The sequence below is a fragment of the Calliphora vicina genome, chromosome 2 (assembly GCF_958450345.1).
Source record: "Calliphora vicina chromosome 2, idCalVici1.1, whole genome shotgun sequence".
Taxonomy (NCBI): domain Eukaryota; kingdom Metazoa; phylum Arthropoda; class Insecta; order Diptera; family Calliphoridae; genus Calliphora; species Calliphora vicina.
Window position 1 is genome coordinate 123,232,850 of NC_088781.1, and position 288,358 is coordinate 123,521,207.

Genomic DNA, 288,358 nt, shown 5'->3' on the forward strand with positions numbered 1-288,358 from the left:
GTGTGTTTATTTGTATACTTAATCATATTTGCAAAGGTCTAAACTTATTTATTGTACAAAATGTATGAAATTTTAACTTTGATGAAATAACGAAAACAAACAAACCATTTCAAACTCAACCCTCACTAGATGAACAACAGTAACAGCAGCCAAATTTTGTATATTTAACCAAAAATATAAAAGCAGAATGAACAAAAATTTATATTAATTTTATTTATATTTGGGATTTATATTTGGCGTTTTTAGGGTAAAACTAAATGGCAGGTTATTTAAATATTGGGGTTTACCACACAGTGGGGAAGAAATTAAAAATTTTAGTTAAAATATGACTGTATAAAAACGTACGATTCCTGCTAAAATTTGACTATCTAAAGACCCACGATTCCAGCTAAAATCTGACTATCTAAAGACCCACGATTCCAGCTAAAATCTGACTATTTAAAGACCCATGATTCCTGCTAAAATTTGACTATTTACAGACCCACGATTCCTGCTAAAATTTGACTATCTAAAGACCCACGATTCCAGCTAAAATCTGACTATTTAAAGACCCATGATTCCTGCTAAAATTTGACTATTTACAGACCCACGATTCCTGCTAAAATTTGACTATTTAAATACCCACGATTCCAGCTAAAATCTGACTATTTAAGGACCCATGATTCCTGCTAAAATTTGACTATTTACAGACCCACGATTCCTGCTAAAATTTGACTATTTAAAGACCCACGATTCCTGATAAAACTTGACTGTTTAAAGACCCACGATTCCTGCTAAAATTTGACTATTTAAAGACCCACGATTCCAGCTAAAATTTGACTATTTAAAGACCCAGGATTCCAGCTAAAATTTGACTATTTAAAGACCCACGATTCCAGCTAAAATTTGACTATTTAAAGACCCACGATTCCAGCTAAAATTTGACTATTTAAAGACCCACGATTCCAGCTAAAATTTGACTATTTAAAGACCCACGATTCCAGCTAAAATTTTACTATTTAAAGACCCACGTTTCCAGCTAAAATTTGACTATTTAAAGACCCACGATTCCAGCTAAAATTTGACTTTTTAAAGACCCACGTTTGTAACTAAAATTTGAATATTAATGAATCACACCTGTAACTAAAATTTCGTTTATACAAAAGTTTTGCTATATAAAGACCCTCCTCGTTTGTATCTAAAATTTGATTATATAAAGACCCGCGTTTGTAGCTAAGATTTGACTATAAACCTGAAAACATGATTTTAAATTTTAAATTGAAAAACTCTTGTCCTTTAGTACCACTGTTGCCTTCCTCTTTGTCTGACTTTTGTTAACATAAGTAGTTTATGAACATATGATGTGATACATAGGAAAATTTCTACAACCTTTCTTTGAGTGTAAACTACTAGTGTAATATCTGGTATTTTTAGTTGTTGCTGCTGCTGTTTTTGAGTTCCATTATTTTATTTTTTTTTTTCATTCTTGTTATTATTTTAATAAATATACCCCAAGTTATGGGTACTTAAAACGACCTTTTGTTCACGACTATTTCAGAGCTGGTTACTCCTTGTAATTTTTCTTTTGAAGAAATAATAACAACAACTACAATAAAGCTGAGAAAACAACACAAATGGAGAAAACTAAAGCTTTTTGCATTTTCCGAAATACTCGTAGTCGTAATATTAAATAAAAGTGTATTTAAAAACATCTGTGTCTGTATTGCTCTCGTATGGTAGGGTATATAAAGTTGGTTTTCATTTGTTAAACACTTTCATTATACTTGAAAAATGTACAAAGATACTAGGGCCGAGTTAGAAGAGTTTTGATAAGAGATGGATTTTGATTTAAAATATCTCTGAATCAGTTTAATTTTCCCCTAAAAGTGAAAGTTTGCAGTCAAACATTACTTCAAAGCATTCATGTTTTAAGTAAGATATTCAATATTTTGTAAATACGGCTGTTCTCAGCAGTATACCGATTTTGGAGGAACTTGCTTTAAGATTTCATAAATTCTAATCAATCTACCCTCGTTAGTTTAGTTGTATGTGCATAATATTGCGTGCATCTTGTATATTGTGATACCAACACACACTCACCAATACGTGTGTACACTTGCAAGTATGTACTTGTAGTAGTGGGGAAATGTAAGTGTATTTGTCTTTTTTCCGGTTGAAGTCATGCCCGTAAGCTTTAATAATGTTATATATTCTGTTGGTTCTGCTGCCTGTTGTTTTTGTTGATTTTCTTGTTTTTGTTTTATTTTTTGTTGTTTTTGCTCTTGTTATTTTTATACTCTTTTACATTTTATAACCATCTTTTTTTTTTGCTGCGTTTTGTTTCAGGCTTTTAGTTCACCCAAAAAAATAGTATTAACAACAATAAAAACAAAAATAATGTTGTTTACACATATGTTTGTGTCTCTCTATCATGTTGCTATACCCTACAGTGGATGGTGGTACTATCCAGCTTCTCCGGAGCCACATTTCTGATTTTGGAAAAATTGTTAAAAGTTTTGGTTAGAATTAGAACTAACACGAGCCTCTTCAAAATTCAATTATATATTACAACAAAATACATGATAAGTCAGAATGTTTGTCATTGACCATCCCAAGGAAATAAATTGTTAATCGTTATCCTCTTCCAAAAAACGTCACAGTGCGCTCATTTTTTGACATTTATGATCAGTATACTCTTGCAAATGATCATGAATATATTGAGGCACAGTGGAAAAGAAAAAAAATAGGGAAATAAATCTGCAACTTATAAACCCTTAGTCCGACTTGAATGAAATTTGACGTGTGCAAAGAAGTAGTGTTGCTGAGTTCAAGTTTTGAATTTTAAACGCATTTGAAAATTCAATTTTCAACATTTTTATCGACCCTACTCCATTACGGTGCACAGAGGGATGGCTTCATATTTTTTATTCCAAAAATTATAAGGAGTGGTCGTAGAGCGCTGAAATTTGGCACCGAGAATTATATGGACGAAACTAAGAAACAAACAAGTAAGAAAGTATGGTCGGTCAAGCCCGACCATATAATACCCTACACTAAGTAAAAGAGCAAAAACATTTTTCTTTTAAAATTTTGAATAATATATATTTTTGAGTGATTTTCGGAAGTTAGGTCGTGTGATCTATATCTATATTAAAGGTAACTATGTTGAATTTTGTATGTATACCAACATTTTTAAGCGATTTATGCACGTTAAAGTGATTTTCGGAAACGGGTCTATATGGGAGCTATGACTAATTATGGACCGATCGTAACAGAATTTGGTGACATGTATTTTGTATATATAAAACTTATTTGGAGCGGAATTTGTGGAGATACATATATAAATTAAACATTTATGACCGATAAAGTCCAATTTCGGAAGGACTTTGTATGGGGGCTAGGTGAAATAATGGACCGATTTCAGCCAGTTTCAATAGGCTTGGTCCTTGGGCTGAAAAAATAATATGTACCAAATTTGATCAAAATATCTTCAAAATTGCGACCTGTACTCTGCGCACAAGGTTTACATGGACAGCCAGCCAGCCAGCCAACCAGACGGACGGACGGACGGACGGACATCGTTTAATCGACTCAGAAAGTGATTCTAAGTCGATCGGTATACTTTAAGGTGGGTGTTAGACCAATATTTTTGGGCGTTACAAACATCTGCACAAACGCATAATACCCTCCCCACTATGGTGGTGTAGGGTATAATAAATTTTGTTCACCTAAAAATATTTTAAAATTTTATTTTGAAGTATAATTTGGTGAAGGGTATGTATGATTCGGCACAGCCGAATATAGATCTCTTACTTGTTTTTTTTTTGAAATGATATACAAATTGAAGAAACGTTGGACAAAGTGCATAAAGCTGTGTTTCATTCAAAAAGTTGAGGACTTATTGACCCGCCTCTTTCATGTAAATCAGTGTATATTTGGAATCCACTGTTTTGTATTTGAAGATCCATATTTGTTAATTGATTTTCTTGAATTTCAGACTACATTTCGTCTGTAGTAATTTCTCTTCTTTTAGTTTTAAAGTCGTTTGTTCTTTCTATACATTTGAGAGTCCCACGGAATGACTTTTTGGAAATCTGCAGTGGGAATACAACTAGGGTTCCTAATTTCCCGGACTCTTTCCCGGGAATACTCGGGAAATTTTTCCCACGTAGGAACCCTAAATACAACTCAAACAATGCGTATGAGAACAAGTAAGAGTGCTATATTCGGCTGTGCCGAATCTTATATACCCTTCACCAAATTATACTTCAAAATTTTAAATATTTTTAGATAAACAAAATTTTATTTTTTCCAGTTGATTTTATTTTCATTTTTTGGAAAAAAATTTTTTCGATTGTTATTTAATTTTTTTTTTTTAAATTTAAAAAATTTTTTTTGTGAAAAAAAAATTCGGTCCAACTTACTCTGGTCTATAGTATATACGTCGTTGCAAATGTCTTTGAAATATCTATCATTAGATATCCATATTGTCTATATTAATGTCTTAGTAATCCAGATATAGGTCAAAAATAGGTCAAAAATCGAGGTTGTCTTGGTTTTTTCCTCATATCTCAGCCATTTGTGGACCGATGTTGCTGATTTTAAATAGCAAAATTCTCGAAAGCATGTCTGACAGAATTATTGAAGATTTGGATCCCGAAGATATCTGGGGTCTTCAGAAAATTGATTTCAACAGACAGACGCACATGGCTTAATCGACTCCGCTATCTATAAGGATCCAGAATATATATACTTTATAGGGTCGGAAATGAAAAATGTAGAAATTCAAACGGAATGACGTCTCTCACCGCCATCTGGGTTCGAATGCAAGCGAATGTTATCGAAAGTTAAATAAAAATTGGAAATTGTGCATTAAGAAGATAATCAGAATATTAGTTGTATGCAACATTACAATGCATTTACTAATGTGTTATGTTCTCATTGTGCCGATCACTGTTTTAAACTAATCCAGATGTTTTGAGGAGTTTCACAATAACTAATATGACGATCTTGCCATATATGTTCCCCTACTTCATCAAAGTTTTGCGGCACAATATCCAATTTTGAACGACCTTTACAAAATTTTCCATGGACCTGAATTTGACATATGTATTTCCCATCTTCTTTCTCTGCCATTTTCTTTCAACTAACTGTAGTAGGGTTTAAATGTTTCCCTTCAACTTTATCAACATTTTTCCAACATTGTTTGTGTTTGCCTTCACATATGTACGCCATTCTTATTTGTACATAAGAATTCTCTCGTGTGAGTGTATGTGAGTGCGTGTGTGTTTGTTTGTGTCGAAACATAAGTATTTCTGTGTGTGAGTATGTCTGCATTGTTCCGTTTCCTTTAACGTTAACAACAAAATACACATACTCAAGTATGTAAACGTGTGCGTTTTGCTTGTTATCGTGTAGTTAATTAATTTATTTAGTGTGGTTATTTCTTTTTTCGCTTTTGGGAATTTATCCTTTATTTTTTACACTATACACAGCCACGGATGTACGAGAAAGTGTGTGTGTTTTCTATGTGTGCATGCAATATATTTCATATAAATGGCCATTATTTTTATTTCTGTTGGTAGTTTTTTTATTTCAACAATGGTATTCATATGATTTTCTGCAGAGAAAAAAAATACATTTTTTCAAGGATAATATTTGATTAAAAAAGTAAAAAAAAATAAAGTTAATTTTAGTTGAGTAATTTATGGTTAAAGTGCGTTTTAAACTTGAAAATTATTAAGTGTTTTTGTGTTAAAAGAAGTTTAAGGGAAAGAGAAGAATACTTTGTTAAATTTTAAAATTTAAAATAAATTTTGTTCTTAATATTTCATATATAATTTGTACTTATCATTTTAGGGTAAATTCAATTCCAAATCGGATGTCTGGTCTTTTGCGGTAACATTATGGGAGATATTAACCTTTGCTCGTGAACAGCCCTATGATCATTTCAATGATGCTAAAGTTATAGAAAATATTGGACATATCTATCAAGATGATAATCAATATGTAAGTTTATTTTTTAATACATAATATTATAAAGATAATTAATAACATTTTAAAAAATGTTTTTAAATTTTTCTAGCAACTTTTGCCCATACCTGTGAATTGTCCCCGGGAAATTTATGATTTAATGTGTGAATGTTGGCAGCGCAATGAATCAAATCGTCCTAATTTTAGAGAAATACATTTGTTTTTGCAAAGAAAAAATTTAGGATTTAAACCTACCTTAATGACTTATTAAAACAAAAAGAAAAATAACACGAATTTAAGAATTAAACACACTTACACTGAGAAATATCACTAAATGAAAACGAAAATATCAATTAAAAATTGAATTTTGTTTGTAATAAAGTTAAATTAAACTAATAACACTAAAATATTTAAGCTAAATTAAGTTAATAAATAGTTTTTAAACACTTTTTTAAACTTAAGCTTTTTAGTAAGTTAATATACGAGTTTATAGTAATTTAGGCATAATTTAAAACGAAAAACTGAAGCATACTTTTAGGATTTTACAAATTTGTTTAAAATCCTAAATGAAAACCCCAAAAAATTCTAAAATATTAAAAAGCTCCTTAAATGTAAATTTTTAAACAAAGTCCTCTGTGTTTAAAGGGATCATTAAAAAAACTCCCTTTTAAAGGACTATCAAACCTAGTTTGTCTTAAGCAATCACCATTAATAGTTGTATTAATTATAAGATTAAAAGAAAAACACACACCCAATGCTTAAACCAACCAAAATTTTAAGTTTGTATATAAATTTAGAACTTTATTTAATTTATACATCTTTAACAAAATCCATTAGAATATATATAGATGTGTTTTCTTTCTAGATGTGTCATAAATTAAGTACCTCTAAAAAACTATATCCTACTACTGACCTGTCATTTCACTCACTTAAATATACACACAAACAAACAAACAAAAATCTAACAAAATAAAACATACTTATATCCTAAAACATAAACCTCATATTGAAATCCTTCAACAAAATAAATAGTAAATAAACTTAACCAGAATATAAAAAAAACTCATTTATTTTTTAGGTTTTATCAAAATACAAGAGAAATCATACATGTAGTCATAAAATTCTAAAATTATATCTCTTAAATCTCATAACTTCTAAACATCTAAAACCTGCATATTCACGTTTTTGACAATAACTGTTTTTTAGATGAAAAGTATCGAAAAAGTATGATTTCTAAAATGCATATTGTTTTGCATTCTTAAAGCTTCTTAGTCATTGATATTGAATAATTTAAATTTGAAATTTGTTTAAAAAAAAAGATTTATTTCTAACATTTGTGTAGAACAATAGTAGATGCTGTAAAAAAGGATTTATTTTTATAAATACCATCAAAAATGATGTAACACATCAAAATATTTGTAGCAGATCTACAATAATATATAAGATTATAACACATTGTAGATATCTCCATCCGTCTGTCTGTCTGTTGAAAACAATATAGATCCCAAACGAAAGAAGCTAGGCGGCTGACATTTTTCACAAATATTTGATATTGAATATCGGACCATGAGTTCACCTACCTCCAATACGAATACTGTTTAAGCATTCATAAATATGTTTATTATGCGTTAATCTTGATGAAATGGTGCATAAATTAGTTCTAAATATGTACTCTGAAATTATATTTGTCCCTAGTCCCCATACAAGTTCCCCCTCAAAAAATTATTTCAACATAATTGTATATCGTGATGATATTGGACATAAACAAGTTTTATATGAACCTAAATCTTTCTACCAACTTTCGTGAGGATCGGTCCATAATTGACCCTACCCCCCATATAACCCCTATATCAAAAAAATATGTATGTATACCCACATATAATCCACTAAAATATGCTAAATAAATTGTTTTTCAAAATTTTTTAATTTTTTTTTTTCGAAATTGTTTTTTTAATTTTTTTAAAAAAAGTTTTTTCCAATTTTTTCTAAATTTTTTCTAAATTTTTTTTAATTTTTTTAAATTTTTTTTGGAAACAAAATTTATGACAAAAAAATTTTTTGATGAAAAAAAATTTTAGTTAAAAAGTATTTTCCCGATTTTGACCCATTGCCAAAAAACTGAGTTTGTCCCGGTTTTTTCTTTATATCTCTGCCCTCCATGGGCCGATTTTGTCGATTTTAAATAGCAACCAAGCCGATATTGATGTATCAATAATGATTTTAAGTTATTTGGGGGCTACGGAAAGTTGATTTCAAAATACAGACGGACAAACGGATAAACGGACATGGCTATATCTATAACGATCCAGAATATATATACTTTGTGCGGTCGTAAATGAAAAAAATAGAAATTACAAACGGAATGGCAAACTTATATATACCCTTGCCAGTCATGATGAAGGGTATATTGCCAGTCATGGTGAAGGGTATTTGAAAACCAGAATTAGACGAATTACTCCATGAAGATTGTTGTCAAACTCAACAAGATTGGGAGCTACTCAACCAGCAATTTCAAAACGTTTGCGAGCACCAGGATTCATCCAAAAACAGGGAAATTGTGTACCATACGAATTGATTGAGACATTGAAACATGATTTTGCATATCTGAATTGATGCTTTTTCCCCATCCGGCCTATAGTTCAGACATTGCCCCGTCCGAATACTATTTGTTTCGATCGATGCAGAACGCTATCTCTGGGATACGCTTCACTTTGTAACCGAGTATCCGATATTGGCTTGATTCGTTCTTCGCAGAAAGATACACGCAGAGAAAAAATATAATTGGGCATGGTTACTGTAACCATTTAAATAGTGTTACAAGATTATTAACAATTTATAGTCACAGTAACCATTTACATGATTGTGGTAACCATAATATGGTTAATTTACGATTCACATGATTGTATCAACCATATATATGGTTACAGTAAACAAATATATGTTTGTGGCAACCATATTTATGATGAATAATTTTATCATAATATGTTGTTCTCAGATTATGATAACCCTTAAATCGAGAGCAACATAATATGATAAGTCCTTCATCATATGAATGGTTGTCACAAACATATATTTGTTTACTGTAACCATATATATGGTTGATACAATCATGTGAATCGTAAATTAATCATATTATGGTTACCACAATAATGTAAATGGTTACTGTGACTATAATATGGTTAAAAAACTTGTAACAATATTGAAATGGTTACAGTAACCATGCCCAACTATATGTTTTTCTCTGCGTGTAGGAAAAGATCATAACTAACAATGGCCAATTCTTTGAATAAATTTATATTGTACAATTGTTTTAAAAAAAAAAACTAAAAATTCATACGACTAATATTTAAATTGTTCATCAAATCATTAGCTTTTTGATTTGAGTTCCTTTCCGGTCTTGAAATATGTAAAGTTCCACTACGACATCTATATACATAAAAATTAAATGGTCCATGTATGTAATGGCATCACGTGAGAACGGCTGGAGCGATTTGTCTGATTTTTTTTTTAGCAGTTTTTCCAAAAATGAAATTTGACATGTGCGAAGAAGAAGTGTTTTCGAGTTTAAGTTTTGAATTTTGACCGCATGGATCCACCAGGGGCGCGGCCAGGCGTCCTCAAATTAGGATACCTCGGGTATGTTCAATTTTTAAAATTATCCTATTTCCTAGTCTGTGTTCCGATTTAAAAAAATTATACTTTAGAATCTCCTCGTCGAGTACTATCAATTAGGAGATACTCGTATTATAAAATTTAATTTTCAACAATTTTACCAGTTTTTTGATAACAAATATTTCCCGATTTTCTCCATTTTCCTTTTATTGGACAAAAAACAAATGTATATGTCAAACAAGAAAGAATTGTTTAAAAATCGTGACTCACTCCAAAGTTATATGCTTGTACTTTTATTCCTTTTCAGTTATCTAAAAAAATTTCTAAAAACATGTACTAAGAATTTATACTTTTTGAAAAGCTAAGTTTACATTAAATACTGTAAATGAAAACAAATTTGAAAATTGTTGATATCGAGAGGTCCAGGTCCATCCAAAAAACGCCTATTTATTATGTAAAATTCAATTTTAGGTCAAAAATTCTCAAATCGTACAGTCGATATAAAAATATGGTAACCCATTTTAGATGGCCAAATAAGTTCCTAATTATCTTGTAAAGGATTCCGATAATTCCACCCCTGATATGGATATAATAGCCAAGAAACAAGTGTTTGGGATTTTTAACACTTTTTTAGGAATTGCGGGATTCCTGATTACAAATTTCAAATTTTGTTTTTATTTTTTCCATTTTCAATAGAAAAATCTATATAACTGTCAGAGCTGTAAATGAATCATTAATTTTTGAATTAATTCGCGAATCAAAAAAATAAAATTTTTCACCCACATTTTTTTTAACCAAAATAATTTTTATATCCCAATGTTTTTTCACCAAACTTTTTTTTAACAAAAATTTTTTTCTTCAAAAGTTGGTTTTAATATTTTTCTTAAAGTATTTAAGAAAATAATTCGCGAATCATTCACAAAAAAAAAAAATTTTTCACCCAAATTTTTTTAACCAAAATAATTTTTATCATTTTAAATGCCTTTTCACCAAACTTTTTTTTAACAAACATTTTTTTTCTTCAAAAGATGGTATTTTTCTTAAAGTATATTTTGGTGATGGATATATAAAATTCGACATAGCCGAATATTGGACTATTATTAAATATAATTCCAAATCTTAGGAGTTTTTTTTTTAAATTTAAGAAGTTTAACTAACAATTTAACTTTCCTTACAATTCCCTTTTATCAGCATCTACTGTTTAATTCAACTTGATTTTCCTTCAATTCATATTTAAAAAATTAAATACAAACACAATTTTGAGCTAAACTTATTCCCTGGTGCCTTTTTGCTAAAAAAAAATTAACTTAAACTTAACAGTTCAGTTTAAAATTTTCAAAAATTTTTTCCAAAAAATAATTTCAATAACTAATTTTTTGTATATTAAAGCTTTATTATCAAAGGTTTCGCTAACAAAAAAAAATTAAAAAAAATAAATAAATTTTACATACACATAAACCACAACATTATTCAAAACTATAATTTTGCTAAAAATTATATGAAATTAAAAGAAATGAAAACATTAATAAAATACTAAAAACTCTTTAAGGCAAAAGAAATATGAGACAACTAATTACAAACTGCTTAACATTTTTTTACATATAAACTAAATAACAAAAAAGAAAACTGAATATTTTACAAAAAAAAAAAAAAAAAAAAAACATAGAAATTAATATTAAACAAATATTTTTAAATGTAATAATGAAAATTTAAAAAAAAAAAAATAAACAAAAATTTTTTTGTATAATATTTCATATTGATATTGTTTTGCAAAGAACAGGTATTAAATAACTAATCTAAAAAAATGATTACATTTTAAATATTAAACAAATAAAAAAATAATAAAATATTAATTGAAATTTATATAAATTGTAATAATAATAAAATGAGAAGCTACAAAAAAAAGCAAGATATAAAACAAAAACCAATTTGACATACAATTTAGGTCAGTTTTCAACGTACACACAACAATTTCAAATGTCAACTCTATAAATTATAATAAAAAAAAAAATAAAATACAAATAATAAAACAAATGTTTACTAACATTTACTTTCATTTATATTTATGAAAATGTATTTTTAAACAATGACGATGATGATTATATGTATAGTTTCACTTACAACGAATATTAATTAATTAATTTATTTAAATATTGTTAATATGTATTTCTCGTTTTTTTTTGCATTTTTTGTTCAGTTGTTAATTTAACATGTACTATAATGGGTAATTTATTGTAATAATTGGCTAAAAATATGTTGGTTTTTTTCGTTGTATTATAAAATAAACCAAAATACATGACATTATTAATTAAAATTAATCTTTGAAAAAAGGAAATTTGTAATGAAATGATAATTTAAAAGGACAGTGGGATTGAAAGTATTTGAATTTCAGAATTTTGAATCTTTCATACTCAATATTACGTATTCCCATAATGATGTAATAATTTATTCAAATTTTAACATTCATCAGTTCTTATTTATAGTATTTTTTCCATCACAAAGCAAACAGCTTATCGCTTTTCTAATTATTTATTTATCAACCAATTGGTTTTAAGAACATTCTCTCTTCACTCTTTACCTTATTCCTCATCATCCCACTGTTTCATTTAATAATTACAAAATATTTTACAATGAATTATTTCACATATAAATTGTAATTCAAAACATTATTATTATATTTAATGGCGTCATATGCATTTAAATACTCATACTATAAACTCTACTTATTTGCACAAAGGAGTGCATAAAAATCCTTTTTTTTATGCAGTTAATTTATTTAATTCAAGTGTCATTTTTCAAGTCAATATTTATACATTATTATTGTTTGATTTTAATATAAATTATTAAATCTCTTTAATATTTTATACACATATGTATATGTATTTATATATATGTCTACAACAAAAAAAAGACATTTGTGTATTTAACACACTCAGCAATTCAGATGAAAATATTTTGAAAACAAAAAAAAATATTGAAAACACTCACATAAAAACACGAGTAAATACAAACAAAATGGTGTATTAATTGTTAAGCACAATCAGAAAATAAAATAAAAAAAACATTGAAATAAAACATTAAAAGTACTTAAAATTGAAATTAATAAAAACAAATCATTAAATGATAAAGTGAAAAAAATAATAAAAAAAAAATTCAATGGAGTTTTATTTATGAATGACAAATAAAGGAAAAATTTCAAATCTAGCTTATTAAAGATCCAGTTTAAATTTAGTTTAGCTTTGATTCTAGTTCAAATTCTAGTTTAGATTCTAGTTCAGATTCCAGTTCAGGTTCTAGTTCAGATTCTAGTTCAGATTCTAGTTCAGATTCTAGTTCAGATTCTAGTTCAGATTCTAGTTCAGATTCTAGTTCAGATTCTAGTTCAGATTCTAGTTCAGATTCTAGTTCAGATTCTAGTTCAGATTCTAGTTCAGATTCTAGTTCAGATTCTAGTTCAGATTCTAGTTCAGATTCTAGTTCAGATTCTAGTTCAGATTCTAGTTCAGATTCTAGTTCAGATTCTAGTTCAGATTCTAGTTCAGATTCTAGTTCAGATTCTAGTTCAGATTCTAGTTCAGATTCTAGTTCAGATTCTAGTTCAGATTCTAGTTCAGATTCTAGTTCAGATTCTAGTTCAGATTCTAGTTCAGATTCTAGTTCAGATTCTAGTTCAGATTCTAGTTCAGATTCTAGTTCAGATTCTAGTTCAGATTCTACTTCAATTTCTAGTTCAGATTCCAGTTCAGATTCTACTTCAATTTCTAGTTCAGATTCTAGTTCAGATTCTAGTTCAGATTCTAGTTCAGTTTCTAGTTCAGATTCTAGTTCAGATTCTACTTCAATTTCTAGTTCAGATTCTAGTTCAGATTCTAGTTCAGATTCTAGTTCAGATTCTAGTTCAGATTCTAGTTCAGATTCTAGTTCAGATTCTAGTTCAGATTCTAGTTCAGATTCGAGTTCAGATTCCAGTTCAGATTCTAGTTCAGATTCTAGTTCAGATTTTAGTTCAGATTCTAGTTCAGATTTTAGTTCAGATTTTAGTTCAGATTCTAGTTCAGTTCTAGTTCAGTTCTAGTTCAGTTCTAGTTCAGTTCTAGTTCAGTTCTAGTTCAGTTCTAGTTCAGTTCTAGTTCAGTTCTAGTTCAGTTCTAGTTCAGTTCTAGTTCAGTTCTAGTTCAGTTCTAGTTCAGTTCTAGTTCAGTTCTAGTTCAGTTCTAGTTCAGTTCTAGTTCAGTTCTAGTTCAGTTCTAGTTCAGTTCTAGTTCAGTTCTAGTTCAGTTCTAGTTCAGTTCTAGTTCAGTTCTAGTTCAGTTCTAGTTCAGTTCTAGTTCAGTTCTAGTTCAGTTCTAGTTCAGTTCTAGTTCAGTTCTAGTTCAGTTCTAGTTCAGTTCTAGTTCAGTTCTAGTTCAGTTCTAGTTCAGTTCTAGTTCAGTTCTAGTTCAGTTCTAGTTCAGATTCTAGTTCAGATTCTAGTTCAGATTCTAGTTCAGATTCTAGTTCAGATTCTAGTTCAGATTCTAGTTCAGATTCTAGTTCAGATTCTAGTTCAGATTCTAGTTCAGATTCTAGTTCAGATTCTAGTTCAGATTCTAGTTCAGATTCTAGTTCAGATTCTAGTTCAGATTCTAGTTCAGATTCTAGTTCAGATTCTAGTTCAGATTCTAGTTCAGATTCTAGTTCAGATTCTAGTTCAGATTCTAGTTCAGATTCTAGTTCAGATTCTAGTTCAGATTCTAGTTCAGATTCTAGTTCAGATTCTAGTTCAGATTCTAGTTCAGATTCTAGTTCAGATTCTAGTTCAGATTCTAGTTCAGATTCTAGTTCAGATTCTACTTCAATTTCTAGTTCAGATTCCAGTTCAGATTCTACTTCAATTTCTAGTTCAGATTCTAGTTCAGATTCTAGTTCAGATTCTAGTTCAGTTTCTAGTTCAGATTCTAGTTCAGATTCTACTTCAATTTCTAGTTCAGATTCTAGTTCAGATTCTAGTTCAGATTCTAGTTCAGATTCTAGTTCAGATTCTAGTTCAGATTCTAGTTCAGATTCTAGTTCAGATTCTAGTTCAGATTCGAGTTCAGATTCCAGTTCAGATTCTAGTTCAGATTCTAGTTCAGATTTTAGTTCAGATTCTAGTTCAGATTTTAGTTCAGATTCGAGTTCAGATTCCAGTTCAGATTCTAGTTCAGATTCTAGTTCAGATTTTAGTTCAGATTCTAGTTCAGATTTTAGTTCAGATTCTAGTTCAGTTCTAGTTCAGATTCTAGTTCAGATTCTAGTTCAGATTCTAGTTCAGATTCTAGTTCAGATTCTAGTTCAGATTCTAGTTCAGTTCTAGTTCAGTTCTAGTTCAGATTCTAGTTCAGATTCTAGTTCAGTTCTAGTTCAGTTCTAGTTCAGTTCTAGTTCAGTTCTAGTTCAGTTCTAGTTCAGTTCTAGTTCAGTTCTAGTTCAGTTCTAGTTCAGTTCTAGTTCAGTTCTAGTTCAGTTCTAGTTCAGTTCTAGTTCAGTTCTAGTTCAGTTCTAGTTCAGTTCTAGTTCAGTTCTAGTTCAGTTCTAGTTCAGTTCTAGTTCAGTTCTAGTTCAGTTCTAGTTCAGTTCTAGTTCAGTTCTAGTTCAGTTCTAGTTCAGTTCTAGTTCAGTTCTAGTTCAGTTCTAGTTCAGTTCTAGTTCAGTTCTAGTTCAGTTCTAGTTCAGTTCTAGTTCAGTTCTAGTTCAGTTCTAGTTCAGTTCTAGTTCAGTTCTAGTTCAGTTCTAGTTCAGTTCTAGTTCAGTTCTAGTTCAGTTCTAGTTCAGTTCTAGTTCAGTTCTAGTTCAGTTCTGTTCTAGTTCAGTTCTAGTTCAGTTCTAGTTCAGTTCTAGTTCAGTTCTAGTTCAGTTCTAGTTCAGTTCTAGTTCAGTTCTAGTTCAGTTCTAGTTCAGTTCTAGTTCAGTTCTAGTTCAGTTCTAGTTCAGTTCTAGTTCAGTTCTAGTTCAGTTCTAGTTCAGTTCTAGTTCAGTTCTAGTTCAGTTCTAGTTCAGTTCTAGTTCAGTTCTAGTTCAGTTCTAGTTCAGTTCTAGTTCAGTTCTAGTTCAGTTCTAGTTCAGTTCTAGTTCAGTTCTAGTTCAGTTCTAGTTCAGTTCTAGTTCAGTTCTAGTTCAGTTCTAGTTCAGTTCTAGTTCAGTTCAGTTCTAGTTCAGTTCTAGTTCAGTTCTAGTTCAGTTCTAGTTCAGTTCTAGTTCAGTTCTAGTTCAGTTCTAGTTCAGTTCTAGTTCAGTTCTAGTTCAGTTCTAGTTCAGTTCTAGTTCAGTTCTAGTTCAGTTCTAGTTCAGTTCTAGTTCAGTTCTAGTTCAGTTCTAGTTCAGTTCTAGTTCAGTTCTAGTTCAGTTCTAGTTCAGTTCTAGTTCAGTTCTAGTTCAGTTCTAGTTCAGTTCTAGTTCAGTTCTAGTTCAGTTCTAGTTCAGTTCTAGTTCAGTTCTAGTTCAGTTCTAGTTCAGTTCTAGTTCAGTTCTAGTTCAGTTCTAGTTCAGTTCTAGTTCAGTTCTAGTTCAGTTCTAGTTCAGTTCTAGTTCAGTTCTAGTTCAGTTCTAGTTCAGTTCTAGTTCTAGTTCAGTTCTAGTTCAGTTCTAGTTCAGTTCTAGTTCAGTTCTAGTTCAGTTCTAGTTCAGTTCTAGTTCAGTTCTAGTTCAGTTCTAGTTCAGTTCTAGTTCAGTTCTAGTTCAGTTCTAGTTCAGTTCTAGTTCAGTTCTAGTTCAGTTCTAGTTCAGTTCTAGTTCAGTTCTAGTTCAGTTCTAGTTCAGTTCTAGTTCAGTTCTAGTTCAGTTCTAGTTCAGTTCTAGTTCAGTTCTAGTTCAGTTCTAGTTCAGTTCTAGTTCAGTTCTAGTTCAGTTCTAGTTCAGTTCTAGTTCAGTTCTAGTTCAGTTCTAGTTCAGTTCTAGTTCAGTTCTAGTTCAGTTCTAGTTCAGTTCTAGTTCAGTTCTAGTTCAGTTCTAGTTCAGTTCTAGTTCAGTTCTAGTTCAGTTCTAGTTCAGTTCTAGTTCAGTTCTAGTTCAGTTCTAGTTCAGTTCTAGTTCAGTTCTAGTTCAGTTCTAGTTCAGTTCTAGTTCAGTTCTAGTTCAGTTCTAGTTCAGTTCTAGTTCAGTTCTAGTTCAGTTCTAGTTCAGTTCTAGTTCTAGTTCAGTTCTAGTTCAGTTCTAGTTCATTTCTAGTTCTAGTTCAGATTCTAGTTCAGATTCTAGTTCAGATTCTAGTTCAGATTCTAGTTCAGATTCTAGTTCATATTCTAGTTCAGATTCTAGTTCAGATTCTAGTTCAGATTCTAGTTCAGATTCTAGTTCAGATTCTAGTTCAGATTCTAGTTCAGATTCTAGTTCAGATTCTAGTTCAGATTCTAGTTCAGATTCTAGTTCAGATTCTAGTTCAGATTCTAGTTCAGATTCTAGTTCAGATTCTAGTTCAGATTCTAGTTCAGATTCTAGTTCAGATTCTAGTTCAGATTCTAGTTCAGTTCTAGTTCAGTTCTAGTTCAGTTCTAGTTCAGTTCTAGTTCAGTTCTAGTTCAGTTCTAGTTCAGTTCTAGTTCAGTTCTAGTTCAGTTCTAGTTCAGTTCTAGTTCAGTTCTAGTTCAGTTCTAGTTCAGTTCTAGTTCAGTTCTAGTTCAGTTCTAGTTCAGTTCTAGTTCAGTTCTAGTTCAGTTCTAGTTCAGTTCTAGTTCAGTTCTAGTTCAGTTCTAGTTCAGTTCTAGTTCAGTTCTAGTTCAGTTCTAGTTCAGTTCTAGTTCAGTTCTAGTTCAGTTCTAGTTCAGTTCTAGTTCAGTTCTAGTTCAGTTCTAGTTCAGTTCTAGTTCAGTTCTAGTTCAGTTCTAGTTCAGTTCTAGTTCAGTTCTAGTTCAGTTCTAGTTCAGTTCTAGTTCAGTTCTAGTTCAGTTCTAGTTCAGTTCTAGTTCAGTTCTAGTTCAGTTCTAGTTCAGTTCTAGTTCAGTTCTAGTTCAGTTCTAGTTCAGTTCTAGTTCAGTTCTAGTTCAGTTCTAGTTCAGTTCTAGTTCAGTTCTAGTTCAGTTCTAGTTCAGTTCTAGTTCAGTTCTAGTTCAGTTCTAGTTCAGTTCTAGTTCAGTTCTAGTTCAGTTCTAGTTCAGTTCTAGTTCAGTTCTGTTCTAGTTCAGTTCTAGTTCAGTTCTAGTTCAGTTCTAGTTCAGTTCTAGTTCAGTTCTAGTTCAGTTCTAGTTCAGTTCTAGTTCAGTTCTAGTTCAGTTCTAGTTCAGTTCTAGTTCAGTTCTAGTTCAGTTCTAGTTCAGTTCTAGTTCAGTTCTAGTTCAGTTCTAGTTCAGTTCTAGTTCAGTTCTAGTTCAGTTCTAGTTCAGTTCTAGTTCAGTTCTAGTTCAGTTCTAGTTCAGTTCTAGTTCTAGTTCAGTTCTAGTTCAGTTCTAGTTCAGTTCTAGTTCAGTTCTAGTTCAGTTCTAGTTCAGTTCTAGTTCAGTTCTAGTTCAGTTCTAGTTCTAGTTCAGTTCTAGTTCAGTTCTAGTTCAGTTCTAGTTCAGTTCTAGTTCAGTTCTAGTTCAGTTCTAGTTCAGTTCTAGTTCAGTTCTAGTTCAGTTCTAGTTCAGTTCTAGTTCAGTTCTAGTTCAGTTCTAGTTCAGTTCTAGTTCAGTTCTAGTTCAGTTCTAGTTCAGTTCTAGTTCAGTTCTAGTTCAGTTCTAGTTCAGTTCTAGTTCAGTTCTAGTTCAGTTCTAGTTCAGTTCTAGTTCAGTTCTAGTTCAGTTCTAGTTCAGTTCTAGTTCAGTTCTAGTTCAGTTCTAGTTCAGTTCTAGTTCAGTTCTAGTTCAGTTCTAGTTCAGTTCTAGTTCATTTCTAGTTCTAGTTCAGATTCTAGTTCAGATTCTAGTTCAGATTCTAGTTCAGATTCTAGTTCAGATTCTAGTTCAGATTCTAGTTCAGATTCTAGTTCAGATTCTAGTTCAGATTCTAGTTCAGATTCTAGTTCAGATTCTAGTTCAGATTCTAGTTCAGATTCCAGTTCAGATTCTAGTTCAGATTCTAGTTCAGATTCTAGTTCAGATTCTAGTTCAGATTCTAGTTCAGATTCTAGTTCAGATTCTAGTTCAGATTCTAGTTCAGTTCAAGTTCAGTTCTAGTTTAGTTCTATTTCAATTCGTTTTCATTTTCAGAATTAATATTTTGTTTATGTACTATTTTGTCATAATATCTCAAAATTACAAGAGATTTGGAATATTATTCGAAATGTTTCACTAAGGCCATTTTCCTAATAGAAATGCATATTTTATTAGTAATTCTAAATTAAAACCCATTATGTCCATTTCCCTCACTAAATTTAAAATCATTTCACCTTTCTCTCCAACTAAATCCCTCATTATTTAGTATTATTTAACATTTAATATGAAACAGCAAAACAAAGAAAACTTCATTATAAAAACCACTTCATTTAAATTAACAAAAAAAATAAAAATCCTTTAATTCAATAAAAAATGAGCAATACATATTCTTTGTGTGGCAAAAAGTGAAGAAAGTCAGTACTGGGAAATACGTTGAAAAAAGCAATATAAAACCACAAAAATTTTAACCAAATTTAGTTTTACAACAGACTGGAATGATGGTTTGAAAGCTGCTGTGGGTTTGCTGTCTTTGTGTATATCAAATCCCCAATGACTGCTGGCAATGAGCAGTCAGGCAGCCAGCCAGCCAGTCAGCTACCAATTTGTATGTTAGTTGTAGGACAAGTGTTATGACAAGGAAGGAGGTGCAGGGAATAAAGCAAGACCACCACACGTAGTAGTCATATAATGTTCAAATAATATTTATTTACAAGCTAAGAGACAATGATGCGTCACAGCTGTGCTTGATTAATTTTTCTAATGCCATCGCGGCGAGGTACAAGGTAAACACCTTTTTAATACACACCAACTAATAGAAAAGACAAGCACGCAAGAGCTAAGGACACCAACCAACAAAAAGGAACAATTTTTAAATAGATGTACGCATAATGGCACTATAGAGCAGTCATTTCTGCCACAAACAGAGCAACAAGAACATCCAGGAATAATGAAATAAATAAAAGAAAAAAAGAACAGACACATTTGAGGTTCCTAAATAACAAGACACGCAATTGTTAAAATAACAAACAAACAGACAATAATAGATCCATATAATCTCTTTAAAAATAAGAAAAGTACGACGGGAATGAATTTCCTTTTGGGGGGAGTGCCATTATATATTTTGGGGGGCAAAATGACATGAAACAAATGAGCTCAATAAAAACCTTAAATGAACGTTTACGAATACAATATAAATGTAAAAGTAATTTTGAAATAATAATGAGACTTTAGTTAAACAATGAAGTTTAAATATACACGCATACAATTATTTATATGATTTTATATTCAAAGTTTTAACTCCTTGTATAGGGGGTCTGAAAGCAAACAAACATTTAAATATATACTGTTCCTTCGCTTTTAGATAACGATATTGCGACCAAATTCCAGGAAGTATCAGACCTTATTCTTCATCTAGAAATTTTAGATAAAAGGCTACGAAATGTATTTCAATTCAGTCCCCACGCTATTTTATTATTTTTTTATTTCCATGTTAAGTCAATCTCCTTTCCAGCCATGTAGCATTTATATCCTGTCGTATACAACAAACTACTCCATTTAAAGTTCCTTTACCTCTAAATAATTATTTAAAAATACAACTTTTTTAAAACCTGTAATGTACCTCTGTATTTTCTACTCAAAGTCACAGGAAATAAATATTAAAAAAGTAAACAATAACAAAAAAACAAATACTTACAATTCTATTACCATTACATAGAAATGTACATACATACATATAAAAATAATTGTAAGTATACGTTTGTACATGTACACAGAAGAGAAACACATAAAACGTGTACTTGTGCCTGTCTATATGGTGAACCTCATCTGTTTTGTCAAACATTGAGGATATAAAAAGGATCAAATACTCATTTTGGTTGTATACCACCTACAAGTACAAAAACAATAACAAGAACAACAACAATAATAACTACACCACCAACAACAACATAAAAGAATACACAACACCAGCAGCAATAGCAATAGCAACAATGCCATCAACATGGTTTTGTCATTTTGATCCTAAGCCAAGTTACTAACACATACCCCGATACACACATACATACATACACGCACAGTTAGTTTCTACACAAACAAATGAGTATAGAAAATAAGGCAGCCAGCAAGCATTTCCGGCGGAAGTTAAATTACAATACATAAGCTCTTTTTGTTGATGGCACACAACACATACTACAACCACTACTCCAACTACTATTACGCGTATGTACGAGTATTAAATAATACCAAAGATGTGAAGAAACTAGAAATGGTACCAATAAAACAAAATGTACTTTTTCATTTGCCATAATCAAGTCCATGAACTAGTATGAACATAGTCTAGTCTATATTCTACTCAAAAGACTAGTCCATATTCTTATCAATAGTCTAGTCCATACTATGGTCCATAGTTTAGTTCATAGTCTAGACCATTGTCTATAGTCTAGTCTATATTCTAGTCTAGTCCATAGTCATGCCCACAGTCTAGTTAAAAGTCTATTCCATAGACTAGTCAATAGCCTAGTTCATAGTCTAGTCCATAGTCTAATGCATAGTCTAGTCCGTAGTCGATTCCACAGTCTAGTAAATAGTCTAGTCCATAGTCTAGTCCATAGTCAAGACCATAGTCTAGTCTTTTCAATAGTCTAGACCATAGTCTAGTCCACAGTCTAGTCAATAGTCTAGTCCATACTCTAGTCCATTGTCTAATCCATAGTCTAGTTCATAGGCTATGTCCAGCCCGTAGTCTAATCCATAGTCTAACCCATAGTCTAGCTCATAGTCTAGTCCATAGTCTAGTACATAGTCTAGTCCATAGTGTAGTCCACAGTCTAGTCCAGTCTAGTACATAGTCTAGTCCTTAGTCCAGTACATGGTTTAGTTCATAGTATGGTCCACAGTCTAGTCCATAGTTTAGTCCATAATCTAGTCCATAGCCTAACGAATACTCTAGTCGTATTCTAGTCCAATAACTGGTCCATAGTCTAGTCCATAGTCTTGTCCATAGTTTAGTTCATAATCTTGTGCATAGCCTAGTCCATAGCGTAGTCCATAGTCTAGTTCATAGTCTAGTCCAGAGTCAAGTCCAGAGTCTAGTCCATAGTCTAGTCCATAGTTTAATCAATATCCTAGCTCATAGTTTAGTCAATATCCTAGTTCATAGTCTTGTTCATAATCTAGTCCATAGTCTAGTCCATAATCTAATCCATAGTCTAGGCCTTAGTCTAGTCCATGGTGTAGTTCATAGTATGGTCCACATCTAGTCCATAATCTAATCCATAGTATAAACAATAATGTAGTCATAGTCTAGTCCATAGTCTTGTCCATAGTCTTGTCCATAGTTTAGTTCATAATCTTGTCCATAGTCTAATCCATACTGTAGTCCATAGTCTAGTTCATAGTCTAGTCCAGAGTCTAGTCCATAGTCTAGTCCATACTTTAGACAATAGCCTAATCAATAATGTTGTCATAGTCTAGTCCATAGTCTGGTCCATAGTCTAATCCATAGTCTGGTTCATAATCTAGTCCATAGTCTATTCCATAGTCTAGTCCATAGTCTAGTCTATAGTCTAGGTCATAGTTTAGTCCATAGTCTAGTCCATAGTCTAGTCCATAGTCTAGTCCATAGTCTAGTCCATAGTCTAGTCCATAGTCTAGTCCATAGTCTAGTCCATAGTCTAGTCCATAGTCTAGTCCATAGTCTTGTTCATAGCATAGTCCATAGTCTAGTTCATAACCTAATCCATAGTCTAGTCCATAGTCTAGCTAGTCCATAGTCTAGCTAGTCCATAGTCTAGTCCATAGGCTAGTTCATATTGTAGTCCATAGTATAGTCCATAGTCTAGTCCATAGTCTAGTTCATAGTCTATTCCATAGTCTAGTCCATAGTCTTGTCTATAGTCTAGGTCATAGTTTAGTCCATAGTCTAGTCCATAGTCTAGTCCATAGTCTTGTCTATAGTCTAGGTCATAGTTTAGTCCATAGTCTAGTCCATAGTCTAGTCCATAGTCTAGTCCATAGTCTAGTCCATAGTGTAGTCCATAGTCTAGTCCATAGTCTAGTCCATAGACTAGTTCATATTGTAGTCCATAGTCTAGTTCATAGTCTATTCCATAGTCTAGTCCATAGTCTTGTCTATAGTCTAGGTCATAGTTTAGTCCATAGTCTAGTCCATAGTCTAGTCCATAGTCTAGTCCATAGTCTAGTCCATAGTCTAGTCCATAGTCTAGTCCATAGTCTAGTCCATAGTCTAGTCCATAGTCTAGTCCATAGTCTAGTCCATAGTCTAGTCCATAGTCTAGTTCATAGCATAGTCCATAGTCTAGTCCATAGTCTAGCTAGTCCATAGTCTAGCTAGTCCATAGTCTAGCTAGTCCATAGTCTAGCTAGTCCATAGTCTAGCTAGTCCATAGTCTAGCTAGTCCATAGTCTAGCTAGCCCATAGTCTAGTCCATAGACTAGTTCATAGTGTAGTCCATAGTATAGTCCATATTCTAGTCCATAGTCTAGTTCATAGTCTAGTCCATAGTCTAGTCCATAGTTCAGTCCATAGTCTAGTCCATAGTCTAGTCCGTAGTCTAGTCGATAGTCTAGCCATAGTCTAGTCCATAGTTTAGTCTAGCTAGTCCATAGTCTAGTCCATAGACTAGTTCATAGTGTAGTCCATAGGCCTTAGACTAGTCCATGGTGTAGTTCATAGTATGGTCCACATCTAGTCCATAATCTAATCCATAGCCTAAACAATAATGTAGTCATAGTCTAGTCCATAGTCTGGTCCATAGTCTAATCCATAGATTGGTTCATAATCTAATCCATAGTCTATTCCATAGTCTAGTCCATAGTCTAGGTCATAGTCTAGTCCAAAGTCTTGTCCATAGTCTAGTCCATAGTCTAGTCCATAGTTTAGTCAACAGCCTACCTCATAGTCTGGTCCATAATCTAGTCCATAGTATATTCCATAGTCTAGTCCCTTGTCTAGTCCCTTGTCTAGTCCATAGTCTAGTCCATAGTCTAGTACGTATCTAGTACATATTAAGTCTGCATATAAGGTAGCTCCAAATTTTTTCCAACATCTTTTTGCTCTTTGCTCCTCCTTTCCTCAGTTTGCAGCAACGCATTTATTTCACTTATAAAGATTGCAATTGAAAGCCAATTTCCTTCTGAACATAACATGACATGATGTTTTCTGGAGTAATTGTGTGTCCTATCTCTGCCTCAACTAAACGTCTGCTATTCTCGAATCTAGTGCATTTAAAACCAACATGCTCTGCGTTTTTTTGTATTACTGGGACAATCCTGTACCATCGACCTTTTTGGGTGTTCTCCTATTTCCTTTGTCATGTGTTCGAGGCCTTTTTACGCCCCATAGTCTTTCTTTCGCGTCTGTTCTCATCTAATTTTGTTTTATTGGCAGCATACACTCTATAAAGCTCGTTGGCTGCTAGATTCAATGGGATGTTTTTTTACACTTTTCGAGATATGCTTCCATGTAGTAATATAGAAAACGTTACTATAGATAAAAGGATCTTGTCTCGGACCCCCAACATTCGGCATAATCCTGCCTAATCGCTTACTGCTGCTGCCCTTTTGCAGGCGTACTTCATATGTTTCTTTAAGTTGAGTCTTTCATGAATCAGGTATTTTATTATCGCTGTCGATTTAATATCAGAGAGTTCTGTTTGATAAGTAGTCACCAATTACTAGTCCATAGTCTAGTACTTGTGGTACTTTTTGTGTTTCAATTGTACGCTCAAAAAGTACCAAAGCAAACGGATCATTTTTACTTCCTGCTCTATCTACGTGTTGGTGTCTGTTTTTTGTTTCTATTAGTGTCATTGTTATTGTTATAGATGTTTCTTTAAATGCTGGGATGGTTGCTTATTTAAGTAAAAGTTGGAAGATGAGTGGATATGGGGTTCATTTAATGACTATGTGGGGAGCAACAGCAAATTCTTTTTATTTATTTTTGGGGAAAAACTGTTGCATATATTTCTTTTTTTTTCCGGCGTTTATAAACTTTGTTATATTTTAGGCTTATTTGTATTAATGTTGTTGCTGGTTTTGTGGATTTTGTTAGATTTTAATTTACTTCTTCAATTTTTGAGGTTGAATTTTTATCATGCACCTGCTGTGTTTTTGGTTGTTTGTTTGCTCCTCTATTGTGTGTTATTTAAAAATATATAAAAATAAACTCCAACTAAGATTTTGATTATAAAATGAGAGGATTGTTTTTTGTATGTGGTTGTCGTTTTATTTTTTTTTCTGTAGGATTTTGTGGGTAGTTTGCATACAATTTTGTGGTCTCATTTAAGCTTTTTTTTGGAGGCTGTATGAAAGAAACCCTAATCATTTGTTTTAATGTAATTTATATTTTATAAATTGTTATTTGTATAAAGCTCAGCTGGTGATCTGTGTTTTTGGAGTTTAAAGGGGTTTTTTTATAGGACTTTTGGTAACAAAATGTTTGTCATTTAAGATTTAAAATGGTTTGTTGTAAAACAAATTGTAGAGTAATAAAAAAGAAAATAAATTTAAAAAATAGAGGCTTAAATATTTGGTGCAATGTTAATTTATTCTGAGATTAAACTTGTTTAATAAATTTACCAATCATCGTCATCCGTCAAATTAAGTACTCTTGAAATACTCAAATATCTACCTTGAAATGTTTCTGATAATGTTCAAACTATCATTCTTTTAAAGCCAATTTGGTTGTTTTCATCTTTCAAACACTTGCCTTTAAATGTCCTTCCTTTGTTAATGTCAATATTTAAAACAAAATATCTGTCTCTACCTTTTATTTACTACTTAAAAAATCTTTTTAATCATTTATACTTGTACTCGTTTATTTCAACATTTTATTTATTTTAAATCATTGACATTTTTCTATTTACAAAGTACACCACTGCTGCAGTACCTTTTTTACATTTAAACCCACCTATATTTCACATTATTTTACAGCACTGTCAAAAACCAATAATGTAACCAATAAATAATAAAATACTCAAAATAAAACATCCAAAATGTATACAAAATTTGTATTTATTGAAAATAGTAGCTCCCAGGAGATTTTATATCTATAAAATAAGTATTACCGAATGACAAAGGTATCCGACCATCCCCCCACTCAAACATACAGTCACTAGAACTGAACTCAATACGAAATGTATTTTAATTTTAATAAAAACAAACGGTAACCAATGTGACCAAGAGGATAAATGCAAACAGAAAAAAGTTAAGAAAAGGATCTGCTATACGAAATACGTAGAAATAAGAAGACAGCATTGGATTAAATGAATGAATTTTAGTGTTATTGATGACATGTTAAAAGAAAATCCTACCCCAACTCCTGCTGCCGTTTATATATTCATTTATTTATTTTGGTAGTGACAACGAAAATGGCAAAATACGGCTTAAGAATAAGAAAATATTCTGCATATTCTGAATAACCACCACTACTTTTACTTACTTCAAACTACTAACAATGTATGTATGTACAATACCTATCAACAGAAATATAAACATACATATGTTCTTATTATCCTTGTGAGCAGAGGCGTGTAAAAGGTATTCCATAGTGTAGTCGATAGTCTAATACATTGTCTACTCCATAGTCTATTTCATAGTATAATGCATAGTATAATGCATAGTCTAATCTATTGTCTAGTCCATAGTCTAATCAATAGTCTAGTCCATAGTCTAGTACATAATCTAGTGCATAGTCTAGTCCATAGTCTAGTCCATAGTATAGTCCATAGTCTAGTCCATAGTCTAGTCCATAGTTTAATCAATATCCTAGCTCATAGTCTAGTACATAGTCTAGTGCATAGTCTAGTCCATAGTATAGTCCATAGTATAGTACATAGTCTAGTCCATAGTCTAGTCCTATTCCATACCATGGTCTTGTCTAAAGTCTAGTTTATAGTCTAGTCCATAACTTGTCGGTAGTCTAGTTTATAGTCTAGTCCATATACTAGTACATAGACTAGTCCATTGTATAGTCCATAGTGTAGTCCATAGTCTAGTCCATAGTCTAGTCCATAGTCTATTCCATAGTCTAGTCCATAGTGTAGTCCATAGTCTAGTCCATAGTCTAGTCCATAGTCTAGTCCATAGTATAGTCCATAGTCTAGTCCATAGTGTAGACCATAGTCTAGTCCATAGTGTTGTCCATAGTCTAGTCCATAGTCTAGTCCATAGTCTAGTCCATAGTCTAGTCCATAGTATAGTCCATAGTCTAGTCCATAGTGTAGACCATAGTCTAGTCCATAGTGTTGTCCATAGTCTAGTCCATAGTCTAGTCCATAGTCTAGTCCATAGTCTAGTCCATAGTCTAGTCCATAGTCTAGTCCATAGTCTAGTCCATAGTCTAGTCCATAGTCTAGTCCATAGTCTAGTCCATAGTCTAGTACATAGTCTAGTCCATAGTCTAGTCCATAGTCTAGTCCATAGTCTAGTCCATAGTCTAGTCCATACTCCAGTACATAGTCTAGTCCATAGTCTAGTCCATAGTCTAGTCCATAGTCTATTCCATAGTCTAGTCCATAGTGTAGTCCATAGTCTAGTCCATAGTCTAGTCCATAGTCTAGTCCATAGTATAGTCCATAGTCTAGTCCATAGTGTAGACCATAGTCTAGTCCATAGTGTTGTCCATAGTCTAGTCCATAGTCTAGTCCATAGTCTAGTCCATAGTCTAGTCCATAGTCTAGTCCATAGTCTAGTCCATAGTCTAGTCCATAGTCTAGTCCATAGTCTAGTCCATAGTCTAGTCCATAGTCTAGTCCATAGTCTAGTCCATAGTCTAGTCCATAGTCTAGTCCATAGTCTAGTCCATAGTCTAGTCCATAGTCTAGTACATAGTCCAGTCCATAGTCTAGTCCATAGTCTAGTCCATAGTCTAGTCCATAGTCTAGTCCATAGTCTAGTCCATAGTCTAGTCCATAGTCTAGTCCATAGTCTAGTCCATAGTCTAGTCCATAGTCTAGTCCATAATCTAGTCCATAGTCTAGTTCATAGTCTAGTCCATAGTCTAGTTCATAGTCTAGTCCATAGTCTAGTTCATAGTCTAGTCCATAGTCTAGTCCATAGTCTAGTCCATAGTCTAGTCCATAGTCTAGTCCATAGTCTAGTCCATAGTCTAGTCCATAGTCTAGTCCATAGTCTAGTCCATAGTCTAGTCCATAGACTAGTCCATAGTCTAGAACATATCCTGCTCCATGTCTAGTCCATATACTAGTACATAGTCTAGTTAATGGTCCAGTCAATAGTCTAGTCAATAGTCTAGTCAATAGTCTAGTCAATAGTCTAGTCCATAGTCTATTCCATAGTCTATTCCATACCCATAGTCTAGTCCATAGTCTAGTCCATAGTCTAGGCCATAGTCTAGTCCATAGTCTAGATCATATCGTGGTCCATAGTCTAATCCATGGTCTAGTCCGTATTCTAGTCCATAGTCTAGTCAATGTTCCAGTCAATATTCCAGTCAATAGTCTAGTCAATAGTCTAGTCCATAGTCTAGTCCATAGTATAGTCCATAGTCTAGTCCTATTCCATACCATGGTCTTGTCTAAAGTCTAGTTTATAGTCTAGTCCATAGTCTTGTCGGTAGTCTAGTTTATAGTCTTGTCAATAGTATAGAACATACCTAGAAACAAATTAAATAAGTTGTTTCAATTACTGAGAAATTATTTTCAATATTTATTTGATTCTTCGGAGTAGAATTTCAATTCATTCTTCGGAGTAGAATTTCAAGAATCAACTTTTGGTTCGAATGGCACTTAGACAGAATAGAAGATAAACTTAGAACTCAAATCCGCTTTTATCGAAAAGAAATACGAAGATCTTAAAAATTAAATTGTTCTTCGTCTCACAACTTGATCCTTGATATTGTGCCTTAAGTATGCCGGCCTTTAAGATCTTCAATTGGACTGAAGTTTTCATATGTTCAATAAGCACATTTTCCAGTTTTCGAATGCTCATACTTCGATTGTTCTATTTTCAAAGCTTTAGCCATGATTGATGGTAGAGTGACTCTTAACCTGCTTGTATCTAAAGTAGTGGATTTGCTATGAACAAATCTCTTCAGAATCATAAGACCTTTTGAGGTAACTGGTTTCAAAGACTGTGCCAAGAAGTGTTTATCGACCATCTGTTATCTAAAAGATATTTTAAAGTTTTGAGGATTTAAACTTGCACTGTAACTGTTGGGACTCCGAGCATGCCAAAATATTCTTGGATTGTTATATTTTCAAAACATTTTACAAGATGGAGGCTACTTTGACTATGTTATATAGTGACTCTGAACCTCGCTGAAACATCTGAAGTAATGCCTTTTTCAAGATTAAATCCCCTTAAAATCATAGGAGCTTTTGTGCTAAGACTGTTTGTTGATTGACTGAAATCTTAGTCGACATTTTAGAGTTGTGGGCTTTAGTTGCATTTAGACGTGCAGGAGACTCGTTTGTAAAGTGAAGCTCCTTGTCGGCATTTGAAGCAGTGGTTTGATATGAATAAATCCTTTCAGTAGAATTCGAAGAATGAGCCAAAATATTTGGTCGACCGCCTAACAGCTATGTCGAAATCAATAAAGGAACATTTGGAATAACTTGATTCGAAGACTCCACCTATTTTGTTTGTCTATCGCCTGAAATCTGAGTTGAAATTTTAGAGTTGTGGTGTCAAGTTTCTTTTTAGCTAGCAGGAGACTAGTTTGGCAAGTTTATAGAGTGAAATTTGTCAAACTATCTGAAGTAATGCTTTTGACATAAATAAATTTCCTTAGATTCAAAGGAGCTTTTGATATAAATGGTTTAGAAGACTGAATCAAAATTGTTTATCAACCATCTGACATCTAAATTGTGTTTTTAGATTTTTGGGAAAAGTAGTTTAAAGGATTGCAAGGACTATAATGACTAATTTTTGGATTAACTCAGAACATCCTTGTTAGATTTTAAAGCAGTAGTTTTGTATGAATTAATTCTCTCAAAATCAGAGGGGTTTTTAAGGTAACTGATTTCCAAGACTGGGCAAAGATTTTTTGTTGACCGTCTGAAAACTGAGTCGAAATTTCAGAGGTTTGGGCATACTCGTAAGTAGCTTTTCGACATACGAAAGCTTACAGGAGAAAAAGTAGGAACTAGGATAAACTGACTCTAAAAAGTAGATAAATGCCTTCTCTTTGATCACTTTAGATTCCTTTGATATTGGTGGCAACGAGAGTGTGTCAACAAGAACTTGTGGCTAAATCCGGAGAATAGGGTGGAAGAGGGAGCATTTCGTAGCATAATTCAAACGCGGCTCCCTTCATGCAGAAAGCCTTCTGATACCCAAGTGATCATTTAAAAATGAAACCACTGCGACATGTGAAATCTCTAATCGGCCAACTCCATATCGCGATTTTTTTCTCAATATTTTCGGGGGTAACGACCTCATAGTATTTATCAAGCTTAGCGCTGGTTTGTTTCCGCAAAAAAAATGCTTAATGAGCAGACGGAATTTACTTTTTTCCAATTTCTCCTCAAGTCACGAGGTAGTCTGATATCAAGGCAGTCAAACACAAACTAAATCACTCTTGTTCAAATTTTGATTGGACTCAATTGACAGATTCCTGTTGACAGGAGCAGTGTTGTCTGGAAATTAAAAAAAGTCGAGGACTTATTGAAATAAAAGACATTTAAACACATCCCTAGTATGATAAAATCTTCTGAGAATGTGAATAGTTCTGTATAAAAGTAGTTCTGTATTGATATGCCCATATTTCATCGACATGGGTGGATCCTTGCTTTTATTATTCAGGATTATTTTTATAAGAATCACTTAAAAGTCCATATAAAGAACGTTTTATCGCTTTTGGGTTTTCCAAAATCTATTGTTCTGCGTTATACCGACGTTTCTCCTTTTTCTCTTTGCCACCATCACTCTCCATACGCCCCTGTTTATAACATTTACTCTTAATGCATTAAAATACACAAAAGTGAGGGGATATATAAAACGGAAGGATATTGGTTAAGTCTGCAACAACAAACAGAAAAAGTAAAACAACAAGAACAGCAGCAGTAGCAGCAAATAAATTCTTACCAAGGGGTGGTTAAAGAAACATAACCTCAAAAAACAACACAAATTACTGTTGCAAAAGGCAAAAACAACAGAAAAACACATCAAATGACAGTTATTTTTTGTCTCTTAAGCTTCGGTTTTTTTATACACTCGTAAAAAAGTTGATGTTGGTGTATTCCACCACACTAAGAAGAGGAGGGAGAGGGGGAGGGAGAAAGTTTATTCCCAAAGGTGTGTAAAATTATGCGATTTATGTCTGTTGCATTTGACTCGTTATGCTGAGAATGTTCTAGGTTTTTGTTTTCGTTTGTTCGTGTGTCCTCCTTAAGACTTTTCAGGGGTTAGTAGCCTTAGGATAGGCTTGTTATATTATTTTTCCATTTTACTTATACTCGCTACTACGCTATAGTATGATTTTCATGTTTATATCCGTTTGTTTATGTATGTTAAACACCGAACATCTTTTTCTCTCATTTTATGACTTCTGTTCATTATCCTGGCTGTTTATTTAACATGTACTTATGATTCTCACACAAGTACGAACAAAAATTCTAGCATATGGGTGAAAAAAACAGCATCCTAGAAGCTGGCAAACAACCTGATGTTTTTCTTTATTTTCTTAGTTTGGTTGGGGAGAAGAGGGTGGTAAAAGTCAAATTTATTTTTATCCTGCAAGAATATATAAAATGAAAAATTGAATTAAATTCCATTTGTTGTTGTTGTTGGTGGTAATTTAAGGATTTTTTTGGCTTGTTTTAATATTGTCAGTTTCTATAATTGAAAAAAATATGATGTACATTAAAAATATTTAGATGAAATTGTTGTATTGTAAATTTTATAGTTGTCCTGGTAATATTTATATTTTGATGAATTACTTTTTTTCGTTAAACTTGATACTTTTTTACGAGTTGATAATAGCAGAATTATGTTGGGGGAGAATTTTTTTCTTATTATTTAATTAAGAAAATAATCAGTAGTGAATGCTAGAATTAAATTTTAAATTGTTGTGGAATATTACCTGGAAATAATAAGTTAAAATAATATCTTACTGAAATGCAGTGAGGACAATGCAATGGAAACTTTATTTAAAAACTATATCGCAAGCTTAGTGTGGGATTTACAATAGATGGCGTATCTTTTGAACTCGGTTTTTGTTTTTAATAACTTATATGTCTTTTTGATGGGTACATATCTGTCACTTATTCTCAATTAGAAATTGAACATTATAGTGTAAACCACAAAGTTAGTTTTGCCTCGAAAATGTCGAATTTTGTACCAACAAGGCTTCATATGCGAGAAGTTTTGCTTTGCTCGTGGAAGCTTATGGTGAATGTTTTTCATGGGTTTCAACGTGCGAGAGATGATTTGTGCATTTCAGAGGTGGAGTTTTTGACACGAAAGGCAAAGATCGCACATGCCAGCCAAAAAAGTTTGTACACAAAGAAGTTTGTCAACAAGAGCTTGCTAAATCATTGGGAGCTACTCAAGCAGTAATTTCAAAACGTTTGCGAGCTGCAGGATTCATCCAAAATCAAGGAAATTGGGAACCATACGAATTGAAACCGAGAGAACTTGAAAGACGATTTTAAATGTCCGATAAAATTACTTGCGATGTAAAATGGATCCATTACGAAAACCAGAATTGTAAGATATCGTATGTGAAAACCGGCCAAGCTGCCGAAGCGACACTTAAGACAAATATCCATGGCGATAAGGTAAAGCTCCATATATGGTGGGAGCAAAATAGTCCTATCTATTATAAGCTGCTGAAATCTGGCCAAACCATCAAATGGAATATGTATCGAATGCAACTAATTCGTTTGAAGCGAGTATTTACCGAAACACGCGCAGAATATGCGACCAGACATGAGACCGTATTATTCCATCATGAAACGCGCGGCCATATGTTGCAATACCTGTTAAAATGTATTTAGAATGAAGAGTTTGGGAAGTTTTTTTTTAATCATGAAAATCGGTCGACAAATGGCTGAGATATAAGGAAGAAACCAGGACAACCTCGATTTTTTTACCTCTTTTTGACCTATATCTGGATTACTAAGTCATTAATATAGACAATATGGATATCTAATGATAGATATTTCAAAGACATTTGCAGCGACATATATAAGTTGGACCTACAATGGGTCAAAATCAGAAAAATATTTTTTAACCCGAATTTTTTTTTTTTCACCAAAAGTTTTTGTTTCGTTAAATATTAAAAAGAAAATTTAAAAAAAAAAAAAATTTAAGCTCTCTTGTTTTATAATGATTTTTTCACGAACATTCTTGAACTTATCCGTATGTATGTTTTCATTTCATATGTACCATTCTACACCAGTTATGGTCCAAGCAATTATCGGTTGGGCCCTCTATATATGTTCAATACTGAAATTACTGGCCGTTCCTTACAATTGGATTTCATAATTGGTTTTAAAACACTGATGACTTTATAGTAAAGACTTTATAGTCATGTGAAGTCTATTGGCTTCTATATGAAGACGCCAAGTTAGTCGTCTATCCAAGTTAATACCATGTAACAGTTTCGGTCTGTGGAATGTTTATGTAATTTATTTTGATAGAGTAAATGTGTTGTGTTTACCGTTGAGTTCATTTATTCTTATTCGGTGCGAGACCCCACGGTGTTCTCAACACCGGATAGAGACAATACGTCTAGCACCGCCATTGTGTGACTTGCAAAGTACACATAATTGACAACTTTTCGCACATTGACTGCATTGATCAGTGCACAAGCACCTTACTCCAGAGCTCGGGCTATCTAATATAACTTCCATGCCGCTATTCTTACGGTATGTTCCTATGCCGCACACATTAAAAACGACCGAGTGCCAAGCCCTAGCCACTGTACCACGCACGCCAACCTATCCAACAAATTTCTCTAACCAAGCCAACCAACCTCACCATTAGACGGCATTGTTGAGTCAGAAACAGCACTTAGAGAGATACAATTGGTTGCCCGAAACTTGCCACTAGCTCAAACTCCAGTCATTTAACTAACGATTTTCTACCTGTTTTGGATTTTAAACACAGCCACAGCGTACTTACCGAAGTGACCACATCAACGATCCAGACATGACAAAGTCCTGGAGTTAACTGCCTAAAGCTGGCCACACACGTAATGATTTGTTCGCCTGATTTGTGATTGAAAATTTTCAATTAAGGAGTGAGATCGAAAAATTCTTAACACACGTTTTTCATTACATTTTTTAACCCAAGTATTATTTGAATTTTTTTTTGATCAAGTTACCTTTGAAAAACATGTCAGTTATTATGTGTAATGTCAATTATATTAATTTTTTTGTTAATCTGATTAAAATGAGTGACCAGAAAAAAGTGCGTACTGAAATTATTAAATATTTTCAACAAAACCCAACTTGGTCTTACAAAAAGTTGGCCAAGCATACAAAGGTCTGCCGTCAAACTGTTTCCAATGTTATTAAACAGTACCGGGAGAACTTGTCAGTTGATAGAAAACCTGGTTCATGTAGAAGGAATGGTCCACATGATGTTTCTAAAGCCAAAAAAATAGAACGCATTTTCAAAAGAGCTCCCAACACATCCGGTAGGAAAGCAGCCCGGTTAGCTCAGTGCTCGGACTATTTGGTACGAAAAGTTAAAGCTAATGCAGGTTTAAAAACATACAAGGCTCAAAAAGTTCCTGACAGGAACGCTACTAAAAATTTAGAGGCCAAAAACAGAGCACGGAAATTGAAGTCAAGTTTTATAAAAAAATATTCTTGCTGCATAATGGATGACGAAACGTATGTTCTGGCAGATTTTTCGCAACTTCCAGGTCAAAAATTTTATGTTGCTGATGCTCGAGGGAATGTTGAAGAAAAGTTTAGGACCCAAAAGCAGACAAAATTTCCCAGAAAGTTCTTGGTATGGCAAGCAATATGCAGTTGCGGCAAAAGAAGCCACTCATTTGTTACAACGGGCTCTATAAATACCGAAATTTACATCAAGGAATGTTTACAAAAAAGGCTGCTTCCATTCATAAGACTTCATAATGTGTCCACTTATTTTTGGCCTGACTTGGCATCCTGTCACTATGGCAAACAAGCCCTTGAGTGGTACAAGAACAATAATGTGGTATTTGTACCAAGAGAGGCAAATCCTCCAAACTGCCCGGAGCTAAGGCCAGTGGAGAGATATTGGGCTCTTGTTAAAAGAGAATTGAAGAGTACAAAAAAGGTGTCCAAAAGTGTGGTAGATTTTAAACGGAGATGGACTACATGTTCGAGCAAAGTGACAGAAAGCACTATAAAAACGTTAATGGAAGGGTTTCCGAAAAAGGTTCAAAATTTCATCACTAGTGATTAAAACTATAAAAATAATTTTTTTTGTAAATTGTAATAATAATTTCAATCAAATAAAAAAAAAATTAAAGCTGTAAGTTTAGTGGTTTCTTTTTTATAAACATATATGTATGTTAAGAATTTTTCGATCTCACTCCTTACTTGTGATTTTGTTCGCGCACAGCCCCATTAACAAGTAACAAGACGTCGAACACGAACGAATCGGACTCACAAATCATCCGTACGTGGTCAGCTTAAGTAAGACTCTAGTCAGGAATGAGTTTCGTGCACATCGTTCTATATTTACCTTGGAAACATAACATCAAGGTGTGTAACTTCACCAAGATGTTCACCATGCCCCAATGTTAGTTTGAAGATCCAATGTTAGTTTGGTGATCCAATTAGGTATGTGCTTTGGAGTGATCTACCCAATCGCCAGATCTCAATCCCATAGGAAACCAGATATGGTTATAGGACACTGTTAAAATACTTCAGAGGAGACGATTGATTCTTAAATGGTTTCAATACATCGTCACTGTGAAACAGTAATAAAATAATTAAGAGAGCTATATTCGGCTGTGCCGAATTTTATATACCCTTCACCAAATTATACTTCTAAATAAAAATTTTAAATATTTTTAGGTAAACAAAACTTTTTTTTCCGAAGTTTTTTTTTTAATTTTTTGAAAAAAAAAATTCCAATTGTTTTTTAAAATTTTTTAAATTTAAAACATTTTTTACCCTTATATTTGTGGGCCGATTTTCTCGATTTTAAGTAGCAACCGAGCCGGAAGAATTCCAGATATATATGGATGTATCAAGTATGTTTGTAAGTTGTTTGGGGGCTACGGAAAGTTGATTTCAACAGACAGACTGACAGATCGAACTCTTTTTCAAAAGGGGCCCTTTTTTAAATTTTTTTTTTTTTGCTCAAAAGAAAGCTTAGGTCTGTTCCTTTAAGAGCTTTTTGCTCTCGTAATGGGATGCGAGTGAGATAGTATCAAAATAAATATTCTAACACAAAAATTGTATGTCTTGACTTACAAAATATTTATTTTGATAGATATTCCACTCGCATCCCACTGCGAGACCAAAAACCTCTTAAAGGAATAGACCTAAGCTTTCTTTTGAGCAAAAAAAATTTAAAAAAGGGCCCCTTTTGAAAAAAAGTTCGATTTTGACAAAAAAAAAATCAAAAATTGTATATCTTGAGTTACAAAACATTTATTTTGCTATATATCCAACTCGCATCCCACTAAGCGACCAAATAGATCTTAAAGGACTAGACCCAAGCTTTCTTTTGAGCAAAAAAAAAAAAATTTAAAACGGCCCATTTGGAAAAAAAAAATCGATTTTGAAAAAAAAGTTAAAAATAGCATGTTTTGAGTTACAAAACATTTATTTTGAAAGATATCCCACTCGCATCCCACTAAGCGACCAAATAGGTCTGAAAGGAAAATATCCAATCTTTCTTTTGAGCAAAAAAAAATTGAAAAGAAAAGTCAACAAAGTTTTTGATTTTGCAAAAAAAGTCAAAAATTGCATTTTTTGAGTTACAAAACATTTTTTTTGATTGATATCAAACTCGCATCCCACTAAGCGACCAAATAGATCTTCAAGGAAAATATCTAAGCTTTATTTTAAGAAAAAAAAAATTGAAAATAAGTTAAAAAAGTTTTCGATTTCGGAAAAAAATATTAAACATTTTTTATTTTTTTTTTAAATATTTTTTTTCGAAAGATTGAAGAAATAGCTATCTAAACTAGTTGGAACACATTTTGCTAAGAACAATAGGTAATAAGTTACATGGATGAGAAAAATCACATGTTTGTTCAAAATGTCAAATTTTGACCCCCTCTAACTCAGAGAGTTCTGGACCGATCTTGTTGAAAAATTGTGTCTGAATTATAATTATTCAATAGGTCTAACATTGGTGTAAATTTCATCCCGATCGGAAGACATCGATTTTAAAAGTTGGTTCACTTGACGTGAAATCTTTGTGGGGTCGCAAATGAAAAATGTACAAATTACAAACGGAATGACAAACTTATATACATATATCCTTGCCACTCATAGTGAAGGGCATAAAAAGTTATATGGCAATGCTGTTAAATTGATTATTAGATATACGAACCATTATATCAAAGCCATAAACCAAATGAATTTTTTGATTTGCCAACCTAAACAAAAATAAAATTTGATCGTAGCATAGTTCCGAACAGAAATAGTAAAATCCGTTAACAGAAATGTAGTGGTAAGTCCGAACAAAGTTTTTCATATATTTTAATTCAAAACTTATATAAGTTTTCTATGTCTACTTGTTTAGGCTTTATGGTATTTAGAGGGTAATTTTGTTCTAAAAATTATTTGGTTGGCACATTTTCAATAACAAACATTTCTGATCAACAGAGAATATTTGTGGAAAATTTCATTCCCCTAGGTCCTTCCCTAAAGAACCTATCGTGCCTTCAGAGGAACGGAAATATGTAGGTAGATCGCCTTTGAATTGTATAAGGAACCAGAAAGTATATAATTTTGTGAGTCTGCGACCAATAATTCGATGTGTTACAAACTGAATGACAAAATCAATAAGCTCCGCATACTTTTGGTGACAAGTTTGTATAATTTTTTGTAAAATGGTGTGCAGTTAAAGTTCAGTTAAACTTTGTATCATCTATTGTAAAAAGATTAAGATTAAATGACTCTAAAGCATAGGTCGGCATAGAGAGAACATGAAATATAATTTATAATAAACTTTTTATGAAATAATGTATGAGCATTTATCAAAATTTAACTCAAATCTTATTTAATTTTGACAAATTCCATGTCATTTTGTTGAGACTTTAACATTATTCTTAATATTTAATTTTTTCCTTTTATTTCTTTTTACACTTAAGGGAATTTGTTTGTTAATGCAAGTTATAAGAAGATTTCTTCTAAGCACTGTTTGTTTATTTTTTCTGATTATGTTATTTTTTGCCAAGATTTGAGGATATTTTTCTTTAAAAGGAAATCCATATCCTAGAATTAACCCGTGTGTGTTATTGTTTTATTTCTATTCTATTTTTTTTTCTTACAATTCTACTTATTTGTTTCTATTTATTGCAATTCCTCTGGGGTATTACGTTACTAGGCCAGTCGTACGTTTTGGTTACTATTTTTCGTATATATTTTCATTTATCACCCTTATGATGATGCCGGTATTAGAGGAATCTTTCTTTTCTATTTTTCTTATAAATACAATATTTGTATTTCTTATTCCATGGCTGTTTTTAAAGAAAACAAATCAAAGATTGTTTAGAGATTAGAGCGGCAGACAACAACAGTCCTGGTTTGTTTCGAGTGTTTTCATTTTCCTAAGCCTGCAGCTGGTTGGTTGATTGGGGTTGTGTATAAAGCTGATGCTGAGAAGGAGGAAGGAAGATGGGTATTTATCAAAAACCAATATCATTGATTTTGATTGCCCATAACGATTTAGTTGTATGATGCAGTATGTTGAGTTTAGCAAAAAAAGGGTATATTTTTTCTTTACTTTATAAGCCTAATGGATTTTGACTTTAAGAAATTGATAAGAAAATGCTGGGTAGTTTTCATAAAGCAAAGAACATAGGTTTATTTTTTTTAAAGAAAAATTGTCAAAGGCCTACTTAAAATAAAAATCAATTTCGTTTTTTAAGTGTTTGTGGTTTAAACAAATAAAAAAGGTGAAGCAAACATGATTTTATTATTTTATAATAAACCACAAACGGATTAATTATTGAATTGTTTTTGATATTTTGTAAAAGAACTCCCCTTTTTTAATAAAAATAACTAAAACATGAGGATTTCTTTTCATACCTTTCTTTGTTAAGATCAATTGTTTGTTTCGCATGCTAATGTTTACATTTTCAATAAGCGACACGTGCCAAAGGTGCTGCTTCTACTATTTAAGAGAAATTGGCCTATAAAATGTATAAACATTTTAAATAATTCATTATTGGATATTCGCGATTCAAAGTCATAGTGAAGTACTCACTTAATGCGAACCTAATTAAAGATAAAAGATAAGATTCATTTGATTTTAAAGTCTAAGCATTATCCCGGAGGAAACTCTACGATCTCTTATCTTCTCCTTTACAATGTTGAGATTAATGAGGATGACATTGAAAGGTTTACAAATTTCTTTGGTCAATGCTGTAGATATTATACAAACATAAATAATTAAATTCCGAAAATAGAAATCTAATAAAAACGTATTCATTATTATGGTATTGAAAAAACAATGGAAAAACCCAAGATAATTTTGTCAAAAAAATGTTCTATCCTCTATAGTGGCCACTATTTTTTGGATGGTCCTTTTATATTACTGTTTCACAGCAATTATGCATTAAACCAATTAAAGAGTCAATTGTCTCCTTTGAAAAAATTTGCCATTTTATTATAACCGCATCTGATAAAGCTTTCTTCTTGGTATAATTTTGAGTCCATATTTTGCGATCTAAAATTTACCATAGGTTCTCTATGGGATTGAGATCTGGCGACTGGGCAGGCCATTTCAAAACACACACTCCAATTAATTGGAACCATACCTTGACCTAAAAACAGCCCTTTGGATAGAAAATAATTTTATTTTTTCATCACAGAGACTATGTTTCCAAAAATATTTTATCCCTTCCAAAAAATAAGATTTATCGAGGTCATCAAAATACATATGTATGTATTTTTTGTGAGACATTTATTCAGGTTTGGAAACAATAAATAGTCACTCGGAGAATAGGGCGAAAGAGGGAGCATTTCATAGCCTAATTCGTGAATTTTTGCCATGGAAACTGCACATGTGTGTACCCTTTTGTGGAACTGATTGCGAGCCAACGTGGCAGCCATCTTGCGTAAAGCTTTCTCATACCCAAGTGAACATTCAAAATTTAAACCACTGAGAGGCTTCCACAATCTCTCGCACTTTCAATCTCCGATCGGCCAACACCATAGAGTGATTTTTTTCCATTTTTTCGGGTGTAGAGACCTCAACTGGGCGTCCATTGAAATTGTTGTGCAGAGTTCCCATAGTATTTATCAAGTTTAGCCTTTATTTGAGTGATGTGTTTTTTCCGGAAAAAATAATACTTAATGCGCAGACGAAATTCACTTTTTCCAATTTCTCCACAAGCCACGAGGTAGTCTGCTATTAATGGCTGTCAAACACAAACTAAAATTTTGACAGGAGTCAACTGACAGATGCCTGTTGACAGGAGCATTGTTGCCCTTTAAGTTAAGAGCCGGAAAATTCAAAAAAGTAGCGAACTTATTGAGCGTAATTTCCAATTTTACATGACATGCGTTAAGAGGAAGTGTTGTCGAGTTTAAGTTTTGAGTTTGGAACAACAGGGGGATCATCCAGGGGCCCCCAAAGTAAGACACATCAAGTATGTTACATTTATAAACGATTCTATTTCTTCGTTTGGGTTCCGATTTAAAAAAAATACATACATATGTATAAAGAATCTCCTTGTCGAGCAAAATCGAGATAATCGGCCCATAAATGGCTGAGATATAAGGAAAGAACTGGGACAACCACGATTTTTCTATATCTGGACAATATGAATATCTAATGATAGATATTTCAAGGGCCATATAAGGCTATATTAATTTGGGTCTAAATCGGGAAAACTATTTTTTAACCCGAATTTCTTTTTTTACCAAAAAATATTTTTGTAATAAATTTTTTTTCAGTAAGTAATAAAATTTAATAATTTGGAAAAAATTAAAAAAAAAATTTTTAAATTTTTTTTACCTAAAAATATTTAAAATTTGATGAAGGGTATATAAGATTCGGCACCGCCGAATATAGTTCTCTTACTTGTTTATCTATATCAGTGTGTGACGGTCTATCCATCTGTATGTTGAAATCAGCTTTCCGTAGCCCCCAAATAACATGCATACATGATTCATACATCAATTTATCCGCTATAGACCCGGCTCGGTTGATATTTAAAATCTAGAAAATCGGCCCACAAATATATGAGATATTAGGAGAAAACCAGAACAACCTCGATTTTTGTCTTTTTTATCTATATCTGGGTTACTAAGTCATTAATATGGATATCTAATGATAGATATTTCAAAGTCCTTTGCAACGCCATAGTAAGTTGGACTTATAATGGGATAAAATCGGAAAAAATTTTAACCAGAATTTTTTTTCACTAAAAACTTTTAAAAAATTAAAAAAAAATAAAATAACTATTTGAAAAAAAATAAATCATTAAAAAGTTATTAATATTATATATTTTTTTAATTTAGTTAACAAACATAGTTAAAATTTTTATTTTAAAGATTAATTTGGTGAATGTTATAAGATGTATAGGATTCGGCTCTTTGTGGCTGGCATTAGGATTCTATAAGTTTTTGGTGAAAAACTCGAAAGAGGACATCGATTATGTTACTCCAAAAAAGTCGAATAGTCGATAAAATGGTTTAAAATATTTGTTTATATACTATTTATATATTATTATCCTTTACAACAAAGATGTCCTATTACAGTTAGATAAATAGACAGCTGTTAGTTTCACGCCTTAGAAATGTAAACAAGCAACACATGTCAATAAATTGTAAACAATGTAAAACTAATTACCTCTGTCCAATGATGATCCAAAATTAGTTTTTTATTGTTTATAGGTACAAGAGAAAAAACAAAATATATTATTCAGAAATTTGTAAACAAGAATTAAAAAGAAACACTTTTATGGAACTACATAAAAACAGGTGAATTTAAAAAAAAAAAAACATGTATAAAGTTTTGCATCCTGACTAAAATAATAATAAAATAAATTCCTTACGCAGCTGTAACTAGTAAATAAATAAGTCTACATAATTTTTATATGTTACAAATTCGTAATGTCCTTGTATATTGTTACACTTCTGTCTGGTGTCAATTTTGTTACTTTATTTATTATTTTTTCTTATATACCTCTGGATAATTAGTATTTAGTTGTTGGCATAGTAAATATGTGTTTCCTTTTATTTCGTGGACACCCCATTGTGTTGTCACGTGCTGCCTGGCCTGAGTTTTAGTAAAATCTATTATTAGACTAAACAAACTTACTTTTAAAGGACAATCATATAAATAAATAGAGACTTTTCATTTAAAATTATTGAATGATATTCAATATGAAGTGTCAAAATTTCATTAAAAAATAATATTTAATATAGTGGATTAATAATTATTGTTATTTACAAATAATGCTTAGTATGGATAAAATAATCTATATATGGGGCATTTCATGTCGAGTGAACCAACTTTTGAAATCGATGTCTTCCGAGTTAGAGGGGGTCAAAATTTGAGATTTTGGCTATGCAGGTGTTTTTTCTTATCCATGTATCATATTACCTATTGTTCTTAGCTAAATGTGTCCCAAATAGCTTAGATAGCTCAATCTTTCGAAAAAAAAAAATATTTAAAAAAAAATAAATTTTTTTTAATAATTTTTTTTCCGAAATCAAAAACTTTTTTGGACTTTTTTTAAAATTGGCTTTTTTTTCTTAAAATAAAGCTTAGATATTTTCATTGAAGACCTATTTGGTCGCTTAGTGGGATGCGAGTGGGATATCTATCAAAATAAATCTTTAAACACAAAAATTGTATGTCTTGAAATTTCATCCTGATCGGAAGACATCGATTTCAGAAGTTGCTTCACTTGACATGCCCCATATATAAAAGAGTAACGTTACTGACTCACTGACTGACTGACAGATTCATCATAGCACAGCCCAAACGACTGAAGCTAGAATCATGAAATTTTAACTGTAGGTTCCTCCCTCCCCAAAACGATCCGATAAGAAGGGATTTTTGGAAATTCGAACGTTTAGGAGGTAAAAAAGGGTAAAAACGGGTAAATTCGGTAACCTTATATCTTCAAAACTAATAAAGATACAAAAAACTTAAGATTGCATGTTACTCCATTTAAAAAATAAGCTGACAGGTGTTTCGTACTTTTTCGAAATTCGAAACATTTAGGGGAGAAAACGGGTAAAAACTGCATTTTGGTACTTTTTTTGCACCCTATGTATCTTTTAAACCAATAAACATAGAAACAAATTTTAAATCGTATTCTTTACTTATAAAAAATATAAGTTTGGTACTTTTTGGAAATTCGAACCCTTAAGGGATAAAAATTGTGCTTATTTTTGGTACTTTTTCATAAAATATGTTTTTCTATAATTTGACATAGACATACGAATATTTTATTATGAACTCCCACCACGATGCAGATTTTTATTTGAATAAAATTTTACCACCGCAATGGGGATAAAAAGGTAACAAAAAGGGGGATAAAATTGGGAAAATACATTTTATTTGAATTAAGGCAATTTTGATTATTTTTTTAACATTGGCTCCTGGATTCATACAAAAATTAACTAACATGGTGTATTTGGAACTCGAGTGAATAGGTGTATATTGGGCCAAATCCGTTTTGGCCCAATACTTTGGTACTTTTTTTAAAACATATTTTTTTCTTGAGCACATTAACACAGATTTTAATCGTTTGCGAAATGTCTGTAGCATTAACAATTTTGGCAAAATGGAATATTTCAAACTTGAGGGGTGTTCAAGGAGGAAAAGGGAAATTGGTACTTTTCTCCTAATGATACTTTTTTAATATTTTAAATTATTTAACTTATCGACATTAAAGTTAGCTGATATGCATCTGAGTGAAGTTAGCGTTAGATATAGGGGATAATATTTAGGTTCCAAAATGTGAGAACTGAACTATAGGTACTTTTTTGTTCTTCTAATGGTACTTTTTGAAATTTCTATAACAATGGACTTAGAAACATGAAATTAGGCATTTATGGTCCTAAGTGAGTGAGAATTCTAGGGGGAGTTTTTTGGTACTTTTTCTTTATTCGTATTCAAACATTGGATGATCGCAGATCTTGTTGTGTAATACAATAAATAAAATGAATGGTACTTTTTGTAATTTCTTCACCAATGAACCTAGAAGCGTGAAATAAAAGTTATATGAGAGTGAGTGGGAAACTACAAGTGGTTGCTTTTTGGTACTTTTTCTATATTCTAATGGTACTTTTTGAATTTTCTATAACAATGGACCTAGAAATATGAAATTAAGCGTATATGGTCCTAAGTGAGTGAGAATTCTAGGGAGAGACTTTTTGGTACTTTTAATTTATTCGAAGGGTACTTTTTGTAATTTCTTCACCAATGAACCTAGAAACATGAAATTAAGGTTATATGGACCCGAGTGAGTGGGAAACTACAAGTGGTGCTTTTTGGTACTTTTTCTATATTGTAATGGTGCTTTTTGAATTTTCTATAATAATGGACCCAGAAATATGAAATTAAGCGTACATGGTCCTAAGTGAATGAAAATTTAAAGGGGGACTTCATGGTACTTTTTCTATTTTCTTCACCAATGAACTTAGAAACATTATGCTAAGTTTATATGGAGCCGAATCTAGAAGTAGTGACAATATGGAACTTTTTGTTTATTCTAACGGTACTTTGTTAATTTTCTTAAAATTTATGGTACTTTTTCGTTATTCTAATGGTAGTTTTTATATTTTCTTCACAAACGAACCCAGAAATATGAAATAAGGCGTCCTATGTGAGTAAAAATTCAAGCGGATACTTCATGGTACTTTTTATACCCATCACCTTCGTGAGAAGGGTATATATAAGTTTGTCATTCCGTTTGTAATTTCTACATTTTTAATTTCCGACCCTATAAAGTATATATATTCTGGATCCTTATAGATAGCGGAGTTGATTAAGCCATGTCTGTCTGTCTGTCCGTCCGTCTGTCTGTTGAAATCAATTTTCTGAAGACCCCAGATCTTCGGGATCCAAATCTTCAATAATTCTGTCAGACATGCTTTCGAGAAGTTTGCTATTTAAAATCAGCAAAATCGGTCCATAAATAACGGAGATATGAGCAAAAAACCGGGACAACCTCGATTTTTGATTTATTTTTTATCTATATCTGGATTACTAAGTCATTAATATAGACAATATGGATATCTAATGATAAGTATTTCAAAGTCCATTGCAACGATGTAGATAAGGCTATAGTAAGTTGGACCTACAATGGGTCAAAATCGGGAAAAATATTTTGTAACCCGAATTTTTTTTTCATGAAAAAATTTTTTTTGTCATAAATTTTTTTTCAAAAAAAAAAAAATTAAAAAAAATTTCGAAAAAACTTTTTTTAAAAAAAATTAAAAAAAAAATTTTGAAAAACAATTAAAAAAAAAATAAATTTTGTTTACCTAAAAATATTTAAACAAATTTATTTTAAAGTATAATTTGGTGAAGGGTATATAAGATTCGGCACAGCCGAATATAGCTCTCTTACTTGTTATTTATTCTAATGATAATTTCTGAATTTTATATATTGACCTAGAAACATGAAATGAAGCTTTATGGTTATAAGTGAGTGAGAATTAATGTCTGAAACTTTTGCTACATTTCATTTATTCGAATGGTACTTTTTGTATACTCTTCATCAATGAAGCTTATACATATGTACCTGACCAAGTGGGAATCCACAAGTGGGGGTTTATGATACTTTTTCTTTTTTTTAATGGTACTTTTTGAATATTCTATAACAAAGGACCTGGAAAAATTAAATAGAAATCAGATGGAATAGGACTATTAAATATTTTGAAAATTATGTACAAACGTCATTTGCTAATCAAATAATTTGGTATGTTAAGATGTTTCATGCTACATAAATAACACATTTTTTAACTGTACATTGGTATACTTTCATTTTAATATCAAAATATATGCTGACGAAGTAGCGGGTAATATGCTAGTATTTTATACAAAAAAAATAAGGAAATATTGAGGAAATCACATTTTATTTTGCATACTCTTCAGCAATGAACATTAAATAAAGCTCATCAGCCCAATTATAAATAAAAAATTCCGCGGGAGTTTGTTCCCCGGGAATTTTTTCCCATTGAATTTGAATAGGAAAAATGGAAAAAGGGAAAAAAACTCCCGCGGAATTTTTATTCATAATTGGGCTGTATATGTTCCTGACCGAGTGGGAATCTACAAGTGGGGGTTTATGGTACTTTTTGAATTTTCTATAACAAAGTACCTGGAAAAATTAAATAGAAATCAGATGGAATAGGACTATTAAATATTTTGAAAATTATGTACAAACGTTATTTGCTAATCAAATAATTTGGTATGTTAAGATGTTTCATGCTACATAAATAACACATTTTTTAATTGTACATTGGTATACTTTCATTTTAATATCAAAATATATGCTGACGAAGTAGCGGGTAATATGCTAGTATTTTATACAAAAAAAATAAGGAAATATTGAGGAAATCACATTTATTTATTTACTTATTCAAGATATTTGTAACAAGAAGAATATATTAAAAACCGAAACATCATTTCTCCCATTACTATGTATAATCAAATTCAAATACCTTAAATTTTTAACGGTTTTTCACAAAACCGACACACTGTCTAAATATCGTTCCACTTTCTTTTATTCTTACCCTTAACACCCTGTTATTATTAACAATACGGCATCACTGTAAACTTTCATAAAATACAACCCTGTTGTGGGACAGCAAAAGAGAAAATCAAAGAATAAATTAATAAAAGAAAACGTCGACGCGTCGATAAAGAAAAACAAATTTGTGTTCCTTTATTTTTTAAATGATTTTATGAAGAAAACCTGAAATCGTAAATCGCACTTTGCCATTTTTACAATCAAAAATCGACAAAATGCCGTTAAATCTGGCAAATAGTCTGGCAACAGTGTGTCGTTGCAGTTTTCTGTCATTGTGCTTTGCTCCCCTGTCCGTTAAATCTGGCAAATAGTCTGGCAACAGTGTGTCGTTGTAGTTTTCCGTCTTGTGCTTTGCTCCCCTGTTCATACAGAGTTGTATTTTGTATATGTTTTCGCCACTTTCCACGACTGGAAACGATTGGAATGGCAGAGCAGAGAAATCATGTTTGTCAGTCAGACCTTTCAAACATCCCCATCTAATTTACATGGCGTGTTTGACAGTCATGGTGAAGCAGGGAAAAGTCAAACTGTCAGTCAGGTAAGGTTTACATGTGTTTGTGTGAGGTGACTGTTTGAAGAGGTTTTCTGTCGCAGAATTTGTTTTTTGTGGAAATCAAACACAGCAGAATTAATTTTATTTTGGTTTCGCCATTTTTTTGGAATGTTTCAAATGAATTATTATTTTCGATAAAATTTGTTGTTAAAAAAGAGGGAAGAAGTGAGAATTTTAAAGTGCGTTGTTAATGTTGTGGGATTAATGTTTTATGAATACAAAAATAACAAAGAAGAAGAATACAATAATATGTATTCTTTATAATAAAATATATCAATAAAAAAGAAAACGTCGACACGTCGATAAAGAAAAAAAATTGTGTTGCTTTATTTTCTACCAATATTTAAGCTTTCAAGTGCATTTTATTTATTAAAAATACCTAAAACAAATGCAGTAAAGTGCAATATCAACAAGGTCTATGAAATATTCATTAAATAAATGAATTTAATAAAGAAATTAATAATTTTCCAAATGCCACCATATTAAAACGAGACGCATTTTTTGGGTTGCATGAATTTTTTTCTCTTTCTGAATACACTGTGTAAATGTGTGTGTCGTTTAACGGTGTGGTAGTGTAGATGAATTAAAAACCCGTATTGTGTGTGAGTGTAACAATAATAGATGTGTATAGTTTATTATTATTGTTGTAAAACACTAGAGTTTCAAGTGGTGCAAATGGATATGAAGAAGTAAATAGTGGAAAAAAGTGAACGCAGCGATTAAAATAAATACATACAAATATATAAATAATAAAGAAAAAAAACTACGAAAATATGTAACAAATACAAGAAACGAAGAAAAAAATGTAGAGAAATTCCTTTGATTACAACAAAAAATATAAAAAATGGAAAATATCAAAGAAAATAATAAACAAAAATAAAAGATTACTCTTTTAATCGTTACAATATATAGAAAAAATGTGAATTATTGAAATTAAAATATAAAAACAAGTGAGTAATTTTAATTTATTTGTATTAACATTGGTCTTTTATTAAATAAAAACTAAGCCCCCGCATAACGCCCTAGTTTCTTCGATTGACTTTTTTTTATTATAAAGTCTAGTAGTAAGCAAAAAACGCCCACCTTTAATTTAGCTTTACAGTGTTTTTTACTGCTATTTGTTAGTGTTTTTAACAACAAATTCCCACAATTGTTGTTAAAATATGGTTGCATTTAGTAAATTGTATTGTTAACATTTAATGGTACTAAAAAGCAACAAAAAAACTTCTTAGTGATGTGTTTTTTACCTTTTATGTATTTTTGTTTTTAGTGATGTTACCTGATGTTTTTGTAAAGGTATGATTGTTATCGATAACTCTACGCTGCGGGGTATTTTCTTTTTTTTACCGCATATTTGTAAAAACGGGAAAAAATCAAACAAGTGTTAACATTTACAAGGGCTCTCTTTCTATCTCTAGTGCTCTCACTCAATAGTGACATTAAGTATCTCTCTCTCTTGATGTAATGGAAAAGAAGAATGAAAAAAACAAAGGAAATAGACAAACATGCATGAAAAACTATCATCAAGTCTGTAGTTTTTTTGTTGTATTCGTGATAAATTGCATAAATTAAAATAAATTAATTTTGGTTAAAGATTTCAATATGTTTGAAGTAGATTGTAGTTAGAATGAATAAATAGAATGTAATTGAAATGTGTGCGTTGAAACAATTAGAAGAAGCAGGCTTGCCAGTATTGGGGATTTTGGGGGCAGACAATTTCGTTGGGGACCGGGGACATATTCAAATATTTCGGGGATTTTATGGGGATAAATTATTTTGGATAGGTTTGTTTTTACTATGGGTAATAGACTTGCCACATTTTGAAATACATATATAAATTAAACATTTATGATCGATAAAGTCCAATATCGGGAGGACATTTGTACGGGGGCTAGGTAAAATAATGGACTGATTTGAGCAAGTTTCAATAGGCTTCGTTCTTGGGCTGAAACAAATGTATGTTCCAAAGTTTTACATGGACAGCAACCAGTCTGACGGACGAATATTGTTTAATCGACTCAAAAAGTGATTCGGAGTTGATCGGTATATTTTATTATTAATGTTGGACTAATATTTTTGGGCGTTACAAACATCAGCACAAGTACATTATGGTACCGTGAAATAACTCCCAAATGAAATAACACCTCACGAAAAAATGAAATAACACCCAACAAATTTTTCATACAACTTAGGACTTATTTCATTATGAAACAACTCCTAACGCATAGGGAGTTATTTTATAATTTTTTGTTGGATTTATTTCATAATGCAATAACTCCCAATGAAATTTTTGTTGCGTTTTATTTAATTTTATTTTGGGAATTAGGAGTTATTTCACTGTATTGGGAGTTATTTAATTTTTGTTGGGTTATACTTTGCAAAAGCAGAACCCATAAATATCAAAAAATGGCATCACTCAGAAAAGTTTTTTGCCTTTGGCCGGGCGCTAAGGTTTTCTCCTCTGGGTTGTATCAAAAACTGGTTTCGCTCAGAAAACTTTTTTGCATTGCCGGCCTTAGGCCGGGCGCAAAGGTTTTCTCCTCTGTGGTGTATCAAAAACCGGCTTCGCTCAGAAAAGATTCTTTTTACATCGTCGGCCTTTGTCAGGTTGCAACGATTTGTTAATCTGATGCGAAATGAAAATCGGCTTTCTGAAATATTATAAAACCTTTCTGCAATGAAAGAAATCTTTTTTGAGCGAAGCCAGATTTTGATACACCCCGGAGGAGAAAACCTTAGCGCACGGCCGAAGGCCGGCAATGCAAAACAAATTTTCAGAGCAAAACCAGTTTTTGATACACCCCAGAGAAGAAAACCGGCAATGCAAAACAAATTTTCTGAGTTAAGCCAGTTTTTGACACATGAATATGCCACAATAGGCCCGCAATGCAAAAAATGTTTGGTAAGCGAAGAATAATTTCACATTTGTAGTTCCTTTTTTTAGATTATATAAATAAATTTCTTCGGATTGGGAATTATTTCATTTCTATTGGGATTTATTTCATTGGGAGTTATTTCGCTTTTTTGGGACTAATATTTTTAAAATTATGAAACCGCCGATTATTGGGAGTAATTTCATTTTACCCTTTGGTAGTTATTTCATTTTTCAAGTTTGGGAATTATTTCATTTTTGATGGGAATTATTTCACTGGGAGTTATTTCATTGGGAGTTATTTCATTTGGGAGCTATTTCACGGTACCGTGCATTATACCCTCCCTACTGGTGGTGGTGGTGTAGGGTATAAATTAGCAATATTTTCAATTTAATAATCTTTATTTTCAAGATAATTCTATTATCGCTTGTTCTCTATATGAATATTTCGGAATTGCCAACATATACAGTAGCCCAAGAAAGTCTACATACAGGAAAAATTATTATGTTACTTTAATTTAAAGCAGTTTTTTTAGTTTTTTTTTTATGAGATAGGTATATAATAATAAATGTCTTATGTCGATTTTAGCAAAAAAAAATTCAAATAACGCCCAAAAGTTCACAGTTATTAGAGTTATTGATTCTGAGTAAAATAACGAAAAATTTATTCTCGGTCACGCCTACTTTTTGGTGGGCGGGACTATTAAGTTTCATAATATTTTGAACATTAAAGCCAAAAAAACCAAAAAAAAATGTTCGTTATTTGACTCAGAATCAAAAAATTTAATGACGGTGAAATTTTGGAAGTGATAGGAAATGTTGATAAACCCGACTTAAGTGATTTTGTTTTAATTTTTTTAGTGTGAATTTTATTATTGCGTTGGTCCAATTTATTGGATTAAAGAAAATATGGATAAGAACTTGGTTGTAAATATTTTGGAGAATGTTATAAAGCCACATGCAGAATTGAATATGCCCTTAAAATGGATCTTCCAGCAAGAAAATGACCCAAACCACACATCAGATCTTGCCAAAAAATGGTTTTTATATAAGAAAATTCATGTTATGGAATGGCCGTCTCAATAACCAGACTTAAATCCTATGGAAAATAGTAAAAGACAAACTCGGACCTGAAAAATTGAAAAACAAGGAAGAACTTTGGCAGAAAATTCAGGAAATATGGTATGCAATTTCCCGATCTACATCCGAAAGTTTGTTAAATTCAATCCCCAAAAGATTTGATGCTGTTATTAGAAATAATTGATATGCAACAAAATATTAAGAAAACAACGAATTCTTATGATGATTTTTTATTTTTAATCATTTTAAGACTGATTGATTCTATTTGAATGTCGCATATTTTATTTAGTCTTTTAGATTTGACATCGTTTTTAACATAAGAATGTGTTATTTTTTTATTTTGTTTTTTTCTATTTATTGTTTACGTTATGAGCAGTAATATATAATGAACAAATTTTAAATTTTGAAATCAAATTTTGTAGTTTTACCGCTTTAATCGAATTCATATGTAGTGATTCAATTGTATTGTCTGTCACTGTATATTTCACTACTCTTAACTTACAAATACAGCTTTCAACGAAAGAAATTTAATTTGAATTCCTGTATGTAGATTTTATTTGACTGCTGTACCTACTTGGACTTTTAAAATTAAAAACATTAAATTTAAATATTTAAATATACAGTATTGGCCATAAGTAAAGCACCCCCTCAATGGATTTTTTCAAACCATAATTTTTTTTTTTTGATAAAAACATATTTTTTGGGATGTATTTTATATATATTTTATTAACTAATATTGTTAATGTTCATTTAGTAAAAGATAATTTTATTAAAAATTAATTTAAAATGAAAAATCATATAAAAACTCAAAACGCAACGGACAAAACAAAAGCACCCTCTTATAAGATGTTTGAAAATTTGACTCGGTACTGCATATTTGCAATGTGAGTTATCGGGAATCACAATGAATGGACTTAAAAATTCCAAAAGATAAAAATAAAGGAAGACGTAGTGTGCAAAATTTAAGTTTTATACAGTTTATTGTCAAAAAAACAATGACAAGGAACAAGTACTCCAGTAAATTTAAAATTAAAGTTATTGAAGACTGGAAGACGGGCTTATCACTACATGAATTTAGTAAAAAATATTCAATTAACAGATCATTTATTTCCAGGCTCGTTTCAAAATTTTTTAAGACTGTTCGAAAATTTCCGGTGCATTCTGGAGGTCGTTCGCGAAAAAAACACGATATTATGATTCCTTGATCAAAAGAGCAATACAAAAAGATTCTACAGCATCAGCTATTCAAGTACGAACAAGTTTAAGATTATGCGTTAGCGAAAGAACAATCCGTAGAAGAGTAGTAAGTAGAAGCCCGATTATTCAGCTGACGACCAGCAAAAAAAAACATTTCTATCAGCTAAGAACAAGAAAGCTAGACTGAAATATAAGATTCAAGTTCTTCATTGGCCTGGTCAATCTCCCGATCTCAATCCTATTGAGAACTTGTAGCACATTGTTAATATGAAAATAAATCGTGAAAATTGTTGAAATAAGGATTGGAAATTTTCACGATTTATTTCATGCCGTTAAAATAGCCTGGGAAGGAATATCGAAAAACTCCATAAAAACATATTATCTTCTATGTCAAGAGATGTTCTTGTGCCATCCAAAACAAAGGATTTGCAACAAAAAATTAAGGGGTGCTTTAGTTTTGTCCGTTTCATTTTCTAACTTAAAATATTTTTTGATTTTAAGTTACCTCTTATAGAAAGGTTAACTTTGAAAGTATTTGTTTATCAATACTAAACATATTAACAAATGAAAATAATACATAATAGATATTTAAAACTTTGATTTTATACAAAAAAATAACAAAAAATCCATTGAGGGGTGCTTTAGTTATGGCCAATACTGTATAAATTAAATAAACATTGTTATTAATGTTATATAAAACACTAAAGATATTTTGATAGTATCAAATGAGTCTCGGATGTATCAAGGAACTATTGAACATAGCAGCAACATTATACCGGTATTGATTTTCAATTGATACCGGTATGATAAAGGTGTTGATACCGTTATGACAACGGTATTAGGGGAAACGGTATTTGAATATTTGCCAACCTTGGTTTTTACTATCGGTAACAGCAATAATTTACCAATAGTTAGGTGAACTTTATTTCATGTTCTTTGAATAGAAAATTGAGATGTTTAAAATGTACGTATCATAACATATAATATGATGATACAATCTTTAAATCCAAATCAATATCTCCAAAAAGATTTCTAGTTGTCGAATTTTGTGTGCAGATCAAAACAAATTTAAATTGTAAAGTTGAATTGAATTTACAATTGGTTATTCTCAACACGGTTTATGCTAAATTTTTGGTATATGGGAGATATGACTGATCGTCATAAATAAGGTCATGACATGAATTCTGTATATATGAAACTGATTTGTGTTGAATTTTATTTGGCCACCGACATTTTTATTCGATTTATGATCTTTAAAGCGATTTTCGGAAGTTGTCCTTTTATTGGCTCTATGACCAAATAAGAAACGATCGTCACAAAATGAAGTGGCACGATTTGTGTATATATGAAACTTATTTATGTTGAATTTTATTAAGATACTAACATATTTCAGAGATTTATGCTTATGTAAATTATGGATAGATTGGTACTAAATTTGTCATTGTGAGTTGAAACTTATTTGTGCTGAATTTAGTGTCTATAACTATATTCAGATAGGGCAGTTGTATGTGGGCTATGAGAAATAATGGACCGATTATAATCAAATTCAATGGGCTTCGTCTTTGCAATAAAAGAGTTTGTGTCAAAACATTGTAGAATTATTTTTTAATCAACTCAGTAAGTGATCCTGATTTTTGATCGTTGGAAACTAATCCAATATACCCTCCAAAAAACGTTTTTGAATGGTTTTTTGGATAATCAATTATTTTATTTTTCAACATTGTCTCTTTTGAGCTCTATGCACTTTATCCAACGTTTTACCAATTTTTGTATCCTTTGTCGAGACCATAGCAATTTAAATTTTTTTGTGAGATGATTTCATTGTTGGACTCTAATTCGTGAATTATTACCATGGCAACTGCACTGTACCTTTTTGAGCACCCGATTGTGAGCAATAGCGGCAGCCATCTTGCGGAAAGCTTTCTCATACCCAAGTGATCATTAAAAATTGAATGCACTTAGCGATGTGAGATGCCTGTGGCTTCCACAATCTCTCACACTTTCAATCTACGATCGGCCAACACCATATCGTGATTTTTTCACTTTCGGGTGTTTCCGTTCTTGTACAGCCACAACGAAATTCAGTAAACACTTTTTACCATTTAAATTGATGGTGCAGACTTTCCATAGTATTTATCAATCTTGGCCTTGGTTTAAGTGATGGTTTTCTAAATAAAAAAGCCTTTAATACGTCCATTTTGAAGTAAACCTATTATTCTTAAGTTTTCTAACAGTTCCAATTACGACACGCTGAAAGATTAGTTTAAATCAGTGGTCGGTGTGGTCTTTATGTTTTTGATGCAAAACCTCAAATTTATTACACTCTTGATAGTTTTAAGATGTATACAGTCAGGCGGCACTTAAGGCTTTGATATGTCATTTAATTCATTCTAGCTTAGTGGAAAATAGCAGAAGAGCTCTTGAAGATTTTTTGGTATACTACAAAATCAGATTGTTTTGGGTACCAGGGCACTGTAACATACAGGGAAATGAGGTAACAGATGAAATGGCCAGACATGGCTCAGATCTAGACCATTGTACTAGGGAACGGGGAGTAAGACTACTATAGGCTATATGGATGCTAAGGCTACCAAAACACTAATTGGGTTGGATAGGTGTAGTCTCAGAATTATTGTAGCAGTGATAACCAGCCACTGCTGAATTTGGCGCCTCCATAGGCAATTGGGATAATAGCACACTTTATTTTTGTAGAGTGTGTATGACTACAGAGTCATAGATTTAAATGGCTAGTTAACAGATTTCTAGATGAACTTGGGAGTGTTGCTGGCTGTAGATTGAGTAACTTACTATGGTTTATCAGGGAAATAGGCTGGCTATTTTATTGATACTAGGATCGCCCCGTTGCCGAGATTCGTCCACTTTTAAAACGCTTTTTACCACTTTTATGAATTTTGAAACAATTTTTATATTGTGCATATCTAGAGAAAATAACCTTTTAAACTACATATGTTTCATCAATATTGGTGGACAATAACATACTTGAAAGTGTACCACAAAAAAGTGTAGCCTATTTATATATAAGATGCTACAGTGAATTCAAATCCGTAACCACTTTTTCCTCTTTTTGCAAATTTGAATTTTTCTTTTTGTTTCTTCTTTTGATATACAGTGGTGGTCAAAACATTTGCAACTAGCAACAGTATTTTACAAAAGTTGTTTAAACTACTTTTAAAGGTAAACAAAAATATTCATTTGCTGATAATATTTTTTTATTAATGCTTTAAAAATGAGAATATGAAATTTAATTCAGAATTTTTTGCATTGAAAAGAAAAAAAATTAAAAAAACTACGTATGGGTTGATATTTCAATGGCCAAAACATATGCAACTAATTGCTTCTAAAACATTTATGTCTATAAAACTTAATATTTGGTGGCAAATCCCATATTTTCAATGACGGCCTTACATCGGCAAGGCAGTGAAGATATCATATTGGGAATACAATTTGCAGGAATAGCGTTCCAAGCATCTACCAATTCTTCAAACATAATATCTGAATTTGTGCAATTTTCGGGGTCGATTCTTTGATTAACAATTTCCCAAAAGTTCTCAATGGGATTTAAATCCGGGAATTGTGATGGCCATTCCATTACTGAAACTCTTTCTTGGGCTAACCTCGATTTAACAACATGTGAAGAGTGCTTGGGGTCGTTATCGTACTGAATAACTCATGGAAGAGGCATATTATCCTCAGAATTTGGAAGCATTACCCTTTCCAAGATGTGTCTATAGATAAATCCATCCATTATTTCATTAATTCCGAGCGATGGGCCAACTCCAGCAGCTGAAAAACAACTCCCATACCATTACGTTGCATCCTGCATGTTTCACTGTCACTGCAATTTCGTTTTTATTGTGACTACTTTTTTTGTAAAAACAAATATTCATTTGAAATGTTAATTTTGTTTATTAAAATACTCTCCCTGAAGATCAATACAATTTTCCAATTCCGATTAACTGTTGTTTATACATAGTTCGGAAATCATCTGTCAAACAGTATTTGCTATTACGTGCTGTGTTGACCTTTCCATCAAATAATCAGTTTTCTTAATAAACATGTGATCATTTGTCAGTTTTATCACGTCTTGCTAAAACCCTACAGTCCATCACAAATTGTTGCTGGTCTCTAATTTCATATTTACTTTATTTTTTAGCATTTTGTGAATATAATTTTGTTTGTTTATATTTGTAATTATACATTTTCCAATAACACTTAAACATGTGCAAAATGTTTTTTCATTTCTGATACATTATTTGCAATGTTTTAGCTCAATCGAGATAATTATATTTACATGCTCTATTGCAAGAAATATTTGCATATTTTAAAGATTTTTTTGTTGTTTAAATACTGCTTTATAACTTGAGATAAGTAATTAAAAACAATTATAGTAATTTAAACAAAAGAGACCCATATAAAAATACAAGTTTATTAGTTGCAATTTTAAACAAACAAGTTATTTAATTTAGCAAAATATCAAATTAATGTGTTTTAATGTTCGAATACAAAACAAATTTAATTTTCTAACCAGTTTTATTTTTGGCAACTTTAATTTAGAAGATAAAGTTGTTATTTCCTTAAATCTTTAAATAAATAAACATAATGAAATAAAACCACTTCTAATATTTTAAACAAATATGTCTTGTTAATTCCTGACAGCTGTTATTTGTTATTATTACTCTCTGTTGCACTTAGTATGGACTGCTAAGTTAAATTATCTTTTAAGTAAAGTCATATTTGCCATATTGTCTATAACTATGTAGGTACATATGAATGAATGAATGAAAATGAGTCCTACTAGGTTGTATCCTCTATGTGACATTTGTTAAGATTTTGTGATTAATTTCATTTCCAAGTACCTTTTAAGCACATTGTTAAGTCTGTTGATAAGTGTTAATGTTAACGACCCAGCTATTAACAAGGGATAGTTGTTATTAGGGATACAATTTTCAATATAATATTCTTTGTGTCTGCTTAAATTTTTGTGTGTTTTTTTTGAATACATGTATGAGCGAGTAAGTGCATGTGTTTTTACGTAGTTTCCCGCAGGTAGGGTAGTTTTTATATGAATGACATTCATTGTAGACAGACTAATTGTGAGAATTTTAGTTTTGCAATTTTGCTTATTTTTGGTGAATTTAGTATTATCTGTGTTTGCTCTAAGAGATAACCGAAAATTTTGTGTATTATATAGAGTGGTCAATGTTATTTTTATTTATTTAAATTTATTTTTTAAATGTAAATATGTGGTATTTTTTTCTTTGAAATCTGAGTTTCATAAGTGTTTTAGTTTGAATTGTCTTTATATGGTAATTTTTTATTAGTTTAAAAAATGCAATTTGTGCAAATTACAAAAATGTTATTAAGCAAATTATTATATTTCTTTTTTAAAGCTTGAAAAAAATAACTTATTTAAATAAGTGTGTAGTTTCAAAAATAAAATCTTTACTCTCACTCACTACAAAGCATTGATATTGATTCATATATCTTTTACTTTAAAACTGATTCATAAAATTGTTTTAGATCTAAAACTTAAAGTTATCAAATTAATACAATCAAAATAATTGGTGGTGAGAGATTTAAAATTAAAATAAAAATAATACAAACATATAATATATATATATACGATCCCTTAAATATAAATTTGGAGACGAACATCAAATGACACACAAGTGAAATGTAAACAGAGAAATTGTCAGGACCCTTCGTCTGCAAAATTCCTCAAAATGCAAGAAAATTAATATAATTTTTAGACTCAGAAAATTATAAAATTGTTGTTTAAACATTTGTTGTTACAAGCATTACAATACATTTTGACAAATTGGGTGTATAAAATTTTGAAACATTTGTACAATATAAATTTATTCAAAGTATTGGCCATTGTTTTATATGACCTTTTCCCCTCATTCTGGTAACATATGGATTCCAAGCCAAAAGAACTACTCATCTTTTGTGGCCAACAACGAATCAAGCCAATATTGGATACTCTGTTTCAAAGTGAAGCGTATCCCAGAGAGGGGGTACGGCATCGATCGAAACTAATAGTAGTCGGACGGGGCAAAGTCTGGCGAAATCCTCACCCGCCTTATAATTCCAACCACTTCATTCTAAATACATTTTAACCGGTATTGCAACATGTTGCCGCATATTCTGGGCTTTTTGTCGATCAATCTGGGCAGATTTTAGCAGCTCATTATATATAGGACCATTTTGCTAGCAAAAAATACAGAACATTACCTTAGCGTTTGTTGTCTGGGCTTCATTTACTCTTCGGATCAATTTTTCATCGCAAGTAATGATTCGGTGCATAAATGATTTTTTTTTTATAGCGTTCAAATTGCATTTCAGACATAAAAAATCGTATTTCAAGGTCTCTCGGCTTCAATTCGTATGGTACCAATTTCCCTGATTTTGGTTGAATCCTGAAATAGCTGATTGAGTAGCTTCCAACATGAAGCTCATGTTGAGTTTGACAACAATCTTCATGGAGTAATGCCTCCTATTCAAGGTCTTCAAATTTTTTTGGCTGGCTAGGGTTCCGTAGTTATTTTAAGGCTGTCTGAGACAATTTCTAAGCATGCATTTAGAAAGCTTTAATATTACTCCATTATGTATTACTCAACTGTAACTCGTTCCCAAAACACTCGGCACTGTCGAAATTTGAATGCGATGAACAAGGATTAGTTCTCTTAATTAAGCTGCCCAATATGGACCACATTCCTCAGTCACAATAAATGATGAGGTTTACAAACGTCTCAGAACAATGCACTCCGTATTGCAACCGGATTTGTCAAGATGATGAATACATATGGATCAGCTGTGCCTAGTCGACCAAACCATCAGACTCTGATGCAAGATTTCCTTCCCCGACGTATCCGGATGAACGACGTTTTCGAAGGTAGATTAAATTTTCGTCCTGATAGTGAAGATTGTTATGTACTGAAGATTTCATAAATGATGATTGCAAATTGCACTCCAACTCAATTCCTGATAAAAGCTTACATAGCGTTTGTAAGAGAAGTTCTTCATTGAATTTTATTTTTAACTAGTTGATCGCCCCGGCTTCGCCCGGTAGCATTTACTAATGTTAGTTCTTCAAGTTTCTCCAACCCACGCACACCACCCTGTTCTTATTTATTTGCAAATAAAATATCTAAATTTGTACTGCATACTTTAGGGAGCTTTTTTTAATTACAGTTAACTGGACTCACAAAAAAGAGAATTTCCGAGTTTTACCCGGAATTTTTTTTCTTTACAAACCATCTCCTGAAAATTTCGAATCGAATAAAAAAAAATCAGCCAAATCGCCCCAGCGGTTCTCACGTGATGACATTACATACATGGACCATTTAATTTTTATATATATACACATCTGCTCAAAATAATAGATACACCAAAATTTATTTTTTAAAAACGAAAAAAAATAATGGTATATTGTAAAATTATAAAAAAAATTCAGTCGATTTTTATTTATAGTTAAAAGGAGAGTAAAAAACAAAAACAAAATATTTCATAATTAATAATAAATATTATAAAGTAAATTAAATTTCTTAAATTTCGAAAAATTTGGTGCTCATAATAATAGATACATTTTTAAAAATTCTTATTAAACAACAAAAGCTAATAAATTTTATCTTAAAAAAATTAGTTTATTATTAAAGTAAAGCTAGTATCCAGTATATCCACCTTTATTTTGTAAAACTTTCTCCACTCTTCTGGGCATACTGGATATCAAGTTCTGACACTTCTCCAATGGAATCTCGTACCATATTTTTTACGTTTTCTCCCATAAATCGTCTTTATTTTTGAAAACTTCCTTCGAAAGCCTTATCTTTAATTCACTCCACAAGTTTTCTATTGGGTTTAAATCAGGGGATTGGCTGGGCCAGCTTAAAACAGGTACGTTATTCTAAAAGAACCAGTTTTTAACTAATCTTGAACTATGTTTTGGGTCGTTGTCCTGCTGGAATGTCCATATTAATGGCATATTTTCCGATGCATATGGAAGCATTACGTTTTCCAATATGTCTCTATACCCACTAGCATTCATGGTATCTTCTATTCGGAATATCGGACTAACACCATTCCATGAAAAGCAACCCCAAACCATTATGTTTCCCCCGCCATGTTTTACCGTCTTTTTTGTAAATTTAACGTGGAATTCTTTTCCTTTTGGTCGGCGTACATTTCTTTGGCAGTCGTTTCCAAACAAATTTATTTTTGTTTCGTCGCTCCATAAAATATTTCTCCATTTTTTTTCGCCTTCACACCCGGACCATTGTAAGTGCTCTTTAGCAAATTCTAATCTTGTCTTGATATTTTTTTGGCGCATTAGTGGCACTTTTCTGGCAATTCTTCCCGGCAATTTAGCTTGTAAAAGACGACGACGAACTGTTTGTGGACTGATTTCGTTACATAGCTCCGCAGAAATAGCTTTCGATGATATGAAAGGGTCTTTTTTAACCATAAGGACGATCCGCCTATCTGTTTCTGGACTGGTTTTCTTTGGTCTACCGCGAGTTTCTCTTTTTTGTTTTTTAGATAAAGCATTTTGGACAAAATGTAAAGATCTTCCTATGCTCTTTGCTATTTCCCGTAATGATTTTCCTTGATTTCTCATCGTTTGAACAATTTTTTTCTCATCTTCGGTACAATGATGATTTCGTCCCATTTTCTTCAAAAGAGTCCTATTTTTTATAAAATTGTTGCTAAAATTTAAATTATACTTACTGTTTCACGTAAATAGCAACAAAAAATTGCACAAAAAAAAAAATTGTATATAAACAAATTACAAATTACTGATGTGTATCTATTTTTATGAGCAAATAATTTTTTGTAATTCAAATAAATTCGTTTTTAAAAATCAACATGAAAGCAAATAGTTGCCAGATTTTTGACTGACATGACATTGCCAGATAGAAATTTTAATAATATGATGTATTCTTAACTCTTGAGAGGAAATTTTCAATGTTACCGCCTTTTAAATTTTTTCCAATTAGGTGTATCTATTATTTTGAGCAGATGTGTAGATTAAGAAATTTAAAAAAATATTTGAATGAGAAAAATTGCAATTAAAACCAGATATAATTTTAATGAAAATATCAGAGACATCAGAGCCATGAATATGATTGTTATTTACCTGTAAACAACATGTTAACGAAATTTATATTAATTATCTAATAAGAAACTATAATCACAATAAATAAAAAATAAAACTGAGAATAAAGTGAATAATAATGTTATTATAATCCATGTTCTCATTATGCCGACCACTGTTCTAAACCAAAACAAAATATTGGCGCTAATAGACATTATCGATTACAGTTAAGCAACACAAATGCTGTACATTCCAAGTATTTTCATAGCTTTAGCTATGAAATTGTTAGCTTATATGTTTAACTTATTTAAATTTTAAATTAACTGATTTGTTTAAAACATTTATTAACAAACCCCTTTGTTTTTCTACTTTCAGATAACGATTTCAGTACTACATCATCTTCCAAACAAAACAAGAATTCTACAACACAGTCGCTTTATCTAAAAAAGGACTCTAAAAGAATGCATAAAAGCTAAACGTACAAATCAAACATAAATCTTAATAATAAAGAAATAAAAACAAACAAATCACTAATTTTACATAACATATCACAAAATAACTTTTAAAAAAAGAATCTATCTACATAAATCAAACTACAATTTAATGTATTTTAAATACAATTAAAATAAAATAAAAATATATCTTTTACTTTTTAAACAATTTTACAAATAATACAAAAACATAAAATCAAACCAACAACATATTTAAAAAGTTTTGGCCTCTATACAACTAATGGATCCATATCATCATATACGACAACATGTAAGTTGTAAAGTAATTGTCATTTCAACACACCACAAAATGCAAAAAAAAAAAAAGAAAAGAAAATTGGATGTGCGAGAGAGATTGCTTTGTATTTTGTAACAATAAACAGTTACAGGGAAAAAAACATAATATTTATTAATTGACTTTTTTCTATTTTTCTTTTTTGTTGGTTTTTTTTACAGTATCAACCACCCTCTAGACCAGAATTGCATCAAAAATGCAATCGTGGTTCTCATTCAAGTGATACAAGTTCAGCATACAGTGGTAGTGATACAATGGCATCCGTTTATGGTTCATCACTGGATGGTGAAGAGATTGATTTCTCTGGTTTGGTAGAGTCTACCGTTGATTCAGATGAAGAAGATTTGGCAGAGTCTATGGACGTAAGTTTTTTTTTTTTCTTATTTATACTAATCTTCTTGTTTTTAAAAGTAAAATTTTAATTAAAAATAAAAATGGATTAGGTTTGCATGTTTTTATTCGATTTTGCCAATAATCGTAAATTCTCTATATGAACAGAAATTCGTCAGGAAAAATCCTATAAATATAAATAACTAGTTGACCGCCCCGGCTTCGCCCGGTAGCATTTACTAATGTTAGTTCGTCAAGTTTCTCCAACCATGCCTGTTCTTATTTATTTGCAAATAAAATATCTAAATTTGTACTGCATACTTTAGGGTCTTTTTTATTACAGTTGACTGGACTCAAAAAAGCCGGTTTTAGCCGTAAATTTTTTATTTTTTTTTACAAACCATCTCCTGAAAATTTCGAATCGAATAAAAAAAAATCACCCAAATCGCTCCAGCCGTTCTCACGTGTTGACATTACATACATGGACCATTTCATTTTTATATACACATCTGCTCAAAATAATAGATACACCAAAATTTATTTTTTAAAAACGAAAAAAAATAATGGTATATTGTAAAATTATAAAAAAAATTCAGTCGATTTTTATTTATAGTTAAAAGGAGAGTAAAAAACAAAAACAAAATATTTCATAATTAATAATAAATATTATAAAATAAATTAAATTTCGAAAAATTTGGTGCTCATAATAATAGATACATTTTTAAAAATTCTTATTAAACAAAAGCTAATAAATTTTATCTTAAAAAAATTAGTTTATTATTAAAGTAAAGCTAGTATCCAGTATATCCACCTTTGTTTTGTAAAACTTTCTCCACTCTTCTGGGCATACTGGATATCAAGTTCTGACACTTCTCCAATGGAATCTCGTACCATATTTTTTGCGTTTTCTCCCATAAATCGTCTTTATTTTTGAAAACTTCCTTCGAAAGCCTTATCTTTAATTCACTCCACAAGTTTTCTATTGGGTTTAAATCAGGGGATTGGCTGGGCCAGCTTAAAACAGGTACGTTATTCTCCAAGAACCAGTTTTTAACTAATCTTGAACTATGTTTTGGGTCGTTGTCCTGCTGGAATGTCCATATTAATGGCATATTTTCCGATGCATATGGAAGCATTACGTTTTCCAATATGTCTCTATACCCACTAGCATTCATGGTATCTTCTATTCGGAATATCGGACCAACACCATTCCATGAAAAGCAACCCCAAACCATTATGTTTCCCCCGCCATGTTTTACCGTCTTTTTTGTAAATTTAACGTGGAATTCTTTTCCTTTTGGTCGGCATACATTTCTTTGGCAGTCGTTTCCAAACAAATTTATTTTTGTTTCGTCGCTCCATAAAATATTTCTCCATTTTTTTTCGCCTTCACACCCGGACCATTGTAAGTGCTCTTTAGCAAATTCTAATCTTGTCTTGATATTTTTTTGGCGCATTAGTGGCACTTTTCTGCCAATTCCTCCCGGCAATTTAGCTTGTAAAAGACGACGACGAACTGTTTGTGGACTGATTTCGTTACATAGCTCCGCAGAAATAGCTTTCGATGATATGAAAGGGTCTTTTTTAACCATAAGGACGATCCGCCTATCTGTTTCTGGACTGGTTTTCTTTGGTCTACCGCGAGTTTCTCTTTTTTGTTTTTTAGATAAAGCATTTTGGACAAAATGTAAAGATCTTCCTATGCTCTTTGCTATTTCCCGTAATGATTTTCCTTGATTTCTCATCGTTTGAACAATTTTTTTCTCATCTTCGGTACAATGATGATTTCGTCCCATTTTCTTCAAAAGAGTCCTATTTTTTATAAAATTGTTGCTAAAATTTAAATTATACTTACTGTTTCACGTAAATAGGAACAAAAAATTGCACAAAAAAAAATTGTATATAAACAAATTACAAATTACTGATGTGTATCTATTTTTATGAGCAAATAATTTTTTGTAATTCAAATAAATTCGTTTTTAAAAATCAACATGAAAGCAAATAGTTGCCAGATTTTTGACTGACATGACATTGCCAGATAGAAATTTTAATAATATGATGTATTCTTAACGCTTGCGAGGAAATTTTCAATGTTACCGCCATTTAAATTTTTTCCAATTAGGTGTATCTATTATTTTGAGCAGATGTGTATATAGATTTCAAATTCTGCTTAATTAAAATGGATTGGGTTTGCATGTTTTTATTCGATTAATTTCTTCATCGTCTAAAATTCTCTATATGAAAAAAAAAATTGTAAGGAAAAATCTTAGAAATAAAAATAATTTCAAATTCTACTTAATTAAAATGGATTGAGTTTGCATGTATTTTTTTCGATTAATTCCTTAATCGATTTGGCCAATAATCGTTCAAAATTGTTTATATGAATAAAACTTCGTCAAGAAAATAATAGAAATATAAATAAAGTCAAATTCTGCTTAATTTTTTTGAAAATTTTATCACTATATAGATTTAATCGATTATTCGGTTTCATATTAAAACAATATTTTTGTTAGCTAGTCTAGTATTAAATATGTATGATATTTTTTATACAAAATTAATCGTCCAAAATTCTTAGAAATAAAAATTATTAAAAATCTTCTTAATTTTTTGTATTCATTTAATCAATTATTCGGTTTGTCGGTTATTTGTATGAATTTCGAAGCAATATTTTTGCTAGTATAATTAAATATACTATAATGTAGGACAAAATTTTATACGATTAATCGAATAATTTTTAAATCGGTTTTGCGAATAATCGTTCAAAATTGTGTTTAGAATACAAAATTCATCATATTCTAAAAATATAAACAATTTCGAATTCTGCCAATTTTTTTGTGAAATTTTTTACTTTATATACATTTATTAATTTAATCGATTATTCGGTTTGTCGATTATTCGTTAAAATTTCATATTAAGTCAATATTTTTATTAGTATTTTCCAATTTAACATATGTGAGACAAATTTTTATACGCTTAATCGAATAATTTTTTGCGAATAATCGTCTAATATTCTGTATATGATACAAAATATGACAGGAAAAATCATAAAAATATAAAGAATTGTAAATTTTCTCGATTTATATAGATTTATTAATTTAATCGATTATTCGGTTTGTCGATTATTTGTTAAAATTTCATATTAAATTAATATTTTTATTAGTATTTTCAAATATTACATATGTGGAAGAAATTTTTATACGATTAATCGAATAATTTTTTAATCGGTTTCCCGAATAATCGTCCAAAATTTTTTTTTTTTTTGAATTTGTGCACTTTTTATACTTTTATTAATTTTATCGAGTTTTTGATATTCCGATTTTTTAGTATAGTCTAGTATAGTTTTTAGTATAGTATATCCTATAAGATTAATCGAATAATTTTTAAATTGGTTTTCCGAATAACCGTCTAAAATTCTGTAGATAGGAAAAATTATAGAAATGTATAAAATCTCAAATTCTCAATTATTTTCTCAATTTATATAGATTTAGTAATTTAATCGATTATTCGGTTTTACGATTGTTCGTTTAAATTTCGTATTAAATTAATATTTTTGTTAGTATTGTCAAATATTACATAGTATGTGAGACAAATTTTTATACGATTAATCGAATAATTTTTTAATCGGGTAAAATTTTACAGAAAAAGTTCTAAAAATATAAATAATTTCAAATTTAATTACGATTTTCTAAATTTTCTCAGTTTTTATAGATTTATTCATTTAATCGAATAATTTTTTAATTGGTTTTGCGAATAATCTTCTAAAATGCTGTATAGATACAGAAAAAATCATAGAAATATGAAGAATATCAAATTCTACTTAATTATTTGTAAATTTTCTCAATTACATACATAGATTTAGTAATTTATTCGATTATACGTTTGACAATTATTCATTTAAATTTCATATTTTATCAAAATTTTTGTTAATATAGTTAAATATAAATATGTAGTACAAATTTGTATACGATTAAATATTACTGAAAAAATCATAGAAATATAAAGAATTTAAAATTCTGCTTAAGTTTTTGTAAATTTTCTCAATTTATTCGATTATTCGGTTTGACAATTATTCATTTAAATTTCATATTTTATCAATATTTTTGTTGGTATAGTTAAATATAAATATGTAGTACAAATTTGTATACGATTAATCGAATAATTTTTGAATCGCTTTGTTGAATAACCGTCCAAAAATTTTTTTATAATACAAAATTCGACAGAAAAAATCCTTGACATATGAATAATTACAAATTCTTTTATTTTTTTACAAAATTTTCTTACTTTATAAAATTTTTTAATAAAATTAAATACTGAATTACAGTTTCATTCAAGTTAACATAAAATAGAAAAAAATCTGTTAGACATATTTTCTTATTTTCTGTCCGAAATCTTTAACTAATGCTATTTGAAATCAAATTTACAAATCCTTCTGAATACGATTACTCGAACAATAGTCTCTTTTTTCAAACTTCTCCAAAATTTCGAATAATAATATATTTTTTCTAAAAAATTTAACCCATTTTATAGTTGAAATACATATATTCATCATTATTTGCGCAATAAAATATTCCTCATCTGTTTATAATTTGCGCATTGTTTATTTATGTTTTGTGGCCTGGCCTGCATAACAAAACTACATTAAAATTTCATATATAAATGAAAATTGATTTAAATAATCACGTGTAGCTTTTTAAAATTAGATAAATATACATTGTGTTTATCCACAAAACAAAAGCATTTTATTTATTTTACATACGAAATTTATTGTGGTGGCTTTTTGCATAGTTTTTGTTTTTAGAGATTTTTATATAATCATCGCCATAATCATTATTGTACATACACTTGTATATGTATCTCTCCATATGTTTAGTAAAACCCTAAATTATGTAGTAAATTGTATAAATTGCACCTAATATGAATGATAATAATAATGTTAATGATGTCGGTTTGAAATATACAACTATGTTGCCTATTATTATTACTATTATACATATTTTGTAGTATCTAGTAGTAGTTTGCTTGCTATTGTTTAATGTACGTGTTGATGTTACAGACTTCTCATACAACAAAAACATAAAAATAAAATAAAAAAATAAACGAATAATAGCAAAAGACAATAACAATAATAGCAACTTAAACAACAGCAACAACTACAGTAATGACGACCAATGACAAAAAAGTAGCAGCAATAATAAAAAAAAAAAATAATAAATGGTGTAAAATTTTTAAAAAAAAAAACAAACATACAAGATTAACCTAAAGTGGGACAATGAACGAAATATGTATAAAAAAAAACAACAATAATATACAGCAAAAATATACAAAAAGAGAAAAAATCATAAAATATAGTAACAGTATTAAATGTAGGTATTAAAGAAACCGATCAAATACTCTTACACAAACATGCAAAGAAAACCATTTTTTATTATATCTCGTAGACCTTTAGATAGATTTATGTTTTACACTAAAAAAAACTATGAGAAAATGAAAAATGTTTTGTTAATTTAGTTAAATTAGTTAACAAAAAGTAAAATAACAAAATATGAGAAAAATAAACTGTGAAAAGACTTGATTATTGGCGACGACAACTACAATGACTACTTAGTATTGAAGTGAGTTTAACAAACAAAAAAAAAGAAATGGAATTAAATGCATTTAAATGAAAAGAAAGTTACAATGTTGGTTGGTGACAAAAGCAGTTTCCATGTCAATATGGTTTTGAAATTATTGTCTCACGATGCAGCAAAATGTTATATGCAAACTCAACTTTGCTCAATAATTTTCAAACTATTTATCTCTTATTTATATGATTAACAAACAAAATTTCTTTAAAACTGAAATAGACATTTGGGTCGTTTGTCGATTTTTTTTCATATAATTAATGTTTTGAAACTAGGATTGTTCGAATCATCGAGAAAAATTTTTATTCGAATGACAAAAGCAGTTTCAATGTCAATATGGTTTTGAAATTATTGTCTCACTATGCAACAAAATGTTATATTATATTCAAGCTCAACTTTGCTGAATAATTAACTATCCAAATTTCTATAAAATTGAAATGGACATTTGGGTCGTTTCTAATAGAACAGCTTCACCAATTTGTTCATAAAATGTATGTTCTGAAACTATCGAAAAAAAATTATTTTTATTCGAATAAAAAAAAATTGTCTAATACTCGAATCAATTTATTTCCAAACCAAAATTTTATAAAATTTTTGATCATAGTTGGTAAACACATAGTCATTTGAAAATTTAGATTTTTTCTTAATTTCCACCAACATTAACTGAGGTACCTTGAAATCTAAATTAAATAAAAATTTAAATTTATTAATTTTTTACTCTTTACTTTTCACTTTTTTTTGCAGAGTCTCAATGTCCGTGATGCAGTACGTGATTGTTTGGAGAAAGACCCCTCAGAGCGTACCGAAGAAGATGTCGAAATTCTATTGGAATTCACACAAGGTCTTAAGGCCTTCACAAATATCACACTGGCCGTACGGCGAGCTCTTTGCTCGGTTATGGTATTTGCCGTAGTCGATAAAGCCGGCACTGTCGTTATGTCCGATGGTGAGGAGCTTGATTCTTGGTCTGTGTTAATCAATGGTGTCGTGGAAATCGAACATGCCAACGGCGAACGTGAAGAACTACAAGTGGGCGATTCGTTTGGTATTTTACCCACAATGGATAAACTGTATCACAAGGGAGTTATGCGTACCAAATGTGATGATTGTCAATTTGTATGCATTACGCAGACGGATTATTATCGAATACAACATCAGGGTGAAGAGAATATACGACGTCACGAAAATGAAGAGGGTCGGGTGGTTATGGTTACAGAACTGCGACAAATAGGTACAAATGATGCTCCCGGAACGGCGGCTAATAATTCAGCTACTGCAGGTACTAATGCCAAACGGGGACATGTTGTTATTAGAGGTTCGCCGGATCGATTGTTGCAGCAATTGGTGGAGGAGAACTCCATGACTGATCCCTTTTATGTGGAAGATTTTCTTTTGACACATAGAATTTTCATAAAAAATTCCCAAGAAGTAACGGATAAACTGTTGTCATGGTTTGAGGCCGATGCAAATGGTGCCGAAACGGTGCCCAGATTTGTCAGTCATGCTACGGCTCAGGAAATAAGAGATCGTGTTACCCGTGTGGTATTGTTGTGGGTGAATAATCATTTTACCGATTTTGAGGCTGATCATGAAATGATGGAATTTTTGGAAATATTTGAGGCTGGTCTAGAAAGAAAGAAACTGTTAAGTCAACTGCGACTGCTGCATATAGCCTGTGCGGCAAAAGCACGCATGAGATCTTGCATTTTGGCACGAAGCTCAAGAGATGAGTCATTGAATTTCAAAATTATAGGAGGCTATGAAATGAGAGGGGCCTGTGTGGCTACTGGAGGTTGTGGCATTTATATTTCACATGTGGAACGAGCTTCCAAAGCTCTAGAAGCAGGCTTAAAAAGAGGAGACCAAATACACGAAGTTAACGGCCAAAGTTTTGAGCATGTTACCAGCAAACGAGCTTTGGAAATTCTTATGGGTAGTACCCATTTGAGTATCACTGTAAAAAGTAATCTTTTGGGTTTCAAGGAGATGATGCAGGCCGTTGAATTAACAGCCAATGGTGGCATAAATTCGGCTAATGGCAATGTAGCGGGATTGGGTTCCAAGTCATTAAGAAGTCCTAGACGTATTTGTGCTAATGATGTGGCCAAACTTCATGGTCGTGCTGATTCTACTAACGATGAATTATCGGCGGCAGCCGCTAATCGTGCTCATATTGTAAGATTAAGTTCTGTGGACATGCTGTTACACTCATCCCCCGGAGAAGATCAAACCGATAGAGGTGTACAAAGCCCTGGCACTCCCATACAAACACCCTCTTCGGGCAATATGGCTTCCAATTTCATGAATAATCTTTTACAAAGTGTTAATGCTTCCGGCAAAAAGGATTCGAATGGTATGCAAGACTCCAAGGGAGGTGGCTTTATGACTTTGGCCCCTAAGAGACGGCTGAAAATAGCCTTGGCTAAAATGAATTTGTTGCATAAAAATGTTACTGGTTTGCAGGCTTCCAATCTCAATGATTCCAGCGATGCTTTGCTTAATGTGGGTTGTAATGAAAAACATAAATCTGGTTCATTAAGCAGTGCCAGTTCTTCTTCCCATGGCACCGGTAGACTCTATCAATCACAGTCAAATCCTGATTTGACCTCGCTGCAGTATGAAGAATCTTCAGTACCAAATAATAATGTTCTAAATATCTGTAATCCTGGCAATTATCTATCGGCTTCTGTGCACAGACCTTCAGCTGTATCAACAACAGGCAGTTTGGTGCCCGATTATCCGGAACATGTTTTGAAGGTGTTCAAAGCCGATCAAACTTGTAAATACTTGCTTATTAACAAAGAAACCACAGCTCATGAGGTGGTTATGTTGGCTCTACAAGAATTTGGCATACACGATCCTAGTTCGAATTTCTCTTTGTGCGAGGTTAGCGTGGGCGAAGGAGGCATGGTCAAGCAGCGTAGATTACCCGATCAATTGCAGAATTTAGCTGAACGCATAGGTTTTGCCTCTAGATATTATTTAAAAACGAATGGCATTTCCGAAACCCTGGTACCCGATGAATTAGCCTTGGAATTGGTTAGAGAATCAAATGTCCATTTCCTACAACTCAATGCCTATGAATTGGCCATTCAACTAACACTACAAGACTTCAGCATATTCCGACAGATTGAATCTACCGAATATGTCGATGATCTCTTTAATTTAAAAACCAAATATGGCGTACCGATGTTAAGTAAATTTTCCGAACTGGTGAATCGTGAAATGTTCTGGGTGGTCACTGAAATTTGTGGAGAACACAATATTGTCCGTCGCATGAAAATTGTCAAACAATTTATCAAAATAGCCCGCCACTGTAAAGAATGTCGTAATTTTAATTCAATGTTTGCCATTATATCCGGTCTAGGACATGCCGCTGTTTCCCGCCTAAGGCAGACATGGGAGAAATTACCCTCAAAATATCAAAGATTATTCTCAGATCTACAAGATCTTATGGATCCCTCACGTAATATGTCCAAGTACAGACAATTGGTTTCATCGGAATTGCTCAACCAACATCCCATACTACCGTTTTATCCCATAGTACGCAAAGATTTAACCTTTATACATTTGGGTAATGACACGTTGGTAGAGGAATTAATAAACTTTGAAAAACTACGTATGATAGCCAAAGAGGTGAGGCTGCTTTCGCACATGTGTTCCTCTCCCTATGATTTATTAGCCATATTGGAACTTAAGGGGCAATCACCTTCCAATGCTATGTTTTCTCTTAACCAAATGTCAACTTCACAAGGTGGTTCCAACCAGGGTCCCACCATAATAGCGGCTAATGCCGGCAATGCCACCATTAAACGGCGGAAAAAGTCTACGGCGGCACCCAACCCTAAGAAAATGTTTGAAGAGGCTCAAATGGTTAGACGGGTAAAGGCTTATCTCAACAATTTGAAAATTATTAACGATGAAGATATATTGCATAAGTTTTCCTTGGAATGTGAGCCCGCACATACTTCCTCGAACTCCACCTCCTCTCAGCATGGTGGCAATTCTTCGCGCACGGGAGGAGATCAATTAAGCATTTATTCTCATACTTCCAATTCGTCGTCGGCACCGAATTCTTCGCTATCACTAAGAAGAAGACATCCCTCTTCGCCCACCCTCTCGACCACCTCTTCTACCTCGTCGACTAGTGACAATCGTCGCAATAATATGAATCCAAATTGTCCGAAATTTGGCACAGCCTCTCCACAAGCGGTACGTAAGATTTTATCGCTATCGGAATCTACTAAAATTCGCCCTCATCAACCCTTCCCCAGGCCGGCAGCTATTTTGCCTGGAAACATACCGTTACTGGCGCAGCCTCATCATTTACACAGTCATGGATTTAATCCAGCTGCCTCAGCAGCTCTGGCTGCTGCCTCTACACCCACACCAAGTCCTTGCTCGCATAGACGTTTAGCTTCCGGTAGTAATTCCATGCCAGGTATATTATATAATCTTGTTAATCAAATAACAACATAATTAACACTTTAACATTAAAATTTAGCTTCTATGATCCCTCCTCCACGCTCGATACACGAACGTTCTCATTCTGATACTCCGGCACCACCTCCCCCTTTGCCTTCGGTGGATTTAAATTTAGAAAGTAGTAGTGTTACCACATTTCGTGATTTACCTTTAAGGAAATCTGTTACCTCTGGTAAGTTGTATTAAAAATATTTGTTTGTCATTATTTTAATGTAGTTTATATTTATTGTAATATCATTGCTCGTTATATGAAAAGTAGTGTAGTTTCATTTTAGGCTTACTAACTAATTTTTAATTACATATTTAATTAATTTACTATTTAGCTAATAAAACATTTCTAGTAGTTTTGTCTCATTTGTACTCGTAGGCAAAGGGAACGGTTTATGAACTTTATTTGTTATTTTTAATCAAAAGTATGTAGTTTTATTTATCATCATACGCTATAATTAAACAGTCTAAAGTTGAGTGCTTTAGTTGACATTCAAAAGTCAATAGCATTAGAAACACTTATTTCTATAATTACTTCCAAAGCGCAACTACTTAAAGCAGTGTGTAAAACGTTAACTTGTGTGTGCTGTTTAAAGGTCTAAACAGTGTCAGTTGTTATTGTTTTTTAAGCATTTACCTTTAAGTTTAGACAATTTTATTTAGAAATTGAAATACAATTTTATTCCAAAGAATTTAATCAGCCTTATTGTGGATAGTTTCGTACTAGATTAAAGAAACAGGTTGCATCTTACCTTTAATCTAGTATGAAACTGAGGTAAAGACAAAGAATTTATGCTACTTCAACGGGGTTGGTCAATAAATCTATTTTGGACTAAGTGAAATAGGATTGACTGGGCAGTTGAATATTATCATGGGGACCCTGACCACAGGCGATATCCTGTAACGCAGCCATATAAGAATTGCGATCCAATGGTTCCTGCACATACCTTTGTATGTGACTATAACATCGTTCGGAGAGATAGAGAACGAGTCCATGTCGGTGGACACGCTTATTCATCGTCCGAGATATTTAATTAGAAATTTTCAACAAATACATCCCGCCCGTTAAAAGCATTGAGGCTAGTTATCATTCGGGCATATCCCATATCTTGCAGCATGATAACAAATATTCGTAGACATACTTGGCGATTTCATTACTTATCATGAGAATTAATACCCACAGTTAGCAATTAGATGACTCCGACTCTACAAGTCAGTATGATCAAACTTGCCCATAAAACCTAGCGAGTGCACTTAACCTCATTCCCTTTTATGTCACTGCAATGAAGCCTAGTGACTTTGTAAAGCCCGATAAGTTCACGTTCGTGAATTACAACAAAACCGAATTGCATTGCTTCACGTACTATATTTACGACTCCTTTCGTCACTTTCTGCACTCCACATTTTTCATTAAGGGTGATCAATTTTTTAGGAATAATACATCCCATCCTGTAGGCTTGGCTCATCAACGCAATCTCCTACATGATGTAATTGATCTGCTAACGTTAGAGATTTGTAATATCCACAATTAATATCGACGAAGGAAATGGTTGGATCGCCTCAACCATTGGACAATTAACTGCAAAACGCACTCTTCTACTATGTTTTGCATCAATCCAAGTTTTCCAAAATTGGTATAAAAATAAAACAAACAAATTTCAAGTTTAAATTAGAGACGAAGATCTCTTTTTAGTAGTGTGCTTATGTCGAAGACAATTTGACAAGTGTTTTTTAATGCTAAAATAACAAGCTTAATTTGGTGGCAAACAATATTTAAGGACCCGTTAACGGTTTACTCGCTAGAATCTAGTAAAATACTTCCAGCAAAGTTGCATAAAAAAAGGAAGCAACAATAAATTCTAACGTTGTTAAAAATAGTATAATACGTTTAAAGTAGTTATTACCAAAAGGATGCAACCTAAACATTGCCGGCCACCTTGCAACACTAATGTATGTTGTAATGTTAATAGCATAGGTATGGTTTTTAGACAGATCCATAAACTGAATGGTTTTTAGACAGATCCATCAACTGAATGGTTTTTAGACAGATCCATCAACTGACCCTTGCGGGCAATGGTTTTTAGACAGATCCATCAACTGACCCTTGCGGGCAATGGTTTTTAGACAGATCCATCAACTGAATGGTTTTTAGACAGATCCATCAACTGACTATTAAAGGCATTGTTTTTATAAATAATATAGTAAAATAATACATACTAAGGTAAATCGTAAATATATTTCAATGAGCTTTTTTAATGATAATTAATGTAAATATACAATTCGAATGTTAGTTAAAATGTTGAATTCATTTGTGTTTAATTCATAGATGTAGATCCATAGTAATAAAAAGAGGAATAATCAAATGACAGCATTAGGTCTTTTAGGAAATCCCGAGTTAGTGAAATACCATTAACTGATAATTATATAGAATTAACTGGACCTGTCAGTATCCAGCCATAAATTGTTCTCTGAGCCAATAATGACCCTAATACGTCTCGTCGAATTTCCGGTAACATAATTTGCGGATATAAATCAGCCCCAATAAGAATATCAACAGGCCGGCTATGGAAAGGATTGGAATCTGCCAAATGAAGATTTGGCAATAATCCTTTAATGTCGGCGTTTACAGAAATCGAAGGCAAATTCTCCGATATATCTGCCAAAACAAAGGCCGTTGTATTCAGTACTACAGAAGAATCCAAATCAGAGCCGATCTTCAGAGAACAAGCCTTTCTCGAAACTACAGAAACCGCATTATTTACGCCAGAAACTTTAGCATTTGCAGAATGCGTGGGAAGTTTAAACCTTTTTCGTAATCGATTACTAACAAATGAACATTCCGAAGCTGAATCAATAAGAGCTCTGACCTGATACCTATTGCCATTATGTATGATATTTACTGATGCAGTTCCTAAGATAACAGATTGATTTTGACGTGTATGAAATACTTGTCGAGTTTGCGTAACATTAGTAGAAGTAGAAGGTCGTTGATAAGTCGGTGACGAGTTAGTGGGTCGAAGAACCTCAGCAGAACTCTGACCGGAAGAAGTCGTAGTCCATTCCACGTTTGAATTTTCTATTGGCTCATGATGAAGCATAGTATGGTGTCGATTATCGCAAATTAAACAATTATTATTGCTTTTACAATTGCTGACATGGTGTGTCCTTGAGAGACAATTAGAACAACAGTTATTTTCGTTCACAGCTAAAATTCGGTCAGTTATTGGAAGACTCTTAAATCGTCGACAAGTGCGTAAAAAGTGAGATTGGTTAGTACATAAAATACAAGAAATATTCGAAGAAGTAACATCGTCAGAAGGTACAGAATATTTCACGTGGTTTGACTTTGTTTCCAAAACGTTACCCTTAAGATTGTTAAGACAGTCCAATGTCAGAATTCTTTCCGTCAGAAAGTTATCCAAATCTTGCCAAAGGGAGAGAGCCGTCTTGTTCTTTACACTGTGTTCCCAAAGAGAAACTGTCGATGAAGGAAGTCTTTGAATGCATATAAAGACGATAATTGGGTCCCAATTATCCGTAGGCACTTTATAAATAGAAAGGGATGTAAGACAACTATTAATACCGCGTTTTAAGGTCTTAAGTCCGGCACTAGTTTCCTTGTCAAAGGAAGGCAGACTAAACAGAAGTTTCAGTTGGTTGTTTACTAACATACTAGGATTCTCATATGCAATCTTAAGATCCCGCCAGGCTACTTCAAAGCCCTCATTACTCAACGGACTTTTCAAAACAATATCTTTAGCTTCACCTTCGGTCTTACGTATTAAATGACAAAGGCGTTCTACATTACTAAGGCGCGAGCTCTTTATATAAATCGCCGTAAATAAATCTCTAAAGGCCGGCCAAGAATCATAATCCCCTCCAAATGCGTCGACATCGCAAGGGGGTAGAGTCAAAGTATGCCCAGAATCAGAATTCACTACTGGCGAATCACTTGCGTTCGGTACCGATTTAAATTTGCTCACCTTCTCATTAATCGAACCTAAACATTTCATATAGGCTACGTATGTGACCTGATATTTAGACGCAGCTACATCTACATCACTAGGCTCTGTATCAGAATTCTCCAAAAAATCCAAACAGGCCTCATATGTTGTTTTAACTTTCTCCCATAACAATTTTATTTCAGCGCTCTGAACCTCCAAGGTATAAACATTATGAATGTCCTCAGGAAAATCATTAAAATTTGCCTCAAAATCAATAAGAGCATCAGATGCTCTAATGAATCTATTAAGTGAAGTTATGGGCATTTTCCTTATTCAATTATCGACAATATATAAAAATTAATTACAAAAATATAAAAAATTTAACAAAAATATATCCCGAAACTATGTTGTAGTCAAACTGACCGACCGTAGGGTGACCAATACAATGTAAGAAGAAGAATATATTATTGTTATTGTAATTTACAGATGGAAATCTGTAAACAAATAATCGCACAAAAGAAAATGTAGGAAATACTAATTTTTATTTATTGTCCGTATAAATTAAGTTTTAAACAAATGAAATAGTGTCACTATTTTTTTAAAATCGAAGAATTTAATGAAATAAAACACAAATGAAAAGTGTATGTGCGTTCGCGTTAAAATCAAACGAATTTTAATCACTTCACTTTAGCTCACAATTGAAATATAATTACGTACCTTATTTTATGAAAAATAAATATGTATATTGCCGGTGGACTGTATTATTGCCAGGGGATGATGGAGTCAATGATGCCCAAAGATCCAGTACTCGTTTAAAAATCCGGTTCGCTAGGACCAAATGTTTTGCATCAATCCAAGTTTTCCAAAATTGGTATAAAAATAAAACAAACAAATTTCAAGTTTAAATTAGAGACGAAGATCTCTTTTTATTGTTAATAAATATTACCTCGTAGAAGGAATATATTGCTTTTTTAGTAAAATGCACGTAGTGCTTATGTCGAAGACAATTTGACAAGTGTTTTTTAATGCTAAAATAACAAGCTTAATTTGGTGGCAAACAATATTTAAGGACCCGTTAACGGTTTACTCGCTAGAATCTAGTAAAATACTTCCAGCAAAGTTGCATAAAAAAAGGAAGCAACAATAAATTCTAACGTTGTTAAAAATAGTATAATACGTTTAAAGTAGTTATTACCAAAAGGATGCAACCTAAACATACTATAAGAATATAGAATATCTCGACACGCAGAACAGGACAAAAAAAAGGTCTTGGTTCTGACGGTATCTCTATGTTAATGCTGAAATAACTTTGTAAAGTAGGTTTGGAACTCGAGATTCCCGATTTCTGGAAAGTTTTTAATATAAATCCGAATCTAAAACCAGATATACCCGCTACTCTTGGGTTACCATTCCCCCATATTCCCCTACTATCATCTGCAGTAATCGTCTTGGAATAGCTACTGTTACCATCGCTAAAATATCATTTCCGGCTCCTCACACACCAGCATGGGTTCAGGGAGGCGCTTATCATAACAACAGCTTTTCATCTGATAACTTCACAGATCACAAACGGTGTCAATCAGCCCTGTCAATGTTAACGCACAATTATTACGACTTTGGACTTGCCGAATGACTTTGGCACTGTCATAACTCCATGCTGATACATGACATCACGAACTCAACTCTTCCCAAAAGTTTCAAACGCTGAGTCAGCGTTAGTTGAGTTCAGAGTTCAAAAATCAATATATCCAAAGACAATAATGGGTATGCCACCACATGGTCTAGTACTACAACCTTTGCTCTTCAATATATATATATATATATTGCAAGGCTTTCTTCATTCCCACAGCCTCCTATACTATTCCTAGCACGTCACCTACATTAACAAAAAGTGAGAGTAAAATCCTCGCTGGTCGCTCTCTTCTTAATTATGTTGCCCCTACTATTCATAAGGGTATATAAAAGTTTGTCGGCATTCCCTTTATAATTTCCACATTTTTCCTTTGCTAACTCATAAAGTAAAGTATATTCCAGATCGTTATAGATAGGGAAGTCGATTTAGTCGAAGCCCTAAATAACTTACAAGCATGATTAATACATCAATATTTCGGTTGCTATTTAAATTCGAGAATTCAAAATTTTCCACTCTTCGTTCCCACGACAACTGGATCTTCGCCGAAAGTTTTTGTTCCCAGTAAAAAACTCTCGGAAAGAGTGAAACTGTTACAACAACATTACACTCTTACTTTTTTAAATATTCTTTGTTTTACATCTGTTAAGGCTTCTGCATAGAATCTTCATCCTATTAAGCTTTCTTCTGATATGAAAGATATACTAAACGTTTTGTACCAAAATACACACTCCCTATTTTCTGTACTTTGAGCTTGTTAGTTGAAATGTTCAGAATGCTTTCAAAATTATATAGAGGAATGTTTGTTGGTTAAATATGGAATGTGATAAATATTATGTGAAAGGAATGACGATGACAGCTTTGTTCAAACCGTTGCTACCAGAAGTTTAGATTCGCTCTTTATTTGAGTACTTTTTAAAAACTTCATAGGGACCTATATTGAAATACTTTTGAATTTCGTTTGTGCTCAATAGTTCAATAAGAAGTAACAAGTGCTAAATCTTGGTAGTTTATTCGTAAATGATATACCAATCACTACTCTTAATACCGCAGCTAGTCTGTAATTGAGTGAGCTCGATACATATTTCGGTTGCTATTAAAAGGAAAATAAATTTTAAAACGTTTAATGTTTTTTTTTGATCTAATTAAACATTCAAAATAAAACATCTTGCGAAGAAGGAAATAGTTTACTATTTCCTAAACTATCATATCATTTAGTAGTTTTATAATTAATACATACCTATTTTTAAGTAGTAATTTGCTTATTATGATAATATTTTAGAAAAACTCCAAATTTCTTAAAATTAGTTCTGATATAAATTATATAAACAAATCTAGAAAACTCAATCTGAAATCCTAACTTACAAAATTATGCATATTGGAATGGCTTTTGGTTGGTAGTAGCAAAAAATTAAAATTTACTGCCTTAAAATACTGCTATGTAAAGCTATCAAAAATAAATTTGTTTGTTTTTACTCTAATGGTGTGGTGCTAACATTATCTTCAAAACTAAATATTTTTCAACACTTTCTTCTTCTATTATCTCTTTACTCTACTCTCATACACCTACTATCTACTTAAACACAAATATTGCACCTGGCAATTTGCAACTGCAACGTATTTGTACAACTCACTTTCTTTTTTTTAAAAAAAAAAAACTACAAAAATAAACTAAAACACTAAAAAAAACTGTTTTGTTTTTGGATAAACTAAACAAACAAAACAAAGTAGATGATGATTATCAATTGTTACAATTTGATTGTAGAAGTTTACGTATTTTCGAATTTCTTCCTAAATGTGTACGTGTAGGATCGATATCGTCCAATGATAGTGGGCTTTGTTCATATGCCCAACATGATAACAGCTCTTCATCATCTGTCTATACAGCAGCTGATTGTCGTTTGTTGCAACAGATTTCCAATACGGCAGCTACACGCAATATAAATACTCAGTGTAGCACTAGAGCTTTATCACCACATACCTTACACCCAGCAACAACAACAACACAAAATGCAACAACTATGAATGCACCACCACCACAACTACTGCCACAAACACAATCACAACAACAACAACAATTACCACCACCAACTTTGACACCAACACCACCTCCATACCTAATGCGTGGTCAAAATTTACAAATGTTCATAACGAACGGTGGCAATAACGGCGGTAATGGTGGATCACATGCACCGCCACAACTTCTACACAATAGACCGTTGTCGCCACCATTACAACAGCCAAATATGCCACCACCCTATGCCACAGCGGCCGCTATGCTACATCATAATCATAGACATTCCAATATGCATGGTAAGTTTTGAGGTTGGACATTTTGGGGTAACAGGACAATGAATGATATGATATTGGTGAAATTTTGAGCAAAGAGATGAGAATAAAAGGTATTTTAAAGGATTTTTTATTTGGTATATTGTGTTTTAGTTAAGAAGAAAACGTATGTATCTGTAAAATATTTTTAATATTTGTAAAAAGTTGTATTTAAATCTGATAAGTATTTGGTTCAAAGGAAAATTCATTACTTTATAGTGTTTTTTGAGATTTGCTTTTTTATAAACCAGCCCCGCATCTTAAATAATGACATCATTTTACTATTTTTATACCATTCTATAGTCATGTCCGCCTGTCTGTTGAAATCAACTTTTCCAATCCCGCTAATAACTTACATATGTATATCCGTTACAGTCCTGGTTCGGTTGCTATTTAAATTTGGAAAATCGACCACAAATGACTACCCCGATTTGTTGATATATTTTGGATATATTGGCAATATGAATGGCTAATGATAAATATTTCAAAGACCTTTCCAACAACTTATATAACGCCACAGAAATTCGGACCCTGAATGTGTCAAAATCGGGAAAAAACCTGACATTATTTTTTTCCAAAAAAAAAAATTTCACCAAAAATTTGCCCCAAAATTAAATTCACAAAAATATGTTTATAACCTTCTCCTTGACTATCCGCTATAGTCCACAAATGGCTGATATATGAGCAAAAAACCGTGATTATTTCGATTTTTTTTCATCAACATTTTTTAACCATTTTTTTTACAAAAAATTTATTTCACCCAAAAATTTTTATTAATATTTTTCTTAAAATATATTTTGTGAATCCTACATAAAATTAGGCAATGCCGAATATAAATTTTAAATAAACGATTTTAATGCAGTAAAAAAATCAATAAATCAGTATTTTCAAAAACTATAAAACATTTTGGTGAGTCAGATAAAAACAGTAAAAACTCAACATTTTGGAGAAAGTCCTCATAAAACTACTTCAACAAGATAATTTATTTAATACCAAGAGAGTTTAACAAATTTTCAAAAATTAATTCCGAGAAGATTATCAATAATATAAAATTAGTTCTCGAACTATTTGTCGCCGCAAGGTATATGAGGCTGGTCTGCTCGTGTATATAATTAGCAAAAGAACATTTAATAAAATGCATGGGACAGAAATGGAATACTGCTCTCTTTTTTCGGATGAATCCAAATACAATTTAAGAGGCAGTGATGGGAAATTAAAGACGGCCGAAGAGAAAATTACGACCCAAGTATACAAATAATTCATTCAGTCAAGTTTGTCGGTGACATTATAATGGTTTGGACTGGTTTTTTATGATATGACTGAAATCAGATCCATTTTAAACAATGTTATGTATTTATATGCTTAGGAAAATATGCCTCTAGCATGGAGATCCAATGAGGCACGTGTTTTGAAGTGGTCTGCCCAATCGCTAGATCCCAATCCCATAGAAAACTTATGGGAAATTAAAGATCGCAAAATACAGTCATAGAATTATACTATGAATATAGCTTTATCAAATGGGAATGGCAAAAATATTTAAAAGATGACTATTGATTCTTTAATAGGTTCGTCGTCGCTGTGAGGCATAAATAAAAAACAAATTCTATCCAAATACTGATTTGCTAAAAAATTAAAACTAACAGGCCTGTCACACATTTTGTTCGGAATGGTTTTAATTCCGATCGATTTCGTTTTAGGTTTTTCAGATTCCGTGTAATTTTTTTATTCAAAAATATTTAATAATTCAGCATATCCTATTTCAATTTGACAGCCTTTTTTATATGAAAAAAAGTGATGTTTTTGGTATAGAAATGATTAAACATTTTAGTGGTTTCATTCCGAAATAAATTTTCATTTTACTTTTTCTGAAGAAGCGAAATTCTGGAATTCAGTGATAAATTTTCCATTGATTTGTCAATACCATAACAATGAATAATTTTTAATTTGTTTTTTTTTACCAAATTTTTTTTTTCTTCAAAAATTTTATTTCACCAAAAAATGTTTGTTTTGTTGCATCAAAAATTTTTTGTCACAAATTTTTTTTTTTTTATCAATTTTATTTTTCACCAACAAGTTTGTTCACTAAAAAAAATATTTTTTTTTTAATTTTCGTTATTTTAGAGGCATAAAACTTTTTTTTTAAAATAAAACAAAAAATTCAATGGAATGTCCAAATTTTTTTATTAGCTCACAAATTTCATGGCATTTAATATTTAAACATAATTTTCGGCATATGCCTCTTATGAACGTCATCCTGTCGGTCCAATTTTGCACGACTTTGACTTGACGAAGTGCTCTATAAGTTTGGCGTTGTTCATATGTAAGTCTTTGTATGGTGATTTGCTAAAGTATATTAAAAAAAAGTTAAACACACTTCATAAATATGACAGCTGAATTTACAGTTATCCCTATTGGAAGTTCTATACATACTAGGGTTCCTACGCGGGAAAAATTTCCCGTGAATATTTTTTTGTTAATTTTCGGGAATACCTTCATAAGTTTTCTTCTAAAAGTTACTATATTCAGATACGTTTCGATGGCCAAATTTATTGCTAATTGAATTATTCTATTATATCCATAGATTTTTTCGGTTCTAACAACATATAGTCAGTTGACAAAGAAGTATTACTATTGAAATAACCGAATTCTTTTCCTTATAAAGGCTGGACCAACAACCAAATACATTTATCTTATACTTCTTTTAAAACCCTGGTAAAATTATAAGTAAATTTATTCGAAAAAATTTTTCAGGTTTTTGGTTTAATTTAGTATTAAAAAATTCCCGGTAATTCCCGGGAATTAAACTATTTTTTAATTTCCTCACGGGAAAGAAAAAAGTCCGGGAAATTAGGAACCCTAATACATACATCAAAAAAACTCTTAATAAGTAGCAGAGCTGTAAATGAATCATTCATTTACAAAAATGAATTGAATGAAATTTGAATTAATTCAAATGAATTTGGTAAAAATGAATTGCAATTCATTTCCAATTCATTTGAATTGAATTGATTTTGAATTAATTCAAATGAATTAGAAAAAAGAATTAGCAATTCATTTACAATTCATTTGAATTGAATTTGAATTAATTCAAATGAATTTGTAAAAATGATTTGCAATTCATTTCCAATTCATTTGAATTGAATTTGAATTAATTCAAATGAATTAGAAAAAAGAATTAGCAATTCAAATGAATGATTCAAAAATGAGTTGCAATCAATCAAATTCAAGAGCAGATCCATGTTTCATTGATCAGGCGAGAATACAGGACAAGGATTTTCAATTTTTGTATTGGATATTTTTATTTTGGTAGGAGAAATTTTTCATTCCCCCTAGAGATCTGCTCTTGAATTTGATTGATTGCAATTCATTTTTGAATCATTCATTTGAATTGCTAATTCATTTTTCTAATTCATTTGAATTAATTCAAAATCAATTCAATTCAAATGAATTGCAACTCATTTTTACAAATTCATTTGAATTAATTCAAAATCAATTCAATTCAAATGAATTGGAAATGAATTGAAATTCATTTCTGACTAATTCGTTTGAATTGATTCAAATTTCATTCAATTAATTTTTTCAATTCAATGAATTAATTCAAAATTTAGCTAATTCATAATGATTCATTTACAGCTCTGATAAGTAGTAACAAAATAACAATTTTTTTAGATTTTGAACTATTTATTGAATATTTGGATAAGTTTCCATTGTATTGTCAAGCGCTTTATAGTACATAAATTAATGGAAATAACTTTTATATAATAATCTGTCGCCGAATTAACGTATTCGTGATCGAATGAGCTATCGGTATCGAAATTATAATAAAATGTACTAAATTTATTGTTCGTTATCGAATGCCATAATCTCGAATAAGAAAATTATGATCAGTTTTACTCGATATCGAATGCTGTAATTTGGCCCCTGATTTAAAAACAAGTTCGAATGATATTTTTAAGAACTTCATTATAGACAAAATTTATTTGAATTTAGGAAGACATTTAGAATAATTGTTAAAATACGATTACTTTAGAAAACAGCTTCGAAGTTTTTTCAGGGATATAAGATTATTTTATGAATTTTTTTATAATGAGGGTATTCATTTCAAAAAAATGTAAAATTACACTCTGATTTTTTTACACTTTTTCAAAACAAAAACAAGAAAAAAAAATCAAAAAAAAATTTCATTTTTTTGTGGAATTTATTTTCATGTTTTTGTTGTGTAAAAGTGTAAAAAAAATCAGCGTGTAATTTTACATTATTTTGAAATGAATAACCTTAAATATTTAATAAATTTTAAGTTTTTTTTAATTTCCTAATTAATTAATTTTTCTTTATTTATTAGAACTTTTCTTCTGAATTTCTTTTCTTTCCCTAAAGGTGCTCCTGGTTGTCCCATGTGTCCTATGCCACCGATGAACCAATAAATTTTTATATATAAAAATATAAAATGGTAAGTTTTGAAAACTAAAGTAGTTTTCATTGTAACTGATAATAATACCAAAATATTTTACCTCTTTTCCAACTCTAGTTAATGCAAAAAAAAGAAAGAAAATATATGCCAAATTGATGTTTTTTATTTCAAAGAAAAAATATATATTATATTAATAAAAAAAAAATAAAAAATAAAATAAGGTTGTGGAGTAAAATGTTTAAAAACGCATAAATGTATGATCATGATGTTGTTGATAATGATGTATGAAGGATTTTTTTTTTGTATTTGTCGCTTAAAACCAATCAAATAATCTGCAGGCGGACCATTGTCCTCAGACAATTTTCTATTTACTTTAAATGATCTTATACTTCTTATACTCTATACTATTTACTCTTTTTTCTTATAGTTATATATATACCATACATATTAATATAATAATTTAATTTTTTTCTTTTTGGGATATTATTATGTAAAATATATATTTTCTTTTACTAGCCATAAGTTTTACCACAAAAAATCAAAAACAAAAAAATATTCAGCCAAATTTACAAAAAAGAAGAAACAAAAAGAAAATCAAACTAACAAAAATACTACTACTTAAAATTTACCAAGAAAACTTTAAAAAGACTTACAAAAATGTACAATTTTTTTTTATTAATTATAATGAATTCTATAACATTTCTTTCTATTTTTGAAAACAAACACAAACATTAATATAAATTTGAATTTTTTTTGATATATTATTGTTTTTACCACAAACAAACAAACAAAAAACCTTTTGATGTTATATTATAAAAGAAAAAAACCAACTCGAATCAGGCTATATTATTATTAATGATGTAAAATAAAGACAAGTATTAATTTAAGTTCCCCCATGAAAATGAAAGCAATTTTCCAAATATTCTCACAATATACAAACATATGCATATACATACATATATTTAAAAAAGAAAACAAAAAGTATTTATAATACAAATCATTTGTTCGTTAGAAAATTCTATGGATTTCGTTTAATTCATTACATTTTATCACGTTGTATATTATATTATTACTAAACTTTTCTTTATGTTCTCAAAGTCACATACATACATATTTAATTATTGAACAAAATCTGTATTTTTATTTAGCCCTCACACATTTCATTTACTTTCATCTTTACCACTTATAAATAATCGTACATATACATACATATTTGAAATATTTTTCTATTATTTTGTATTTATATTTCACCCTTACAAATTCTTAGTTAAGTGGACCATACAATACAATTTATCATAATTTTAAGATTTTCTGCTCTTATTTTATTTCGCTGTATAAATTAAATAAATTCAAATGAATAAAATCAACACTTTTAAAACAAAAATTCAAATATACAAAAGTTATAAGGAGCGATAATGAAATAAACTTTAAAATTTTAATCAAAAACACACAAGAAAAAGGCAGCTTATAGAAGATTTATTTGATTATTGGTAAGATTTGTGTTGCGAACTAAATTTATTATTCTCGCTAATAAGGTTATTCACATCACCGCTTTTTTAGCCCTGCAAACTTTGGCACAATTACAACAACATATAATACATTGTTATATAGTTGTTGTGATTGTATTTAACATTTTGCTTTATTTTTTAAAATTTATTGCAGCTGCATTTTTTGCATTTTTAATGAAATTCTAAAATTTTTATACCTACAGATCGTAAGTTCACTTAAACATTTTCATTATCGTTCTTTATACTAGTATTGTTTGAAATATTAAAGCAGAATTGTTTATTTCTATTAACCTAGCTTTCATATTATCAACATAAAGACGTATTTCTTACTGATATTTTTATACTTAATCAGAAAGGTGTGTTAACTAATTGGAAATTCAAGTCTTAAATGATAAATGTTATGTTATTGTTTATTATGAAGACGTTTTTGTATCATTAATACTGCTATTTTTCCAAAATCCTGAAAACTATATCTCCCTACAAAGAAAAGGACTATAAAGACGAAATTATTACAGATATTTATTACAAGGTTTACTTATAAAAATAACTATTTTTCACAGCTAATTGGTAGGCAGTAAAATAAAATCAAGTTCAGTTCTAGTTCTAGTTCAGTTCTAGTTCAGTTCTAGTTCAGTTCTATTTCAGTTCTATTTCAGTTCTAGTTCAGTTCTAGTTCAGTTCTAGTTCAGTTCTAGTTCAGTTCTAGTTCAGTTCTAGTTCAGTTCTAGTTCAGTTCTAGTTCAGTTCTAGTTCAGTTCTAGTTCAGTTCTAGTTCAGTTCTAGTTCAGTTCTAGTTCAGTTCTAGTTCAGTTCTAGTTCAGTTCTAGTTCAGTTCAGTTCTAGTTCAGTTCTAGTTCAGTTCTAGTTCAGTTCTAGTTCAGTTCTAGTTCAGTTCTAGTTCAGTTCTAGTTCAGTTCTAGTTTAGTTCTAGTTCAGTTCTAGTTCAGTTCTAGTTCTAGTTCAGTTCTAGTTCAGTTCTAGTTCAGTTCTAGTTCAGTTCTAGTTCAGTTCTAGTTCAGTTCTAGTTCTAGTTCAGTTCTAGTTCAGTTCTAGTTCAGTTCTAGTTCAGTTCTAGTTCAATTCTAGTTCAATTCTAGTTCAATTCTAGTTCAGTTCTAGTTCAGTTCTAGTTCAGTTCTAGTTCTAGTTCAGTTCTAGTTCTAGTTCAGTTCTAGTTCAGTTCTAGTTCAGTTCTAGTTCAGCTTCTAGTTCAGTTCTAGTTCAGCTCTAATTCAGTTCTAGTTCAGTTCTAGTTCAGTTCTAGTTCAGCTTCTAGTTCAGCTTCTAGTTCAGTTCTATTTCAGTTCTATTTCAGTTCTAGTACAGTTAGTTCAGTTACAGTTCAGTTATAGTTCAGTTTTAGTTTAGCTTTAGTTTATGTTTAGTTCTTTGCCAGTTATATTTCGGTTCTAGTTCAATTACTGTTTAATTCTAGTTCGGTTTGTAGTGCAGTAGGGAGGACTTTTATTCAATAAGGTCTATCTGCAGTATAGATAAGCTGCTTATAGATCTTTTTGAATATAAGCCCTTGTTATATATTGCCAAAATATGCACCAAGAAATCGATAGCAAATTTGTTAAATAGTAAATTTAATCGAAACCAATGTACAAAATATATAATTATCAGTTTGATAATTTCTTTTTCTGATTTTCGTTTCTGATAAAGTAAATTAAAAAAATTGGCTTTAAAAAGTGTTTTCTATTTTTTCGATATATTTCTTTTCAAAAACTTTATTTTTTTACGGAAAACTACTAAATATATTATATTTGAAATGAAAGTTTCGAAATACTTTTTAAATCTAAATTTTTTTTTGATACATAGCAAATATTTTACCTTATTATGAGTGTAATAGTCAAACATTAGGTGTATTAGGTATATTTTATATTGCCATTGTCGGGAAACCACAAAGACTACGACACTTATAATAAGTATAAATTGTAATTGTTTTACCACGGTACCTGGGGGTTATTGAGTCGTAGTTCGATTCGAAAGAAAAGTTTTTCGTTATACAATATATAAAGCATATTCGAAAGACTTTCTTTTCGATTCATATTTAAAAAAAATCGCCTTGGTGAATATACGAAATGTGGCGGTTGTTTGTACACCATTCTGCCCTACTAACATTTTTTATATTTCTAATAATTACGACTACTTTAATATTCCAGTATCAGTTTTTATTGCAATAAAACTTATCCCCGTATTCTAAACTTTATGATAAAATTATAACAAAACAAAAAATTTTAATTTTTTTTTTAAATTGTCATAAACTTTACAATACAGTGGTCAATTTCAAGTTTTTTTAGGACATTTAATTAAAGTTACAAAAATCTTAAATATCTCTAATAATTACGTCTTTTTTGATTCTTTAGTTTAAGCACAACAATAAACACCAACTTCAATTTTAAATTTTGTTGTTAGGCGTTTGTGTGCTTTAAGCTGGAGGTCCACACCACGCGTTTTACGCTTTCTCGCATTCTACGCGGCTGTCAAAAAAGTACAATCAATATATTTGTACGCTGCAAGTTACAAGTACAAAAGCGTAGAATGCCATGACGCGTAGAATGCTTAAAGTAGATCTACTTTCTACTTTTATAAGCGTCACAAGCGGCGCACGAACATGTCAGCTGATTTTGACAATTTATATTCTTTTTTTAATGTGTATTTTTCAATTTTAATAAATTAAAACAAGTTTAATGGTGAAAAAATAAATAAAAGCTGCAGAAAACGCGAAGTTTTTTTTAATAATAAAACAAAAAATTGACGCTTAAAAAGCATCGCATGTAACTTGAAGCGTAGAATGCGAAGAAGGTATGAAATGCACGCAACGCTTTGACGCGAAAACGCGTGGTGTGGACCTCCAGCTTAAATGGCAGGACATTTGGTCGCCCTCACTTTTTTTCCGAATTATGAACTTAATAGTTGTGTAATAGACCCTAATGAATGTAGCGTGACCCTTCTATCCAAATTAATTATATTGACTTTTTTTAAATTTCTATTATTTTAATAAAATTTAAATTTCAAGGTTTTTAGAACATTTAGCAAGTCGGCAAATTCGGCTACAATTACGTCTTCTTTTTCAAATTTTACTTAAGCACTTTGAACAATAAAATCCAACTTAAAATTCCCTGCTCAACAATAAACCAATCGACAAATAGCAACAAAAAAATGTTAGGTTTACTTATCTATCTGAGGAACTGTATGTAGTAACAAACTAAAGGGAAATGAATTGTTAAAAAAATATGGTTTTCATATCACAAAATAAAAAGTGTTAATCAAATCAAATTTAAATTCAAACTTTTAACGAAAAATGTTTAATTCTGTTAAATAAATAAATCAAAGTAATAAGAAAACAAAATGTACATTACAAAACTATAAATATATTTACTAAATACATACATATTTATTAAAAACAAAACACAAAATGAACAATTTTTTAAATTTAAAAGTAAATGCATATAAAAATATATGAACAACAATATGGTTTTCAAAAATTGTTTTCATAATTATATAAAACATATTAATTATTATTACATTAATAAATTAAATAAATTATTTTATTAATAAAGTATAACAAAAATGGTTTTTATCAATAAAGGAATTGAATTCTTTATTTAAATAAAAAATATCATTAATTTATAAAAAAAAAAATACAAAAATAAAATATTAAAAATATTATCTAGCAACAAAAACATATTTTTTTCAAATATCATTTTAATTCATACATTGATACTTTATTCCATTTTATCATAATTTACTCAGCCAGGCATCGTTTAGATCCTTTAAAAAAACCCTTTTCAAAAATTATATAAAGAAAGTGAAATTATTTCGTAAATTTCTTTCTATTGTATATTTACTTTTACTACATTTTACATAATTATTAAATTATTTACCACATATGTCATCATACTACTATATTATATTATTTTATACTTTATAATGTAAAAATTATACATATTCTATAAAATAAGTTTGCCTCTCTATACATTAAAACAGCTTTTTAAAAACTTTATATACATATAATCTTTAAAATTATACATATGATTTGTCCCATATCCCCCCCTAGAGTATAAAAAGCTGCCAAAATCTTCACATTAAAAATCATAAATTAATCTTAAACAAAGAAAAACAAATAAATTTATAAATGTTATTTATGCATGTTAATGGTAAAACAAACAAAATAATAATTAAACTCCATTACAAAGAAAAATTGATTAATCCCTGTTTAAATATAATAATAATTGTATTTAATTATTTAAAAATAATCTTATATTTTTAATAAAAATTGTATTTAAAAATAAAAACAAACAAGAGATATTGATGGTCAAATAAAAAACAAACAAAACAAGTTGTAGTAAAAATTATAAAATATTTATAAAAAAAAATCACCAAGAGTTTTATTTCAAATAAAAAACAAGTTAGAGAGCTATATAATCTTATATATCCTTCACCAAATTATATGTATGTACTTCAAAATAAAATTTTTAAATATTTTTAGGTAAACAATATTTATTTTTTTAATTTTTTGGAAAATTTTTTTTAAATTCTAAAATTTAAATTTTTTTTTTTATATTTGGCGAAAAAAAACTTTTGGTGAAAAAAAAAATTCGGGTTAAAAAATATTTTTCCGATTATACGTCGTTGCAAAGGTCTTTGAAATATCTATCATTATATATCCATATTGTCTATATTAATGATTTAGTAATTCAGATATAGATAAAAAATCGAGGTTTTCCTGGTTTTTTCCTTATATCTCAGCAATTTGTGGACCGATTTTCTCGATTTTAAATAGCAATCGAGCCGGAAGAATTCCGGAGATATTGATGTATGAATCGAGTATGTAAGTTATTTGAGAGCTACGGAAAGTTGATTTCCACACACAGACGGACATGGGATTCAGAATATATATCGTCACCTAAAATGCAAAATAACGTAACATCACTTTTCATAAGTTCATAGGAGAAGCAAAAAACGATATAAAATGAAAACTACTTGAGATATTGAAACAAAATTTTCAAATTTGAATTACAACGTATCATCAATATAAATTTTTATGGAAAAATTAAAACGCAAATAAAAATATTTTTTTTATTTTAAATAAAAGCAGTTTATATATACTTTTTTAATTTTATTATGTTTTTTTTTATTTTAATTACTAACGACTACTTTTTCAAACGAAAAAAGTTCATTCATTAAATTTTCATTAAGACTGCAAAAAATATTCAATTGCAACAAATTTATTAAAAAAAAATTAGGATACTACCTAAAATAAGGTAAAAACGATTTATTAATTAATTACTCAAAGTTTAAAAAAATCATATTCTTGATGATACTTTAGTTTCAATTTTGGTTATTTTTGATAGTAAAAGTTTAAATCATATGTAATATGATGTAGTGAATCGTAATCAATAATAAAATCAATTTCGAATTTTTTGATGATACGTTGTTATGCATTAACGGAATGACAAACTTATATATACCATTCTCACGAAGGGTGGATATTTTAAATCAACGAAGATGTACGAATTTGTATTTAAATATAATATGAGCGTAAATTTGTGTAGAAAATCGTATATAAAAATACTGATACATAATATACTCAGAAATTTCTATAGAAAATACTGTTATAATAAAGAAAAATCAGTTTACTGGGGGGTTACTCCCTAATTCGAAAGGAAATCTTTTCGAATTACAATGTATTTAGTACACAATTTGGAACATTCCGTTTTCTGATTGAGTTACGCAGTAACCCCCCAGACAAATTTCTAAAGAAATTGTGTTACACTCAAATACTATAAAATATTTTTTTCAATTTCGGATAATATTAAATTTGTTCTGCAGATAATTTCGGCTTTATTCTTTGCTAATATTTTGAATCCAATCTCTTTTATAACTAACTCTGAAATAAAAAGAAAATTTGGCTCTACAAATCAGTTTTTAATACAAATTGTTAAGATCTGGCAGCACTTACTATAATATACGTGAAACTATAACTGTACTACAGTCATGTTATCTTAGGTTTTGTTAACTTAACATTTATAAAACTGTTGCATACCTTAAGGCATTGTTAATTTTAAATAAAACATACAAACTAAGAATTGTTTTGCTTGATGTGAGCAGAATAACTGAAAAACTAAATTAGGTGATCTTTTCAATCTGTCGAAATAAATAAAGATTAACACGAATTTAATAAACGGACGTGCTAATTAATATCGAACGGAGAAAATCATTCTGAATATGTAGAAATGTATAAATTTGTATTTTTAAGTAAAATACTGAAAATCTATCAAAAAAAGTACAATCCATCGTATATATTTTTCATTGCTGATCAGAGTAATAATAATACAGTATATACGTCTATTAGATGAATACATACTCGTTTAACTTTCGCGTAAACAAACCCGTTTCAATAAAATCGTGCTATTTGCATAATATCAATTCATATCAGCTATTCGTTTTTGAAATTAAAGCTAGTTTTTTCAGTCAATCAATTATCGAATCATATTTTATTCTTACTTAATTAATTTATTCAAAATTCTACTCGGAAAAAAGTTCTTAAAAATAGAATAGAACATCAATAGAATATCAAAGTTATCGATAGTTTTTCTAGAAAAAATCGATAAATTTCCAAAGAAAATCAAAGGTATTTTCTTGAGAAAATCAAAGTTATCGAATATTTTCTATAGAAAATCAAAGTTATCGATTATTTTTCTAGATAAAATCAAAATGATCAATAAATTTTCTATAGAAAATTAAAATAAAAGTTATCGACAAATTTACATATACTTTAAATTGTTATAGCAAAGTTTTCTGGATAACTTTGATATTCTATAGAAGATCAGAGTTATCGATAACTTTTCTATAGAAGATCAAAGTTATCGATAACTTTTCTATAGAAAATTAAAGTTATCGATATATTTTCTTGAGAAAATCAATGTTATCGATAACTTTTCTATAGAAAATAAAAGTTATCGATAACTTTTCTATAGAAAATCAAAATTATCGATAACCTCAATCAAAGTTATCGACAACTTTTCTATACAAAGTCCAAAGAAAATAATCAAAGTTACCAATATATTTTCTTGAGAAAATCAAATTTACCGATAACATTTTTACAGAAAATTAAGGTTATCGATAAATTTTCTGTGGAAAATCAGAGTTATCGATAACTTTTCTACAGAAAATCAAAGCTATCGATAACTTGTCTATAGAAAATTAAAGTTATCGATATTTTTTCTATAGAAAATTTAGATCGATAACTTTTCTATAGAAATTAATGTTATAGATAAATTGTCTATAGAAAATGAAAGTTATCGATAAATTTGTATAGAAAGGAAGTAAATGTTATCGATTATTTTCTTTCGGATAAGGACACATTTTTTGTCAGTACATATTCGTTTGAAAATTTATGCATTCGCTGCATTTTATGTAGAAAATTAAAATTAATGACTGAAAAATTTCTCCATGTAACTAAAAATCGTGATAAATTATGGTAGTTCATTTAAATTTCTGTTCTTTATCTAACCCAACCCGTATTAATTCGTACAACATTTATTTTTAATTTTATCAATATGTTGATTTTCTTTATTTTATATAATTTTTTTTATTGTAAACTTTAAGTTTGTTTTCTTCTTTTTTTTGCTTTAAATACAAGGCACAATTGATTATTTTTTGTCTTACAACTTAAATACTAACAACAAGAAAACTTGATGGATAATGAAATAAAATTTTCAACAGTTAATGATATGGAAGTAGTTGGTATTAAAATTTTGCAAACAATATGATTTTCTTTTTTTTTTAAGAATAAATATTATATAAAAAATAGTATCGTTTGATTTTCGCATAATGATTTCTATATACAAGAAGAGTTATGTATGTATGAAAAATTAGATTAAATAGTTAGAGAATATATAAAATATATAGATAAAATACTCCAAGAAATTAAACAAGCTAAACTACAAAATAGATTAAATAAAAATTTTTATGATAATGTCTGATTTTTCGACCTTTTTTATTATTAATTTTGTTTATTTTTATTTAAGCTTGAGGTCACTTTTTTTTTATAAATAATTATATTTATTTATTTTCAATATTTCGCTACTCTTTGTGTAGCATCATCAGGAAAATAGTTTAATAAATTAATTATAATTAATTTATTAAACTATTTTCCTGATGATGCTACACAAAGAGTAGCGAAATATTGAAAATAAATAAATATAATTATTTATAAAAAAAAAAAGTGACCTCAAGCTTAAATAAAAATAAACAAAATTAAATAAAAATTTTAAAAATTAAAGAAAAATAAAGCACCCTGTATATAAAAAAATTATGTAGAAAATACAATTGTTCGTTAATTTTTTTTAAGAATAAATTAAACTAAATTAAAGCAATTTGATTGCCAAATAATAGCAACAAGAGGGGAAGAGTATGAAATTAGACATAAAATACTTTTGTTTTATAAAAAAATGAGGGTTAAAAAGTAAAATTACGTCTACAATGGTCAAATGGACGTAGTTTTTTATGTTTGTTTCAGGTTGATGTAAAAAAAATTATAAAAACAAATAATGGAACGATGAAATGTTGTAAAAAAGATTTAAATTAATCTCGTTCTCTTCAGATATGTTATTAAAAGGCTATAAATAAATTTATATTGAGCCAAAGAAGGTATAATGCTGTCTCTTTGATGACGTAAATTTCCAATAACTCTAGGTATGTCCAAATCCTAAAATAAATGTAAGATATTAGAAATTAATTAAATTAAAAAGTTTTAAAACAAACCTCATTATGATCTAATGTATATAAAAGTAAATCAGCTGTTAGAGTTACACCCGATCTACCGCCACCTTCTAGACAATGCAACAGTACTGGAGGATTTGTATTATGACCGGGTGGTACTTCATTTATCGAAGCCATGCGCACTGAATTGAGCTCTTCCAAAAAGTCTAAAAAGTGATTTACTTCACGTGGACAATTTTGTTCACCCCAATCGGTGTAGTTTAGATGCCAGACAGAACGATAACGTCTTGATTGTATGTGATAAAGACGCAGTTTGCTGGTAATGCAACGATCGGTAGTTTGTGAAAATTCCTGATATACCTGGAACTGTTGGGAAAAAAGTATTTAAAGTAATGAAATATATAAAATATATGTATCGATAAATTTTCTATAGAAATCATAATTATCGATAACTTTTCTAAAGGAAAGTAAAGTTATCGATAACTTTTCTAAAGAAAAGTAAAGTTATCGATAACTTTTCTAAAGGAAAGTAAAGTTATCAATAACTTTTCTAAAGAAAAGAAAAGTTATCGATAACTTTTCTAAAGAAAAATAAAGTTATCTATAACTTTTCTAAACAAAAGTAAAGTTATCGAATTTTCTAAAGAAAAGTTCTCGTTTCTCTATAGAAAATTAAAGTTATCGTTTACTTTTCTATAGAAAATTAAATTTATCGATAACTTTTCTATAGAAAATTAAAGTTATCTATAGAAAATAAAAGTTATCGATAAATTTTCTATAGAAAATAAGTTATCGATAAATTTTCTAAGAAAATAAAAGTTATAGATCAATTTTGTACAGAAAATTAAAGTTATCGATAATTTTTTTATAGAAAATCGAAGTTATCGTTAACTTTTCCATACTTTTTAATCAAAGTTTTTTCAAAGTAAAATCAATACAATTTTTTAAAAACATCTCACCTGACCAAACTCCATGCGTTGATTTGTATTGGGCGGTATGTAATTCAAATCCTCCGATAGCTGTACAATTAAATAAACATCAGCCTCCCAAACGCATTGCCAAAAGATTCGTGTGGTCAATTCCTCATGAGGCGATTGAGCAACAATATAAAAACGCTGTTTATTACCCACAGTGGCCTAAAGAAAACAATTATTTAATAAACTATATAAAATAATATCAAAATTACATTTCTACTAACCGATATATGAGAGGCATTTACATAACCGTGACGATTATCCATAGTGGGTGTCAGACGCACACGATTATCATCGTAGGGTAGAAAATTAGGATCTGAATTTTTCATGGCATTTTCTTCTTTCAACGCACAATCGTAACGTGCCATTTCTCGTCTCTTAGGTATAGCCTCAAATTCCATAAACAACTGCGTGTCGGTTAATTTATCTGTGAGTATTTGACACTGTTGGATGAAATTAGAATAAATAAATTTAGTTAGTTTATTGCTTAAATTATTTACATTTTAAATATAAATTTATTACCAATTTATCTTTGGAGAATTGTCCGGATATTGGTTGTAATTTCGGCACTCCCGTCGACCATCTATGATGAAGATTTAGATCATCTTGTGCTAATTTTATTTTCTGCAGTTTTGTGGTATTGGCCGCCTTTTCGCGGCCCAATGTTGCTGACTTTTGTTTGTCTGGAGTTTTACTTCTTCCCAAGAAATTCCAGCGTTTTTTACGTTTTTCTTTTGAAGATGTATTGCCAGCTGTGCTGGAACTTTGCGTTGTCGTATCTAATGTGCTATTATACATGGAAGATGATGTTGTAGACAAATTCATGGCTGAAAAATGATGACTTAACGAATCGTCGTGAGATGTGGAAGATGTAATACGTGTAGAATTCATGGTCGCATTGGTAGAGGACGCTGAGGGTGACATAGAGGAGGAGGTGGAGGGTTGTATAACATCAACAGCCGATACGGAAGAAGCGCTTTTCATATTTTTATGTTGTCTAGGGGGCGGCGTCATTTTTACAGGTGTTTGTTCTGCAGCTGTTGAAGTTTGACCTATTGCAGGCGCCGCTGAGACTGCCCTTACCGCTCTCTGTGGTGGCGTCGGATCTATCAATTGCACATCTGTACTAGCTGCTCTATCGGGTTGTGTTTGATGAATGAATTTTTTGATATTCATGGAAATTTCATCAGGTTCATCTTGAGCCTGTAGATATTGATTTATCTGTTGTTGTGCCAATTGTTGTATGGGTAGCGCAGCCGGTTCCCTATGCTGTATATGATGATGTCGGGCCGCTGGTACTGGTGGTTGATTAGGCATACCGCCTGGCGCAGATTGTATGGATGATGTACGATTTCTTATTTCCGAATTATGTGCCGAAGATCCTGATGATCTTTGTTCTGTATTTCGTTGTGGAGTCACTGATGTCGAAGATGTGTATTGAGGCAGTGGCACATTTTCATAGATAGGTTCTATGGAACCATTCATGGCATTTCGTTGCAGCACTGGCTGTGCAGAACTGCGATATCCAGAAGGCGGTAAAGTAGGAGAATTTTGCTCATAACTTTGAGTGTTATTAACAGCGTGAGTGGCTGAGGCTTGACTTAAGGCTGATTGCCTTAATTGAGACATTATCGAGGGTTGTTCTTCAATCATATTAAGGTTTTCAAAAGTACCATGAGGCGGTAGATAAGATTGCGAATGTCCCATATGGCCCATATAGGGATACTGATGTAACATAGTAGCTCCCGAGGAAGTGGTTATTTGCCCCGGATTTCCTAAGCCTCCTGGTGGCCCATTATAGGGATATTGAGAATTCAAAAGATTTCTATTTGAAACCAAGTCAGGTGAGGAGCCAGAAACGTAAGCCCTATAACCCAACAAGGGACGATGCGATGCTACGGCCAAATCGGGTGTGGAAGATGAACTCAATCTGTTGACGGGATAGGGAGGAGGCGGTTTAGTTCTAATCATTTGTAAACGTTGCGGCAAATCAACATAAACATTATTTTGAGGCGTCGAAGCTACTGCTGAGGCCGCTGATAGATTATATTGGGCATGCATTGCTTGCGCCGGTTGCGCAACATCAGGATAGCGATGAGTGGCCATATGGCCCAGTAATAAACCATCACCCGCCTGATGTACATCGGGCTGAGAGCCGGCATAGTAAGCAGCTGCGGAATTATGAGCTGCCAGGGCAGCTGCTTGATATTGCAATTGATTTAAGTTGTATAATTCATTTGAGGGAGTTCTGTACTTCATTTGCACTGCAGTCTCATAATCAGGCGCAGGCCTATATGTAGGCAGCATGGCTTTAAGACGTTCCCTTTCATGAGCATCAGCTGCCAAAATATGATTGTTATTGCTGTGACCCAAAAAACTAGAACTACTGTGTAAATTATTATTGCTTAAATCCTGGCAGGAGCTGCTTTGTAAACGAGTATCTAAAATACTATTGGAGAGATGTTGAGAAGAGGACACATAATCATGAGAGTATTCCTGAAAATGTAAAGTAAAATATATGTTTTAAAAAGATATGAAAATTTCTCATTTTTCAAAACCCACCTTGCTCAACCAACTCTGACCCATTTGTCCTCCCCCACTATGGTGGGCCATGTGCAGAGCACTGCCATTCATACCATTACCATCGGCTCGTCCACTACCCGACTGATGACTAGCTGCCAAAGATATATTGGAAGACATTAAGGCTGAAGAAGAGTTGGCTGTCGATATAAGGCCATGGGGCGGTAATTGAGATGAAGACTGATGGTGCAATGATTGAGCCGATGATAAGTATTCTTGTGACTGTTGATTGTTTGGCTGATAATGATTACCGCCAATTGTTACCGAATTACCTCCCGCACCCGGCACATAAGTGGCATGATGTTCCAATAGCAAATCCTCTCTTGAATCACTTAAATCATAACCACTAAAGGCCGACGCATTCATAGCTTCCGTTCCCCCCGCTATGGAAATACCATTGGCACTTTCCACATCACCCATACTTGAGGAGGAATCTTCATCTATGTAACGCTTAAAGAATTTATGCTGTGTTATACATAATTTCCAAAAATATCTTGCTGTATCTGTTTCGGAGAATATGAACGAGCCCAAAAACTGTGAACCATCGGCTTTATTTTGTACTATACGTATGGCTCGTTTTTCTATAGTCACGGTGTGGAAATCTTTCCATGGAAAATATTGGCGACCATTTTCCGCCGTCACCACCATGCCATTTATGGCCAAGCCTAGATTTATGTCATTGCCTAAATTATCTTTAGCTTGGAATCGCTCTTCGCCATAACCCTCCAGTTGTTGGCAACATTGTATGTACATTTCCTCAGCCTGTGAAGTGGTTAGATGTTGTATGCCCGAATGTTGTTGTAATACCTCGAGTATTAGGCTGTCCAAAAGATTATCATCGTTAACCAGGCCTAAAGGAAGTAGAAATAAAAATTATTAATTTAGTCTTAAATTTTATAAGTAAAGAATTCTTGGTTTCGAAATTTCAAACTTATTTGATAGTATAAATATTTTGTAGTTAAAAAAAATAAATCAAATCGTCTGATTATTTAAAACTACAATGGGATTTTCGAAATTTCGATCTTAATTTGTAAATTAAGCATTTCTTCTTATTTTTCTTTTATTTTACATCAGTTTAATGAAATTTAGTTAAAGATAAAATAATATTTTAAGTATACTTTTACAAATTAATGATAAATAAGATCCAAATTCTGTTTTGGCATATTTTTTGTAACTTCGAATTTTTCGGACATAATTTCGAATTTTTCGAACATAATTTTTTTTGACCATAATCGAGTTTAATTTGAAAATTAAGCATTTCATCTTTTTTTGCATTTATTCTATATCAGTTTAATAAAAATTATTGGTGAAACAAATTTTGGATGAAAAAAATTGTTTGAGGAAAAATTTTGTTGCTGGTTCCAAAAAAAAAAAAAATTTGGAAAAAAAGGTGTTGAAAAAATTAGGGTTAAAAAGTAATTTTCTCGATTTTGATCTTATGTCAGTCCCAATTTCAATTGCGTTATATACGTCGTTGGTAAGATCTCTAAAATATATAGATAATTTCACTAGATATCCATATTGTCTATGTTAATGACTTAGTAATCCATACATAGATCAAAAATCGAGGTGGACGTGGATTTGTGCTTATAATTTAGCCATTTTGCGCCGATTTTCTCGAATTTAAATAGCATCCTAAGCGGAACTGTAGTATATATGTAGAGTGATGTATCACTCCTGTATGTAAGTTAATTAAGGGTTTCAGAAAGTTGATTTCAACATAAATACGGTCAGACGGACATGGGGTCGCAAATGAAATATGGAGAATTTACAAACGGAATGAGAAACTTATATAAACCTATACCACTAAAATGGTAAAGGGTATAACATTTTGGTAACAAAAAAAATAAAGGTGAAAAAATAAATTTTGGAAAAAGAAATTAAAAAAAAATATTTGAAAGATAAAAAAATCGTAGTAGTCTTTTTTGGCTTTAAATAAATACTTTGAATGAGAATAACACGAAAACACTACATGGGTCTTAATCAAGAACTTTATATAGAAAACATTCTTGAAAAGTTTGACAATAAAAATTTAGTTACAACGCCAATGAATTCTAGTGAGAAAATATTCAAAGATAACTGAATAACAAAAACTAAAGACATTCAAAAAAATGCGTAACATTCCGTACCAAGAATCAGCATAATGTCTTATGTAGCTTTCTCAAAGCATACGGCCAGATATCTGCTTCGAGATAAACAAATTATATCGTTATAATGCCAACCCATTACCACGACATTAGTCTATTGCCAAAACCTTTTTCCAATACTTAAGATGTTAACATTAGCATACTTATTGGTTTCACTGATGCAGATTGGGCATTATATTTTGAGCATCACAAATCAACAAAAGGCTATCTCTTTACTGCCAAAGGAGGTGCTATATCGTGGATTTCATCCTAAGACCAAGCACATTGATATAGGCCTTCACTTTATTCGCATATAAACAGACTCTGAACTAATCAATGTTAGTCTAGAAGATGTTCAGAAAATCATAAAAGACAATCTTAAACTAAAAAAATCTCCAAGTTATGATTTAATTACACCTTCCGTGATTGGAAACCTACCAGATATGGCAATTGCTGTGCTCACAGTATTATTCAATGCGATCTTGTCTCTGGGACTTTTTCCGAATGATTGGAAAATCCCCCAAATTATAATGAAACTTAAGCCAAGAAAGGATTTGACATCATCCTACAGGCCGATTAGCTTAACTATTTGAGAAAATGTCTAAAGTATTTGAGAAAATAATCCAAAAAAAAACTTTAACATTCTTAAATAGTCAAAACATTATTCCAGATCATCAATTCGGATTCCGTGATCATCACGGAACAATTGAGCAAGTTAACCGAATAACTGTTCTAGGACTTACCCTGTACATATTATACACGTCTGATTTTCCCTAGTCCGAAGAATCTTTTACCTCTGCACTTCTTAGTTCTCATGTGGACTCAAATGTAGCATCTATATGTATATTTTTCAACTTTATTTAAAAAAAGTTATCTTATTAAAATAATTTCCTTAGAATTATTTCTATTTTAAAGCAGTTCCAGATTTTTCACTTCAAAAGTGATAAAAATATATTTAATTTAACCTTAACTATATTTAGCGGCCTTAGCACAATTTATAATTTATACTATCAAACCATTTGAAATTTCCCACAATATTGAATATTTTATTAAACATAAATTTAACATTTCAAAACAAAGCCTCAACATTTCAGACTAGACAAATTGACTCATATATTAAATTAATTTGACGTCAGTTAAGAGAATAATGATTCACTAACGAATGTTAACAAACTAATCGTAAAACAAAATATGTATTTATTAACCTCTTATCAGTAGAACACAAAAAAAAAGTTATTTATTATGCAGTACAAAAAATTTTGAATTTAAAAATGGACACAACTCAAAATATTAAGAGAGTTTTGGCTGAAAAAGTAATTAATTTCCTTTTAAAACTTACCCTGTAAATTTTTTGGCAATACCAAAGATTTCTTCAAATAATCTTTTGTTTGTTTATCACTTTGATAACTGTCATATTCCGCCTGTCTGCAGTATAATGCCAATAGTATGGCCGTACGTATATCGCAGGCAATTTTACCCTCATTTATATCACTTTTTAATTGTAGAAAATAATAGTAGCGTGTCACCTCATCGCTGAGATGTCTTACACCAGTTGTCACATAGTGTCGCACGCGTAAGAAAATCTTTGTGCCGGCTGCATATTTTTCTAATTGACGACTTAGCGAACGTTCTAAGTCTACCCATTTCATTTCATCTTCTTTTCCCTTGACCATATAGCGTAGGCCAAAGAATTCGGGCTGTTGGATGAGTAGACGTTGGCAGACATTGTCCAGACATTCTTGGCCTTTGCTTTCGGAGCTGATGGTACAGTCGACAGTGGTGGTGGTGTCTGGAAATGAAGAAAATAAGTTAAAATTTAGTAAATATAAAACAGTATTCTTAGGATAATATTAAGGCAAGTATTTTTAGTTTATTAGCCACCAAAAAACTTGTATAACATGAATATATCCGGTATAGTCCAACATAGACTGCTATTTAAAATCGAGAAAATCTGTCGACAAAAAAAATCTGTCGGCAAAAAAATTTTTATCTACCAATTTTTTTTATCAAACTTTTTTTCACCAACATTTTTTTTATTCGAGTATTCGATTATCAATTCGAAATTACGTTCGTTTATTATAAAACAATGCAAATTAAGGTAAAAACAATATCGTTACAAAAAACAATATTCGAAAATTAAAAATTTTCGAGTATTCGATTATCTGACAATTCAAAATTATTACCTTTATTTATAATAAGACAATGCAAATCAAAGCCAAAAACCATATCATCGTTACAAAGAAATAGTGTTCGAAAAATCGAAATTTTCGAAGCTGATAAACATTTGTAAAATACATATAAACATTTGTAAGCACCCTATTTCAAATAATTGTAATAAGATCATATTTAAGCTATAAAAAATTCTGGTTTCGAAATATATTTTCCTTTTTAAACTATTTTTGCAAACAAATTTAAAAACATTCGATCAAAATTTATTTAGTTCGACCACTCAAATTCGAAATTTTCGAAGATGATAAACATTTATCGATTACCTAATGAAAAGCATAAAATTGATAAAAATTTGTAATAAGATTAGATTTAAGCCATAAAAAATACTGGTTTCGAAATATATTTTCCTTTTTAAACTATTTTTGCAAACAAATTTGAAAACATTCGATCAAAATTTATTTAGTTCGAAACCACTTATTTGCAAATACTTTTTTTTTTTATTTTCCCAACAAAAAAATATTCTGACTTTGAAAATATTTAATTAAGACATTTATTTATCTTAAAAATTAGTATCAATCTTAAATCACTTTCAATCACAAGCTGTTTTTTTATTATCTATATACTATTTGTTTTGTTAGAAAAAAAGTTATAATTTTTACATACTCCTGGTATATAAACCCATTTATTTATTTTGTCATAATATGTTGAGCTGTCTTTTTTATTTATTTTTACTTTTTGTTAAGTTTTTTGTTCATTATTTTCTTTTTTAATCAATTTAAGATAAAATTAAGTTAAGTTAGCTTTTTGAGGGCTTGTGTGTGTGCGTTTTCGTTTTATGTATTTTTTTTTTATCTGCCGTCTTTTACGATTCAAGTTTCTTTTATGCAGTGTTGTTGATATATTATTTTTTTATTTAGTATAAATTGTTTGCATTTTATTTATTCAAGCGTTTAACAAATTAACGATAAGCATTTTTAGTAGAAATAAATAAACATAAAAAACTTAAACATGAGATCAAGTTGTTCACAAAAAGTAAATATTAAAAAAAGAATATTAAAAATGAAGCGCCAAAAACAAATTTGTATATTAAAATAAATATTGTGTTAAATGTAAATGTTTTCTATTTTTAAATAAACATAAAAAAGTTATTTTTAGATTTATATGGTTTTAAATTTGCAATTTAAATAAATCTACATGATAAAAAATAGTCTTAGGCCGAATATTTATTAGGTTTAGTTGGGTTTTGGTTTTACAAACCGGTTTGAAATTGTGTTTCGAAACATGTTGCAGCTTTTGTTTTTATCAAAAATATTTTTTTTTTTTTACAAAATATGTATACAATATTCGAAAAATTCGAAATTATGTTCGAAAAATTCGAAATTATGTTCGAAAAATTTCGAAGTTGCAAAAATTATGCAAAATTATAATTAAGTTAGTAGAAAATATAAAATTGTTCATTTTGTTTGAGAAAAACTGGTTTAAATTGAAGTTTTCTTTTCAATTAGGTTTCATTCTTCGAAATGATCAGAATCAGAAATGTGTTTGCGGCTTTAGTTTTCAATTTTTCGAAATTATGTTCGAAAAATTTCGAAGTTGCAAAAATCATGCAAAATTATAATTATGTTACTAGAAAATATAAAATTGTTCATTTTGTTTGAGAAAAATTGGTATAAATAAAATTTGTAAGTTTATTGCTTAGTTTCGGATTATGTAGAATATTTTGTATACATTTCAATTAGGTTTTTCCCTTAGAAATGATCAGAATTCAATTAAAAATGTATATGCGGTTTTAGTTTTCAAAAAAAAATAATTTCAATGTTATAAAAATTATGCAAAATTATAATTAAGTTAAGAAAAATATCACCCAGGCCTGTTAAAAATTGGAGGCATTATTCCATGAAGATTTTTACTCCATGAAGATTTTTGTCAAACTCAACAAAATCATTGGAGGCTACTCAAACCACAAATTCAAAGCGTTTGCGAGCAGCAGGATTCATCCAAAAAACAGGGAAATTGTGTAACATACGAATTGAAGCTGAGAGAACTAGAAAGACTTTTTTGCGTGTCAGAAATGAATGCTGCTTGAACCATATAAAAGAAAATTTGGTCCGAATTATTACTTGCGATGAAAAATGGATCCATTACAATAACCCGAAACGTAAGAGATCGTACGTGAAGCCAAGTATCCATGGTACTAAGGTAATGCTCCGTATTTGGTGGGATCATATCTATTATGAGCTGATACTTAAATACAAATTTTTATTTTATGTAACAATTTATTACATACTAGTTGATCGCCCCGGCTTCGCCCGGTAGCATTTACTAATGTTAGTTCTTCAAGTCTCTCCAAACCACTCACACCAGAATGTTCTTATTTTTTTGCAAATAAAATATCTAAATTTGTACTGCATACTTTAGGGAGCTTTTTTAATTACAGTTGACGGACTCACAAAAAAAGAATTTCCGAGTTTTACCCGGAATTTTTTTTCTTTACAAACCATCTCCTGAAAATCAGCCAAATCGCTCCAGCCGTTCTCACGTGATGACATTACATACATGGACCATTTAATTTTTATATATATAGATAGATTTAAACATTTTATAGGCCTTTCTCTGTTCCCATTAATATTTTCTAATTTTCCTTTGAACGTTTTTACAAATGTTTGCCACAACAATTTGCTAAATAAAATTAACCAAAATATAATTTGTTTAAACTAAATATACATTGTATAAGGTAAATATTAAATATGCCAAATAATTTCTTGACCACCTAGTTTTCTTTTTTCATTCTTATACAAATCTAATCTTTTGTTGAATGGTTTAAACAAAACCACAACAACAATACAACACCAGCCAACAATAATTGTAATCTTAACATTTGTTGTTGACTGTTTGTGACTCAATGCAAAGAAAAAATGTCTTGAAATCAAAAATGGTAAAAGAAAAATATATTTATTTTTAAAGAACAAAAAAAAAAGAATGTTAAATTCTTGATTTTTTTATTATATTCAATATAAATTTATCTATATATGAATATTTTTGTGTACGAGTGTTTAATTTTTGTTAAAATGTTTAGAATTCTCCATATTCAACTCATTTGTATGCAAAATGGGTGGCAGCTGGCGTTTTTTTCTGTTAGTGTCTTTTTTATTTGTGCTGTTAACGTCTTTTTATTGGTTTTATAATTTGTGTGTATTTGTTGTTTGTTTTTTTAATAATTTAAATTGTTTTTTTCTTTATTTTTCAATTGTCTAGTAGGTTGCTAGCTGTGCTTTTTTTTTTGTTGGTCTATCTATTGTGGTGTTATTTAGTAGTAATATATTTTTTTGTATTATAAAATATTGTCTTCTATTTATGTCTATAGTTGGCTTTTTTAGTTTATATATGATTCTTGTTGTTGTATTTATTTAATTATAAATTCTTGTTAAAATCATTAGCAATTGAAATCCATATATGTATGTTTATACAAAATTTATTTTTATATACAAATGAAAGATATTAAAAGAAATTTACAACCGGATGACGTCGACTGGGATATACTTTATACATTATAATAAAGTTTATAATTACGATTTAAGTCTAGGAAGTAGGATATTGATTTAATTAAAATTAATACTTTTTTTTACTGATACTTTTTTTAAAATAACTATATTTTTACTGTGAACTGAACTAGAACTGAACTAGAACTGAACTAGAACTGAACTAGAACTGAACTAGAACTGAACTAGAACTGAACTAGAACTGAACTAGAACTGAACTAGAACTGAACTAGAAATGAACTAGAACTGAACTAGAACTGAACTAGAACTGAACTAGAACTGAACTAGAACTGAACTAGAACTGAACTAGAACTGAACTAGAACTGAACTAGAACTGAACTAGAACTGAACTAGAACTGAACTAGAACTGAACTAGAACTGAACTAGAACTGAACTAGAACTGAACTAGAACTGAACTAGAACTGAACTAGAACTGAACTAGAACTGAACTAGAACTGAACTAGAACTGAACTAGAACTGAACTAGAACTGAACTAGAACTGAACTAGAACTGAACTAGAACTGAACTAGAACTGAACTAGAACTGAACTAGAACTGAACTAGAACTGAACTAGAACTGAACTAGAACTGAACTAGAACTGAACTAGAACTGAACTAGAACTGAACTAGAACTGAACTAGAACTGAACTAGAACTGAACTAGAACTGAACTAGAACTGAACTAGAACTGAACTAGAATCGCACCAAAACTCGCATTGCTTCATAAACCTCAATCAACATCTAGCACCAACCTCAGGTTATCAAATAACTTAGTGTAGTAGGTCACGTTTTAAAATAAATAACTTCATATATCGTATTTACCGAAAGCTATGTTAACCTAAAACTAACGCATATTAATGTAGCGCACGCTCAGTTATTTATTGTTTTAACGTCATTTAATACAAATATTTATACGAATATTATTCAGGTTTTTTTTATTTTGTGAGTATTAACGTTTAAATTAAAAATTGTACTGTATATGGCTTAGTAGAGATTATATAGACAATTTAATTACTGAATAAACAATTAAGTTAAACTGCTTTAAACTATTAATGTGCTGGGGAAACACTATTAATAATAATATTTGTTATTTTTAATAACTTTTTCTCTATTAAGGTAATAATTAAATAAGAAATAAAACTTATAAAACAAACAAAATATTTTAACTTTAATAAAATATTTAAGTTCAATTTTAATATGAATTGTTTAGAGTAATTTAGTATACAAAACAATATACATAAATTCGCATATACACATCTGCTCAAAATAATAGATACACCAAAATTTATTTTTTAAAAACGAAAAAAAATAATGGTATATTGTAAAATTATAAAAAAAATTCAGTCGATTTTTATTTATAGTTAAAAGGAGAGTAAAAAACAAAAACAAAATATTTCATAATTAATAATAAATATTATAAAGTAAATTAAATTTCTTAAATTTCGAAAAATTTGGTGCTCATAATAATAGATACATTTTTAAAAATTCTTATTAAACAAAAGCTAATAAATTTTATCTTAAAAAAATTAGTTTATTATTAAAGTAAAGCTAGTATCCAGTATATCCACCTTTGTTTTGTAAAACTTTCTCCACTCTTCTGGGCATACTGGATATCAAGTTCTGACACTTCTCCAATGGAATCTCGTACCATATTTTTGCGTTTTCTCCCATAAATCGTCTTTATTTTTGAAAACTTCCTTCGAAAGCCTTATCTTTAATTCACTCCACAAGTTTTCTATTGGGTTTAAATCAGGGGATTGGCTGAGCCAGCTTAAAACAGGTACGTTATTCTCCAAGAACCAGTTTTTAACTAATCTTGAACTATGTTTTGGGTCGTTGTCCTGCTGGAATGTCCATATTAATGGCATATTTTCCGATGCATATGGAAGCATTACGTTTTCCAATATGTCTCTATACCCACTAGCATTCATGGTATCTTCTATTCGGAATATCTGACCAACACCATTCCATGAAAAGCAACCCCAAACCATTATGTTTCCCCCGTCATGTTTTACCGTCTTTTTTGTAAATTTAACGTGGAATTCTTTTCCTTTTGGTCGGCGTACATTTCTTTGGCAGTCGTTTCCAAACAAATTTATTTTTGTTTCGTCGCTCCATAAAATATTTCTCCATTTTTTTTCGCCTTCACACCCGGACCATTGTAAGTGCTCTTTAGCAAATTCTAATCTTGTCTTGATATTTTTTTGGCGCATTAGTGGCCTTTTCTGGCAATTCTTCCCGGCAATTTAGCTTGTAAAAGACGACGACGAACTGTTTGTGGACTGATTTCGTTACATAGCTCCGCAGAAATAGCTTTCGATGATATGAAAGCGTCTTTTTTAACCATAAGGACGATCCGCCTATCTGTTTCTGGACTGGTTTTCTTTGGTCTACCGCGAGTTTCTCTTTTTTGTTTTTTAGATAAAGCATTTTGGACAAAATGTAAAGATCTTCCTATGCTCTTTGCTATTTCCCGTAATGATTTTCCTTGATTTCTCATCGTTTGAACAATTTTTTTCTCATCTTCGGTACAATGATGATTTCGTCCCATTTTCTTCAAGAGTCCTATTTTTTATAAAATTGTTGCTAAAATTTAAATTGCACAAAAAAAAATTGTATATAAACAAATTACAAATTACTGATGTGTATCTATTTTTATGAGCAAATAATTTTTTGTAATTCAAATAAATTCGTTTTTAAAAATCAACATGAAAGCAAATAGTTGCCAGATTTTTGACTGACATGACATTGCCAGATAGAAATTTTAATAATATGATGTATTCTTAACGCTTGCGAGGAAATTTTCAATGTTACCGCCATTTAAATTTTTGATTTTTTTTTGATTTTATTTTGATTTTAAAATAATTAAAATTTAGTATAAAGATTTTTAAATTTTCCCGTGTAACCCTCGTATTACTTATAAAAATTTTCTTAGACATTTTGGGTACAATCAAACACCCTCCGTTCCTTTCCTAATCACTAATCTAATCTCAAGTTGTGTTGGTAAAATCTAAGGAATTTATTATTTTCGTTTAACGTTTCTTATCGTCGTCTTCTAGTTTTAAATTTGTTGTCAAATAAGCACAATGAGCAATTAAAAAAAAATTGATATTTGAACTTAACATATGTTTGAAATTATTTAATAGCAAATGTTTAATAAATATATACAGCAAAATAATACTTTATTATATGATTAAAAAATCTATATTATTGAACATTCTTACTGGCCAATTAAAAAATGGCAAAATCGATGCATAAATTAAATGGCTGCCATATTCGGATATACTTTTTTAACAAAAAATAATTTTTAAAAAATCACAGGTAATCAATGGATCTTTATATACAAATGTTCTGTGAACAAACGCATTTTATATAGGGTGTATGACTTAAAAATGCGTTTTTTTTAATTTTTAGCTTTTATATACATAATTTGCAAGTAAATTTTTAATAAGGCTTAAGTTCATTTTATTATAATTTATTTGTAATAATTCAGAGAATATATCACTGAATTATTACAAATAAATTATAATAAAATATGAACTTAAGATTAATTAAAAATTTACTTTCAAATTATATAAAATAAAAAGTTCGAATAATTACCAAAAATCTATAAATTTTAGCTTTTATTTTGAACCATTGCACGGTGGTAAATTCCGGCCAAAAAGGTTTTTTCTTGTCATTTTAATATTAGAATTTGCAAATTAGCACATGCTTTTATAAAACAGTTAGTAGTTAACCATTCTACGTATTTATAAAGGAGTTTTTGAATGTTATTTTTATATAAAAGTGAAATGATTTGGAACTAGTTAAAAATCTATAGAAACTAAATTGAAAAAAAGTTTGAAAGGCCAGAACAAATTAAAAGGAGCTATTAGAGGTTAAGTGTAAATTACATCTAATACTGTAAAGTATCAAAAGTAAGTACTATAAATTTCAGCTGTTATTATCTGCCATTCTAATAACCAGAACGATTTCAGTGCCTACATATTTTACACATTTTTTTTTGTATTTTTTTGGTCAATTTCAAAAATTATATAAGATTGAGAGTTATTTACGTCTATGCTGATTTGGCCAAACCATGTACTATATGTATGTCGAAATTTTTTTAATGGATCATTTATGTTATTTTTAATTATAAACCTAATTGAAGCCATTTACAAAAATTACATACATTTTTCGATACTTTTATAACGTCAATGTTTATTTGGCCAACTCCTATATGCAATTTATAATCACCCTTATCGTGGTTGGCGTAAACGTCTTACGCCTACGACTGTTTCGTACTAGATTAAAGATAAAATGCAAACTGTTTCTTTAATCTAGTACGAAACTGTCGTAGATGTATGACGTTTACGCCAACCACGATAAGGGTGAATATTTTTTGCGATGGATCAAGTGCGTTTTTCTTAAATATATACCAAATTTCAAATTATACATGAATAACCTAACTTTTTCGATAATTTCAAAACGTTCACGTTTGTTTGGCCCTACCCTGTATATGTATTCCGAAATTTGTACGACCATATTTTTTCAATCACTTATGCTATTCTTCATTTTTGTACTAAATTTCAGGCATTTACATGAATAACCTAATTTTTTCGATGCTTTTAAATCGTCCATGATTGTTTGACCAAATCCAAAATTTGAATGACCAATTTTTTTTTTCCATCACATATTTTATTCTTTATTTTTGGACTAAATTTCAGCTACTTACATGCAATTTTTTTGTTACTTTTAGAATGTCCATGCTTTTTTGGCCAAACCCTGTATTTGAACATCGAAATATTTATCGATTGATCGGTTGGTTATATTATTCTTAATACAAATACCAAACATTTTTATGGAGAAATAAAGAAGTTATGGATTTTTGGCCGGTATTGACCACCATCAAAGTATTGGATTATTGCTATGACCATTTCCTATCTTACTGGCAACATATGGATTCCAAGAAGTTATGGATTTTTGGCCGGTATTGACCAACATTGGTACAATATAAATTTATTCAAAGTATTGGATTATTGCTATGACCATTTCCTATCTTACTGGCAACATATGGATTCCACGCCAAAAGAACTACTCATCTTTTTAGGCCAAGAACGAATCAAGCCCATTTAGGATACTCTATTCTCAAGTGGAGAGTATCCCACAGAGAGAGCGTTCTGCATCGATCGAGACATATAGTAGTCAGACGGGAAAATAGCTGAACTATATAAGACGGGTGGGGCAAAAAAAAGTTTTTAATAGGTATTGCAATATGTAGCCGAGCGTTGTCATGATGATATATTACGGTTTCAAGTCTGGCCGCATACTCTGGACATTTTTCGGCCAATGCTCATTACAAACAAATCAGTTGCGTTCGGTACATGTGCCCTGTGATAGTCTGGCCAGATTTCCGCGTCTCATAAGAGATTTGGTACCACCAAATACAGAGACATTACCTTAGCGCCATGGATATTTGACTTTGGTGTCGATTCGGTTGTTTTGGCGGGCTTCTCATACGATCTCTACGCTTCTTATCATTCTTATAGAAATGATTTTCTGCAAAAATTACTTTCTTTTTTTTATAGCGTTCAAGCAGCAATGCGTTATGTAAAATCGTCTTTCAAAGTCTCTCGGCTTCAATTCGTATGCCTGCAAACTTCAATATAGGTATATGCCTGCAAACGTTTTAAGTTTTTGCTGCTTGAGTAGCTCCCAATAATTTTGCAAGCTCTTATTGAGTTTGACAATAATCTTCATGTAGTAAATAACGCCTCCAATTCTTGATCTTTAAACTTTTTTGGTCTGGGCGATATTCGTCTTCCGTGTCAAAATCACCACTTCTGAATTGCACAAACCATATCTCGCACGTTCAAACCGATGGAGCACATGAGCAATCTGTGTGATTCAGCGACACTTTTTTTAATTTAAAGAAGTAAAATTAAACTTCCCGCATATATGAATGAAGCTTTGTTGCCACAAAATTCAAAAGGTGCAGATCTATTTATTCGCACTTAATACTGAAATCCCATATTTTTTGATTCCATTTTCACGCATGTATAAATATTTTTTAAATCGATTTTTTTATGAAAATTATATTTATCTTGCGTGTTTATTTCAAATGTAAATTTTTGCACCTGTAATATGTATCGTAAACAACATTATCAATATCAAGTTACTACTATACGAAAAAATGGATTTATTATTGAAGTAGTTTGTTTGCACTCTGTGACTGTTCATTGGCGTGATTAATATTCGATCATTTGGTGCAGTGTACAAAGAAAAAAACAGTAAAAAAGGCAGTGAGTGAGTGAATCTCTACAAACAAAAAATCTCTCGATTACTAAAATAACGTTATATCTACTACCTACTAGTAAAATAAATAAAAAAACGCGATAAAATAAGAAATAAACAGCAAAAAATAAAACGATAAAGTATAAAAAACATTAAATTACAACAATAACAAAAACTGCATTCGAATTACCACGAAGGGGCGTTTGCGCATTCATATGATAGGAATGTTTTTGTGTCGAACGATCACTTCATTTCATACACACACGCGCACTCATACACTCTCGCACTGATAGATAATACAACAACAAAATGCACTTTAATGGGAATAGAGCAAAACAAACAAAAAATAGCTATTTTGCTAGCAAGCAAAAAATATACAACAAACAGCAACAACAAAACAATGAATGTGAGAAGGAAAAAACGTCAACGCACTTGCACTTTTTTCACACATATTTATTTATTTAATAAAAAAAACACTCACCACTCAATTTACTAAAGTAAAAAAAGAAAATCAAGTGGAATTTCAAAGAAAGAAGTAAGTAAAGCAGAAAAGAAAAACCTAGTAGACAACATTCCTTAACATATTATTTATTATTTTAGCTTTTTTCTTCATACATGATGAATGAAACTTTATTCCACTAAAAAAGAAGCCCTCCATAAAAAAATAAACAATCATGCTTGATGAATTCATCGTCACACAATCACACCCCCGCACTTGTGCAGAACAACAACTAACTACAAACTGCAGTGGAGAAAAGCCCATCCATACCTACAAAAATAATCTGCAGTTTTAGTGCCAATGATATGATGGCTTTTCCTATCTATTACAAACAAACTAAATAAAGTAGTAATGAACAATTTGCTAACTTACCCAATAGATGATGCACTGATATTACGAATAGACTTTTTGATGTCACATTATATTGTCGACATTTCTTTAGAAACTTTAATGGCATTTTTTGTTACTTTATTTTCTTCCAGTTTTCCCGTTGTTGCTGTTAGTAGGTTGGGTTGGTTGGTTGGTTTGGTGTCTTGTTTTTATAATTTTCTTTCTAATTTGATCACGAAAAAACACTTTATTAATATATAAGCGCGCACACAAACACTAAAACTACACCATGGAATTTGCTTCCTTTACAGTGAGTGTTTTTTGTTATTGTAATTAGATAAGATGCCGTGTTGTTTGTTGTGTCGTCTAACTTGAATTCTTTTAAATTCAATAGAATTCCATTTGTATTTATTTTTCCCAACTTATTTCGAGTTTTTTTAGTATTAATATTATTTAGTTAGTTTTTTAACACATTAATTTAATTTTTCTTTGCACAATTTCTTTTTCTTTAATAATGATTTTATTTTCTCAATAAAATAGTCGCACATTAAACTTATTTTGGTTAGCATATATTCACTTGTTTTTATTAATTAATTTCGTATTTTTTGATTAATTTTCGTTTTTCAAAGAATAATAGATAGTAAGTAAAAAGAAACAAACTATAACAAAAATTAAAAAACTTAAAACAAAAAAAATAAATTTTTGCTGCGTATGTTAAAAAATAATTTCGTTGCGTCGACGACGACGTTTTCAGGAATGACAAAATGACAGTTTTTTCTTATTGACATACTCAGTGTTGTATTTTATTAGAGTGGCTGTGTTTTTCGAATTAAATTTAGACAGGGTTGTATTTAAAAAGCTACGATAAAATAGTTTAAATTTTACACTACTGATAACACAGTTTCGTCGGTAATAGATATATTCACCACTGATAACACAGTTCGTTATATTCACCACTGATAATACAGTTTTATTGGTAAAACGGTTCGTTTCGTCTGCAGCATTTTCGTGTCGATCGATAATGCAGTTTTTAACGAATAACGGTTTTTGTGGTGAGTTTCCGTTTTTCACCACACTAAGTGTGGTGAGTTTATTATTCACCACGACAGGTGTGGTGAGTTTCCGCTTTCACCACGACAGGTGTGGTGAGTTTCCGTTTTTCAACACACTAAAGAAAGAGTCTATTTTTTCACCACGACAAAAAAAAAAGGGAGAGGAGAGAGGAGGAGAGAGGAGGGAGAGAGAGAGAGAGAGGAGGGAGAGAGAGGAGAGTAAAAAAAGGGGGCTTTTTTCTTCTCTCTCTCCCACTCTCTCTCTTTCTCTGGTTGTGGGCGGAGGGAGGGAGGAGGCCGGCGGTCAAAAATTTTTTTTGGAAAATTTTTTTTTTTAAAAAAAAAAAATTTTTTTTTAAAATAAAAAAAAAAAAATTTTTTTTTTTTTTTTTTAAAAATTCCAAAAAACACAAAAAAAAAACAAACACGAACGAACGTGTTGTTTTTTTTGGTATAAATTTGGGATCCGTTTTTTTTTATTTTGTAGAATTTTTTTTATAAACCGTTTGAGAATTTTTGTAAAAAAAGGATTTTTTTTTTTTTGTCGTCGGTGGGTGGTGTTGTTCGTTCGTCGTCGTCCTTCAATAAACAGTGTGGACACAAACCAAAAACCCAATTCAAAAACCTAAACAACAAAGGTGCTGCCAGATTGTTTTTCATTACCAAATACAACAACCACAAGCGCACCAGCTCAGTAGTGCGGATACAAACCCAACATACATACACGTTACTAAATTTTGAAAACCTTATTAAAAAAGTCGCAAAGTCGACTTTTTTATTTCATATTAATTAGACCCTATCTAATCTATATGGCAACTCTACTATGATGTGTGCGTACACATCAGACAGTGATGTCAATTTTTTAATTTCGAAAAGCACTAAATAAAATCAAGAAAAAAAGCTTCTTATCTTCGTTTGTAAAACATCTGCAATAAAATAAACAAAATATTATTGAATTATTTATTATTTATGTTTAAAATAAAGATATTAATGGACAAATCTGCGTGACGAACGTTTCACATTTATACTCGTTTTGAAGATAGCGTATAAAAAAGTAAGTAAAAAACGTAATTTCCAAATGCAAATAAATATAAGACATTTTTATTTATACCTTTTTTTTAATTGCAATATTATTTTGTTGCGAAATAATTGATCGCAAAGTTTTGCGACGCACTTAGGATATTTTTAATTTCCCGACCTTTTTTTATTCCCGGGAATCGGTAAAATTTTTCTCTACATTCCCGGGTATCCGGCTGGCTATTCCTGAAATATATAATAATACTGTAAACTATTCAAAATTTCATATAAAAACTTAGTGTTATATCTCTATATACAGTGTTGACAAAACAATGGAAACTTTTCCAAATATTCCATATGTATCCATCCCCAAAATTTTAAATATTATTTTAAAATAAATTTTTTTTTTTATTTATTTACACTTGTATAGTTTTATTTACAGTGGTGGCCAGGAATTTAAGACAAAAATTGTTTGCTAAATTATGTAATTAATTGTCAATTATTTTTTCAAATATTTCCACAAATATGTATGCATGAGGACTGTTTTAACACACAAGTAAGTAAGTGTGTTTTATTCGACCGTGTCAATCAATTCATACATATTCACCATGAACTCATAAAATTTTTCTACAACTTTTAAATAAACAACATATTTTCTTTCTCACATTTATATCATTATAATTTTATTATAAAATATTCGGACCAAATTTCGTATTTTTAGTTCCATTAGTTTCGGTCATATCATGTTATTAACAGCGGATGTTCGCTGAGGTGGGTGGGTGGATCAACGTATTTCCACATATCTTTTTTACCATATATGTTTTACCAATTATTCCAAACATTTTTCAGAAACTAAAAACATTAATAATAAATTACATACCCAGAGGTCCTTTATTTTGTCTCTATCGCACTTAAAATTCAGTTGATGAAAAAAATTCAAGTATTTGTCTTAAATTGGTGCCACCACTGTATATAAATTAACTGAAAAACAAACAACATAATAATTAATTATATTCTGAAAAAAGGGAACAAAACTAAAAATATTCACTATTTCGCTACTGACAAAACAATGGAAACTTTTAAACTTCTGCAAAAAAGAAGTGTAAAACGAAAATAATATTAAAAGAACGATGCAAATCAATCCTGTTTACAGTTATTTTTTATTTTTAAATTCTGGTAATTTTTCACAATTTCTTTTTCTAGTTTTTCTTTCGCCGCATAATTGCTTTTTTCAAAGTTAACAACAACCAGCTAAAGTTAAGATTTGTAAAAAAAAGACTTATAAAATAACAAGTAAGAGTGCTATATTCGGCTGTGCCGAATCTTATATACCCTTCACCAAATTATACTTCAAAATTTTAAATATTTTTAGGTAAACAAAATTTAATTTTTTTTCCAGTTGTTTTTTGAATTTTTTGAAAAAAAAAATTTTTCGATTGTTATTTTAAATTTATTTTTTTTTTTTTTTTTTAAATTTTAAATTTTTTTTTTTTAAATTTAAAAAATTTTTTTTTTTTAAATTTTAAAATTTTTTTTTTTTTTTTTAAATTTTTTTTTTTTTAAAAAAAAAAATTCGGGTTCAAAATTTTTTTCCCGATTTTGACCCATTGTAGGTCCAACTTACTATGGTCTTATATACGTCGTTGCAAATGTCTTTGAAATATCTATCATTAGATATCCATATTGTCTATATTAATGTCTTAGTAATCCAGATATATGTAAAAAATAGGTCAAAAATAGAGGTTGTGTTGGTTTTTTCCTCATATCTCAGCCATTTGTGGACCGATTTTGCTGATTTTAAATAGCAAAATTCTCGAAAGCATGTCTGACCGAATTATTGAAGATTTGGATCCCGAAGATATCTGGGGTCTTAAGAAAACTGATTTCAACAGACAGACAGACAGACGGACAGACAGACAGACAGACAGACAGACAGACAGACAGACAGACAGACAGACAGACAGACAGACAGACAGACAGACATACAGACAGACGGACATGGCTTAATCGACTCCGCTATCTATAAGGATCCAGAATATATATACTTTATAGGGTCGGAAATGAAAAATGTAGAAATTACAAACGGAATGACAAACTTATATATACCCTTCTCACGAAGCTGAAGGGTATAAAAATAAACGATTTTAATTAAAGTTGGTTTAAAACAAAAAAGTATCTGTGACGAATGAATGAATCTATAAAAATATATAAATGTCTTTGTAAGTTTGTTTGTTTATTTTGTTGGTTTGTTTGAGCATCACGCCTAAACGGCTGAACCGATTTTATTGAAATTTGGAACATAGATAGATCCTTACTTGGAAGCGTCAATAGGCTATATCTTTTTTTATACTTGGATCAGAAAGAGATTTAAAGGTGGAAAACCGGTAAAATTGGTACCTTTAGTTCTTAAGCAATCAAGAATAAACGGCTGCACCGATTTGATTGAAATTTGGAATATAGATATTTCTTTACTTGGAAGCAATAATAGACTATATAGTTTTACTTAACTTGGACCACAAAGGGACAAAAGAGGGCAAAATTTGTACCACCCATACAAAGTAAACAGTTATTTTCGAATATCTGCAGAACTAAAATTGTGACTATATATATTCAAACTTTATACGAATCAATTTCGTATCACTGTTTGAAGTTTAACTAAAAATGGGACGGATCGGAACAGGGGGTGTGACACCTCCCATACAAAGTAAATAGTTATTTTCAAATATATGGTGAACTATAATTGTGGAAGTCTTGAAATTTAGTCCGAATAGCACCCTTATCATTTAACATGGTTGGCTGAAAATGGGCGGTATTAAATTAGTGGGCGTGGCACCTACCATACAAAGTAAATAGTTATTTTTGAATATCTGGAGAACTGTAAATGTGAAAGGCTTCAAACTTCATGAGTTAATTTCTTATTAGTGCAAGAAGTTAATAAAAAAAATGGGAAGGATCGGAACTCGGGGTGAGTCACCTCCCATACAAAGTAATTAGTTATTTCTAAATATCTTGAGATCTATAATTACTAGATTCTTCCAACTTTGTCCGAATAGCTCTCTTATCATTTTACATAGAATAGCTGAAAATGGGCGGGAGTGGATAAGTGGTCGTGGATATTTTTTATACCTTCAACTGCATAGTATGCAATTAATCCCAAACAAGAAATTCCGGTATTAATTATATTCATTTATTTGCTTATAAAATCTTTTCACATTTTTTTTATTTTACTTCGACAGGGGTAGCGAAGCGTACCGGGTCAAGCTAGTATTCAATAAATAAATCAGGAGTTTCAAAAATTATAAAGAAATTTCGTGAGACCGGTTCTGTAAAAACTCAACATTTAGGTGGAAGGACCTCGTAAGACTACTCCTAGACAAGATAATTTAATAGCGAGAGATTTCAAGAAATTCCCAAAAATAACTCCTCGAGAGATTGTTAATAGCCTAAAATTAGAAATAAGTACCCGAACAGTTAGTCGCAGGGCAAATGAGGCTGGTCTTGGTTGCTATCGTCCTGTGAAAAAACCAATCATTTCTTAAAAGAACCGTTCTGCTCGTCTACAATATTTGCCAGGGATCTTTAAACTGGTCGTCGATGCAGAAATGGAATACTGTCATCCAAATACAATTTAAGAGGCAGTGATGGGAGAACATTTGTAAGGCGACCAAAGGGAAAAAGATTAGATCCAAAGTACACAAATAAAATAAAAAAATATAAATCGAAAATAAAAGTTATGAGCAACGAAAAAAAATATTTATTATCAATAACTCTTATTTCAGTCTCAAAAAATTTAATAACAGTTATTTTTGGTCTCTGCTATAAAGACTATCAAGAAAAACTTGATCGTGTGTGTAGCTAGCTGCAGTAATAAATAAACCAAGTAAAAAAAGCGTTTTTGCAGCTAGAGGCATATGTAAAAATGTTCGAAATTTAAATTGTTTTTAATGAATGCTTCACGAACTTTATCAATATGATCAGATATTTTCTAAATATATGAGAAATTTATTAAATTCCCATAACTCCTACTAAATAAACTAAGATAGATCCAAAAAAATTATTAAAAACAGCTGTTATTATACGTCTATTCATATTTTATTTAAAATGTATACAGGTTTTGTTGAGCCCCAAAATATTATTACGGACAGTATAGTTACATGTAAATAAAATCATATAATCTTTCGCATATTTAATGATAGATAGATAATAAATCTTCTTAAAATTTTTCTTGTTTTAAAAAAAATCTCAAAACGATGAATGCTGAACTATTTATTAGTTTTAATGAATGCGTTTTTTTCAGTGTACATATTATACTTTTTTATAAACTTTTCAGCGGGTTTTAATGAAAAATGTTATCATCACTGCTTAAAATACAACAAAAATGAAGAAAACAAGACAAAAACAGAAAACTCATAAAGTATAGATAAGAAGGAGAATACGCAATAGAAACGTAATAAATGATTGGGAGAGGTATAATAATGAAAAACAATAGCGAAAAAAATCATCAATTGAAAAAATATGCTGAATGAAAATAATAAAAGCAAAACAAAATTACTAGCTAGCACAACAAGAAATACAAAAAATATATATTTGTTGTATATTTATTAGTAACAGAAGTGCAGCAGAAAAGTGAAGTTAATTATTTTGTTATACACAAAGTTTCAAGTGAAAAAACGAGAAAAAACAATTTTGTATAATTAATTAACTATTATATTACAAAGAAAAAATCATCATAGAAAGAAATATTAATCTATATAAACACATATATTTATTTGATCGAATATTTATAGAAAAAATCGAAGAATTTTAAAATACATACACAACAAACAAATTAAATAAAGAAAAGGAAAAATTATTTTTAGAGAAATCGACGAGTGTTTATTTTTGAATTTATTTTTACAAGTGTATATAAAAAAAATAAAAATCAATTTTATTTTTGTGAAAAAAATTCCATAAAAAAAATCAGATTAATTTTGGAAATTTAAAAAAAGTTTAAAAATCAGAATGTCATCTATCATGGCCGAAGGATATATCATGAATTTTAATCAAGATTTTACGTAAGTAATAAATTAATTTGGTGTATTATTTATAATCTGTAAGTGGTTTGTCTATTAAACTAAATTTTTACAAAAGAGACCTTGAAAGTGCATGCATGATAGTTTAAAAATTTGAAATGCGAAAAAATTAAGGTCATTTTTGTTTAACAAAAAAAAAGTAAATGTTTTAATAAACGTCATAATTTTATCTAAAGTGTTGACCAAATATTATATTTAATGATAGGGAGGGAGGATGTTAGGAAAAAAATAGATAGTTTTAGATAGTATATAGATATTCCAACCCCTCATTTAATATTTTTTATTTCAACTAAAAAAGGGGTTGTTTTTTTATTGCGACAGGTGAGAAATTTAATTTTCTATATCGAGTAAAAGGGAAAATAATTGAATGAATATGTAAGAAAACTAACAAAAAGTTCCACAACACAACACGTATTTTATTATTATTTGATTTAAACCTTTTGCGTTTTAGCTTTTTTAAAATTTAATAATTTTAGTTGCAAACATTTATTATTTTGTTAAATTTGTTGTGTTGTATTTTAAAATTCAGCTACATCCGCCCACCCCTCTTTGTATATGTGTAATAATTAAGTTATTCTTCTTTCTCTTTTGGTTATGCAATTTTCAATATCTTCGCACCACTCTTTAACTCCCTTCTCCCATACTCTAACAACTAAACAAAACAAACAACAACAACAAAACAGCTGTTTTTTTATTTTCATCACACTCCCATTCTACACAAAGATGGGGTTTGTCTTTGTTTACTAACCACTTTTGTTGTTTTTTTCAGTTTATTTTTTATTTAAAAGTTTGTTATTTATTAGGTATTTCTATTTATTTATTTAAACAAATATATTTCTTTGTTTTATAAAAAAATGCTTCAACTTAATTAAATACTGTTGCTGTTTTTTGCTATAGTTTTTGTTTTCAATAACCTGATGGTTTTTTTATACGTTTGTTTGTGTGTATATGATGTCATTTATTTATTTTTTGCGTCAAAACTAAATTAAAAGTATAAAATTACAGCGTAATTTTAACGTAAATTATATATATAAAGGACAAATTTAATTAAATATTGGATCGATTTCCTTCCACTCGGAGACCATAAGGGTCCATTGTGATTCCCTTCAAGACTCCTATAGAAAAAAAAGTATGCACTTACTGAATGAAGGGGACATAACAAAAAAGAAAGAAGAAGAAAGGTAGTGTCATAGATCCAAATCTGCATAAAGAGGAAGAAATTGGTCACAGATTTAAAGTTACTGTATAATTTCCTTAAAATATGTTACACAATTTACAGCCAGCAACACTCCCAAGTTCATCTATTAATCTGTTACCTAGCCATTTAAATATACGAGTCTGTATTCTCGGGCAGTTGCACATAATGTGACCTACTGTGCGCTATTATACCAGTGTCCATCTTGGATCCATCAGTAAAAATTGCACCATCATCGAACAGTTGATCGAATACAACATTTATCTCTACTGGGGAACTCTACTGGGGGTATCGATTGTCTTTAATAAGAACATAATTTGGCTAAACTGTATATAGTTTATGGAAGCCACTGCAAATGCAATTCAGACCAAGTGAATCTTACTTTATCTGATATGTGCCAATTAACTGAAAGTTATTCTAAATTCAAAGCTATAACCAAAGCGTCAGCGACCTTATATTAGAGTAGAAGGGCCTAAAGATGATCCATTAAATGACCTAGAAAATCGTAGCTACCAGGGACCGAACTAAAAGTTAAATTTATCAAAAGGAGAACAGAAAAACAATCGAAAATTCGTTTTATGCAACATTACTATGTATATGCCGACCACAGATCTAGGACCTAAATTCTAGGGCCTTTTTTGACGTGTAAAACTGGATTTTTTTTGCTAAGAGCATTGCTCTCAAAAGAGGGTTTGATTTTATATTGCACGAGCTAAGTCATTCTTCAGTCTAACTAACCAGAGCAGTCTTCTTCAGACTGTGATCTCCTCAGCTGCAAACTGGTTGAAGTTTTATTGCATGATATACAAGAGGGATATTTGAAATTATATAGATAAGAAATCTTGGAAACTTTAAGGATAGTCTGCAAAGATCCAGTCTATACTTAAAATAGGTTATATTATTAGATATTATGCCGTTAGATTTGTGAAAAATACTGATTTAAAAACTTCCAAATATACATATATTCTCGGAAACACTGTACTTGCCCGCTATAGTAAAATATTAATTACCAAAGTACCTACGACCGTGTAGTGCGATAACAACAAATACTTTTGTTTGTTCACAACATTTTTCAAACAAAGAAATTTTATTTTAAATAAATAGAATAGAAATTATAAAAAAAAAACATTTCTAATCAGCTCACCACTTAAAATAGCTGCAATACTAAGTAAATTAATTCTCAGTCTACTAATTTTTGTTTAAAACAATAAAGGTATTTAAGAAACAGGTAAATGAACCGACTTTCTCAAGGTTGGATAGTAAGACTGTCTAATAAATTACCTAGCAACTGGATATTCTGGATTAATAAAACAAAATTTATGAAATATCTGCAAACGTGAGATTTATTGCATATTTACTAGAAATATTAGCGTAAAAATTATTTTGCTTTGTTTGCACAATAGTTAGAAAATAGTAAGTACTATTAGTTATTAGAGTCAGCAAAAAACTTTTACAATATTTTACTATTTCCAATATTTTATAATACCCACAATATTAATATTGATTATGAAGGAAAGGGTATTCAAATATGAAATGTTATTATGAATTTTTCAAAATTATTTAGACAGGTTATAAAAAGAATTCTGTTTTTGTCTGAAGTCTGGAATTTAGTTCTAAAACATTTCTTTATAAAATTGGAAATCCATTTTGGAAAATTTCCACTTTTTAATATACACTGTTTATTTAGAATTCAATTAGAATGAATAGCTTATTTCCTCAACTCACTCAGTTCATTCAACTTTTTTTTTACATTAGAAGAAATCTATTGAACTTACATTGCAACAATGTATGCATTTAAATATTCCCTTTTTTGTTTTCTTTTTAATATTTCATTATTATCAATAACAACAAACAACCGTTTTTGGTGGGACCTTTAAACAAATAAAAAATAGCAGAAAATAACAAAGACTGAACAAATTACTGAACAATTCGGAAAGTTGAATAAACTTTTTATCAAAATATGTGTACACACAATATTTATGATTAAATAATATTTAGATTGGAAGTGGGTGCTGTGGTGTAGTATGTATAATTAAGGTGCAAATTGATAACCTGTAGTTCAAATCCTGGCTGTGTAATAATGCAAGCAAACAATCATGAATGTTTAACATAAGAAATGTTTGCTACTTACTTACTGATAGATGTTTTATTTAATTTTGGTTGACAAGAGGAAATTTTCAATTATACGAATACGAGTATGATTTGTTTGGTAATGTAAAATAATTTTAATAAAATCAATAAGAAATTTCACAAACTTGTGAAATGGGAAAATCTAAAATTCTTTAAATAGTATACAGGAATGTCAAACATTTTTTAGATTTTGTTAAGTTTTATAAATTCGCTTACTTACAGTAACACGAAGTCTGGTTATGTGTTAACGACAGTTTTCATACAAAAATAATTTTAAACGACAGTATAATATTAGTTAAGGCATAACCAGACTTCGTGTTAATGTGGTTTAGAGTTAAAAGTTATATATTTTATTTCGGAACAAGTCAACCTAAATGTTTTACTTATATTGACTTATATCTGAATTGCTCTGTTTGAGAAGTCACAAAATATTTTGATTATGCGGCAATCCTGATACAATTTTGCACAAATTAGTTCTAAGTAGTCTGAAATTATTCTGTGAAGTATGCCAAAAATCAAGCAAAATTTGCCGTTGGCCGCCAGTCAAGGAAACTTTTTTATGCGAAGCCGGTGTTAGATTTATCAAAGATATACATACATAATAAAATTTGAGTTTCTCATTCAGAGTCCACAAATTAACCATCACAATCACCTATTTCAAGTTTTTTTTTCGTTATCTCCCTTAAAGTAGGAGAATTCTGATTGTTTAATTTTTTGAGAATTGCGGGATCTGATTTTCCTCAAAAATCTATATTTGTTTCCACCTTTACATTTAGGTTAGTTTTCATGGGCAGCAATCCATCAAGCAGCTCTCTTGGGTACATTTAAAACTGATTCCAACACCTGGATACTTATTCGACATCCGTTGTTTCCAATGGATGCGTCTCAGATTTATCCTTGATAACTCATCTAAACAAGAGAGTAAGGGGGTTCCAAGAAAACGTCTCTCAATTTTGTTAGAGCCGGGAAATGGCGGAATAGGTGGGATACAGTCTCCTCCTCTTCTTCGTTTTGACAGCTTCTACAGTAGTTGTTAAACCGTAGGACCATTCTTATAGCAAGTGTTTTCAATATGCAGTGTCCTGTAATAAAAGAAGCAATTAGTCTTATTAGCTCACGACGGAACTAAATAATTGATTCGTCCTGTTTTACACGGAAATTATGTTCATTTTAGTGAATTGTTTTAATCAAAAGCCGGAAGTAGTATCATAAAAATAGGCAATTTAAATTTATTTTTCAGTTTCAAAACTTATCAATTTTCTAATCAAATGTACGTCAGTCAGTCATATTTTTAAGGCTAGAGAAAATTTGAATAAATAAACAATAAGTTAGTTAAATTGTTTTCATTGTAAACAAATTTCTTTTTGTTTGATTAGAAAAACCATTGACCGATATTGATAAGAAAACATTTAAACAAAATAAGCTAAGTAAGTTCGCGCACTTTACAGAATTTTCAATAGTTATAGAAATAGTAAAAAACATTTTGTAGTAAGGCAACTGAAAATTTATTGAATTTTATTATAATTTTTAAGTTCTTTTAATGAAAACTCAGACAATTATTTAGCATATTTTAATTATATTTTCTATCTTTAGCAATTCTGAGTGAAAATCTATAATTCTAACAAGAACAAGGAACACAGCTATTGTAAATATGCTCTATTTAAATGTTTGCACGCCTTTTAATGAACCACTCAGACAATTTGACGTATTTTTCCATCATTTCCTTCCCAATTGCTTGTTCTCCCTTCATTCTAACCTTCGCTATTGACCGTTTTTCATTGTCATTGTTAAGCGGAATTGTTTTTAAGTTATTTGTGTTTTTTTTTACGCATTTTGTTTTTTATCAACTACTACTACTTCTATTTTTATTTTCTATTACAATAGTTGTGAAATTTGTTTATTTATTTTTGCAAAACACGTTTGTTTTCATATGATTTTTGCTCCATGATGTTTTCAATAACACAATCATTGGCAATACCATAAAAATGTCTACAAACAACACACTTAATTTACTTTGGAATAATAGCTAAAACGTCATTTTGTTTTAAACGTTAGAAATAAATTTCAGAAATTAACTTGAAATTACCATAAATAATACTTCACACAATGAGAAACAAATTATTTACGATAAATAGTATAAACATTAGACAGACTCGAAAATTTCGAAAATAAGTTTAAAAATTTAAAAAATTTTATAGGATTTTTTTTTTAAATTATTTTAAAATCAGAAAAATATTTTCAAATATTTGATTCTTTAAGTGAAGAATAATAAATTCCCAAATGTTGTAAATCTGCCCTTTCAACAAAAAGTTTGAAAAATATTTTCAAATATTTACAGAATTTGTGTACTCCTATCAAATGCATTTATACATTCTCACACGAAAGTATTTTTTTATTTGTTCATTATAAGTATTTTCAATTGTAATATACTTGAGTTTTTTTAATTATATTTAATTGAAATAGTTTAAAGTTCTGTAAACAGACACATTTTGTTGTATTCATAATAATATCCACTTTTTTTGTTTGTCCTCACGTATGAAATAAGTGATTTTAATGAGACTATACAAAATTATTTAAAATTTAATTTCTAATGGGTGAAATTTAGTTAACTTCATGAAATTATATAAGTAAAGCTTCCTTTCCATTCATTGATGACAAATTTACATCCAAATGTTGTGGCCCAGTGATTCGTGTGAACATCTATCTTAATAGTATTGGGTGTATGACTTATAAATGCGGAATTTTTTCAAATTTTTAGCTTTTATTTTGAAACATTTGTTGTACCATATAAATTTATTGAAAGTATAGGCCATTGTTAGCTATGACCTTTTAATCATCTTTTGTGGTCAAGAAAGAATCAAGCCAATATCGGATACTCTGTTCCAAAGTGAAGCGTATACCAGAGAGATAAGCTGGATTATAATGCGGGTAAAGCAAAACTTCTCAATCACTTCATCTATATAAATAAAAATCAAATGTCGTTCGTTGGTAATTGCGTCAGTAGAGAACGGCCGGACCGATTTAGCCAGTTTTTTATACCCTTCACCTTCGTGAGAAGGGTATATATACATAAGTTTGTCATTCCGTTTGTAATTTCTACATTTTTCATTTCCGACCCTATAAAGTATATATATTCTGGATCCTTATAGATAGCGGAGTCGATTAAGCCATGTCCGTCTGTCTGTCTGTCCGTCTGTCTGTTGAAATCAATTTTCTGAAGACCCCAGATATCTTCGGGATCCAAATCTTCAATAATTCTGTCAGACATGCTTTCGAGAAGTTTGCTATTTAAAATCAGCAAAATCGGTCCATAACGGAGATATGAGCAAAAAACCGGGACAACCTCGATTTTTGACCTATTTTTTATCTGGATTACTAAGTTTTTAATATAGACAATATGGATATCTAATGAAAGATATTTCAAAGTCCATTGCAACGATGTAGATAAGGCTATAGTAAGTTGGACCTACAATGGGTCAAAATCGGGAAAAATATTTTTTAACCCTAATTTTTTTTCCAAAAAAAAAAATTTGGAAAACATTTTTTAAAAAAAAATTAAAAACAATTTCAAAAAAAAAAATTTTGAAAAACAAAAATTAAATTTTGTTTACCTAAAAATATTTAAAAAAATTTATTTTAAAATATAATTTGGTGAAGGGTATATAAGATTCGGCACAGCCGAATATAGCTCTCTTACTTGTTTTTGACCAAATTGACCACGCCATTTTTTTTTTGATATATCTAAAATCTCAGGACGCCTGGACCGATTTAACTCATTTTTTTAATGTTCGCAATACATACATAGTCCGCAAAAGTTTTTACATAAATAAAAATTGTCTATGTCCACTAATACGCCTACTTATTAAATAAATCTGCAAAATACATCGGTCTGTGATCAATAATTTTCATGAACAAAAATTATTTTTTATATAAAAACTTAAATTCGCTATAACTTGGCCAATAAGCGTTTAATCAAGAAAAAAAGCTCGATCTGTGATCACTCATATTTCTGACAAAAAACGACTTTTTATATAAAAACTCAAAATATCTAAATTCGCTAATAACTTGGCCAATAAGCGTTTAATCAAGAAAACCAGCTCGATCTGTGATCACTCATATTTCTAGCCAAAAATCGATTTTTTATATAAAAACTTAAAATATCTAAATTCGCTAATAACTTGGCCAATAAGCGTTTAATCAAGAAAAAGAGCTCGATCTGTGATCACTCATATTTCTGACAAAAATCGATTTTTTATATAAAAACTCAAAATACCTAAAATTCGCTAATAACTTTTCCAATAAGCATTTAATCAAGAAAAAGAGCTCGATCTGTGATCACTCATATATCTAACAAAAATCGATTTTTTATATAAAAACTCAAAATATCTAAAATCGCTAATAACTTGGCCAATAAGCGTTTAATCAAGAAATAGAGCTCGATCTGTGATCACTCATATTTCTGAACAAAACACGATTTTTTTATATAAAAACTCAAAATATTTAAAATCGCTAATAACTTGGCCAATGTTTAATGTTTAATCAAGAAAAGGAGCTCGATCTGTGATCACTTATATTTTTTTGGGGGCACCCCCTTAAAATGTTTCTTTCTGTCAGATATTAGGATTGCCAAAGTTTGAGAACAATTGGAAGATGTTAACCCGTGTCACTGCCGCCTCAAAATTATGAAATCTCAATTTTTTGGCAGTTTGGCGACTTCGGCTACCTATATCTCTGGAACGGCTAAAGCTATTTGCCCGTGTAATACATCAAATTAAAGGTCATACTGTTTATAGATTACAACCAATTACTTACAATGGACGAGCAACAAAAACAAGTCAGCTAGTTATACACTACACCACCATAGTGGGGAGGATATAATGCGTTTGTGCAGATGTTTGTAACGCCCAAAAAAATTAGTCTAACACCCACCTTAAAGTATACCGATCGACTTAGAATCACTTTCTGTGTCGATTAAACGATTTTCGTCCGTCCGTCTGGTCGGCTGGCTGGCTGGCTGACTGTTCATGATCGCAATTTTGAAGATATTTCTATGAAATATATCAAGGACCAAGCCTATTGAAACTGGCTGAAATCGGTCCATTATTTCACCTAGCCCCCATACAAATGTCCTTCCGAAATTGGACTTTATTGGTCATAAATGTTTAATTTATATACGTATCTCCACAAATTCCACTCCAAATAAGTTTTATATACACAAAATTCATGTCACCAAATTTTGTTACGATCGGTCCATAATTAGTCATAGCTCCCATATAGTCCCGCTTCCGAAAATCACTTTAACGTGCATAAATCGCTTAAAAATGTTGGTATACACACAAAATTCAACATAGTTAAATTTAATATAGACATAAATCACACGACCTAATTTCATGGTGATCGGTCCATAATTGGTCATAGCCCCCTATAAGGCCCACTTCCGAAAATCACTCAAAAATATAAATTATTGAAATTTTAAAAGAAAAATTATTTGCTCTTTTACTTAGTGTAAGGTTTGACCGACCATACTTTCTTACTTGTTTTAAATACTTTTTAACAGGTATTGCAACATATCATATTTGGCCGCATATTCTGTTCGTTTTTCGGCACATGCTCGCTGCAAATGATTCAGTTGCGCTTGGTACAGGTTACATGTGCTGGTCTGGCCAGCTTATAATTGATAGGACCCTTTGTGGTCATGGATATTTGGCTTTGGTGTTGATTCGGATTGTTCGTCGGGCTTCACATACGATCTCTTACGCTTCGGGTTATCGCAATGGACCCATTTTTCATTGCAAGTAATGATTTTGTGCAAAAATGATTTTCTTTTGAAGGCTATTGTTGAGTTTTACAACAATCTTCATGGAGTAATGCATCCGATTAAAACTTTTTTGGATGACCTGGGCGATCTTTGACGCTATGATGGTATAAAATTCTACATTTTTTAAGCATAAGAAAGCTAAGGAAGATTTAAGAAACTTGAACATAGATTTTTTTTGATTTAAACTGATTTTTATGAATTTGTCCCATTTTGTATTGAGAAAATAACCATATCCAGCTACAAAAAAAGTATGGCAATACTACGAAGTTTAAACTAGAAACCAAAAACCTCAAAGTGGATTAACGTTAGATTATATTTATTTTTAGATTAACTAATCTGATTATTAATTGGCATTTGATCTTCAAGTAAAAAACCGGTCCTCAGTGATTAAAATATTCCCTTAATCTGCTAAATTATTAACAATAATTTCATCATCCATTATACCTAAAATATAAAATATCCATTGAACGAATGAATAAATAAATGTCGTCTTGAAATTGTTTAAGTTGGATTTTGCCCCCTCTACAAATTAGCAAAAATAAACGTCACAATATTTTGCGCCAATAATAAAAAACAAATAAATAATAAACAAAATGAATCATATTACAATAAATTTTTATATTTGTTTTGCACATTATAAACAACCACAACAGATCCAGTTCATATGGGAATGTTATTGAAAAATCATCATCACTAAAATAACAACATATACACAACTTCACAAAATCAACTCATATGTATATACAGTGGATGTTAAAAAGTAACACCATTATATCGTTTTTTGTCTTAAAAAATGTATATTAAGCCGTTTTTTTTGTATATTATACACAGAAAAAGTGTATAAGACCATCGATCTAGCTATGTCCGTCTGTCTGTTGAATTTGTTTCCTCATGGCTCAAAAAAATGTTTGTGAAAAAATTGGGTGAATATAAAAAATGTGAAAGAAAATTGGTGAGAAGAAGAAAAATTGGTCAAAAAATCTAGGTAGGTACTCTTTGGTTTTTGCTTATACACCCATCAGCCATTTCTACTTGTTAATCTAGCGCCTTACTCCCCACACCACAATTTAGCAAATGATTTCACACACAAATAAAAATCGATTTAATTTACATTTATTTAAATTATATTTTAATTAAATTAAATATACTTAATTAATTAAACATAATTGTAATTACAAAAAAAAAAAAATAATAAAAAAAAATTCTGCCTCAACCGGGAGTTGAACTCGGGATCTCGTGCTTAGCTTTATATTTGACTTGATTATGGTGGTTCACGAAATAATGAATTATGAAAGTATTGTACATTAGGGTAGGTCGATTTGTAAGTCCAACATTTTTTGATATTGTGCCATCCATCGATTTTTCGATAGCATTTGGCATGAGGAAAAACAATGTCCACAACGACATATCAAAAAAATCAGTTTCTAGGCACTCAAATTTCAGAAAAAGTAAAAAAAATTTACTTTTATTTTTAAGGTTTTTTTTTAGTAGGTTATTAAAAAAAAAGTCGATAATAAAAATTAAATCAGCCGATTTCTTTTATTTCCTACTAAAAAACCCTTAAAAAAACTTTAAAAATAAATGTAGAGAAAAAGTAAATTGTTTTCTGCCGAGTTCTGTACTTAACTAATGTCCCGCAGTTATTTTACAATCGATGTTAACATGTAAAACAAATTTAATGGATCTTAAGAATCGATTGACTCAGAAAACTCGAGCTACATTTTTCAATTGTTACCTACCATAGAGTATTATTTAATCGTAGGAGTAGTTACCAAAAATGAAACCAAATACTGTCGGTGACATTATCCGAAGATACACCAAGTAAATGAGCAAAAACATTTTTCTTTTAAAATATAAATAATTTATACTCGTGAGTGATTTTCGGAAGTGGGCCTTATATGTGAGCTATGACCAATTATGGACCGATCACCATGAAATTATGTCGTGGGATTTATGTGATTTTTGTGTGTATACCAAAATTTTTTTATGCACGTTAAAGTGATTTTCGGAAGCGGGTCTATATGGGAGCTATGACTAATTATGGACCGATCGTAACAAATTTTGGTGACATGAATTTTGTATATATAAAACATATTTGGAGCGGAAGTTGTGAAGATACATATATAAATTAATCATTTATGACTGATAAAGTCCAATTTCTGTAGCGATTTCAGCCAGTTTCAATAGGCTTGGTCCTTGGGCCGAAAAAATTATATGTACCAAATTTGATCGAAATAACTTCAAAATTGCGACCTGTACTTTGCGCACAAGGTTTACATGGACGGACATCTTTTAATCGACTCAGAAAGTGATTCTAAGTCGATCGGTATACTTTAAGGTGGGTGTTGGACCAATATTTTTGGTCGTTACAAAAATCAACAGTTTCAGAAGCAACAATACATCGCACCATTAAAAAAAGAAGGGTTCAACCGGTCGTATTGCCCGAAAAAAGTATTTAAAAAGCAGAAATAATTGGTTACAAATTTAAATTGGTGGGAAGACGTAATTTTGGTCGATGAAAGCAAATTAAACTTATTTGAAGTGATGGAATTGTTAAAATTGTTAGACGTGCCAAGTCTACAGTGCAGACTGTAGTAAAAAAAATGTCTGAGTCTCAATCCCAAGCAAGCCAAAAACTGGGAGTCCACCCAAAAGTTCCTCACGATTTGAGCAATTTATATAAAGTGCTGTTAGTAAAAATCCTAAATCAACAGCATTTTGCGGATAAAAGTGGATTCCATAGCCGCGTACCAAGAAAAAAACATTTATAAGCGAAATAAACTGATGCGGACAAATCAAAAGATTTTTGGGAGAATGTGATTTTTAGTAATGAAAGCAAGTACAATTTATTCGGTTGTGAAGGGGTAACATACAAATTGGGCGCAAACATAATGAAGATGTGCAACCGAAGAAGATCATTCCAACAGTTAAGTGTAGTGGAATGCGATTTGTGGAAACAAGAATGAATCGATTTATTTATTTAGACATTTTGAAAAGCAGAAAAACGACCCAAAGCACAATTCGTATGTTGTCAAAGAATGGATGCTCTATAAACTCCCGAAACAACACCATTCATCTCCGCATTCACCAGACCTGAATCCCATAGAGCATTTATGGGATGAATTGGAACGGCGCATTCGAAAAAAAAAATTACAGAAATAAACAGGGGCCAAATTACCGCATTCGTGATCGAATGAGCTATCGTATCGAAAAATGATTTCGATATCGAAATTATGATAAAATGTACTAAATTTCTTGCTCGATATCGAATGCCATAATCTAAAATAAGAAAATTACGATCAATTTTACTCAATATCGAATGCGGTAATTTGGCCCCAGGAACTTAAAAATGACTTGGTGTATGAGTGGAATCAAATAACGTCTGACACAAAAAAACAAGTACATATTTTCAATGAGTAATCCAAGGCGTATTTAACAAGGTGACAGCAGTGGCGAATTGAAATAAATACAGGCGAATTCACTTATTTTTTATATATAGAGTTTGACATACGGGCGTACGGGCGAATATTTTTTATATATGTAGTTTGACATTTGTGCGTGCTATTTCTATAATCAGCTGTGCTGCCGATGGCACCTTATTAAATGCACCTTGGAGTAATCGATTGAGGGCAGTAATTTGTACATTAAATTTTTTTTTTAGAGTCCGTATAATTATCTATGAAATAGGCTTTCGTGTTTTTTATAAAATTGAAGTTTTTAATTTTAAATATTGAAATAAATATTTGTGTTCATTTAAAAATGTTTGGTTTATTTACTTTTTTTTAAATATCACTATTTTTTGGAAAATTAAAGAATTTTTAAGGGGTACTATTATCTGTGTGACTGTATGTATTTTGATTAAAAACTGCTGTAAATTCAGATTGTCCACAACTGTAGTGTCTTCTTATTTATGAAGCTCACAGTATTTATTTTACTTATTAACTCGTGCACATTGGCCTCCTTACCCATATTATAACCAACCACAAGCCCACAATGATAACCTCCACTTACTCCCTTGTCACTTCTCTACTTCCCACAAAGCAATTAATAAATAGTAGTAGATAGAATTAAATAAATACATTTAATATGGAATAGTATGGAATCTAAACAAAATACATATAAAACAAATCACATATTTTAAAAATTAAACACACAATAAATTAAATAAAAACGAACAATCACATGCGAAAAAAAATCAAACCAAAGAATAACCATCAAACTACAACAACTCCATACAATAATAAAGCACAACAACAAACTAAAACCAGTTTTCTTGCTGTCATAATACAATTAGCACAGTGCTAAAATAAAAAAAGTACTAATTCCAAAAACAAATTCATACATACATTAAAAACACTAACAAAATCCATGTAGTTGTTATACTTTTACTAAACTCAGCTGTTTTGTGTTGTTGCTTGCTATTTATATTTCATGTTGTTGTTGTTCCTTTTATACAGCTGTTTCTTTTAAACAACCATATTTAACGTGTGTTCGTGTGTTTATGTTATGCATTAACTTTTTTTTTTTTACTTTTCCATGTTTTTAAATATTTTTCATCCCTAAAATATGTGTTGTTTGTTGTTGTGTGTGATGATGGTTTTTTCATTTTAGTTAAACACAAAATTTTCGCTTATAATTCCCATTGAGTTGATTTTATAAAATATATATAGTGTTGAGGTTGTGAGTGAAAAAATTAGCTTTGCGCAGAGGCGATATCGTAACCAATGAGGTTCTACCGAGGTGCGATTATTGCTAGTTGAAAACTTTAACCAATACCCCGCCATGGGGACGTGAAATACCGTCCACTACGGCAATTTTTGGAAGCCCGAGAGGGCTTGTATATAAATAAATTTCATTTTAAATAGGAAAATACAACGAAATCGGTGTTTTTTTAATTGACGATGGCAAGATTTAGTTTGCTGGAGTTTTTAGAAAAATGTTGGGAAAGCGAAATTCGGCTCGAAATCTTTAAATTTTTTTAGAAATCTAAATGAATAACGTTTGTTTAATTTACATAAGTTTCGATCGATAAAATATTTTAATTAAGAAAATAAATACTATTTATTATTTTCCAATATGCTAGCAAACGAAATGACTTTGTTTTTTATTTTTACTGTTATAATGGGATAAAAAAATACACGGTTTTTTATTATTTTTGAACAAGCAAGCTTTGAGAACAATTATTGCATTAATTTTTTTTAATTACTGAAATGTTTGAAATAAGCGATAAGAAATGCTGAAATATAAAGCGGTTTGATCAGTGTTGCCACCAAGAAAATTATAAACTACACATGCCTCATACCTAAATTACACATACGAGAAAAAATTACACATGTAAATAAATTTTCGTGATTTCAATAGGAGAAATTGTCTAAAATTGTCATGAATATAAAAGGTTTTTCACAGTTTGGACCAAATACGATCACTTTATTGTCAATGGACAATTTTCACTTGCGGTGATTTTAATTTATCCAGGAATTGGATATATTAGGGTATTAAAAGAAGGTTAGCAATCTCTTTTTTTTAATGAACTTTTCTAATTTAATGAATTCTTGAGATCAGTCAAATATGTCAATCCCAAATACGCTTTTAACAAATATTATCAATGTTCATTCGGAGATTATTCCATTGGAAATTGTTACATTTGTATTAAAAATTTAACAATATTTAAAAAATAGCACACTGTTTGCTTTCGAATTTGAATTTATTCCTATTTTATATAAAGTGCTTTGAAATCAGTTTTGTTTTCAGTTTCAAAGATAATTATTTTTTAGTATTTGTTTAAAAATTATAGCTCTGATCATTTTCCTTTAGAGTAAATACTTTACCAGTAAAATCTTGTAACGTTTATATTTTTAAAATTTGTAGTTATAAATTTGAAATAAAGCTTCCAAAATAGTAAATAGTAAGTCAATTTTATTGTTTATTATTTAAAACACACACAAAAAATAACTAGTACCAATTTGTAAAAAAAAATTTCTCACACAAATTCCTACGTTCTTGTTTTTTCTGTTAAGATTGGCTAACGTTACCCCGAAATAACCGATATAATAGTTTATATCGTTATCTGTAAATACCGCTACCCTCATTCTATAAACAATTTAAAATTATAAAAATAAAAATTTTCGATTTTGGGTTATCTTGAAAATTAACGTTTTTCCAATAACAATTTTTAATAACTTGTAAAAATGTATAGTTATTGAATACTATTTGTTATTTTATATTTTTTTCATGTTGGAATTAAAAGTCTTTAATATAAACCAAAATTTAGTTTCTATTACCTATATTACGCAAACAAAACTATCACAAACGGCGAAATGTCCACTTGGAAAACCAAACGTAGCAATCTCCAAATTACTTATCGTATTTTTCTGCAAACCTTAATGTTAATTTAGTTCAAACTAGATTCATATCTTCATACATATAATTCCATTATACTGAGTATAGGAGTAAAATATAGGATAGTAGCTATTCCCTCATATAAACGTACATATTTATTTCAGTCGGTTTTGAAATCTGAACAATCCATAATTCAATTAAAATCCAAAATATAGATAAAAGACAAACATTGACAATTTATTTTGGATATAATTGGAATTTAAAATTACACATGAATTACACATTCACTCAATTACACATGGGCTACACATCCAAGTTAAAATTACACACAATATGTGTAATTACACATGAAGTGGCAACACTGGGTTTGATGTTCATCCAGAAACGCCATTCGTCGTTGTTTCAAAAGAAATGATTTGTACCATTTGTTAGCCAGGTTAATATCAGGAAAAGGCTGGATTATTCACTCAAGTACCAAGTGCAAACCTGATTCTGCTTTGGCCACAACAAATCTAAGGGCAACTGTCAAACATGGCGGCTGATTGGTCATGGTATGGGGGTGCATGTCGGCAAATGGTGTTGGTAGGTTAATGTTCATGGACGGAATAAAGTTGCATCTGGATAGTGGATGACAATGACCCCAAGCATTCATCTCTGTTGATAAGGGAGGGGCTGCTATATAACGTTAATTCAAAGTTGGAGCATCCTCCTTAATCTCCCGATCTTAACGTTATTGATCACTTGTGGCCATATATAAAGATACAAGTACAAAAAGCAAATCCGTCATCTATTCAGTATCTTAAGTCAATTTTAACGAAAGATTGGGAAAAGGTTTCCACAGAATTTACAAAAAAAACCGGCGTATTCGATACCCAATAGAGGTAGTAAGGTTAAAAGAAAGTCCCATCAGTTATTGAAAAACTAAAAAAAAATAAAAAAGATGAAAACGTTACTTTAAGCGCACAAACGGAAACTTTCTGCATCGTAATAAACATAAGGCATGTGTTCCATGTAAAAACCCCTTTATATCAAAAAACAATATAAAATAACGTTTAGATAATGCCAAAAAATATATAAGTAACGACTTCTGAAAAACAGTTATTTTTACTGATGAAAGTAGATTTAATATTTTTGGTATTCTGGATTGCGAAATGAAAACAAGCAACTGTGAAACACGGTTGTGGTTGGAGATGTGGGAAGTCTCAACTTTGTGGAAACGACGATGGACAAATTTAGTTATTTGAATATTTTTAAGAAAATTTGAAAGCTAGCGCCACTAATTTGGGTATACAAGACAACTATCGTTTCTTGCAAGACAACGACCGAAAGCACACTTCCAAGGTTGTGAGAGAATGGCAACTCAACTTTAAAGAAATTCCAATAAAAGCGAAAAACACTTAATTATTATTGATTTTAAAATGTTTTTTTGCTTCTCCTGTAAAAAAATAGTGTAGTTTTGTTACGTCCGTAAACATTTAAGGTGGCGATATACTATAATTTCTTTTTCTCCACTAATTTCCCCTCTTTTCTTCTCTCTTATTCCAGTTCCATATCGGTATTGAGCAAAAATGGCTTTCGTTTGTTTACGATCAATGCATGCGATAAGATTGATGAGATTTTCGCCAAGGAGAACACAGAACAAATACGCATTGTCGAGAGGCTATTCAATAGTTCCCTAGTAGTGCTGGTCACTCAACAAAAACCCAACTGCTTGAAGATGCTGCATTTCAAAAAGAAACAGGACATCTGCAATTGTGTCTATCCCTCGGACATATTGTGTGTGCGTATGAATCGTTTTCGTTTGATTGTTTGCCTGGCGGAAAGCATACATATTCACGATATACGCGACATGAAAATCTTACATTCCATCGAGAATATAGCACCAAATGAGTATGGTTTGTGTTCACTATCCTTGAATTCACATTTGGCATTTCCCATTTGCACCACCAGCGGCGAGTTACGGATCTTCAATGCGAATAAACTAAAAACAGGTCTAACGATTAAGGCACACGATACGGCTTTGTCGGCCTTAAATTTCTCACCGAATGGCACTATGCTGGCAACAGCATCGGAGCGTGGTACTGTGATACGGGTGTTTTGTGTTAAAAATGGCCAAAGAGTGCAAGAGTTTAGACGAGGCGTTAAACGATGTGTGAGAATAGCATCGCTGGTGTTTTCCACAACAGGAGATTTCTTGTGCGCCTCTTCAAATACGGAGACAGTGCATATATTTAAGATAGATGTAAAGGCAGTGGAGGCAGCAGAGAGAAAATCAAGTATAGGTAAGTGGGGAAAAATCAAGAAATATTTATTAGAATTTAAACTACATATTAATTAATAAAATTTTTAGTTTGTGATGATTCCAAAAAACTTAATGCAACTTCTTCTCCTTCCACATCTACCACTAAAGAAGAGGCTTCTTCCACAACTACTGCAAATTGTGCTGCTAACAGTACAACTACAACTGAAACTCCCGCTGCTGTAAATCCCTCCACTAATCCAACACCTGCCTCAACAACAACTTCAAATAATTCCTGGTCCATGAGTGGCTATCTATCCAAAGCGGTCTCCTCTTATCTGATACCTTCACAGATAGGCGATGTCTTGGCCCAAGACAGAGCTTTCGCTACGGCAGTATTAGGCCAACCGGGTCTTAAACATGTTTGCGGTTTGTCACGCATACAAAAGGAACTGCGTTTGCTAATGGCTTGTGAAGATGGTTTCCTTTATGTGTACGATTTTAATAGTGAAAAGGGTGGAGCCTGTAAACTATTGCATGTTCATGATTTACGTTATACTTTGGAAGGTGTTATAGGTAAGTAATGGTTATAATTTCAATCAAAAAATTTTAATTTCATGTAAATTCTTGTTTTTTAGAACTAAACCTTAGCGATAGCATGGATAAAATATCTCTATCTGGCCTGTTACCCTCCACACCCACTACAAATCCCTCCTCCGGTTTCTCAGCCGATAAAACTCCCATTTCAGCGGCTGAATCGCAGCATTCCAAGGATTCAACATCCTCAACGCCCTCTCCACACAGCAAATCTAGTTCACTGAGCAGTGTTAGTGTAATAATTGAAAATCCTGAACCTTCTGCGGACAATTCGTATGCTAGCATTCTGAAGGGCTCTGAACAAACGGTGAATGCTACTTTGACAGGTATTAAGACCTAATTTTTTCATTATTTTATCACTTATGGAGGGAATAACAAACATATAATTTCATTGCAATAACTAAGGTTAGTGTTTGTATTTTAATTGGTCTATAGAGTTTAAGAGATTTTTTTTTTTTAAAATTCAAAATTTGTTTAATAATTTTGTTGTTAAATATTACCTTCATATTTCGGTAACGAATTCATATAAATTTCAAAGAAAGAAAATTAAATTTTGATAAAATTTTGTTAATGTATTAATTATAACATCAGCCATTTAAGCTTATTTGTTAAATTGTGAGTAATTATTTTCCTCCAGCAGATTCTGCCAAATTTCGAAAACTCTGTGATGCCATTGACACGCCTTCTAAGCTGTACGATGAGCGACAATTTCCTCCTGTAGCCATAGCAGCCAAAGATTGACACAAAAACCCTGCCAACAAGGCTCAGCGTTTCAAGGATCTAAACATGACATAATGGATTTTTATAAACATAACCTAAAAAAAAAGAATTTAAAAAAATTTTAAAATATTTACACAGAAAAATCTCCTCCCAAAAAAATTTAAAAAAATGTAAAAATACATTAAAAAAAGAACTATACAAGTATTAAAATACTTAAAATATTTAAAAAAAAGTTTAAGATTTAAAAAAAATAAATGCTACTAAACAAAATTTGTCATACCTAAAGAAAAGGTTTTTGGTTGAGCCTGTTTTGTATTTTGAAAACATTTAGGCTTTGATACAGAATTATTTCTCGTTTTTCTGAATCAAACCTTAAATTATTTTACTTATTTAAAGAAAAAAATTTAGTTTAATTTATTTTATTAGCATTTAATATAACAAACAGCAATTTTATTAGTTTATTAAGCTTTGTTTTTTATGTTGGAAAATTTTTATCAAAGAATAAAAAAAACAAAAAAACACTTTAAAGAAAAGTTCAAATTAGTTGAAATTAATTATAAATTATATTATTACTTACTATGGATAATACATAACATTAACAACAAAAAAAATACTCTCTTATCTGTAATGCAAATAAGATAATTATAAAAATTTATTCAACAAAAATATATATTTATAAAAACTTATAATTGGCTTCCTACTTTCTCGGTTTTACAACCAAAATGGTTTCTAAAGCTTAAAGTTTTAGACTAAACACCTTCTAAAGATTCCCTTCAACCTTCAATCTCTTCAATTACTTAAGACAATCTCAATTTATTTTTCTAATTATATAAACTTCGTTTAACTAAATTTGTTTCTTTGTAAAAATATTAATATTCAATTGATATAAATTTAAATAAAATAAAAACTCTTCATATGTACCTTATAAATGTAAAATAAATAATTTATTAATTAGTAAATGTTTACACTTAGTTTTTAGCCCAAAATACTTGTGTAATATGTAATAAACAAACAAAAAAAAAAACTAAAAACATGTGAAATTATAAAGAGTATTGAGTAAAAATAAACATAAAAAAACACGAAGGACGAAGAAGCAAAAGAGAAACTTGTTAAAGTATTTTTTATTTCCAAGAGATATGTATATGGAAAATCCATAATTTTATATTAAAATATTAACAAAAAATCACGATTCATAGTAAAAACTACAAGATTTTTGCAAAAACACTACAAGTATCGAAATCACTTTCATTTAAATTTTCAGAATCATATTTTAACTTGGCAGGAAGATTTCACTTGTATTGTTTAATTCAGCCATGGAAGAGATGATACGATCGATCTTACTTTTTTTATACTGTTTCATGTTAAAAAGTACAGTGCAGGAATAATTTGATACCATTACACAGTTTTTAGTTTTTAATGTAAAAAATTAAAAATGCGTATAGACTCATAAAGGTTATTCATTTCAAAAAAATGGAAAATTACACTCTGAACAAACTTGAACAAAATTCCACAAAAAAAATTAAACTTTTATTTAGATTTTTATACCCTTCGCCATGAGTGGCAAGGGTATATATAAGTTGGTCATTCCGTTTGTAATTTCGGCTCGGTTGCTATTTAAAATCGACAAAATCGGCCCACAAATGGCTGAGATATAAGGAAAAAACCGGGAAAACCTCGATTTTTGATCTACACATCTGCTCAAAATAATAGATACACCTAATTGGAAAAAATTTAAATGGCGGTAACATTGAAAATTTCCTTGCAAGCGTTAAGAATACATCATATTATTAAAATTTCTATCTGGCAATGTCATGTCAGTCAAAAATCTGGCAACTATTTGCTTTCATGTTGATTTTTAAAAACGAATTTATTTGAATTACAAAAAATTATTTGCTCATAAAAATAGATACACATCAGTAATTTGTAATTTGTTTATATACAATTTTTTTTTTGTGCAATTTTTTGTTCCTATTTACGTGAAACAGTAAGTATATTTTAAATTTTAGCAACAATTTTATAAAAAATAGGACTCTTTTGAAGAAAATGGGACGAAATCATCATTGTACCGAAGATGAGAAAAAAATTGTTCAAACGATGAGAAATCAAGGAAAATCATTACGGGAAATAGCAAAGAGCATAGGAAGATCTTTACATTTTGTCCAAAATGCTTTATCTAAAAAACAAAAAAGAGAAACTCGCGGTAGACCAAAGAAAACCAGTCCAGAAACAGATAGGCGGATCGTCCTTATGGTTAAAAAAGACCCTTTCATATCATCGAAAGCTATTTCTGCGGAGCTATGTAACGAAATCAGTCCACAAACAGTTCGTCGTCGTCTTTTACAAGCTAAATTGCCGGGAAGAATTGCCAGAAAAGTGCCACTAATGCGCCAAAAAAATATCAAGACAAGATTAGAATTTGCTAAAGAGCACTTACAATGGTCCGGGTGTGAAGGCGAAAAAAAATGGAGAAATATTTTATGGAGCGACGAAACAAAAATAAATTTGTTTGGAAACGACTGCCAAAGAAATGTACGCCGACCAAAAGGAAAAGAATTCCACGTTAAATTTACAAAAAAGACGGTAAAACATGGCGGGGGAAACATAATGGTTTGGGGTTGCTTTTCATGGAATGGTGTTGGTCCGATATTCCGAATAGAAGATACCATGAATGCTAGTGGGTATAGGGACATATTGGAAAACGTAATGCTTCCATATGCATCGGAAAATATGCCATTAATATGGACATTCCAGCAGGACAACGACCCAAAACGTAGTTCAAGATTAGTTAAAAACTGGTTCTTGGAGAATAACGTACCTGTTTTAAGCTGGCCCAGCCAATCCCCTGATTTAAACCCAATAGAAAACTTGTGGAGTGAATTAAAGATAAGGCTTTCGAAGGAAGTTTTCAAAAATAAAGACGATTTATGGGAGAAAACGCAAAAAATATGTTACGAGATTCCATTGGAGAAGTGTCAGAACTTGATATCCAGTATGCCCAGAAGAGTGGAGAAAGTTTTACAAAACAAAGGTGGATATACTGGATACTAGCTTTACTTTAATAATAAACTAATTTTTTTAAGATAACATTTATTAGCTTTTGTTTAATAAGAATTTTTAAAAATGTATCTATTATTATGAGCACCAAATTTTTCGAAATTTAAGAAATTTAATTTACTTTATAATATTTATTATTAATTATGAAATATTTTGTTTTTGTTTTTTACTCTCCTTTTAACTATAAATAAAAATCGACTGAATTTTTTTTATAATTTTACAATATACCATTATTTTTTTTCGTTTTTAAAAAATAAATTTTGGTGTATCTATTATTTTGAGCAGATGTGTATATCTGGATTAGTAAGTCATTAATGTAGACAATATGGATATCTAATGATAGATATTTTAAAGTCCATTACAACGATGTATATAAAGCTATAGTAAGTTGGACCTACAATGGGTCAAAATCGGAACTTTTTAATCCGAATTTTTTTTCATAAATTATTTTTGAAAAAAAAATTTGGAGAAAAGTTTTTTAAAAAAAATTAAAAAACAATTTCGAAAAGAAAAAATTTAAAAAACAAAAAAAATTATAAAAAAAATTATAAAAAAATTTCGAAAAAAATTTAAATTTTGTTTCTAAAAATATTAAAAACAAAATTATTTTTAAGTATAATTTGGTGAAGGGTATCTAAGATTCGGCACAGCCGAATACAACTGTTACTTGTTTTTGTTTTTAAAAGTGTAAAAAAATTGGAGTGTAATTTTCCACTTTTTTGAATGTATAACATTTTTTTTTTATTGAAAATGTTGTGTATAAACAGCATTTTCTACAGAAAATTTTTCATTTACATTTTGTGTATAACAGTTTTTTGTTTGTTATCTATCTATATCAAATTTTGTGTATAACAGTTTTTTGTTTGTTATCTATCTATATCAAATTTTGTGTATAACAGTTTTTTGTATAGAAAATTTTATGCATAAAACAGTTTTTTGTGAACAGTATTTTCTATAGAAAATTTGGTGCATAACAGTATAATTGTATAGCAGTATTTTCCATAGAAAACGGAACATTTTGTGTATAACAGTTTTATTATCTATACAAATTATGTGTATCAGGTATTTCTGCAAATCACATTTTATAAAAGTGGTTTGAAATCACATAAAAGGTGTTCTGAGCACATAATTTTGTGATTTTAAAACGTTCAACAAAGTCACTAATGTTTTCAAATCACTTGGTTATTTCTGCGGCTATTGCATGGAAAATATTAAAATAAATTATTTAAATAAATTAAACAATATGTCCTTTATTAATTTTCTTATAGAATTACTTGTTTTATTAAAAAAACACTTAAAATTTAATAAAAATCTAGAGACACCTTTTCTGCTGTAAAAAGTTTATTTGCTTTTGTTTGTTTGTTTTCCTTTAAGTTAAATTTGGCCTAAAAATACCGCCATCAGCAAATCTGGCTTACGCCCTTTAAGATTCTCCTCCAGGAATTACCACATCGACCTATACCTTCGTATAGGAAGTCGGAATTCTCGAACTCAACTCCTGAGTTTTATGGTCTCCACCAAAATCCAATATGAGTTTTGTTTGGTACTCCACCAGTGTTCCAAATTGAGTTTTGTTTGGTACTCCACCACGACAAATTATAGGTTATAAATTATAACCAAAACGAATGCATGTGGTTAATGTGAAAACTTCGAAGAACCGTAACGCGGTACAGTTAGACGACGCCAACCATCAACCAATGCGAGTGAAACGCAATCCCTCGAAGGCAGCGAAAAAAGGACGGCCTGATTGCCCTTAAACGATAATGGCAATGACGCGCGAGTTCTTCCTCCACCCAGAGCTGAATTACGAATGTTTATTTGCTTTTGTGATTTCTTTTGTGGTTTCAGGTTTGTTTTCAGTTGTCAGCTGTTTATGATTTTCAAAAATACATGGAAGCTTGCCAGACTAAAATGTTTTAATGTTTGTCTAAAATATGTTCAATATCTTTAAATTAATTATAGAATTCGTCATAAAATTTATAATATTTGTTAGATTATATTATAAGTTATCAATATGCGTTAAGTTTTTTGCGCTAATTGGAAAAAAAATGCAACAAAGTTGAAGCAAGTGGTAACCAAAAGCAATTGTGTACTGTGGCAGCTTTGCTGTTTTGTTTTCTTTTTGACATAGTGGTTGAGCTTGCGCCATAGTTTTTGCAAAATTTTTATAAAATGTAATTCCATTCTTTTTAATTCAATTAAAGATATAACAGAAGCTCCATGCATTTTTTTATTTTCACTTTAATATTTCTACAAAATTATTTGCAAAACAAAACATTTAAAATAAACGAATCAGCTGTTTTCTTGTGCTTTCGAAAATTTAAAATCACACCGAAAAATACAATAACAGTGTGATTTACAGAACATGCACAAATCACACGTGTGATTTTAAAACGGTATGTGATTTGAAATCACGTGGATTACAGAACATACCTGTATAACAGTTTTTTACAGAGAAGATTTTGTTTGTTATTTATAGCAAATTTTGTATATAACAGTATTTTCTATAGAAAATTTTATGTTTAACAGTATATTCTATAGACAATTTTGTGTATAGTTTTTTCTATATTAATTTTTTGTATAACAGAATTTTCTAAAGAAAACTTTGTGTATAACAGTTTTTTCCAAAGTGAATTTTGTATAAAAAATTTTAGCTAAAGACAGTTTTGTATATAACAAGATTTTCTACAGAACATGTGGGGTATAACAGTTTTTTTATTTTCTTAAAAGATTTAAGAGTTCGAATTATGTTAAATCTGGAAAAAAATCGTAATTCAATTCACGAAAGAAAACTTTTTCAAATCATTGTCTTGTGAATTTGTTGTAAGAATTTCACTGTTGTCGAGAGTTCTTTTCCAGGTACAAACTTTCGGTTGATAAAGCTGACGCTAACCGAGTGAGACTCGATTCGTTCTGGAGCTTAGATCCATATGTCTTGGGAAAGTTTTAGTAGTTGTAATGTTAAGTACCTTAATGATTCCTTTTATAACCTAAAATTGCAATTTGTATTAAGTTTATCTACTATAAAAGTAAATTTTCCGGTTTTAAATAATTATTTTTCTGTTTTTGTCATAAATTATACATATTTGGTAGATACGAACTTACAATTTTAGTAAGCAACGAATAAAATCCTATTCTAAATCCAAATTAATTAAAAAATTTAAATTTTAAAATTGTAACGACAAAATTTTCGTTTATTACTTACTGTTAACTAACAAAAAAAAACAATTTAATTCCAAAACTTTTAAACATTCATATGACTTTTCGAACTTATTTTACTGTCACGCTTGCGTTCTTTGTGCTCGTGACGGTATTGATGATGATGATTTTCTGTTGCCGGCTCTGGCTGTTCTGCTGTGCCCTTCTCTTTAGTGTCCTCTTGTTGATGATGATGGTGATGATGTGAAGCTTCCTTGTACTCATTCAAATCACGCTTTAATTCAACTTGTACGGCTTTATTTTCTGTTGTAACTATGTGTTTTGGTTTAATGGTCAATACCGGCGGAGCCTCTATCTCATTTTCGGATTTATCCAATTTCATTGATTTAAGAGAAAATATGGAACCAATTTTTCTAAGTCTCTCATGGACAGAAGATCGGACAGTTTCGGGTATAGAACTTTTAATCGACTTCAAACTGTGAGAAATGGATAGACCGCCGGACTTGGAGGATTTAGAGCTTGACGATGTTGAGCTGGAACTAGAATCTGCCGAACTGGCATGTACCGGTTTAGTGGCTATCCAGAATTTTAGGGCAAATATAGTTTCCACTTTAAGGGCCTCCATAAGGGTTAACTACACAATTAAAAAAGAGAAAATATTTCAGTAAATTGCTCATATTAAAAATAATGTTTTCTCAAATATGTACCTTTTCTTCTACTGCCACCGATTTGACATTCCACAAAAACTCCACCAAACCTATAATTATGGCACTCAAGAGACCCAAACCTAAAACCAAAAATACACCACCCACACTTTCCAAATCCAATTCGGGTGTATCACTGGATGCTGCCGCCACATTTGCACACTTGCCACCGCCATGCATTTCTTTCCACCATTTTCGTTTCAACTCTGCCAAAGTACCCGCCTCACCCAATTTTAAAACGGCGCCACTTATTTGTTTGCGATAAGGAGAATCTATTACAAAAGAAACAATAATTTGAAACTATAGATTTCAATAGCAACATAGACTTACTAAAGGGCATGGCTATGCCATAAGTTTTATAATCCAACCAGCCTCCTACTTGCATCAGACTACAATCTCTTTCTACCATATATTCCAGTGAAGTGGATTCCATTAGATAGGCATATAAACGTTTACCCTTCAGCACACGTTCTTTGCCCTCGTCATTACTTTTCGTAAACACGGTTGGATCCGATTCCATGGATGCCCACATGCGTTGATAGGTGCTGAAATTTGAATCCTGTAAATGATGTTGTTTAGTGTTACAAATCTCTTAAGTTAAGTTTTTTGTGCAATTTTACTCTAAAAAACGACAAAGTACTGCCGCCCAAAACGGATCCATATTTAATTTTATTTTGTGTGGCCAAATCTTCGGCACTATTGATGGATGTACCCATGCGTGACATGGTCAAAAATGCCGCCAAATTGGCTGTGTAAGAGTTTAACATCATCAAGGCGAAGAACCACCAGATACCGGTAACCAAGCGGGTCGAAGAGGCTCTGTGGAATGAAATTTTATACTATTAAGCCAATATTTAGACTATCGATTCACTTACTTTGGCAATATATCACATCCTTGACCCATAATCGAGCCCATTGTCAGCCAAGTAGTATTTGTTAGAGTCCAAATATTTTCATATTCTTCGGGTTCCTTGCAGGGATGAGGATTTTCCCAATCCTCTGGTGCCATGCGTGACAATAACAAAAGTAACAGTGATACACCCAAATAGCCAGTAGCCATATACACCCAAACATCTTTCGAGAAGGGCAATAGAAACGAAAATAAATTGGCCGGTTTAACTTCGGGTTTCATATACAGAATACTTATGCCCAGCGTCATAAAGGGAGGTGTAAAATCCACGGCTTGACGTCGAGCAGAAGTCATGGTTAAATCACATATGCCCAAATCGGCGTTCTTTTATACAAATAAGTTATTAACAAAGTAATTAAAATATTAATTAAACATGTTATTTTGACTTACGCCATCGAGCAACTCTTTAACCAAACCATCCCAAGTTTTGGTGACCTTATTGTAGCTACCATAGTTACCATCGGGTGCCAATTCAAATACATATTTAAAATTTAACAATTTCGCTATAGCATCTATAAGATCCAAAGAATAGCCCTCGTAGCGAGCATTACCCTCCAGGATTTCACCTTCTTTGGCCTCGCTTTTAAAATTAAAAGAAATTATTTAATTTTTAAGACAATTAAATTCATTAGAAGTTTCTACCGATTCATTAAAAATGGCGATCCTAAGCGTGAGGTTATAACAAAAGTTTTATTTTGCAATTTAACGCCGACCCGCTTATCGCTGGCATCATCGTCACCCAACAGATCATAGCCATTGACGGGATCCCATGTAGCCAAGTCTAAAAGGCCGGTATTTGTGATTTCCATGCAACGTAAAGTGAAAAAACTTCTTTGGCCATATTGATTGAAATCTACACGTCCAGACATGGCCTCACCAGAGCGCTGGGAAAAAGGTAAAATGTTTCATAAATTAAATCATACAATTTGATTTTATATTTGGGAAATCCTACCGCCTTTAAAAACTCTTTAATTGTTCTACCCTGTGGCCAGGCCTTACTTCTACGACACTGCAGCTGCATCGGCTCTAGTTCCTGCACAATATTTAGCTCTGCCAAACCTTTGACAAATATGGCAACTGCATCACTCACCAACAGCATGTCGGTCTAAAGTTAACCCCAATTTGATATATTATCGTTTAGAAATATGGAATATTGAAAATATTTACCCTAACTTGATTGGGATCGACTCTATAGTATTCATTATCTTTTTTCTTAAGATCTTCCCAATCTCTGACTAGATTTTTTATCTGATAATCTGTAGGATCCATTAATCTTATGGTGGTGATGTTGGCACCCACTTCATAAAACTGCTGCAAGTCCAAAGTATGAGTATCCAGAATGGGTAAGAAAATACTCTGAAATTTAAAAAGAAAATAGTTGCTTGAAATAAAAATAAAAAACTATAATTAATGATATTTAATAGAATATATAAATATGTATATAATAAATATATAATATAAATAGATTTAATATAAAAACTCTAGAATTACTACGTTTGAAAAAATACCAAACTATTTACCCATTGCTTTAATTAGTGAAAATTAAAAAGTAGACATATTATATATCAAAGGTTAGGAAATTCTGTCTTCTTTCTAAAAATGTATACAATAAAAATTTATTAATTATTAAAAAATTCAGAAAAAATAAGATAAAAAAAAATTTTAGTTGATTTTTTTTATAGTGCAATAAAATTGTTGATTTTTTTAATGAAATTTTAAAAATTTTAATATATTTAAAATTTGCCTATGAAAAATGATAATGAAAGTTTCATTATGAAACACATCAGACGAATTTTAAATATAATTAATGTTTTTATGCAAAATGGAATTAAGCATTAAGAATGTTCATTATTCATAATAAATTACCTGAAGTTTTATTAAACCAATATAAATCCATAATAAAATCCTAAGAATTTAAAACATTTAGTTTATGTTCCTATGGAAAATGGAAATGAAACATACAAATTTGACTAAAATCAACTATAAATGGCATTAGAAATCTCAATCTAGGATAAAAATACATTAAAATTCCAATAAATTTCAATGTACTTAAAACGTTCCTATGAAAAATGGAAATGAAACACAATTATTTTTTAAATAATTTAGAGTTATGTTACATTTTTTTAAAAATCTCTGTTATAAAACTAAAAATTTCACAAAAATTTTAACAATTTCTGCAAAAATCCTAAAAGTTTTACATATAATGTAAATATTCCTATGCAAAATGGAATTGAAACATGAACAATTTTTATTATTAATAAAAAATTATCAGCAGTTTTATTAAAGCATTAGAAATGCAAGAATTTAAAACATTTAGTTTATGTTCCTATGGAAAATGGAAATGAAACATACAAATTTGACTAAAATGAACTTAAAATGGCATTAGAAATCTCAATCGAGAATAAAAGCATACAAAATTCAAATGAAGTTCAATGCATTTAAAACGTTCCTATGAAAAATGGAAATGAAAAACAATTATTTTTTAAATAATTTAGAGTTAAATATGTTAAAATTTTTAAAAATTTCTCTTATAAAACTACAAATTTCACAAAAAGTTGAACAATTTTTTTTAAAGTACAACAAATTCTGCAAAAATTCTAAAAATTTTAAATATAATTTAAATATTCCTATGCAAACTGGAATTGAAACATGAAAAATTTTATTATTGATAAAAAATGATCATCTGTTTTATTAAAACATAAGAAACCTGCAATAAAATTGCAAGGATTTAAAACTTTTAGTTTATATTCCTATGGAAAATGGAAATGAAACATAGAAAGTTGACTAAAATGAACTATAAATGGTATTAGAAATCTCATTCGAGGATAAAAACACAACAAAATTCCAATAAATTTCAATGTACTTAAAACGTTCCTATGAAAAATGGTTATGAAACACAATTATTTTTTAAATAATTTAAAGTTATAATAAAGTTTTTAAAAATTTCTCTTATAAAACTTCAAATTCCACAAAAATTTTAACAAATTTTTTTTAAAGTACTACAAAATCCGCAAAAATCCTAAAAATTTTAAATATAATTTAACCCTCTAATGCCCAAGCATACCCAAGGCACTCATCGCAAAAATGTCTATAAATGAATATATAACTGATTTTGCATTTCAAAAACTCATGTAACAGTTGCTAAAAAACGCACTTAAATTATTTTAAAAGGCTTTCAAAGTTTCTGAAATGAAATATGAGTTATATTTGCATTTATTGGCATTTTGCGATGAGTGCCTTGAGGCATGCTTAAGCATTAGAGGGTTAAATATTCCTATGCAAAATTGAATTGAAACATGAAACATTTTTATTATTAATTAAAAATGATTAGCAGTTTTATTAAAACATAAGAAATCTGAAATAAAATTTAAATTTATTTTATGTTCCTATGGAATATGGAAATGAAACACATAAAATTTGACTAAACTGAACTATAAATGGCATGAAAAATCTCAATCGCGTATAAAACACAACAAAATTCCAATAAATACTTAAAACGTTCCTATGAAAAATGGAAGTGAAACAATAATTTTTTTAAATAATTTAGAGTTATGTTAAAATTTTTAAAAATTTCTCTAATTTAACTACAGATTCCACAAAAATTTTAACAATTTATTTTAAAGTACAACAAATTCTGCAAAATTCCTTAAAACTTGAAATATAATGTAAATATTCCTATGCAAAATGGAATTGAAACATGAACAATTGATTGATAAAAAATTATCAGCAGTTTTATTAAATCATAAGAAATATGCTATAAAATTGCAAGAATTTAAAACTTTTAGTTTATGTTCCTATGGAAAATGGAAATGAAACATACAAATTTTGCTAAAATGAATGAAAAATTCGGCTGTGCCTTCACTAAAGTATACTTTAAGAAAAAGATTGAAAATATTTTTCAGTGAACATTTTATTTTATTTTTTTTGTTGAAATTATTGTAGTGAAAAAATATAGTGAAACATTTAACATTTTATGGTAACAAAAATATTTTGAAATGAGTGTTTGAAAAGTGTTCTACGCCTTTCAGGTGTTTACTTATAGGTTAACAAAGTTTAAATTTGTGGAAAAATCAATTAAGTAAAATAAAATATTTTTTAAAATTTTTTATTTTTCTTTTCAATTTAAAATTGTATGATTTAAAATTATTCCAAAAAAGATTAAAAAATGTCTTTTTTCAAAGTCTTTTTTCAAAGTTTACCCTCTTTAAATGGGACAAGAACGGGCAGCTGGAAATTTTTGCATTAGGTAAAGGAATAATCAAAGAACTTATTTTGAAAATATGGAAAATATAGAAATTGATAGTTTTGTTTTATTTTCCATCAAAGTTGAGAAATACTGTGGGCGGATTTTCTCGATTTTAAATGGCAACTGAAACGGGACTATAGCGGATATTTTGATATATGAGTTATGCATGTAAGTTATTTTGGGGGCTACGATTTGATTTCAACATACAGATGGAGCCTGGTTCAAAGAAACAGACAACAAGTAAGAGAGCTATATTCGGCTGTGCCGAATCTTATATACGCTTCAACAAATTATACTTCAAAACAAAAATTTTTAGGTAAACAAAATTTTTTTCCAGTTTTTCTTATTTTCGAATTGTTTTTTAAATTTAAAAAAAAAAAAAATTTAAATTTCTTAGTTTTTTTCAATTTTTTTTTAATATTTAGCAAAAAAAAACTTTTGGTGAAGCTAAGGCCCTAATTTTGTAAATCAGTGATATTTATGTGGAAAGCAAAAACAAAATTTCAAAAATTTTAAAAATTTGTTTTTGTTTTATGTACAAATTCTGAACAGAACAAACGCATCAAAATTCAAGCGTTGATTTGTCTTTCATAATTTGAAAATGTTCACTTTGGTGACGTGATTTACAAAATTAGGGCCAAAATTCGGATTAAAAATTTTTCCGATTTTTACTTACTATGGTCTTATATAAGTCGTTGCAAAGGTCAAATAAATATCTATCATTAGATATCCATATTGTCTATATTAATGACTTAGTAATCCAGATATAGATCAGAAATTGGTAAAAAATCGAGGTTGTCCCGGATTTTTCTGCCCGGAAGAATTCCGGAGCTATTTGAATCGTGTATATAAGTTATTTGGGGGCTTCGGAAAGTTGATTTCAACAGACAGGCAGACGGACAGACAGAAGGACATGACTTAATCGACTCCACTATCTATAAGGATCCAGAATATTCATATATACTTTATAGCGTTTTAAAATTATTATTCTCACAAAGGTGAAGGGTATAAAAAGGGTGCGTTCGTTAATGCATCTCTCTGAATTAACATAATATTAAATTATCATTGAAATAAATCCATTTGAATGAAGTCAAAGAATTTGCTTTGTTGAAAATAGTTTTAAGGCATTTTTATAATTCTGAGTTAAGATTTTAGTGAATTAAGCTCATATTGAATTAATGAGTTCGAAGCTGTGAATGAACCATGTTGAATAAATTATTTCCAATTTGAATTAATTCAACAATGAATGAATTATCTTCAAAAAAAAAGCCTTTGTCAGAAGCTAAAGAAATTATTTTGTTGGGAATGGTTTTATTGGTGTGAATTATTGAAATGTTTTTAAATGTGAATTAAGATCTTAGTGAATAAATGAATTTTTTTCTAACCTGATATTCTCCCAACATTTTCAAATCACTGGCCTGTTTTAATATAGTCGGAATTATCTCTACCGCACAATGTAGAATTAAACAGTTGTCAGTTGAAGTTTTAATGGATTTCAAAAAAGGCCTATAATCATCAGTTTCACTGGGCAATTCAAGTACCGTAGTGGGATTACTGGTGGGATTACCGATTTGTAAAACATCTTGAAGTTGTAGCAATTCTAAGAAATATATTAAGACACAGAAGTAATAATTATTTTTGGATAATTCATAAGCTATTTAATACCCTTTTCCGTTTCATATACCAAAGTATAGGAACGCCAACCGAAACTTTGCACAATTTCGGCAACACCTCGAGAAAACAGCAGATTATCGGGGTGAAGATTTAAAGTCATATCTCGGAAAGGTTTTTCAGCTAGATTTTCACTAGGTGACCAATCGAAAGTGATATGCGGTATATCAAGGGTGTTGCACATGGAGGCCACAATATCTAAAGAGTTTAAGAGTAAAAAATAATATTAAACACAGAGTTTTGTTTAAAAAAATTCTTAACTTGCCAGAACTTTCGCCTGTCAGGGGTCCAAAAATAGCAATAACTTTTTGAGAAACTAAATTACATACTGGCGAGCAAAGGAAAGAATTTTTAAAAAATTGTAATTGAATTGTTTTAATATTTAAGTTGATGTTAGTGGAACTCACCTGTCTTTTCCATAATAAAACTATCATCAGAATCGGCATATACCATTAGGGGTACCAATTCGAAACTGCGCTCTTGTACATTAGACCTTTCCACCGCAGATTTAAATGCCAATTCCAATTCTGAATTCGGAGCATCAAAAATGGCACCTATTGATTAATTTGAAATAAAAAAAATTTAAATATTTCTAACCCAAATAAAATTCTTTGAAACTTACCAATATTGAATTGAGGAGGCTGGCATTTTATTGAGTTAAAAATTGTTAATATTAAAAGTAATTTTAATAAAACCATAATGTCGTTTTTGTTTTCCTTCTAATTTTTATTGAAATTTTCTAAATTTTTAAAAAATTTAACATTTTTATGAAGAATTTTAAAATTACTTGATGATGTAATAGCAAAAAATCCGAAAATATTAACTAAAAATATTTCTTTACCGTTCTTTTCTACGTCTGACTGCAGCTAAGGCCTAAATTTAAATGACTTTATTTTACTGCAAGTGAATATATTTTTTATTTTGTGCAATTGACAAAACGCACTTAAATATCGAAACAAAAGACACGCAACTAGGAAAATAAACAAAAATGTGAAAATAAATAGCAAAAACTTTTTTGAACTCTATTTTAAGAAATTTATGCGGCCATAATACATTTTATGTATTTTATACCCTTTTGTTGTGATCACCTTATTCTAAACATAAAGAAAATAAATAAATGTTTCGCACTAGTAACATTGAATTTGGATTTAAGCCAAATACTAAATTGTTTATCAACAATAAATATTGCCAACAAAAAATCATTATCATGTTTATTTACCCATTTTTCGTCTTGATTCTATACAAACTTTTTGGTTACTTTTCTCTGTCTATATTTTCTTTCTTATAAGATCATAAATTCTCCATACAATTCTCTTGCATAAACATCAAACCATATTGAGCACCACAGCATAGTTTTCCGAGTCATTAAGTTCACAATACCAAATTGGCTCTGCGTTAAGATTTAGTTCAAGTTCGATTCTAGTTCAGTTCTAGTTCAGTTCTAGTTCAGTTCTAGTTCAGTTCTAGTTCAGTTCTAGTTCAGTTCTAGTTCAGTTCTAGTTCAGTTCTAGTTCAGTTCTAGTTCAGTTCTAGTTCAGTTCTAGTTCAGTTCTAGTTCAGTTCTAGTTCAGTTCTAGTTCAGTTCTAGTTCAGTTCTAGTTCAGTTCTAGTTCAGTTCTAGTTCAGTTCTAGTTCAGTTCTAGTTCAGTTCTAGTTCAGTTCTAGTTCAGTTCTAGTTCAGTTCTAGTTCAGTTCTAGTTCAGTTCTAGTTCAGTTCTAGTTCAGTTCTAGTTCAGTTCTAGTTCAGTTCTAGTTCAGTTCTAGTTCAGTTCTAGTTCAGTTCTAGTTCAGTTCTAGTTCAGTTCTAGTTCAGTTCTAGTTCAGTTCTAGTTCAGTTCTAGTTCAGTTCTAGTTCAGTTCTAGTTCAGTTCTAGTTCAGTTCTAGTTCAGTTCTAGTTCAGTTCTAGTTCAGTTCTAGTTCAGTTCTAGTTCAGTTCTAGTTCAGTTCTAGTTCAGTTCTAGTTCAGTTCTAGTTCAGTTCTAGTTCAGTTCTAGTTCAGTTCTAGTTCAGTTCTAGTTCAGTTCTAGTTCAGTTCTAGTTCAGTTCTAGTTCAGTTCTAGTTCAGTTCTAGTTCAGTTCTAGTTCAGTTCTAGTTCAGTTCTAGTTCAGTTCTAGTTCAGTTCTAGTTCAGTTCTAGTTCAGTTCTAGTTCAGTTCTAGTTCAGTTCTAGTTCAGTTCTAGTTCAGTTCTAGTTCAGTTCTAGTTCAGTTCTAGTTCAGTTCTAGTTCAGTTCTAGTTCAGTTCTAGTTCAGTTCTAGTTCAGTTCTAGTTCAGTTCTAGTTCAGTTCTAGTTCAGTTCTAGTTCAGTTCTAGTTCAGTTCTAGTTCAGTTCTAGTTCAGTTCTAGTTCAGTTCTAGTTCAGTTCTAGTTCAGTTCTAGTTCAGTTCTAGTTCAGTTCTAGTTCAGTTCTAGTTCAGTTCTAGTTCAGTTCTAGTTCAGTTCTAGTTCAGTTCTAGTTCAGTTCTAGTTCAGTTCTAGTTCAGTTCTAGTTCAGTTCTAGTTCAGTTCTAGTTCAGTTCTAGTTCAGTTCTAGTTCAGTTCTAGTTCAGTTCTAGTTCAGTTCTAGTTCAGTTCTAGTTCAGTTCTAGTTCAGTTCTAGTTCAGTTCTAGTTCAGTTCTAGTTCAGTTCTAGTTCAGTTCTAGTTCAGTTCTAGTTCAGTTCTAGTTCAGTTCTAGTTCAGTTCTAGTTCAGTTCTAGTTCAGTTCTAGTTCAGTTCTAGTTCAGTTCTAGTTCAGTTCTAGTTCAGTTCTAGTTCAGTTCTAGTTCAGTTCTAGTTCAGTTCTAGTTCAGTTCTAGTTCAGTTCTAGTTCAGTTCTAGTTCAGTTCTAGTTCAGTTCTAGTTCAGTTCTAGTTCAGTTCTAGTTCAGTTCTAGTTCAGTTCTAGTTCAGTTCTAGTTCAGTTCTAGTTCAGTTCTAGTTCAGTTCTAGTTCAGTTCTAGTTCAGTTCTAGTTCAGTTCTAGTTCAGTTCTAGTTCAGTTCTAGTTCAGTTCTAGTTCAGTTCTAGTTCAGTTCTAGTTCAGTTCTAGTTCAGTTCTAGTTCAGTTCTAGTTCAGTTCTAGTTCAGTTCTAGTTCAGTTCTAGTTCAGTTCTAGTTCAGTTCTAGTTCAGTTCTAGTTCAGTTCTAGTTCAGTTCTAGTTCAGTTCTAGTTCAGTTCTAGTTCAGTTCTAGTTCAGTTCTAGTTCAGTTCTAGTTCAGTTCTAGTTCAGTTCTAGTTCAGTTCTAGTTCAGTTCTAGTTCAGTTCTAGTTCAGTTCTAGTTCAGTTCTAGTTCAGTTCTAGTTCAGTTCTAGTTCAGTTCTAGTTCAGTTCTAGTTCAGTTCTAGTTCAGTTCTAGTTCAGTTCTAGTTCAGTTCTAGTTCAGTTCTAGTTCAGTTCTAGTTCAGTTCTAGTTCAGTTCTAGTTCAGTTCTAGTTCAGTTCTAGTTCAGTTCTAGTTCGTCTTTGTCAACTGATTTGCTGTTGCTAGATTAGAAAAAATCGATGGATATAATCACATCAACGAATAAAATGCTACTGTTAATCCAAATTAATTAAAAATTTAAAAACATATTTAAAACTGAAACCACAAAATTTTCGTTTATTACTTACTGTGAACTAACAAAAAAACTATTTAATTCCAAAACTATTAAACATTCATATGACTTTTCGAACTTATTTTACTGTCACGCTTGCGTCCTTTGTGCTCGTGACGGTGTTGATGTTGGTGATTTTCTGTTGTAGGCTCTGGCTGCTCTGCTGTCTCCTTCTCTTTAGTGTCTTGTTGATGGCGTTGATGATGATGATGGTGGTGATGATTTTCTACTGCCGGCTCTGGTTCCTCTGCAGTGTCCTTCTCTTTAGTATCCTGTTGTTGTTGATGGCGTTGATGATGGTGATGATGATGTGGAGCTTCCTTGCCCTCATTCAAATCACGCTTTATTTCAATTTGTATGGCTTTATCCTCAGTTGTCACTATGGGTTTTGGTTTAATAGCCAATACCGGCGGAGCTTCTACCTCAGTTTCTGATTTATCCAATTTCATAGATTTAAGAGAAAATATGGAACCAATTTTTCTAAGTCTCTCATGGACAGAAGATCGCACAGTTTCGGGTATAGAACTTTTAATCGACTTCAAACTGTGAGAAATAGATAGACCTCCAGACTTTGAGGATTTAGAGCGTGACGAGGAGGAGGAAGATGAGCTGGAACTAGAGCTAGAATCGGCCGAACTGGCATGTACTGGTTTTGTGGCTATCCAGAATTTTAGGGCAAATAAAGTTTCCATTTTAAGGGCCTCCATAAGAGTTAACTACATGATTAAAAAAGGGAACATATTTAAGTAAATTGTTGATATGAAAAATTAAATGTTCTCAAATATGTACCTTTTCATCTACTGCCACTGATTTGACATTCCACAAAAACTCCACCAAACCTATAATTATGGCACACAAGAGACCCAAACCTAAAACCAAAAATACACCACCCACACTTTCCAAATCCAATTCGGGTGTATCACTGGATGCTGCAGCCACATTTTCACATTTGCCACCGCCATGCATTTCTTTCCACCATTTTCTTTTCAACTCTGCCAATGCGCCCGCCTCACCCAATTTTAAAACGGCGCCACTTATTTGTTTGCGATAAGGAGAATCTATTAGAAAATAAACAATCATTTGACAAATTTCAACACATAGCAACATAGACTTACTAAAGGGCATGGCTATGCCATAAGTTTTATAATCCAACCAGCCTCCAACTTGCATCAGACTACAATCTCTTTCCACCATATATTCCAGCACAGTAGATTCCATTAGATAGGCATATAAACGTTTACCCTTCAGGACACGTTCTTTACCCTCGTCATTACTTTTCGTAAAGACGGTCGGATCCGATTCCATAGATGCCCACATGCGTTGATAGGTGGTGAAATTTGAATCCTGTAAATGATGTTGTTTAGTGTTACAAATCTCTTAAGTTAAGTTTAAGTGTAATTTTACTCTAAAAAACGACATAGTACTGCCGCCCAAAACAGATCCATATTTAATTTTATTTTGTGTGGCCAAATCTTCGGCACTATTGATGGATGTACCCATGCGTGACATGGTCAAAAACGCCGCCAAATTGGCTGTGTAAGAGTTTAACATCATCAAGGCGAAGAACCACCAGATACCGGTAACCAAGCGGGTCGAAGAGGCTCTGTGGAATAAAAATTTAAATGATTAAACCAATATTTTGACTATCGATTCACTTACTTTGGCAATATATCACATCCTTGACCCATAATCGAGCCCATTGTCAACCACGTAGTATTCGTTAGAGTCCAAATGTTTTCATATTCTTCGGGTTCCTTGCAGGGATGAGGATTTTCCCAATCCTCTGGTGCCATGCGTGACAATAACAAAAGTAACAGTGAAACACCCAAATAGCCAGTAGCCATATACACCCAAACATCTTTGGAGAAGGGCAAAAGAAACGAAAACAAATTGGGCGGTTTAACTTCGGGTTTTATATACAGAATACTTATGCCCAGCGTCATAAACGGAGGTGTAAAATCCACGGCTTGACGTCGAGCAGAAGTCATGGTTAAATCGCAAATGCCTAAATCGGCGTTCTTTTATACAAACAAATTATTAACAAAGTAATTCAAATATTAATTCAAGATGTAATTTTGACTTACACCATCGATCAATTGTTTAACCAAACCATCCCAGGTTTTAGTGACCTTATTGTAGCCACCATATTTACCATCGGGTGCCAATTCGAATACATATTTAAAATTTAACAATTTCGCTATAGCATCTATCAGATCCAAAGAATAGCCCTCGTAGCGAGCATTACCCTCCAGGATTTCACCTTCTTTGGCCTCGCTTTTAAGATTAAAAGAAATTATATGATTTTTAAGAAAACTAAATTCATTTCAAGTCTATACCGGTTCATTAAAAATGGCGATCCTAAGCGTGAGGTTATGACAAAAGTTTTATTTTGCAATTTAACACCGACCCGCTTATCGCTGGCATCATCGTCACCCAACAGATCATAGCCATTGACGGGATCCCAAGTAGCCAAGTCTAAAAGTCCGGCATTTGTGATTTCCATGCAACGTAAAGTAAAAAAACTTCTTTGGCCATATTGATTGAAATCTACACGTCCCGACATTGCCTCACCAGAGCGCTGGGAAAAAAGGTAAAATGTTTCATAAATTAAATGATATAATTTGATTTTTTGTTGGTAAATCCTACCGCTTTTAAAAACTCTTTAATTGTTCTACCCTGTGGCCAGGCCTTATTTCTACGACACTGCAGCTGCATTGGCTCTAGTTCCTCTACAATATTTAGCTCTGCCAAACCTTTAACAAATATGGCAACTGCATCACTCACCAACAGCATGTCGGTCTAAAATTAACATCAATTTGATATATTATCGTTTTGAAATATGGAATGTTCTAAATATTTACCCTAACTTGATTGGGATCGACTCTATAGTATTCTTTATCTTTTTTCTTAAGATCTTCCCAATCTCTGACTAGATTTTTTATCTGATAATCCGTGGGATCCATTAATCTAATGGTGGTGATGTTGGCACCAATTTCATAAAACGGCTGCAAGTCCAAAGTATGAGTATCCAGAATGGGTAAGAAAATGCTCTGAAATTTAAAGAAAAAAATATTTAGTTGTTTAAAAAAAAGCCTTTGCGAGAAGCTAAAGAATTTATTTTGTTCGGAATGGTTTAATGGCTTGAATTATTGAAATGCTTTTAATTGTGAATTAAAAGCTCCGTTTTATTATTATATCGTGAGAAAAAAATTTAAAAAAAAAATTTTAAAATTTAAAAAATTTAAAAAAAATTTTTAAAATAATTCGAAAATTAAATCCAAAAAATTAAAAAAAATCATTTTGTTTATAAAAATAAAATTTGTATTCTGAAGTACGATTTGGTGAAGGGTATATCAGAATCGGCACAGCTGAATATAGCTCTCTTACTTGTTTTTTTACTAACCTGATATTCTCCCAACATTTTCAGATCATTGGCCTGTTTTAATATAGTCGGAATTTTCTCTACCTCACAATGTAGTATTAAACAGTTGTCAGTTGAAGTTTTAATGGCTTTCAGAAAAGGCCTATAATCGTCAGTTTCACTGGGCAATTGAAGTACCGTAGTGGGATTACTGGTGGGACTACCGATCTGCAAAACATCTTGAAGTTGTAGCAATTCTAAGAAATATATTAAGATATAGAAGTCATAATTATTTCTGGATATTTCATCAGCTATTTAATACCCTTTTCCGATTCATATACCAAAGTATAGGAACGCCAACCGAAACTTTGCACAATATCGGCCACACCTCGTGAAAATAGCAGATTATCGGGGTGAAGATTTAAAGTCATATCTCGGAAAGGTTTTTCGGCTAGATTTTCACTAGGTGTCCAATCGAAAGTGATATGGGGTATATCAAGGGTGTTGCACATGGAGGCCACTATATCTAAAGAGTTTAGGATTAAAAAATAATATTAAAAACAGAGTTTTGTTTAAAGAAATTCTTAACTTGCCGGAACTTTCGCCTGTCAGAGGTCCAAAAATAGCAATAACTTTTTGAGAAACTAAATTACATACTGGCGAGCAAAGGAAAGAATATTTAAAATTTTAATGTTTAAATTTATGTTTATAGAAGAACTCACCTGTCTTTTCCATAATAAAACTATCATCAGAATCGGCATATACCATTAGGGGTACCAATTCGAAACTGCGCTCTTGTACATTTGACCTTTCCACCGCAGATTTAAATGCCAACTCCAATTCTGAATTCGGAGCATCAAAAATGGCACCTAATGATTAAATTGAAATTAAGAAAATTTAAATATTTCTAACCCCAATAAAATTATTTAAATCTTACCAATATTGAATTGAGGAGGCTGGCATTTTATTGAGTTAAAAATTGTTAATATTAAAAGTAACTTTAATAAAAACATAATGTCTTTTTTGTTTTCCTTATCAATTTTCTTGAAATTTTCTAAATTTTTCTAAAAATTTAACATTTTTTATGCAAAATTTTGAAATTTCTTGATGATGTAATAGCAAAAAACCCGAAAATATGAACTAAAAATATTTGCTTATCGTTCTTTTCTACGTCTGATTGCAGCTAAGGCCTAAATTTAAATGACTTTTTCTTATATTTTACTGCAAATGATTATGTTTTTTTATTTTGTGCTTTTATTGCTTTCGGTTCTTTGATTAAAATTAATTGACAAAATCCACTTAAAAATCGAAACAAAAGACACGGCAACATACGAAATATTTGAAAACTAGAGAAATAAACAAAAATGTGAAAATAAACAGCGAAAACTATTTTGACCTCTATTTTAAGAAATTTATGCGGCCATAATAGATTTTATGTATTTTATACCCTTTTGTTGTGATCGCCTTATTCTAAACATAAAGAAAATAAATAAATGTTTCGCACTATTAACATTGAATTTGGATTTAAGCCAAATACTAAATTGTTTATCAACAATAAATATTGCAAAAAATCCTAATCATGTTTATTTCCCCATTTTCCTCTTGCTCTTCATTCTATACAAATATTTTGGTTACATTTTTCTCTGTCTATATTTTCTTTCTTATAACGTGATCATAAAATATAACATGACCATATTTCTCTGAGAAAGCCATAGATCTTGTACAGTTTTTACTATACAATTCTCTTGATACGTCCACACAAATTTTCTTATGGTCTCCCTTATGCATAAACATCAAACCATATTCCACATCGTGCACCACAGCATAGTTTTCCGAGTCATTATAGTTCACAATACCCTTGTGCCAGTCAAAGAAACTTAGATGTGTAGGTTTGGGTATAATCGGAGCTTGATTCTTAAAAATGGCAGACCAATTGGTATGACCCTCTTGGTGCAAATTGGCTCTACGTAAACTATTTTCATAGTCTATGTATCCGGAAACTTCAAAACCGGATTTTAGCCTATGTTTAACGAAGAAAATGGTCTGTAAGGGGTGAGAAGTGAGAAAAAAATATGTTTTGTTAAAACAAAATTTGGGAGTGGCCTGAAAATAGGAATTAAAAAATTAACATTTCATTGATTTTCTTTTCATGTCCTATTTTAAGATGTACATATTACAAAAACTTAAACATTGTATGCAGAAGAATTTTCAGAGAAAAACTTGCAATCGAATGAAGGTCTGCAGTATTTCATAAAATCCCTAGAGGGAAGGGAGCTGAATTAAAACTTGTCTCCTGAAACTATTACACTTAAAATAAGTAAGAGAGCTATATTCGGCTGTGCCGAATCTTATATACCCTTCACCAAATTATACTTTAAAATCAATTGTTTTTAATATTTTTAGGTAAATAATTTTAATTTTTTTTGAAAAAGTTTTTTCCAAACTTTTTTAAAATTTTAAAAAATTTTTTTTTTTAAATTTAAATTTTTTTTTTAAAAAAAAAAGAATTTATGACAAAAACAGTTTGTTGATGAAAAAAAAATTCGAAAAATTTTTTTCCCGATTTTGACCCATTGTAGGTCCAACTTACTATATATAGCCTTATATACATCGTTGCAATGGACTTTCAAATATCTGTTATTAGACATGACTTAGTAATCCAGATATAGATCAAAAATGGGCCAAAAATTGAGGTTGTCCCGGTTTTTTCCATATATCTAAGCCATTTGTGGGCCGATTTTCTCGATATATTGATGTATGAATAATGTATGTAAGTTATTTAGGCGCTACGGAAAGTTGATTTCAACATACAGACGGATATGGCTATATCGACTTCGGTATCTATAACGATCCAGAATATATATACTTTGTGGGTGAAAAAATATATTTGGTAAAAAATTTCTGTTGAAAAATAAATGTTGGTGTGAAAAAAAAGTTAGTGAAAAATATGTCAAAATAATTTAGGTACTCGTCGTTTTTTGCTTATATATCAACCGATTTTAGCAAACGAACCAGAACTATACCTGATATATTGATATATTAATTATGAAATGTTGATTTCAACTGACATAAGAACATAGTCATGGGTTTATAAATGAAAAATGTGAAAATTAAAATGAAATTTTCCACGTTTTTTAAATTAGTCATTATAAATAACAAACTGTAAAAAAACTTGTCAAAGGGTCAAAGAGAATCCCGAAATTCCTAAAAGTTGGGACGAAAATCCCAAAAATGGTATTTTTTACAATTTCACCCAGAGGGTCGACATTTCCTTCGGGGCTGGGAAAATACTTTGGGGATAAATAGGGAACACACCAAGGATCCCAAATCTGCTTTCCATTTTATGATCCCAGCTTTGAGATTTTAGAACATGTGGTCCAAATGTGAAATTTTTATAAAAAATAGGTTAACTACCGAGCGATATATTCGAAAAATTGGACATGGTTTTTGTACCAAAATCTTCTCCGTAATCGTTTATTTTTGGATCCATAACCGCTATTGCTCTGAAATCTTTTGTATGTCATTGATAATTTAGTTGTCTAATTTTGAAATGCCTATAACTCTGAAATTATAGAAAGAAAATGGCACGTGTTTAACCCATTTCGCTCAGCTGTTCGATTTTTCGAACAGTAAATATAAAATTTTATATGTGAAAAAGGTGGAATTTCTGAAAGATTTTGGTATGAATGTTAAGTCATATCTTTTAGCTAATAAAAAACTATATCCCGACGTGACCATCCCCCCCTTCGGGCAAATTTCTGCAATTACATTAAATTAAAAAAATTGTCTAAAAATATAAATTTTTTAAATTAATTTTTAAAAATTGTAAAAAAAATAAAATTAAAATAATAAACGTGAGGAATTATTGCCAACATATGTAACTGTTTCATAAAACATAAAAACCATGATTTACATGCAAATTCGGGATATCACATATGTATGTGCAAACTTAACTTTCGAAATTTTGATCTGGCTTTTCTGGGAAAACGAAAAATCGGAACATTTTTTTGACCAGATATTTGCAATCAGGGGGTCATAATTATGCTAAAAATGTTTTTTTGTTTAAAAAATAAATAAAAATTTGATCTCGGAGCGAAATGGGTTAAAAATTTTACATGTCGAAGATACCCAACTTTGAGGGCCCATTTTAACAACATAGACTCGAATACTCCTTGCCTATGTACGCGTCAAATTTTATCCCGATCGGAGCAGCCATTTAGAAATGCCAAAAAATTTTGATTCTGCTCCAAAGACAGTTACATCCAGATAAACTCACTGTTTGGTGGACATTATGGGCCGGTGAAATCATTGGTTCATATGTCTTCACAAATAATGTTGGTCAGAACGCTACAGTTAACATTGAGCCGTATACAGTCATGCTAATTAACTTTTTTGTGCCTCAATTGGAGAGAATTAGTATTGCAGACATGTGGATGATGCCACACAGCAATTCAATTCAAGAAATGGAACTGTTAACTGGCCACTTCGTTCAAGTAATTTGACGCCATTCGATTATTTTCTCTGGGGATATGTAAAGTTCCTGGTCTTGCAGTTAAACCAGAAAATATTCGACGCGTTATTGCGGTAGTGTGAAAATTGGACAAATTTCATCTATATTAAATTTTTTTGTGTATAGGTCTATTTATTACTGAACTCTTCTTGCAAAATGAATTGCAATGGATTTTGGAGCATTCATCATGTATCTAGATTAATATCTGAATACGGTTTCTAAAATTTAAATATAATTATAAAAAGCCTTATAATTATATTTAAATAAAAATAAAAAGACTGCAATTAAAAAAATATTAAAAACCTTATTATTCAAGTTTTATCATTGGGACTCAAAATTCCCATGTTTCTCCCTTTCTTATTCATTGTATCGTCTATCGATATCCACGTATATTGTTTTTTAATGATTTCTTAATAACTTTTTTTTACAAGTTATGTAAATACATATATCAATGGGTTTTGAACGCGAAATTTTCGATGGATCTTAATATTCTGAACATCTGTTGAATACTTATTCAATTTTACATTAGTGGTAAACTATTAATGCCCAACCATAACTGTATTAAGCAGCCTTAAATTCCTTCTTTTAAATAAAATCCAAAAATTTGTTATGAAGTTGCGCATAATAACATACAATTTTCGAATTTTCTTTTAATTTTTTACGTATTTTTACTATTTGTTAAATTTTAATAAGGGTACTCATTTAAACGCTTAAGTTTCCCATTTGTTCAATTGTGCAAATTTGAGCGACGTGTTTCATGAACGCACCTTTTCAATTTTGTGCAAGTTTATACATTAAATTTCTCTCTATTTGATACAAATGTCAAATAAAAATAAATTCAACAAAAGCCTTAAAAAATAAATTTTCAAATTGTATAAATTTTAATTTTAAAAATGTTGAATGAAAGTTAAATCTTTGGAACAAACGGTGATATACATAGTTTGTAAGATTTTATTTATGTTCTAGCTGTTGGTTAATGCTTTCATATACAATGTCATTTAATACAATCATTCTGTTCTAAAGTTACACAATTTTCACATGCTCAAAATTTTTATATTTTATTTGATTTTTATTTCTTATTAATAAAAGTAAACAAAAGCAGCTGATTCATCAAATGCACAATAAATTCAAGTTTGCGAGTCTAAATTGTCGCGCAAACTTATCCGAGTTGTGCAAATGAATTTCCATACATTGTTTGACATTTCATTTGCGAGAGTATAAAAATGCACAGATTGCACAGCTTACGAGGCATATAAGCGTTTACATGAGGACCCTTAATATTTGTGTGTGTATATTTTTAATTTAATTGCAATATATGGAAACTAAGCACCCTTAATGCCCGTAATTTCAACAAATAGATAATGGCAGTGCTTAGTTACTTATGGAGTAAAAATATTTGGTAATTTTTACCCATAGATATTGATTTGAAATTAATGTCAAGTTACCTTTTAGGTAAATTTAGTATTTTACACAGTAGATATCTATTTGTTGATGTTAAGGGCATAAGTCAACGAAAATTCTATGAAGATAAGTCGATTATTCGGTTTCCTAAGAGTATTGGGAAACAAATTAAAAATTTACTAGGTAGCCTGCGAATATGGGAGTAATGATTAATTATAAATCGACCTTCCCAAAATTTGCAAGAATGATTAAGTGTATTTAAGTTATTTGGGGGCTTCGGAAAGTTGATTTCAACAGACGGACATGGCTTAATCGACTCCGCTATCTATAAAGATCCAAAATATATATACTTTATAGGGTCGGAAAATTAAATTGTGGAAATTACAAACGGAATGACAAACTCATATATACCCTTCTCACGAAGGTGAAGGGTATTAAAATCGCTGGTGTCAACGCCTAACTAGAACATTTACGGACTACATACATATAATAATGCTTTTTAGAACTGGTTATGGAACTAATACATTTTTTCCTGGCTTCTCGAGTTTTATAATTTGTGAGATTTTTATTAATTGTTCGATCAAATTAAATATATATTAGATATTTTCTTTAATTATTGAACTATCTCAGGAACCTAGAACCTCTTCATAGTCTTTGATAACGTCCATATAACTAGTGATTTCGCAATTACTTTTAGAACCCGTTCTTAAGAACATTATTGTGATTTTTAAGGAATTCTATAGAGTTTAATAGGAACTAGTTATTTAAGGAGTGAGTCAAAAAAAACTTATACACACTATTCCTGTCAAAACTTACCCTTGGGCACCAACAAATTAATTTTTTTTTAATCGAGTTAGCTTTTAAAAATATGTGAGATATTAATTTCTTTTCTAAATAATTCATTACGACTGTTATTTCGGTTTAAATAGTAACCAATATGGACTTTCAAAAAATAGCAAATAATTTGAAAGTTCATCGTCTCACTGTTTCAAAGGCCATTTAACAGTATAAGGAAGACTTGAACATTAAAAGAAAACCTGGATCAGGAAGAACAAATTTGTAACAGGGAAGGAAGCCCAAAGAAGTCGAACAACTCTTTCGAAGAGTTTTTGCTTTTATCAGAAAAGCAGTTAAATAGAAAAAAAGCCCTTGCGAGTTATTGAAACAATTATGTCAATTTTCTACCACTGTGGAAAGGTATTGGGCTCTTGTAAAAAATTAATTATAGAACAACTGAAAGCTATCCCAGGACACGTCGGAGTGCGTATGCGGACAACTTTGCCAAAAAAGTAACGGAAGCAACTATAAAATCTATAATATGAGGACTTCCGGAAAAAGTTGTTAAATTTATAAATGTTTAATGAATTTGTACAATATTTGAATAAATTTACGTATTTTTGAGAATTTTTATATTGAACGGTTTATGTTTCACTTAACATATTATAAGTGTAAGTTTTTTTGGATCACTCTTCAGAACTAGTTAGATATTGCTTCGAGACTATTTTATAGAATACAAAATAGTTCCGAAAGAACTTCATGGAATCATAAAAAAAACTTTGAATTTTGATTTGGAAAAAATTAAATTTTCTTTTTCTGGATTTGGACGGTGTTCATTGAACAAAATTGACTTTGATTCTTTTTCAAAATATTGACATTGATTCTTATACAAACAACATAAAAGATTTAACCCAAATAGAATAAAGTTCATTATTCTAATTAATCCAAAAACTCGTGAATATTCAGGGCTGTCACAGAATTCTATTCCTATCTAAAGTGGAATAATATATCAAATAATTCAATTATGGATCCAAAAATAGCGCCGTTCTTTAGTCTTTCATATTTTTTTTTTGTATGAGAGTTTTTTCTTCGTTGTAAACGTCAAAATAAAACGTCATGTAAAAATTTGGGTTAAATACATATTAGAAAGATATTAATATCTACTACTTCAATCGGGTTTTATTTCTGAAATCGCAATATTTGTTGAAAATTTATTTAAGAAATAGTAAAATGTCATAAAACATTCAAAGCCGTTTTTATCGAAACGACTTTTTTTGAATATTGACGTTGTTGCACCAAATGCGCGATATAACAATTTTATGTTTTTGTGTAAGGTATCTTTACGGAGAACATTTTGGGGTAAAAAGGAGAACATTTTGGGGTAAATATGTCGCCCCTACGCCTTTCGAAATCTGAACTATTTTTTGTATCAAAATTTCAACTTTGGGCCACATGTTCTAAAATCCCAAAGCTGGGAGCAGAAAACGGAAATAGGTTTTTTTATCACGTCTCTGATATTTAAAGTTGAACATAAAACCACCAACTTGGAACAAATTTATTTGATTTCTTTAAAAATCTTTAATCCCTCTAATTTGGGAGTTTCAATACAATTTATTTCTCTTACCGATATGTTCTTTTGTATATTGGGTTTCTCTCTTATAGCCAATTCCCTGAGCACCGGATCGGTTGATTTCAATTTATCACTAAAATAAATAGTTGATTTCTTGGTGGGCCATAACGATTCCAGAACCGCAGCTTTGCGTTGTTCAAATTGGCTGGGTGTATAGATTTCGGCTGCGGATCTATAGCCCAATTCTACAAGCATGCGAGAAAAGCGTATATTTCTAATATAACGTATATCATTACGCGTTATAAACGTATCCAAATAATCCTCATAGGTGGGACAGTCCAAGAGGAACATGTCATGGGCAAGATTGCTCATGGTAGTGAGATATGAGGGAAAGAGACTTCAAAATAAAAATATGTTAATAAAGAAAAAAACTTTCAAAATTATTGTTTGTAAAAGTAAATTGGAAAATAACTTTAAAAATTTTTGTTTAGAGATGGGAATTTCAAAATTGTTTATTTAGGTATGGGAATAAAAAAATTTGAAAGCAGGAGCGGAACCATTTATATTTAAAGATGGAAAAATATAATAGATTATTGTTAACTTAAAATTTTGTATATTTATAAAAAAACTGTTCAATGAAATATTATTTTTAATGCATTTTTTGTTGTTTTTTTTGAAACACATGTGTTATTTTAAAATAAGACAACAAATTATGACAATTTTGTGTTATGAATACAAAACTCATCTAAACAAATTAACATCAAAACATTTTTGAATATTTCAATACTCTCGCAAATCATAGAGCAACTGTGTATATCTGCTGTACTAATATTTCCTTAAGCGCCACACTTTTCAATTCAAACAGTAATGGGCCAAGTTATGTCGGGTTTTCCATAAACTCAAACACACTCATCCAAAATATGTATAATCAACAAATAAATGTACAAATCTCAAATAAAAATATTTGTATATTATTTTTTGTTTTAATTTTTAAATGTGTTTTTTGTTGGCTCTTTTCCTCCTCCACATCAATACGCTTCCCCTAAAAACACTTAAAATTTAAAAAAAAATATTTATAATTAAGAAAAAAAAAACTACACACAAATAAAACAGAAGACACATCTGAATGGAAAAAATATGCGGAAAATGATTTTTGTATTGAATCAGTTGATGGTACAAACGCGACAAGTCTGGACGGTTTTTTTCTGGTTTTGTGAAGATCTTAAAGAACGCAGGAAATAGAATTTTTAATGAGAGCAATGGAGAAATATTTTTGAGGAAAAATACAAAAAATAAACTAAAGAAAATAAATATATACATATAACAAATAAATTTACGTAATACGTAAAGAAAATTTCAAGAAATTTACAGAAATTTTAAAAAAAAATGTGTAAAAATTATTAAAAACCGTGAAAATGTTTAAGAAAATATTTGGATTTTATTGGCTAGTGCTAATGATACACATAAAATTATCGCAGGCATTTATCGATGAGTCAAAAACGGAAGTAAAAGTGGGTAAGAGAAAAGAAATATCTGAAAAAAAGTATTGAAATAATAAAGTTTATTACAAAAATATATAAACAAAAACCTTACAATTTAATTAAAAATTAAAATAAAAATATTGTTAAAAAATATATATAAAATACTAACAAAACTTCCTATGAGATATTTGTGTTTAAAGTGAAAACTCTCTCTATTTGGCCGCTGAAGCAGAGAGATAAATCGGAATGTGAATAAAAATAAAAAACAGAGAGAAAATTTTGAGCCATTCAGGTTCAAGTGAATAGTGACCTTAAAAATTCAAAAGATAATGCATTTCTGTATTATATTTTTACCAACAGTTTCTATATCCCAAGCGAAAACTTTGGGTAAACAATTTACATGTATTTGGTCACAATAACAAAGTACTCGCTTGAGATATAGATACATAGAAACAGGTAGTTAATATTTATTTTAATAAAAACTCAAAATTTGTTTGTAGGTGCTCTATTTTTCCGAGATGAAGATGCCGCAGAACTTAGTTTTGATGAAGCTTTTCGAGAGCTAAACAGCATGAAATTGTTTGAGTTAAAATTTGTAACGATTAAGCGTTATGTATCGTACGATGATAGTTTTATGCTGCAGCAGTTGAGTAAGTAGATAACTAATTATACATATATTACAATACGATTATAATGTATTCCTATATATTAAAGAGTGAGCCGAAAAAACATACTTGCATTAAGTTAAATAAAACTTAACCCTTTCACGCACAAAGCAAAACCGTTGAGGTTTTTATGGATATGAATGAACTATACACTGTACCCCTGAATTTTAAATATATTTATTATTAAGAATTAATTAAAAAAATCAGTAAATTATTAGAAATAGCTTCGGAAATGTGCTCCAATATGTCTAAAAAATCAAGAAATCTCGTATTTCTCGTAATTCTATCAAAAAATGTTTTGAAAACTACAAAAATAAATTTGTTTATCACTTAAAAAAGAAAAGAAAAGAGGAGTGAGCAAAGTTTAAAAATTATATAGAGATTTACTATATTTAAAGCATGTACTACCACCAAAATCATAATAACAACTATGATTAACTCTAACAAAAAAGTTTTATTTAGAGTGGTCAAACCGGGTTTCGAATTATTCGAAAAACCGGTTATTTTCCAATTTTTCATTGAGCGTCATTGTCATTATTACTGGCTCATTTTTGTTTTTTCCATCGAAATATTTGCTTCTCATTCTGGCGCGTGTTTGATTTAGCTTCGTATAACGGTTCCTGTTCTACGTAGTTTATACCAATCGTGTATCTTTTAAATTGGTGGATATCATAAAAAGTCATTGATACTGTACCACTACCATTGTCACTACTGATTTTAATAACAAGGTTTAATCGTTCCAGCTTCCTATACGTAGATATATGTAGGTTTAGAATATATTGAACGTGACTCGCGAAACTTAGAAGCTCAGCTCAGTTTAACAATAAAAGAAGTTCGAAATCCACACAAAAAAAACTTGTATTGCAACAATTAGAGACTTAAAACCAGATTTTGATTACTTGGACAAATTCTCAAAAAGTTAAAATAAAGTAAATGCAATTTCAACTATAAATGAAAGTGTTATTTCTGTTACTTTTTTAATCAAAAATAAATTTAGGAATCGTGTGTCCTCAAATCAATTAAATAAATTGTATTCTCTTCTTGAAATATTATTTTAAAAAATACAACTATTAGTATGTGTTAATATTATATTAATATATATCATTTCTTTTGATTTATGATATTAAAAACTTTAAAGTTGTGTTAAATAATTTAAGTTAAATAAATTATTAAAAGACAGAATGATTTTTTAATTAGTTTTAATAAAAAAATATTTAAGCTTAATTTATAGCTCAATTCATAAATTGACAAAAAATTTAAAAACCGGTTATTCGAACCGGTTTTTGAATGAAGAAACCGAAAACCGGTTTTTTTAAAATTACGCTTTTTCGAATTATTCGAAAACCGGTTTTTGGAATATGTCGAATATTTGATCACTCTAGTTTTATTTCAAAAAAAAATATATATTTAACCCTAGGGACACCGGTGTCCCATATGAGTCAAAGGGTTAAACTGTTCAATATATAAATGTTCAAAAATACGTTAATTTATTCAAATATAGTAAAAATTCATTAAACATTTAAATATTGGCATATTACTCAGTATTTATACATTTATCCACTTTTTCCGGAAATCCTCCCTTTAAAGATTTTATAGTTACTTTCGTTACCTTTCTGTATGAAGTGGTCCACTTACGCTTAAAATTGGGAATGAGCCCAATACCTTTCCACAGGCCGAAGTTCTGGACAGTTTGTGGTAGATTTGCCTCAAAATTGTCATTATTGTTTGAATATCATTCCTTTTTTATTTTAAATATAGTGTCCAAAATGATTGGCTTCTTTTGCCACAACTACAAATGGCTTGCCATACGAGAAACTTTTATATAAACTTGGTACACAGTTTCTTTGTGGTCATACAAAATTTTAAGTTTCTCAAACATTTAAAAGGATATCTCCAAAAAGACATCCTCCATTTTCTAAAGATTTTGAAATCTGTTAATGCAGTTTTATTACTTATTTGGTTTGATTTATTTTGAAAAATAATAGAAGAAGTGCGTTTGCATCTTATAATTCTTTGGTGATAATAAATTTAAAAATTATCAAATATTTAATTTAAAAAAATGTAAAATGTATAAACCAATAACACTAGTTTACAAATCAAACATTTTTGCTTGCTCATGGAATGAAACTTATATTTTCGAGAAGAGCTAGAAACGCTAGCTAATTGACCATTTTTTGTTTCCCTTCTATACGTCCAAATTTTGAGATATATGGGTTTTTATTTTTCCCCTGACTAATGCATACTGTAGTGTACCGAATTGTGGTAATTAGGTATTCACATCGTTTTTGGGTACATAACACTCTGGCGAAGCTACTAGATACTTTCAGAGTTGTATTCTTTTGACAAATTCCAAAAAAAATTAACGGGGAAAAAATAAATACTGTTTAAAAGTACATCTTTCCTGTAGATAAATGTTAATAAATCGCTATTAAATACAAAACTCTAAAGTAAAAACTATTTTAAAATGTCTTCTGGAAAGTGTAAAATAAACCCAGACCATTTTTGTTTTATTTGCATAAAAATTATTCAGTCAAATCAAGGTTTTCCTATAACACAAACACTGCAAAATTCTTATTTACATTAAAAAATTACGTAAAAGCTTTAGATAAGACAAAACCAGCATTTCAATATTTATGCAGCGTGTTCCCAAGTCTTTCTGGGGCTAAACTAAAAGAAGGGATATTTGTGGGTCCTCAAATAAGAAACATTTTGGTTGATACCAAATTTGAGTGTCTATTAACCGACGTTGAAAATGCAGCATGGAATTCTTTTAAACTTGTTGTTCAAGAATTTTTGGGGAATAAGAAAAGTCGAAATTACAGAGATATTGTTGCGAATTTATTACATAATTTTGAACTGATGGGTGGAAATATATCCCTCAAAATTCACTTTTTACATTCTCATGTGTATTTTTTCCCGGAAAACCTCGGACACATGAGTGACGAACATGGAGAGCGTTTCCATCAACATTTGAAGATTTTCGAGAGGAATTATCAAGGTTTTTGGGATCAGAATATGCTAGGAGACTACTGTGGGAGTGTCGTGAGGGAGACAAATGAAAATAATTATAAAAAGAGGACTAAAACACTTCACTTTTAATTTTTTTGTACTAATTTAATGTAAATTTTTATATGTTTCGTTTTTAAGAAATATCTCTAAAGTTTGACGTCTAGGATTTTTTTTAATATTTTTTCCGAAGTTAGAAGACCTAATTACACAAATCCCCATATGTTTCAATTCATGAGCAAAAACATTGTAAACTAGTGTAATTAACAAGTATTAACATATTTATACTCAATTCCATTTGACTCTGATAACAATTTTGAAATTTTACTCAGCACATTAGCATACATATTTATAGTTATTAAATATTAACTATTCCTGACTACTAAAAACTACAAATTTTAAAAAAATGTTAAACTTTTAAAATAATTCCTTTCAATGTCGGTCAACCGGTTAAATCGTTTTTTTCGGTAAAAACGGTTTTTTCGAAGTCGGTTAACCGAATAACTGTATTTCTAAAAAAGTCCAATTTTCGGTTAACCGACAAACCAGTTTTTTAAAGGTCGGTTTTTTATAAACATTAGTGAAGAGTCTTCCAATAGGGACTTCCGAACTTTAACTACATCTGTCGAATTGGCTGTCATTTATTCAGTTTATTTTGCCAAATCATCATGGACGGATATATCCTTCAACAGCACGATAAAATTGTTTTATAATAAAAAATATTTGTTTTTTAAAAAAGTTTCTATTTTGCTGGAAAAAATTTATTAGTGGAACCATTTTATATCCATATTGTCTATATACATAAATGTCTTAGTAATCCAGACATAGATAAAAAATAGGTCGAGGTCGTCGTTGTTTTTTGTTTATATCTTAGTAATTTGTGGGCCGATTTTCTCGATTTAAGCAACCGAACTGGGACTATAGAGGATATTTTGATGTATAAATCGTGTATGTTAGTTATTTGGGGGCTACAGAAAGTTGATTTCAATATACTCACGGGCATGGCTATATCGACTCCGCTATCTATCCAGAATATATATACTTTGTCGGGTCCAATCATGGTGAAGGGTATCAAAATGGCCCATCTTCAGCGAAGAGGCAAATTTTTGGATGAATTGGTACGTTAGCAAACAAAATTGTCGAATTTGGGACGAAAAAGTTACAGTTACTGTTTGGTATAAATTTTGAGCTGGGCGTCATCGTTTCTTATTTCTTTGAGAACGATGTTGACCAGGCCATCACCATCAATAGCGAGCGCTATTAATGGATGATATGAATTGGATGATATGGACACCAGCGACATGTGGTTTCAACAGGACGGCACCACATGCCACATTTGACATTCTGCACGAGCGTTTCGAGGGCATGGTCATCTTTCGTGGTGATAAACTGTATATGTAAACTGGCCACCGAGATCGTGCGATTTGACTCGGTTGGAATTTTTCTTGTGGGGTTTTCTTAAGTCGCTGGTCTATATGAATAAGCCACAAACCACAGCAGCACTCAAAGCATGCCATCAGTCAAATTCAGCCTTATTTATACGACAAACATGGAAAATTGGAAATCGGAAAAATAGGTCAGGTCGAACCAATAAATGTTTTTATACAAAACGCACAACAATAGGTGGCCGTATTATATTATTATCGGCATAGCCGAATATAACATTCTTACTAATTTTTGGCATATTTTTCTCAACAATATAAACTTATGTATTTCTATGAAAACAAAATTCAAAAATTAAGGACATGAATTAAGAGATATCCTTATTCAAAGGACCCTAATCATACTTATTATTCGCACTGTCTGAAAAAAGTTTTATGCGTAAAAAGCTTTCAAGGATTAATATAAAACTAAGTTTATAAACATTGGACAATTATTTATAAAATATTATAAATATATAAAACGTAAAGAATTTTTTCAAATATATCCCTAAATTTCAATTATGTCGAGAACCCTTTTGGTTCACATTCTGAATTATATATATGTACATAAGTGTTTTAATCGAATAAAGGCTCATGATTAAGTAAAATCTTAGTTATTTTGCACGAATCTAATAATAAATATGACCTTTGAACCTACATATATAAAAACAAAATTAAAGCGAATTTCGAGTTTCTGGAGAACTTTTAATTTTGTTTGGACATAGAAAGCGGCTATACCAAATATTATCAAATTTCAATAATTTATCTTTTTATTGAAATTTTTCGTTTCATCTCCATAATACTATATTCATAATGAGATTGTAATATATCTAAATATTTGCTCTTATCTTTATTTTCATCTAGCTTGCGAATTAATTGCCAATGGCGTTGCTGCCATATTTGGACCAAGTTCAAAAGCATCTTCTGGTATGTTGTCTTAATTGCTTAATGAATTGAAGAAAAACAAAAACTCAAACTGTCACACAAATAATTTGTTTCTTATTTAAAACATATGTAGACATAGTAGCCTTAATAGCAAATACCACAGGTTTGCCACACATGCAATATGATTGGAATATTGAAACAGACATAGAACAGCGTAAACTGAATCATCATATGACAGTGAATGTGGCACCACCCTTGACCACATTATCACGAGCTTATTTGGATATAATTAAAACCAGTTTTGGGTGGAAAAAATTTACATTATATTATGAAACTAAAAAGGGTATTCAGACATTTTCCTAAGAGTAACATAAGGATCGTGTTTTTAATGTTTTATAATATGTTTTAGGTCTCACCCGTTTGCAGGATTTGATGGACATACAAACGATTAATAGAGATGCTATAAAGTTGAGGAATATAGCTGACTTTGAGAATGACATAAGAGTTTTGTGGAAAGAGGCGGAGGAAACATTTCATGAGAATCGTTTGATAATGGATTGTGAACCGGAATCTTTGGTAAGATTGATGAAGGCAGCCAAAGATTTTAAGCTATTGGGTCCATTTCGAGTAAGTTTTTAACTCAAATATTACATGAGAAAACTATTTATTGAAAACATATTTTTTAGAACTGGTTTTTGACCCATTTAGATTCCCATAGCTCGGGCTTACAAGATGTTTATAATGCTGATTTCAAATCAAATATAACTTCGGTTAGATTGAAGTTGGTGGAACCTAATCCCTATGAGAGACGCAAGACTCGTATAAGTTTAATTGATGTGAGTTTAATTTTATGGAGAGTTAAAAGTACAAATTTTAGTTTCATTATTATTTTTTAGGAAATTTTAGCTAACCAAACTTTGATACCCATATTAATGTACGATGCTGTGATTTTGTATGCCAATGCAGCTCGTAATATTATTTCGAATTTGAAAGAGTATCATGAACCCTATAAACGTTGTGGTTTTAGCAGAGCAGATCGATGGTATATTGGCAGTCTGATTGTGCAGGAAATGAAGGAGGTGAGTTGAAAACTTCGGCGATAACTTTGTATTGCGAAAATGTATAATTAACAAGTAAAGGAGCTATATTCGGCTTCACCAAATTATACTTTAAAATACAAATTTTAAATATTTGAAAATAAACAAAATTTAAAATTTTTTTCGAAATTGTTTTTGAAAATTTTTGAATTTTTGTTCAAAATTTCTTTCCAATTTTTTTTTTTTTTTAATTTTTTTAAAAAAATTGTTTTTTTAAATTTATAAGTAAAAAAAAATTTAAGAAAAAAAAATTTTTTTGTTAAAAAAAAATTTTGGTTAAAAATATTTTTCCCGATTTTGACCCATTGCAGGTCCAAATTACTATAGCCTTATATACATCGTTGCAATGGACTTTGAAATATCTATCATTAGATATCCATATTGACTATATTAATGACTTAGTCATCCAGATATAGATCAAAAATTGACCAAAAATCTAGGTTATCCCGGTTTTTTTATCTCAGCCATTTGTGGACCGATTTTCTCGATTTTAACTAGCAACCCAGCCGGAAGAATTCCCGATATATTGATGTATCAATCATGCTTGTGAGTTATTTGGGGGCTACGGAAAGTTGATTTGAACATACAGACGGATAGACTGACAGACGGACATGGCTATATCGACTTCGCTATCTATAACGATCCAGAATATATATACTTTGTGGGGTTGCAAATGAAAAATGTAGAAATTACAAACGGAATGACAAACATAAATATATCCTTGCCACTCATGGTGAACGGTAAAAAGGAGATAGATTATCAGCTTCCTTTGGAATTCCTAAGCTAATCATTTGGTCAACAAGTTTTGTAATCTAACCCATTCTTAAGCAATCCTCGAACCGACAACATTAATTTAAAGTCAATGATTGAATCTTTTCCAAAATATATTTAGATGATTTTTAATCTTTGTATTTTTCATTTCCCAGATATCCGAAGATGACGTTGAACCTCCTTTCAAAACCGAGAGCATGAAAATCGATCAATATGGTCAGAGATCAGAATTCAATCTGGAAATCTATAAACCCACTGTAAATGAACCCATTGCTTTATGGAAATCAACGGATGGTTCAATCACACCCATTAAAAGGCGACAAGAGTTTCAAAGCTCTTCTACCTCAACAACACAAGATTTTTCCCAGGAACGTAAGACCTACACAGTGGTGTCTCACTATGAAGAGCCTTACTTCATGCTGAAGTGGGTGAGAATGAGAAGAGTGAGCCAGAGTAATGGAAATAAATACAATTTCTTTATGTGTTTTTTATAGGAAAGATTATGAAAATTTCCGAGGTTCGGAAAGATTTGAAGGCTATGCAGTGGACTTGATAAGAAAACTATCGGAAATAATGGAATTTGAATATGAGTTCGTATTGGTGAACAGTAATGGCAAGTTTAATCCGCAAACCAAACAATGGGATGGCATTATGAGGAAGCTAATAGATCATGTAAATACCAGGAGAATTATTGTGATAGGAAGAGTTTTATTAACATAAAAAATACTTTCGTTTTAGCAAGCTCAAATAGGTATTTGCGATTTGACCATAACCCAGCTACGTAGAAAATATGTGGACTTTACGGTACCCTTTATGCAGCTGGGTATAAGTATTTTGTTTTACAAGGCCGATCCTCAGCCCAAGGATATGTTTGCCTTTTTGCAGCCCTTCGCCAAGGAAGTGTGGTATTTTATGATTTTAACCCAGCTGGTTATAACATTGCTGTTTGTATTTATGGCCAGGTATAAGATTTATAGTTTACCGAGTTCCCTTTATAAACTAAGTTTAATAATTTTGTTTCACAGAATTTCCAGCCATGAATGGGAAAGTACTCAACCCACCAATCCAGATCCTACTGAGTTGGAAAATGCTTGGCGTACCCGCAATACAGCCTGGCTAATGATTGGCTCCATTATGCAGCAGGGTTGTGATATATTGCCCAAGTATGTTGCTCTATTTCCTTTCCTTAATAGAACAAACATTATTAAGTCTCTTATTTCTTTTCTAATAGAGGAGCTCCTATGCGCATTTTAAGCGCCATGTGGTGGTTTTTCGCCCTTATGATGCTAAGTACTTACACGGCCAATTTGGCTGCCTTCTTGACCAGCAACAGAAACAAGCCCAGCATTAATTCACTACAAGATCTCATCGATCAGGATACAATAAAATTTGGCACCTTTGAAGGTGGCAGCACTTCACTATTCTTTTCCGAATCTAATGATACAGACTATCATAAAGCCTGGAATCAAATGAAATCCTTTGAACCCTCTGCCTTTACCTCTTCCAACAAGGAGGGTGTAGAAAGAGTGCGCAAAGGTCAGGGCAACTATGCCTTTCTAATGGAAACCACTGGTTTGCTGTATAATATCGAAAGAGATTGTTATCTCCAGCAGATAGGTGGTCAAATTGGTGAAAAACATTATGGCTTGGCTGTGCCCTTGGGAGCGGATTATCGCACTAATCTCAGTGTTTCCATATTGCAATTGAGTGAAAAGGGGGAGCTGTATAAATTGAAAAATAAATGGTGGAAGAACACTAGTAAAACTTGTGATAATCTGGAGGACGATATATTGGATGGTGATGAATTGTCCTTAATAGAATTGGGCGGTGTGTTTCTGGTATTGGCTGGTGGCATAGTGGTGGCAATTGTTATAGGTATCTGTGAGTTTTTGTGGAATGTGCAAAGAGTGGCGGTGGAGGAAATGGTATGTTGTAAATTAAATGTATTTACGCTCTAAGTAAAAGTCATCTTTTTATATTATTTTTTTAGGTTACCCCTGGTGAAGCCTTCAAAGCTGAACTTATATTTGTGTTAAAGTTTTGGATTACTAAAAAACCCAATCGGATTTCCAGCATAACTACAACTACCTCTAGCAGCTCCCACTCTTCACGCTCAAATTCTCGACGTTCTTCATCTCAGTCAAAGCAATCTAAGCACTCGAAACATTCTAATAAATCGAGACGTTCCAAACGATCAAAACGTTCGCGATCACGCAGCAAGAGCAGGAGTAAACATCGTTCAAGTTCATCTTGAATCGTTATTTTTTTAAACTTAGTAACAAGATAAATGTACTCTTTAATTAATTAAAAACTAAATAAATACAAGAAATTAATTAAAAATATATATCTATGAAATACTATGCTAGGCGCTTAATAGAAGTCCAAGATGAGTTTGGAACTGTGGATCATATTAATTACTAATGTCCGGGACTTTATCGCCACTGGTTTAGGTGGTTTAGTCGAGAATTCCATGAGGAATTAGGAGATGTTTGAGGCTGTAAGTCAGAAAACATTTTCGGCTTCATTAAAGGATGGGGTGGCTTCATGGTATATAGTTATATTATTTTGGAGTGGACAGTGAATATTATATTCACTGTGAATATTATATTTATTATTTTGTTTTGAATTTTCTATAAAAAACAGAAAAATGTATTGAGAAAAATAAAAACAATAAAACTGTGTTTCACTTGAAAACTTCCCGAGTTTCTACTGATTTTATAATTTGATTCAGCAAATTTTATAGCTCTTCCTCTAAGCTTTCCTGGACGAATTCTGCATAGTCTTGTTTGTGCCAAAATGCTCTTAGAACAACAAACGTAAAGGAAATTCTTAGGAACGAACCCATTTTATCGGAGATTTCAAACTCTTCTTCGAAGTCTTTTTGCACGAATTCTTTGCAGGTTATAGTTTGGAAAGTGCACATCAGTTTGGAAAGCGAATGCCATGAAAGGCATGAAAAATACCGACTCGGACAATAAATCATATTGTGAGTGAGATATATTTTTTAAGGTCAATCAGGCGTTTCTTATAATAAGAGAGTTAGGCGAAAAATATGGTAATATTTTGAATGAAGAATATTACCATATTCAAATTTATTGACCCTCTGAGAACTCGACTAAGAATTATAGTTTGAATATAAATATTAAATATTCTTGAATTCTAGCCAGATGTCGCTGATGAAGATGAGCCCACGTGCAGTGAGTCAATTAACTCGTCTGTTACTTTATCAAATGTTATCAATCTGCTAAGAGTAAGTCAGAAGAAATAAATACTGAATCCTTCGTAAAAAACAAATTTACAAGTATTAGCCAAAGCGGATTCAGTTCAGGAGTAACAAATCACTAAGTTCGTTCTCCAATTTATAAGTTAAAATGGGAATACATTTAAACTCAATTCCGCTAACATTCGGTTAATTTTCAGTAATTATAAGGAACCTGATATAGTAAAAAATCCAAGGACTGATGAAATTTTTAATATAACGGGGGTAATATTTGAGGTAGAACATGTGATCAGAACTGGCGTTTTTTTTGGAAATTAAACTACTATTTTTGGTTTCGGAGACTACTTGTTTAATATTATACCTTTTTTTTTGGAAATATTCAGACAAGAAACTGGTATAAGGTTCTCCTTTGGGAAACTGAGGATACGATGATTTGGTAGAAAAATATCATACGAAGTCCAAATTAAAAAAAATATGAAAACCTTTGATCACCTGTACCCTAATGGAAAACCATGAAGATTTTAGACAATCTTTTTGGATGACCTTACAGAAGTGTTCTTTTAACTGAATGCTTTATTTAAGGACTCATAACGATCGAAATGGATGCAGATTCAATGTCATTATACACTTCTTTGGTGGCGAACTCTTCTAAGTTACCCATCGTAAGTTATTTGCGAGAATTTTATGGATTTTAGCACTAACAATTAATGGTGTTATATATACCATACCACCAAATGTCCTTGGATAACCTGACGAATCTCTTGGACATAGATATCAGAGGTATAGTGCCATCATTTATGCAACAGAATAGCAGAATAGCAACAGAATTGTCTGTTGAATTATGGCCACGGGATTTGCTCTCATCTATGACATGACACATGCCGTTGTTTAGCAGTCTGTGGGAAATTTGGGACAATATCATGATTATTGCACTTCCATCCTTTCTTTGCGTTGATCGATACTTGATAAATTGAGGTAGAACAAACTCCCCAAGAGTTCCTTTGAGTTCTTCACTGAAGGCTTAAAGACGATGAAGGGTGTAGTTGAGGACTTGAATTTGTTATTGTTTTGATTGGAAATTAGTTGACCGCCCGGCTTCGCTTGGTAGCTATATACTAATATTAGTTCTTCAAGTTTCTCCAAAAATGTCTCTTGTTAAGAAAAATGAGAAGTCAATATATTAAAAATTTAAAATTTCCGAATTTTTTAATTTTTTTCTTTACAAACCATCTCCTGAAAAATTTGAATCGAATAAAAAAAATCAGGTAAATCGCTCCAGCCGGTGATGTTTGAATCTTCATCAATACATTCCACGATCAAGTATATACCAGGTTACCAAGGTACATTGGATACACTTGTAAAGACTCATGGAAGCTCTTAGGGTGAAAAAAACTTCTCAGGTGAGTCCTTTTTAGGTCTTCACTGCAGGATAAAAGGTGATGGGGTTTAGGAGTGTGGACTTTTATATTGGGGTAATATAGTATTTTACTCTTTTATTATACATTACTCTTTTATTATACTCGCACATGTACACTGACTAGTTAGGGACATCGCTCTTTAAAGGTCTTAGGGTGGAACAACCTTCCCAGGAGAATTCATTTGGAGTCTTTACTGATGACTCAAAGAGGAGTATTATATTGCTCGAAAACGGTTAGACTTCCGGATAATATCAGTGTTTTACAGGCTGAGATTTCGGTTATTTAGGGAGCCGTGAACTATTTCATCGAATATAAAGGGTTTGTATTCAATTTTATGTCAGGTCATCAAGGTGCATACACTGGCAAAAACCAGAACTTCTCTCTTTAAGGTGAATGATTTATGCGCAATATGAAAGACTCTAGGACTATGCTCGGTATGGTCCATAGATGCAAGTGGATCTATGGACAACAGGATAACAAGTGTATCCTTGATCGATTGCTCTAAAGACCATTTTGCAAGCCTAGATTTCCGAGCCAATAAAGTGTTTTAAAGGCTGAGGTTTTATTGGATATACGGAGTTGATATTCGGATCTATATCAAGAAATATCATAATCAACTGGATGTCATGTCACCAAAGTGTACCGGATACACACAAATACAAGGACTTCGCTCTTACAACTGTGTAGTTTTCGCGTATGATTCAGCCAAGACTATACGACTATGCTAAAACGGGATGGTCCACTGAGGCATCTTGTGGAAAGGTAATTGTGTCATCGACCTAGGAATCTAGTAGGGGAAACAGTTGTCAGAATCAAGAAGAGGATGAGACAATCGTACATTATCATTATTTTAGATCTATGGGAGATGAATAAAAAATGTGCCTTCCTTCAAGCAACTGAATAGTTTGGTTTAGGACTTATAATGGTCAAAGGTAATGCTAATTCAATATTCATTATCTTATACAATTTTATCAATTTACCCTTGGGTTCTCCGAGTAGATGTTGTGTATCTAGTATATAACAACTGCCTTTCTTTACAATACTCTTTCTTTTCAAGTATCACGAAGAAGCGGATGCTGAAGCACCCAAACATATCACTAGTAAGTGGGACAGCTTCAAAAATCTCTTTAGATACTCCGATTTGTGTGTCGAAAGAAACAGTAGTATAGTATTTATTCCCCCAAATTGCTCTTGGCTTTCTCTAACTGTAGATATATACTATAATCACATTATTCTCAAGATTATTTATGATCAAAGAATACAAAATTATTTGTTATAAAATCCACAGAAATCCAATATTGATAGAAGAAAAAAATCTATAGACTATAAATACCCAAGGGGGACAATAAACGGATGTTGATGATGGCATTGAGTAGAGAAGACACAACAAGATGTGAACATGACAGACCCCCCAATTTAAAATACAAAAGAATTGTGAGAAAAATCTTTTTCAGTTTTCAAATATTACGTATGGAAACACATAAACACAATTTCATCAAGAGTGACGAGGAGAGTCAAACAAAAAAAATATAAGAAATTTCCAAAATAATCAAATCAAATTCAAATGTTTTAAGTTTGAGGAGGGCGCCAGCAACAAATACAACAGCGACAATGGTGTATGCTCTGGTCGAGCGCACGCATTTTTATTAAGTAGCCTCAGTTAGTGTATGGAAACGGAAGATATTAGATCGAAAGAAAGAGCGGGTGAATAAAAAAAAAATAAAATTTAACGGTCTATATAACGGAAAAATTTGTGATGAAGAAATATATGTAAAGATTTTTTTGGAAATTGGATTAAATTTATATAATTTGGAAGTTACTATTACAAAAGAAAACAAAACAAAAATATTTAAGAAAAGAGGATAAATGTTAAATTGGAAGTTCAAAATCATTTTAAAATAATACTTATTCTAGACACAACTGTGTTTGGAAATGAAATGTGTTTGATTTGAAAAATTTTTAAATATAATTTTAATGTGTGGAATAAATTTGCCAGCAAAATGAAATTGTTGTTAAGTTTTTTAATAAATTTGATTGTTATCGAATCTACATTGCAACTGCAAGTGGTGAAAATCGGTAATAAATACAAAAAATATTAAAAATAATTAGAATTCATATGGTTTAACTACTTTGTTCGATTACCCAGGTGCCATATTTTTCAACAGTGAACTCGATATTTTGGAAGCCTTCAATACGGCCATTAGTGATGTGAATGATCTAGATACAGATTTCTATTTAGAGCCAGTTACACATTTTCTCAGTGAAGATGACAGCATTGTTTTACAGCAATTCAGTGAGTTTTTATAGAGAGTGTGTTGTGGAAAAAGTTTTGAACAAAAATCTATTAAAAATATTGTTAATTTGTATTTAGCCTGCGATTTATTGGAGAATGGTGTTGCCGCCATTTTTGGCCCAAGTTCAAAGACTACAAGTGGTAAGTGTTTATTTTTAACAGAAAACAAAAAACATTTCATAGTTTTTATTTTAGTAGATTTTAAATATATTTATTGTCTGTCGTCACCAGACAATATGATTTCGATTGTGTTTTTTTTTTGTTTTTAAAATCAACCGTGTATTTGGATGTGGACTTCTATCTAAAAAGGCAGCATTCTTAGTTTTTCAAATAGCTTGTTGTGATATCGATAAATTATAATAGCATACATATTTTTTGCGATCATCAAGAGAGAATTCAACTTTCTTTAACCGAAATTAATCCTTGTTGTTACCCAAACTCTAATTGTCCTGAAAATTACAAATTCTTCTTTAGTTTTATTATTAGTAGGGTCTTGGAAATTCGTCTTTGTCTAGCTTAACTGTTTAAATTAGTTTTGTTTATTAGACTCTCACATATATTTGTACAATAAGTTTTTATACCCTACACCACCATAGTGGGGAGGGTATTATGCGTTTGTGCAGATGTTTGTAACGCCCATAAATATTAGTCTAAGTCTGCTTTTACACAGGGCAATTTTTCTTGCGCAAGTCTAGAGTTTATAGGAGAGAGAGGCAAGAAGAAAGAAGAGGGGTACACACTTGCTTGTACTGGCAAGTCTCTTCAATTCTCTTTTGTTTTCTCATTTTCAATATGGCGTCTATTAGGTTTTGACATACAAAATTGCTCACAGACTTGCTGTGTGTAAACAGACGAGCAAGTTTAAAAGGGAATCGACGAGACTTGCTTCAAGTAAACTTGCACTGTGTAAAAGCAGACTAACACCCACCTTAAAGTATACCGATTGACTTAGAATCACTTACTGAGTCGATTAAACCTTGTGCGCAGAGTACAGGTCGCAATTTTGAAGGTATTTCTATCAAATTTGGTACATATTATTTTTTCGGCCCAAGGACCAAACCTATTGAAACTGACTGAAATCGGTCCATTATTTCACCTAGCCCCCATACAAATGTCCTTCCGAAATTGGACTTTATCGGCTATAAATGTTTAATTTAGAAATGTATCTCCACAAATTGCGCTCTAAATAAGTTTTATATATACAAAATTCATGTCACCAAATTTTGTTACGATCAGTCCATAATTAATCATAGCTCCCATATAGACCCGCATCCGAAAATCACTTTAACGTGCATAAATCGCTTAAAAATTTTGGTATTCTCACAAAATTCAACATAGTAAACTATCATATAGACATAAATCACACGACCTAATTTCATGGTGATCGGTCCATAATTGGTCATAGCCCCCATATAAGGCCCACTTCCGAAAATCACTCAAAAATATAAATTATTGAAATTTTAAAAGAAAAATGGTTTTGCTCTTTTACTTAGTGTAGGGTATTATATGGTCGGGCTTGACGGACCAAACTTTCTTACTTGTTTTAATTAAATATTTAAACAAACTTATTTCTTATATATGTTTTTTTTCTTAGGTATTTAAGAAATTTCTGAGAAAAAAAAACATGACATCTGCAAACAATTATAAATTTCCTAGTCAATCATGTTGAACACCTTTAGTAAACTTTTATTTACTTAGTTTGTATATATTGTTTTATTTATTATAAACAATTTTTTATCCACCTTGCCTATAATTTGTAGTTTTTAATACTTAATTTTATGATCTCCATAAATATTGTTAATAAATCAAGTTTATTTTGATCTTTTACCACAATATTGTATGTAAACAAGAAATAGAACTGTCAGTGCCAAGGTATATTTTGCATGATCAAGAGGATGTAAAAAATTTATACCAAATTAATATTGATTTGACGATCGTTTTAGTGTTTGTGAAAAATATTCAATATTTAAATTAGAAAAGTTTCAATAATTCATGTACAACATACAGTGGGCAGAATGAAAATATATTGGAAATAAATCTTTCATTTCTAACAGGATGATCTGAATGACATGAAATTTCACATTGACGTAGCATAGTAGTTTAACAACTTTTTATTTTGGAAATAATTCGTTAGCTAGTGAAATTGTTCTTGCATTTAAATTTTGTCCTGATCATAATATTTATAGTGATCCAGACAAAGTTTTTCATATATTCTGAACCAAAACATTTAAAAGATACGTTGGATACGTTAACAATAACTATTTGTTGCAAATTTCTGTTTTCTAGGTCTCCTTGTATTTTAACTGTTATTCTTCGTCCCACATTATATTTATTAACCTGAATTTTTTTCCAATTTTTTTTTTTTATGATTTAAAATTATTCCAGAAAATTTTTTTAATTATTATAAAATTTTTTGTAAAATATTGCTCACAATCCGTAAAATAAGGTATATCTAATGGGTTTTTTTATGGTTATATGCCATAAATTGCCCAAAAATGCATGCCACACCTTTTTGGTACGATGTGTTTTTTTTAAAAATTTTACCTCTAGCAAAAAATGGGGCTGGTTAAAAGAACTTATTTTGAAAATATAGCAAACAGAAATTTATAGTTTTTTTTTATTTTCCATCAAAGTTAAGAAATATTAAAAAAATGTATACATAGTTGTAAATATTGATTTACCTGGACAAACACAAAGCAAACAGTTCAATTTATTTTTATTATTTACTAAATAGATAGATCTATCAACAGAATCAAAAATAATGATGTTCCGTTACTCAGTTTTTGAGATACTGTATCTGAAATCGGACCAAATTACCTAAAAATGGTCTGTTTTCGTGAACACTGCTCACGTCACATTGGATATTCTGCTCGAGCGATTTGAGGACATGGTCATCTCACCATTTGACACCGTTAGACTTTTTCTTGCGGGATTTTCTTAAGTCGCAAATCTATGCGAATAAGCCAGAAACCACAGAGGCTCTCAAAGCCAACGTAGCCCATGCCATGGCATGCCATCGGTTAAATTCAGTCTTGTAAATTAATTAGGGAAAACTTAACAATTCGCAGATAATTTACCTAGCACTGTTATTTACATTCATAAAAATGTTGTTATGTAGGTAACATGCTTTTTTATGAATTTCTATGTTAGGTAAATTATCTGCGAGTTGTTAAGTTTTCCCTAATTATTTTGCCACGTAAAAAACATAAGGTAGACATGTTATATATCAGTGGATAGAGAATTTTTTCTACTTTTCAATAATGTATATAACTTTTGATAATTAAAAAATTCATGAATATGACAAAAAATGCTTTTTATTGAGTTTTTACATAGATAAAATTTTTTCAAATTGAAATAAAATTGTTATTTATGAATATTTTTTAATGAAATTTGATATTTGTATATATTTTTTTATTGAAAATGGACAAATAAAAACTAATTTTGAAATTTGTGATCAGGAATTCCGCAATTCCCAAAAAGTATTGAAAAATTCCAAAAAGGGATATTTTCGTTTTTTGGCTATAATATCCATACCAGGGGCGGAGTTATCGGAACCCTTTACAAAATAATTAAGAACATATTGGGCCATCTAAAATAGGTTACTATATTTTGATATCCACTATGCGATTTGAGAATTTTTGCGCTAAAGTTGAATTTTACATAAAAAATAGGCGTTTTTTGAATCGATCTGGTCCCCTCAGTATCAAAAATTATAAATGTTTTTTTCATTTCAAATATTTGATGTAAAGTTAGCTTTTCAAAAAGTGCAAATTCATTATACATCCTTTTAGAAATTTTTTAGATAACTTAAAAAGAATAAAAGTACTTTTTTCCCAAAAAAATAGCGAAAAATCGCCTTATTTAATTTTATTAAATTCAAATGCATGTAACTTTGAACTCAGTCATGATTTTTAAACAATTCTCCCTTTATTTGATATTACATCTATTGTTAATTCTATAAAAGAAAAATGCTGAAAATCGTAAAATATTTGGAACCGCGGTCATCAAAAAACTGGAGTAGTAGGGTGGGTAAAAATGTTGAAAATTTAATTTTAAAATGCGGATATGTCCTAAGCTATAAGAGATATTGATAGCTACGACGAGGTTTTATATAATGCTTGAAATCGGAACACAAACGAAGAAATAGGATCATTTTTAAAATTGACCATACCCGAGGTGTCCTACTTTGGGGACCCCTGGCTCAGCTCCTGGTGGACTCATGAGGTCCAGATTCAAAACTTAAACTCAACAACAATCGGATTAAGGGTTTAGAAGTTACAGATTTATTTCCCTCTTTTTTTTTCTTGTTTTTTTTTTGTTTTATTTAAATTTAAAGAAATCGATATTTATGTAGATTAGTGTGAAAGTGGTGCTTCTATGGGAGTGATTTCGGAATATGGGGGCTTGGTCAAATATGAACCGATCCAAATAAAAAATCGTTTTGTGATTTCTATTTAAATGGAATTAATTTTTTATGAATGTTGTATAGACACAGGTATTCTATAGGCATTTATGTATCATAGAGTTTTATATTTCGGGAAGAAATTTGAATGCGGGTTGGGAGAAATCAATGACCGTTTCTTATTAAATATGTATAGAGCTGTATGTGCAAAGTTTCATGGTATTATCTGCAAAACGTTTTTGACAATTACAAACAGTTTTTGAGGTTGTCCCACATCTACTTGAATAATTTTTCACATTTTCAATACCAAACATTTCTATTATCAAAGCACTATCGTGCCAGTAACAGGCGGACTGACATGGCTAGATCGTCTTAGAATTTTATAAAGACCAAGAATATACATACATATATACTTTTTGGCTCTACGTCCAATATTTCCATATTTTACGAACGGAATGAGAAAGATATATTTGGTGGTGGGTATAAAAAGTTCCATACAGTTATATGGTTCCTATAAAAAATCCGAGCATTGCCATGATTATTAGTTATTAGAGAATTTAGATATTTTGAGTTTTTATATAAAAAATCGATTTTTGGTCAGAAATAGCGAATTTAGATATTTTGAGTTATTAGATAAAAAAATCGATTTTTGATCTGAAAAATAAGTGATCACAGATCTAGCTCCTTTTCTTGATTAAACGTTTATTGGCAAAGTTATTAGCGAATTTAGATATTTTCTTTTCTTGATTAAACGCTTATTGGCCAAGTTATTAGCGAATTTAGATATTTTGAGTTATTAGATAAAAAAATCGATTTTTGATCTGAAAAATAAGTGATCACAGATCTAGCTCCTTTTCTTGATTAAACGTTTATTGGCAAAGTTATTAGCGAATTTAGATATTTTGAGTTTTTATATAAAAAATAAATTTTTGGTCAGAAATATGAGTGATCACAGATCTAGATCCATTTCTTGATTAAACGCTTATTGGCCAAGTAGTAGAGAATTTTGATATTTTGAGTTTTTATATAAAAAATTTATTTTGTTCAGATATATGAGTGATCACAGATCTAGCTCCATTTCTTGATTAAGCGCTTATTGCCCAAGTTATTATCGATTTAAGCTATTGTTTATTATGATAATTTATACAAAAATTTAGCCAAATCGATGCTGTATTTCGGTTATAGATAAATCGAAAAAAGTGGGCGTGGTCAATTTTTCATTCCATAAAAACCTAAATTGGGCTATGACCAACATTTTAGAAAAAATTTGTCTAAATCTGTCCGGCCGTTCTCTACTGATGCAATTACCAACGACCGAAATTTGATTTTTATTTATATATAAGAAGAAGATAGAATAGATAGATTAACCTGAATTTTTTTCAAACAATTTTTTTTTTCATAAATTAGTTTTCACTAATAAATTTAATAAAAAATAATTTAAAAAAAAAAAAAAAAAATTAAAACACTGTCGAACTTGTGACGAGACCAATCCATATGAGATGCAAGAGCGTCCAATGCATCCCGAAAAAGTTACTTCGGTCCATATTTTTCTGAGAACGACGCACAGTTGTGCCATTTGAGTTTTTTCGTTGTAAAAATCTTAACTTTTGAACCAAATGAGACAATCAAAAAAATTAAAAAGTATATGATAAATTATTGATCAACCTATGAAATCAGTGTTTAGGTGCCTACTTATGGGTTAGAAAAGTTGAAATTTGTGGAAAAATCCATTTTATGGGAAGTAAAATAAAATATTTTTAAATTTTTTGTATAATATTCCAGAAAAGATTTAAATTTTTTTTTATTTAGTTTTAATTTTTTTTGTAAAATATTGCACACAATCCGTAATGGTCATGCCACATACATGCCACACCATTTTGGAGCAATGCCTTTTTTCAAAATTTTACGTCTAGCATAAAATGACACAAGGACGGGCAGCTGGACATTTTTGTATTAGGTAAAGAAACTTATTTTGAAAATATGGCAAATGTAGAAATTTATAGTTATTTTTTATTTTCCATTAAATATTGAAGAAATGACTTTCAAAAAAAATTCGATTTACTTGAACAAACACAAAGAAAACAGTACAATTTATTTTTATTATTTTCTTAATAGATAGATCTATCAACAGCATCAAAACAACCTCACTTGTTCTACAGGCGCCACTGTGCGACGTTGGACATCATCATCAACGGTGAGCGCTATTTGCAACACAGCTCATGCTAATAAGCCACAAACCACGGCGGCCTTCAAAGCCAACAAATCCATGTCATCGGTTAAATTCAGTTTCTGGTTGTATTTTACGTTTTGGTGTATTAAGGGACTTATAGTAAAATTTCACGGATAATATTTTTGCGGAACATTTTAACCCCTTAAATCCCTGTTTTAATGGAGTTTGTTGCTCTTTTTTTTTAAAAAAGGACAAAAAAGATCCATGCCTTGAGGATTTAGAGGGTTAATATATTCTACAAAAATGTTCTCCGTAACATTTTGCATAAACTTGCTGAATACATTTTATACCTAAAATGTTCTTTAAAATAAAATTCTTAATAAAAGCGAAATTAACCCTAGGCTCTCTTTTGTAATGACTTATTTCTGAATATCTGGTTGAATTTTCCGTTTTGGTGTATTCAGGGACTTATAGTAAAATTTCACGGATAATATATTTGCGGAACATGTTAACCCCTTAAATCCCTGTTTTAATGGTGTTTTTTGCTCATTTTTAAAAAAGAACAAAAAAGACCCAGGCCTTGAGCATTTACAGAGTTAATACATTCTATAAAAATGTTCTCCGTAACATTTTACATAAATTTGCTGAACACATTTTATTCCTAAAAAATAAGGATCACATGGTTTCTTATGACGATTAACAATAAGAATGTGCCAGAGTTGGGAAAGTTTAAAGCCCCCCTACTGTAAATGCTGGATTTTTAAGTAATACACCCAATATATCGTAAAGAAGTGGCCACTTAAAATCGGTACGGATTAAAGCGAGCATAACTTTTAAATGAAACAACATATGTTAACATTTTATACACGAAATTAAAGGTAATTTATTAAGCTCTAAAAAATATAACTGTAGGTTTATGTGCCTTTATTGCACATTAATAGCTGGAAAACTTTTCTCGCCACTTCTACCCTTATTCCAGCATATTTATTCCACTTTGTTCTCATCAAAATCTGGTTATTTACTGTACCTGCACTCTTTTTCAATTTACGTTTAACAATTGCCCAATATATCTCGATTGGACGAATTTGGGCAATCTGTTTAGTTGATGTGTTTTGGTATAACATCAATATTATTCTCATTATACCACTTTATAGTTGTGGCTAAAACTTTGTATCAGATATGTAATGTCTTATAAATGATAACAATGGCTTTTCCAAACTCTCTTTTTATATATAATTTTGAAAATTGTTTAAAAACATGTCTGAAAAGCTTGACTTTTCAAACCGCAGCTGCGGATTGCCTGCAAAATTAATATTTTTGTACAATTTTACGTATTCATATTTAAAGGCCACACAACCTCGAGCTGACGGAAAATTTTTGGTCTGAAATCTGCCGAAAATCACATTTTGGCTATCTTATTATAACCCGACAAAGTCGGATTTTCTAGATATTTGTGCACAATTTTTTCTCTAGCTTCTTTTTCCTTTGTGTATAAACTTTTTAAAAATAAACATAACGACTTGCAATTCATTGTTGAATAACTGTAGATTTGTTGTTAAAAACGTATGTAAATCTTTTTCCATTTTGATAACAGGGGGCGTTGTTATGATTACTACAGTTCGTACCGATTTTAAGTGGTCACTTTTTTATAAAACAAAATTATTCGAGCTCGTATATATTTCGAATATTTTTCTGAAATAAAACTTAAGGTAAATGAATGTAAAATAAAAATTGGCTTATTTAAGGGAAAAGGGGCCGAATAGTTCCCCTCAATCCTCTAAAAGATTTATCTAAAAATTTCGGGAAAAACATTTATTATAAAAGAAAGGCTATTTTTGAAATTACCTATATCCTTACTTTAATTACACATTTTTATTTTTTTCGTTTTAGGAATTTCGGTATTTAAATGAAGAGAATGACAAAAGTTTTCATCTCATTGATTAAAAGACCTTTTGATCTATATATGCTTCATATTTTATTACGATATGTTGATCCGTTTGCACTTTACATAAATTCGATTTTAAAATTTTTATTCACGAAAAATCACTAAATCATGAAATTTCCGTATTTATGGTAAATGTTATTCTGAAAATTGTTTGGATACATTTTTTTCTTTCGTTTAAAAAAAAAAAAAAATTTCGAAATTATTTCTCCGTCCAATTTTACCTTGGATAGGATATATTTAAAAAATTTGAAATTTGCGAATTTTTTTGTTTACTACCTACAAAAAAACCTTAAAAATTAACGTGCAAAATTTCGACAAAAGCTCGTCCAAACCACAAATTTTTTTTTTGAAAGACTGCTATCGCCATCGTTTTTAGCGTACAATTTCACCTTGGAAAGGTAACATTTAAAAAAAAATTAAGTCAGCCGATTTTTTTATTACCTACTAAAAAAACCTTAAAAATAAAAGTTAAGACAAAGTAAAATAATTGAAATTTGGGCGCTTCGAAAATTATTTTTTTGATATTTCGTAGTGGAACTTTTTTCCCAAAGTTAAGACAACATAAAAAAATTTAAATTTAGGCGCCTCTAAAATGATTTTTTTAATATTTCGTAGTTGAACTTTTTTTTTTCCCAAAAACTATCGAAAAATCAAATTTTTGTTCCTCATTTGAGTTCAATATGAGTTAAGCTTTTTCAATCAATGTATTAACGTTGAGTTGTTGATAACACAGATTGTAAGATCAAATATGGAACTTTATATTCATCGTGATTTTTTTTGCAAACAACATTCTAAAATTTTCAAAATATTCAAAAACCAACGAAATCTAATATAGGGTACAAATAGCCATAATTTTGTGTTCTACTTTGTTTCTAAAACTAAACACCATAAATTATCATTAAGTTTTACAAATGCACAAATTTTTAACAATGTTCGTAGGAGTATTTTTACTACAAATCGAAAAAATTAATGCCTTCCGTCATCTATGTGTAAATATTGACCTCATTGGAGAACTAAAACAAATTTAAATAATAAATACTAAGATGAGAATACAATAGAATGATCATAATTTCTCTCCATACTCTCAATAATCAAAACAGCTACAGCTGTTAACTAATTTTCCGCCATTATTTTTAATAATAATTTTCTCTGTTTATGTTTATTTATTGTTTTGTTTATTTAGATATTGTGGCCATATTGTGTAATATGACGGGGATACCCCATCTACAGTTCGACTGGTCTGGTGACGAAACCGAAAACAATTTACGTAAATATCATTATACAGTCAATGTGGCGCCATCGGAGCATGTGTTGTCTAATGCCATGTGGGATATTTTAAAGAGCAAAGATTTTGATTGGAAATCATTTACGATCATTTATGAGAGCTCAACAAGTGCGTAAGAGAGTGATATATTAGCAGAGAGTTTTTTTTCTATTTGTTGGTTGTTTACAGATTTGGCTCGCATGCAACATTTATTGGCCTGGAGACAATTTCATAAAACTGGCGTTAAAATGCACAGGTTTAGACGTGGCGAAGATTATCGTGTTCTTTGGAAGATCATCAATAATTCACGTGAGAAATTTGTGGTACTAGATTGTCCGCATGATATTCTAACGGAGGTGGTGAATGCTTCAAAATATTTCAATATGACGGGACCGTTTAATGTAAGAAATTAATTATACTAAATATTTATAAAATTTGTTAACCGTTTTTTAAAGCATTTATTTTTAACCAACTTGGATACCCATTTGAGCGGGGTAGATGGTTTGTATTCTCAGGATTTTTCAGCCCGTGTAGCTGCCATACGTTTAAGATCGTTTATGCCTGCTCAAATACATAATGAAGCGGATGTTTTCGAAAATGAGGAACAGGATAAAATCGTATCAATACGCACACAATGTGTCTACGATGCTGTGGTCATGTATTTCAATGCTCTGAAACAAGTATTTGAAGCCATACACTTTCTAGAGCCGACAGTAAGATGTGGTGGTGGTTTCTGGCAGCCAGGGCAAGATATTGTAAAACAAATGCAACTGGTTGGTTCAATTTTATATCAAAACGTTTTCAAAGTATTTTTTAGTGACAAGTCTGTATTTTAGTTAAATCCCAAACATGTTAAACCTCCCTATAAAACCCAAAGATTACTGCTTAATGATTTCGGCATACGTGATGATTTCAATTTGGAAATCTACAATCCTTTAATAGAACGTTTGACTCATGTCTGGAATAAACATCATGGTTTAGTGTCCTTTGATAAAATCAGTGAAAATTCTACTAAAGAAGCTAAAATAAGAAAATTTGGTGCCAAAGAAGATTTCTCCCTAAAGAAGGTTAAATTTACCGTAGCCACACGCATAGGAGAACCCTTCTTCATGTGGCGCCCCGAACCGGAAGGTGTACATTATGAGGGCAATGAAAGATTTGAGGGTTTTGCAGTGGATTTGATTTATAAATTGGCTGAAGAATGCAGATTCGATTTTATCTTAGAGCCAGTGTCAGATAATGCATATGGATCCAGGGATCCCGTAACAGATGAATGGAATGGTATCATAAGACAACTGATAGATAATGTAAGTGTTATTTAAAATATAAAGTTTATTTTTTTTACTCATAAAATTTTCCATTTTCTAGAATGCCCAGCTAGGTATTTGCGATTTAACTATAACCCAGGCCCGCCGCTCAGTGGTTGATTTCACCGTACCCTTTATGCAATTGGGTGTTAGTATTTTGTTTTATAAACCCAAGCCTCCGGAGAAGAGTTTATTTGCTTTCTTGCATCCTTTTGCCGTGGAAGTTTGGTTCTATTTATTGGTGGCTTTGCTGGTAATGTCATTATGTTTTAAGGTGCTGGGAAGGTGAGTTTGAATTTAGGAAACAATGTCTAATAGCGATAATTTGTAAATGTTTTTGTTTTAGATTAACTCAAGATGATTGGGAAGTAACGGTGATCAATAAGGAAACATCGATGGCTGAGACTCCCTGGTTTCTGAGAAATACTTTATGGCTGCATATTGGTTCTATTTTGTGTGTCGGTTGTGATATTTTGCCAAGGTAAAAAAGTGTAATGTTACCGAAATGGCCCAAACGCCTGAGGTTTTATAAATGCAATTTGGATTTTAGGTTATTCTTCCTCTAAAGTGATCTATGCACATTTGGAAATTCGTATGTTTAAGGTGGTAAAAGCAGATAACCTTAACCTTATACATATATCTATAACGATAAGGGCGGTTGGTACTTAAAATTAAAATTGTTTATGCCAGAAACGGATAACACCTTCCGACAAATAGAGAAAAAATTCGTTAGACACCAACCGGATGATATACGTCTGAAACTATAAATTTAATGGAGAAAAACTGTGTTTTCAGTTTTTTATTTCGTGATCCTGTGTCCTTTTTTAAGGACTTCAAAGTTTAAAAGAAGTACATTTTTCAAAAAATATTTAAAAACACTCCTGCTATTCCAACAATGACAAATTGTATGTCAAAAGAACAAGAAGAGTTGTAAACTATTTTGTATTATCTTTATGTTATCCTGTAAGGATCAAAAATGTCCTTTAAAATGTTTATCCTTTAAGATTGTAAAAAAATTCCTTTTAAAAAAATAGTGCGTTAAAGACCCATATATTCTATACTAAATGTCAAAATTTCATCATTTATATATATAAAGGTCAAATTAAAATATAAAAAAAAAATTATTAGTATACAAAAGAGTTTTATTAAGAAAAGTGCATGTTTATAAACTACACCACCATAGTGGGGAGGTATAATGGGTTAGGGCTGTTGTTTGCAACATACAAAAATATTGTCCCAACACCCACCTCAAAGTATATCAATCTGCTCAGGATCACTTTCTGAGTCGACTAAGCGATGTCCGTTAGTCTGTCTGTCCATCCATGTAAGCCTTGTAATCAAACTACAGGTCGCAGGTTTAAAGATAATTCGACAAAATTTGACACAAACCTTTATATTGCCCCAAGGACAAAGGCTATTTGTTATTTGAATTTGGTTAGAATCAGCCCATTATTGGCCCCATACAATTGGCCTTTTTGAAAATAGATAAGCTCTCATAAATATCTTAATTATAAACATATTCAAACCAAATTCAGCACAATTAAGTTTAATGGAAGCTGAACTCTCATGACCAAATTTCGTGACGATCGGTCAACAATATTCCATAGCTCTCATATAAGCAACATTGTAGAAAATGTCATTAATCCTTCGTTACTCGCAACTGATCTAGTTGATACAGGCAAGATTTTTTTATTGTACATTTTTTTAAACGCTCTAAGTTTTAAGCTATTTTTTTAAGCTATTTATACTGCAATTTTCTTTGTATAATAATTCTTTTAAATACTTTGAATTTAATTTCTTTCCTTTCTTTTATTGATATCAATTTGATACATTGCGACTAGTCTCGATTGAAAATGATTGCCACTAACGGAGGGTTAATATACATAAATCTCTGAAATATGTCAGTATCCAAACAAAATTCAACACAAATATGTTTCATATATTGGCAATTCATCCCACCAAATTTCGTGACGATTGGTCCATAATTAGTCATAGCTCCCATATAAGGCCCACTACCGAAAATGTCTGTATTCAAATAAGATTCAACACAAATAAGTTTCATATCAAAAGAAAACTCTTTATAATCAAATACCCGGTGTTGGGTATCATAAGGTCGGGCTTGCCGACTATACCATTTTACTTGTTTATTAAAAAGTCTTCTTCGTTGCTTTTCACAACGGATTTTGTTATATTTTTTTCGAATGAAATATTAAAATAAAATATAAAAAATCAAATAATTCAAATTTAAAATATTTTTTAACACTTAAGTGGTTAAGATAGAAGTATGAAATTTCGGCATGTTGTATTCAATATTTGGATCTTAAACTCACTATTTTTAAAAAAAAAAATTATTGAAAATCTAAAAGGATATTCAAGGATAAAAATTTTGAAAGTACATTTTTGACATCTTTTAATCCTTACAGGATAAAATAAAAATAATACGAAATATTTTTCAACTCTTCCTGATCATTTGACACCAAATTTGACATAGTAGGATGATGACAAGTATTTTAAAAAATTTTTTTAAAAATGTACTCCTCTGAATTTGAAGTCCTTTTAAAAGGAAACAGGATCACGAAATGAAAAATTGAAAACGCAGTTTTTCTCCATTTAATTTATTGTTTCAGACGTATATCATCCGGTTCTTGTCTAATATTGAGTTTCGTTCGGTGTAATAACTGAATTTTTGTACTTTTATGAAAATTCGAATGCCTTATGAATTGTATGTCTTCTAAGACCATATTAGTGTTAGGTATTTTTTTAATTTGCACCTTTTAGTATATGAAACGGATATAGAGATAGAGTTTGTATTTTGGTACTTTTTTAACAATAAACATGGAAATAAATTTTAAATCATATTCTTCTCATAAAGTCCAAAATACGATTTTGGTACTTTTTGGAAATTTGGACTAATAAAAGCCAAAACATTTATCTACTTTGGTACTTTTTAACAAAATATTTAAATATTTTATTAGGAAATTTTTTTAATAACATTTTTGTACTTTTTAAAATTCGAACTTTTTTTTAGAGAGAAAATGGATAACAAATTTAAATCATATTCTTAACTTATCAAACAAAAAACCCAAAAAAGTTGTAGGGACTTTTTAGAAATTTGTACCAATATGGTGTTAAACCTATTAGAAGCGCTACTGAGAGACAAAGAATCTAAGTTTGTTGTCAATAACCTAAGTCTTGCAACAACAGAATACATGTAAATCAATGTACATAGTTTGAGTTTTTATATAAATAATCGAATTTTAGTCGGAAAAATGAGCGATCACAAACCGAGCTCCTTTTCTTGATTAAACGCTTATTGGCCAAGTTATTATCTAATTTAGATATTTTGAGTTTTTATATAAAAAATCGAATTATGAGTGATCACAGATCGAGCTCCTTTTCTTGATTAAACGCTTATTGGCCAAGTTATTAAAGAATTTAAATATTTTGAGTATTTATATAAAAAATCGTTTTTTTGTCAGAAATATAAGTGATCACAGATCGAGCTCCTTTTCTCGATTAAACGCTTATTGGCCAAGTTATTAACGAATTTAGATATTTTGAGTTTTTATATTAAAAATCGATTTTTGGTCAGAAATATGAGTGATCACAGATCGAACACCTTTTCTTGATTAAACGCTTATTGGCTAAGTTATTATCGATTTAAGCTATTGTGAGTTTTTATATAAGTAATCGAATTTTTGTCTGAAATATGATTGATCACAGACCGATGTATTTTGTAGATGTATTTAATATGTGGACGTATTAGTGGATGTGGACAATTTTTATTTATGTAAAAACTCTTGCGGACTATGTATTGCGAACATTAAAAAAAATTAGTCCTGCGATATAGATATATCAAAAAAAAATTGTCGTGGTCAATTTCACTTTCAGTAAAAACTTAAATTGGATTAGTATGATCATTTAAATAAAAAATTACCCAAATCGGTGTAAGCGTTTTCCGATTTTAAATAAATCGAAAAAAGTGGGCGTAAAAGTGGACATAGGCAAGTTTTCATTCCGTAAGAGCCTAAGTTGGGATATGACCAACATTTTAAAAAAAAAATTTGTCTAAATCGGTCCGTCCGTTCTCTACTGATGCAATTACCAACGAACGACATTTGATTTTTATTTATGTGTATAGATAGATAGATTATTAGAGCAATTTCTATAAAAATTGGAACATTGAAACACAACACAAACTAACATGGTATTATTTAGAACATGAGTGTAAAAGTGTGGATGAGCAACAATTCGGGTAATTTTCCTTGAGCAATTTAACATAGATTTCCATTGTTTTTGTCATATTTGTGTCACACAAACTTTCGCCAAAATTAAGTATTTTGAAAAAGAAATGCCAATTGGTACTTTTTATTCTAATCGTATTTTTATAATATTTTAAATTAATAAACATACCAACATAAAAGTTAAATGGTAGGATTCTATTTAAAATAAGAATCAAGGATAAATAGGTTTAATGGTACTTTTATCCTTCTAATGGTGACAAAAATGGGACATATAATAAGTACTTTTTCGATCTTTTAATGGTACTTTTTGAATTTAAAACAAGTAAGAGAGCTATATTTGGCTGTGCCGAATCTTATATACCCTTCACATAATTGTACTTTAAAATACAAATTTGAAATAGTTTAGGGTAAACAAAATTTAAAAAATTTTGAAAATTATTTCGAAAATTTTTTTTTAAAAAAAAATTATTTTGAAAAATTTTTTTTTCGAAGTTGTTTTTTTTTAATTTTTTCCATTTTTTTTTAAAATTTTTTTTAAATTTATTAGTGAAAAAAAAATTATGACAAAAATATTTTTTTGGTAAAAAAAAATTCTCGATAAAAAATATTTTTTTCCGATTTTGACCCATTGTAGGTCCAAATTACAATCGCTCGGTCCCGGTTTTTCCCTTATATCTTATTATTGGGCCAATAGACATGTTGTTCTTCTTTCTAAATTTATTTATTTACTTGAAATGTTATTACATTACATATTAATACAACTTTTATCTGTTGTTTACATAGGTTAAATATAAATTAAAGTGTTTTTGAAAATGATCAATAATTTTACTTGAAATATAATTGTTTACATATGTATTAAACGGTGTAAATTATATATTTTTGACAATATTATAATTCATTTAAATATATAATTACTAGGGTAATCGAATTATTCGCTTTTTCTCGTGTTCGAATAAAACGAATAATTCGAATAAGAGATTTTAACTTGTTCGAATAATTCGATCATACGTTTTAAATTAATCGAATTATTCGAATAATTTATTTTTTTTTAAAAAAGTAAAGAATGAAGTTTTGATGTCGGTTTTTTAATATTTTATTGTTAAAGAAAAACAAAAAATAACGTTAAAGTTAACAATTCAAGTATTGATAATGTTGAAAACATTCGAAAACAGAGTCCATCATTAAATTTTTATCAGAAATATTCTGATCAGATTAACTCCCGAACAATCTACAAAACAATTGACTAGCAAACCCTTTAGTTTCCGTTTTGGAGCTATGCTTTAATAAACTTGAGCTAGTTGGACATGATCCTGAATTCAAATACAATATAAACGTATTAAGAACTTTTTTATGTCGTTCATTAATTCGGGTTTTAAATTGAGTAACTAATTCTTTATTGAAGTAATTATTCACTATTTCTAAATTATTTATAACAAATTGTATTATACATCAAGCTCTATCAACGTTGCTTAATCTTTACTTAATAAAAATTTGGAATTACACAATAAAGGGAATCTGTCCAAAGTTTGATATCATTGTCAGTGAACGTGGCTAATTTGAAGCTAGGCAGTGCATGATTAACGCATTTACAAATACGCAAAAAGTTTATTATCATGTTAGACAAAGATGTTCAACGATGTTCAAAATCATGTAAAAGACGAACTCCATGCTTTTCTTGCAACAAAACATAAGTTTGCAATATTTGTGTTTATCATTCGATTTATTAAATATTTTGCAACACTTACGTACGCGGTTAATAACATCACTTATATACATATGTATATTTTAAGATCATGGCCTTCATCTATATCAATGTAATCATTATAAATGTCATCCTCAATATCACTTTCGACGACCGTTTCAAAATCACATTCTCCATCACATTCAACTCCACTTTAATCTAAGATAATATTTTGATTATTAATTGCGATTCTTCTAATATTTCGCCAGCTAAATAACAAATATTTTATTCCGTACCTTTTATTTTCATTGGTTCAAGTCCTAGGTTAAAAATTTTTAAAGATTTGTTTTTAGAATTGTAACTTCTTGCAGTAATATTTATATATTTACAGAAGGAGCTATAGGAACACTCTTCTACAGTGTTCGAAAGTTCCTTTGTCTTTTGCTATTTGTCGAATTTCAGAACCAATACAATTTTTGTGAGTCATTATTACTTATTTAAATTTGCAATTATGAAAAATTTTAAGCAATTTAATAAATTTAAATAAATATGAATATTTATTCGTTTTATTCGATTATTCTACATAGAATTGTTCGAATTATTCGTTATTCGAAAATGGCAATTTTTAGATTGTTCGAATAATTATTCGTAAGAAATTATTCGATTAATCGAACGATCATTAGTCGAATGAATACCCTAATATTAAGATGAGAGAGGCAAGATTGAAATGATCAAAACTAAAGCCAACATATCTATGTATCCGAACTAAGTAACAAATTGAGAATATGTGTTGTGGTTTTAATTTGAGAACGCCTCAAAAAAAAGTAGCGTATGGTCCCCCTTCTACACTATATGTGGGCCTGGTACTTTTTTAAAATTCGAAATTTTTAGGGCAGAAAACGGATAAAAACTGAAATTTGGTACTTTTGTGGAAATTTATATGTTTAGGGGGTAAAAGCGGATAACGTTAATTTTAGTATGTCTTCTAAGACCACATTGGTATTATTTACTTTTAGAATAAAAAACGTTTCAAAACTGTAATTTTTTGGAAATAAATTTAAAATCATAACCCCCTGTCTATACTTGACAAATATTCATCATGACAATAAATAACATTTGTTGTTAAGACAAAGTTGTCTAAGCAAAAGCACTAACAATTTTATCATAACGAAGCAATAATACTAATAAATGGAGACTATACCTGATAATTTTTTATCTAGACAACCATTTGAAGTTTATCATGATAAAAATTTATCAGGTATAACCAGGGGGTAAAATTCAAAAATATGATTTTGGCACTTTTTGGTAATATGGACTAATAAATTTTACCTTTTTTGGTGCTTTTCAATACAATATTTAAATCTATATACTGGCAAATACGAAATCTATTGAATTACATTTTTGTATCTCCTATGACAACATATGTGTTTTGTACTTTTTTATAATTCAAATCTTTTGGGGGAAAACGGATAAAAACTGTATTTTGGTACTTTTTGTGGCACTAAATGTATCTTTTAAACTAGTAATCATAGATATCAAATTTAAATCATATTATAAACTTATCAAACAAAAAGCAAGAAAAGTTGTTGGTACTTTTTAGAAATTTGGACCAATATGGTGCTAAACCTATTTTGGTACTTTTTTCACAATAAGGGAAAAAGTACCAAAAAGTTCATATGGTATTATTTAGAACACGAGTGTAAAAGTGTGGATCGGAAACAATTCGGGTAAACAGTTTGGTAATTTTTCTTGAACAATTTAACGTAGATTTCCATTGTTTTTGTCATATTTGTGTCACACAAACTTTCGCCAAAATTAAGTATTTTGAAAATTCAGGCTTATAGGATATTCAAGAGAAATGCCAATTGGTACTTTTTATTCTAATGGTATTATTGTAATATTTTAAATTAATAAACATACCAACATAATAGTTAAATGGAATGTTTCTGATTGAAATAAGAATCAAGGATAAATAGGTTTAATGGTACTTTTATCCTTATAATGGTAATAAAAATGGGATATATAATGGTACTTTTTCGATATTTTAATGGTACTATTTGAATTTAAAACCAGTGAGAGAGCTATATTAGGCTGTGCCGAATCTTATATACCCATCACATAATTGTACTTTAAAATACAAAATTTAAATAGTTTTAGGTAAACAAAATTTTGAAAATTGTTTTCGAAATTTTTTTAAAAAAAAAAATTTATTTTGAAAACATATTTTTTTTCGAAGTTGTTTTTTTTTTTAATTTTTTTCCATTTTTTTTAAAAAAATTTTTTAAATTTATTAGTGAAAAAAAATTTACAACAAAAATATTTTTTTGGTAAAAAAAAATTCTGTTTAAAAAATATTTTTTCCGATTTTGACCCATTGTAGATCCAAATTACTATCGCCCGGTCCCGGTTTTTCCCTTATATCTTATTATTGGGCCGATAGACATGTTGTTTTTCTTTATAAATTTATTTATTTACTTGAAATGTAATTACATTACATATTAATACCACTTTTATCTGTTGTTTACATGTAAATTAAAGTATTTTTGAAAATGGTCAATAATTTTACTTGAAATATAATTGTTTACATATGTATTAAACGGTGTAAATTATATATTTTACATATTTTTGATATATATTATTCATTTAAATATATAATTACCTATTTACATTGAGTCTTAGAAATGAAGTTTAATTGTTTACGTATTATTTACACCATGTAAATAATAAAGAACTTTGTCATTTAAGGAAATTGGAAAAATATTAAGACAAATTTAAAGTTTTCCCATAAATTTTATTGTTAACCTATTGTTTACATTGTGTAAAATAGGTAAAGTACAGTATTTTATAAATTTTGTTTTCTGAAGTTCTAAATTATTAAGTAATTATTTACAAATTGTTTACAATAGGTAAATAATATTGAGTATAGGCAATAAAGGCATCTTTTAAAGTTTAAATAATGATTTTGATAATTTATTAATGAAAATTCGATTGTTAACATATTTTAAATATTATTTAAGCGATGTAAATAAGAGAAAGCACAATGTAGAGGTTGAACATAATTTTTATATTGCCATTATTTTCATTGTTTATCTATTTTTGACATTAAGTAAACTATGTAAAATACAATAGTTTTTATAAAATTAACAGTTTTGAATTTGGATTCAAATTAGAAAATTTGATTCTTTAAATCTTGTTTACACGATGTAAATAATATAGATAGGCATTGAAGACAACTTGTAAAAGTGTAAAGATAAATTTCAATAAGTTCTTCAAAAAATTTATTGTTTACATAGGGTAAAATTTCACATATTTTAGCCAATGTAAAATACTTTACACAATGAAAATTAGGTAAATATAAAACTTAGTTTTACACATTTTCACATATTCCTGAAATGGCTGTATTTTTGTAATATTTCTATAAAAGTTCAGTTTTTGTTTGCTGTCATAAAATTTAAAAAGTTTACATATTTTACATATTGTTTACACGATGTAAATAATAGAAAATAAAGTAATTTAAGGAAGCTTTAAAAGGTAAAGATATTTAAGAGAATTCTCCATAATTTTCAATGTTTACCTTTTTTACATTGTGTAGAATATGTAAAATTATTTAGTTTTTATACAGTTTATTAGTTTTGGCTTAGTTTTAGATATGATGAGTTTCGTTTAAAATCATAAATTTAATTGTTTTCATGTTCATTACACAATGTAAATAATGTAGAAGATAGTCTTTAAATAGAGCTATAAAGTTTAAAGGTAAGTTTCTAAAATTTCTTCACAATTTTCTTTAGAAGTTTAATTTTGGATATATTCGTTACTCAATGTAAATTATAAAGAACTTTAATTTTATAATGACTTTACACGATGTAAATAAATGATGTACAATAAATTTAAGTAACCTGTTTTTCTTTATATTTTATTATCTTTCCAGAGGCCTTCCCATGCGTATCTTTACCGCTTTTTGGTGGATTTTCGCTCTACTTATGTCTCAAACATATATCGCCAAGTTGGCTTCCTTCATTACAGCCTCAAAGATGGAGGGTTCCATACAAAATCTACACGATCTAGTCGATCAAAATAAAATACAATTTGGCACCGTCAAAGGTGGCTCCACTTCACAATTATTCTCAGAGTCCAATGAAACAGCCTATCGTGTGGCTTGGAATAAAATGATTGGCTTCAAGCCCGAAGCATTTACGGCCAGTAACAAAGAGGGCATGGATCGAGTAAAGAGAAGTAAGGGTAGATATGCCTTTCTGGTGGAGACGCCAATTTTGCAATATTACGAGCAAAGAAATTGTGAGCTGATGCATATAGGTCAACCGTTTGGGGAGAAACATTATGGCATAGCGGTGCCTTTAAGTGAGTTGTTGGGAAATATATTGGAATTACTTGATATTAATGAAATCAATTTTGCAGATGCTCCCTTTAGATCCAATATAAGTGTGGGTATCTTAAAGCTAAGTGAAAAGGGTGTTTTGTACAGTTTGAAAAATAAATGGTTTAATAGCAATGAAACCCACTGTGATATGGAGGAAAAACCAGTTGTTGAAGATATACAATTCAATATGGAGTCGGTGGGTGGTTTATTTGTGGTGTTAATTGGAGGCATTATTATAGCCATCATAATAGGCATCTGTGAGTTCTTGTGGAATGTGCAAAAAATAGCTGTTAAAGAAAAGGTATTATTAACCTATTAAAATTATTTAATTTTTATATTAATTGTTTAATAATTTTCAGATCCCCGCCAAAGTAGCTTTAAAATCTGAATTCCGTTTCTTTATAAGGTTTTGGCTGCAACGCAAGCCCTTAATGACTTATCGTCGCAGAGGCTCAAATTCCACTTGTCTGGGTTCTTCAGCCCAATCGTCTAACATAACTGCCACCCAGATGAAGGAGAAACGTAAAAAGTCTAAGAGAAAAAGAAGTGAAAAGGATTGTTAGTTAAGGCTTATTTAGTTTATTTTTAGTTGTGTGTGTATCAATAGAAATTTATGGTAATTTAAGTTTTGTAAATAAAATAAAAAAAATAAAAACATAATATAAGATTATGACTGGCTGATGGAGAATTGGCCTCTAAAGAATAATTTCAAATAATCTCGGTAAAAACATCTTAAAACACAAGGAAGTTTTATGGAGAAAAGAAAATTCAATGAAAAAAAGCTGTAAAAGCTTAAGTTGGTCTAATAAAAGGGAATATGCGAGGGTGCTTACAGAAAATAATTCTCTGTAAAGAAATTTATTCAACGAAAATTTGTTCACCAAAAAAAGCTTTGGGGTTTTGAAATTTTTCTGAAACAAAAAAGATTTTCAAAAGAGCTTTTCCTCTATATTTTTTGTTACTGAGAAAGGCTTTTCATTATATATGTCATTATTTATATAAATGTCATTATTTATATTTTCAACGAAACTGCTGTTACTAAATAGGTTGTTCAATAATTTGTTTTTTCTCGTTTAATTTTTTTATTTAAATTCATTATTTTTTTTGTTAAAAAAACCTTATTAACAACAACTAATAAAAAAATTGTATAAACATTTTGTTTTATATACAGTTTTGTTTATATTTCATAAAAGTTTTGTTTACTAAAAAAAATTATTTTATTTATATTATTTTACTAGTTGACCACTCTGGCTTCGCCCGGTAGCATTACTACCCAGCAAAAATTTTGTGAATTTTTGTAATGACAACTAGTTATTTCATGCATTCTTTTGTAAGGAGTGGTGGTTAACCAGCACATTATTTTATTTACAAGAAGAAGTACTTATTTTTATACAGGCTGGTAATGAACTTTTGCATTTAGCACAGCTATCTAGTGTGTTTGACTGGAAAACGGGAGGTTAGTGGTTCGCCACCTGTCAAAGCCATTAATTTTTTTGTTCATTTCATATTCATTTATATGTTGATGTTAAAACTATTGTTAAATTCCAGTAAAATAACTCGTACATGGAGCAGTGAGTTAGCAGCTTGACTATCAAACACAAGCAAATAATGTGACTGTTCGATTCCCACACAAGGCAATATTTTTTGTGTTTTTTTTTTTAGTTACATATTCTTGTTGTGAATTTACTACTTATTTCTCAACTGATTGTAAGTACATTTGTAAGCTTGATCCCTGAATTTTTTAAAAATCTCGAACAACGGTAAGTAGTGTTTCAGTCAAATAATAAGTACTTATCGCTTTGCTCCAATTATACTTGCTGGCTTACTAGGTAAGTAAAGTTTTTGCTGGGTAATGTTAAGTCTTCATGTTTCTCCAACCCACATACAACTGCATGTTGTTATTTATTTGCAAAGAAAATATCTAAATTTATACTGCATACTTTAGGGAGCTTTTTAAATACTGGACTCAAAAAAAATTTCAGAGTTTTAACCCGAATTTTTTAATTTTTTTCTCTACAAACAATCTCCTGAAAATTTCGAATCGAATAAAAAATCAGCCATTTCTCTCCATCCGTTCTCACGTGATGTCATTACATACATGGACCATTTCATTTTTATATATATAGATTATTTAAAAAAGCTGTTTGCCGAAAACCATTTCACTAAAAAGAGATCTTCAGTCACTGCTCTTATGTAAAAAGGTTTTTAAAAGCTTTCCAAAATCATTACTGCATAAAAGCTTTTCACTCAACTTTTTTACTAGTTCTTCAATGATTGCTTTTACGACAATGGGTTTTCCAAAACTTACTGAAAAAGCTTTTATAGATAATCTTTATTACTGAATAAAAGCTTTCTATTTAATTTCGTTTACTAAAAAAGTTATTCTATAGCTGTTTTACAGTAAAAAAGCTTCAAAAGCTTTTTCAAATTGAGCTTTACTAAAGAAGCTTTTTACTTTAGCAGAATTTCATTACTGAATAAAATATGTTCATTAAATTTTTTCTCTTAAAGAAGCATTTTATCATAATTTTTTTTACTATAAAAACTCTTTTGACAAAGAAAGTTTTGCAAAAGCTTTTCGAAATGTTTTTACTAAAGAGCTTCCTTCTGTGGAAGTATTACTTAATTAGTATTTGAAAGCTTTTCACTAATTTTAAAAGCTCTTCACATTAAATTACGTTCAAAAGCTTTCCAAATATATTTTTACAGTTTTTCAATAATTTTTTTTATTGAAAAGCTTTTTATATATTTTTACTACCCTTCACCATGAGTGGCAAGGGTATATATAAGTTTGTCATTCCGTTTGTAATTTCTACATTTGTTATTTGCGACCCTACAAAGTATATATATTCTGGATAGTTACAGATAGTCTATATAGCCATGTCCGTCTGTATGTTGAAATCAAATTTCCGTAGCCCGCAAATAACTTACAAACATTATTGATACATCAATAAAATCGGCCCACAAATGAAATATTAGGAAAAAAAAGCCTTGACTACCTCGATTTTTGGCCTATTTTTTATCTATATCTGGATTACTTAGTCATTAATATCCATTACAACGATGTATATAATAATTAGTAATTTGGACCTACAGTGGGTCAAAATGGGGAAAAATATTTTTTAACCAGAATATTTTTTTTTAAAAAAAAATTTTTTCTAAATTTTTTTTCAAAATAAATTTAAAAAATTAAAAAACACATTTTTTCGAAAATTTTGAAAAAAAAATGTTTACCTAAACATATTTAAAATTTGTGTTTTAAAGTATAATTTGGTGAAAGGTATATAAGATTAGGCACAGCCAAATAGCTCTCTTACTTGTTTTTACTTAAATAAGTTGCCAAATGTTTTCCAACTCAACTTTTACTCAAAGAAATTTTTTCAGAACTTTTACAGGAAATATTTTTTCATTCTTTACCGTAAAAAACAAAAACTTTTTCAACTTAAAATTAAAAAAATATCACTTCATGAAAGCTTTTCTCCGACAGCTTTTTATGGAGAACGTTTTTCACTTAAAAGAATTGCACCAATAATATATAAAACTTATAAAACCTTTTCCACAAAGAATTTTTATCAAACTATTTTTCTCTTCAAAAAGCTTTACACTGATTTTTCTATGAACAACATTTTGTCTCTCAAATAAACTTTGAGACGAAAAACCAGTTTTCACTTAATAAAAGCTTTTTTGCAAGATATTTTCCATGAGTAAAGCTTTTCAGCTAAAAACTTTTTTCTAAAAATTGCTTTTTTTTTACATTAAAAAGCTTGTCACCGAAAATCTTTTTTTTTAAAAAAAATTTTCACCTACTAGCTTAAAAAGGTATTAATTATCAACAAAGATTTTTTACTAAATAAGAATAATTTTGTAATTTAAATAAGCTTTTTACCGTAACTATTTGTTCACTGCAAAGCAAGGTTGGCAAATCGAAAACGCTTAAAAGATAACGCAAATTTGTCAACGGTATTTGAAGTTATTTCGAGAAATATTGAAAAAATAGATAGTTAGTAAATATCGATTTACCTGGACAAACACAAAGCAAACATTTATTTTCATTCTTTTTCTAATAGATCTATCAACCGAATCAAAAAAAATTACGATCCGTTACCTAGTTTTTGAGATACAGTATCTGAAAGTGGACTGAAAATCCGTCAACTTTGAAATGAATTTATTCAGTATTTTTTTGGGAAACATATATTTTTTTAAAAAGCTTTTTACTTAAAAATTTATCTTTTGATAAAACCTTTCACCAAAAAACTTATCAATTACATTTTGTATAGCATTTATTAACCTACCCTCGTTTGCTAACATAAAAAAACCCTCAAAAAACCAGTCAAAAAACAAATCTCTTGAAAACCATTGAAAACCTAAAACATAATTGTTAACCTCTCATGATGACGACCACAACAACACATCATCATTTTCCTATACATGGTTAGTGTTAATGCTGAGATGCAATGAAATTTTCGACCATAAAAATCCATGACCAAAAACAAAAAATACTAGCTTAAATAAGTACTTTTTTATGTCATTTCTATAACCCACAAAAAAAAGGTCAAGTGTCTAGTTAAATTGACCACTGTGACCGTAGTGATATTAGGATTATGCAAGTTAAGCTGCTTGGCTAGAGGATATAAAGAGGGAATTTGTTGCCATACAAATTTTCCGGAAGGATAATGGTTTTCTTTTCTTTTTTTGGATACACAAAAAGGAATAGAAAAAATATTTTTTTTAAATATTTTCTAGTTGTATTTTTTTTCAGCAAAATTTTATTATTTTATAGGGATTTGTCTGTGATGATTTACGCAAAAACTAATAAAAAACGGAAGAGGTCAGGACAATTGTGTGTTTTGGTTTTATTTTCTTTTTTATTTTAATAAAGTCAAGTAAAAAGAAGCAAAAATGAAAAGAATTAGGAATTTTTTTGGTGGCTGATTTACATATGGTAAGGAGGTCAGTATAATTGAAGGTGTTTTTTTTTGCAGTAAGGAGAAATTTATAAAGAGTATTAGCTTATACGAATATTTTTTTAAAGATTTAGGATATTTTTTTCAGTTTAATTAATCGGATTTTAAATTTGAATTTAAAATTATTTTGATAATTCTGCTCATAGTTGGACTTATATTACCCAGGTTATTTGGGAAAAACTTTTAAAGTATAGGTGAGAGAGAAATAAATATAATTTTCTTTATTTTTCTATTTGCCTTATAACAATTTGTATACAAGTTACAGGCAAACCAGAGGTGGTCAACTTTGACACTCTGTATCTCACCTTGTGTTCTAACAGGTTAAATGAAAATTTAATTTTCTAAAAGCTTATGTCTTCCTCTACGATTCGTTCATACATTATTTTTTAATCTGACTAGTAGTTTAGAATATACAGATTAATTATATTTTTCTTGCCTATCAAGTCCACAGTGGACCATGTAGCGTATACTTTATATTAAATAATTAAAAAATAATCATACGCCTCAGTATGGGGACGATTGAACAAAATGGTAATTATTATGTAATTTCTAAACTACTGGTCCAATTACAAAACAATGTACAGGAAAATTATAGAGAAAAACCTAAGCTTTCTGAAAATGAATACTACAACCATTTGTTGGGAATACATCTCAAGTAAATATATGTTTTCCAAACTAGCAACTTTTACAAATACAGTGGAGTATTTGAACACACAAATATTTCCATTTGAGAACCTTTTCGCCCCCAAAAATAGCAAAAATCTACTATTTTTTTTATTTTTAAATTGAAAATCGTTTATTTTTGTATTAATAATAGATATTGATCTGAAATCTTTTATATATAATTGTTAAGTTAGCTGTCTAACTAACAAAGAAAATTTGAAAATTTAAAAAAGCGGACCATGCTATGGCATAGAACTATATTCGGCTGTCCCGAATTTTATATATAATTTTATATTCACCAAACTTAACTTAATTTATTTTTTCTAAATTGTTTTTGAAAATTTTTTTTACAAATTTTAAAATTTTTTTTTAAATTTATTATTGAAAAAATTTTATGACAAAAAATTTGTTAAAAAAAATTCGGGTTAAAAAATATTTTTCCCGATTTTGACCCATTGTAGGTCCAAATACCTATAGCCTTATATACATCGCAATGGACTTTGAAATATCTATCATTAGATATCCATATTGTATATATTAATGGCTTTGTAATCCAGATATAGATCAAAAATAGACCAAAAATCGCTTTTTTCTTATATCTCAGCCATTTGTGGGCCGATTTGTAAGTTATTTGTGGGGCTACGGAAAGTTGATTTCAACATACAGACGGATAGACGGACATGGCTATATCGAATTCGCTATCTATAACGATCCATAATATATATACTTTGTAGTGTCGCAAATGAAAAATGTAGAAATTACAAACGGAATGACAAACTTATATATACCCTTGCCACTGATGGTAATAAAACCACGAGCAATTACACAATACACGAGGTGTCAATGTAAGCGCAGGGGGGGAATCCCGTTCCCGAAAATACCGGGGTTTTCGGGATTTCCTAAATCCCGAAGCCCGGGATTTTTTAATTTTAAATCCCGGGATTTTCGGGCTTTCCCAAATCCCGTTTTTCATAAATAAATAAGGGAAATTGTCATTTTTGTTTGCCTTTTTCATGCATTTTGACATTCTACATGCCCAAATATCACAAAGTGATGTTCAGAAAAGTTGTCCTTGAGTGGGGCTCTAGAGAATCAATTCTTCACCTTTTTTTGTAAGTTGTCTAACAAAACTCAATTTAAATCCTCTACAAATCTCAGATGAGGATCTAAAAGATAAAAGATAAGGTACTGTTTTTACCAGTATGTACATTAGGCTGGGTCGATTTGTATGGACGATCGAAGACTAAAAAAACGTATACCAGAAACGCAATTTACGGAAAATTCTAAGAAAGTTTCCCCAAGAAACCATAGGTCTAAAATTAAATCCTATCTTGCACATTTCGTATTTTATCCAATAAAAAAACTATTAAAAAAAATACTGAAATATCATTGGATAAAGTACGAAATTCTCTAATATATTTATTGTTATTTCTTCTTATATAATCTGCTCATGCTTTTTAGTGTCTAATATAAATTAATTGTAAAGACATAATTATGTACGTTTCTTTCTTATAAATTTGGGATTTTAGATTTTTAGATTTTTTACCAAATCCCGAACCCCAGGATTTTCCAAAATTAGTCCCGATTAGCATCTCTAGTCATAGCTAACAATGGCCAATACTTCGAATACATTTATATTGTAGAAATGCTTCAAAATAAAAGCTAAAAATAAATGTTTTTATATTAAATTTCTGATTTAGAATATTTTGTTAATCGGTTTTTAAATTATAATTTTGATTTATTTTAATAGTTCTCTTTAAATTAGTACAAAATAAATGTGATTGAAATCTGTCCAAGTTACGAGCTGTTCAAAGTTTTTCAAACCAGATATGGTCGACTTTGACACCCTGTATCTCACCTTGTGTTCTAACAGGGTGGCTACAATTTAAATTTTCTGAAAGCTTATGTCGTCCTATATGATTCATTCGTATAGCATTTTGCAATCAGACCAGTAGTTTAAAATATACAGATTAATTATATTTGTTTTGCCAATTGAACCCACTCTGCACCATATAGCGTATACTTTATATTAAATAATTAAAAATTAATCATACGCCCCAGTGTGTGGTCGATTATACGAAATGGTTATTATTATGTAATTTCGAAACTACTGGAGCAATTATAAAACAATGTACAAGAAAATTATAGAGAAAAACCTAAGCTTTCTGAAAATGAAGACTGCAATGGTAATTATTATGTAATTTCTAAACTATTGGTACAATTAAAAACAATTATAAGCAAATTATAGAGAAACCCCTATGCTTTCTCTATAAGACTTCAATTATCATTTTGGAATACACCTTAAGTTAATATAAGTTTAAAAACTTTTACAAATATAGAAAACCTCTATATATTTTGGAAGCCTCATATCTGTTATCTCCTTTTTTTAGTGAACAATTCTACTGTGTACTATGGAAATTAACATTAATACTTACTTACTTCTTCTTACGATTTCACTATCAAGCTCATTATATTTTCATTAATTTCATTATTTTTTCAACCATTCTTATTCCATTTCTTAATAATTTAATGCAATTCCAATTCCTGTCCTCCTTTCAATTTCTTTCTCCTCGAATTCATACATTTATACAACAAAATTTCCCTCTCCGTTAACCTCAACTTAATCAAGTGTTAAATTGTAACAATAAAATTGTACAAATAACTTTACTTCTGGTTATTGCCATCCATCCAATATCCAGCAATAACAATAATAGTATTGTTTATTTCCCATCGTCATCATCATCATCATCAGCCACATCACCATCATCCTCAAGTGATTTTTCCGGTTGTCAATATACAGCATAATATTTTGTTATAAATGAAATAACTTCCGGTTGAAATTAAATGAACCATATGAAATGAAACAACACACAACACAAATAAATACATTTATACATTCATATAAATACTACAGAAATATATACATTTATATCTACTATACATATGTATTTATATAAATACAATTTATATTCAATATTATGCGAGAAAAAAGGGTGTTAATACACATCCATATATACATCAATTTAAATATATATGTATGTATGAATATTTTTTTTTCCTTTGCTTGTTTATAAATCAAACACAAGGAAGTGGCGAAACGCTACATAAAACATGATGTGTGTTGTATGTGAAATGCTTAAAAGAATGATGTGTGAGATTTAAACAAAAAGAAGGAAGTGAAAAGAAAAATTAAAAACATGAAATATGATGGAATTTTGAATGTATTGGAAGAAAATTTGCATTAATAAATTAAATTTAAAGTAATTGGTGTTGCTTGCCTTATGTTTACATCCAGGTTAATTGTGATGGAGCATGAATTATATTTTGAAAAGTATTAAAGCTTCGTAATACTGCGGTATAGGATTTCTTGCCACAAACTTGGAGTGAGGTTAAACTGATCTTTATACTAAAGGCTTAATAACTCCTAAAACAGGCCTTAATCAGTTTCTCTTGAAAACAGTGGAGAAACTAATGGACATTAGAATACATAGCGTTCAGTTTGGCTACCAGGCTAGTAAATCAAGTAGTACTGACACTGAATAACCCACCTGATCTCTAACCAAAAGAATCTGATCGCTGGATAAGTTTAATCCGTTTTTCTTGAAAATAGTGGAGAAACTATTGGACATTTGAATACATAGCGTTCAGTTTGGCTACCAGTCTAGTAAATCAATGATTACTGACACTAAATAACACACCTGATATCTAACCAATAGAATCTAATCGCTGGAGATGTTGGTATCAGGGATTATTAAGTTGGTCCTATGTTGAACAGGGGTTGAATTTATTGTGGAATATCTCCGTCAATAATATGAAGCCTGTCCAACCGGAGACTTTAGGAAGAATGGATGTAAAATTCAAAAGGTTGATAATCAAGTCAGTCATCTTAGAAGATGAAAATAAAACAGGTTCTATTTGATAAGGTCTATAAACTTATTTATAATAACAATAATGTGGCCAAAGCCCATGTTCTTTACACTTGCCTCATTTGCTTATATTGCTGAAGCCAGAGGTCTGCACGAGATAAATTGTAATAGCAGATATCACCGGCATATCTAGTTGGACGTATGCTGAATATTGGACTCATTGAGAACAACAATTCCATAAGAGATCCTGAATATATCATGATACTTCTGGTATTACTTAGGAACGTGGATGTATTTATAGAGACCAATAGTGAGATAAATGAACCTGGATGTATGTTTACAAGATATAGATCAATATTCAGTTAGACACCAATAGTCGGATCAAGGAAAGTGGATGTATTTATATCAAGGAACAGTTAGAAACCAATAGTCGGATCAAGGAAAGTGGATATATTTATGCCAGATAGAGATCAACAGTCGGATCAAGGAACGTGGATATTTTTATACCAGATAGAGACCAACAGTCGGATCAATGAACGTGGATGTATTTATGAAAGATAGAGATCAACAGTAGGATCAAGGAACGTGGATGTTTTCATACTAGATAGAGACCAACAGTCGGATCAATGAACGTGGATGTATTTATGAAAGATAGAGATCAACAGTCGGATCAAGGTGTTTTTATACTAGATAGAGACGAATAGTAGGATCAAGGAACGTGGATGTGTTTATACGAGATATAGAGCAATAGTGGGATCAAGGAACCTGGATGTTTTTATACCAAATAGAGACCAATAGTGGGATCAAGGAACGTGCATGTTTTTATAGCAAATAGAGAGCAATATTTAGATCCAGGAACGTGGATGTCACCAGAAGGAGACCAATAGTTAGATCCAAGAACGTGAATGTTTTTATACCAAATAAAGGCCAATAGTGGAAACAAGGGACGTGGTTGTATTTATGCCAGATATAGACCTATAGTCGAATCGAGGAAGGTGGATATTTTTATACCAGATAGAGATCAACAGTCGGATCAAGGAACGAGGATGTTTTTCTACCAGATAGAGACCAATAGTGGGATCAAGGAACTCGAATGTTACCAGAAAGAGACCAAAAGTGGGATCAAGAAACGTGGATGTTTTTATACCAGATAAAGATAAATAGTGGGATCATGGAACGTATATGTTACCAGAAAGAGACCAATAGTGGGATCAAGGAACGTGGATGTTACCAGAAAGAGATCAATAGTGGGATCCAGGAACGTGGATGTCACCAGAAAGAGACCAATAGTGGGATCATGAAACGTGGATGTTAGAAAAAGACCAATAGTGGGATCATGGTGTAGTACATCAGGACTCCTGCTGGTGATGCTATTTATTTTTAGTATCTGATATCGTCCGATAAGAGATATGGTCTTAGATACTAACAATATGCTTTGGATAATATTGTGAAGTAATAGTGCAGATTTGGCAAGATGAAAATATGTAACATAAGAGCAGGTGCTTAGAAATTGCACAACTTTGGGGATTGTCTTTTCAAATTTATGTAGAATAGAAAATGGACTTTTTGGTTAATGAAGATGCTGAGAAATGGATAATCTGGGGTACAGCGCTTGACGATTCTTCAGTGTATTATAGTAAAGTTTTGGAATTGTTTATAAACTAACTAAAAACATCCGAAACAATGAGACATAAAGTCAAGTGCCTAGCGATTACACTGCAGTTAAATCTTGCATTCTGGGGGGTCTTTATGACAGTTAGAATCTTCAGCTGGCGGTCTTTATATAGCTATCGTAGCTCTTTTATATAGCGCTAGTTTTGCTTCAATCGTGGCTCTTTATATAGGCTGGGTTTGCTTCAGTTGTAGTTCTTTTCGTAATCTTGTTTTTGCTTTAATTTTATTAGGCTAACCTAACTATTATATGTTGCCTACCTTAAGGGATACATTTAAAAAGAATTTAATACAGTTTATTTGATGTTCAGTTTGTTCCAGTTTTATCTTTAAAATCATAAATAAAATCTCTTTATTAAAAAAGATTCCATGTTATTTAACATTTGTTTGTGTTTATATTTTTATCTTTTAATAAAAAGGTCAAATGGTCAAACATCTTTGACGTTGTATTGTAACATATTACATTTAATTATATTGAAATACTAAACAAAAGACCTAATTTCAAAATAATGTTACAAAAAATCAATTAAACATACATTAAAACAATGACAAATATACAATTCTAACTTTTACATTTGACTTTTGTTAAATATAATTTGGCTTTTATTAGCAAATCTTTGCAAGGTTATTTAATAAATATCTGCAAATTTAATTATCAATTACATCTTTGGTTTATTTAATTTTTCTTTTAGTTTTGTGGCAAAACTATGTATGTATGTGAATAATAATGACCTTTCGTATCAATTGTATTAGTCAGTTGCAATTGTTTTAAATTTTTGTTTTAATTCTATAAAATTTGCTGTTATTATAGACAATTAATTCTAACATTTATGTAATTGGTCAAAATTTATTATTGGTTTATGATGGAGATAATTATTTGTTCATTTTATTGTGAAATTTTAATTGAATATTGGCCAAATATAATATATGGTCGTCTACATACAAATATAACTGCAATCTGTCTGACATGCTTGAAAAATTTAAGGCAAATTATTAAGAAAATCAATATCAATAGAAATATTTAGTTCAAAATTGGTTAAATAATGAAGAGAAGAATTGAAGAAAGTGGTCGATAAAATTAGACTTGAATATAGAAATTTCAGTTTATATTATAGTCATTGTTACATGTCTCAGTTTGCATATTGACAAAATGGTTTTAATAGTTTTACGGCTGAACTAACCTGTAACCTGAATCTTCTCGCCTTATTGAATTTCAATATAACTTACAAACAAAATAAACAAAAAAACCTTTAAGAACAACAAAACAATATCACATATTAAATAAATTTTTAAGTTAAAAATGTTTAAAATTTTGTTATTTATAACCTCAAATACAATTTTCCTAAAAGTTTATTTTCAATAAAGCATACTTTTAGGCTGGTGGGTGTAAACACTTGTGTAGTTTATGTGAAAATATTCACATGTTCGATTTTTTGTTGCTTCTTTCTTCTTATTTAGGACTTATTTTTACATGTACGAGTATTATGAATGGCCTTAGAAAAACTTTTTCACACGCCATCACTCATCCATGAACCAAAATACATACAATAATGTTATATTCTTCAACATATTATTTATTTGGTAGTTATTGATATTCTTGGGGAAACTACAAGTATAAGTTTTTCTTTGCTTGTTTTGAACATCCCTCAATGTTTCTTTTCTGTATGAAAAATAAACCCAATATATGGATAAGAAAAGACCCAGGCATATGTAAAATACAACTAAATTGTAACGCCTATAGGTTTTATTATCTAGTGGATTTCTTTTTTTTTATTTCCAGTGAGTGTGTGTAAGTAATTTCTATAAAAGTAAAGTTTCTTTTTTTTGCATGATCTATAGCTGAGACTTATTAAAAATCTATCAAAAGAAATTTATATGTTATAAGTGAAAAAGTTTTCATGTTGTTTTCTTTATACCTCCCATACTCTTTGCATTTTTAGGGATAGCAAGTTGCATGCCATTATCGAGTTTTCTGAAACATATTAAGAAATTGAAATTTAGTTGTGTAACTAAATTCGATAGAAGGGCAAGGTGGGAGTAATTGGAGTGTAACGTGATTGGTAAATATTTGATAAAGTACATCGATATTATAATATATGATTATTGAAATTTCATGCTTAAATCCGCTAGGTAAATAACGATGAATATTTAGTAAAGAAATTGGAAAATAGAAGAACAAAAGAAAAAACAAAATTATTAATTTCGTAATTATTGCAATATAACATAAAATATGACTAGACTATGACTAGACTATGACTAGACTATGACTAGACTATGACTAGACTATGACTAGACTATGACTAGACTATGACTAGACTATGACTAGACTATGACTAGACTATGACTAGACTATGACTAGACTATGACTAGACTATGACTAGACTATGACTAGACTATGACTAGACTATGACTAGACTATGACTAGACTATGACTAGACTATGACTAGACTATGACTAGACTATGACTAGACTATGACTAGACTATGACTAGACTATGACTAGACTATGACTAGACTATGACTAGACTATGACTAGACTATGACTAGACTATGACTAGACTATGACTAGACTATGACTAGACTATGACTAGACTATGACTAGACTATGACTAGACTATGACTAGACTATGACTAGACTATGACTAGACTATGACTAGACTATGACTAGACTATGACTAGACTATGACTAGACTATGACTAGACTATGACTAGACTATGACTAGACTATGACTAGACTATGACTAGACTATGACTAGACTATGACTAGACTATGACTAGACTATGACTAGACTATGACTAGACTATGACTAGACTATGACTAGACTATGACTAGACTATGACTAGACTATGACTAGACTATGACTAGACTATGACTAGACTATGACTAGACTATGACTAGACTATGACTAGACTATGACTAGACTATGACTAGACTATGACTAGACTATGACTAGACTATGACTAGACTATGACTAGACTATGACTAGACTATGACTAGACTATGACTAGACTATGACTAGACTATGACTAGACTATGACTAGACTATGACTAGACTATGACTAGACTATGACTAGACTATGACTAGACTATGACTAGACTATGACTAGACTATGACTAGACTATGACTAGACTATGACTAGACTATGACTAGACTATGACTAGACTATGACTAGACTATGACTAGACTATGACTAGACTATGACTAGACTATGACTAGACTATGACTAGACTATGACTAGACTATGACTAGACTATGACTAGACTATGACTAGACTATGACTAGACTATGACTAGACTATGACTAGACTATGACTAGACTATGACTAGACTATGACTAGACTATGACTAGACTATGACTAGACTATGACTAGACTATGACTAGACTATGACTAGACTATGACTAGACTATGACTAGACTATGACTAGACTATGACTAGACTATGACTAGACTATGACTAGACTATGACTAGACTATGACTAGACTATGACTAGACTATGACTAGACTATGACTAGACTATGACTAGACTATGACTAGACTATGACTAGACTATGACTAGACTATGACTAGACTATGACTAGACTATGACTAGACTATGACTAGACTATGACTAGACTATGACTAGACTATGACTAGACTATGACTAGACTATGACTAGACTATGACTAGACTATGACTAGACTATGACTAGACTATGACTAGACTATGACTAGACTATGACTAGACTATGACTAGACTATGACTAGACTATGACTAGACTATGACTAGACTATGACTAGACTATGACTAGACTATGACTAGACTATGACTAGACTATGACTAGACTATGACTAGACTATGACTAGACTATGACTAGACTATGACTAGACTATGACTAGACTATGACTAGACTATGACTAGACTATGACTAGACTATGACTAGACTATGACTAGACTATGACTAGACTATGACTAGACTATGACTAGACTATGACTAGACTATGACTAGACTATGACTAGACTATGACTAGACTATGACTAGACTATGACTAGACTATGACTAGACTATGACTAGACTATGACTAGACTATGACTAGACTATGACTAGACTATGACTAGACTATGACTAGACTATGACTAGACTATGACTAGACTATGACTAGACTATGACTAGACTATGACTAGACTATGACTAGACTATGACTAGACTATGACTAGACTATGACTAGACTATGACTAGACTATGACTAGACTATGACTAGACTATGACTAGACTATGACTAGACTATGACTAGACTATGACTAGACTATGACTAGACTATGACTAGACTATGACTAGACTATGACTAGACTATGACTAGACTATGACTAGACTATGACTAGACTATGACTAGACTATGACTAGACTATGACTAGACTATGACTAGACTATGACTAGACTATGACTAGACTATGACTAGACTATGACTAGACTATGACTAGACTATGACTAGACTATGACTAGACTATGACTAGACTATGACTAGACTATGACTAGACTATGACTAGACTATGACTAGACTATGACTAGACTATGACTAGACTATGACTAGACTATGACTAGACTATGACTAGACTATGACTAGACTATGACTAGACTATGACTAGACTATGACTAGACTATGACTAGACTATGACTAGACTATGACTAGACTATGACTAGACTATGACTAGACTATGACTAGACTATGACTAGACTATGACTAGACTATGACTAGACTATGACTAGACTATGACTAGACTATGACTAGACTATGACTAGACTATGACTAGACTATGACTAGACTATGACTAGACTATGACTAGACTATGACTAGACTATGACTAGACTATGACTAGACTATGATTAGACCTAAACTATAAAATAATAAATATTTGTGCATCCTATTTGCCAAAACATGTTTAAGTTTTCTTAATTTCCTTAAAGCATGCCCCACTTTATAACTTATCATAAATGTCCTTCGGAAATACAACAATTTTGTATATATGACCTCTTATTCTATAGGCAGTTTCTTTATTATCTTTTTTCTGCATTTTTCGCCAAATCACGTTTATTTTTTATGGGTTTCTTGCAGGAGCCAAAATACTATTAAATGTCATAGAACATTAACTTGTATGATGTTTTTGTGCTTCCCTCATTACATTTTACCTAGTCACGTTGAGCAATTGTTCCGCTTTTTGATCTAAAACAAAAAAATCCAACAAGACAAAAAACATCAAATAATAGACCCAGTTGACAAGCCAAAATACATTTGGGACACACAAAAGCTACAAAACATTATATGGAAAACATGACAATGTTATGACATACTAAAAATGATGACTTCAAGACAATCATCAAATAAAAGTAGAAAAAAAACAATTGTTGAATTTCAGCTTTGATGTAGTGACACAGGGAGGCGTAAGAAGACCGAATGGAAATTGATTTTGAATTAAAAGAATTTCAAAGGTCATTTGTTTAGCTTAACAAAATAAAATTAAAATTCAAGTACATACAAATTATTTTAAGAGTTTCGAAATTTAAAAGTACCTGGCATAAATTACTAAAGTAGAATGTATAAAATGTCATAAAAATTAAAAGTGGCAACGTGTTCAACTTACAAAGTTGAAAGCAATTAAGGTGAAAATATGAAGAAAATTAGGGGTAATTTATATGCATTAAATATAAAGATGCAGTTAAAGTTTATACTGCAAAATATTTTTATAAAAAAAGTTTCAGCCTAAAATTAGGCAATGATATTAATTTATGCTGTAACCTTATTGTATGCAGTAAAATAGTGATATTAGCTGATTTATTGTGGAACAAATTATATCTTTGTGGAGGTTAAGAGTTTAATACTTAGATGTATTTAACACTTAACCTCCTCTTCATTAGAATATCTACTTAACATATTATTAATTTATCCTTTATTATTCATTTCCTTCAGAAAAGAGGAAACAAAAAAGAAGTTGTAAATTTGTGAAGCAAAAAAAAGAAAAATTAGTTTCTTAATAAAATCACCTGTGAATTTTCCCAGGTTTTTGGCCATAACTTAATATTAATACAAATGCTAATGATGATGAAGATTATGATGGTGGTGGTCAACTTTTTCTTAAGGTGTTACGGAAAAGTTTTCTATACTTGTTCAAAGAAATAAAAAAAATTGTAAAAGGAAAAAGTTTTAGATACTTAAATAAAGTAAAGTAAGTTTTTTTTTATGCGGCTTTGTGTTAAAATAATCATTTTGATATAATCGTGTTGACGGAAAAAAAACTCAACCCATATAATTATGCAAAGCAATGCTAAACAAAACTTATATCCTGTATAATACTTTGAGAGACTAAACAATTTGGGAATTAAACATATGGTGGCAGGGTATTAATGGGCAAAAAACTAACGAAATTAGTAAGAATAGTTGGCAAAGAAGGAATATGATAAACAATTTAAACAGAAATCTAAATTTTATAGCATAACCCTCAAAGTAGGCAACTTAATTTTCAGCCTAAAATTAGGCAATATATTGTTTTGAGGTATAATTACCTTTTAAGGAATTTTCCAGCTCTAATTACAAACTATTTTTGTTGTTTATTTAATTATTTGGTACAACATAAAATTCTCTTTTATCTCATAGGCTTAAAAAGACTATAATTGTCTTATTTACTTTAAAATTGGTTTTATTTATTTTAATTTCAACAAAAATTTTCTTTTTTTATTTAGTGTTTATTTCTCTTTAATTTAAAATTTAGTAAAACATATTTACTTTCTGACTTTTTCATTTAAGAATTCCTAAAAGAGTTGTTTCTAAAGATTTTTATTATTTATTTTTCTTTTGCAGTTTTGCTGCATGTTTGCTACAATTTTGATAGTTTTGTAAATCTTTTATTTAATCATGCATAAAACTTTTCTTCTAAAACAATAAAAACTTTATTTTTATTGTTTATTGTGTTTTTTTTGTTGCTTTCTTTATATTTAAATTTGTATTTCAAAAGAATATTTGACATTGCTAGGCAAATATTGTACAAAGAATGGATCACAAGAGTGTTAAAGTAAATAATACTACAGTTTTTATTTAATATTTAAGTTTGTTTATTTTACTCTAAATCTTATCAAAGGAAATTGTTTTTATCTAAATACAAATATTAAAACAATTAACTTTATGCATTTGGAATTTCTTGTAAGAATTAGCTTTTATTAAAGTAGAAACAAATATTTGAAATAATAAAACACAATTAGAGTAGTAGTTTTATAGGCGTTAGTAAGGGTATAGCATGATTTTAGGCTTATTACTTTTCTATATTACTAATTGGAACTTTTGAAATATATGCTATATTTCCCTTCCTCCAGTATTTTATTTCATACAATCCAGATTTACACTTTATATATTTTCATTATTTCTTTCTTTCTTTTTTAGTTACCGCCTAAATGTATGCCATAAATATTAAATATGTATACAAACATATAACCTACAACAAGTGTTTTACTTGTTTTTCTCCCATTTCATTCATTTCTTATAAATGAAAAATTATTTTCTACTCCTTCAAAACAAATTGAAAAACAATAGAGTTTTTTTTTCAACGTTCTCTAAACCATTGAAAATCAAGGTAAATTATGAGCGCATAAATTATTTCAAGTGTTCAATACATTCACTCTCTTTTACACACAGCCATAAAAAAAAAATTTCTGAAAAATGTAACAGCCAGCAGTTTTGTTAAGAGTCCTTTATTTTTCATAACTTCCTTTATACCCAGCTTCTTGCTGCTTCCAAGTTACTCCTGCGGTTTTTGAAATATTTACTGACACAGTATTTGTTTGAAAAATTTATTAACATCCATTGTTTTTATCTGTTTTGTAGAAGAAAAAAAAAACTAACCAGAAAATATGATGGCAGATTAAACGAAAGGAATAAGAAAAAAAACTGCTTTGGTGTTAAACTCAACAATGATCAAACATTAGTCATCGTGAATACTCAAGTGGTGGCTGTTGTATTTATCAATAATTTATAAATTGATAGATTTATGAAGAAACAACATGAAAATATACAGAAACATAAAATAAGGATTGTGGTGTTGGACTAAAGCGAATTGTTTAAAGTAATTGGAATATGTTTAAATCATAGTATATTGGTTTAAATTACAATATATTTTTCCTAATGATGATATATTGAATTATTTGTTTGGGTATTTATATTGGAAATATGTATTTGAGATTTTATAATTCAATTGATGTTGGACAGAATGAATAAAAAATAGTTTGTATAACACAATATATCTTCTATTTATATTAGAGTTCGTGTGTGTAAATAAAAATAATGGCGTCCTTTTTGTTGGACCGATTTCACTCCTTGTGATGGTTCAACGTACCTAAAGACGTGGAGCAAAAACGGTTGAATATATTGCAAATCTGATTTCATCAGTCGATTCTGCATCAAAAATTAATACAATTAATGTTTTTTGAATCCTTAAAAATAGTTTCGAAAACACACAACTGTGGGTGCAAATCTCATAAATAACTTTGAAGCCTCGTAACTTTTTAATGGTTAGTCTTCTATATATACATATTGTTACGTTTTAACCTTTTTAAAACGTTTGTTTATTTCCTTTAAATAGACCGGATACTTTTGATTGCAAATAAAAGCCGTTTAGTAGTTTGAAAATTGTAACAACTCTTTATTTATTTAAAATGTACAACAACAAAATTAAATAGCCACTCAATGTTTTTTTATACACGTTTATAAATTCTCACTTGAAAAATACAGCACACTTTAAGGCACTCAGTTGATGTTTATTCAAATAGCGTCTCTGATAAACTGACTCTGACTGCAACCTCTGCCATTATTTATAACACTGCCATCTGCACTCTAGATTGCTCTTTATCTGTCAAAATTCGAATATTCTAGATCTTACTAATACATATGCCATCTGTGGTGTACTTTCTACAATGTTCTTTAACTGAATATTCGAATACAGCGTTGCCAACTTACGATCAAATCAACTGAAAGCTTTTATTTAATAATGCCCACAGATATGTTACAAATTGCTATTACAGCACTGTTATTTGAAAGCATTATGCTGCTTTTAAATCAGACCTTAAAATCGTTATATTTGAATTCAAATACAATTTCGTAACAATATATAAAAGACCTAGCAAAAATTTTGTGAATTTTTGTAATGACAACTAGTTATTTCATGCATTATTTTGTAATGAGTGGTGGTTACCCAGCACATTATTTTATTTACTACAATAAGTACTTATTTTTATACAGGTTGGTAATGAACTTTTGCATTTAGCACAGCTATCTAGTGTGTTTGACTGGAAATTTTTTTGTTTATATCATATTCATTTATATGTTGATGTTAAAACTATTGTTAACTTACAATAAAATAACTCGTACATGGAGCAGTGAGTTAGCAGCTTGACTATCAAATACAAGCAAATAATGTGAGTGTTCGATTCCCACACAAGGCAATATTTTTTGTGTTTTTTTTTTAGCTACATATACTTGTTGTAAATTTACTACTTATTTCTTAACTGATTGTAAGTACATTTGTAAGCTTGACCCATGAATTTTTTAAAAATCTCGAAAAAAGGTAAGTAGTGTTTCAGTCAAATAATAAGTAGTTATGCCTTGGCTCCAATATTACTTGCTGGCTTACTAAGTAAGTAAAGTTTTTGCTGGGGAGTAACGTTACTGAGCGACTGACTGATTCAACATCGCCCAGCCCAAACCTCAATATATAGAGAACTGAAATTTGGACTATACGTTCCCCTCTCGCTATGTAGTTCAACTATGAAGGGATTTTGGAAATTCGTTTGATCTGATGCACGATGTTTAATTTTATTCCAATGCAGCTGTAAATGGAATATTTCAGTTTCAATTTACCGTCTGCAGGTGACGGTCTTCCAATACGTCGACTGCACTGCGGGTTCCGGTCTATAGTTTGTTTAGCAATATCGTTGGGCTGCTTACGCAGTGTATGTCCAATCCAATTTCATTTGCGGATTTCAATTTGGATTGGTTGTTTACCTGTTTCTGATCAGAGACGATAATTTGAGATTGTTCTAGGCCAGACTATGTGTAGTTTCTTTCTGAGACATTTGTTTGCAAAAATTTGTATGGAATGTATGTCACGTGGTGCAGCACTCAACGTCTCGCATCCATACAACAGTGTGAATTTTACACTCGAATTAAATGTCTTTAGCTTCATCCTTCTTGATATATTTATATGACGAGTTCGACACTGATTAGAGTCAGCCGAATGCTTGCAGAGCTTTGTTCGTGGGGCTGGAGATGTCAGCTTTGGAACCTCTACTTTTATCCAATAGGCTTCCCAGGTAACAGAATGATTCTACTTCGTCAAACGATTGGTTTTGAATTGTTAATGTTTGCTCATTATTTACGTTCATCTGCATTATTATACCCTACACACACCAAATATTAGTCTAACACCAGCATACCGATCGACTTAGAATCATTTTCTGAGTCGAATAAACGATGTCCGTCCGTCCATCTGGTCGGCTGGCTGTCCATGTAAACTTTTGCGCAGAGTACAGGTCGCAATTTTTAAGATATTTCGATCAAATATGGTACATGTTATTTTTTCGGCGCAAAGATCAAGCCTATTGAAACTGGCAGAAATCGGTCCATTATTTCACCTAGCTCCCATACAAATGTCCTTCCGAAATTGGACTTTATCTGTCATAAATGTTTAATTTATATGTGTATCCACAAATCCACAAATTGCGCTCCAAATAAGTTTTATATATATAAAATTCATGTCACCAAATGTTGTTATGATCGGTCCATAATTAGTCATTGCTCCCATATAGACCCGCTTCCGAAAATCACTTTAACGTGCATAAATCGCTTAAAAATGTTGGTATACACACAAAATTCAACACAGTTAACTTCAATATAGACATAAATTACACGATCTAAATTCATGGTGATCGCTCCATAATTGATCATAGCTCCCATATAAAGCCCACTTCCAAAAATCACTCAAAAATATAAATTATTGAAATTTTTGAAGAAAAATGTTTTTACTCTTTTACTTAGTGTAGGGTATTATATGGTCGGGCTTGACCGATCATACTTTATTACTTGTTTCCTGGACTAGTGATAACTTAGATTGCATATCAGAAAAATAGACAAATGTAATCAGCGTAGTCAAGGTCCTCCAGTCTGCCTTGGAGACCCCAAGAGATTTCAAAAATTGAAAATCGTTTATTTTTGGATCCATAATTGATATTGCTTTGAAATTGTTTGTATATTATTGGTAATTTAGTTGTCTAGAAAACATGTTATTTCAAAATCTAGCCGAGGGCTTTCCAAAAATATAAAAATCTTTGAAATTGGATGAGAAAAAATGGCACGTGTTGAAAAATTTTACAGTTTGAGCCCCTGGAGAATTTGTAGTTCCCACTTTAACAACTTAAAAATTTTATCCCGATCGGATATACACAGGATTTGTGAGCACGGCAACCGGCTTGTTCCTTTCTAACTGAGCTCATAAAGAAGGGAAATTGAAATTCTTTTACTCATTATGTATGCAATCACCTTGTTTTTACGGGCTGTTAGATCTCCTTTTTTTTGGTAAATTTATGATGAAATTTCCTTTGGGAGGAGTTTTGTGAGTAAATGGACACTTGTTATTGCAAACATTTTTAACAGCTCTGGGGAAATTTTGTCTATACCAGGCGATTTGTTGGTTTTAGTGGTTCTATTGCAAATTTCAGTAATATTGGGACAATCGATGGTGATATTTGTGTTCGTCAAATGTAATTCACAGCTGCATATTGACTGCTGCGTGGATAGGGAGGACGACAACATAGTTTTATAGAATTCAATGTTTTAGTTGTTGTCTGTTGGTTGTAAAGAGTTATCCAATATAATTTTTCAATGGTTTAATATTGGGTTGAGGCGATTCCGCAACTGTTGATACAATGCATTGCTGTTATTAATTGAGGCTTCCGCGTCCTTTCTCTCCAACACCAGTCTCCAGGTTTCATAACTAATCCACTCTTTACGAAAGTTGTTCCTGGGATATGATTGTCTGCAGCTTGTGTTAATATCTTTTTTTTGTTTCCTCCCAGCAACTTTTATTGTTATTATTGTTGTTCTGAAGCGACATTTTCTATATTAACGTGAAGAAATTTGCAACTGTTGAATATTTGAGTTTATCAGCGCTATATCTTCTTTGGGAGATTTGTGTGTTCTTTTTATTCAGGCAATCAGGTAATCGGCAGAAGTGATGATCTCTTGCGACATCGGCTTCTCTTTTATTATGCACATCTAGAAGTGAACCTCGCCATTTCTGCTGATAATGATGTGTTAGATCTGATTCTTAGTTTTCGCGTCAGGCGAAACCCATGTCATTTTATGTACCCTAGGAAGAGGAAACAGCATGTCGCCAAGGACCAGGTTGTTTGTTGTACACATCTCTACTAGCAATTCTCTGTCAGTCCACGCTTTCCCATTGTGCTATCTACGCTGGCCTTGAGCGCTAAAATCACCCATCAGCATCACAAAATCACCTAGGTATACAAATGTTAATACTCGGATGTGAAGGTCATAAAACAATTCTTTTGTAGAAAATTCGGCTGCTTATGTTGGTGCATATGAGACTGCGGTCTAGAGTACGCGGCCTTGCAGTTATTCGATCTAAATATGGCTTATAGTCGATAAGGGCTTTCTTAGCTGGCTGTGATAGTAATATTCCTACCCCACTGGATCGAGGTTTATCTCTTTTATTTCCGGAATAGATTAGGATAAGCCCATCGGCAGTTGTAAATTCACCATAGTGTTTCGAACAATCTGAGCATTGTAAGTTTGTAGGTATTAAATTCTTTTCTGACCTATGCCACGCGAGATGTTTCCGAACATTACATGCTCCTATTCGTGTCCATGTTTTCATGCCAAAGGTTGTCGTCTTTAAATCGGAATTATTAGTAAAATCGTATTTATTACTTATTAAAAAATAATAAAAAAATTATAAAAACTCAAAAGTTTAACAACTTCATTGATACTGGGATTTTAAGGAAAATAAGATCAATCTGTGAAAATTCACATTTTATACCTAAAATTTATTTTGGTCAATCTGTGATTACTCATATTTTATGCCAAAAATCGATTTTTAGTAAAAAAATGCTAAAGTATCTTAAATCTCTAATAACTTCGTAAATACTGCGATTTGAGGGAAAATAATACAACCATATTAAATTTAACACCATTTTATTTCCTTATCTTCCTTTTAGTTAATTCTCCTTTTCTCTAATTTTGCTGGCAAAAAATTATCCTTGGTTCTTATTACTTGCTAGCACATAATAAAATTAATTATGACCTTTTATTACAAATGCAGTTTTTAGTTTTTCTTACATTTACTATTTCCAGACCACGGACAGTGGCATCGAATAGTGTTTATTTAAGTAGATATTAAATGTTTTGTAATGACTGCCAAATCACTTAGGAATCCGTTTAAATATTTAAAAATTCAAGATTAATTAAATTTAAATTATAATTTAGTGTATTTAATTTTAAAACTAATTAATAATAGTTATTTCCTAATTGTAGCTATAAATAAAACTGGCTTTTAAAGTCTTTGCTTTTAAATAGTTCAAATTTATTTTTAAGTAGTTCCTTAAAATATTTCCACATTTAAACGAAATTTCTTAAATACTTCCTTTTCGGTTGGAAATCCTTTAAATAACATGATTCAAATGTTACATTTCACGTATTTAATGTATACAGGGTGTTTGCAAAAGGGAATTATTATAAAATGTACTTTATTAGAAGCATGCTCGCCAAAGAAAATACATAAATGTTGCATGATGTTTATTGTCCCGGCATAAATTCTCACATTTTTTTTTGTAGGATTCAGTTCAGGCATTTGAGTCATGAGTAATGATCAATACGATCATTGCAGGTGACTTATGAATATCCTCTTTGCATCCCATTTGTTAACACTCTTTATATGTGGATTTTTTCCCATTGCATATTTCTTTTGTTGGTATTTACGAAACAATTTTAAATAGGTCTGGCCCCGTGCATTTGTTGTCTGTTGTTGTTAGTGTTACCTACTCAACTCACTTACTCAATTGTATGTGTAGTGTTGCCAAACATGTTTCATTTTATATTTATTGTAATAAATAAAAATTTACGTCTGCAACACATGCAACAACTAGTGGTTGAACGTATACGAAAAATAAGTACAACTCAAGATTCCACACCATTTGCAAAGAAAGTATTTACAATTTCCAAAGTAGAAAAACTGAAAAAAAATTATTTGAAACATTGCAAACCACACTTTCCATCCATAAACATAAATCCATAGACAAGTACGAGTGGGCTACAAAGGCTACAAGAGTACTTGCTTAAAAAAAATAGGGATTTTTTCTTTAAAACATTTGTCGGAAGTTTAACGTTATTTATGGTCGACAATCAAGTGCATTCTCATATGGGGTGTTAACTCTGTCTTATTGTTAGTTACAATATTTAAAGGATATATTTCTTATGCTTCCTTTACTTATCATACCCTTCACCATGAGTGGCAAGAGTGTATAAGTTTGTCATTCCGTTTGTAATTTCCACATTGTATATATATCCTGGATCGATATATATAGAGTAGACGATGTAGCTATGTCCGTCTGTATGTGGAAATCACCATTCCGTAGCCCCAAAATAACTTACATACATGATTCATATATCAATATATCCGCTATAGACCCGGTTCGGGCCACTGACTAGACTATGACTAGACTATGACTAGACTATGACTAGACTATGACTAGACTATGACTAGACTATGACTAGACTATGACCAGACTATGACTAGACTATGACTATGACTAGACTATGACTAGACTATGACTAGACTATGACCAGACTATGACTAGACTATGACTAGACTATGACTAGACTATGACTAGACTATGACTAGACTATGACTAGACTATGACCAGACTATGACTAGACTATGACTAGACTATGACTAGACTATGACTAGACTATGACTAGACTATGACTAGACTATGACCAGACTATGACCAGACTATGACTAGACTATGACTAGACTATGACTAGACTATGACTAGACTATGACTAGACTATGACCAGACTATGACTAGACTATGACTAGACTATGACTAGACTATGACTAGACTATGACTAGACTATGACTAGACTATGACTAGACTATGACTAGACTATGACTAGACTATGACTAGACTATGACTAGACTATGACTAGACTATGACTAGACTATGACTAGACTATGACTAGACTATGACTAGACTATGACTAGACTATGACTAGACTATGACTAGACTATGACTAGACTATGACTAGACTATGACTAGACTATGACTAGACTATGACTAGACTATGACTAGACTATGACTAGACTATGACCAGACTATGACTAGACTATGACTAGACTATGACTAGACTATGACTAGACTATGACTAGACTGTGACCAGACTATGACTAGACTATGACTAGACTATGACTAGACTATGACTAGACTATGACTAGACTATGACTAGACTATGACTAGACTATGACTAGACTATGACTAGACTATGACTAGACTATGACTAGACTATGACTAGACTATGACTAGACTATGACTAGACTATGACTAGACTATGACTAGACTATGACTAGACTATGACTAGACTATGACTAGACTATGACTAGACTATGACTAGACTATGACTAGACTATGACTAGACTATGACTAGACTATGACTAGACTATGACTAGACTATGACTAGACTATGACTAGACTATGACTAGACTATGACTAGACTATGACTAGACTATGACTAGACTATGACTAGACTATGACTAGACTATGACTAGACTATGACTAGACTATGACTAGACTATGACTAGACTATGACTAGACTATGACTAGACTATGACTAGACTATGACTAGACTATGACTAGACTATGACTAGACTATGACTAGACTATGACTATGACTAGACTATGACTAGACTATGACTAGACTATGACTAGACTATGACTAGACTATGACTAGACTATGACTAGACTATGACTAGACTATGACTAGACTATGACTAGACTATGACTATGACTATGACTAGACTATGACTAGACTATGACTAGACTATGACTAGACTATGACTAGACTATGACTAGACTATGACTATGACTAGACTATGACTAGACTATGACTAGACTATGACTAGACTATGACTAGACTATGACTAGACTATGACTAGACTATGACTAGACTATGACTAGACTATGACTAGACTATGACTAGACTATGACTAGACTATGACTAGACTATGACTAGACTATGACTAGACTATGACTAGACTATGACTAGACTATGACTAGACTATGACTAGACTATGACTAGACTATGACTAGACTATGACTAGACTATGACTAGACTATGACTAGACTATGACTAGACTATGACTAGACTATGACTAGACTATGACTAGACTATGACTAGACTATGACTAGACTATGACTAGACTATGACTAGACTATGACTAGACTATGACTAGACTATGACTAGACTATGACTAGACTATGACTAGACTATGACTAGACTATGACTAGACTATGACTAGACTATGACTAGACTATGACTAGACTATGACTAGACTATGACTAGACTATGACTAGACTATGACTAGACTATGACTAGACTATGACTAGACTATGACTAGACTATGACTAGACTATGACTAGACTATGACTAGACTATGACTAGACTATGACTAGACTATGACTAGACTATGACTAGACTATGACTAGACTATGACTAGACTATGACTAGACTATGACTAGACTATGACTAGACTATGACTAGACTATGACTAGACTATGACTAGACTATGACTAGACTATGACTAGACTATGACTAGACTATGACTAGACTATGACTAGACTATGACTAGACTATGACTAGACTATGACTAGACTATGACTAGACTATGACTAGACTATGACTAGACTATGACTAGACTATGACTAGACTATGACTAGACTATGACTAGACTATGACTAGACTATGACTAGACTATGACTAGACTATGACTAGACTATGACTAGACTATGACTAGACTATGACTAGACTATGACTAGACTATGACTAGACTATGACTAGACTATGACTAGACTATGACTAGACTATGACTAGACTATGACTAGACTATGACTAGACTATGACTAGACTATGACTAGACTATGACTAGACTATGACTAGACTATGACTAGACTATGACTAGACTATGACTAGACTATGACTAGACTATGACTAGACTATGACTAGACTATGACTAGACTATGACTAGACTATGACTAGACTATGACTAGACTATGACTAGACTATGACTAGACTATGACTAGACTATGACTATGACTAGACTATGACTAGACTATGACTAGACTATGACTAGACTATGACTAGACTATGACTATGACTAGACTATGACTAGACTATGACTAGACTATGACTAGACTATGACTAGACTATGACTAGACTATGACTAGACTATGACTAGACTATGACTAGACTATGACTAGACTATGACTAGACTATGACTAGACTATGACTAGACTATGACTAGACTATGACTAGACTATGACTAGACTATGACTAGACTATGACTAGACTATGACTAGACTATGACTAGACTATGACTAGACTATGACTAGACTATGACTAGACTATGACTAGACTATGACTAGACTATGACTAGACTATGACTAGACTATGACTAGACTATGACTAGACTATGACTAGACTATGACTAGACTATGACTAGACTATGACTAGACTATGACTAGACTATGACTAGACTATGACTAGACTATGACTAGACTATGACTAGACTATGACTAGACTATGACTAGACTATGACTAGACTATGACTAGACTATGACTAGACTATGACTAGACTATGACTAGACTATGACTAGACTATGACTAGACTATGACTAGACTATGACTAGACTATGACTAGACTATGACTAGACTATGACTAGACTATGACTAGACTATGACTAGACTATGACTAGACTATGACTAGACTATGACTAGACTATGACTAGACTATGACTAGACTATGACTAGACTATGACTAGACTATGACTAGACTATGACTAGACTATGACTAGACTATGACTAGACTATGACTAGACTATGACTAGACTATGACTAGACTATGACTAGACTATGACTAGACTATGACTAGACTATGACTAGACTATGACTAGACTATGACTAGACTATGACTAGACTATGACTAGACTATGACTAGACTATGACTAGACTATGACTAGACTATGACTAGACTATGACTAGACTATGACTAGACTATGACTAGACTATGACTAGACTATGACTAGACTATGACTAGACTATGACTAGACTATGACTAGACTATGACTAGACTATGACTAGACTATGACTAGACTATGACTAGACTATGACTAGACTATGACTAGACTATGACTAGACTATGACTAGACTATGACTAGACTATGACTAGACTATGACTAGACTATGACTAGACTATGACTAGACTATGACTAGACTATGACTAGACTATGACTAGACTATGACTAGACTATGACTAGACTATGACTAGACTATGACTAGACTATGACTAGACTATGACTAGACTATGACTAGACTATGACTAGACTATGACTAGACTATGACTAGACTATGACTAGACTATGACTAGACTATGACTAGACTATGACTAGACTATGACTAGACTATGACTAGACTATGACTAGACTATGACTAGACTATGACTAGACTATGACTAGACTATGACTAGACTATGACTAGACTATGACTAGACTATGACTAGACTATGACTAGACTATGACTAGACTATGACTAGACTATGACTAGACTATGACTAGACTATGACTAGACTATGACTAGACTATGACTAGACTATGACTAGACTATGACTAGACTATGACTAGACTATGACTAGACTATGACTAGACTATGACTAGACTATGACTAGACTATGACTAGACTATGACTAGACTATGACTAGACTATGACTAGACTATGACTAGACTATGACTAGACTATGACTAGACTATGACTAGACTATGACTAGACTATGACTAGACTATGACTAGACTATGACTAGACTATGACTAGACTATGACTAGACTATGACTAGACTATGACTAGACTATGACTAGACTATGACTAGACTATGACTAGACTATGACTAGACTATGACTAGACTATGACTAGACTATGACTAGACTATGACTAGACTATGACTAGACTATGACTAGACTATGACTAGACTATGACTATCATACAATTTTTGTTCAATCACATTTTTTCTTTCTAATTAAATTATTTAGAGAAAAAATTGCCAACAAATATTTAAAATACTTATCTTAAGCTATATTTTGGTGAAGGGTATATAAGATCCTGCACAGCTGACTTACTTTGCAGTAAGTATAGCCAAATAGCCTGAACTATTTGCAGTTTTAAGGGGTAATATTAGGAAGTAGTGTTTAAGGAAGAATAGTTTTTAAATATTTAATCTTTGTCTGTTGCTAGTTATTTCATCTTCCTTTGGTTTATCTAGTACACTTAGGAAGTTGTTGCAAACAATATTGCAAGTAATTAACACCTGTTTCTTTATAATTGTTAATCATACCCGTGTATAAGCTACATAATTGCTGGTCTTGTTCTCAGGTTTTAAGGATGACGTAAGAGTATGACTGTTTAAATGTCTCGCTCGAATTAAGCAAAAATTAAGTATTCAAAAGACATCCAGAAATAGTTGGTGCCAAAAAAACAAAACATAATGAAACTAAAAAAAAACTCAAGGAAAGAAAGATAGTTAGACAAAAAACTGTGGAGCAAAAGCAACTGAATGTAAATTTGCTAAAATTTTAATTTATACTGAACTTCCATAAACTCAGCCAGTGTTAAGTTTGAAAAGTCATTGACATTAGGGCGCCTCGATAGTTAAGGCGATTGTGTGCTGGGCAATCAATCTGAGGGTTGCGGGTTAGTTTCCCGCCAGAAATTCTGGATGAATCTACATACTACCAAAAAGATTCGCAGTTTGTGTTTTTTTTTTTTTTTTAAACTTAATTTCTTTCATTCTTACATACCGAAAATTTTTATAGCAAACTGTCTACAAATCCTTAATTTCTTTTTGTTTTACAAAAGTTTAGAAAAGTTAAATAAATAAATATATAAGTTACTGAAATTATTTAGTATTTTTGTTAACTCCTCAAATTTGCTTAACACCTACTTATTAATCATATTATCACACTAATTAAAGCTATATATTTAACACCTCAAAACAAAACATTTAAAAAGCACACAAGCTTGAGTAGCTAAATTACAAATTAACTTTCATAAATCTATTTAAACCACACACAAAAAAACCAACTAAAACCCTCAAAACCACATACTAGATAAATTGACTACTACCGTAATAAAAACACATAAATATATCTTCATTAGGCTGGCGTTTATTTTGCTCTTTATCGACTTTTGATGCTCCCCACAAAATGTTCAAATTTTTTAATTGAATTTACGAAAATTACGTTCCACCCTAATGAATGTGTTTCACATATTCTGGTTAATGTACATGCATACTCCTAGGTATCATGTAAACATCCGCAATATTTTACTTTAGTGCCAAAATCTACACATATTTTGTGTCATATTCTTTTTTCTGTTGTATTTTTTTGTACTCGTACCGCATCTCGCTTCTACTGTCATCTGGTTTGCCATAAGGTGTCATATAAAATATTTATAAATGGTTGATGTTCATAATTAGAATGTCATTAAATTTACGCGGTTTTTAACAAAATTTTACACCATGCATGTGAATACTCGTGCAACAAAACATTAGAAAAGTTATTTTAACATATAAATTCAACTAAACGTATGTATGTTTTACCTTCTAGCTGTCACACAAGTGTAAAATGTGTAAAATTAACTTACACCTTTAGGTACACATGCACTTTTTCTACACCTCTACTGCAGCATATGTAAATGTTTGTTAAATATATTTGATTAGCTGTTGCCAGGATATATTTTTCCCAGAAAGACAAGGAAATTGTATTTATATTTCATGTGTTTTTGCTGTGAAATTAGAATAATTGTAATTAACATGGAAGTTTTTCAGCAGATTTTATTTTAAAAATAAGAAAAATGCAATTATAACAAACTACAGTAACTAAAATATATAAAGAAGTGTTATGGTTGGATTAAGATAAACTGCATTATAGCCTTAATCTAGTCATAGTCTAGTCATAGTCTAGTCATAGTCTAGTCATAGTCTAGTCATAGTCTAGTCATAGTCTAGTCATAGTCTAGTCATAGTCTAGTCATAGTCTAGTCATAGTCTAGTCATAGTCTAGTCATAGTCTAGTCATAGTCTAGTCATAGTCTAGTCATAGTCTAGTCATAGTCTAGTCATAGTCTAGTCATAGTCTAGTCATAGTCTAGTCATAGTCTAGTCATAGTCTAGTCATAGTCTAGTCATAGTCTAGTCATAGTCTAGTCATAGTCTAGTCATAGTCTAGTCATAGTCTAGTCATAGTCTAGTCATAGTCTAGTCATAGTCTAGTCATAGTCTAGTCATAGTCTAGTCATAGTCTAGTCATAGTCTAGTCATAGTCTAGTCATAGTCTAGTCATAGTCTAGTCATAGTCTAGTCATAGTCTAGTCATAGTCTAGTCATAGTCTAGTCATAGTCTAGTCATAGTCTAGTCATAGTCTAGTCATAGTCTAGTCATAGTCTAGTCATAGTCTAGTCATAGTCTAGTCATAGTCTAGTCATAGTCTAGTCATAGTCTAGTCATAGTCTAGTCATAGTCTAGTCATAGTCTAGTCATAGTCTAGTCATAGTCTAGTCATAGTCTAGTCATAGTCTAGTCATAGTCTAGTCATAGTCTAGTCATAGTCTAGTCATAGTCTAGTCATAGTCTAGTCATAGTCTAGTCATAGTCTAGTCATAGTCTAGTCATAGTCTAGTCATAGTCTAGTCATAGTCTAGTCATAGTCTAGTCATAGTCTAGTCATAGTCTAGTCATAGTCTAGTCATAGTCTAGTCATAGTCTAGTCATAGTCTAGTCATAGTCTAGTCATAGTCTAGTCATAGTCTAGTCATAGTCTAGTCATAGTCTAGTCATAGTCTAGTCATAGTCTAGTCATAGTCTAGTCATAGTCTAGTCATAGTCTAGTCATAGTCTAGTCATAGTCTAGTCATAGTCTAGTCATAGTCTAGTCATAGTCTAGTCATAGTCTAGTCATAGTCTAGTCATAGTCTAGTCATAGTCTAGTCATAGTCTAGTCATAGTCTAGTCATAGTCTAGTCATAGTCTAGTCATAGTCTAGTCATAGTCTAGTCATAGTCTAGTCATAGTCTAGTCATAGTCTAGTCATAGTCTAGTCATAGTCTAGTCATAGTCTAGTCATAGTCTAGTCATAGTCTAGTCATAGTCTAGTCATAGTCTAGTCATAGTCTAGTCATAGTCTAGTCATAGTCTAGTCATAGTCTAGTCATAGTCTAGTCATAGTCTAGTCATAGTCTAGTCATAGTCTAGTCATAGTCTAGTCATAGTCTAGTCATAGTCTAGTCATAGTCTAGTCATAGTCTAGTCATAGTCTAGTCATAGTCTAGTCATAGTCTAGTCATAGTCTAGTCATAGTCTAGTCATAGTCTAGTCATAGTCTAGTCATAGTCTAGTCATAGTCTAGTCATAGTCTAGTCATAGTCTAGTCATAGTCTAGTCATAGTCTAGTCATAGTCTAGTCATAGTCTAGTCATAGTCTAGTCATAGTCTAGTCATAGTCTAGTCATAGTCTAGTCATAGTCTAGTCATAGTCTAGTCATAGTCTAGTCATAGTCTAGTCATAGTCTAGTCATAGTCTAGTCATAGTCTAGTCATAGTCTAGTCATAGTCTAGTCATAGTCTAGTCATAGTCTAGTCATAGTCTAGTCATAGTCTAGTCATAGTCTAGTCATAGTCTAGTCATAGTCTAGTCATAGTCTAGTCATAGTCTAGTCATAGTCTAGTCATAGTCTAGTCATAGTCTAGTCATAGTCTAGTCATAGTCTAGTCATAGTCTAGTCATAGTCTAGTCATAGTCTAGTCATAGTCTAGTCATAGTCTAGTCATAGTCTAGTCATAGTCTAGTCATAGTCTAGTCATAGTCTAGTCATAGTCTAGTCATAGTCTAGTCATAGTCTAGTCATAGTCTAGTCATAGTCTAGTCATAGTCTAGTCATAGTCTAGTCATAGTCTAGTCATAGTCTAGTCATAGTCTAGTCATAGTCTAGTCATAGTCTAGTCATAGTCTAGTCATAGTCTAGTCATAGTCTAGTCATAGTCTAGTCATAGTCTAGTCATAGTCTAGTCATAGTCTAGTCATAGTCTAGTCATAGTCTAGTCATAGTCTAGTCATAGTCTAGTCATAGTCTAGTCATAGTCTAGTCATAGTCTAGTCATAGTCTAGTCATAGAAAAACAAATTAAAATATAAATCGTGTAAACTAAGTTTGTAAGTTGTCAGGTGCGTATGAGTGTTGTATTTGTTTAAAAAATGTTCATACGCCACCAACATCTCTATATTGGAATCGTTTTTGGTAGAATTTCTTAATTTATTTAAAGCTAATTTGTCCTTAAACTAATAAATTAATCTTATTTAATTAATATAATTTCTGTTGAAATTGTCTTGTAAATGTCAAAACATTTCTCCTAAGGCTAGTGTACACAACATACCACAATCTTTAGATTAATCATTTTAATCAAAATGTTCAAGTGAAATATAAATTAATGTATAATTTAAACAAAGTGAAAACATTCTCCTAAATGAGTTTACAAAATTGAAAATCTTATGACAACAATTGTTATAAATTTCCTTACAATAAAACCATAAAATATGTTTTTACAACACGACCAAATGCAAAAACCTTATTAAACAATGATGATGAATACATAGATAGATGATCAGTAGATGTAAGGGGAGTTAGAGATGAGTGTGCCGGTGGTTGTATTGTATGTCTAAGGGTAAAAAGGATATTATTAGGTGAATGCATACACATACATAATAATGCATATAAAGAAGGATGTACAGCAGACATTAAAATCCAATACCTCCTGCTGATGTTGTGGCTGGCTGGATGGCTACTCTCATTGCAATTGTGTTGGTGTATTGTTTTAAATGTAAGTGTATTAATACACATGCATGTATGCAGGCATGCATACAACTAACTACTCCAAAACGACAACAACTAATTGCTTTTCCTTCAAATTTCTACATAACGGTTGATTTATGCAATTTGTCATATTTGAAATTTTACACTTCCTTCCTGTATAAAATGTTATGATTAACAATGTATGGTTTATGTTCTGCTTAGATATATGTATGCATTTGCATTAGGATGGCCCTTATTTTGCATTATTAGGATTGTTGATGGTTTCAAAGTATGAAAATGTTCTTTGCTATTAAAAAACCAAATGCTGAAAATTTTAGCAAAATTGTGTTAAAATAGCAATATTTTCCAAAAAATTAAAAAAAATAATCCAATTAAAAATTGTTTGTTTGACTATAGATATCATTTTTATATGGAATATATATATACCACGAAGGAGCATAGACCCATAGCAAGTTGGTTCCAATAATATAGATCGGCGGCTTGACTTTGTTCCACTTCATCCGCAATCTCGAAAGCTCTGTTGGTAGTTGTTGCTTCCAGGTATGAGCTGGTCTCCTAACGTCGTCTTTTTTTGGAAGGTGTGACCTATCTAACTCCATTTCCGCTTTCTTATTTCTGTTTTAATAGGCTGCTGGTTTGATTTCTCCCAAAGTTGGTTGTTGGCAATTGTTGCAGCCCAAAAAATCCGTAAGATCTTGTGGAGGCATTTGTTTACAAGACATTGTGTAGCACGTCATGTCATATTCTAGGTCTCGTATCCATACAACAGAGGAGATTTTATGTTGGAATTAAATAATTTGGTATGATTTGTGTCGAAATATTAGACGATTTCAAAAGCGGATTAAACTGGGAAAATGAACTCCGTGTCTTATTATACGACTGAAAATAACTGCTGCTGAGCCACAAGTTGTATCAATTGTGTATTGCAGGTAGCGGAAGGACTTTACATCTTCATTATCTTTGTCGAATATAAAGAAACGGCGACCTGTGTTAAAATTGATCCGGAGCGGTTTTGTTTTGGGTTTATTTTCAGGCCAACCAGTTTTGCGACCTCACACATGGGGGAAATTTTCGACTGGATCTCTGAGAATGAGTGGCTCAATTGAAATATGTCATCGGCATAATCGAAGTCCTCCAACCATCCTTGCAAGCACATCACAGAATCGAAGACGCAGTTAAAAAGAAGAGGTGATAAATCACAGCATTGTCTAACTCCAGTTTTTACTACGATATTTTTGCTCAGCTCAAAGTCCAAATATACGAGGTATAATCTCCATTCCAATAATTGCTCAACAATAATCCAAAGACTATTTACTTGGTCAACACAAGATTTTCCAGAGCAAAAGCCAGCTCGTTCATTTCTGAGTGATAGGAGAATTGTGCAAATATCCGCCGCGGCATCGGTGGGTGTGTCGCTCCCGGAATGTAAAATTCATGGGTAATGTTGGCTTTGAGGGCCGCTGTGGTTTGCGACTTATTCGCATAGACCTACATCATAAGAAAACTGCACAAGAAAAAATCTCACGGGGTCAAATCGCAAGATCTCGTTAATCACTTCACATTACCACCACATGAGTTACCCATGCTATCATGCATTAGCTGTGTGGCACGTTGCACTGTAATTTTAAAACCACATGTTTTGGTGTCTATATCTTCCAATTCAGGTCAAAAGCAGTCGGTAATCATATAGATATCGCCGCTGAGGGTGGTGACCTGGCCAACGTCGTTCTCAAAAAAATATGGACCGATGATGCCGTCATTCCAAAATCCCCATAAACAGCGACTTTTTTCGCGATGCATTGGATGCTCCTATGGATCTCATATGGATTGGTATAGTACCAAATTCGACAATTCAGTTTGTTGACGTACTAATTGATAATGAACCTACCTGCGCTATAGCGAGGTCGACGTTGCCGGCAAGACGAATTTACTTATGGAATTCCGTCGTGAGAAAATAAGGCTAATTGTTTCCTTTATTACAGGACAATGTACAACGACTGCTGTGGAAGCTGTCATAACGAAGAAGAGGAGGAGACTGTGTCCCACATATTCTGTCAATGCCCGGCTCTGACAAACTTTAGGGAACGTATCCTGGGAATCCCATTACAGTCGCGTTTAGATGAGCTATCAAGTATGAATCCTTCATCGGAGAATCTGGTTGGTTTACATCACAAACAACTGTCGTATTATAAATAAACTGCTGTTCACCTCTTGGTTATCACAATAATGGATCCAAGATAGCTGGTTGACGAGTGGCTACCCATGGAACCTAATCCACCCATTCATCTAGAAACGGGCCTTATCGCTGAAGACACCAACACGATTTGCAGGTGTTGTTGAACGCTATATTCTTCCATGGTGATTTTGCAAAACAAATTTAATAAACTAGAGGCAATTCGACTGATGTAGCTTCCGCAATATGCTCGCTACCAACTGTCAAAGTTCGGAAGTCCTTATTGGAAGACTTTTGACATTTTATGATCATTTTGACATCAAGTTGTAAAGTAATTTCTATGGTAAAATTAAATATAAAAACAATTTTGAATTGAATTTTTTTCTACCTCAGAAATATTTTACTTAAAAAAATTATATTTTGAGTCTAAACTTCAAATAGAATAACGTATAGAGAAATATATATCGAGCGGAAACTCTCCTGTCAAAAACCTAACTCAGTTGTCAAAACCTAAGTGGTAAGAATGTTTTAGTAGAAAAAACTATGTGGAACCAAAACCAATACCCGTATGTGTAATAATACATTCACACCACTTAGGTTTTGACAACAGAGTTAGGTCTTTGACATGTGACTTTCCTCTCTATGCATATTTCTATAAGGCTCAACCCATGGAGAAACTCAGATTGAGCGGAAACTAGAAAAAAAAACTCAAACTTAAATATTACTCAAAGTAATCACACATGCTAGTGTTGTTTTTGTTTACACATAGTTTATTTTACTACCGAGTTAGGTCTATTATAGCAAAGTTTCCAATATATGTGCATTTATCTATGGTTTAACCTCTATACGTTATCCGATTTTGATGAAATTTTATATGACGAAGGATTTTTTTTTAAAATTCAAAATAATGGCCACCTTACTGAAATGTAATGTAAACGTATTTGTAGTTATATTTACTCTGTTGCAAACACAGTTGCATATAAATTTACATTTATATGCGTAGCTGAACATGTATCTTAAGTAAAGTTTTGTCTTTTTAAGGTATATCTACAGATTGTTTTCACTACTAAAGTAAAAGTTTAGAAGACATGTAAACAAAAACACTTATGAGACAGGAATGAAAAGTGCTTTCATTAGTTTCAATATAAACAGATTTAATATATTTATTTGTTATACAGACGATTGATATCTAGTGATATTTGAAATGAATTTTCAGTTTGTCCTCTTCCGTATACATTTGAACTTGCCTTTAGGTAATACCATCATATAACCATAATATTTAGTAAATAAAGTAGTATTTGTAAAGAGTTATAGCTTCTCGTACTAATACACAACTTCCACTAAGTACATACTATACTACTTCACTTATGAAAAGATATGAATCGAGATGATTTTATTACCTTAAATGATGATGCTAATGGAATTGTGCCAATCCTTAGTATAACCTAGTTTAAGAACAGTGGTAGTAATATAACTAAGGATGCATTTAAGGCAGCTCTTATACAAAGTTTAAGCCAAAAATTAGTAGAGATAATTGTTGTAACAAGATAAATAAAAATTATGATTTAATATTATGATATTCAAGTATATAGTTTTAGGTATTAGAAAAAAAAACATTTTACTTAAACTACTAAGTTCACTGTATCTTGTCTATGCATATTATTGAAACTTCTATATCTAACTATTGTACTTATATGTAGAAGTATGAAATTTCTTTAGATATATCCCAGCAGTTAAGCAAGTAGTTAATGTAACCCCTACAGACAGTAATTGTGACTAATATCTTGGCTGACTCAAATTTAAATATGTTGAGTCATTTAACAAGTATGTGATCTTTGTAGGGCATAGGGAAGTCAATTTGTTACTATATACATGCCGTGTATTCTAGTGTGCAGACACTTATCACTTAAGTGTCTCTAAGTAATCTACTGTAGTTACTTTAAACGTTTATTTTGTACAGCACTTTAAAAAGTACATATTTATTCTATCCACCAGATGTCGTCGATTGGAGAGTTGCCGGAGGAAGATTTGTTTACAAAAAATCGATTATTGGACTGTCTATCAGATATATATTTAACTGACTAGTTGAGGTCAATTAGCACTCGTACATGTTAAAATAACTAGTTATGTAGCTGATCAAGTAACCAGTTAAGTAGTTGGTAACTGACTCATTGAAACCGGTATATGAATCCAATGCGTTGACTACTTTGAACCAGCTATTAGACGATTACATTGTAATCCTACAAATGACAAAGCTAGTTGTCACCCTAAATGATAGATAAAATTACTAGTTCGGTACAGTCTCATAGAACTGCTGGGACATAACTGCATAGGTATGTATTTGTATGTGTATTTAACTTTTTGAAATTTTGCAAATATACATAATAATCTTTTAAATCTCTTTTTCCTAAGACACATATAAGTATGCAAATATTTACTTTAACACACATATGAACACACAAACAAATTTGTATACATTATTTATAAGTAATATTATGTGTAAAAGTTTTCGTACACAATAAATTTTATTGTCAAATTAGCAAGAATTTGTCTGATAAACTGGAGAACTATTATTGTGAAAGTCTTCAAACTTTGCAGGAATAACTTCCTCATAACACTGTGCAGCAATAAAAACCAGCCTCAACAATTCCAATGCAAAATGAAAGTAGAGCATTAAGTAAACAGAAATGCCAAATCATTTTTATGGCCTCTTGAAGTTGGGCAATTTTTGATAATTTTTTACATTATGAGTCAGACGAACAAGGTGAACGCTACCACCAAATTGCTATTCCATTTTAAATAGGGTAAAATTATTTATTTATATTGATGGCATACATATATTTGAGAAACAAATTACAGATACCGAGGGAAAAAGTCGCCAGACTCTGTACTAGCGGAAATTTGTTTGTGGATTAAAAACATATTTATAGACCATGAGGAAATTAATGAAGATGATAATAGAGCTAATTTAGAGAGTGAAGCAGAAATGGATTCGGCCTCGAAAGATGAGAGTAACGATACCCAGAATTTACAGCTTCCATCAACATCAAAAAGACTTCGAATCATATAGTTTAAAATATTTATTTTGGTTCCAGTGAACAAAATGGCAACACTGAGTTCGTTATAGAAATAGAACTTTTTAAACACATTTTTTTTTAATAAAACAAAAAATTTTTTTTTTTTTCAAAATACTCAGATCACGTTCTGAAAAAAAATTGTAGTATTCAATAGAATCAGATTCATTTGATCCAGAATAGTTTTAATTTTGTCTAAAAAAGACAATGAATGTCATGTAGAGCATTTTAATCGAAAATTGATAATTTCTTTATATTTGACCACGCCTATACCGCCCACCATTTGTTGAATTTATGGAAAAAATATATTTTTCCACATTGTATTCAATGCATAATTACATTCCATTAAATATTTTTATATATTTATACTTTTTTTTTTTTAAATTTTCACTCATAGTGCAAAAAATGGTAAAAAATTGCCCAACTTCAAGATGCCATAAAAATGAAGTTCGAGCTAACTTTTCAAAACCCTTTGGCAGTTTTGTTAAGTTAATGGTGAACTTTCATTTCCCATTTGAGTTGTTGGCGAAATTTCTTGCATAGTGTAATTGCACGTAGTTTGGATAAAAACCGGTTTTTATAATTTGGGACTAAAATCAATAAATCTCATGTTTTAATGAAATTTTATATTCATTGTATACACCAAACAGTTGGTCTGATTTGAAACCAAAACTGTTGATATTTCAAAGATAGAGGGTTTTAGTTCAAAACCCTCTATCTTTGATTTTCACGAAAATTGCTTTTTGATAGTAAAATGTTCAGTAAAACAACTCTCATCTATGTACTGTAGGTTAAATGATTACTTTTTCTGTGCTAAATTAACAACGACTACAAAATCATGGTATGCAAACCAAAACCTTAAAGAATTTCGAAAGTAAGAATAATTCTATTAAAAAAATGGAATTTAACCCACTAACGACCAAAAATTAACCCTTTTACAATCATTAATGCAAACTTTAGACATTAATTTATTTTAATTATACTAAAACTTTTAGTAATTGCTATGGTGGGAATATCATAAAAAACTTACATTTTGTTGCTGTTGTATTTGTATATTTGTTATTTCTATATCTTACACAATTAATTTTTGTGAATGCAAAACCCTCTATTTTTTCAAATATCTAATTTTCAAAATTTTGTTGGGAATAATTTCTTCTTGCAGAAAAGGTTTTCTTACTATTTTTTGCATGCTGAATATGAATTTGAAATTTTCGTTTATCGTTTATCAAAATAGAGAGATCGATTCTGAATTTAATTACCATGAACATATGTATTTTACCTTTTTGTTTTTGGAAAATATATAATGGCATAAAGATAAATGGTTAAAGTTGGAATTTGCTTAAAAAGGTTTCTACTTTAAAAAAAACGCAACTGTTATTGATTTAATGATCTATCCAATTTTGCTGCGGAAAATAATAAAGGTGCTGTACAGAAGTTCATAGAGAAAGGTAATACGCAAATGGAATGCGATAGTGCCTATGTTAAGATAGAGATTAAATTGAAAAATCAATCTATACACTTGCCAATTAACTACGTTAAAATTAGCAATGAAACCGTAAAAAAGTCTTTGATGATTCCTTTAACAATTACAATGATGACAAACTTATGTTTTTTTTCTTCCGTTAGATCAGGGCGAGAAATTCACGATACTAATTTAAGATCTCTTATATATCTTCCAGATGATAGCATAAAATATAAATTACATTGATCTGCCTGTTCGTATTCAACCTTATACTGGACATATTTATTTAAAACCTCAATATTCTGGTCCACAATCAATTCAGCCTAAAAAGTGAAAGAATTTGCAAGATTTGAAGAGCGTAATACCACCGGAATACCATTATTTTTACGATAATTTACACCAATCTAACTTAAAAAAGAAAAAAAAAATGTTTCTTTAACTTTTTGTTTAACAATGTTCATTGTTAATATTTTTATCTTATATTGTATTACACTGTGTGTAATTTTTTGAGTCATGGAAATATAACCAAAAAAGACCTGTGTCTTCCAAAGTCATGCATTTTTTTTATTTGCCCCCAAAGATTTGGGGTTCCCGGTGTCATTTTTGCAAAAAAGTGATAATTTTCTCAGGCTCATATCTTGCAAACTGTTCGGAATTTTGATTTACTCTTTAACTCCAAAAACATCAAAAATTTTTTGTCTTGAGTTACAAAGCAACTAAAACCCCCTTAACTCTTTCACGACCATTAGACTATTTGGATAAAAGTAATCATTTTGTATATTTAATATAAATCAGTTAGCGCCAAAAAAACATATTTTGAAATTAAAATAAAAAATTTTTTAACGGATTTACTAGAATTTTGGTCGTAAAGTGCAAATTCGTTCCACATACTCATGTTTATTGACTACATATCAATACATACTCATGTTTATTGACTACATATCAATGCACGGAATATAAATAATGATTTTATAACTTTATGTAACAAAAATGCACTTACCAGGCCTAATATATATATAAAATTTTAAATTCAGTTTTACACTTAAAAAAATTTGCACAATTCTTGGATACAGTACCAAATTCAAACTGGCAATTTTCAAAGGCAATCAAAAATAAATGCTGTAACCGAACTTATTAAATTTAAAATGGCACCCAATCTTTTTTTCGTTATTTAGTTATTCAATATTTTTGTGTTGAGTCAAATGGTTAATGGAATGGACCTAAGCTGAAAAAGTGAAATTCAATCAAAAAAAGTGAACAAAATCAAGCAAAATATCTAAGCTTTCTTTTGACCAAAAAAAAAAAATTAAAAAAGGGAACGTTTTGGAAAAAATGTCAACAAAGTTTTTGATTTTGCAAAAAAAAGGCAAAAATTTTATGTTTTTAGTTACAAAACATTTATTTTGATAGATATCGAACTCGCATCCCACTAAGTGACCAAATAAGTCTTCAAGGAAAATATCAAATATCTAAGCTTTATTTTAAGAAAAAAAAAAGAATTTAAAAAAAGTCAAAAAAGTGTTTGATTTCGGAAAAAAATATTAAATTTTTTTTTATTTTTTTTAAATATTTTTTTTTAAACTATTTGGAACACATTTTGGTAAGTACAATAGGTAATAAGTTACATGGGTGAGAAAAAACACATGTTTGGCCAAAATGTCTAATTCAGAGAGTTCTTGACCGATCTTGTCGAAACACTGTGTCTGAATTTCTATCCAGTAGATCTAACCTTGGTGTAAATTTAATCCCGATGACATGAAATTCCCCATATATTACATACTTATTGGGTAAAAAACCAATATCAATCTTTGTTACTTTCCTACTATACTGAATTTACAAAATATAAAAAAGTCATTTTGCCTAAAAAAAACGATAAAACGATTTGAGAGACCACTCCCCGTTCATCAGTATTTAGGTGTTATACACAAAAATTCTTTGAAATCGATGAATAGTAACTCAGACACAATTTTTCAACTAGATCGGTCGAGAACTCTCTGAGTTAGAGCGAGTCAAAATTTAAAATTTTGGCCAAGCAGGTGGTTTTCTTATCCATGTATCTTATTACCTATTGTTCTTAGCAAAATATTTCCCAAATAGCTTTCTTCAATCTTTCGAAAAAAAGGATTTAAAAAAAATAAAAAAATTTAAATATTTTTTTCCGACTCTTTTTTAAAAAATGGGCCCTTTTATTATTTTTTTTTCTTAAAATAAAGCTCAGATATTTTCCTTGAAGACCTATTTGGTCGCTTACTGCGATATCTACCAAAATTAATATTTTGTAATCAAAACATATAATTTTTGACTTTTTTTGCAAAATATAAAACTTTGTTGACTTTTTTTTTCAAAATGGAACCTTTTTTTAAATATTTTTTTATAGCGCAAAAGAAAGCTTGGGTCTATTCCTTTAAGACCTATTTGGGCGGTTGCGAGTGGGATATCTATCAAAATAAATATTTTGTAACTCAAGACATAAAATTTTTGACTTTTTTTTTTTTTTTTTCAAAATCTAACTTTTTTTTCCAATATGGGCCCTTTTTTCCAAAATTTTTTTTTGGTCAAAAAAAAAACTTTTTTTAAATTTTTTTTGCTCAAAAGAAAGCTTAGGTCCATTCCTTTAAGATATTTTTGGTCGCTCAGTGGGATGTGAGTGGGATATCTATCAAAATAAATATTTTATAACTCAAGAAATACAATTATGGATTTTTTTGCCAATTCGAACTTTTTTTTTATAAATGGGCCCTTTTTTATTTATTTTTTTGCTGAAAAGAAAGCTTAGTTGATTTCCTTTAAGTCCTATTTGGTCGCTTAGTGGGATGCGAGTGGACTAAATATCAAAATAAATGTTTTGTAACTGAAGATATACAATTTTTCTTTGCTGTAAAGAAAGCTTAGTTCTATTCCATTAAGATGGTGTTGGTCGCTTAGTGGGATGCGAGTGGGATATAAATCAAAATAAATGTTCTGGACCGATCTTGTTGCAAAATTGTGTCCGTGTTACTATACAATAGAACTAACCTTGGTGATAATTTCATCCCGTAACACTAATTCTAAAATCATGGATTATTCATTGAAAATGAACAATTTCGTTATAAGTTAAATCCCAGTTCATAATATAAATTCTTTAATTTAACTTTTCATTATTTTACTTCAAGTAAAAGTGTACGAACATTTTTATAATGAACTGTAGTTCTTAAACTTGCTCATTACATATGACTTCTGTGTTATAGAGTTGTGTTAATTAAATTTTAAGGTTAAAGTTTATTGCAACTAATTATTTATGGAGCTTATAATATTGTATAACTCAAATACATTTACACAAACAAAAACACACATACAGCAACTGACAAATACACATAAGAAGGCCACACATGCATACACAATAATATACATACTTATACTTGGATGGAAGTTTAATATTTACAAACTCAAATATTGTATATTTGAAATCTTAAAATACAAACAGGTAATATTAAGTATAATAATGTAAATTAATAAAATACTTCTTAATAGTTTAATTGTTTATTAGCCAGTTACTTACACACACACGTACGTACATAAACAAATGTATATACAAATGCATAAATATGTGTACGTGTGTTTAAGTAATTATAATTGTATTTGTGTTTATGTTTAAAGATTTATACAAAGATTATTTAAATATAAGTAAGTATGATTATGTTGTTATTATTGTTATGAAAGTTAATGATGATTACAGCAACAACAACACATAAAAACTAACTTGGCTTTTGTTTATGATAGTCTTTTTTGTGTTTGAATATTTAAAGCCTACTTTTGGGGGTCTTATAAAGGCTTAACACAAAAAAACACACAATTGTAAAACTTAAATTCTCTTTATTAAATTTTTAATGTTAAAGCGGTTTATATTTAAACTTTTGTTATTTTATATGCTTAAACATAAACATATCGGTATATGTTTAACGGCCATTTTCACAATGTACGATTAAAAGTTAACGTGAACTTTAACCGCAAGTTAGGCTAATTTGAATTTCACAATGTACGATTAATTCTTAATTGACACTATTTAACAACAAAGTTGCTGTTAAATATAACCGAACAAATTTCGCCGGTTAGCATCTTAATTGTAAGAAATATAATAAAAGAACATGGAAAAACATTTATATTTTGTAATATTTATAATTTTTAAAAGTGTAAAGCGAAGATAAGGAAATTTTACACGGGGTGATCCATATACCACCCGGATATTGCACTTACAAACCAAACAACAAATGTGCACTTTTCCTTGTTGGTTTTCAGTAATTGTTGTTCAGTTTGTTCTGTAAATTTTACAGTTAGGTACCTTAATATTTTTGAGTTTTATACGTTTTTTTTTATTATACCACTAAGAAAACACAAATTATTATTTTTTATGCCGTCTTTTAGACAATTTTTTATATTTCAATCTTTCATTACACTATTTTTCGTAAACAAATGTATGCATTATTGCCATACTTTCTACTGAATGCTTTGGTTAAGTAATCAAATGATGGTGAAACGTAAATCGGTAACCGTTGGTTAAATGGTCCCCGTTAAACAAACCGACAGTTAGTTAATTTTCCGGTTAAAATGAAATAATCGTACATTGTGAAAATGGCCGTAACAAACATAAATATATTTAATTTCTTATAAATGTTTTTTTTTTTAAATTCTATTTTTAAAGGAGTCATAAAAATAAACTGTTTTTTAATAGCAGGACCCCATGCATGTCTGTTGTTGTTATATATTTTCCTTTATTTTTAGTCCTGTTACGTAATAGATATGGTGGTTGTTATCTATGGTTTCCTTAAGGTAGGTAGGCCGTTAAAAATTTTCTTTTTTTACATTTACTTTTTATCGAAGAGGTTATAAAATGTGCTTATATACAAAAACACATGACAGCTAGACAAATTGCATTGAGGTCAAGCAAGCAAGTTTTGCAAATAGAGTTTTAAGTTATTTGGCAAATGTATTTTGTAGCAAACACTTTTTCAATTATATTCTATTGTATTTTAATAATTATGTGAAATCTAAAATTTTTATTACTTATTATATTATACTTAAATATTTATTTAATTTGTATGTAATCCTTAGTGTTATATTTAATTTTAAACTTTTTAATCCTGCTTAATTTCCATCTTAAAAATCATAAATTTTTATTGCCATTAGAAAACACCTGAACGTATGAGTATCATGGAATAATTAAATAATAATCATACGTACTGTGGCGCCAAATTCAAATCTAGTCACTAAAAAGAAAAATTGGAAATAATTGAAAGTGAATATCCTTTTCTAGACTTCTTAAGCAATTGAACATTATAGTTCATTCTAAACGCCTTCTAAAAAAACCGTCAATAACACAGTGCAACATATAATATGCAAACTCCTTCTCCTTCGAATTTTCGATGTAAAATACAACTGGAAAATGTGAAAAAAGCTTATTCCAGTATTATAATGTTTTGAAGAATTATGAACTATATTATAAGGCATATTTTTTTTTAAAGATTACTTTACTGAATTTCCTTCAGTTTGGCAGCTATGGGACAAACATTTATTAAAAATTAAATTAATCTCCTAGTCCAGAACTACAATTGTGCCAAAGACAAGAAAACTAAATTTCAATTGATTTCCGAGATATAACCTCGAGAAATTCAACACGAAAAGTAGTTTTCACATGATGACTTCAAAAATGTTGCATTGTGGATGAAGCATTTATAAATATCACACAATAACAGGTCAAATATTTTACATTTATTTAAAATTTTTTGATTTAATATAGAAATATGTAATTATAAAATTAACTAGTAAGAAAGTATGGTCGGTCAAGCCCGACCATATAATACCCTACACTAAGTAAAAGAGCAAAAAAAATGTTTCTTTTAAAATTTCATTAATTTATATTTTTGAGTGATTTTCGGAAGTGGGCCTTATATGGGTTCTATGACCAATTATGGACTGATCACCATGAAATTAGGTCGTGTGATTTATGTCTATATTAAAGTCAACCATGTTGAATTTTGTGTGTTTACCAACATTTTTAAGCGATTTATGCACGTTAAAGTGATTTTCGGAAGCGGGTCTATATGGGAGCTATGACTAATTATGGACCGATCGTAACAAAATTTGGTGACATGAATTTTGTGTACATAAAACTTATGTGGAGCGGAATTTGTGGAGATACATATATAAATTAAACATTTATGACCGATAAAGTCCAATTTCGGGAGGACATTTGTATGGGGGCTAGGTGAAATAATGGAACGATTTCAGCCAGTTTCAATAGGCTTGGTCCTTGAGCCGAAAAAATAATATGTTTCAAATTTCATCGAAATATCTTCAAAATTGCGACCTGTACTCTGCGCACAAGGTTTACATGGACAGCCAGCCAGCCAGCCAGCCGACCAGACGGACATCGCTTAATCGACCCAGAAAGTGATTCTAAGTCGATCGGTATACTTTAAGGTGGGTGTTAGACTAATATTTTTGGGCTTTACAAACATCTGCACAAACGCATAATACCCTCCCCACTATGGTGGTGTAGGGTGTATATATATTTATACCCTACACCACCATAGTGGGGAGGGTATTATGCGTTTGTGCAGATGTTTGTAACGCCCAAAAATATTAGTCTAACACCCACCTTAAAGTATACCGATCGACTTAGAATCACTTTCTGAGTCGATTAAACGATGTCCGTCCGTCCGTCCGTCCGTCCGTCCGTCTGGTTGGCTGGCTGGCTGGCTGGCTGGCTGGCTGGCTGGCTGGCTGGCTGGCTGGCTGTCCATGTAAACCTTGTGCGCAGAGTACAGGTCGCAATTTTGAAGATATTTCGATCAAATTTGGTACATATTACTTTTTCGGCCCAAGGACCAAGCCTATTGAAACTGGCTGAAATCGGTCCATTATTTCACCTAGCCCCCATACAAATGTCCCCTCGAAATTGGACTTTATCGGTCATAAATGTTTAATTTATCCATGTATCTACACAAATTTCGCTCCAAATAAGTTTTATATATACAAAATTCATGTCACCAAATTTTGTTACGATCGGTCCATAATTAGTCATAGCTCCCATATAGACCCGCTTCCGAAAATCACTTTAAAGTGCATAAATCGCTTAAAAATGTTGGTATACACACAAAATTCAACATAGTTAACTTTAATATAGACATAAATCACACGACCTAATTTTATGGTGATCGGTCCATAATTGGTCATAGCTCCCATATAAGGCCCACTTCCAAAAATCACTCAAAAATATAAATTATGGAAATTTTAAAAGAAAAATATTTTTACTCATTTACTTGGTGTAGGGTATTATATGGTCGGGCTTGACCGACCATACTTTCTTACTTGTTTTTATTATACCCTACACCACCATAGTGGGGAGGGTATTATGCGTTTGTGCAGATGTTTGTAACGCCCAAAAATATTAGTCTAACACCCACCTTAAAGTATACTGATCGACTTAGAATCACTTTCTGAGTCGATTAAACGATGTCCGTCCGTCCGTCCGTCCGTCCGTCTGGTTGGCTGGCTGGCTGGCTGGCTGGCTGTCCATGTAAACCTTGTGCGCAGAGTACAGGTCGCAATTTTGAAGATATTTCGATCAAATTTGCTGCATATTACTTCTTCGGCCCAAGGACCAAGCCTATTGAAACTGGCTGAAATCGGTCCATTATTTCACCTAGCCCCCATACAAATGTTCCCTCGAAATTGGACTTTATCGGTCATAAACGTTTAATTTATCCATGTATCTACACAAATTTCGCTCCAAATAAGTTTTATATATACAAAATTCATGTCACCAAATTTTGTTACGATCGGTCCATAATTAGTCATAGCTCCCATATAGACCCGCTTCCGAAAATCAATTTAACGTGCATAAATCGCTTAAAAATGTTGGTTTACACACAAACTTCAACATAGTTAACTTTAATATAGACATAAATCACACGACCTAATTTTATGGTAATCGGTCCATAATTGGTCATAGCTCCCATATAAGGCCCACTTCCGAAAATCACTCAAAAATGTAAATTATTGATATTTTAAAAGAAAAATATTTTTACTCATTTACTTGGTGTAGGGTATTATAAGGTCGGGCTTGACCGACCACACTTTCTTACTTGTTTAATATTGTAATTAAAATTCATTGTATATTTGACTTTTTTCGAAAAAAAGTAATTGAATCCAAAACATATTTTTAAAAGCCCACTATTACGTATTAATCCTGAAAAACAAGATTAAATTTTAAGGTTTAACAGAAACTAGTTCGGCTGTTCAAAAGTTGGTAGAAAGATTTAGGTTCATATGAAATTGGCAATTATGAATGCTAAAGTCATTTCTGAGGGGGACCTTATATGGGGACTAGGGACAAATGTTGACTGATTTTTCCCATACTTTACAATATAATTTCAGAGGACTTGGAACTAATTAGTGCAACATTTTATCAGTATTTCCTCATGATTAACAATTTTATGACTGCTCAAACAGTATTCCGGGGGGACATTTGTATGGGGAATAGGTGAAATCATTGACCGATATTGCACATTTTCAATACCAAACAAACTTTTTATATCAACAGACAGTGTTTGTGAAATATTTCAGTCAGCGTATGAACGTATAAGTATGATTGAACAATTAAATAATAATCATACGCACTGTGGTTCTAAATTCAAATCTACCCAGCGAAAAAATTGGAATTAGATCAAAGTGAAGGTAATTTTCACGACATCTTAAGCAATTGTACATTATTTAATTTAGAAACTTTCGAGATTAGGAAGTCATTTAAAATGCATTCTTAAATTCAAATAAAATCGTCAATAATGAAGCACATATAAAGCTATGTTTCCGCATACGCACAGAAAAAAAGTTCGTTTCTGAAATCGGCAGCGAAACGGCACCGATCAGTAATGAAAAACCTGTCATTTGGGGCCGGAACGAAAACAACTTCAAGTAGCTTGTTTTCGGAGCTGTAGGAACGAAAATATTTTAATTATTTGTTATTTCAAATTTAAAGAAAATCAAAATGAATAAAGAAAATAAATTTTCTCTATTGGAAGAGGAAAAAATAATAGATTTTGTCAAAAATAATGAAATTCTATTTAATGTGCGACATCCAAAATTAAAAAATAATTTCGTTTCTGTTTTATGCCGCAACGCACCCAACTGAAACCAAAACAATTCAGAAACGAGACCGTGACGAACACCAACGTTTTTCAGTTTCAGTTATCGGCGCCGATTACGGTGTATGCAAAAACCAAGCTTAAGTTCACAGTTTCTAACGATGATTTGGGAATTCAAATATTATGAGAACCCAGAATGTATATACTTTCGACCAATTATTCGATATATTACAAACGGAATGACAAAATCAATATACCCCTATCCAAAATGAATTTCATTTAAGTAGAAAAAATATTTTCCGCTAAAATAGAAAATAAAATAAAAGGATAGATGAGTTGGAATGAGATAAGTTTAAAAGATAATCATAATCATTAGAAGGGTTTCCGCGGTATGTTACTTTATGTATTTATATCTTATAAAGCTGTTGCAAAATTGGTTGACTGTAAAAGGTTATAATATCCGTTTTATATTATATAAATAAATACGAATCTTTTAATATAAAAGTGCATTCGTAATGTAAATACAGTTTTGACAAATACATTTTTTTTTAAATTATTTTAACTTTTTTTATTAATTTGTAGTCGCCCAAAGCCTTTAGTCCTTTGATTGTTCCCTTTGTGTTTGTCTGGACTACAAGGCGGGTGAGGCAAAAAATCCCAACCACTTGTTTCTAAATAGATCTAGCGTTGTTATGATGGAATATTACGGTTTTATGACTAACCGCAGATTTTGGACGGTTTCAATCGAATATATTGCGTTCGGTACAGGTTCCCTGTGATAGTTTGACCAGATTTCAGTTTGGTCCCACCAATGATATTTACCTTTGTGTCGATTCGGCTGGTTGATCGGGCTTCACATATGATCTCTTATGCTTCGGGTTATCGTGTAGGATAAATTTTTCATCACAAGTAATGATTCGGTGCAAAAATGCTTTTTATTTACAACGTTCAAGCAGCATTTCAGACGTACAAAATCGTATTTTAAGTCATGATTGAGTAGCTTCCATGATTTTGCAAACTTTTTTGGCAGGCCTGGACTTCTGAACCGCACAAACTATTTTCCGCACGTTGAAACCAATGGAACACATTCACCATGAGCTTTGGTGAGAAATCGGTGTACTTTTGCTTGTTTTTTTTTTTCAAATTAAAGAACTAAAGCAAAACTTCATACATATATGACGCTTCGAAGCATGTAAAACCTTTGTTGTTTACATTATAATGTTCAATAACTAAGTAAGAATAAATGACAGATATGTACCCTTCCAAATGACATATAAGTTAGTAAGAACAAAAACCGCGTTCAAAATATATATTGTAAATCCTGAATTTTTAAGTGATATATACCCGCTATATTAATTATTATTAATATGGCAGCCTCCCAAAAGAAATTTGGCGAGCACTATAGCCCGATGATTATCAAATTATTTTCGCCTGAATTGGATGATATGAAAACCAACGACATGTCGTTTTCACAGGACAGCGCTACGTGATAAAAAGCTCATGTCTCAATGGTCATTCTGCGGGGAGGTGGGGTAAAGTTAGACTTTTTATTATGTGGTTTTAAAGTCGCATTGCTAGGCGAATAAGCCACAAATCACGGTAATCCATAAAACCAACATAGCCCTTGTCATCGGTTAAATACTGTCTGATTTATGGGCCATAGTCATGGAAAATTGTTCATTTTGGATGGGCGTTAGCCAGCATAATAGCATCGATAGGCCTTTCAAACTAATAAAAAATGTCGATGATATGTCACTCACACTTAGTGTTATTTAAAGTTATATATATGAAGCGTTTAATGAAATACCCTTTATATATATTTGGGGTAATTTTGAAACATAACCCCTGTCTATACTTGACAAATATTCATCATAACAATAACAATTTTATCATAACGAGGCAATAACACTAATAAATGGAGACTATACCTGATAATTTTTTATCTAGACAAAAATTTTTTAGTTAATCATGATAAAAATTTATCAGGTATAACCAGGGGGTAAAGACGAAAGAGCTATGTCCATCAGTCTGTCTGTTTTGAAAAAAAATTTTTTTTTGTTATGAAATTTGTTTTTACAACTTTTAAATTTTTGACTTTTTGTGTAATAATCAAAGACGAAAATTCATATTTTTAAACAAAAATAATACAAGTCATATGTATGTCTATACAACAAAAAAATCCATTGACATCATGTATTTTGTTGTTGCGAGAGTTAGGTTTTTGACAGTTACATATTGTCTCTATCATAGAATAAACACATAGAACGGAAGGAGAGAGTAATATATATTGAAAAATTACTCTCTTTTCACACATACGGGTGATACAATAACAAAATACATGCAATACATTCTCATGAATTAGGTTTTTGACAACAGACTTAGGTTTTTGGCTATCAGTTACCTATCTATGTGTTGTCTATGGTCTCTATGTTACCCTATGATAATATCATTTTGGAAAGTGGAAAAATAATTTATTATTCTTTGTAAAAAAATGTTTTTATACTACACAGAAAAAAGTTTCAACATAAATATTATGATTTGATTTCATACATTTCAATTCATAACATTTATTAATACTTTCTTAAATAGTATGATTTTTTTCATATTTTATGTTTTCAAACAAAATTTAGAAGGCTAGGAAAATATAATTTCAATTTCATTTTTATTTTTATGTTGTTCAAAAATGTTTGAAAATTTTCTTGGAATTTTTTTTTATTTTTTTATGTTTTTCAGCTTCAAAATGAGAAAATATGCGCGAAATTGACACATTTTTTTGACAAGATGCTAGCTATGCTTCAATATTTATGAATGTTTTATCAGTTTAATGATATTTTTAAAATTTAAGATATTGTTGATTCATCTTAAAATATTTGCCAATATATGGCTATTATGCAAACATTTTTGAACTAATTCATTACACAATACAATTATAATGCAGTTTATTATAAAATATTACGAAATTTATGTAAAAAAAGCAAAAAATTACGTCATGTACAAATTAATAATATTTATGAACATATTCTTATTCTGAATGAAAAAAGTTTGGGAAAAAAAAGTCAAGTTCGATTAATAATATTTATTACAAAATTCATTTCAATTATGAATTTCTTTTATATATATAAAATTAATTAAAAATTTTAGTTTTGATTTTGCCTGTGCATATCCCGGCTGTCTGCATATTTTCCCGTTTTCCCAGCTTATTTAAATTTTTTGTACATATTTAAACATGGCCTGTATTAACCTTCGCTTTACCAATACCCACCCGGGTGACCACATCGTTTTTATTGGTTTAATATTTTTTTTAATTTTGTTTCGATTTAAATGGAATTTATACTCACTGATCAAATTTTAGAGTTCTATAGAATTTAATAGAAACATTTTAAACTTTTTATAAGGTTTTTTCAATTTTTTTAAATTTCGTTCGTCGAATATATTTATAGAAGTGTAGTGTCACCCGGGTGGGTATTGGTAAACCATGTACATAAAAAACCTTTGGTAAAGCGAAGGTTAAGGCAAATTTATTTACAGATATACCCAATTCGACAACAAATACAACTTTACCAATAACAACATGTACTTTGTTTTTGTAAAATTATTTGCTAGCTGTCAAACAGCTAAATAACAGCAGACTGCAAAAATCAAATCACAGGGGTGAAAATAAATAAATACGTGAAATTTACTTTCAATAAGTACTCCATTCACCTTTATATTATCAATTATTCACTTTTGTACTATTTTATATTTTTTATTAAAATAAACAAAAACGTTAATTTAAATTAATAAAGATATGTAAACAAACTTTGACAGCTAGAAGTGAAAAAACTAATCGAACAAAAAATAGTCAGCTGGCTTTTCGACGTCACCTTATTAGATACGCCTTGGAATGTATATAGATATAAAATAAGAAACAAATTGAATATGATAATTCCAATTTAATATTAAGAAAATAGAAATTATAATTCAGAAAATCAAGTTAATATTGATAAAATACAAATAAAAGTTTTATTTTACAATTTATTTTTCTCTATTTCAACATGAAATGGTGAATCTAAAAACAGATGATAAAAAATTGCATAAAAAATATTAATAATTGCGGAATTATTTTTGGTTTATAAGCTCTTTAATGTTATGAGATATTTCAGATAATATACATCTAATATCATTCCCAGCATATGGAGTTATCTATTCTTTTTATAGCATTCACCTTCGTTTGTCATTCCGTTTGTAATTTCCACAATATAATTTTGCTACCCTATAAAGTATATATATATTCAGGATCCTTATAGATAGCGGAGTCGATTAAGCCATGTGCTTCTGTCTGTCTGTAAGTCTGTTGAAATCAATTTTTTGAAGACCCCAGATATGTATCTTCGAGATCCAAATCTTCAATAATTCTGTCAGACATGCTTTCGAGAATTTTCGTATTTAAAATCTGCAAAATCGGTCCACAAATGGCTGATATATGAGGAAAAAACCAGGACAACCTCGATTTTTGACCTATATCTGGAATAGTCATTAATATAGACCACATGGATATTTAATGATAGATATTTCTACTACCTTTGCGTATATACCATAGTAAGTCGGACCCACAACAAAATCGGAAAAAATTATTTTAACCAGATTTTTTTTTTACCAAAAAAAAAAAAATTTTGTTTTTAAAATTTTCAAAACAAATTAATTTTTTTTAAAATTTAAAAAAAAAAATTTTAAAAAAATTTAAATAACAATCGAAAATAAAATTGTTCCAAAAAATTAAAAAAACTACTTTGAAAAAAAAACAAGTAAGAAAGTATGGTCGGTCAAGGGAGCAATAACATTTTTCTTTTAAAATTTCAATATTTTATATTTTTGAGTGATTTTCGGAAGTGGGCCTTATATGGGGGCTATGACCAATTATGGATCGATCACCATGAAATTAGGTCGTGTGATTTATGTCTATATGAAAGTTAACTATGCTGAATTTTGTGAGTATACCAACATTTCTAAGCGATATATGCACGTTAAAGTGATTTTCGGAAGTGGGTCTATATGGGAGCTATGGCTAATTATGGAACGATCGTAACAAAATTCGGTGACATGAATTTTGTATATACAAAACTTATTTGCAGCGAAATTTGTGCAGATACATTTATAAATTAAACATTTATGACCGATAAAGTCCAATTTCGGAAGGACATTTGTATGGGGGCTAGGTGAAATAATATACCGATTTCAGCCAGTTTCAATAGGCTTGGTCCTTGGGCCGAAGAAATAAGATGTACCAAAGTTGATCGAAATATCTTCAAAATTGCGACCTGTACTCTGCGCACAAGGTTTACATGGACAGCCAGCCAACCAGACGGACGGACGGACATCGTTTAATCGACTCAGAACGTGATTCTAAGTCGATCGGTATACTTTAAGGTGGGTGTTAGACTAATATTTTTGGGCGTTACAAACATCTGCACATATATTTTATGTTTACCTAAAAATATTTAAAATTTTTATTTTGAAGTATAATATGGTGAATGGATTCACCAAATTATATATAGAATTAAGATTCTTCAGAAACATTAGTTTCACACAATTAGGTCTATGACAATTGTATTGATAACTTCAACGATTCAGAGCCAGCATGAAGACTCCACGGCTTATGAGCTTTTCTAAATAATTAATATTAATCATACGTACCTATAATAGCTATTTTGTGTGGTTATTATTTGGTGCCTGGATGTTAATTTAAAATGTTTGACAAATTGACTTCATAATAATAGGAGTAGTAGCGTTTTTAAATATTTATAATATTACAACTAATTTGAAGTTATTCATTTATCATTTCCACGTAATACTATTGGCCCAAAATGAAGTAATTTTTTTTTTCTTTTTTTGTAGAATCTTAGTTACAAAGTCAATACTATTAATGACCAAACAAAACAATTAACTTTTACTTAAAATCACATTAATGTCCACCCTCATACGATGTTATAATAAATAGAAAGAAAATAATTTGAAAGTAAATACAAGGAAATGTACATATGTATTTATATGAGGTAAACGAATTATATATTAGCTACTATTTAATATAACTTAGGTGAGGAGGAATACTCATCACAAGTAATTTAAACTGCTCTAAAAGGGCATAAACCTAAATAAAATTAGTACCATTTGTTGTGATTATGAATTATGATTGGTACGAATAAGCTGTTTTTATAATAACAAAACAAGATCTTTGATGAGGATCCCTTATGAGTTTTGAAATTGAAGGTGATAAACTGGCTTTATTTTATGGTTCATGCTCCAATCGTAAAGATAAATCTTTTGTTTCTATATAGAAATATAATTTTGAGATGTAAAAAATTACATGATATTTTATATTAATTAAAATCTACAGCAAAAAACTCTTACGAAGGAACTTAAAGTTCTTACAGAGAATTGTCTGAATAAAAAGTTGGCCAAAGAAATTAGACTTATTGAAAAGTTATCAGTAAATAAATTACGATTACAAACCTTAAGGCTATTATGAAACAAAAACAAAACTTAATGAATGAATATAATAAGTATAAAAAAAGAAACCAAATCACAACAAGTGCGTGCGTGACATGCAAAAAAGAATGAAAATCACCACTACCTCCCTTTTCCCATGCCCTGCACCCTCAAACAGACCAACGTCAAAACAAGAAACTTTTCTTTGGGGCGGGGGTGGAAATAATTTCAAACAATTTAAACACGCAATGGTAATGAAATCTGAGAAAATTGGAAATAAAACTGGCCTATAAAGAAACCAAATTCCTGTGAATTGTAAGAAAGTATAACAAAAAAAAAAAAATACCTACTGCTGTCGAAAATGATTTTCTTTTTAACAAATAATACAAAATTAAAGAAAAACAACGTTATGATGACAAATAAACACAGCAATTTTTATTTCTTTTAACTAATGAGCTGCTGTTGTTACTAGGCTTTTGTTATTCTAATTGTTCAAATGTATGAATGTCTGGAAACAGTGCACACTGTCAAGCAAAAGTTTTAAATTTAAAAAAAATTTCTTAAGAAAAAACAAAGTCTTTCCTCAGAATCTTGCATAAAATGTCGCTTAATATAACAGCCTATTCTTTATTTTTTAAACAAGTATACAAAAATATTAACATACGACAATACATAATTGTGTCTGCTGCACTTTTGCTCTCCACTGTTATATTGATGTGTTAGTATTCGTATTGTTTTTTTCAGTCTGTGTGGTTTGTTGCTATTGGACTATTAACATAATTCATTATTAATTGTTTTATGTGAACGTTTTTCTTTTGTTGTTTTTTTATTTTATAATTTTTTTGTAACGTGTTTTTTTGTGTAATTTAAATTGAATTTCAAAACTCTCTATAGTGTTATAAATAGAACAATACTGGAAAATTTATTTATAATTGAAATGGCGTCATTAAAGTTATTAAAACATATTTTAAGTTTTTAATAATTAAATTGTAAAATTTAATTATGTAAATTATTTAAAAGGTCTATTTACAGAAGAATGGTAAAAAACAAAAATACTCATAACAATGAGAAGATGACAACGTGGAAACTTGATTGTTTTAAACCTGAAATAAAATGGAAATAGAACTGAACTAGAACTGAACTAGAACTGAACTAGAACTGAACTAGAACTGAACTAGAACTGAACTAGAACTGAACTAGAACTGAACTAGAACTGAACTAGAACTGAACTAGAACTGAACTAGAACTGAACTAGAACTGAACTAGAACTGAACTAGAACTGAACTAGAACTGAACTAGAACTGAACTAGAACTGAACTAGAACTGAACTAGAACTGAACTAGAACTGAACTAGAACTGAACTAGAACTGAACTAGAACTGAACTAGAACTGAACTAGAACTGAACTAGAACTGAACTAGAACTGAACTAGAACTGAACTAGAACTGAACTAGAACTGAACTAGAACTGAACTAGAACTGAACTAGAACTGAACTAGAACTGAACTAGAACTGAACTAGAACTGAACTAGAACTGAACTAGAACTGAACTAGAACTGAACTAGAACTGAACTAGAACTGAACTAGAACTGAACTAGAACTGAACTAGAACTGAACTAGAACTGAACTAGAACTGAACTAGAACTGAACTAGAACTGAACTAGAACTGAACTAGAACTGAACTAGAACTGAACTAGAACTGAACTAGAACTGAACTAGAACTGAACTAGAACTGAACTAGAACTGAACTAGAACTGAACTAGAACTGAACTAGAACTGAACTAGAACTGAACTAGAACTGAACTAGAACTGAACTAGAACTGAACTAGAACTGAACTAGAACTGAACTAGAACTGAACTAGAACTGAACTAGAACTGAACTAGAACTGAACTAGAACTGAACTAGAACTGAACTAGAACTGAACTAGAACTGAACTAGAACTGAACTAGAACTGAACTAGAACTGAACTAGAACTGAACTAGAACTGAACTAGAACTGAACTAGAACTGAACTAGAACTGAACTAGAACTGAACTAGAACTGAACTAGAACTGAACTAGAACTGAACTAGAACTGAACTAGAACTGAACTAGAACTGAACTAGAACTGAACTAGAACTGAACTAGAACTGAACTAGAACTGAACTAGAACTGAACTAGAACTGAACTAGAACTGAACTAGAACTGAACTAGAACTGAACTAGAACTGAACTAGAACTGAACTAGAACTGAACTAGAACTGAACTAGAACTGAACTAGAACTGAACTAGAACTGAACTAGAACTGAACTAGAACTGAACTAGAACTGAACTAGAACTGAACTAGAACTGAACTAGAACTGAACTAGAACTGAACTAGAACTGAACTAGAACTGAACTAGAACTGAACTAGAACTGAACTAGAACTGAACTAGAACTGAACTAGAACTGAACTAGAACTGAACTAGAACTGAACTAGAACTGAACTAGAACTGAACTAGAACTGAACTAGAACTGAACTAGAACTGAACTAGAACTGAACTAGAACTGAACTAGAACTGAACTAGAACTGAACTAGAACTGAACTAGAACTGAACTAGAACTGAACTAGAACTGAACTAGAACTGAACTAGAACTGAACTAGAACTGAACTAGAACTGAACTAGAACTGAACTAGAACTGAACTAGAACTGAACTAGAACTGAACTAGAACTGAACTAGAACTGAACTAGAACTGAACTAGAACTGAACTAGAACTGAACTAGAACTGAACTAGAACTGAACTAGAACTGAACTAGAACTGAACTAGAACTGAACTAGAACTGAACTAGAACTGAACTAGAACTGAACTAGAACTGAACTAGAACTGAACTAGAACTGAACTAGAACTGAACTAGAACTGAACTAGAACTGAACTAGAACTGAACTAGAACTGAACTAGAACTGAACTAGAACTGAACTAGAACTGAACTAGAACTGAACTAGAACTGAACTAGAACTGAACTAGAACTGAACTAGAACTGAACTAGAACTGAACTAGAACTGAACTAGAACTGAACTAGAACTGAACTAGAACTGAACTAGAACTGAACTAGAACTGAACTAGAACTGAACTAGAACTGAACTAGAACTGAACTAGAACTGAACTAGAACTGAACTAGAACTGAACTAGAACTGAACTAGAACTGAACTAGAACTGAACTAGAACTGAACTAGAACTGAACTAGAACTGAACTAGAACTGAACTAGAACTGAACTAGAACTGAACTAGAACTGAACTAGAACTGAACTAGAACTGAACTAGAACTGAACTAGAACTGAACTAGAACTGAACTAGAACTGAACTAGAACTGAACTAGAACTGAACTAGAACTGAACTAGAACTGAACTAGAACTGAACTAGAACTGAACTAGAACTGAACTAGAACTGAACTAGAACTGAACTAGAACTGAACTAGAACTGAACTAGAACTGAACTAGAACTGAACTAGAACTGAACTAGAACTGAACTAGAACTGAACTAGAACTGAACTAGAACTGAACTAGAACTGAACTAGAACTGAACTAGAACTGAACTAGAACTGAACTAGAACTGAACTAGAACTGAACTAGAACTGAACTAGAACTGAACTAGAACTGAACTAGAACTGAACTAGAACTGAACTAGAACTGAACTAGAACTGAACTAGAACTGAACTAGAACTGAACTAGAACTGAACTAGAACTGAACTAGAACTGAACTAGAACTGAACTAGAACTGAACTAGAACTGAACTAGAACTGAACTAGAACTGAACTAGAACTGAACTAGAACTGAACTAGAACTGAACTAGAACTGAACTAGAACTGAACTAGAACTGAACTAGAACTGAACTAGAACTGAACTAGAACTGAACTAGAACTGAACTAGAACTGAACTAGAACTGAACTAGAACTGAACTAGAACTGAACTAGAACTGAACTAGAACTGAACTAGAACTGAACTAGAACTGAACTAGAACTGAACTAGAACTGAACTAGAACTGAACTAGAACTGAACTAGAACTGAACTAGAACTGAACTAGAACTGAACTAGAACTGAACTAGAACTGAACTAGAACTGAACTAGAACTGAACTAGAACTGAACTAGAACTGAACTAGAACTGAACTAGAACTGAACTAGAACTGAACTAGAACTGAACTAGAACTGAACTAGAACTGAACTAGAACTGAACTAGAACTGAACTAGAACTGAACTAGAACTGAACTAGAACTGAACTAGAACTGAACTAGAACTGAACTAGAACTGAACTAGAACTGAACTAGAACTGAACTAGAACTGAACTAGAACTGAACTAGAACTGAACTAGAACTGAACTAGAACTGAACTAGAACTGAACTAGAACTGAACTAGAACTGAACTAGAACTGAACTAGAACTGAACTAGAACTGAACTAGAACTGAACTAGAACTGAACTAGAACTGAACTAGAACTGAACTAGAACTGAACTAGAACTGAACTAGAACTGAACTAGAACTGAACTAGAACTGAACTAGAACTGAACTAGAACTGAACTAGAACTGAACTAGAACTGAACTAGAACTGAACTAGAACTGAACTAGAACTGAACTAGAACTGAACTAGAACTGAACTAGAACTGAACTAGAACTGAACTAGAACTGAACTAGAACTGAACTAGAACTGAACTAGAACTGAACTAGAACTGAACTAGAACTGAACTAGAACTGAACTAGAACTGAACTAGAACTGAACTAGAACTGAACTAGAACTGAACTAGAACTGAACTAGAACTGAACTAGAACTGAACTAGAACTGAACTAGAACTGAACTAGAACTGAACTAGAACTGAACTAGAACTGAACTAGAACTGAACTAGAACTGAACTAGAACTGAACTAGAACTGAACTAGAACTGAACTAGAACTGAACTAGAACTGAAATTATTTTCTATAGATAATGAATGAGCTTATTTAGTTAATCTTTAAGTTAATACTTCCTCTTTGGATATTTATTTAATTTTTTGTATTTTATGTAAACTCCAATAATGTGTACATTTTATTAAACATTACTTTAAAAGCCAAAAATAAGTCTCATAATTAACCCCTTATTTGTCGTCTTTTATTATTACTGTGTAATAAAATGCTCGTTAAATTACCTTTTTCATGTTGAATTTACAGAAACCTACAGTCAAGGGAAAATAATAAGAGATATTATACATTGGGCAGTTGTTCTTTTCGCAAGTTACTTTCAAATCCTAAAACGTTGTTTAACCAACATGGAAGAGGTCATGTTAAGTTGAGCAGGAACAAGTAATTTAGAGGGAAATAAAACGAATTTTAAATACCCTACACCTAAGTTCAGTCTCCATATTTTATTTCGTAACAGAATGATAAAACCCTTAAAGTAGGCAGTTGATTCCCATGTAACAATGATATCAAATTTTGATTTATGAAGTTCTTGTATTTTAGAAGTTTGAATACCAAAGGTATTGGCTCATTCAATTGAAAAGACGAAATAGTTTGGTGTAGGGCACTTATAACTATTAAACATTCATTAAACGAGTAATTGTTGTACAATACTCTACTACTAGTGACCCTCTTATAAAATTTAAACGAACAAAAGAAAAACAAAAGCAAAACATAAGCTATGATGTGTTTACGACAAAGTGTGTCTGTGTATTTAACTAAAAAAAGCCAATGAGTGTGTATTGTAGAAACATTTGTAGAGTGTGTGTGTGTAGCGATAAAACGGAAAACGGAAGTCGCCAAAAAAACAATGAAATAAATTACAACACAAAGTAGACATTACACCAGTAAACAGTAAAAATAGCAAAAGACTTCTAATTTCTATGGCCAAAAAGCAACGATTTTCCATTGTTTGTTCCATATTGTACATAAGAATATAGTCAGCCAGTCAGTCCAGATTGGCTGGGGCAAGAGTTTGAGTATTTAAGGAATTTCTTGGCTTCGTTTGGTAAATGGTTTGTGTTGTTTGTATGATTTTTTGGCTGGTGTCGTTGTTGCTGTTGTAGTTGTTGTTTATATTCGTATATTTAGATTTTACGTGTGCAACAAGGTCATAAATTCAACGTCGTTATGCTGTTTGTTGGTTCCTTTGTTTGTTTGTGTTGCTGCTGCTGTTTTGTTCTTATTGTTTCATTTAAAGAAATTAACAACAATTGTGTTGACATGCCATGGCGTTAAATTTAGATTTGTGGCAAAAACAAAGGAAGAAAAAAAAGCAAAAAATAAAATAAAAAGAAGCCTAGAAACATTAGGGAATCGAACAATTTTTTGGGAAAAGAGATATGGAGATAATAAATGGTGTAAGGTGAGCTAGTGTTAAACAAAATGGTTTTAACTTTAAAATATCCACATATTTTAAAGTAGGATGAAATGCAATGTTTGTTTCTATTAACAAAATTTACAATATAAACTATGAATTTTCATTAAAAATGTCTAAAAAATATATAACTATTATTAAACGACGTCGGCAACAAGTTGCTAAAACAATTATAATCCACAATAAGTAATAAAATGATTATTATTACTTATTGTGGCTTATAATTGTTTTAGCAACTTGTTGCTGAAGTCTTAGAAACATGTTGCATCCAAAATTTTGTAGTGCTTTGATTCACGCGACATGAATTAAAATATAAAATATTAAAAAAAATTACAAGGAAATTAATTTTAACATTTTTCAGCTTAAAAATTCATTGAAATTTATTTCTAAAATCATTATTGTTTCAGCAACATGTTGCTAGCAAAATTTTGTAGTGTTAAGATTGATGATTGAACTGTTGTCAACATTTTTTATACAAAATTTAGTGAAATTCATTTGGTACAGCTTTTAGTTTACAATTACAAGATTAGTTGTGAAATTTTCCAAATTAGAAATTCTTTGAAATTTATTTTCAAATCATTAGTGTCAGCAACATATTTCTAAAGAAATTACGCAGTACCTATATTATTAATATTCAACATTTTTGTAACGAAAAATTAGCTAAAAGGCATCAGAATTTCTGCAACATGCTGAATATTGAAATTAGCAATTAAATTAGTTTTTACATTTTATATAAAAAATTCTTCTTTTGTGTTCCAGCAATAATTTGTCTTAGTGTTACATTAAAAGTAAAATCATTTTCAACATTTCTCAAATAAAAATGTTGACAAAAACTAATTGGTAAAACATTTAACTCTCAGCAACATGTTGCAACAATATTTTGTCGCCATCAAATTGATTTTCGAGTGTTTTTAGATAAACAAAAACTATGAAATTTAGATCCGAAATCATTTGTGTATCTGCAATATGTTGCTAACAAAAGATCAAAGTCTTTAAATTAATAATTTTGAAGATTTTGGAAATGAGAAATCCACATTACATATTTATATAGTTTCAGCAACATGTTCCTAAGATAACACATTAATGCTTAAAAGTCATATTACCTACCTAATTTTGATATTGTGAGCATCATGTGAAAATTCCACAGTAAAAAAATAAATTTTATTTTTGAATATTTTTGCAATTGTTTTTATATATTTTTAAAATTTCCATATACAACTATCCCTCGCTTTACACGATAGATTCGTTCCTGAAAAAATCGTGTAAATCGAAATGAAAAATTTTTGTATGAGAAATCGTGTAAATGAAATAAAGACACAAATACGAATAAATTTAAGATTTTGTTTAGAAAATTCATTTATTTTAAATTATTTATTGGGATTCAAACGGTCTGCTATTACGTCAAATTGTCACAATGTCTTTAGAAATTATGATCTAAAATTGTTGATTGCCTGAGTACAGTATAAGTCAATGCAACGTGCTTTACACAATCTAACATGGAGTATACGAGGAGCTGCAGAACAAAAGGTACTTTTTTATTGTAAAAATACCAAAAAATCAATTTGCAAAAAAAATTCGAAAAAGTACCTTTTGTTCTGCGGCTACTCATATTAGCTACATTTTATGTAGGTAAATTAAATAATTTAAAATACAAAAAAGTATTAATTTCCCGTTTTGCGATTGACCATCCGTTATATTCGAAATTACAAAATATATAATTTTGTCAAATTTTTTGGTGACTCAGAAATTTTTCAAACTATTCAATAGTACTATCTTGATCTGAAGAAAAAAAATGTGTTTTAAGTACCAAACTGTTACACGGATTTGAACAAACCTACACCTTCACAATTGTTTTCCAAATACCAAAATGTTATTTAATTTTTGTTTCACTGGCGTAATAATTTCGTTTTTACTCCTTTTTGGTACTTTGTCCACATTAAGATGATAAAAGTTCTATTTCAATTTATAGAAAAAACTTATTTTATGAAAAAAGTACCAAAAAAAAAAAAATACTAACAATTTTCAAAAAGTACCAAATTTATATTTGGTATTTTTTGAGGTATAATTTTTGAGTATAATTTATTTCTATATATATTTTTGCAAAAGATACACAGGATTCAAAAAAAGTACCAAAATATAGTTTTTAACCGTTTTCTCTCCCAAAATGTTCGAATTTAAAGATATTATTTGTACATTTTGTTAAATTTTTTATATAATGTGGAAGGTATTTTTTAAAAATCAATTCATAGTGGATCTAAATATAGAGAGGGGAACATATAATTCAAATTTGTAAAGTAAGTCTTTTATATATAGGTAGATATGAGATGAGAAAACAAACTCTTTCGACATGTTTTTCTGAAAAATTTAATCACTCGCATTCGGGATTTTCCATGATCTAAATCTAAAATGTTTTTTTGGTTGGAGATTGTCAAAGACTCAAAAAAATTTTTGTATTCATATGAATACAATAAAACAAAAGCCTTAAATTAGAAGATAATTAATATTTCTGCAACATGTTTCTAATCAAATTCCGTTATTCCAAAATATTTATTTAATTTATATATATTTGTTTAAACTTGCTGACTTCTGATTTAGTTTCTGTTTTCTATTTAGCGTATTTTTTTTTCGTTTAATTTTGATTATGTTAGTATGCAGTATTTACATAAAACATTATTTAACAAATTTATTTAATATTATAATTGGTTTAACAGATATATTAGTAAACAACACTGGCAGTCATTTATGGCAGCATAATAACTAATTAACATATAAAAATTGTGTATGTTTCAACAAAAATACAATGACTAAAAACTGAAAACTGCATTTAACTAAAGAGTGCGTTTATGCAAAAGCAGAGGTGTCTGAATGGAAGGCTGCTATAACAAAAATTTTGAAAAATCCCTACTAAATAAAACTTATTTGGTGTCCAACAAATCGGATGAAAATTTAAAAATAAATGTGGTTTGAAAAAAAATTGCTGCCACCACTGTTTTCCACTACATATGGTCAACAATATCTGTTGAACAGTAGCATTTTGATTTGAAAAACATGCAGTTTATATTGAATATTCAACAGCTAAATAAATATGAATGCATTTAACAAACATACATGTGTGTGCTGGCGTGTCTATTGCAGTGGGTGTTGTATGAATAAAATTCACTTAATTTAACTAAATTTACGGAAACGAACACAAAATTAAAATAGTCATACTGGCCATCCAAAGCGAAGTGAAATACTCACGAACATTCCAGCATATGTTTATGTGAGAAAACACAAGCCCATATTCGATGTCAGTAGGAATTGACATGATAAAAACTCATCCAATTAGACTATAAATAGACAGAAATTGGAGCATAAAGAGATCCATGATTGAAGGAAAAATTGGAGTATAAACACATAAACGATTGAAGGAAAAAGTGGAGTATAAACAGATCCACGATTGAAGGAAAAATTGGAGTATAAACAGATCCACTCTTGAAGGAAAAATTGGAGTATAAACAGATCCATGATTGAAGGAAAAATTGGAGTATAAACAGATCCACGATTGAAGGAAAAATTGGAGTATAAACACATAAACGATTGAAGGAAAAAGTGGAGTATAAACACATAAACGATTGAAGGAAAAATTAGAGTAAAAACAGATCCATGATTGAAGGCAAAATTGGAGTATAAACAGATCCATGATTGAAGGAAAAATTGGAGTATAAAAAAATAAAGAATTGAAGAAAAAATTGGAGTATAAACAGATCCACGATTGAAGGAAAAATTGGAGTATAAACACATAAACGATTGAAGGAAAAAGTGGAATATAAACAGATCCATGATTGAAGAAAAGATTGGAGTATAAACAGATCCATGATTGAAGGAAAAATTGGAATATAAAAGGATCAATGATTGAAGGAAAAAGTGGAGTATAAACAGATGCACGATTAAAGGAAAAATTGGAGTATAAATACATAAAACATTGAAGGAAAAATTGGAATATAAACAGATCCATGATTGAAGAAAAAATTGGAGTATAAACAGATCCATGATTGAAGGAAAAATTGGAATATAAAAGGATCAATGATGGAAGGAAAAATTGGAGTATAAAAGATCAATGATTGAAGGAAAAATTGGAGTATAAACAAATCCACGATTGAAGGAAAAATTGGAGTATAAAAGGATCCATGATTGAAGAAAAAATTGGAATATAAAAGGATCCATGATGGAAGGAAAAATTGGAGTATAAACGAATCCACGATTGAAGGAAAAATTGGAGTATAAAAGGAGTCATGATTGAGTATAAAAAGACCAATGATTGAAGGAAAAATTGGAGTATAAAAATATCAAGAATTGAAGAAAAAATTGGAGTATAAACAGATCCACGATTAAAGGAAAAATTGGAATATATACAGATCCACGATTGAAGGAAAAATTGGAGTATAAACACATAAACGATTGAAGGAAAAAGTGGAATATAAACAGATCCATGATTGAAGAAAAAATTGGAGTATAAACAGATCCATGATTGAAGGAAAAATTGGAATATAAAAGGATCAATGATTGAAGGAAAAAGTGGAGTATAAACAGATGCACGATTAAAGGAAAAATTGGAGTATAAATACATAAAACATTGAAGGAAAAATTGGAATATAAACAGATCCATGATTGAAGAAAAAATTGGAGTATAAACAGATCCATGATTGAAGGAAAAATTGGAATATAAAAGGATCAATGATGGAAGGAAAAATTGGAGTATAAAAGATCAATGATTGAAGGAAAAATTGGAGTATAAACAAATCCACGATTAAAGGAAAAATTGGAGTATAAAAGGATCCATGATTGAAGAAAAAATTGGAATATAAAAGGATCCATGATGGAAGGAAAAATTGGAGTATAAACGAATCCACGATTGAAGGAAAAATTGGAGTATAAAAGGAGTCATGATTGAGTATAAAAAGACCAATGATTGAAGGAAAAATTGGAGTATAAAAATATCAAGAATTGAAGAAAAAATTGGAGTATAAACAGATCCACGATTAAAGGAAAAATTGGAATATATACAGATCCACGATTGAATGAAAAATTGGAGTATAAATAGATCCACGATTGAAGGAAAAATTGGAGTATAAACAGATCCATGATTGAAGGAAAAACTGGAGTATAAACAGATCCCCGATTGAAGGAAAAATTGGAGTATAAACACATAAACGATTGAAGGAAAAAGTGGAGTATAAACCGATGCACGATTAAAGGAAAAATTGGAATATAAACAGATCCATGATTGAAGAAAACATTGGAGTATTAACAGATCCATGATTGAGGGAAAAATTGGAATATAAAAGGATCAATGATGGAAGGAAAAATTGGAATATGAAAGGATCCATGATGGAAGGAAAATTTGGAGTATAAACGAATCCACGATTGAAGGAAAAATTGGAATATAAAAGGATCCATGATGGAAGGAAAATTTGGAGTGTAAACGAATCCACGATTGAAGGAAAAATTGGAGTATAAAAGGATTCATGATTGAAGGAAAAATTGGAGTATAAAAAGGTCAATGATTGAAGGAAAAAGTGAAGTATAAAAGGATCCATGATTGAAGGAAAAATTGGAGTATAAACAGATCCATGATTGAAGGAAAAACTGGAGTATAAACAGATCCCCGATTGAAGGAAAAATTGGAGTATAAACACATAAACGATTGAAGGAAAAAGTGGAGTATAAACAGATCCACGATTAAAGGAAAAATTGGAGTATAAACACATAAAACATTGAAGGAATAATTGGAATATAAACAGATCCATGATTGAAGAAAAAATTGGAGTATAAACAGATCCATGATTAAAGGAAAAATTGGAATATAAAAGGATCAATGATGGAAGGAAAAATTGGAGTATAAAAGATCAATGATTGAAGGAAAAATTGGAGTATAAACAAATCCACGATTGAAGGAAAAATTGGAGTATAAAAGGATTCATGATTGAAGGAAAAATTGGAGTATAAACAGATCCATGATTGAAGGAAAAATTGGAATATAAAAGGATCCATGATGGAAGGAAAAATTGGAGTATAAACGAATTCATGATTGAAGGAAAAATTGCAGTATAAAAGGATCCATGACTGAAGGAAAAATTGGAGTATAAAAAGGTCAATGATTGAAGGAAAAAGTGAAGTATAAAAGGATCCATGATTGAAGGAGAAATTGGAGTATAAACAGATCCGTGATTGAAGGTAAATTGGAATATAAAAGGATCCATGATAGAAGGAAAAATTATACTATAAAAGATCAATGATTGAAGGAAAAATTGGAGTATAAACAAATCCACGATTGTGGGAAAAATTGGAGTATAAACAGATCCAGATTGAAGAAAAAATTGGAGTATAAGCAGATCCATGATTGAATGAAAAATTGGAGTACAAAAAGATCAATGATTGAAGGAAAAATTGGAGTATAAAAGGATCCATGATTGAAGGAAAAATTGGAGCATAAAAGGATCCATGATTGAAGGAAAAATTGGAGTATAAAAAGATCAATGATTGAATGAAATATTGGAGTATATACAGATCCACGATTGAAGGAAAATTTTAGTATAAACAGATCCACGATTGAAGGAAAATTTGGAGTATAAACAGATCCATGATTGAAGGAAAAATTGGAGTATAAACAAATCCATGACTGAAGGAAAAATTGGAGTATAACACATAAACGATTGAAGGAAAAATTGGAGTATAAATATATCCATGATTGAAGGCAAAATTGGAGTATAAAAAGATCCATGATTGAAGGAAAACTTGGTGTAAAAACAGATCAATGATTGAAGGAAAATAAAAAGATTCAAGGAAACATTTTAGTATAAAAACATTGAAGGACAAATTGGAGCATAAAAAAATCCGCGATTGAAGGAAACAGATCCATGATTGAAGAAAGAAATGGAGTATAAAAACATCGACGATTGAAGGAGAAATTGGTGTATAAGCAGATTCACGAAAATATTTAATGTAAAATGGTTTAACTAATCCACGATTTATGGAATCCAACATTTAACATTGCCTTCGTAACTCAATTTCCAACAGGTCTCTGTTGTCCACAATTAATAATGAAAACAAATATTTTTGCAATTCTAAGCTTTGCTCTACTTTCAGTTTTGTTTTATTTCTATTTTGGAGGGGCAGATGTTGAAATATTTGTGGTATTGTGAGAAAAATCTACAATTTAATAAACATAAAATTTATACATATATGCAGGAAATGCATAAAATGTACAAAATGTTAGAAAAAATGAGGAACATATGCATAAATGCAGCATAACTATGAGAGTGCATAATATATATAATATGCGTTTTGTTTTGTAATTTGACAAAAAAAAAATATGTATAAACATTCAAATTTAGAGGAGGAATTGGAAATAAACTTTAAAATTATCAAATGGACAGTGGGATTTAGATTATAAGGATGTAGTAGAGGTAAATTCAGATTTTGTAGAGTTTTATTAACAGTATGTGTATTATGGATCTTTTATATTCAGAATTGGAATGAACAGGAAAGGGAAGCCATACAGTTGACTACTAAAATGAAACTGAGTTCTCTGGTATCAAATATTAGCTTTATTAAGGAATTTTTAATTGCAGATCACCCTTCAATTCTAAAGCTGTTTGCATGAGTCGCATTGGTCGGCATAAAGAGAGTTTGGAGCATAATTAACTAAAATTGTAATCTGACCAGCTACAGATTGTGATTTTTATTTTCCATTTAATAATTTTTATGAATTTCATTGATATTATGAATATTTATTTCAGGTAAATTATCGATTATGTTCGACCCCTGGTGACTATGAGTGCCGACCACAGGCATTGACACAACTATAACAACCAAATACAAAGTTGAATGTACATTCATCTTTCAAACCATAAATGTGAATACTTGCATGTATATTTTTGTTGGGCAGTTACATTTGTGTATGTAGTTTTGATAATATGTCAACGAATGTGTATATTGTTGGTAATATCTATATATGTACGTGGATAAATGTAATTTCCACAAAATTGACGCCATAGGCACGACTCAGTCAACGAAATAATTGAGAGATGAATAACGTAACAATGACAATAATAACAACAACAAGAATGACTAAAATAACGAAAAAGTCAACGTATTGCTTAAAATTGCATTTGAATTTTAAAACATCATATTTACACTTGTTTCGAAAATTTATAGCGGAAAGGAAGATATTTTGGAAGAGCAAATAGCACAGGGTAATAGAAAAATGCAAACTGATTTATAATATAAATAGAAATCTATTAAATCTAAAATAAAGTAAAACTATTAGTTTTAATAGAATTTAATATTGAAAGTCGAATGCACTGTATCTATAGCGAACAATATCAAAGGTCCAAAAATTTTTTGGAAATAAATCTGGCATTTCTAAACTGCTGGTGCAATATTTTTAAAGAACGCAGTTTTAAAGTTAAATATTTTTTAACCTAATTGAGATATTGACTTTTTTTGTAAGACCAAAAATTTACAGATCCACGATTGAAGGAAAAATTGAAGTATAACACGATCCACGATTGACGGTAAAATTGGAGTATAAAAAGATCCATGATTGAAGGAAAAATTGGAGAATAAACAAATACACGATTGAACGCAAAATTGGAGTATAACAGGATCCACGATTGACGGCAAAATTGGAGTATAAAAAGATCCATTATTGAAGGAAAAATTGGAGAGTAAACAGATCCACGATTGAAGGAAACATTGGAGTATAAACAGATCAAAGATTGAAAGTAAAATTGTAGAATAAACAGATCCACGACTGATGGACAAATGGGAGTATAAAAAGATCCATGATTGAGGGAAAAATTGGAGAATAAACCGATCCATGATTGAAGGCAAAATTGTAGAATAAACAGATCCACGATTGATGGAAAAATTGGAGTATAAAAAGATCCATGATTGAGGGAAAAATTGTAGAATAAACAGATCCACGATTGACGTAAAAATTGGAGTATAAAAAGATCCATGATTGATGGAAAAATTTGAGAATAAACGGATCCATAATTGAAGGCAAAATTGTAGAATAAACAGATCCACGATTGACGGAAAAATTGGAGAATAAAAAGATCCACTATTGAAGGAAAAATTGGAGTATAAAAAGATCCAAGATTGAAGGTGAAATTTAAGTACAAAAAGATCCACGATTGAAGGAAAAATTGGAATATAAAGAGATCCATGATTGAGGGAAAAATTGGAGAATAAACAGATCCATAATTGAAGGAAAAATTGGAGTATAAAAAGATCCACGATTGAAGGAAAAATTGAAGAATAAACAGATCCACGATTGAAGGAAAAATTCGAGATTAACCAGGTACAAGATTGAAGGCAAAATTTCAGATTAAACAGATCCAAGTTTGAAGGCAAAATTTAAGTATAAAAAGATCCACGATTGAAGGAAAAATTGGAATATAAATGGATCCAAGATTGAAGACAAAATTTAAGTATAAAAATATCAACCATTGGTGGCAAAATTGGAATATAAACGATTGAAGGAAAAATTTGAGTAGAAAAAGATTCACAATTGACGGCAAAATTTGAGTATAAAAAGATACACGATGGAAGGAAGAAATGGAGTATAAACATATCCACGATTGACGGCAAAATTGGATGATAAAGAGATCCACGATGGAAGGCCAAATTGGAGTATAACACGATCCACGATTGACGGCAAAATTGGAGCATAAACAGATCCACGATTGAAGGCAAAATTGGAGTATAACCCGATCAACGATTGATGGCAAAATTGGAGTATAAAAAGATCCATTATTGAAGAAAAAATTAGAGAATAAACAGATCCACGATTGAAGGAAAAATTTGAGATTAAACAGATCCAAGATTGAAGGCAAAATTTAAGTATAAAAAGATCCACGATTGAAGGAAAAATTGGAGTAGAAAAAGATTCACGATTGATGGAAATCTAGGAGTATAAAAAGATCCACGATTGATGGCAAAAATGGAGTATAAAAAGAACCAGGATTGAAGGCAAAATTGGAGTATAAACAGGTTCACGATTGATGGAAAAAATGGAGTATAAATAGTTACACGATTGAAGGAAAAATTTAAGTATAAACAGAATAAAAATTCATTGGAAATAAATCTGGCATTTCTAAACTGCTGGTGCAATAGTGCTGAGTTTAAAAATCTAATTGAGATATTGACTTGATATTTTTTTGTAAGACCAACATTTTATTTATCTAAACAAAAAAATAAAAAATTATCTCGGAATAAATGTAGATCAAATTGTTCCTAATATTTGCAATCCTTTTAAAAATTTTATACAAATTATAGTTTCCGAAACTCTAAAAATATGTAATAAAATCTTTATTAATTTGCAAAACTTAATGAAATTTTCATCGTTTTTTAAATTTGTGATTCTTAAAAATAAAGTGTAAAAAACTTGTCAAAAGGTCAAATTTAATCCTGAAATTCCTAAAAATTGGAGCGAAAATCGCAAAAATGGCATCTTTTACAATTTTGCCTATAGGGTACACATTTCTTACAGGGCTGGAATAATACTTTGGGGATAAATAGGAAACAAATCAAGGTTTCAAAAGCTGTTTTTCGTTTTCTGATCCCAGCTTTGGGATTTTAGAACATGTGGCCCAAAACTGAAATTTTGATATAAAATAAGTCAAATTGCGAAGAGCATAGACGACGTATTCGAAAGGGATGACGTATTCGAAAAATAGGATATGTTTTTTATTCCAGAATGTTCTCCGTAAAATTACCTTACAGAAAAAACACAAAATTGTTGGATGTTTTTAAAGAAAGTGTTTTTTTTAATAAAAAAGAGTTAAAAATGGAGTCCAATCGGTCCAAAAGGAAAAATTTTTAAATGCCTTTAACTCGCCTTATAAATGGACCGATGTCAATCAGTTTGATAGAGATATCTTCAATATTGCTTTTCGTTCAAGGTTTACATGGACAGCCAGCCAGACGGACGGACATCGGTTAATCGACTAAGAAAATGATGATAGACTAAATTGCTGAATATTATAAAGATCTGGATTTTGTTGGGTATTAGATGAATATTTCTCACTTGTCAATTTAAATTGACTAACTATAGGCAATATTTTCTATGCAATACATTTTTTCTCCCTTGTTACCCAGTGTAATAGATAAATAATTGCTGGTATTTTTTTTGCTTGTTTGTCTAAACTCTCTATAAATTTATGTAAACATTTCATAGTTTATGTTTGATTTAGAGTTTTACATAAATTTTATACAAATTATTTTTTATATTTAAGCAAAACTGTTTTAAAATATATTTTGATGCAAACAATAACATCATTATTATCATCATCATCATTGGGCGCGCATTGTAAAGATTATAACAATCAGGGGTAACACACGTTGACCATTTAAGCCGTCCACTTAGTTACAACAGATTGCTATTGTTGTAATATTTCTTTTTTTTTGTGTTTTATGTATAATCACTATTATTGTCTAGTCAACTATTAACAATTTGTATCAAATTGATTTCACATTGTGAATGTGTGCTTGATGAGTGTTGGTTTCATGGTATTTGTTGGTCCTTTTGCAGGGTGTAATATTTATGTTAATTTGTAATACATATACATATTAGGGTGGCGTTAATTTTCCACTTTTTGAATTTAATAAGTTTCTTGTCAAAAACCTAAGTCTTGCAACAACAGAATACATGTAAATCAATGTACATATTTTGAGTTTTTAATTAAAAAATCGATTTTTGGTCAGAAATATGAGTGATCACACATAAAGCACCTTTTCTTATTTAAACGCTTATTGGCCAAGTTATTAGAGAATTTAGATATTTTGAGTTTTTATATAAAAAATTGATTTTGGTCAGAAATATGAGTGATCACAGATCGAGATCCTTTTCTTGATTAAACGCTTATTGGCCAAGTTACTTGCGAATTTAGATATTTTGAGTTTTTATATAAAAAATCGTTTTTTGGTCAGAAATATGAGTGATCACAGATCGAGCTCCTTTTCTTATTTAAATGATTATTGGCCAAGTTATTAGCGATTTTAGATATTGTCAGTTTTTACATAAAAAATAAATTTTTGGTCAGAAATATAAGTGATCACTGAAGCACCTTTTATTGATTAAACGCTTATTGGCCAAGTTATTAGAGAATTTAGATATTTTGAGTTTTTATATAAGTAATCGATTTTTGTTCAGAAATATGAGTGATCACAGATCGAGCTCTTTTTCTTGATTAAACGCTTATTGGCCAAGTTATTAGCGAATTTAGATATTTGGAGTTTTTATATAAAAAATCGATTTTTGGTCAGAAATATGAGTGATCACAGATCGAGCTTCTTTTCTTATTTTAATGCTTATTGGTTAAGTTATCAGAGAATTTAGATATTTTGAGTTTTTATATAAAAAATCGATTTTTGGTCAGAAATATGAGTGTTCACAGATCGATCTCCTTTTCTTATTTAAATGCTTATTGGCCAAGTTATAAGCGAATTTAGATATTTTGAGTTTTTATATAAAAAATCGATTTTTGGTCAGATATATGAGTGATCACAGATCGAGCTGCTTTCCTTTATTAAACGCTTATTGAGTTTTCATATAAAAAATAGATTTTTGTTCAGAAATATGAGTGAGCACAGATCGAGCTCCTTTTTTATTTAAATGCTTATTGGCCAAGTTATTAGTGATTTTAGATATTTTGAGTTTTTATATAAAAAATCGAATTTTGGTCAGAAATATGAGTGATCACAGATTGAGCTGCTTTTCTTGATTAAACGCTTATTGGTCAAGTTATTAGAGAATTTAGATATTTTCAGTTTTTATATAAAAAATCGATTTTTGGTCAGAAATATGAGTGATCATAGATCGAACTCCTTTTCTTGATGAAACGCTTATTGGCCAAGTTATAAGCGAATTTAGATATTTTTAGTTTTTATATAAAAAATCGATTTTTGCTAGAAATATGAGTGATCACAGATCGAGCTCCTTTTTTTATTTAAATGCTTATTGGCCAAGTTACTAGCGAATTTAGATATTTTGAGTTTTTATTTAAAAAATTGATTTTTGGTCAGAAATAAGAGTGATCACAGATCGGGCTCCTTTTCATGATTAAACGATTATTGGCCAAGTTATTAGCGATTTTAGACATTTTGAGTTTTTATATAAAGAATCGATTTTTGATCAGAAATATGAGTGATCACAGAATGAGCTCCTTTTCTTGATTAAACGCTTATTGGCCAAGTTATTAGCGATTTGAGATATTTTGAGTTTTTACATAAAAAATAGATTTTTGTTCAGAAATATGAGTGATCACAGATCGAGCCCCTTTTCTTATTTAAATGCTTATTTTCCAAGTTATTAGCGGTTTTAGATATTTTGAGTTTTTATAAAAAAAATCGATTTTTGGTCAGAAATATGAGTGATCACAGATCGAGCTCCTTTTCTTAATTAAACGCTTATTGGCCAAGTTATTAGCGATTTGAGATATTTTGAGTTTTCATATAAAGAATTGATTTTGGATCAGAAATATGAGTGACCACAGAATGAGCTCCTTTTCTTGATTAAACGCTTATTGGCAAAGTTATTAGCGGTTTGAGATATTTTGAGTTTTTACATAAAAAATCGATTTTTGGTCAAAAATATGAGTGATCACAGATCGAGCTCCTTTTCTTGATTAAAGGCTTATTGGCCAAGTTATAAACGTATTTATATATTTTGAGTTTTTATATAAAAAATCGATTTTTGCTAGAATTATGACTGATCACAGATCTAGCGTTTTTTTTTATTTAAACGCATATTGGCCAAGTTTTTAGCAATTTTAGATATTTTGAGTTTTTATATAAAAAATCGATTTTTGGTCAGAAATATGAGTAATCACAGATCGAGCTCCTTTTCTTGATTAAACGCGTATTGACCAAGTTATAAGAGAATTTAGATGTTTTTAGTTTTTATATAAAAAATCGATTTTTGGTCAGAAATATGAGTGATCACAGATCGAGCTGCTTTCCTTTATTAAACTTTTATTGAGTTTTCATATAAAAAATAGATTTTTGTTCAGAAATATGAGTGATCACAGATCGAGCCCCTTTTCTTATTTAAATGCTTATTTTTCAAGTTATTAGCGATTTTAGATATTTTGAGTTTTTATATAAAAAATCGATTTTTGGTCAGAAATATGAGTGATCACAGATCGAGCTCCTTTTCTTAATTAAACGCTTATTGGCCAAGTTATTAGCGATTTGAGATATTTTGAGTTTTCATATAAAGAATTGATTTTGGATCAGAAATATGAGTGATCACAGAATGAGCTCCTTTTCTTGATTAAACGCTTATTGGCCAAGTTATTAGCGATTTGAAATATTTTGAGTTTTTACATAAAAAATCGATTTTTGGTCAAAAATATGAGTGATCACAGATCGAGCTCCTTTTCTTGATTAAAGGCTTATTGGCCAAGTTATAAGCGTATTTATATATTTTGAGTTTTTATATAAAAAATCGATTTTTGCTAGAATTATGACTGATCACAGATCTAGCGTTTTTTTTTTTAATTAAACGCATATTGGCCAAGTTTTTAGCAATTTTAGATATTTTGAGTTTTTATATAAAAAATCGATTTTTGGTCAGAAATATGAGTAATCACAGCTCGAGCTCCTTTTCTTGATTAAACGCGTATTGGCCAAGTTATAAGAGAATTTAGATGTTTTTAGTTTTTATATAAAAAATCGATTTTTGTTCAGAAATATGAGTGATCACAGATCGAGCCCCTTTTCTTATTTAAATGCTTATTTTTCAAGTTATTAGCGATTTTAGATATTTTGAGTTTTTATATAAAAAATCGATTTTTGTTCAGAAATATGAGTGATCACAGATCGAGCTCCTTTTCTTGATAAAACGCTTATTGACCAAGTTATTAGAGAATTTAGATATTTTGAGTTTTTATATAAAAAATTGATTTTTGGCTAGAAATATGAGTGATTTTGGCTAGAAATATTTTGATTTTTTGTACAGAAATATCAGGGATAACAGATCGAGCTCCTCTTCTTGATTAAACGTTTACTGGACAAGTTATTATCGATTAAACTATTGTGAGTTTTTATATCAGTAATCGAATTTTGTCGGAAATATGATTGATCACAGACCGATGTATTTTGCAGATGTATTTAATAAGTGGGCGTATTAGTGGACGTGGACAATTTTTATTTATGTAAAAACTTTTGCGGACTATGTATTGAAAACATTAAAAAAAAAGTTAAATCGGTCCAGGCGACCAGCGATTTTAGATATATCGAAAACAAATTGGTGTGGTCAATTTTTCTTTCAGTAAAAACTTAAATTGGATTCCTATGATCATTTAAACAAAAAATTAGCCAAATAGAAAAGGTGAGCGTGGTCCATTTTTCATTCCGCAAGAACATAATTTGGGCTATGGAAAACATTTAAACATTTAAAAATTTAAAAAAAAATTGTCTAAATCGGACCGATTTAGGCCGTTCTCTACTGATGCAATTTGCAACGAACGACATTTGATTTTTATTGATATAGAAGAAGATATTATAGTGCAAACAAAGGACTACCCTAATATGTATGTATAAATATCTAAGTGTTGTTGTGAAATCATTTAATAAAAATCATATTATTTCCATAATTATGCGGATCAATAAAATCATATTTATAGTGGTTTTTGGGATTATGGAAATTGTAAAGGATTTATTAATAGTTTTTAAAGTGACATTGTTATATATTAAAGAATTTATGAAAGGAACAATTTGAGTATGAAATGAACCGCGATTGAGGGAAAAATTGGAGTATGAATTGAACCGCGATTGAAGGAAAAATTGGAGTTTAAAAAGGTCCACCATTGAATGAAAAATTTGATCATAAAAGATCCACGATTGAAGGAAAAAATTACAGTATAAAAAGGTCTACGATTGAAGGAAAAATTGTTGTATTAACGGATCCATGACTGATGGAAACATTGGAATATAAAACGATCCATGACTGAAGGAAATATTGGATTATAAAAATATCCATGATTGAAGAAAAAAGTGGAGTATAAACAGATCCACGATTGAGGAAAAATTAGAGTAGAAATAGATCCACATTTAAAAGAAAAATTGAAGTATAAAAAAATCCACGATTGAAGGAAAAATTGGAGTATAAAAAGGTCCACGATTGAAGGAAAAATTGGAATATAAAAAGGTCTACGATTGAACAGATCCACGATTGAAGTAAACATTGGAGTATAAAAAGATTTACGATTGAAGGAAACATTAGAGTATCCAGATCCACGATTGAGGAAAAATTAGAGTAGAAATAGAATCACATTTTAAAGAAAAATTGGAGTATAAAAAAATCCACGATTGAAGGAAAAATTGGGCTATAAAAAGGTCCACTATTGAAGGAAAAATTGGAATATAAAAAGGTCTACGTTTGAAGGTAACATGGGTGTATAAACAGATCCACGATTGAAGGAAACATTGGAATATAAAAAGATTCACGATGGAAGGAAACATTGTAGTATAAAACAAGTAAGAAAGTATGGTCGGTCAAGCCCGACCATATAATACCCTACACTAAGTAAAAGAGCAAAAACATTTTGCTTTTAAAATTTCAATAATTTATATTTTTGAGTGATTTTCGGAAGTGGGCCTTATATGAGGCTATGACGGATTATGGACCGATCACAATGAAATTAGGTCGTGTGATTTATGACTCTATGAAAGTTTACTATGTTGAGTATACCAACATTTTTAAGCGATTTATGCACGTTAAAGTGATTTTCGGAAGCGGGTCTATATGGGAGCTATGACTAATTATGGACCGATCGTAACAAAATTTGGTGAGATGAATTTTGTATATATAAAACTTTTTTGGAGCGCAACTTGTGGAGATACATTTAAAAATTAAACATTTATGACCGATAAAGTCCAATTTCGGAAGGACATTTGTATGGGGGCTAGGTGAAATAATGGACCGATGTCAGCGATGTCAAAATTGCGACCTGTACTTTGCGCACAAGGTTTACATGGACAGCCAGCCAGCCAACCAGACGGACGGACGGACGGACATCGTTTAATCGACTCAGAAAGTGATTCTAAGTCGATCGGTATACTTTAAGGTGGGTGTTAGACCAATATTTTTGGGCGTTACAAACATCTGCACAAACGCATTATACCCTCCCCAACGCATTGTAGGGTATAAATAATCACGATTGAAGTAAACATTGGAGTATAAATTGATCCACGATTAAAGGAAACATTGGAGTATAAACAGATCCACGATTGAAGTAAACATATTCTAGTTCTGTTAGCATTTTGGGGATTTTGTGTGAGAATGACCAACAAATCGTCATCTGAGGGAAGTTTTGCTTTACTTCTTTAATTTGAAAAAAGTGCCGCTGAAACACACCGATTGCTAGAGTGGCGATTTTGACACGGAAGGAAGATCGTCCAGGCCAGCCAATTGAGTACCATACGAATTGAAGCCGAGAGATCTTGAAAGACGAGTTTGCATGTCAGAATTGTTGTTTGAACGTTATAAAAGAGAATTATTTTGGTACCGAATCACTACTTGCGAAGAAAAATGGATCCTTTACGATAACCCGAAGAGTAAGAGATCTTACGTGAATCCCGGCCCACCAGCCGAATCGATTCCAATGCCAAATATCAATGTCACTAAGGTAAAGCTCTGTATTTGAGCTGCTGAAAGCTGAAACCGGTTCCGTTTGAAGCGAAAATTTGCCGGAAAAACGGCCAGATATGAAACCGTAATATTCCATAATGACAACGCTAAGCCATATATTGCAATACCTGTTAAAAAGTATTTAGAATGAAATGGTTGGGAAGTTTTCCCTCACCGCCCTTATAGTCTAGACCTTGCCCCGTCCGAACACTATTTGCTTCGATCGATGCAGAACGCCCTATCTCTCGCTTCACCTTAGAACAGATTATCCGAAATTGGCTTGATTCATTCTTGGCCTCAAAAGAT

General features: G+C 30.6%; 8 protein-coding genes and 1 non-coding gene across 17 annotated transcripts; 5 read left to right on the forward strand and 4 right to left on the reverse strand.

Annotated features, from left to right (window-relative positions):
• Positions 1-46,994: 46,994 nt before the first annotated feature.
• On the forward strand, positions 46,995-86,266 carry PDZ-GEF (PDZ domain-containing guanine nucleotide exchange factor). 5 transcript variants are annotated; one of them, XM_065500938.1, is made up of 8 exons: positions 46,995-47,080; positions 61,735-62,121; positions 62,307-62,507; positions 68,841-72,537; positions 72,601-72,753; positions 79,953-80,456; positions 84,849-84,921; positions 85,000-86,266. In XM_065500938.1, the coding sequence occupies exons 2-7, from the start codon at positions 62,092-62,094 to the stop codon at positions 84,893-84,895; spliced, it is 4,632 nt and encodes a 1,543-aa protein (XP_065357010.1). In that variant the 5' UTR covers positions 46,995-47,080; positions 61,735-62,091; the 3' UTR covers positions 84,896-84,921; positions 85,000-86,266. The 5 variants fall into 5 exon arrangements, 4 of the variants coding, with proteins under 4 accessions (XP_065357010.1, XP_065357009.1, XP_065357011.1 ...); XM_065500937.1 differs by lacking the exon at positions 46,995-47,080 and adding an exon at positions 47,203-48,045; XR_010575964.1 differs by lacking the exons at positions 46,995-47,080; positions 79,953-80,456 and adding an exon at positions 47,206-48,045 and having other exon boundaries at positions 84,814-84,921.
• Positions 86,267-94,670: 8,404 nt separating this feature from the next.
• Positions 94,671-114,269, reverse strand: Pez. Its single transcript, XM_065500944.1, has 8 exons — positions 113,654-114,269; positions 102,143-102,592; positions 98,660-99,528; positions 96,620-98,593; positions 96,322-96,540; positions 96,083-96,259; positions 95,166-95,489; positions 94,671-95,109 (listed from the first exon to the last, which is right to left on the reverse strand). Exons 1-8 carry the CDS (start codon positions 113,736-113,738, stop codon positions 94,981-94,983), a joined length of 4,227 nt encoding a protein of 1,408 aa, XP_065357016.1. The 5' UTR covers positions 113,739-114,269; the 3' UTR covers positions 94,671-94,980.
• Positions 114,270-120,269: 6,000 nt separating this feature from the next.
• Atg18b (Autophagy-related 18b) lies at positions 120,270-140,895 on the forward strand. Of its 5 annotated transcripts, none has more exons than XR_010575967.1 (5): positions 120,270-120,734; positions 137,780-138,516; positions 138,585-139,049; positions 139,112-139,475; positions 139,708-140,895. XR_010575967.1 is itself a non-coding variant. In XM_065500968.1 (5 exons), exons 1-5 carry the CDS (start codon positions 120,682-120,684, stop codon positions 139,809-139,811), a joined length of 1,644 nt encoding a protein of 547 aa, XP_065357040.1. In that variant the 5' UTR covers positions 120,270-120,681; the 3' UTR covers positions 139,812-140,895. The 5 variants fall into 5 exon arrangements, 3 of the variants coding, with proteins under 3 accessions (XP_065357040.1, XP_065357042.1, XP_065357041.1); XM_065500968.1 differs by having other exon boundaries at positions 139,112-139,396; XM_065500970.1 differs by having other exon boundaries at positions 138,645-139,049; positions 139,112-139,396.
• Positions 134,591-134,730, forward strand: LOC135952761 (U4 spliceosomal RNA). Its single transcript, XR_010576124.1, has one exon. It is a non-coding gene; the product is annotated as a U4 spliceosomal RNA (small nuclear RNA).
• A 5,193-nt stretch (positions 140,896-146,088) lies between the features above and the next one.
• clumsy lies at positions 146,089-154,757 on the reverse strand. Its single transcript, XM_065500352.1, has 14 exons — positions 154,754-154,757; positions 153,942-154,088; positions 153,800-153,862; positions 153,529-153,732; positions 153,249-153,463; positions 148,785-148,973; positions 148,570-148,722; positions 148,260-148,501; positions 148,008-148,197; positions 147,583-147,941; positions 147,328-147,526; positions 147,038-147,266; positions 146,711-146,979; positions 146,089-146,637 (listed from the first exon to the last, which is right to left on the reverse strand). Exons 1-14 carry the CDS (start codon positions 154,755-154,757, stop codon positions 146,089-146,091), a joined length of 3,012 nt encoding a protein of 1,003 aa, XP_065356424.1.
• Positions 154,758-157,091: 2,334 nt separating this feature from the next.
• Positions 157,092-161,648, reverse strand: LOC135952007 (glutamate receptor ionotropic, kainate 2-like). Its single transcript, XM_065501780.1, has 14 exons — positions 161,407-161,648; positions 161,192-161,338; positions 161,063-161,125; positions 160,792-160,995; positions 160,512-160,726; positions 159,970-160,158; positions 159,755-159,907; positions 159,445-159,686; positions 159,193-159,382; positions 158,768-159,126; positions 158,513-158,711; positions 158,224-158,452; positions 157,898-158,166; positions 157,092-157,824 (listed from the first exon to the last, which is right to left on the reverse strand). Exons 1-14 carry the CDS (start codon positions 161,480-161,482, stop codon positions 157,162-157,164), a joined length of 3,198 nt encoding a protein of 1,065 aa, XP_065357852.1. The 5' UTR covers positions 161,483-161,648; the 3' UTR covers positions 157,092-157,161.
• Positions 161,649-161,781: 133 nt separating this feature from the next.
• LOC135952006 (cilia- and flagella-associated protein 299) lies at positions 161,782-169,187 on the reverse strand. The gene is made up of 2 exons (XM_065501779.1): positions 168,782-169,187; positions 161,782-162,512 (listed from the first exon to the last, which is right to left on the reverse strand). The coding sequence occupies exons 1-2, from the start codon at positions 169,097-169,099 to the stop codon at positions 162,117-162,119; spliced, it is 714 nt and encodes a 237-aa protein (XP_065357851.1). The 5' UTR covers positions 169,100-169,187; the 3' UTR covers positions 161,782-162,116.
• Positions 169,188-169,946: 759 nt separating this feature from the next.
• GluRIIA (Glutamate receptor IIA) lies at positions 169,947-180,315 on the forward strand. The gene is made up of 13 exons (XM_065501892.1): positions 169,947-170,242; positions 170,709-170,858; positions 176,165-176,227; positions 176,319-176,528; positions 176,595-176,812; positions 176,872-177,021; positions 177,082-177,264; positions 178,209-178,477; positions 178,548-178,725; positions 178,792-179,015; positions 179,079-179,216; positions 179,285-179,978; positions 180,044-180,315. The coding sequence occupies exons 1-13, from the start codon at positions 170,143-170,145 to the stop codon at positions 180,305-180,307; spliced, it is 2,841 nt and encodes a 946-aa protein (XP_065357964.1). The 5' UTR covers positions 169,947-170,142; the 3' UTR covers positions 180,308-180,315.
• A 1,557-nt stretch (positions 180,316-181,872) lies between these two features.
• GluRIIB (Glutamate receptor IIB) lies at positions 181,873-207,009 on the forward strand. The gene is made up of 13 exons (XM_065500353.1): positions 181,873-181,935; positions 183,749-183,791; positions 184,838-184,984; positions 185,063-185,125; positions 194,685-194,894; positions 194,955-195,166; positions 195,221-195,538; positions 195,602-196,072; positions 196,134-196,357; positions 196,419-196,553; positions 205,926-206,356; positions 206,414-206,676; positions 206,735-207,009. The coding sequence occupies exons 1-13, from the start codon at positions 181,873-181,875 to the stop codon at positions 206,936-206,938; spliced, it is 2,784 nt and encodes a 927-aa protein (XP_065356425.1). The 3' UTR covers positions 206,939-207,009.
• The last annotated feature ends 81,349 nt before the right edge of the window (positions 207,010-288,358 follow it).

Excerpts from the sequence above, each read along its gene's own strand:
- PDZ-GEF (XM_065500938.1), top strand. The coding sequence starts at position 62,092 with ATGGATCCATATCATCATATACGACAACAT. Across the intron at positions 62,508-68,840 it reads ATTTGGCAGAGTCTATGGAC|AGTCTCAATGTCCGTGATGC; the intron begins GTAAGTTTTTTT and ends TTTTTTTTGCAG. Across the intron at positions 72,754-79,952 it reads AAGGAAATCTGTTACCTCTG|GATCGATATCGTCCAATGAT; the intron begins GTAAGTTGTATT and ends GTGTACGTGTAG.
- Pez (XM_065500944.1), bottom strand. The coding sequence starts at position 113,738 with ATGCCATTAAAGTTTCTAAAGAAATGTCGACAATATAATGTGACATCA. Across the intron at positions 98,594-98,659 it reads GTCAGAGTTGGTTGAGCAAG|GAATACTCTCATGATTATGT; the intron begins GTGGGTTTTGAA and ends TTACATTTTCAG. Across the intron at positions 95,110-95,165 it reads ATACATTAGATCATAATGAG|GATTTGGACATACCTAGAGT; the intron begins GTTTGTTTTAAA and ends CATTTATTTTAG.
- Atg18b (XM_065500968.1), top strand. The coding sequence starts at position 120,682 with ATGTCATCTATCATGGCCGAAGGATATATCATGAATTTTAATCAAGAT. Across the intron at positions 120,735-137,779 it reads AATTTTAATCAAGATTTTAC|TTCCATATCGGTATTGAGCA; the intron begins GTAAGTAATAAA and ends CTCTTATTCCAG. Across the intron at positions 138,517-138,584 it reads AGAGAGAAAATCAAGTATAG|TTTGTGATGATTCCAAAAAA; the intron begins GTAAGTGGGGAA and ends TAAAATTTTTAG.
- clumsy (XM_065500352.1), bottom strand. Across the intron at positions 148,502-148,569 it reads TTAAAGAGTTTTTAAAGGCG|CGCTCTGGTGAGGCCATGTC; the intron begins GTAGGATTTCCC and ends CCTTTTTCCCAG. Across the intron at positions 148,198-148,259 it reads TCGCCATTTTTAATGAATCG|CGAGGCCAAAGAAGGTGAAA; the intron begins GTAGAAACTTCT and ends TAATTTTAAAAG.
- LOC135952007 (XM_065501780.1), bottom strand. The coding sequence starts at position 161,482 with ATGTTTTTATTAAAGTTACTTTTAATATTAACAATTTTTAACTCAATA. Across the intron at positions 161,126-161,191 it reads TTTTATTATGGAAAAGACAG|TATGTAATTTAGTTTCTCAA; the intron begins GTGAGTTCTTCT and ends TTTGCTCGCCAG. Across the intron at positions 157,825-157,897 it reads CAGTGGCAGTAGATGAAAAG|TTAACTCTTATGGAGGCCCT; the intron begins GTACATATTTGA and ends TTAATCATGTAG.
- LOC135952006 (XM_065501779.1), bottom strand. The coding sequence starts at position 169,099 with ATGAGCAATCTTGCCCATGACATGTTCCTCTTGGACTGTCCCACCTAT. Across the intron at positions 162,513-168,781 it reads ATATACAAAAGAACATATCG|ACCATTTTCTTCGTTAAACA; the intron begins GTAAGAGAAATA and ends CACCCCTTACAG.
- GluRIIA (XM_065501892.1), top strand. The coding sequence starts at position 170,143 with ATGTTTAAGAAAATATTTGGATTTTATTGGCTAGTGCTAATGATACAC. Across the intron at positions 177,265-178,208 it reads TTGTGCAGGAAATGAAGGAG|ATATCCGAAGATGACGTTGA; the intron begins GTGAGTTGAAAA and ends TTCATTTCCCAG. Across the intron at positions 179,979-180,043 it reads GAGTGGCGGTGGAGGAAATG|GTTACCCCTGGTGAAGCCTT; the intron begins GTATGTTGTAAA and ends TTATTTTTTTAG.
- GluRIIB (XM_065500353.1), top strand. The coding sequence starts at position 181,873 with ATGGATGCAGATTCAATGTCATTATACACTTCTTTGGTGGCGAACTCT. Across the intron at positions 195,539-195,601 it reads TTGTAAAACAAATGCAACTG|TTAAATCCCAAACATGTTAA; the intron begins GTTGGTTCAATT and ends TCTGTATTTTAG. Across the intron at positions 196,358-196,418 it reads TGTTTTAAGGTGCTGGGAAG|ATTAACTCAAGATGATTGGG; the intron begins GTGAGTTTGAAT and ends TTTTTGTTTTAG.